The 270,557-nt window shown below is 55.8% G+C and overlaps 17 protein-coding genes and 1 long non-coding RNA gene across 29 annotated transcripts in view; 8 read left to right on the top strand and 10 right to left on the bottom strand.

The window, feature by feature from the left end:
• The window catches only part of LOC111162562 (retbindin), a 3,200-nt gene extending 1,374 nt beyond the window's left edge, over positions 1 to 1,826 (bottom strand). The window contains exons 1-3 of the mRNA XM_022527060.1: positions 1,624 to 1,826; positions 413 to 484; positions 188 to 298 (exon numbers count right to left, since the gene is read on the bottom strand). Of these exons, the coding sequence (XP_022382768.1) occupies positions 188 to 298; positions 413 to 484; positions 1,624 to 1,817 (377 nt within the window). The 5' untranslated portion in view covers positions 1,818 to 1,826. The remainder of the gene's footprint in view (positions 1 to 187; positions 299 to 412; positions 485 to 1,623) is intronic.
• A 9,092-nt stretch (positions 1,827 to 10,918) lies between these two features.
• Positions 10,919 to 37,981, top strand: LOC111162463 (microtubule associated serine/threonine kinase 1). The gene is made up of 26 exons (XM_022526901.1): positions 10,919 to 11,050; positions 12,656 to 12,744; positions 13,256 to 13,331; positions 15,131 to 15,209; positions 17,289 to 17,449; positions 17,620 to 17,695; positions 17,869 to 18,078; positions 23,688 to 23,789; positions 23,876 to 24,008; positions 24,088 to 24,155; positions 27,410 to 27,495; positions 27,585 to 27,793; positions 30,932 to 31,070; positions 31,193 to 31,325; positions 31,462 to 31,627; positions 31,729 to 31,830; positions 31,988 to 32,110; positions 32,492 to 32,601; positions 33,299 to 33,477; positions 33,555 to 33,802; positions 34,136 to 34,342; positions 34,555 to 34,784; positions 35,104 to 35,226; positions 35,345 to 35,481; positions 36,409 to 36,596; positions 36,700 to 37,981. Exons 1-26 carry the CDS (start codon positions 10,968 to 10,970, stop codon positions 37,956 to 37,958), a joined length of 4,716 nt encoding a protein of 1,571 aa, XP_022382609.1. The 5' UTR covers positions 10,919 to 10,967; the 3' UTR covers positions 37,959 to 37,981.
• Positions 37,982 to 38,280: 299 nt separating this feature from the next.
• LOC111162495 (deoxyribonuclease 2, lysosomal) lies at positions 38,281 to 40,690 on the bottom strand. The gene is made up of 6 exons (XM_022526948.1): positions 40,476 to 40,690; positions 40,179 to 40,356; positions 40,011 to 40,089; positions 39,538 to 39,702; positions 39,251 to 39,448; positions 38,281 to 38,838 (listed from the first exon to the last, which is right to left on the bottom strand). Exons 1-6 carry the CDS (start codon positions 40,568 to 40,570, stop codon positions 38,474 to 38,476), a joined length of 1,080 nt encoding a protein of 359 aa, XP_022382656.1. The 5' UTR covers positions 40,571 to 40,690; the 3' UTR covers positions 38,281 to 38,473.
• An 863-nt stretch (positions 40,691 to 41,553) lies between these two features.
• On the bottom strand, positions 41,554 to 45,300 carry LOC111162569 (Kruppel like factor 1). The gene is made up of 3 exons (XM_022527067.1): positions 45,214 to 45,300; positions 43,414 to 44,248; positions 41,554 to 42,193 (listed from the first exon to the last, which is right to left on the bottom strand). Exons 1-3 carry the CDS (start codon positions 45,298 to 45,300, stop codon positions 42,018 to 42,020), a joined length of 1,098 nt encoding a protein of 365 aa, XP_022382775.1. The 3' UTR covers positions 41,554 to 42,017.
• Positions 45,301 to 49,613: 4,313 nt separating this feature from the next.
• On the top strand, positions 49,614 to 56,376 carry LOC111162518 (glutaryl-CoA dehydrogenase). Of its 2 annotated transcripts, XM_022526986.1 has the most exons (12): positions 49,614 to 49,666; positions 49,761 to 49,890; positions 49,980 to 50,015; positions 50,329 to 50,472; positions 50,616 to 50,678; positions 50,969 to 51,139; positions 51,854 to 51,983; positions 52,065 to 52,281; positions 52,784 to 52,887; positions 53,153 to 53,278; positions 53,595 to 53,755; positions 55,174 to 56,376. In XM_022526986.1, the coding sequence occupies exons 2-12, from the start codon at positions 49,800 to 49,802 to the stop codon at positions 55,245 to 55,247; spliced, it is 1,317 nt and encodes a 438-aa protein (XP_022382694.1). In that variant the 5' UTR covers positions 49,614 to 49,666; positions 49,761 to 49,799; the 3' UTR covers positions 55,248 to 56,376. The 2 variants fall into 2 exon arrangements, with proteins under 2 accessions (XP_022382694.1, XP_022382695.1); XM_022526987.1 differs by lacking the exon at positions 49,614 to 49,666 and having other exon boundaries at positions 49,701 to 49,890.
• On the bottom strand, positions 54,927 to 71,241 carry LOC111162520 (synaptonemal complex central element protein 2). The gene is made up of 6 exons (XM_022526988.1): positions 71,179 to 71,241; positions 68,822 to 69,084; positions 68,061 to 68,203; positions 57,414 to 57,624; positions 56,151 to 56,339; positions 54,927 to 55,084 (listed from the first exon to the last, which is right to left on the bottom strand). The coding sequence occupies exons 2-6, from the start codon at positions 68,834 to 68,836 to the stop codon at positions 55,040 to 55,042; spliced, it is 603 nt and encodes a 200-aa protein (XP_022382696.1). The 5' UTR covers positions 68,837 to 69,084; positions 71,179 to 71,241; the 3' UTR covers positions 54,927 to 55,039.
• LOC111162517 (phenylalanyl-tRNA synthetase alpha subunit) lies at positions 70,137 to 79,436 on the bottom strand. The gene is made up of 13 exons (XM_022526985.1): positions 79,272 to 79,436; positions 76,927 to 77,064; positions 76,745 to 76,843; positions 76,546 to 76,664; positions 75,549 to 75,641; positions 75,336 to 75,464; positions 75,138 to 75,253; positions 73,689 to 73,773; positions 73,495 to 73,594; positions 73,235 to 73,403; positions 73,054 to 73,131; positions 72,788 to 72,902; positions 70,137 to 72,118 (listed from the first exon to the last, which is right to left on the bottom strand). Exons 1-13 carry the CDS (start codon positions 79,416 to 79,418, stop codon positions 71,980 to 71,982), a joined length of 1,527 nt encoding a protein of 508 aa, XP_022382693.1. The 5' UTR covers positions 79,419 to 79,436; the 3' UTR covers positions 70,137 to 71,979.
• Positions 79,437 to 82,707: 3,271 nt separating this feature from the next.
• LOC111162396 (calreticulin) lies at positions 82,708 to 86,618 on the top strand. Its single transcript, XM_022526789.1, has 9 exons — positions 82,708 to 82,869; positions 83,224 to 83,325; positions 83,514 to 83,717; positions 84,173 to 84,267; positions 84,354 to 84,563; positions 84,643 to 84,756; positions 84,847 to 84,990; positions 85,655 to 85,747; positions 85,836 to 86,618. The coding sequence occupies exons 1-9, from the start codon at positions 82,779 to 82,781 to the stop codon at positions 86,034 to 86,036; spliced, it is 1,254 nt and encodes a 417-aa protein (XP_022382497.1). The 5' UTR covers positions 82,708 to 82,778; the 3' UTR covers positions 86,037 to 86,618.
• A 1,615-nt stretch (positions 86,619 to 88,233) lies between these two features.
• On the top strand, positions 88,234 to 94,498 carry LOC111162397 (RAD23 homolog A, nucleotide excision repair protein). Of its 3 annotated transcripts, none has more exons than XM_022526791.1 (9): positions 88,234 to 88,401; positions 89,978 to 90,139; positions 90,307 to 90,488; positions 90,625 to 90,680; positions 90,814 to 90,941; positions 91,211 to 91,289; positions 91,422 to 91,552; positions 93,484 to 93,648; positions 93,730 to 94,498. In XM_022526791.1, exons 1-9 carry the CDS (start codon positions 88,330 to 88,332, stop codon positions 93,841 to 93,843), a joined length of 1,089 nt encoding a protein of 362 aa, XP_022382499.1. In that variant the 5' UTR covers positions 88,234 to 88,329; the 3' UTR covers positions 93,844 to 94,498. The 3 variants fall into 3 exon arrangements, with proteins under 3 accessions (XP_022382499.1, XP_022382498.1, XP_022382500.1); XM_022526790.1 differs by having other exon boundaries at positions 91,419 to 91,552; XM_022526792.1 differs by lacking the exon at positions 93,484 to 93,648 and having other exon boundaries at positions 91,419 to 91,552.
• Positions 94,499 to 94,996: 498 nt separating this feature from the next.
• LOC111162398 (GADD45G interacting protein 1) lies at positions 94,997 to 96,846 on the bottom strand. Its single transcript, XM_022526794.1, has 2 exons — positions 96,475 to 96,846; positions 94,997 to 95,363 (listed from the first exon to the last, which is right to left on the bottom strand). The coding sequence occupies exons 1-2, from the start codon at positions 96,822 to 96,824 to the stop codon at positions 95,045 to 95,047; spliced, it is 669 nt and encodes a 222-aa protein (XP_022382502.1). The 5' UTR covers positions 96,825 to 96,846; the 3' UTR covers positions 94,997 to 95,044.
• An 11,835-nt stretch (positions 96,847 to 108,681) lies between these two features.
• On the top strand, positions 108,682 to 111,647 carry LOC111162391 (DAN domain BMP antagonist family member 5). Its single transcript, XM_022526781.1, has 2 exons — positions 108,682 to 109,008; positions 111,402 to 111,647. Exons 1-2 carry the CDS (start codon positions 108,682 to 108,684, stop codon positions 111,645 to 111,647), a joined length of 573 nt encoding a protein of 190 aa, XP_022382489.1.
• Positions 111,648 to 123,480: 11,833 nt separating this feature from the next.
• On the top strand, positions 123,481 to 217,612 carry LOC111162388 (nuclear factor I X). Of its 4 annotated transcripts, none has more exons than XM_022526779.1 (10): positions 123,481 to 123,542; positions 151,632 to 152,163; positions 197,774 to 197,836; positions 198,202 to 198,276; positions 198,625 to 198,745; positions 199,855 to 199,991; positions 202,806 to 202,928; positions 205,105 to 205,280; positions 212,911 to 213,002; positions 217,489 to 217,612. In XM_022526779.1, the coding sequence occupies exons 1-9, from the start codon at positions 123,516 to 123,518 to the stop codon at positions 212,980 to 212,982; spliced, it is 1,326 nt and encodes a 441-aa protein (XP_022382487.1). In that variant the 5' UTR covers positions 123,481 to 123,515; the 3' UTR covers positions 212,983 to 213,002; positions 217,489 to 217,612. The 4 variants fall into 4 exon arrangements, with proteins under 4 accessions (XP_022382487.1, XP_022382485.1, XP_022382486.1 ...); XM_022526777.1 differs by lacking the exon at positions 217,489 to 217,612 and adding an exon at positions 210,681 to 210,828 and having other exon boundaries at positions 212,911 to 214,005; XM_022526776.1 differs by lacking the exons at positions 123,481 to 123,542; positions 217,489 to 217,612 and adding exons at positions 151,236 to 151,286; positions 210,681 to 210,828 and having other exon boundaries at positions 212,911 to 214,005.
• LOC111162390 lies at positions 211,785 to 217,671 on the bottom strand. The gene is made up of 3 exons (XR_002641575.1): positions 217,606 to 217,671; positions 217,341 to 217,499; positions 211,785 to 211,844 (listed from the first exon to the last, which is right to left on the bottom strand). It is a non-coding gene; the product is annotated as an uncharacterized LOC111162390 (long non-coding RNA).
• A 4,109-nt stretch (positions 217,672 to 221,780) lies between these two features.
• LOC111162405 (LYL1, basic helix-loop-helix family member) lies at positions 221,781 to 225,111 on the bottom strand. 2 transcript variants are annotated; one of them, XM_022526810.1, is made up of 4 exons: positions 225,050 to 225,111; positions 223,728 to 224,080; positions 223,553 to 223,644; positions 221,781 to 222,716 (listed from the first exon to the last, which is right to left on the bottom strand). In XM_022526810.1, the coding sequence occupies exons 2-4, from the start codon at positions 224,057 to 224,059 to the stop codon at positions 222,301 to 222,303; spliced, it is 840 nt and encodes a 279-aa protein (XP_022382518.1). In that variant the 5' UTR covers positions 224,060 to 224,080; positions 225,050 to 225,111; the 3' UTR covers positions 221,781 to 222,300. The 2 variants fall into 2 exon arrangements, with proteins under 2 accessions (XP_022382518.1, XP_022382519.1); XM_022526811.1 differs by having other exon boundaries at positions 223,728 to 224,098; positions 225,050 to 225,092.
• Positions 225,112 to 227,211: 2,100 nt separating this feature from the next.
• Positions 227,212 to 234,252, bottom strand: LOC111162404 (tRNA methyltransferase 1). Of its 3 annotated transcripts, none has more exons than XM_022526808.1 (17): positions 234,186 to 234,252; positions 233,681 to 233,965; positions 233,538 to 233,593; positions 233,148 to 233,290; positions 232,795 to 232,982; positions 231,548 to 231,663; positions 231,355 to 231,467; positions 230,425 to 230,573; positions 230,157 to 230,243; positions 230,006 to 230,075; positions 229,788 to 229,922; positions 229,606 to 229,691; positions 229,195 to 229,303; positions 229,033 to 229,109; positions 227,920 to 228,039; positions 227,699 to 227,828; positions 227,212 to 227,503 (listed from the first exon to the last, which is right to left on the bottom strand). In XM_022526808.1, exons 2-17 carry the CDS (start codon positions 233,863 to 233,865, stop codon positions 227,354 to 227,356), a joined length of 1,914 nt encoding a protein of 637 aa, XP_022382516.1. In that variant the 5' UTR covers positions 233,866 to 233,965; positions 234,186 to 234,252; the 3' UTR covers positions 227,212 to 227,353. The 3 variants fall into 3 exon arrangements, with proteins under 3 accessions (XP_022382516.1, XP_022382515.1, XP_022382517.1); XM_022526807.1 differs by having other exon boundaries at positions 227,304 to 227,503; positions 233,681 to 233,884; XM_022526809.1 differs by lacking the exon at positions 230,157 to 230,243 and having other exon boundaries at positions 227,304 to 227,503.
• Positions 234,253 to 235,661: 1,409 nt separating this feature from the next.
• Positions 235,662 to 254,420, top strand: LOC111162496 (nucleus accumbens associated 1). Of its 2 annotated transcripts, XM_022526949.1 has the most exons (7): positions 235,662 to 235,716; positions 248,749 to 249,717; positions 249,824 to 249,997; positions 250,591 to 250,696; positions 250,792 to 250,889; positions 251,480 to 251,735; positions 254,229 to 254,420. In XM_022526949.1, the coding sequence occupies exons 2-7, from the start codon at positions 248,757 to 248,759 to the stop codon at positions 254,323 to 254,325; spliced, it is 1,692 nt and encodes a 563-aa protein (XP_022382657.1). In that variant the 5' UTR covers positions 235,662 to 235,716; positions 248,749 to 248,756; the 3' UTR covers positions 254,326 to 254,420. The 2 variants fall into 2 exon arrangements, with proteins under 2 accessions (XP_022382657.1, XP_022382658.1); XM_022526950.1 differs by lacking the exon at positions 254,229 to 254,420 and having other exon boundaries at positions 251,480 to 252,603.
• Positions 254,421 to 256,224: 1,804 nt separating this feature from the next.
• Positions 256,225 to 258,988, bottom strand: LOC111162497 (syntaxin 10). 2 transcript variants are annotated; one of them, XM_022526951.1, is made up of 8 exons: positions 258,905 to 258,988; positions 258,485 to 258,654; positions 258,246 to 258,340; positions 258,109 to 258,171; positions 257,100 to 257,207; positions 256,897 to 257,003; positions 256,688 to 256,782; positions 256,225 to 256,601 (listed from the first exon to the last, which is right to left on the bottom strand). In XM_022526951.1, the coding sequence occupies exons 1-8, from the start codon at positions 258,937 to 258,939 to the stop codon at positions 256,525 to 256,527; spliced, it is 750 nt and encodes a 249-aa protein (XP_022382659.1). In that variant the 5' UTR covers positions 258,940 to 258,988; the 3' UTR covers positions 256,225 to 256,524. The 2 variants fall into 2 exon arrangements, with proteins under 2 accessions (XP_022382659.1, XP_022382660.1); XM_022526952.1 differs by lacking the exon at positions 258,109 to 258,171 and adding an exon at position 258,237 and having other exon boundaries at positions 256,226 to 256,601; positions 257,100 to 257,192; positions 258,316 to 258,340; positions 258,905 to 258,986.
• A 2,816-nt stretch (positions 258,989 to 261,804) lies between these two features.
• LOC111162461 (immediate early response 2) lies at positions 261,805 to 263,636 on the top strand. Its single transcript, XM_022526894.1, has one exon. The coding sequence runs from the start codon at positions 261,962 to 261,964 to the stop codon at positions 262,625 to 262,627; it is 666 nt and encodes a 221-aa protein (XP_022382602.1). The 5' UTR covers positions 261,805 to 261,961; the 3' UTR covers positions 262,628 to 263,636.
• The last annotated feature ends 6,921 nt before the right edge of the window (positions 263,637 to 270,557 follow it).

Here is a 270,557-nt window from a genome sequence, read left to right as displayed (position 1 = left end):
AAAAGCCAGGTCCTTTACGGCCCCGCCCCTTTCCACCTGGCCTCTAAACACTAGGCCTCCAGTTTAGACCATGGCCTTGTTGGAGGCAGGCCACACCCCTTCAAACACTAGGCGGAGGAAACTGCCCATCCGGCCTTTGGTCCCGCCCAAACCATAGGACACGCCCCTCGCGCCCCGCCTCCCATACCAGACATCGCAGAGCTCGGAACAGAGCGGCTGGGCCTGGCGTATCCCCAGTAACAGCAGGCGGAAGCGACTGTGGAGGGCAACTTGGAGGTGTCCCAGAAAGGATTCGCACCTGAACATCGGGAAAGATAGGATCATTTGGGTCAGGATGCGCAGGGGCGGTGGTCCCTGGCAGGGTTAACTGGAGCAACGAACACAAGGAAAGGCTGGCGAGTACCGTACTCACCCGGGGCTCGGGTCCCCACAGCGTTCTGGGGCCATCCCAGGGTCCAATGCCTCTGGTGTGTCCATCTCTGACAATAGGACAATAGGAGCATGGAGAAGGGGACTCCTGTGAGTTAGGGTCTTGTATCCTCAGGATTGGGGAAGCAAGGCATGGGGGTCCCCTGAACATAACCCCAGTTATGTCAGTGCCGCCCAAACATTAAACTTAAATAAAGACACTTCTCTTGGGACACAAATGCAATTTCGGATAGTAATAGTTTATCATAATCAGCTTAATTATGTCCCTGATAATGGTATGTTTTCACATACTTACATATACCGCTTTACAATACCCCTAATGAGGTAGGTCTATTATTTTTTTTCCCTTTTTAAGGGTCTACAAGAAGCCCAGAGAGGTAAGTGACTTGCTCAGAATCAACCAGTTATGAAGTGGCAGACCTGGGTTTGGGATTTGAATCCAGGAAGTCTGACTCCAGAATCTGTGCACTTTAACGAACATTCCCCCCACCTTTTTTTTTTTTTAAGATTTTATTTATTTATTTGACAGACAGAGATCACAAGTAGGCAGAGAGGCAGGCAGAAAGAGAGGGGGAAGCAGGCTCCCTGCTGAGCAGAGAGCCTGATATGGGGCTCGATCCCAGGATCCTGGGATCATGACCTGAGCTGAAGGCAGAGGCTTTAACCCACTGAGCCACCCAGGGGCCCCCCCCTCTTTTTTTTTTTTTTTTTTTAGATTTTTATTTATTTATGACAGAGGGAGGTAGCAAGAGCGGGAACACAAGCAGGAGGAAGCTGGAGAAGGAGAAACAGGCTCCCCGCTGAGCAGGGAGCCCGATGAGGGGCTAGATCCCAGGATGCTGGGATCATGACCTGAGCCGAAGGCAGACACTTAATGACTGAGCTACACAGGTGCCCCACTACCATTCTTTTTTTTTTTTTTTTTTAGATTTTGTTTATTTATTTGACACACACACACAGAGCACAAGCAGGGGGAATGGCAGGCAGAGGGAGAGGGAGAAGCAGGACCCTGGGATCATGACCTGAGCTGAAGGCAGAAGCTTAACCGACTGCGCCATCCAGGTGCCCCTTTAACTACCATTCTTTAGCACAAGCCCTGACTCCCCATCTTCCCCCACACGTGTCACCCCAAGCCCCTCTCATAAGGAGATTCTGGTATTGCTATGGTGAAATGGGATTTCTTAGGTGTTGGAGGTTAGGCAGGGTCTGGAGTGCTCACCTGCAAGGTGCAGCTGGCTTGTGCCAAGATCGGCTGCCAGCCTGTGGTGTCTCCGGGACATAGCTGGGAGTGGGCGGCTTCCTCCACAGGCTCCCAGCAGGATCCAAGCCAGGGTCAGTCCTAGGGCCCAGGTCAGGCCCTTGGGTCGAGTGTGGCCCCTGCAGGCCATGTCCACCTGAGACAAGAATCAGCTGGGGTATGGGGTAAGGTTTGGCTGACTCTATCTGGGAGCTCAGGGTTGTACCCTCCTGATGTGGACCCAGGAGACAGTGCCAGGGAGAGCAGAGAATGAGCAGTTGATGGGGAGGCAATGATCAAGAACCTTCAAATCCCAGGGGATCATCAAGTCCTGCCTCTGACCCAGGAGTCCCTTCTCACCCATCAGACTCATGTCCCTCCCTTTAGGCCCAAGGGCCCCCTCCTCTAGTTGGACCGTGGTGCCCCTCCCCGTCACACCCAGCAGGGTCTCCCACCCTGTTGGCCCTTAGGTGATCCCCTCTGTCTTCAGAACTAAAGGGACTCCCCAGCTCTTTCAGTCTCTCTCTTCTGTCCAGTAATTCCTCTCTCTCTTCTGCCCAGTCTCCTCCCTCCCTCTTGATCCGTGCTGGCCCCTCTCATGGTCACCTTCTCTCGGCCCACAATCGGCTTAGGGGCTGCCACCAGAGCTGGTCCTTCGGAGCCAAGCTTGGCTGTGGCAGGACTCTAGTTTTGCCGCTGGGGTTCTAAAGCTGTATGGTAGGGGAAGCTGAGGGTCTGTGGAGACAAGACAACTCCCTCCCCTCCCCTGTCCCCTCTGGCCACCCCTCACCTGTTAACTGGACGGGTGTCTAGGGTGCTGCTGAGACACGGCAGGGTCAAGTGCAGGAAAGAGTGGCGGCCAAAGGGGTGTGGTTTGATGCAGAGGAGGAGTTTCCCATTGCCCCACCCCCTGCTCCAACTGACCAAAGGCCAGGGGACCTGGGACTGCGTTGTATATATCTCTGCATTGACCTTTATGTTGAGATGATGGCTTAAACTCTATGTGTATGTGTGTTGGATGAAAGTGTGTTTGTGTGTCTGTGTGTGTGGAGAGAGTGTATGTTTGTTGTGTGAGGGTATAGTATGTGTGTCTCTTGGTTGACTGGTTGTATGTGTGTGTGTGTGTGTATTCAAAATCTGGGTGAGGAAGTCTTTATGTGTTCCAAGCCAAGTGTGTCCAATTGGGTAAGATATAATAAATGTGAGGGGGGGTATGTAGGGTCAGGATGGCCATCCTGTGAAAATATTGTGGATGAGTCAGTGGATAAATGCTGTTGACCATGAATGGTGACCATTAGTGAACAAGGGGGTGTTGACCTGTGTGGAGAGGGTGTGTCTGTATCTGAAACGTGTGTGTGTGTGTGTGTGTGTGTGTGTGTGTGTGTGTGTGTGTTCCTCTGCAGTTTCTGTGAATGTGAGTTTTTTGCAAACATTCTCTCAATTCATCCATTCATTCAACAAATGTTTATGGAGCACCTATTGTGTGTCAGGTTCAGGGGATGCAGTAGTGATCAAGAAATGAAAACCTCGGGGCACCTGGGTGGCTCAGTGGGTTAAACCTCTGCCTTCGGCTCAGGTCGTGATCTCAGGGTCCTAGGATCGAGCCCCGCATCGGGCTCTCTGCTCAGTAGGGAGCCTGCTTCCTCCTCTCTCTCTGCCTGCCTCTCTGCCTACTTGTGATCTCTCTCTCTCTCTGTGTCAAATAAATAAATAAAATCTTTAAAAAAAAAAAAGAAATGAAAACCTCAACCTTGGGATGCCTGGATGGTCCAGTCAGTTAAGCATCTGTTTTTGGCTCAGTTCATGATCCCAGGGTTCTGGGATCAAGTCCTTCCTGCATAAGGCTCCTTGCTCAGCAGGGAGCCTGCTTCTTCCTCTGCCTGCTACTCCCCACTTGTGTGCACTCACTCTCTCTCTGACAAATAAATAAATAAAAATTTTAAAATCTTTTAAAAAAAGATTTTATTTATTTGACAGACAGAGATCACAAGTAGGCAGAGAGGCAGGCAGAGAGAGGAAGGGAAGCAGGAGCCCTGCTGAGCAGAGAGCCCGATGCTAGGCTTGATCCCAGGACACTGGGATCATGACCTGAGCTGAAGGCAGAGGCTTTAACCCACTGAGCCACCCAGGTGCCCCTTAATTTTTTTAAAAAATATTTTATTTATTTATATGAGAGAGAGACAGTGAGAGAGAACATGAGAGGGGAGAAGATCAGAAGGAGAAGCAGACTCCCTGAGGAGCTGGGAGCCTGATGTGGGACTCAATCCCAAGACTTTGGGATTATGACCTGAGCCGAAGGCAGAGGCTTTAACCCACTGAGCCACCCAGGCACCCCTTAAAAATATTTTTTAAAAAAGATTTTATTTATTTATTTGAGAGAGAGAACATGAGAGGGGAGAAGATCAGAAGGAGGAGCAGACTCCCGGTGGAGCTGGGAGCCTGATGCAGGACTCAATCCCAATACTTTGGGATCATGACCTGAGCAGAAGGCAATTGTTTAACCAACGGAGCCACCCAGGTGCTCAAATAAAATCTTCTAAAAAATTCACCTTCCGAGAGCTTACATTCTAGTGGGAGACCCTGGCGAGATGAGCAGTCCTGTAGTGTGTATGTGAGTGTATATGTGTGTCCGTGTGTTGTGTGGGTAGGATACTGTGTCTGTGTGTTGGATGAGAGTTTGTGTGTAGCTGAGCTTCTCTTGGTTTTTGTATTATGTGTGTGTGCTTGTGTCTGTTGAGTGTACATGTTACTTGTGTGTGTCTGCATTTGCTGAGTGTGTGTATGTCTGTTTTCTCAGTAGGTGCTTGCATGTGTGTGTCTTTGCAGAGCATGAGTTTATGTGTATATGTGTTTGTGTGTGCCTGTGTTTGCTGATTATCTGTCTGTATTCTGTGTTTTTGTGTTTGCATATGATTCAGTGTGTCTGCGTTTGCTAAGTGCATATTTGGAAACGTGTATGTGTGTTTGTGTGTGAGTCTGTGTTTGCTGAGAATGTGTATGTGTGTGTATTTTTGAGGAGTACATATTTGCAGTGTGTGACTATGTGTATGTGAGTCTGTTTCCTGAGCATGTGTTGGTATGTTCGTGTTTGTGTGTATGTTTGCAGTGTGTGTGTGTGTGTGTGTACCTGTGCTTGTAGTGTGTGCATATGTGTTTTTGTGAGCAATGACTACTACCACAATTCTCTTTCCCTTCTCAGGCTAATGCAGAGTTTTTGTTTTGTCTCTTTCACTGAGGAACTCCCAGATCTCAAAACACTACTTTGTACACAGTAGGTGCTCAGTACTTGTTGAGTAAATTAATGAATCAGAAGGCCCTGTCTCCTGGCCCCTCCAGGGGTACCCACACAGTGATGTCCTATAGGCGTCAGCAACCAAGACCTAATGGATCTAGCCTTCCCCTAGTCCATTTTGGGTAGTCCAGGGTGCTCGTGTGTCATATCTGTCCAGTCTTTGGGCTGTGCCTCCTGCCAACCCTTCCCCTCCCCTGACCTCAGCCCCCAAACCCGCCCTCGGAATTCAGCACCGCGGACAGGAGCGTGTGAGATCAGCACCACGGAGAGCTCCCGAGACAGCTTGCTTTAGAAGGGGCGACAAGAGCGGAATCTGGGACTTTGACAGAGAAGTTCGAAGAATAGACTTAGCGGGATGGCAAACAAACATGCCGACAAACAGAGACAGAGAGAAACACTGAGATAACTCAGGCAAAGGCGCAGAGATGAGGAAACAAATGTCTGGGGAACACCTGGACCTAGACCTTGTCGTCGCACTCATTGGCCGGCAGGGGTCGCTCCCGCCCAGTGACCGCGCCCTCCAGGGCTTTCCGGTCGCCCCCTCCCCACCCTGGCCCCTAATGCCTAGAGTGGGGAGGTCACCGATGCTTTCCACACCAACTCTGAGAAGCATGGTCGGCTTGGTCTCAGCTATAGGAACACTGCGGGTGTGTGTGTGTGAAAATCGCGTCAGCTGCCCCCCCTCCCAAACTACCACTAATCGGTCCTATAAATACAGCCCAGCCTGACCTGGCTACTTAATCCTGACGGTGAGGGAGGGGGTCGTTAGAGGGGCTGCAGCGTTCCCCGAGGAGGCTCTGATTGGGAAGGGGGGCGGTATATGCAGGCAAAATGTTTGTCTGTGGGAACAACTCCCTTGAGGATGGGTGTCCTCAATGCAAATGTCACTCTGTAAGAATGTATCTCCGCAGGATGTGAGGGTCTCGTGGGTGGGAACAATTTCCCACAGAGAATATGGTTTTTAGGGGGTCTTTCTTTGGGGGTATCTTTACCAGGCTCTCCAAGGAAAATGTCACCCGTGGGGATTTTTCTCTGAGGAAGTGTCTCTTCTTGGGGGCGGCAGGGGGCTTTGAGAGGAAGCGCTACCTCTCAGAGACCATCTGCCTTAGGAATGATTTTCAGGGCGAGGGGGGAGTTTCTGATTGAAGAGGACCTCCGGTGGAGACTATCAACCCGTGGGAATGTGTCTCCCTGAGGGGGTCGCTGACGGGAGGGGTGGGTATCCGCATAAGGAATAATTTTAGTGAGAACGTCTCCCTTGGGTGTTTCTTGGGTTGGAGGTCTACCCATGGGCATGTCTCTCCCCTGGGGTGGCTCTACTTTTAGGGGTATCTCCGTAGCTTGACTCCCTTGGGGACATAGGGAAGCTCCTCCCTCGCTTGCCCCCTCCCACCCCGCCGCGCGGGCAGCCTTGGCCGAGGCCAGGCTCGGGCGCCCAGACGCAGTGACAGCGCCGGGTCCGCCCCACTTTGCTCCGCCCCCGCCACCCCCCAGGCCCCCCCCCTACTCGCCGCCGCCGCCGCCGCCGCCGCCGCGGTCCCCGCGGCTTCTCACTCCCTCCCTCTTCCCTCCTCCCGCCGCCGCCGCCGCAGCCGCCACCTCCCTCCTCCCTCCTCCCTCCCCGGGGCCGAAGCCGCCGCCGCCATGGACGATTCGGGCCTGATCCGCCGCCGGAGGTTGCAGGTACGCGGCGGCCCGGGTCCCGGGTGGTGGGGAAGGGGTCGGCGCCCTGAGGCGGGGCCCGGCAGGGGGCGGGAGAACTTGCGCTCGGGCCAGCCGGGGCGCCCCCTCCCACGGCTTCGGGATGCTACCAGAGGGGAACACCGTAGCCGCGCGTCCCGCCGCGCTGGCGACCCCGCCCCTCAGGCGCCGCCCGGGGATCCAGGGAGCTGACGGAGGGGTGCAGCCTAGCGCTCCCCCTCGAGGATAGCCCTGAGGGGCACCTGGTCCTCCGGAGGAGGAGGGGGCTGGGACCGAAGTCATCGCCCTGGCGCAACGCCAGGCTAGGGGTGAGGGGGCGCAGAGCAAAGTTATTGCCCCAGGGCTCGCGCCCCTCGGGGCCACCGGCGCTGCAGAGGCCGTAAACATGTTTATGCTGCAGCGTCTCCCCTTACTACCCTAGGAACCCCTTTCTGAGGCGTGGGGAACCCCTGCGACCTCCATGCATCTGCCCGGCCACCAGGATTCTTCCTACTGCCCTAATTGGACAGACACCCTAGACAGCCTCCCTCCTCACTCTTCATTCCCCCTCCTTTCACTACCCATCCGCCCCCCCCCCCCCCACCGCCTCGAGATCCTCAAGTCCAGCCCAGCTTGTGGGTGGGCGGGAGCGATTTTTAGCTCCTTGCAGCCTTAGAAGATACTGGTCTCTAGGCTGCGCAGGCGCGGGAGTGAGTCCACTGCACAGAGTGGGACACTGAGGATTGTGGAGTGTGGGGAAATCCAGGCCTCAGAAACTGCCACCTTCAAGATGGGTGGGGACTCAGGCTGAAAGGGGTCCTCCTCTACTATCTTCCTCGTGCGCTTCTAAGGGTTAATAGGAAGGTTCGATGTTGCTCTTAAACTGACCCCAGCAAGGAAACTGATCAAAGCTTCACCCCAAGGCCTGCCTGGGGTCTGGTCCTTGTGAGGCTTCTTGGAGCCCAGACCCACGCTAAATAATCTGGAAGAGTTTAGATAAAGCCTAGGTGGCCCCAGACTTTAAGCTACATACCTAGCCTGGCGCTTGAAAAAAGGGGAAGATTCAAACCCTCCCCCAGGGCCATGTCCATTTCAGGACTCCTCTAACCCACACTATCCCTGAGGCTGGAGACCAAGGTTAACTGACCGGTCATTGCAGCAGGAAAAATCTGAGTCAGATGATAGGAAGGACTTCCCAGGTAGTCTGGATGATGCGGGAGCCAGACCTGGGTTGGAAAACTAATTTGCTTTCAGACAGAACCCAGATGGCTCCATCTAAGAGCCTTGGGCTCTCGAAGTCTCCTCTGGATTCCCACCTCATCTTAGTGCTGGGGTGGGAGAAGAGGTTCGAGGTTCTGACAAAAGGGAGGGAGAAGCGGCAAAGCCAGAGCAGGTGCTGAAGCAGCCAGTCTGGGTTCGCGCGGTCGGGTCCCCTGGAAAAGGGCGGAAAGGGGCGGGGCCTGCAAGGGGGTGTGTTCCCGCCCTCCGGGCCGGCGCCGACTCCCATTGGCTCAGCGCCACGCGGGCCTTCCATCTCTTCCTCAAGGCTCCGCCCCCCGTCCGGGATCCGCCCACTCCCCCACCCTTCCTTTCTGAGGCATCCTCTGGGCCAGGCTACCCTCCGGAGTCCTGCCCCTACCTCTTCCCCTCTGGCAGGGTTAACCACTTCACTGCCTTGGATACATCCTCACACACTGATGCAACCCTTTAGGAGCTGTTCCACAACTGCGGAGCGCCCGAGGGCCCCCAACTGTGTGCAGGTGGGATCGTATATACTTACAGCATCCTGAGTTCGAAAGCCCTGTCCACAGCGCCGTCCATCAATCCCAGGGAGAAGCAGAATCCGCTTGGCTGAGCGGCTCTGCAGCTCGTGATGGAGGTGGCGTCTCTTTACTCTGACGCTGAGGATCCAAATCCTCTACAGCTCTAGTTTGCCCTTTTCTTAGACTCTAGGATGTTTAGGGGCGCTAGCAAATGGAGCTAGGTTCCAGGACTTCTCCGGGAGGTGTTTAAAGGAACCCCAGGGGCTCACCCTCGAAGGCTGAGTGTACCCGGATCTGGACTCCTGGGCTCCGTGGCCGGAAAATCCAGGTCTAGATTTCGCTTGGGCCATTGCAGTCGTCCCGCCCAGCCGGCCAGCCGAGGCTCATTCAAACTGATCCTGCAAAAACAGAGGGAAAACCTGGAATGGATTTCTGGTCATCAGTGGCTCAGGAAGGCAGGGCTGCCCAACTGGACAGCATTCTCTTTGACTCCAACCGTATGTGTATCCTCTGTACATGGGAGTGGGAGGTCCCTTTGGCCCATCCTCTTTCATGGAGCATGTCCATTCACAATAACTCCTGTTCCTATGACCTAATATTTATTGAGTGCTTACTGTGTACCAGGCATCATGCTAAGGTGCCAGGCACCTGAATCAGTTCACAGAATCCTCTAGGAGAAATGGACTGTTCGGAGGTCATTTGCCAAGGTTATAAGAGGCAAAGCAGGGATTTGAGCCCAGGGCTTTCTGCTGTCAGAGATCCTAGAAAGGATCTAGAATGTCCCTTATTTTCCCCATGTTGGAATGGGGACCACCAAAATGCTTTTGAAACCCTCACTAGAATCTTTCCCTCTGTGGCTCCACCCAACCTCCTTTATTCACTTTGGCCTGTGGACAGAAAACAGACTGGAAGGTAACACTCCCTTTTCCCACTGCTCTCCCGGGAAAGGGCACCGAATTCCATAACTTCTGATCCCTGTAGTGGCTTCCTGAGTGCTTGACAAACAGAACACAACCTTCCTCTGGTGTGGACACATACTGTTAATATTTAGCGGGGCACCTGGGTGGTTCAGTGGGTTGAGCCTCTGTCTTTGGTTCAGGTCATGATCCTGGGGTCCTGGGATTGAGCCCTGCATCAGGCTCTCTGCTCGGCAGGGAGCCTGCCCCCCCACCCCGCCTGCTTGTGATCTCTGTCAAATAAATGGGTAGAATCTTTTTTTTTAAAGATTTTATTTATTTATTTGACAGACAGAAATCACAAGTAGGCAGAGAGGCAGGCAGAGAGAGAGGAGGAAGCAGGCTCCCTGCTGAGCAGAGAGCCCGATGCGGGGCTCGATCCCAGGACCCTGGGATCATGACCTGAGCCGAAGGCAGAGGCTTTAACCCACTGAGCCACCCAGGCGCCCCCAAATGGGTAGAATCTTAAAAAAAAAATGTTAATATTTAGCAATTATCATCATCACACCAGATCAAAAAGACCTCTTAGCCATCATCTAATTCCCATTTCCAGTTTTAGTTTTGAGCCATCCTAACTACCTCACCTTCAACACTGAATCTGGCTGGGAGTGGGATACAACCCTTGGGGTGGGGTGTGGAGTCATTCATTCATTCAACCTTTCATGCTTGAGCATGCCAAGTTCATTCCTGTCTCCCTTGGGACCTTTGCAGTTCCCTTTATCTGGAATGCTCTTTCCACAAATCCTCCCACGGCTGGCTTTTATTTTTTCAACAACTGTCTTAAAGGTCATTTCCCTAGAGCAGCCCTCTGACCATCTTGTCCTTCTCCCTGCATTTTCCCCTCACATCATGTTAGTTTTATTCATGATACTTATGAATACTTAAACTTAGCTTGTTCACTTCTATATTAGTCTTGTGTATTGTACGCTTCCCTTCTCTAAATGCCAGTCCCGAAAAAGCAGGAATTTTTCTCTCATTCGCTGCTGTGTCCGCAGTGCCTAGGACAGGGCCTGGCATACAAGAGGCGTTCAAGAAATATTTTCAAATAGGCTCTTGTTTCCTTTGCACAAATGCACATTGAGATGTCAACTCAGGAGTCCTGTTTGGGGCTTTGTACAGGCTGGTCTCTGGGGTCGGGAGAGAAATCACTCTGGCACCTTCTCCTCCAAAGAACCCTGCTTTCCGGGGATAAGGAAGGGTGCAGGTGAGGCTGCTGATAAGGGGCTCGTCCCACCCAACATTTGCTCCTCCAGGGGGTGACAGGGCTTGCATACAGCAGCTGCTGGTCCTCGCTGACCTCATCCTTTTGCCCCTTTGCCTTCCAGAAGGATTTGCCTCTGCCCCGGAAAAGCAGCAGGTGAGCCTGGGGGAAAGATGCACAGGGCTGGCCGTCCCTTCGCGAGCCCGGGTGGGGGCGCCAGGGGCGCGCGCGGGCGGGGCCTGGCCCACTGGTGCACAGGAGCGCCCCCTTCCGGCGGGCGGCAGTGGCACGGCCCTCCCTTCCCCCGCCCTCCCCTACCCGCTGCGGCTCCAGCCTCCGCCCCGCGCGCTCGCTCCCCGCGCTGCCGCCGCCACTGCCGCACCTGCCACCATGTCGCCGCCGCCGGGTCATGTCTGCCTCTCTCTGGACCGCGCTTTCCAATTTCTCGATGCCCTCCTTCCCTGGCGGCAGTATGTTCCGCCGCACCAAGAGGTAGAACCCCCATCCCTCAGACCTTGACCCGGCCCTCCCCACCAAAGCCGTCCCTCTGGCCGCTGCCGCAGGGCGGGGCCCGGGATGCTGCACCCGGTCCAGCAGCGCCAGAGGTGCCCGTGCTGCCCCTTCCTACGGGGGAGGGGGCTGAATTGGGGACTGTGTGGGCCGAGACTGGGGGGACTGTATGCCGGAGAGGACGGCCGCGGGGTGGGGGGGGGGAGGAGGCTGCGCCGGGTGGGGGGTTGCGGCGCCTTTGTCTACTGGCGCTGCGGGCTCCGGCAACCCAGTGGGGGTAGGGGAAGAAGGGGAGGGTGGGGGACTTGGCACCCTCGGAACAATAGCCGCAGCCTGGCCTCCCCCCCGCCCCCCATGCCGCGTGTTCCTGGCTTCGCTAATATGCTCCGTCACTGTGGCGGGGGGTGAGGGAAATGGAGGGGCTGGGGGCTCTGTCTTCAGAAGCTGGGACCCTGAGGGGCAGAGGGGAAGGGGGGGCTTTATCAAAGCACAAACTACCCCCCACCAAGAATACAGCCTCATAAGGAAAATAGTGACACACAGCGTCACGTAGGACATGATGTCACACACATACACACACTACAGCCCCAGTGGCCCAGATACACCCTGGAGCCATCACGCATGCAGTGGCCATAGGTCTGAGTCATGCCCAGACACACAGGCGGACCACCAGTGTCACACACAGACGAATAAGCCCACAGCTACAGTGCTGTGTACACCCAGTAACATGTCACATGCGTGGTGATACATACACACACACACACACACACACACACACACGATTCGGGCATCCAAGATGCACACAGACATATGTATGGCAAAGACATCCATGCACCTAACGATGTCACAGCACATCATATCACCTAAGCATGTCACATGCAGTATTACACGGATGCAGAATACGTGACACAGGGAATCTTGCAGAGATAGAGAGACACAGTGTCGCACGTTATCACATGGGAGACTAATTTAGGGAACACCACACATGGTGGCAGGTTCAAACATGCCCAGTATCACAAGGTGTCAAACTCGGACACAATAGATACCACACGTGGTTACACGTGGTGAATGTCACATACACAAGGACAGGATATCACATAGACTTAGAATGCCGAACAAAGGCGTAGACACATGTAGCAGAAATCATGCACATATGGGGTACAGCCCACGATGGCACATCTAGCCACGGACAAGTGGCATTGCACACTGTGTCACACAGACGCACAAAGGTACAGGCTGTATCTTATGAGATAAATCCAACCCAGTGCTGAGCTCACACCCTGGGTACCACATATGGATACATACAGAGAATGTCATGTGCAGCCCCAAAGAGTCTTATACAGGCACTTGGTATCTCCAATGGTGTTGCATGGGCAACATGTCTATTATTCCATGACTGACACTGTGCCCACATGGTCATACATGCTGGGGCCTCCAGCATGTCCTCTGAGCCATCCTCTGGAGGCACCTCCAAGCACCCACAGATAGGACACAGGTGGGTATCTGAGATGGGAAGGTGGATGGTTGGGTTCACAAACTCACTGGGCTGTGCTCTGGCCCGGTCCCCTTGCCTCGCCTTCCCTGCAGCTGCCGCACCAGTAACCGGAAAAGCCTCATCCTGACCAGCACTTCGCCCACGCTGCCGCGACCCCACTCCCCACTGCCTGGACACCTGGGTGAGACAGGTGGTGGGTGTGGACCAGACCAGAGGGGGTGTGACCACCGGTTAGGGGCGTGGCCACAGGGGAGGGGAGGGGGCACAGGCAACCGGTGTGTCCATGCCGCAGGACTGGGCCGAGTCTGGACAGAGGAGGACCGGGATTGGGCAAAGGGCGGGACCATCCTTGTGTGGCCTCGGTCAGTCGGCTGAGGGACAGGCATTGGTGGGCAGAGGCCCAAACGGGACTAGATTTAAAAAGGGATGGGGCTGAAGGGAGGAACCATACCTGAGGACCGAGGCCATCTCAGATGAAGACGGAACCGGACTGGAGTGGGGCTGGGCTGACTTGGTAACCAAAACAGCTTAGAGAGGCGGGACCACAGCTAAGGGGGCGTGATCCACTCGTGTAAGGTGTGACTAGACTAAAGAGGGGAGGAGCTATTGTTTGCAACCCTCTTTGAGGATTGGAAGGCCTGGTGGGATTGTCTCCCACACCAAGCCTTAAGATCCCCCTCTTTCCGCCACAGGTAGCAGTCCCCTGGACAGCCCCCGCAACTTCTCCCCCAACACCCCCGCCCACTTCTCGTTTGCCTCCTCCCGAAGGTGAGTCCCTCTCCCCAGGGCCCTAGAACCCTGGCCGGACCCTCCCGACCCACCGTCTGGGCCACCATCTGTTCCCCGCCTAATTGCACCTGAGCCAGGGCCCGAGGGACCCGCAGAGTGCCCCCACGTCCCAGCGGGAATAAGCGCCTGGCCATTGGGGCGGGGCCTATGAGAAGGCGGGGCCAACCGCCCGTCCGGAATCAGAGGAGGAGTGGGACTTCCTTTGCAGTGGAGAGAAAGCGCCTGCGCTCTGAGCCCAGGGTCTCAGTCTCTCTAGCCTCTAGTTCCAGGCCGAGCGTTACCATAGCAACAGGACAGGGAGCGGAGATGAGGTGCGCAAGCGCAGCCTGCATGATGCCCACCGAGGGACTCTCGGTCTCCAACAAGAGGAAGGGCACCTGGGGCAATTTCTCGAGAGCCGAAGAGGAGGAATCTCGGGTTTTCCTAACTGGGGTCTTTGAGGGTTTCTGGAGTGTCGCTAATAAATTTCCTCGGGCTTTTGGCGAAATTGGGGGAAGCAGAAAGATTCATCCAATGTGTTTTAGAGAAACTTCTGGGAGTCACCAGGATGTTTGGGCGGCTGTCTTTTTCTTTGAACTTTATTCATTCTAAAAACGTTGTCTGAACACGTGCTGTGATCTGGGAATTGAGCATAAGAGGTGAATGACTCCCCGTCTCTATCTTCGGAGTTGAGTTGGGGTGGCACTCCAGAAAACCTGGGTCACCGCAAAGGCTGGTGAAGGCTGTGGTGTGGGACTCACACAGGACTGTGGGGGACAGAGGATAGCTCCCTGGGGTGGGTGGGGGAAGACCCACTTGGCTGTGGAATTCAGCTGAGGGCAATAGGGAGCCAGAAAATGGCTCTAAGACTGGGGCTGATGCAGTTGCCTGGGCTGGGTGGGAGGGCACTCCCTGGAGGGAGGAATAAGGGACGAGTCTCACGCTTGGGAGTGCATGTCCCCGTGATGTGCAACCCGTGTGCCGATGTGGATGTGTGAGTATGAATTTGTGAGACTGTGCAAATGTGAGGCAGCTTGTGCCTACACATGTGTCCATGGGGGTGTGCGTCAGTGAACATGGGTGTGGACATGGGTGTGAGGGTTTATCTGTACCTTGTTAAACGTGTGTGAATATGTGAGGGAGCGTGCCCTTCCATGAATGTCTCCCTGTGAGTGTGCAATCTGGTGGGCGTGTGAATGAATGTGTGGCTGTGTGGGAGTTTGAATGTGTGACTGAGTGCTTGAGGGTTCTTGAATGCGTCTGTGCGAACAAGGAAGTGTAGAATGGGCGTGAGGGAGTGCGTGTCTTTGTGTCAGAGTGTGAGTACTGAGTCTCTAAGTACATGTGTTTGTGTGTGAGTGTGTATCTGATTTTGCATGTATGGGACAGTGAGTGTGTGTGAGTGTTTGTGTTGAGGAGTCCTGTGTGAACGTGTGTGACTGTCAGTGTGTGAACTTGACCGCACTTGTCTCAATAACACTGGTACCTGTGGCCATGAGAGTGATGGTGTGTGTGTGTGTGTGTGTTTGAGGGAGGGGCATTTCTTCTCTGAGAAGACTCAAGTGGTCTCACGCTGAGTGCTTTCTCATGGGGGTAACTGTTGAGATTCCCCGGTACCTACATGGAAGACTTCCTTGTTACCCCCTTGGCTCTGAGGCCCTTTTGAAATCTCAGACAGAGCACAGATATATCCCCTCCCATTCCCTACCCCGGTGGTGGCCAGTGGCTTCTATCACATCCTGAGGAGTGGGGGGACCAGTGGGGCCTTGTAGCCTCTGAGCATCTCGGCTGGGTTCCAGGGCGGACGGACGCCGTTGGTCTCTGGCTTCGCTTCCTTCGTCTGGCTATGGCACCAACACACCCAGCTCCACCGTCTCGGTGAGTTGGCAGGTGGGCGAGTGGGTGGGAGCTGCCGGGGAGCCCTCCAGCCTGGAGGCCCACACCCAGGCCAGTAGTCGGGCTGGCCTTAAGGAGAGTTTGGGGCTTCTCTTGTTTTCCAAGGTGTCACCCGTCCATCTATTGGCAAGTTACAGGTCCCCTTGAAAGCCCTGCTCTCTACCCTCGACAAATCTTCTTGGGGGTCCTACTCATCACCAACTTATTTTACAGATAAAGATATTAAGGCTCATGTGTTGGGCTGCTTGCCCAAGGGGCTCAGCTGACCAAGGTTGGCACAGCCTTCACCCAGAACACATTTGCCCTGCACCGCGCTACCCTAAGTTTCTCTCTCTCCACCTGCCCCCTTTTCTACCTGTGTCTCTGGTTCACTCATCCATCTATTGGTATGATGTTCAGCAGACATTTATGTCACTGTCATATGGTGGGTGGGCTCTAGAAGCTGGGCCAGGATCCAAGGACTGTCGAGGCCCTCACGAGTGGAGACAGATCAGTAAGAAGTCATCAAAACACGGGGTGGTAGAGCTGTTTTGGGAGTAATACCAGGCAAGGTGATAGCAGTGTGCGGGGGCGGGGGGGACTTGATTTAGCTGGGGGGAGGGTCAAGGAAGACTTCCTGAAAGAGGTGGAATTGAAGCCAAGACAAAAGATCAGCAGGCGTTTGGCAGGTGGGAGAAGGAAAGGAAGTGTGTTTCAGGAAGGGGACTAGGGAACAGCATGTGCAAACTCCCAGAGGCAACAGACAACTTGTTGCCTTTGGAAAGCTGAAAATAGCTCTGAGTGGCTGGTGCTCTGGGTTGGAAGTGGAGGAACCAGGGTGAGGCAGGCAGCGAGAGCCCTTGGTCATCATACTGGGGCTTCTCAGCGAGGGCCAAGAAGTGGATCTTATTCTTAATGTGGTGGGAAGCCATACAAAGGCTTTTTTGCTGTATATTAAATTATACTAAAATTTCAGCCTGAGCTGTTTGAGATTGTGGTTCTGTAGATTATAGGTTATGTGCATTGAAGAAATTATTTTAGTAGATAACTGATGGGATGGGGAATGAGTAATGTAATATTTCTTTTTTTTTTAAGATTTTATTTATTTATTTGACAGACAGAAATCACAAGTAGGCAGAGAGGCAGGCAGAGAGAGAGGAGGAGGAAGCAGGCTTCCTGCTGAGCAGAGAGCCCGATGCGGGGCTCGATCCCAGGACCCTGAGACTATGACCTGACCTGAAGGCAGAGGCTTTAACCCACTGAGCCAGCCAGGTACCCCAGTAATGTAACATTTCAAAAGATCCTTCTGCCTGTAGAATTGAGTGGATATCCTTGTTTTCTCCACTGATATCTGTGGGTCTGTGTGTATGCCAGGCCCTGACTAGGGACCAAGCAGCATCAAGATCCTCGCCTCAAGGAGTAGATAGCAATAAAAATTAGTAATAAAGATATAGTAAGTCAGGAGATAAATGTAGCAAGAAGAAGATAGGGCAGGGATAGTGAGTGATGGATATGTGTTCAGAGGGATGAATGCTACCCAGAGGGGTGATATTTAAGCAAAGGTGTGAAGGAGAAGTGATCAGTAGTAGATATGCTCCAGGCAGAGGGAAGAGTTAGTGCAAAGGCCCTGAGGCAGGGGTGTTTGTGGCTTGTTCAAAGACCATCAAGGAGGACTGTGCAGCTGGAGCAGAGTAAATGATGGGGAGAGTGGAAGGAGGTGATGGCAGAGACACAGGACTGAATCTTGTAAGATGTTGTGAGTCCTGGGAAGGACTTCAGCGTCCACCTTGAGTAAGGTGGGAGCCAGGGTTCTGAGCAAAGGAGGGATGTGACTTGACTCAGGTTTTAACAGGCTCCTACTGGCCACATCTGTGTGAGTGTCACAGTTCTCATCTGTGTCTGTCCCTGTCCCCCTATCTGTCTCCAGGAGTCCCAACCTGGACCCTGGGATCCAAGGATCATAAAACAGGTCCTGATCCCGACCCTGCCCAGTGGCCCATCAGCCCCAGGAATCCCAGCCCAGGGTCGGGAGATGTGGGGGGACCGCGGTGGCTCTGACCTGGGCCCCGCTCCTCCCCCCAGTCTTCCTGCTCCTCCCAGGAGCGCCTGCACCAGCTGCCCTACCAGCCCACGGTGGATGAGCTCCACTTCCTCTCCAAACACTTTGGCAGCACCGAGAGCATCACTGACGAAGATGGTGGCCGCCGCTCTCCTGCCGTGCGGCCTCGCTCGCGGAGCCTCAGGTGGGCAAACACCGCCCCACCCCCACCCAAGTCGATGACCTCTGTCCGCATGATTAAATGGGTTGCAACACGATGGGTGAGGTTTTACCGGGGTTTGGGGTGGAGGGGATCTGATGCCTGGCTGTTTTCGGAGGCAGGGGGCTGGACAGGATGGGTTTCTCTCCCCGCAGCCCCGGGCGCTCCCCCTCTTCCTACGACAACGAGATCGTGATGATGAACCATGTCTACAAGGAGCGGTTCCCGAAGGTGAGACGGGGCGGGGGGCGCCCGCTGGGAGGCCGGGCGGCGGGAACCCTCGCTCGCCTTAGCTCCGCGCGCCCCCTGGTGGCAGGCGCGCGCAGCGCAGGCTCCTGGCGGCCACAGCCTCCAGGCGCACCCCCGGCGCCGGCACCCCCGCCCCGCCTCTGTCCCTCCCGCAGGCCACTGCGCAGATGGAGGAGAAGCTGCGCGACTTCGCCCGCGCCTACGAACCTGACAGCGTGCTGCCGCTGGCCGACGGCGTGCTCAGCTTCATCCACCACCAGATCATCGAGCTGGCCCGGGACTGCCTGACCAAGTCCCGCGACGGCCTCATCACCACCGTCTACTTCTACGAATTGCAGGAGAACCTGGAGAAGCTGCTGCAGGACGTGAGTGCACGGGGCCGCTGGCCTCATTCGTGCCTGACGCCTTCCTTCACCCCACTTCCGTTTGGAGGGCGCCTACCACGTACCAGGCGCCGGTGTGGAGCTGAGATTCCAGGGGTGGACAGGAAGGACGTGGTTCTCAAGAGAAGGCTGTGGTCCTCATCTAGGTCTGATGGGGGCGGCAAGAATTTAACCGCCCTCACCTTCTTCCCGTCTTTACTCAAATGTCACCTTTTCAGGTGGCCTCTAGACCCTCTTACTTAAAATGTCAACCTCTGCTCCAACTCACCACCTACTGTCTCTTTAGTTTTCTCCTTGGCACTTAGCACCATCTGGCATGATTATATATATATATATATATATATATATATATGATTTTATTTATTTATTTGACAGACAGAGATCACAAGTAGGCCAAGAGGCAGGCAGAGAGTGAGAGGGGAAAGCAGGCTCCCTGCTGAGCAGAGAGCCTGATGCGGGACTCGATCCCAGGACCCTGGGATCATGACCCGAGAGGAAGGCAGAGGCTTTAACCCACTGAGCCACCCAGGCGCCCCATGATCTATATTTTTATTTGTCTTATTTCTTGTCTCACTTACTCGATTTTTTAAAAAAGATTTTATTTATTTATTTGACAGAGAGACAGCGAGGGAGCGAGGGAGGGAACACAAGCGGAGGTAGTGGGAGAGGGAGAAGCAGGCTTTCCACTGAGCAGGGAGCCTGATGCAGGGCTCGATCCCAGGACCCCAGGATCATGACCTGAGCTGAAGGCAGACGCTTAACCAACTGAGCCAGCCAGGCGCCCCTCACTTACTCAAATTATTAAGTAACTACTGTGGCTGGGGCAGTGGGAGCCCAACAATGGACAAACCAGAGAAATATTCCTCCCCTCTTGGGGGCTGATATTCTTTTTCTTCCTTCCTTCCTTCCTTTTTTTTTTTTTTAAGATTTTATTTATTTATTTGACAGAGAGAGAGATCGGAAGTAGGCAGAGAGGCAGGCAGAGAGAGACAGGGATGCAGGCTCCCCGCTGAGCAGAGAGCCGGATGCGGGACTCGATCCCAGGACCCTGAGATCATGACCTGAGCCAAAGGCAGAGACTTTAACCCACTGAGCCACCCAGCCTCCCCTCTTTTTTTTTTTTAAGATTTTTTTTTTAAAGATTTTATTTATTTATTTCACAGAGAGAGATCACAAGTAGGCAGAGAGGCAGGCAGAGAGAGAGAGAGAGGAAGGGAAGCAGGCTCCCCGCTGAGCAGAGAGCCCGACGCGGGGCTCGATCCCAGGACCCTGAGACCATGACCTGAGCTGAAGGCAGAGGCTTAACCCACTGAGCCACCCAGGCGTCCCATTTTTTTTTTTTTTTTAAGATTTTATGTATTTATTTGAGAAGGAGAGACTGCAAGAGAGAGGGAGTGGGGGAGGGGCAGAGAGAGAGGGAGAGAGAGAACCTCAAGCAGACTCCCCGCTGAGCAGCGATCCTCATGTGGGGCTCGATCTCAGGACTCTGAGATCATGACCTGAGCCAAAATCAAGAGTCCGATGCTTTACCAAATTGAGTCACCCAGGTGCCTCTCTTTTTTTTTAACTTGTATTTATTTATCAGTTTTAGAGAGAGAGAGAGCAGGGGGAAGAATAGAGGGAAAGGAACAAGCAGACTCCCCACTGAGCAGGAAACTGGACTCAGGGTTTGATCTCATGATGCAGAGATCATGACCTGAACCAAAATGAAATCAAGAGTTCAACACTTAACTGACTAAGCCATTCGGGTGCCCCCTTGGGGCTGATATTCTAATGTGGGAGGAGGATAGGAAACATGGACACAGACAAATCAAGGAATTCCATGATTTCACCTGATGCTCAGGGCTATGAAGCGAATAGAACAGGGCACCCAGACAGAGTGTCAGGGGCTCCCTTGTAATGTCCAGGAGGCCTCCCTGGCGGAGGTGACATTGAAATTGGGGCAAGAATAATGAGGACGTGACAGTTATGAGAAATGCCCGGTGGGGGAGGGGGAATGTGTGCCGAGCAGGGGGAACAGCCCGAGGTGAGAAGGGAGTTTGGGATGTTTCAGGAGCACAGAACCCAAATGACCGTGCTGTCTCCTGAAATGAAGCTGGATAAGTGCACAAGGACCAGAATATGGAGCTTTGGGCTGCAGGCCCCCATTCAGACCTAAAGGGCAGAATTGGTGTCATTAAGGGTTTAATATTTTTATTTTTTTAATTATTATTATTATTCTTTTGATTTTATTTATTTATTTGACAGAAAGAGAGAGAGCACAATCAGGGGAAATGGCGGGGAGAGGGAGAAGGAGGCTCCCGGTGACATGGTGTGTGATGCAGGGCTCCATCCCAGGATCCTGAGATCATGACCTGAGCCAAAGGCAGACGCCTAACCGACTGAGCTACCCAAGTGACCCTATTCTTTTTTTTTTTTTTCTTTAGGATTTTATTTATTCATTTGAGAGACAGAAAGAGCACAGGCAAGGAGAGAGGCAGAGGGAGAGGGAGGAGGCAGACTCCCCACTGAGCTGGGAGCCCTGACTTCGGGCTCGATCTCAGGACCTAGAGATCATGACCTGAGCTGAAGGTAGACACTTAACCATCTGAGCCACCCAGGTGCCCCTATTTATAGGTTTTGAAGATTTTTTTTTTTTAATTTGACAGAGAGAGACACAGCGAGAGAGGGAACACGAGCAGGGGGAGTGGGAGAGGGAGAAGCAAGCTTCCTGCTGAGCAGGGAGCCCGATGTGGGGCTCGATCCCAGAACTCTGGGATCATGACCTGAGCCAAAGGCAGATGCTTAATGCCTGAGCCACCCAGGCGCCCCTCTTTAGGGGTTTTGGCATCAGAACTGGTCTGAGTCTAGATTCTGCCACTAGGCTCATAGGAGTTGAGGGCATAGATACCCAGTGGCCTGGATTCATATCTAGCTCATCACTTACTTACTGTGCAGCCTTTGCAAAGTTACTTAACCTCTCTGTGCCTCAGTCCTTCTGCGATAAAAAGGGAATTTGCTCATTCATTAATTCCTTGATAATTCCATTCATCAAGAACCTATTCTGGGCCTCCCACTGACCAAGAAGCTGGAAAATTATCTGGAAATAAAACAAACAAAAAGTCCCTGCCCTCAGGAAGCTGACCTTCTAGTTAAGAGGAGTCAGAAGCAGGGCACTTGGGTGGCTCAGTGGGTTAAAGGCTCTGCCTTCGGCTCCAGTCATGATCCCAGGGTCCTGGGATCGAGCCCCACATCGGGCTCTCTGCTCAACAGGGACCCTGCTTCCCCCTCTCTCTCTGCCTGCCTCTCTGCCTACTTGTGATCGCTCTCTGTCAAATAAATAAATAAAATCTCTTAAAAAAAAAAAAGAAGTGTCAGAAGATAATTAATAGGCATCAGGGCTGGGACTAGGATGAGGCAAGTGATTTCCGCCACCCCCCCCCGGTCTCAAAACATTAATTGTTGAAAAGTAGGTGTATTAATACTTAACATTATTTTAAATATCTTATTTATAACCAAACCAGAATTTGTTAGGATTTTACTTCCCTGGTTTTAATGAAAACAAACACATCAATAATATTTTCATTAAAACATTAAAACTTCATGATCACTGGGGCGCCTGGGTGGCTCAGTTGGTTGAGCGACTGCCTTCGGCTCAGGTCATGATCCCGGACTTCCAGGATTGAGTCCCGCATCGGGCTCCCAGCTCCTTGGGGAGTCTGCTTCTCCCTCTGACCTTCTCCTCTCTCATGCTCTCTCTCACTCATTCTCTCTCAAATAAATAAATAAAATCTTAAAAAAAAACAAAAAAAAAACCTGTTGATCACTGAGGGGTACCTGGGTGGCTCAGTGTTAAGCATTGGGCTCTTGGTTTCAGCTCAGGTCATGATCTCAGGGTTGTAAGATCAAGCCCCGTGTTGGGCTCTGTGCTCACTGGGGAGTGTGCTTGAGATTCTCTCTCTCCCTCTCCCACTAACCCTCCTCCAACACTCTCAAATAAATAAATCAATCTTAATAAAAAAAAACAAACCCGTTAATCATCGAAAAACCACGTATAGGTTGCCATACACTTTCCTTTTGCTTCAACCTCCAATATGGCTTGACACAGCCCTACTGGGTCCTATCTTTGTTTAAATTTTGTTATTTTGCTTGTCAGAGGTTTTTGCATTATTTTTTCAAATACTGCATTAAAATATCAGTTATCTCGAAGACTGAGATTTTTGGCGTCAAGGTGAGTGTCTCACTGCCTTACCCTGGTCTTGGCCCTGAGAGGCATGATAGAGAAATTCATATACTGCTTGTTAGAAGGGGCTTCATGGGGTAGGAAACCGGAGAAGTGTAGTAGGGTAATGGTGATTGAGGACCCAGTCAGGAGCTGGGGTGTGATTTTATTTTATTTTTTATTTTTTAAAAAATTTTAGTTATTTGTGAGAGAGAGAGAGCACAAACACGGGAAGCAGCAGTGAGAGGGAGAAGCGGGCTTCCCGCTGAGCGAAAGCCCAATGTGGGACTCGATCCCGGGACTCCAGGATCATGACCTGAAGGCAGATGCTTAACAGACTGAGCCACCCAGGCATCCCATGGGGTGTGACTTTAGAGTGGGGCAGTGGGGTCAAGGGAGGCCTCCATGGCAAGGTGACAATGGAGCAGAGACCCAATGGAGCAGAAGTAGGGAGCTGCCCAGGGACTGGAGAGGAGAGCGTGCCAGGCAGAGGGATTCGAACTTGGCCTGGAATATAGGGTTGTTTTGGAAGATGAATGGAATGAGTGAAAGTTTTAGGACAGTGCTGACTATAATCATCTTTTTAAAAAAGATTTTATTTATTTATTTATTTATCAAAGAGAGAAAGAGAGAGAATGCACACAGGCAGGGGGAGCAACAGGCAGAGGGAGAAGCAGGCTCCCCACCGAGGAAGGAGCCTGATGCAGGACTTGGTCCCAGGACCTTGGGGATCATGACCTGAGCTGAAGGCAGACAGTTAACTGCCTGAGCCACACAGATGTCCCTATCATTATTTTTTTTAACTTTCATTTTTATTTTTATTTTTTAAAAAGATTTTATTTATTTATTTGACAGAGAGATAGAGAGCACAAGTAAGCAGAGCAGCAGGGAGAGGGAGAGAGAGAAGCAGGCTCTCTGCTGAGCAGGGAGCCCCACGCGGGGCTCAATCCCAGGACCCTGGAATCATGACCTGAGCCCAAAGCAGACGCTTAACCAACTGAGCCACCCAGTCGCCCTCATTATTTTTTTTAAGGATTGATTTATATTTGAGAGAGGTAGAGAGAGAGTGTGTGAACGTGAGTGGGGGAGGGGCAGAGGGAGAGAATCAACCGTCAAGCCGACTCCATGCTGAGCATGGAGCCCATTGTGGGGCACGATCTCAAGACCCATCAGATCAGGCCGCTGAGCTCAAACCAAGAGTCTGAGGCTCAAGCAACTGGGCCACTCAGGCGCCCCCATCATCATAATTTTTACAGTGTGGCCTGGTCCTCAGTTTTCTCACCCGTAAAATGGGACAACAGCAGCATTGTGTACCCGGTGGGGTTGGGACAGGGGCCAGGCTGACGCAGGGCGCCTGTGACCCCCACCCCCACTGTGCCCGCCACCCCAGGCTTATGAACGCTCGGAGAGCATGGAGGTGGCCTTCGTCACTCAGCTGGTCAAGAAGCTGCTTATCATCATCTCGCGCCCGGCGAGGCTGCTGGAGTGCCTGGTGAGGGCCCTAGGGTACGGGTAGGGAGAGGGGTTGCGGGAGGCGGCCTTGGAGTGCCCTGCCAGCCGGTCCCTGCCCTGCCTCAGGAATTCAACCCGGAGGAGTTCTACCACCTGCTGGAGGCCGCGGAGGGCCACGCCAAGGAGGGCCACCTTGTCAAGACCGACATCCCGCGCTACATCATCCGCCAGCTGGGCCTGACCCGTGACCCCTTTCCAGGTGCCGGCTGGTGGGCGCAGCGGGCTGTGGGTGGACCCGCCCAGACTCCAGCCTCCACTCACTGTCGGTCTCTTCCCAGATGTGGTGCACCTGGAGGAACAGGACAGCGGCGGCTCCAACACCCCTGAGCAGGACGACCTGTCCGAGGTAAGGCCTGGCGGTCCAGCTTTTAGCGCTCTCGTTCTGCCTGGAGAGGCCCTTGCCGCCTGGCTCTCTGCCTTCAGCCCAAGTGGATCTCTTGGTCCCTGCTCCCAGCCTCAGTTTCCCCGTCCGAGAATTGGGTTAATAATAATAGCTTTCCCTCCATGGGCTTTTTTCTTTTCGTGGTAAAATACACATAATACACACCCGTGTACACATGGTACGTAAGATGTGCCATTTTGACCATTTTAAAACATTTTTAAAAGATTTTGTATTTATTTGAGGGGCGGCTGGGTGGCTCAGTCCTTAAGTGTCTGCTTTCTGCTTGGGTCATGATCCCAGAGTCCTGGGATGGAACCCTGCATTGGGCTCCCTGCTCAGCAGGAAGCCTGCTTCTCCCTCTCCCACTCCCCCTGCTTGTGTACCTTCTCTCACTCTCTCTCTCTGTTAAATAAATAAATAAATAAAAATCTTTTTAAAATAAATTTTTTTTAAAGATTCTATTTATTTATTTGTCAGAGAGAGAGAAAGCACAGGCAGACAGAGCAAGAATGGCAGGCAGAGGCAGAGGGAGAAGCAGGCTCCCCGCTGAGCAAGGAGCCCGATGTGGGACTCGATCCCAGGACACTGGGATCATGACCCGAGCCGAAGGCAGCTGCCCAACCAACTGAGCCACCCAGGCGTCCCTAAAATAAATTTTTTAAAAATTTATTCAAGAGAGTGAGAGAGACATGGGGGTAGAAGCAGAGGGAGAGGGACAAGCAGACTTGGCGCTTAGTGTGGAGCCCAATGCAGGGCTTGATCTCACCACCCTGAGATCATGACCCGAGCTGAAACCAAGAGTTGGATGCTTAACAGACTGAACCACCCAGGCACCCCCATTTTAACCATTTTAAAATGAACAATTCACTGGGTTTTAGTACAATCACAATGTTGTACGGCCATCACCTCTATCTAGTTCTGGAACATTTTCATTACCCCCAAAGAAAACTGTGTCCTCATTAAGCCATTAGTCCCCATTCACCCTCCCCCACCAGCTTCTGGCAACCACTGATCTGCATTCTGTCTATAGATTTGTCTATTCTGAATATTTCATATATTTTTAAATTTCACCTGATTGTATATTTCCTATACATTTCTAGGTATTTTATATAAATTCACTTTCACTCTGTGGCCTTTTGCATCTGGCATAACATTTTCAAGGTTCATCCATGTTGTAACGTGAATCAGTGCTTCATTCCTTTTCGTGGCTGAATAATATTCCATTATTGGGATCCGCCATATTTGTTTGTCCATCACCCATGGATGGACATTTGGAATGTTTCTATCTTTTGGCAATTGTATGAATAGTGCTGCTGTGAATATTTGTGTAGAAGTGTTTGGACAACTGTTTCAACTCTTTTGAGTATATAACCAAGAGCAGAATTGCTGGTCATACTGGTAATTGTGGGGGGCCTGCATGGGGTTTTGAGTAGGTTGGATTGTCTGTGTTAACAGCTCAGCATAGTAAAAATTGCCATAGTCCCACCTCTCTGTCAGCCAAACTCTGACAGATGTTCCCCATGTCAGGTATTGGCCACACATGTGTTTTCGCTGAACTGCGCAGTGTTTTTTAAAAATTTGAAGCAAAATATAGAAAAGAGAAGATTTTGACTCAAAATCTATGTTGGGGCCTTCTTTTGAAAAAATCAGAGGTTCTGATAACACCGTTGTGGACCCAGCTGGCACTAAGGCGGGGCTACCCTGTGATAAGGGGTACCTGCCTCCCAGCCACCCGGTGACTCCCACCTGGCCTTCCTGGCCCCTGAAGGCATTTGAACTTGGATCCTTTGTTTCAAACTCTATCTATGAATTCTCATATACACACACATCTTTCCTTTATATATATATATATATATTTAACAGAATCTCACTACCCATGCCATTTGTTTAATTTTTTGAATAGGTAATGGAATGACATCACTCAAAACTCTAAAACTCTAAAAAGGTATTTATCTTTAATTATTGTTTGTAGGATTCTACTCATTCCATTCAATCAAACTTGTTAATTGAGTGATTCAATTCTTCCATCTCCCTATTCTTTTTTCTTTTTTGCCTAGTTAATCTAAGTTTCTGAGAAATACTGTTAAATCCTGGTTTTGAGCAATTTCTTCCTGTAATTCTATCAATTTTTTGGTGTTGGATGTTTTTAGGCTACATTCTAAGGAGCAGAGACATTTAATATTTTTATATCAAACATTTTTGTGTAATGTTTATGGAATGAATCGCTTCATCCTGAAGAAAAATAAACATAATTTTCAAAAAAGGTATACAGTGATGTATCCTATACCCACCCTTGTCCCCCACTGACCTATATCCCCCCAAATATTATTAGTATATGTGCTACTGACCACCCCCAAATATTATTAGATAGCTCTGTTTTGCCATAAAAACAGACAGTACATATCGTTCCTTGCTTCCCCCTACCCAGCTTAATAAAATACTTTGGAGGGCCTTCTGAATCAAGGTACTGAGACATTCCTCATTTTTTTTTTTAACAGTGGCACAATATTCCTTTACACAGATGCCGCTCGTTTGTTTATTTAACCAATTTCCTATAGATGAACATATGGGTTGTTTCCAATCTTGCAATGGGCAAGGTAATACATATGTCATTTTTCACATGCAAATCTGTAGCATTAATTCAAAAATAAAATTACTGGATCAAAGGGAACATGCACTTGGAATTCTTTTGAATGCCAAATTACCTTCCAAGGGGGTTGTAGCAATTTATACTCCCAATAGCAAGGTATAGAAGTATCTGTTTCTCCACAGCTTTACTCAGAGTGTGTAAGCCCTTTGGATTTTTTTTGCCAATCTCCTAGGTGAAAAATTGTGTCTTGGGGTAGTTTAATTTGCTCTTCTGCCACTATATATGAGGTTCAGCACTTTTCCTATGGTTAAGAGCTCTAATTGTTCATGTATCTTACCTATATTTTCCCTTCAATTGTTAGGCTTTCTGTTATTGATTTCTGGAAGCTCTTTATATATTAAGGTGATTATTTTGTAGGCTTCTTTCCTAATGGAAGAAGTTAGGAATATGGCTTCAGAGTCAGGCAGTATGGGTTCAAGTCCTGACTTGGTTACTCCCTTACTGTGGCACTTGGGTGAAGGACCCATCTACCCCCTCCCTGTGCCTAAGATTCCTCACATGTAAATGGAATAATAAGAGTTCCAATCTTATGATGATGGTGGTGGTCGTCTCTACTTTTCCCCTGCAGGGCCGCAGCACCACCACCAAGGCTAAGAAACCACCTGGAGAGAATGACTTTGAGACCATCAAGCTCATAAGCAATGGTGCCTACGGGTGAGCCACCCGGGGCTCTGGCGGGGGGAGGGTGGCGGAGGCCGGGTGTCTCGGAGGTGATGGCCGGTCCTCGCTCTCTCCCCCTGCAGCGCTGTCTACCTCGTGCGGCACCGTGACACAAGACAGCGCTTTGCCATGAAGAAGATCAACAAACAGAACCTGATCTTGCGCAACCAGATCCAGCAGGCCTTCGTGGAGCGTGATATACTCACCTTTGCCGAGAACCCCTTTGTGGTCGGAATGTTCTGCTCCTTTGAGACCCGGCGCCACCTCTGCATGGTCATGGAATACGTGGAAGGTGTGGCTGCCTATAGGACCGCAGGGAAGATGGGGGGATGCATGCTGGTCATGCTGGCCTAGCAGACTGTCTGAGCCCTAGTCACCATATTGACTATCCCCCTCTATGTTTATCTACCTATTTAACTATTCAGTCATTGATTATCGTCTCATCTGTTTATAACCTAGCTGTCTATTGGTTTATCTATCTGTTTTCATTTCATTCAATATAGGACATCCATCCAAATACCCACCCATCCGTCCTCCACCCATTCATTTGCTAATCTATAAGTTTTTCCATCCATCCATCCATCCATCCATCCATCCATCCATCCATCCACTCATCCATCCATCTACTCATCCATCCTATCCATCCATCTACCCATCCATCCATCTATCCATCCTTCCATCCCTCCATCCACCCATCCATCCATCCTTTCCATCCCATTCATCCATCTGTCCAGCTATCCACCCCTTCCATCTATCCAATATCCCATCCATCCAATCATTTGATTATCCATCCCTTTGTCCATTCAGATGATCTGTTATCCATTATCCATTTATTTAAAAAAATTAATAGACTTTGTTTTTTAGAGTATTTTAGATTTACCAAAAAATTGACTGGAAAGTACATTGAGTTCCCACATACCCTCTTTCCTCACAGTTTCCTCTATTCTTGACATGTTGTGTTTGTTATAATCGAACATTTGTTATAATCGAACCAATATAGATACATGATTTTTTAAAAAATTTTATTTATTTATTTGACACACAGAGAGAGATCATAAGCAGGCAGAAAGGCAGGCAGAGAGAGAGGGGGAAGCAGGCTCCCCGCCGAGCAGAGAGCCCGATGCGGGGCTCGATCCCAGGACCCCGAGACCATGACCCGAGCCAAAGTGAGAGGCTCAACCCTCTGAGCCACCCAGGCGCCCCTAGATACATGATTATTAACTGAAGTCCCTACAGTAGGGTTCACTCTTTGCTTTGCACATCTATTTTTTTTAAAGATAATTTATTTATTTATTTGATATATAGAGAGAGAGATCACAAGTAGGCAGAGAGGCAGGCAGAGAGAGAGGGGGAAAATGAGAGCCCGATGCAGGACTCGATCCCAGGACCCTGGGATCATGACCGGAGCCAAAGGCGGAGGCTTTAACCCACTGAGCCACCCAGGCGCCCCCTCTCTACCCATCTTCTCATGTATCTAGCCATTTAGTCACCCATCCATGTGTTCACCCACCTACTCAGCACTCATCCATCCATCAACAACCATGTATCCATTTATCAGTCCATCACCCACCCTTCTATTTACTATCCATATTTTGATTCCTCCATCCACAACTCTGTTCTTGCAGCCTCTCATCCTACCTGGCCGTCTCCCTCCATTTGTCCCCAATTTATCCCTCAGCCTATCCATCCATCCATCTACTATCCAGCTAGCCAGCTGCCAATGTACATTTTTTTCATCTGTTTATCCGCCCATCCATGCTTATGTTCACCCAAATATTAATTCATCCATTGCCTCAAGCACCCATACTGTGGTTATTAAGACACACATGGTCTTATGGAGTCACACTATGCTGCCCCCAAGCCTTTAGTCAACCATCCATTCACTCAACAGATGTCCCCTCATGGTTTTCTTCATGCCACGTGCTGCGCTAGGCGCTGATGGCACAGTTGGGACCCAGACAGACACACCTCTCCCTCGTAGAGGTTACATTCTGGTCTGTGTAGTCAGACAATAAACAAGCCAAAGGAGACCAGGTGATGTCATATATGAGCATGGCATTGTCAGGGAGAGGAATCCCAGGCACAAAGTCTCTTAAGTGAGAAGGTGTCTGGATTTGGAGGAGCTGCGAGGAGGCCAATAAAGCCAGAGCCAAGTGAGCAAGCCAGAGGGAGAGTAGGGGGAGGTGAAGATGGAGAGATGATGGGGCCGAGCAGGCCGAGCCTTCTGGAGCCCTGAATGGCATTGGATTTTACTCCTGGTACAACAGACATCAGCTATGTTTTAAGCAGAGCTGATATGATCTGATTTATGTTTTGAGGATATCCATTCAGTTGCTGCAGTGAGGGCAGAAGCAAGGAGACAAGGAGACCCAGATGGAGGTGACAGCACACGTTTAAGGTCATGTGCCTCCTGAGTGTTGCCCAGCCTCAAAGTCTCATTTGGAAGTCAATCCAGCTTGGTTCTCATCATAAGTGTGTGTCAGGATTGCCTAGGATTGTGGCCAAATGCAGATTCCTGAGCCCCACCCTTAGAGAGTCCGTCTGATTTTGTCAGTTTCCGACACTGAGCTAAATCTGGCTGAAGCAGAAAGAAAGAAAGAGGGAAAGAAAGAGAGAGAGAGGGAAAGGAAGAAAGGAAGGAAGGAAGGACGAAAGGAAGGAAGGAAAAGAAATTGACATGATTAAAAAAAATCATGTCGCTTTCAGGAATGGTTGTATCTGGGTGCTCAAACCATGTCACCAGGAATCTCTTCATTTCTTGACTCTGCTTTTGCATGTGTGGACTTTCCTCTAGACGGGCCCTGACATAGCAGAGTTGCCATCCAGCAGATGGTAGTTTACATCCTATGAGTTCAGCCATCTTTGTGAAAATAGAAGGGAGAGTCTGAGGGCTGATTCACTGAAGCGACCTGGGTTACATGCTGACCCAGCCGCTGCACCTGGAAGAAAATCTAGCCCTTGTAAGAGAATTAGGAATGGGTGTTAGGAGACCAAAATACGAATGCTGTTTATAGTAAACCTGGTAGGGGCCAGGAACTTACATTTTAAGGCCCTCAAGATTCAGACTCCAGGAGATCAAGGGCCATGCTCCCGGACTCAGTCAGTAAGTAGGTAGGCTTTTATCCTGACCAGATCTCACCTCCACCATCGACTCCCCGCATGAGCCAACAACCTCTCTCTGGGTCTCAATCCCCTCCTGTGTGACATTGGCCAATTAGATTAACTTGGTGGGAATGGCTAAGAGGAAGAGAGAAGCCTGGTAGAGGGCACTCCCCATGGGGCCTGGGGAGAGGAGGCCCCTCTCCGAGCATCAGTTTTCCTTAGCTATAAAATGAGAGGCATGTGAGGCGAGGACATGGTGCATGGGGCGTGCCTAGCTCTGGGCAGAGGGTGCCTCCCTCTTCATGTGGGCCAACTCCTTCCCCCACAGGGGGGGACTGCGCCACCCTGCTGAAGAACATCGGGGCGCTGCCCGTGGAGATGGCCCGCATGTACTTTGCGGAGACGGTGCTGGCCCTGGAGTACTTGCACAACTATGGCATCGTGCACCGGGACCTCAAGCCTGACAAGTGAGCCCTTCCCATCACCTCCTTCCCACCCCTTGGGCAGCCCCGGCCTGAGAGGACCAGGAGGGAAGTGGATGTGGGCCTCACTTCTGAGACCCACCCCCCTCAACACACACTCATTGCAGCCTGCTCATCACCTCTATGGGCCACATTAAGCTCACGGATTTTGGCCTTTCCAAGATGGGACTTATGAGCCTCACCACCAACCTGTATGAAGGCCACATTGAGAAGGACGCCCGGGAGTTCCTGGACAAACAGGTGTGTGTGCGGGCATGGGGGTCACTGTAGGTGGAGTGACCTGACAGAATGGGGGGCCCCAGGGCCTGGTGGGGGGCTTGGCTCTCCCTCGAGGCCCCTCCTGCGGCCAGGGCGCAGGCTGACAGCCTGCCCCCAGGTGTGCGGGACCCCAGAGTACATCGCACCCGAGGTCATCTTGCGCCAGGGATACGGCAAGCCGGTGGACTGGTGGGCCATGGGCATCATTCTCTATGAGTTCCTGGTGGGCTGCGTGCCCTTCTTTGGCGACACACCTGAAGAACTCTTTGGACAGGTCATCAGTGGTGCGTGCCTCTATGGGGGGGCAGGCGGGGCCACGGGGACCTGGACCAGCCCAAAGTTTTGTAGACTCCAAGAGTGACCCCCAGCCCTGCCTTTTCTGCAGATGACATCCTGTGGCCAGAGGGGGACGAGGCCCTGCCCACCGATGCCCAGCTCCTGATATCCAGCCTCCTGCAGACCAACCCCCTGGTCCGGCTAGGGGCAGGTAAGGGGTCTGATTTTCAGAGAAACTAAGGACTGGGAGCTATTGCCAGAGAGAACTCCAAGTCCAAGTGGTCTGAGGCTATCTGCGGGGTTGGCCTTCAGCGGTCTCTGGAATCCCCTCCTCTCCTCCCCTCCTCCCTCCACCACTCCCTCCCCAGGAGGTGCCTTTGAGGTGAAGCAGCACAGTTTCTTTCGAGACCTGGACTGGACAGGACTGCTGAGGCAGAAGGCCGAGTTCATCCCCCACCTGGAGTCCGAGGACGACACGAGCTACTTCGACAGTGAGCAGGGACAGGGGCGGGATCCGGTGAGAGGGGCCCTCGGTTAGGCCTAGGATGGTACCCCAGCTGAATAGGGGACGTCCCAGCCCCAGCCGGAGGAGAGGGCTGAAGTTGTGGTCGGTGCGTGGATTGCTCAGAGGCCTGGCCTGGCATGGAGCGCCCTAGGTGGGATCTGGAGGTGTGGCTTTCCTGGAGCCTCCGAAAGTGGGGCGGGGACCCAGCTGGGGGCGGGGCCTGAATCTGACCCGAGATAGGGCCGGGGCCTGGCAGGGGCGTGGCGGGACCTGCGGGCCGGGCTGGAACGAGGATCCGGTTCCGGTGGGGGTGTGATCTGAGGCGTGGACCCGTGCCTGCGGTTATGGCCCAACCCCCAATCCTCAGCCCGCTCAGACAGGTATCACCACGTGAACTCCTATGATGAGGATGACACGACCGAAGAGGAGCCTGTGGAAATACGCCAGTTCTCCTCTTGCTCCCCGCGCTTCAGCAAGGTGGGCCAAGGCTGCGCTAGGGGTGGGGTGAGACCCAGGGAGGGCGGGGCCTGGGCGGAGGCGGGTCTTTGCTTCTCCCCAATAACCGCTTGAGGAGGCGAAGGGTGGTGGGTCCGCAGTGGGGCGGGGCTGAGGAGACAGGAGAGCAGGGTCCCAGGCGTGAGGTCTCACGCGCGGGAATTACTGAGGGGATAAGAGATCTGGGGTGATAAGGCCTGCGGGGGAGGCAGCCTGGGGGTCTTGGGACTGGCCCCCAGTGGCATTGAGTGGAATCTGCCCGGACCCTGGACAGATGTGGAAAGGAGGCCCACGGTGGGGCGGAGCTAGTTCTGGACGGGGCGGGGTCAGGGGGCCCGGGGCAAGGCTTGGCAAGGCTGGGCGAAGTCTAGCTTTGAGAAACAGCGCGCAAGGGGCTTCAGGGCCTAGCCGGAGCGAGAGTAGACATAACTGGGTGAAGCCTGGGGAGGTGGGGCACGAAGGAGGCCATATTCTTGAGGGCATGGGCGGTTGTGGAGAGCGGCCTGAGTTGAAGAATTGTAGGTGGTCGGGGTACTTCTCAGAATTGGGCGGGGCCCGGCCTTGGGGGTGGAGCGTAGTTTGGGCGGGTCCAGTAGTGGGGCGCGGATTGGTTCGCGAGCGAAGGCGGGAACTGGGGCCGAGCTTGCCTCCCACCACCACCACCTGCCGGCTGGTTCAGGTGTATAGCAGCATGGAGCAACTGTCGCAGCACGAGCCCAAGACCCCGGTGGCGGCAGCGGGGGCCAGCAAGCGGGAGCCGAGCGCCAAAGGCCCAGAGGAGAAGGCGGCCGGCAAGCGGGAGGGCCTGGGAGGCCTGACCCTGCGCGAGAAAACCTGGAGAGGGGGCTCCCCGGAGATGTGAGCGGGTTCAGGGCTGGGGGTGGGGGCGGGGCCCAAAGGGGCGTGTCTCTTCTGATCACTACCCCTTCTTGCAGCAAGCGTTTCTCGGCTTCCGAGGCCAGTTTCCTGGAGGGGGAGGCCAGCCCCCCGCTGGGCGCGCGCCGCCGTTTCTCCGCGCTGCTGGAGCCCAGCCGCTTCAGCGCCCCCCAAGAGGACGAGGATGAGGGCCGGTTGCGCAGGCCTCCCCGGCCCAGCTCTGACCCCCCGGGCTCGCTGGATGCGCGGGCCTCGAAAGAGGCAGCTCAAGGGGATGGCACCCCCAGCGCTGGGGACTCCGACGCCAGTGAGTGCCCCCTACTGCCGCCTTCCCCAATTCCTCAGTGGCCATGTAGTGAGCACTTCAGTGAGCGTGGTGCTGTTTATGCAAGAGCTCACCCACAATTCACACTCCAGCCTGGGGATTCTCATCAACATGGGGAACACCCCATATTCCCTGCTCAGTCAACAAATGTATTAGAGCACTCCTCTGTATCAGGAGGTGTGCTAGATGGATATGTTACCTGCTTTCGTGAAACTCACAAGTAAGAGAAGCGGGAAGAGCATTCCAGGCAGAGGGAACAGCATGCAGGAAGTCCGTGGCCTTGGACTGACCCCTAACCCACCTGCTCTGTTGCAGCTGACCGCCCACGCCCAGGTGACCTCTGTCCACCCTCGAAGGATGGGGACTCATCCAGTCCAAGGGCCACCAATGACCTGGTTCTGCGCCGGGCGCGGCACCAGCAGCTGTCAGGAGACCCCGCAGTAGAGAAGAGACCTTCTCGAACCGGGGGCAAAGTCATCAAGTCAGCTTCTGCCACTGCTTTGTCTGTCATGATTCCTGCAGGTGACGCCGGGCTCCACGTAGCAGGGGAGGGGCTGTCTCCATTTGCGCCAGGATAGGCCAATGAGAACACTGTATTTTCCCTGTTCACAATGATTGGCTCTGGGATGGACCAATGAGAACCCTGGGACTTTGACTCCGGAGGAATGAGGAGCAGCTATAGGGAGAGGTTTATCTTGTTGGCTCCATCTCTGACCATGATTCTGTGTCTGCAGTGGACCCCCATGGAAGCTCACCCCTGGCCAGTCCCATGTCCCCACGATCTCTTTCCTCTAACCCATCTTCACGGGACTCCTCACCCAGCCGGGACTACTCACCAGCTGTCAGTGGGCTCCGCTCCCCTATCACCATCCAACGCTCTGGCAAGAAGTACGGCTTCACACTGCGTGCCATTCGGGTCTACATGGGTGATTCGGATGTCTACAGTGTCCATCACATTGTCTGGGTGAGCACACATGCTTGGAGTCTATGTCCCGAGGTGAGGGGTGGGGGGGTGGGCAAGGGGGAAGAAGGTCCCCTAGGGATGAGGGACAGCTCAAACTGTAGAACCAGGACCTAGATAAGAGTCCTCTGTGAGCTGTGCTCTCACCTCCATTTCTGAGCCTCAGTTTCCTCATTTGTCAATTGGGGAGAATGATTACTGGTTCATAAGGTGTTAAGAGGGTTGCTGTGCATACAGAGCTCGGCGTCTGGCACAGAAGCGCGGGGAGCATTTTTCGTTACTATAACTCTGACCCTACCCCTGTGGGGTGTCTTGTCCCCAGCACGTGGAAGAGGGGGGCCCAGCCCAGGAGGCCGGGCTTTGTGCTGGTGACCTCATTACGCACGTGAACGGGGAGCCTGTGCATGGCATGGTGCATCCTGAAGTCGTCGAGCTGATCCTTAAGGTGCGTGCAGGGGAGGGAGCATCCTGCGGGGAGGGCCAGGGAGGGTTGGAGACATCCTGGGGAACTGGAGCTGCCTGAGCAGCCTCCAGCAGAGCATTTCTCTCCTTTCTTCCCCTAGAGTGGCAATAAGGTAGCAGTGACTACAACGCCCTTCGAAAATACCTCCATTCGCATTGGCCCTGCACGGCGCAGCAGCTACAAAGCCAAAATGGCTAGGAGGAACAAGCGGCCCTCTGCCAAGGAGGGTCAGGAGAGGTGAGTGGGGCAAAATGCAGTTGGCAGGCCTATAAGCAGGCTGAGGGAACGCTTGTGTTTTTGTGGTGGTGGTGTTGTATGAGCAGTGGGAGGGGCTAAGGTGGGAGGTGGTGAGAACCTGCGAAGGAAAGCGCCCAGGTTAAGTGGCCGGCTGGGCCATCAAGCAAAAATAAGAGGACAGAGAGAGAAGGGCTAGGAAAGTGGGAGAAGTCAGGAAAGGAAGCTGTGCCAGGTTTCTAGGCTGGGCGAAAAACCTTGTGGGAGGTGTCTTGGGAGATGGGCAGGGCCAGCACTTGTCAGTTAAAGAGGGTGCTGTTCGGGACCCGGTCCTGACCTGTCGGGAGCCGGTCCTGACCTGTCGGATAGATAAAGACGGCTGGGAGGACTGGGAGAAGGGATTTCCATGTGAAATGAGCACACTAGGCAAGACTGGGCCAACTGAAATCGTTTCTTCCCTTTGAGGCAGGAGAAGCGAAGAGAGGTGGGTGGGGCTAGGAGACTTGTGTTTTGATCAGAGGGTTTGGCGGTTTGGCCTGGAAAGTCGTTGAGTGGGGATTTGAGTGAGAGGAGCCAGACAAAACTTGAGTCAGGTGAATTTCTTCCAGCCCTCCTTAGGTAGGTGGCCGCTGGAGGGGGAGGGGCTAGAGAGGTGGGCGGGGTCAGAAAAGGATGGTCCTGCGTGGATGGGTGTTTTCCTGGTTTGGGCTAGGAGCCGCCTGAAAGGAATGGGGGCCTGAGCTGGGAGGAGCCAAATGGGACCAGCGTTAAGGGAAGTTCTTTCGGTTTTGATAGGTGGGTGGCAGCTGGAGAGGGAGGGGCTAGGAGGGGTGGGCGGTCCCCAGGGGCCGACGTGCGGCCCTAAAATGGAAGGAAGACAGGAGTTCTGGAACTTGGTGAAGGGTAGGTGGCCCCCTCTTTGTCCCCCAGCAAGAAGCGCAGCTCCCTCTTCCGCAAGATCACAAAGCAGTCAAACCTGCTGCACACTAGCCGCTCGCTGTCGTCGCTGAACCGGTCGCTGTCGTCCAGCGACAGCCTCCCGGGCTCGCCCACGCACGGGCTGCCTGCACGCTCGCCTACCCACAGCTACCGCTCCACGCCCGACTCCGCCTACCTAGGTACGCTCTGCGCCTGCGCGCGGCGGGCCGAGCGGCGCAGGGTGGCGGGGCTGTGCCCTGGCTGTGCCCGCAGCGCGCGACAGCCTCTCTCGCCCACCCGCAGGCGCCTCCTCCCAGAGCAGCTCGCCAGCCTCGAGCACGCCCAACTCGCCAGCGTCATCGGCGTCGCACCACATCCGGCCCAGCACGCTGCACGGCCTGTCGCCGAAATTGCACCGCCAGTACCGCTCTGCGCGCTGCAAGTCGGCTGGCAATATCCCGCTGTCGCCGCTGGCACACACGCCGTCCCCGACACAGGCATCGCCGCCGCCGCTGCCAGGCCACACGGTGGGCAGCTCGCACACGACGCAGAGCTTCCCTGCGAAGCTGCACTCGTCACCGCCGGTGGTGCGCCCGCGCCCCAAGAGTGCCGAGCCCCCGCGGTCGCCGCTCCTCAAACGCGTGCAGTCAGCAGAGAAGCTGGGAGCCTCGCTGGGCTCCGACAAGAAGGGTGCACTGCGCAAACACAGCCTCGAGGTGGGCCACCCGGATTTCCGCAAGGACTTCCACGGCGAGCTGGCACTGCATAGCCTCGCCGAGTCTGACGGCGAGACACCCCCCATCGAGGGCCCTGGCACACCTAGGCAGGTGGCTGTCCGTCGCCTGGGCCGCCAAGAGTCGCCCCTGAGCTTGGGCGCGGACCCACTGCTGCCTGAAGGCGCTCCCAGGCCGCCGGTGTCCAGTAAGGAGAAGGAGTCTCCAGGTGGTGCTGAGGCCTGCACCCCACCCCGTGCGACGACCCCCGGGGGCCGGACCCTGGAGCGGGACCCCAGCGGCACACGGCACCAAAGCGTGCAGACAGAGGATGGAGTGGGTGGGGTGGCTAGGGCTGTGGCAAAGGCCGCGCTGAGCCCAGTGCAGGAACACGAGACCGGCAGGCGCAGCAGTTCGGGTGAGGCAGGCACACCCCCGGTGCCAATTGTCGTAGAGCCTGTGCGTCTGGGGGCCAAGGCCATGGCACCCCAAACTCCTGGTGCAGACTCCAAAGGGTTGCAGGAATCCACATCCCTGGCGCCTCCTGCTCCTGAGGTTCCCCGGGGTCGGGAGTGCTGGGTGCTGGAGGTGGTGGAGGAGCGGACCACGCTGAGCGGGCCTCGCTCCAAGCCCACCTCCCCCAAACTCTCTCCAGAACCCCAAGCCCCCTCTCCAGCCCCCACAAAGAATGCGCCCAGCAGTGCAGGGCCCCCAGTCCCACCCACTTCCCTCTTGGTCCCAGCCACCAAGCCTGAGGTGGGGCTGACCTCCCGGTGCCCTGCTGAAACTATACCCCCAGCAGGCCTGACCAAAAAAGGTGCCCCCTGTCCCACGCCTCCAGGCCCGTAGCCCAGGGGGCCACTGGCCCTGCTCTGTACAGCCACCTGTATACATATGTACACATATAAATAAAGTGTGTCTGTGCTGTGTGAGCTTTCTGGGGCTCACCCCACCCCTAGCGGGGCAAGACATTGTGTTTCTGCCCCCTTGCCTGTGTGCGTCTCGAGGCCTGAATACCATTGAGAAGGGAGGTGAGTCTTGGGTATACTCTTCCTGTGGTCCTACTTTGGGTCTCACTTATGCACGAGCTGTCCCCAGACCTTCAGGGAGAGAAGAAGGGCTGTAATGTTGTCTGGAGTCCCAGTCCCCACTTGAAGAAAAAGGTTAATAGTCCCGTCCACCAATTTCCTTTTATTTCTCAACAGTCCTAACAGTCCTGAATCACGTATTGTGATTCATTTGGCAGATAAGTAAATGGAGTCACAAGTTAAGGCACATAATTAAGCTCACACAATTAGGCATTAAACTGGGGATCAAGCTGAAGTCCCAAGAGGTTTCTGAGCCTTAGCTCTTATGTGCTCTGCTCAGATTCCTGGAGAGAAGGTTCTCTTCTCCCCACAGGGCTTCCAGGCCTTCACCAGAGGCTGGAAGGCCTTCCACAGGGCTGGCAGCTGGGCACATAATGTGCCGCCGCCCCGCTGCTCCTCTCTGAGGTTACGATTCATGTCACCCACACAGGCCCAGGGTCTTTCTGGGGCTACACACCACTTGGAGTGGTCTTCTGTGGCATTGAAGGCTGGCCCAGCTGGTCCAGGGAAAGCTATCCGGGTCACGTCCAACACATGCTGGAGCCTGGAGCAGTTGGAGGGTAGGATGCCACGAGAGTTTTGCCAGAATTGGACCTGCAAGTTACTGCCAAGGGCTTCTGCCAACCAGCCAGAATACAGGTCTGTGGAGGATGGAAAAAGGGCATGGACAGGGTCAGGGTCATTTCTAGGACTACTTCCCCTTTCTGAGCTCAGTTTCTTCAGTTGTCAATTCCTGGAGACACAAGGAATGACAACATTAAAACTAATAGCCCTTACCAAATGCTTTATAGGCATCACTTCATAATAATCTGTTAAAGTAGTAGATACCAGTGTCCCCATTTCTCAGATGGGTTAAACTGGGGCTCTGGTTAAATCACACATCACATAGCCAGAAACCAATATGTGAACCCAGGTCTGTTAGTTGTCTACCTCTCATCGATTGTGGCTGTCAAAGAGTCCTAGTCCTTATTCCTGACCTGCCCTTAGCCATGGACACACCAGGCACCCCCTCTGCAGAAAAAGAGCTTTGCAACCCTCAACTTCAGGACTCACCATCTCCAAATTTTCCAAATTTGGCAAAGCTCTGGAACGTGTCCCCTGCCTTGGATGTGAGCGTTACACTGCTGTTCCAGGGGCCATGGAGAACATGGTGGCCCTCAACCACATCTTCCAGATGGGGGACTTTCTGAGCGAAGGTGGCATCTAGCTTGTGGTCATACACTAGGGGGTAGGTGTAGGTCAGCTGTCTGCCTGGAGGGCAAAGGTAGAGAAAATGAGGGACTGTTCCACATTCTGGCCTGGGAATCAGGGATTCACTTTGCCTCCCTGTCCACACTCACCAATCTTCCCAAACTGAGTGAGGGGAAAAGACACACAGAGCAGGGTCTGCCCGTAGGTTCGGGCACTAGAAGGCCAGCTGTATGCAGCAGAGCAGGCAGGTGGTGGGAAGTGCGGAACACTGTGGACCAGCCAGAAGCCCCCTTCTTGGTCCAGGAGCAGCACACCTGAACCAGAAGACAGGGGTCAGGAGGACTGCTTAAGGCATCCCAAAAAGCACATGTGCCACCAGGAACATCCTCCGTTTGCAGGGGACCTGGAGAAGGTGTGGGCAGTGTCAAAACCACCGCTGAGCTCAGTTTCTGCAGCTGTTAATTCTCGCAGTCAAGAAGAAAAACAATATAATAAGGAAGCAGATGTTCAGAGTCTGACAGAGCACCCCCTCCACCACCCCATCCCTGGGCAGGGCAGGGGTTAGCTGGGGAAAATGCATAAGAACACCAGAGCCCTTCTCCAGCCCCAACCCTGGGCTCACCCTTTGTGTGTCCCCGGCTAGACAAGTTCTGAGCCCTGCTGGAGTTAGGTGGCTGGTCATTGTATAGCAGGAAGGCGAGCTGAGGGGAGATGGATGGGGCAACTTGAAATTTCCCCCCAAGCTGGGTCTTAGAGTCTTATTCCAGGTTCAGCCCAGGCGCTCCTTCACCTGGCTGGCGTTCCGGTACAGCGGCAGCAAGCTGCGGCCCACGGCCCCCGCCGAGCTGTTGATGGGCCCCGCGCCGTCGCGCCAGCCCCCTGAGTCCTTATCCATGTACTTGTATCGCAGTCCGCTCTGCGCTGCATCCCCGGGCCCGCTCTGGGCTGGCAGCTTGTAGACAACGAACCTTAGAGTTGAGGAATGGGAGAAATGGAGGGAAGGGAAGACGGGGAACCCCAGGCTTCGCCCAACTGCGGAGCAGCCCCCAGGCCCACCCCGGGAGACGGTCGGCGCCTGCCCACTCACCAGTCCACAGGCTGCCCCGAGTCCCCATAGCAGGACAGGGTCCTTACAGGGACCCACAGCAGCGCGGCCAGGAGCAGCGGGCTCAGCATGGCCATGCCCTTGGGTAGAGGAATCTGTGTTGGGGCCCGGAACGCCAGGTCACAAGCTGGGCCGGGCCGGCCCCTAGACGACTTTCAGTTCCTCAGACAGGCGTGGGAACCCCAGCCGGAACCTCACGAGGATGGAGACTGCCCTCGAGACAGAGAAGCTGAGATTTGAGTCAGTTCTGCGCCTCCGGGGGCGGGGCTTCCTTTCCGACAGTCATTCCCCTCAGGCACCGCCTCCCGCTTCCGGCAGACTCAACTCTTGATATACTCCACCCACCCGTCCGGCTCAGGACACGCCTCCCACGGCCACATGGTTTCCCCCCCCTCCCGCCTCGACTCCTTTCCCGGCCAATCATAGCTCACATCCCTCTGCTAGGCCCCGCCTCCGTCTCTTTCTACTGTGGTTAGTCTCAAACCGCTCTTCGCCGCTAGTACCGCGCTGCTCCCGCTCCTGGGTCAAAAGCGGTCTTGGATTTTTTTTTTTTTTTTTTCCTTTTCTGTCTTACAACCTGAGGTCTACCTCTTGTGATCTTTGCTCTTTTAAGGGGCGCTTGTGCTCCTGGTCCTCCCCCTTTTCATTCCACATGTTTTCCTGGGGCCCGCCTGAGCTAGCTATTCGAGGGAATAGTTTGTGCTTGCTTCGGCAGCACCTGTATTCAAGGGAATATTTTGGATCGGGTCACGGTGGAGGGTGATGGGGCTCTGGGGCCGGGCTGAAGGCTGAATGAATGTACCTGGGGTTCAAGGCAGGAGACAAGGACTATTTAGGCTAAACTTGGGGTGTGGTGGGGAGGGGAGGCAAAGCTTCCAGTGCCAAGAGGGGTCTCTGAAGTTTACATGATGTTGTGAAGGTGTGTATGGCCCCCAATCTCACCCCTGAGAGTAAAGCTTCCTCCCATTTCCCAGCACCCAAAACCCACAAAGTCAGGCCAACGCTGAAAGCCTTTATCTGGAAGGGGCATTAGTACAGGACCCATAACCATTCACAGCAGATCCAGCCACTATCCAGGGCTTCATTAGCCACGGTGTGAAGCCCCCGCTTCTAGGCCCAGAGTCTCCGGGAACCTTCACCCCACAACCACTCCCACTGCCCAGGTCCTCTTGTAAGATGGTCTGAGGGTCCAGCTCTCTGAGGGTCTGTCTCTCTGTCCGAAATATCTGAGTGTCCAACTGAGTCCGTTTATTTGGAGGTCTGTCTCTGTCTCGCTGTATCTGTGGGACCATTGGATGTCTCCGTGTAGCTCCTGCGACTGAGGACGTGTGGGACCTTTGGTTGGAGGCTCCCCCAGGTCTGTCTATGGGCCAGTCCTTGATCTTTGGGTGGATCTGTGGGGCCGCGCGAATCCAAGAGAGGTTGGATTCAAGAAAGGGTCCATCTGAGGGAAAACCACCCTGTGTGGATCTGCTCTTGTTCCATCCCCAACCCCCAGGAAGGGTCCAAATGTTGGGGCGGGTCTCAAAGATGACGCTTCATGTGCAGGGCCAGGTGATCCGAGCGTGAAAAAGCGCGCGGGCAGAGCTGGCAGCGGAAGGGGCGCTGTCCAGTGTGCTTCCGGTAGTGGCGGGTCAGTTCGTCTGAGCGCGCGAACCTCCAGCCACAGCCGTCCCACGTGCAGGCGTAGGGCTTCTCCCCTGGGGGGGGGTGGATGGGGGATGCGGAAGCCTTGAGCACCCCTGTCTGCCCCACCCCTCCCCCGGCTGCCTCTGCGTCTGGTCGCACTTCTTTGCTCAGCCTTGGTCGGTTCTAGGATGAGGCAAGGGAGGCGCCCACCGCGCAAAACGTAGGGAGGCGCTCACTCTCAGGGCAAGGCCCGGATTCTGCACCCACGTCCGGCCTCTGCGATCTCGACCCTTCTTCTGTACCTGCACTTGGCGCCAAACCCATTCTCATTTCCTGGACCCAAGTCGTGTTCGCTACTCCATCGGCTTCATTTCCTGTTCCCTATTATCCTGCCTCTGAGTCCTAAAGCCATCCTCACCTTCGTCCTTTGGTTTGGCTCCCTGTGTTCCAGCCCCTCCCTTGTAGGACCCTCCAGCTGCTGCCCAGTTCTGCCCTCCGCCCCTCAACCTGCCCCGGCCTTGGCCCTAGAGCCTCGAAATCCAAGCCATGTCCCAGGTGATTGTTCTCTCCCTATGCTACTCCTGGCCTCTCCACCTGCGTCTCTGCACAGCACTGCACACAAGGCCCTACCCTCTCTGGGCACTCCTAAATTTAGGACTCACCCTTCCTCCTCCCCGCAACCTCTATTCCACAGCCCCGCCCCCGTCTTAGGATCCCTGGGACCCGGCTTCTCCTCCCATGCCCACCCTCCTTTCCCAGCTATTCCCTCTATCCTTCTGGACCTGCCTCCGCATCTGGGCTCCGGAAACTGACTCTGGCCCTGTCTCCCCTCCTGCGTGCCGCCACGCCCCCTACAGTCTGGCTCCGCCTCCCTGGCAAGCAACCCTTGGCCCCTAATTCGGCTATCCGCTTGCCCCGCACCTGAACCCTCTGTCTTTGACTCGGCGCTTAGCATTCTAAGCTTGTTCCCTCTCCGCAGTCCCTCCTCTAGCCCGCCCCCTCTGTCACCGGTCAGGCTTTCTGCTCTTTAGCCCTTCGGCTGCCCAGGTCTTAGCCCGTCTGTTCCCTGAAACGCTCCTCAGGTTCCCCAGGCTGTTTCTTTACCCCCACCCTCCTCCCGCAATGCTGCCTCTCAGGCTCCCGAGGTCCTAGACTGGCTCCCAGCTCCCTCTGCCTTGCCGGTAGCTCCGAAATTTTACTCTACTTCCTCCACCTGCTCGGGTTTTCCAGCTCCCCAGCCACTCGCGGCTCCTGAGACCCATCCTCCAGCCCCCGTGCCCCGCTCCCTCACCTGTGTGCGTACGCAGATGAGCCTTTAGGTGTGAGCTCTTGGTGTAGCTCTTCCCACAGCCCGGGTGCGTGCACGTGTGCGCCGCCTGCCTCTTGCGCGCCCACGATCGCCGGCTGCGTTTGGATGGCGCGGCGTCCGCGATCCCTCCGGGGTCTCCTGCTGTTCCCCGGAGTCCCGCACCCGCCGTCCCGGGTCCCAGACAACTCAAGAAAGAAGGGGGTGATGTGGGGCCGGGCGCGGGCGCCGGGAGCCCGCGGAAGAGCTGGAAGTGACCTTGGTACTGCGGCACCGGGTACAGCGCTGGGTACCCGGACAGCAGCCCGTAGGGGGCGCCTGGCGCCGCGGGCATTGAAAGCCCGGTCCGCGAGAAGTAGCTGCCGGCGGAGCCCGCACCTGGCCCGGGGTACACCGGCTGCAGCGGGAGTGCCTTGGGCTCGGGGGCTGGGCCCAGGGCTGAGCCCACGAAGGCATCCGGGGCCGGGGCTCTTGGGGCCGGGCGTGCCCAGCCCGGGTGCTCCTCGGGACCCAAGAGCCCAGCCACAAGCCCTGGGCCGCCCACATACGGGCTGGGAGTCTCGGGTGGCAGCGGCGGCGGCGGGAATTGCACCCCGGAGCACTCGCCTGGCGCCAAAGCGCAGGTTTGGGGCGCGCCGCCGAGCTCTGGGCACGAGAAATTGGTGAGAAGGAGATCCAGATCCCAGGCGGTGGCCGAGTCCCTCTCGTCGTCTTCGTCCTCCCTGGGTGCGTCCTGCGACTCTGGCCTCACGTGGAGGGGCAGCCCGGTGGGATCAGGGGGTCCCGGACCCAAGTCCTGCACCTCCTCAGAGCGCCACCACTGGGGAGGGAGCCGGTAGCGTGAGGCTTCGGTGGATACCAGGGTACCCTGCCCAGAGATGGAGAGGGCTGGATGCCCTGATGGGGGCAGGCTGGCCAGAGGCTCTGGGAAGGAGTCTTGTTTGCTTGTCTGTCATGTCAGTCTGTCCCCCTCCCTTACACTGCACACTCCCTCCAGGCCCCCTCCAAGTCCAGGGACAGAGGTCTATGGGTCTGGCTGGAGACCCAAGATAAGACTGACATTATCTGGAGCCACACTCAGGCACGGGGGAAGGGTGGCAGAGTTAGGCATGGAAGGCTGGGTGGGGGGGGCAGCCTTGCCTCAGTTTCCCCCAGACCCTCCCTCTCCTTCCCTGACCCCCCCCAAATTAATTCCCAAGATTAAATTCCTGCAATGCTGTTTCCCCCTGGTATCTGGCGTTGTCTTACTGTGGACTGCTGCACTGTTCAGCTTCAAACCTCAGGGTTCTTTCTTTCTTTCTTTCTTTCTTTCTTTCTTTCTTTCTTTCTTTCTTTCCTTCTAAGTAAGCTCTATGCCCAACATGGGGCTTGAACTCACGACCCTGAGATCAAGAGTTGCACGTTCTACCTACTCAGCCAGTCAGGTGCCCCTCCAAGCCTCAGTTTTATATGACAAGAATAGGTCCTTAGACCAAGTTCAGAGCCCTGGCCTGGACTGAGGACCCCCAGTCTTAGCTAAGATTCAGAGCAACATGGAGACTAGACCCTGCAAGCTCTAACCACAGCCCAGGACCCAGCCCACCCACCTACACCCCACCTGGCCCCTCCCAAGCTCTAACCACAGCCCAGGACCCAGCCCACCCACCTACACCCCACCTGGCCCCTCCCAAGCTCTAACCACAGCCCAGGACCCAGCCCACCCACCTACACCCCACCTGGCCCCTCCCAAGCTCCAACCACAGCCCAGGACCCCAGCCCGCCCACCTACACCCGACCTGGCCCCACCTTGAGAAAGTCCTCCTGTGTGTCCGGGAAGGGGCCCAGGGTGGTCAGCGTGCTGATGGAGGGCAAGGCGGTCTCAGCTGCGGCCATGGCTGGCTGGTGCCCACCCTGGGCCTCAGGCCTCCTCTCCCTCCGTGGCCTCGTGGGCTCTGAGACACCAATGGCCCCTTGGAGGGCTCCTCTCTGCCCTCAGCTGATTGGCTGCAGCCCCTGATAAGAGGCAGGCAAGGCGGGGGTCACTGTTTCTGGGGAAGAGACCTCATTTCAGCCTGTTTAGGGGCTGGGCCTTAAGGACTGACCCTGGATCTAAAGCCAAGTCAAGTTCAGGGGCTGGGGGCTCAGAAGTTGAGGGTTCAGGTGTTGGGTAAAGCGAGGCACTAAGTCTCCACAAAAGGAGAGACTAAGGGGGGGCCTCTTAGTTACCTTCCTACAGAAGGGGTGATAGGCAGAATGGGGATCCTGGGAAGGGACTTCGAGACCCCATTTGCTGTGACTGGGGCCCTGTAGCTCTCCCCCTCCCCAATAAACAGCAGCGACCATGTGGATGGCGGGACTTGGCATGAAGTCCCTGCCAAGCCAAGCATTATCAGAGGCCCCAGATGTTGGAGGCTGCTATCGGGTGGGGGCCCAGAACAGCCGAAGCTCTGTTCCCGATGAGTGGGAGGGTTGGGGCTGGGGCTTCACATTGGGTTGGTTTGAAATTGCCTGGATTGTGAGTTCCCAGGGTCTGAGTCCAGCGCTGGGAGGAGCCCCTCCCAATCCGCTGCTGCTGTTGACCATGAACCCTCTGGGTGGTGCTGGGAGGGGTCAGGCCCTGTGGAGGGGGAGGCTGCCATGACCACAGTTGCTCCAGTGTGATGGGGCTGGGGCAGGGGAAGTGACCCCCTCTGTTGGGTGAAATAAGATGGTGGGATCAGGCCACAGGAAGTACCTGATGATAAGCAGGAGACCCTTAGCAACCCCTGCTCTGGATCTGGCTGCTGTTTGATTGCTGCCCCACACGGGGGTGGAATCCAAGCTTCTACATAGGGACCTCCACTGTTGTGCCCTGGGAGTCCAGGTGGATGCTGTGGACACATCATAGACACCTAGTTCACGGTCACATCCACACACAACTGGTGGTTACATAGTGACCCAGATTCCTGGTCCCCCAGTCACACAGACCATATAGTCCCTGTACATGGAATTGCGTGTCTGCATATCATGTAGACCAGGCACAGATACCCAATTTCCAGACACAAAAACACAGCTATACAACACATTGGTTACACAGTGATATAGTCACACAGTCTCTCAGACATAAAATTCACAATCACACAGATGGATACTGACACAATCACACGCTGCTCCAGAAACACACAGCAGCACACAACCACTCACACACACATACACACACACACACACACACACACACACACAGAGCTACACATCAGACAACCATTCACGGAACCATATGAAACCTACAACCTGACATATTCACGCCCCCTGTCACTGTCACCGTTTGTCATTGGTCACACGATTGCATAGTTACCAATGCCCAACCGTAGGGGGCAGAGCCAGTCAAAGACAGACAACCCTGCCAACACGGAATCAAACACTCCAATAGTGAAAAACACACAACCCTGCCCAGGCACATGTCACCACAGACGCACAATCAGAGTTGGTGCATCGCAAAAGTTGCACATTGCACAAAAAGGCAAAATATTATCATGGGCCACAAGGGGAGGGGGAAGCCAGTAATACAGAAGCCAGCTCACGCACCAACTATGAGGGCCACAGAGAGAGAAAGTGGAACCCCGTAAACTGCTGGGGGGAATGGAAAATGTAGCTACTGCAGGAAAGTCGGATGATTCTTCCAAAAGTTAAATAACCAAAAAGTTGGACAAGAGTTACCATATGACCCAGCAATTGCACTCTTAGGTATATACATCAAAGAATTGAAAATGGTATTCAGGGGACGCCTGGGGGGCTCAGTCAGTTAAGCGTCTACTTTTGGCTCAGGTCCTGGGATCGAGTCCCACATTGGGCTCCCTGCTCAGCGGGGATCCTGCTTCTCCCTCTCTCTCTGCCTGCTGCTCTCCTGATTGTGTGCTCTCTCTCTGATCAATAAATAGATAAAATTTTTAAAAAAACAGGCATTCAAATGAATACTTGTACACTATGTTCATGGCAGCATTAGTTACAATAGTTAAGACGTAGAAACACCCCAGATGTCCACAAACAGATAAATGGATAAACAAAATGTGGTCTGTCCATACAGTGAAATATCTTTCAGCCATAAAAAGGAATGACATTCAATATATAATCATGTGGGTGAACCTCAAAAACATGCTAAGTGGAAGAAGTCCGTCACAAACAATCACACATATGAGTCCATTTAATATCTGGGCAAATCCATGCAGACCAAAAGATTAGTGGTTGCCAGAAGCAGGGGGAGGAGGAATGGGGAGTGACCGCTAATGGGTACAGGGTCTCCTTTTGGGGTGAGGGAAATGTTCTGGAACTAGATAGAGGTGGTGGTTGCCCAGCATCGTGAATGCTAAATGCCTGTGAATTGTTCACTTTAAAATGGTTCATTTATGTTTTGTGAATTTTGCCCCAGTAAAATAAAATGACTGGAATTAGTGGGTTGCTAGAGAAGAAAGCAGAGTCTCTCTTGGGGAGAGATCTCCTTGGTTTGGGATGAGGCACTAAACAGGCCTGTGTGGCTCTAAAATGGGAGGCAAGAAGATAAGGGTCCAGAGAGAGGGAGGCATTTGGCTGGAAGCATTTGTCCCCTAGGAGCCTGTGGCCTGGAGGCATGGCAGACATCCCGGGGTGTCAAGGCCTGAACCCCAATTTGGGTTTCCTGGTACAGATACCGACATCACCCTCTGACACCTACACCAGCTTCAGGGTAGGGACATTTGGGGAAAGGAAGGGGGTGGGGGAGAGAGGCCACTGGTTACGGGAGAAGAGAGGTGACCAGAAGAATGAGAGCCATGCAGAATCAGGGGCATTTCAGGGTGTTGATGGACTCCCTATGGGATGAGGAGGAGGGCTCAAACGGGCTTTTATGGAGGTTAAGGGCAAGAAGGGCCCAGAAAGTGGAAGGGTCTAGGGATACCCAGGCCCCAGGCACTTGGGGACAGGCAGGCCAGTGACCACATTCAGAACACAATCCCACCGTTACTCCCATCACACCCATTCAGAGATGGTATGTGAGGTAGAACATGATATACACACAGTTAGTCAGAATGTTGATATGGGGAGACAAGTTCCTGGAGGGCAGGGAGTGGCTCGGCCTGGAAACCAGGCTAGATCCCAATACTCATCCCTGCTCTGCACTTGGCCTACTGGAACCTTGAGCAAGATCATTCTGCTTTCTGGGCCTTACTGTCCCCACCTGGGAAAAGGCCATGTCGTGCTAGATATGTGCCTTTTAGATATAGAAATGGTCAAGCACAGTGCACCCAGATTCAAATGCACATCACACAAATGCTCGTCAAAGTGACCTAGGTGAGCCTAGCCACTCACTCAGGCATATACTCATATCACACTCACAGTCCAGTCCAAATGCACATAGACCAAATCACACTGACACATGGAGGCCCACAACCACACAGGCATACACACAAATATCCAGTCATGTTGTCACAAATAGCCACATCTAGAGAGAAAACCATCACAGCACAGAGTCATACATATAGACGATCACACGGAATACCCATACACAAGCTTACAACTACACACAACTACAAGAAACCACAAAGACATTCAGGCACACAGCCACAGCCAGTTACAGTGGCATACAACCGGCCACAGTCAACCGCCCCACAACGTCGTAGGTACACCCGCATACAGATACATAGCCAGTCCGGCACCATCACACACGGAGATACAAGAAGCAACAGCGCACGGAAATCACCCCAAGTCACACACACGGTCGCTCATGGCTACACGTGCTTCCTAGGACGGACTGTCAGGTAGGTTGGGCTGCGATCGCCCACAGGAGCCCGCCTCTCCACCTGCTCCCCACAGCAGCCATTAGAGGAGAGACATCAAGGTCTGCCCTCCTGGCTCCCAGGACTCGTTTTTCTGGTGCCTAGGTTTCCTCGTTTAACTCCAGAATCCTTCGGGCACACGGCCCCTGCAACTGACCAATCAAGAGTGGGCCGAGCCCCCTCCTAGGGCCAATCAGAACAGGAACACAGCTGGCCAATTGGCTTGGCGCATTCACGTTCCGCCCCTTCCCTGTTCTGCTTCTTAAAGTCGCTAACGCATCTCGGCCCGGACGTTCACGATTCCACTGCAAGACTGCCGTGGCCCTTTTAAAAGGCAGAGCCGCGGAGGAGAGGGGTCCTAGCACAGACCAATGAGAAGCCCCATTCGGCATCCGCCCCTCCCACCCCCTCCAGAGGTCGGGTGATTTTTGCCTGTCGTACTGTGGACCGTAGGGTGAGGCGAGAGGGGCCAGGTAAGCATTGGTCAGGGGGGCGAGAGGGGCCAGTGGCGCCAGGGTCGCGCCTGCCTGTGGAAGCCACTCCGCCCTGACGCCCCTGCTCCTCCAGGTTGGCCGTGGTTGCTCTGCTTGCCCGCCCGCTGCCCAAATGGCTCTGAGAAGGTTCTCCGAGCGGCTGCTGAGCCGGGGACCAGGCCTGAGCTTCCTGCGCGGGTGGGGGTCAGCGGCGGCGCAGACTGGTCAGTGCCCGTCGGGGGCAGGGTGGAGAGGGTGGAACTGGAGGCTCGGGGGACTTTTCCGCAGTGACTTTTTCGTCCTGTGTTTGCAGAAAAGGGCGGGAAGACACAGAACCGAGCGACTAAGTGTAAGGACCCCTCCTTGCGCCGGGCGTCTGTGGCTCCTGTCCAACTATCTGCCCAGGGTGGGCTCTGTCCCAGAATCCGAGGGCTGCCCCAGAGGGGAGGCAGGGCGTGGCCGGGGCCAGAGACAGTGAGTTTCCCGGAGAAATGCCGTCTTGCAAGTGGTCTTTACTGCCCACATCACCAGGAGCCAGTTGGGAGCGTTGGAATGGGGCTGAGCCTTCCCGGAGAGGAGGGTGCGGTGGTCGGGTGGGCTGGGCCGAGTCAAGCCCTCTCCCACTCTCTGCTCCCTCTCCCACTCTCTGCTCCCTCTCCCAGCCTCGCGTCCTTTATTTGACTGGAGGGACCCGCTGGTGCTGGAGGAGCAGCTGACAGCGGATGAGATCCTCATCAGGGACACCTTCCGCACCTATTGCCAGGAGCGCCTCATGCCCCGAATCCTGCTGGCCAATCGCAACGAAGGTGCTGAGGTGTGCGGGTGGGCACCCTCCCCTGTGCACACCAGCTCTGCCTGCTTTAGCAGGGCCCCGGGCCCCCTCTGTCCCTGGGATGGGAGCTCCAGTGGGCTAGGGTTGGGCCTGAGTTTGAGCATCTGTGTTTTGCAGTTTTTCATCGAGAGATCATCTCAGAAATGGGGGAGCTTGGTGTGCTGGGGCCCACCATCAAAGGTAGGGACAGATTTATTTCCACACTCTGCAGCCCCCTCTGTGCCCTGGAAAGCCCCTTCTTATTCCTGAGCCTGAGTTTCCTAGTCTGCAAATCGAGGCTGTTATTCCTCCATCTGAAAGTGGCTGTGAGGAAAAATGAATAAACCTTCAAACTAGGACCAGCTTGGTGCCCCCTCCTGGGGCGCCTCTATATAGTTCTGTCTCTTGGGCCCCAGGAATCACACTGGTCCCAGCTGGGCGGGACTTTTGTCTCCCATTGCCCTGTCTTCCTTCCCCCTCCCCTCCACCAGGGTATGGCTGTGCCGGAGTGTCATCTGTGGCCTATGGGCTCCTGGCCCGAGAGCTGGAGCGGGTGGATAGTGGCTACAGGTCAGCAATGAGTGTCCAGTCTTCCCTTGTCATGCACCCCATCTACGCCTACGGCAGCAAGGAGCAGCAGGAGAAGTACCTGCCCCGGCTGGGTGAGCAGTTGCCTGTAGAGCCTGGTGGAAGGAAGACCATCTCAGTGGTCTGGAACTTAGGAGTGGGACTGTCCCCAGAGCCTGCCTTCTATCCCTACCTCAAGGATAGCTCCAATGGCTACCCAGATCCCCTGCCAGACTGTGGGCCTCACCCCTACATTTAATCCTGAATATTTCCTCCTGGGTCTCTATTCACTCTGCCCACTTACCACCATCATCTCCCTCCTGATTCGCTGTGTGTCCCCATCCCAGCCCAAAGTTTAAAGTCTTAATTTCCTGGCTGGGTCCACCAGGCCCCTCATGAATAGGCAGGCCTCTGCTGACCATGCCGCCTCATCTCTGGCCGTTCGACTGCTTCTCCTCAGCCAGACTCAGCTGGCATTCTCCACGTGTACCACTGGGCCTTTGCATATCTGTACCCTCAGTGGAACCGCTCCTCTCCACCCTTCCTCCTCCTGCTTAACTCCTTTTCACTGCCTTCAAGACAGGTTCGTTCTTTCCTGGCTCCTGTGGGGCCCCTCCCTCCTGATCATGGCGTTGTTACTGTGGCCTGGGGGGATGGGAGGCTATCCCCACACACTGACACCACTTGAGAGTGCCATGGGGGCAGAGTTGGGTCTCCCTTTGGCCTGGCTTGATGGGGAGGCTGACAATTTTCATTAGAGGAGTTGAGTGGGGGACAGGCAGACTTGTGACCCTATCTTGTCCCTGCAGCCAAGGGGGAGCTCCTGGGCTGCTTTGGACTCACAGAGCCCAACCATGGGAGTGACCCTGGCAGCATGGAGACCAGAGCCCGCCACAACCCATCCAACAGGAGCTACACCCTCAGTGGGACCAAGACCTGGTGAGGGGCCTGGGTGTCTCAGGCAGGTGGGCAGGGGCAGGAAGGAGGTGGCCAGACCCTCACTGCCTATCCCTCCCCCAGGATCACCAATTCACCTGTGGCCGACCTGTTTGTAGTATGGGCTCGGTGTGAAGACAGCTGCATTCGGGGCTTCCTCCTGGAGAAGGGGATGCGGGGCCTCTCAGCCCCCAAGATTGAGGGCAAGTTCTCCCTGCGGGCCTCGTCCACGGGCATGATCGTCATGGACAGTGTGGAGGTGCCAGAGGAGAATGTGCTGCCTGATGTATCTGGTCTGGCGGTGAGCAGCGGCCACCTTGGGAACTGGTATTAGGTCACCTGCTGGTGCAGCTTCCTTGGGCAGGACCCATGCTGGGGACCCAGCTGGGGACCAGACACAGTCCCTGTGCTTGAGGAGCCCACACACGAGTGATTCTGAGAGCTTCTGCCTGGCTCACTGATGTTTGGAAATTGCCCTTTTGGGGTGACCATTTCGCTTATACTGGCTCTGCCAAGGACACGTACGGGCCTGAACCAGTTTAATCCTTTGATACGTGTGCTTTTTCTGTCTCCTTCCATCATCCCCTAGATCTGAGCATCTGAGACGCAGGTCCTGGGCTGGGTAGAACTGTGTGTGTGTGACCTTTGGTGCTGGGACTGTGTGTGATTGAAATGGCCGCCCTGAATGCCTCTGTTTACCGTGACTGCACATCTGGGGAGGGGGCTTCGCCCTACGTAAGTTAGTTCTGCCTGGGGCCTCGGAGCTCCTGGGTGGGGCTGAGGCCTCTCTCTCAACCCCACAGGGGCCCTTCGGCTGCCTGAACAATGCCCGGTTTGGCATCGCCTGGGGCGTGCTCGGAGCCGCCGAATTCTGTTTGCACACAGCCCGGCAGTACAGCCTGGACAGGTGTGTGGGGCTGCCATGGGATCTCCTGGGGGGCTTGACGGGGGGCACGGGCTCCATCCCTTACCCTACCAGTGACTCCTCATCTCCTGCCTATCAGACTTAAGTTCCCCACTGGGTGAAATGGTCTGGGAAGTCCTTCTGAGCAGTGAGGGGCCGACTGCTCAGTGACAGGGCCAAGGTGAACTCAGGGCCGAGGCAGCCTGGGAAGGCTTCCTGGACTGGGGAGTGAGCATACCCACACTTAACCCTGAACTTCCCCGCTTAGGATCCAGTTTGGCGTCCCCCTGGCCAGGAACCAGCTGATTCAGAAGAAGCTGGCAGACATGCTTACTGAGATCGCGCTGGGCCTTCACGCCGGCCTGCAGCTTGGCCGCTTGAAGGATCAAGACAAGTAGGGGCTTTGTGTTGGGGGAGCAGGGGGTAGGCAGGAAGGAGAGGACCCTGTGCCCCTGCTGGACGTGGTGGTGGCTGGAACTGGGGAGAAAGGTCTTTCCTCCCTCGTGGCCCCTGGGGACCTGTCCCTTCTCTCCCTCTTGGCCTTAATAGGACAGGACTGCCTGCCTGTCCCTTACTGCAAGCTCAGTGTCTGCTGCTGTGACTAGAACTTGGGGAATCTTCTCCCCTGGCTGGGTTGGCCCAGGGCTTAGGGACTTCTGGGATCAGTTCTTTGTGATCCCAGACTTGTGACATGTCTGGACCATTCCCAGGGCCACTCCGGAAATGGTCTCCCTGCTGAAGAGGAATAACTGTGGGAAGGCTCTGGATATCGCCCGCCAGGCCCGAGACATACTAGGGGGGAATGGGATTTCTGATGAGTATCACGTCATCCGCCATGCCATGAACCTGGAGGCCGTGAACACCTATGAAGGTAGGTGCTGGGTCTCGGGGTGGGGTGGTGAGTGTCCCAGGGGCCTCACTGTCTAGAGGAGAAGGGTGGGGACAGCAGGCCTGAGTCCTCCTCCCAGCTGTCATCACTAGCAGTGTGACCTGGGGCAAGTTCCATTGTGTTCTTCATCTGGAGCGGCTCACACAGGGACTGTGGCAGTGACCTGCTCTCGGCCCTTTCTCCCATGGTGCTGCCCAGGACTTTGCAACCTCCTCGGGCACCCCCAGCACAGGGCACGGTGCCTGGTGAGCTGGTGGGTGCCCGGGAGCAAACGTGCAGCTACACACAGGAATCACCACCCCACTTTACGTTAAGAGAAAAAAGACAAATCACAGGCTGGGGTGTCTGCACTTGGTGACTGGTTGTTAACGTGCATGGGGCCCAAAATCCCTTTCCTCATGGGAAAACTGACATGGAAAAAGATAATTTAAAACTTAAAAAAAAAGGAAAAAATAGTACCATCTCGTATGAGCCAGGCAGAAATAGGGAAATGTAAAGGGGCACAAGTGCTCATCTGGGGGAGAAAGTGGGACCACGTTAGGCCTGAAAGGAAGCGTAGCTCCTTGGGACAGCAAAACAGCTTCCAGGTGCTATTCTGGATGGGACATTCCATAAACAGCAAGACGGAGGGTTGGGGGGATACTACCGGTGTGGGGATGACCCTGAGGACAAGCAGAGGGGGGCCTTCAGGGAGTTTTACGCAGGGGAAGGATGGGGTCAGATTGGCACTTGGGAAGGAAACATAATTATTTTGCTCCATGAAAGGGAGGCGGTATCTCTTCACCCATTCAAACTGAGAAAGAGCAAAGGAGAGCACTGAGGGCTCTGACATGTTACCCAGCCCGGAGAGAGGGGAATATGGGATACGGCACGGTGGCTTTAGGATGGCGGAGATCAGCTGGGACAAGCAGTTTATCTGATTTTTGCTTTCCCATCTCTTCTGTGGATAAGAAAGGGCCTGACCTATCCCACAGGGAAAGAAGCATGAATGGGTTGAAAATCAAACATTTAACCAACTGTGCAGGGTTGGGTGGGATGAATCTGCCAAGTGTGGGGAGTCCCAAAGCTGGGCCCACGGCCAGGGCTGGACTTGAAGTTCTGGGTCTAGCACAAGGACCCTTGTTGGGTTGTTTGTTTAAATTTTTTTTTTTATTTTTGCCAAGATGCATTACAGAACTGTGAAAAAAATTTTTTCAGCATGGCGCCAGTGGTGGCCTCAGCCTTCTCTTGGTGGCTGTCACTAAGAGGGGACGCTCCCAGTAGCTCTCAGAATTCGCCATCTTTGTGGGCCTGTTCTTCCGAAGTAGTAGCCTAGGGGGAGAGGGGACATGAAGACTGACGTTAAAGCGAGGTTGTGAGCTGTTCGGACTCCACACCGACTCTGTATTTATCTTGTCCAGGCACTCACGACATTCACGCTCTGATCCTTGGAAGGGCGATCACAGGGATCCAGGCGTTCACGGCCAGCAAGTGAACATACTTCACCCGGGAGCCCAGATGGTCTCAAGCTCCTTCCCAGGGAAGTGCTGTGCTCTGAGCTTGCTCAGGGAGGTGGCAGATGGAGCCAATTTTTATAGTGGGAAGTGAGAGACACTGATTCTTAATTATCAAAATTTTCCCTTTGAAGTCATTCAAATGTGTTCCTTAAAAAGAAGATGGGACTCTCTGTACCAAGTTTCTCAACCCACTTTTAACCATGGACAGGAATGGATTCCACTTATCTTGGAACAGAAGCTTCTCTTGACGGGAGCCGGAAGAGGGAAGAAGAGTGGCATGGAGGCAGCCTCTGGTGTCTGACTGAGCAAATGCCCCACACACCGGGAGTTCACTGTGTGCCCTCCAACCCTCCCATCTTGTGGGTGAATGCCTAATGCTGGATGTTGGAGCAGAAAGAGTAAAAGACTAATAAAGTCGGCATGTGTGACCCCAAGGTGTTGGGCCATATTTAACTGTAACCACCCAAGAAGTCATTTCAGTCATGGGAAAAGTGTGGGGACTGTGAGGTGTTTGACATGCAGGGATTTCCCCCTCAAGTGGTGTGGCCCGTGTCCGAGTTTTGGGCTTTGCTGTAATAACCCTGGTTAGGCACTGACCCGGGCTCAGGACTGTAGACAGAGGGGCTGCTGTCCTTTCTGTCACCACAGAGCTGACCATACAGTGGTGGCAAGTAACAACCGTCTAGCTTCTCAGCTCAGACATACCACCTCAGGGAGCCTGGGGCCATGGGGGAGGGGGCCAGAACATCAGGGGTTTTGCTGGGATAGTGGTCCCTGTGTGGTTTGGGGCTGGGCTTGGTGCTAACGTCCTTGGTTTGTGTTGACATTTACTTCATCTTAGCCTTCCTCGGCGGCGCCCACAGACATGCCATTAGTCATACCTCAGGCTGGACGCACAGGTCTTTGTACACTGTCTCCACGGTGTGGCACACTTGTTTGAGCTCTGTTTCCAAATGGCTGATCTTTGCCATTTTCTGGGTGAACTCTTGGAGCTTGTCCTGAATGATCTTGTTGTGGTGATTATAAATCTGATACATCCTCTCCTCGAGCTTCTCTGTCAGGTCTGAAACCTTTTTAAAAAATAAAGCATGTTTTTAGAAAATCAAACAAGAGGCATCACAAGATGTTTGTTTTTAAGCGTCTCGCTAAGATTTCTGCAATTTATCTTATAAAAATGGTAACAACAATTCTAGTGACTGGAAGTGAAATTGCCTGTATATTTAAATTTTTTTAAAGGAAGATGCAAAATTATGTATATAGTACAGGCTCAGACAGGTTAGGAAGAAAATATGCAGTGGAAACTGGAAGAAAACATGCGACAAAGTAGTGTCTGCTTAGTGAGATCATAGGAATGTTTTCTATTTTTTCTGTTATGTTATACTCTTCTCTACCTTCTAAGTTTTCTCTGATGTATCAGGGCGTGTACTGGTAGGGATGGGAGGAGGGAGAAGGGAAAAAGTCAGCCTATCTTTGAGAGATGCATGACATGTGTCCCCTATGTGACCCACAAGCTGTCCCATTCAACAGAACTCATGATGCATTCTGAAGAAGCTTCTGGGACAATCATGAATGTTGGACCTGAACATAACATCAGGCTTTGTTAGACACTTTAAGGCCCAGCCATGTCAAGGGAACCCTACCCTCCCATCACAAACCATTCCATTCTTTTTTTGTGGGGGGAAGATTTGTAAGTAATTACTACACCCCATGTGAGGCTCAAACTCACAACCCTGAGATCAAGAGTTGCATGCCAGCCAGGCACCCCACAAACCATTCAACTTCTGGAGGACAAATGTGTGTGACAAAGAAGGCTATGCCTCAGCCCCTACTCCCATGGCCATCAGCCCTGGCATGAAATAAGAGGGGTGGACTGTGGGGGCAGATGGGCCTTTGTTCCTCATCCTGGCTCTTTCATTTGGGCAAAGTATGTCCAAACCTTACTTTACCATCTATAAAACAGGTCTGAGCTCTTGGCAGGACTGTTGTAGGAGGAAGTGAGGTACTATCTGCAGCTTGCTTAGCATCAGGCCTAGAACCTCAAAGACACTCCGTGGCAGCTGCTCATCCCCTCCCCTTTCACCCTTTACAGAGGACGCCTTCCCCCTGCCCACCGGGGCTTTGCGGTGTGTGGGAGAATCTCTCACCTTGATCTTGAGGCTGTCCCTGAAGTTGGTCATGAGTGCGTGGTCCTTCTGTCTGCTCTCGTTGATGTTTTCAATCAGCTCCTGGGCCCTCTTCTTCAGGATGTCGATGCTTGAGTCCAGAGAAGAAAAGTAGGATCCTGACTTCCCTTCTAGCATCATCAGCTGGCGGTTGGCACTGGAGGTGGCGATAGAGGGGCTAGAAACCTGACTTCTGTAAGTACAGGAAACGGAGGTCAACACTAAATTCTCTCCAGAGCGCTGATGTCAACTGGCTCTGTGCTGGGGGGGGAACCAGGGTCTGTGTCTCCTGTGGGTGACGCTCGCTTATTCACCCACACACCGCCCTGTGAGGCAGGGACAGCATCTCCATTTTAGAACTAAGGAAATAGATCCAGAGGGGCAAACAAAACCCACCGAAAGTTCCAGAATGGGGATCTCCTGGGCTTCAGAGCCCACTGTCATGTTATTACACCAACTTGTTGCTTTGAAATGAGTGTCATTTCTACGATAGTATATCAACAACTGTAGATTGGGGCAAAGCTTGTAAACATTTAGAAGGATTCTGCATATAGATTGCTTTGTCAAGACCTACGGCTTTGCACTCTGGTTTAAAAACAAAGAACTGGAGGAGTGCTTGGTTGGCTCAGTCAGTGGAACATGCAACTCTTGATCTTGGGGTCCTGAGTTCAAGCCCCACGTTAGGTGTAGAACCTACTTTAAATAAATATTTAAAAATGAAGTGGAAATTGTGGGTAATGCATTAAGAATGAAGTTTATGCAAAAAAAAAAGTTGCCATCTGATTAGCAGACCCCTTGGTGTTCTAAATTAAGATTAAAATGTTTACCGTGGGGCTCCTTCCTTCTCTCCCTCCCTCCCTTCCTTCCTCTTTTTTTTTTTGTTTTTGTTTTTTTTTTGTTCTGTATCTCTGCTTTATCTGATCTGTAAGCACTTTCCGTCAGGCGCCCTCCTAACTGCACACCTTGTCTTGCTCCATCCTCTTGACCATGCTTTGGGGTTGGCCCACCTATGGTCTTTACCTGCCTCCTAACTGAGGACGCAGAGTCAATGTGTCACTTGCCCAGGGTCACCGGCCAATGTGTGGTAGAGATGGGTGTGGCACCCAGCTGGCCTGACTCCCCAGCCCATGTCCTGCTGCCCCAGCGTCCTCTGTTTCTTTGCCATCTGAGGTCCTTCCAGCTCTTAATGGCTGACTCAGAGGTGCCAACAGAGCAGTTCCTGAATACACCAGTTCACAAGCAGCCATAGAGTTGGCCAAGACCACAAGCCAGGCACTGATTACTTAGAAAATTACATCTTGATTTTTGGATGCTTTCTCCATAAAACTCTTTTTCTTGGTGGTTTTCTGATTGCCTAAGCTCTTCCTTTTGGCACAGGACAGAAACGCAGTGAAACCCCTGAGCACAAGAGCCTGGGTGGCCGGAGTTCTTGCCTGCATGAAAGCTCTCAGGCCCTAGACCTCAGCTGTGTCCTGGTCCTCAAGTACTCCTTGCCAGATGGCTTCTTACCTCTGTGGCTTTACCTCTGTGGCTTTCTTGCTCTCTGACTTGACCTGTGAGACCTAGCCCACACCAATGCCTCCTTTGATAAACTGTCTATGACCCTGTGCCTGTCTCTATCACTGCATGTGCTTGTCACAGCTTCCATTCCTGTCTCCCCAGAAGGCTGTGTCCTATTTATCTCTGAATTCCCAGGACTCACCACTTAGTAAATCTTCATTGTTTGTTGAATGAATGAAGGATGCCTTCCGTCTGTCTGATATATTCTGCCCTCCTCTGGCCTCATATAAAGCATGCAAGTTCATCAGCCTCCAAGGCGAGACGTGTGTGTGGTCAGTGCATTTATCAAAATGGGAAAGTGTGTCTCTGAGGCAGATAAACTATAGCAGAGACTTATGTCAGCTAGAAAATAAACGAACTAAAGCATTCCTGAGCATTCTTGTAAAAAGACATTGTACTGCAGGAAAAAGGTTCACTAAGGAGTTTATGGCCTCCTAGCTTGCGATTACTGCTTTCCTGCGGGGAAGTGAGCCAGAAGGAGATTAATTCAGACCTGGGACACACATTTTATTTTTTTCCTTTTTTTATGATTTTATTTTTAAGTAATCTCTACACCTGAAGTGGGGCTCAAACTCACAACCCCAAGACCAAGAGTCCCATGCTCTTCTGACTGAGCCAGCCAGACCCCCCAACTCCAGACACCGACAGTTCAACATTCAGACTTTTATAACATTTGGATGCTTGTGAAAAAAAAAAGTGGACGGCTCTTAAAAAGACAGCCATGTTTTGCATGATGATGACGGAATGAATTGTGAATATGGGTTCCAGAAAGCCTGGTGTTTGACTTCTTTGAGACCTCAAGCACTGACTGCCCTCCTGTTCAGCCTAAACCAGGGGCTCTATCACTACAGTCTTCATCTGGGGTTCTCAGACCCTCTTCCCTTCACCCCTGTGTCACACCCACACCAAAACCCCACCCTGGCTGTCCATAACCAAGCGGTTGTATCTTTTTTTAGACTTAGGAACTTGAATGACACTGGAGGAAATAAGGATCCTGTGAACAAGGTCACTGCAGAGTCTAGCTCTCTAGTTTCTGGGGGGTCCTCAAGGTCACTGGGCACCCTGTCTGTGCTCTTGTCACCTCCCTCTCTCATTCTTACCAGCCATTCCAAACCTTCATAACTCTCCTGTCCCTGGCCGAATACTTGCTTCCCCTCACCCTGAGCAAATACACACACAGTGTATTCACAAACAGGCCAGTAACTTCCTCCACTGCCCACCCCCCTCCATAAATGGATCCACAGCCACCATTCCTCTTTCCAGATTCCCCACATGGCAGGCAGGAGAAGAGTTCCATGCCTCTTCGGGCCTCCCAATCCCCCTCCCCTCTGTACCTCACCCTCTTCTTGTACCTTTGACCTCTCCCTTGGGCTGACCTATTCCGGGACATGTCATCCCCAGTTTCACATCTTAAAACAGCACACATATACGCACCCCTCCCCTCCAACACCAGGTAGCCCTCAGCCAGCCACCTCCTCCTCCTTCCCTTCACAGCCATGTAGCTCATCTAGAAAGAGCTGCTGACACTTTCTGAGTGCGTTTTCTCACCTCTCTCTTCTCGGCCCACTGGTTCCCGCCCCAGTTCTCAAATGAAGCGTTTCCTGCCAAGGTCCCCTGTCGCACCTGGCAGATACCTCAGGCCATAATTCCCTTGACCTACTGGCTGCAGCTGGTGCTACTGACCACCCTTCCCTGCCATTCCCGACACATCACGTCCCCAGACTCTGTTGCTGGCCTCACTCTCTTCACACCATTGTTCTCACCATTGTTCACACACTTGCTCTGAAGCCAGGACCCCCAACCTTCCTCCCTGCTGGTCTTTCCTGCTAATCCCCACCCACCACCTCACAATGTACAACCTGTCATTCCCCAAAGGCACCCTTGTAGCCAGTCCTTTTCCCTGCCTATATCCTGCCTCTTCTAGAAAGTCTTCCCTGGCTGAGTTACATGCACACAGCACCCACAGCGTCAGGGCCTGCCCCTGAGCTTCCCCTGTCGTCTCTGGGAGGACTGAGCCATGTGTCACTCATCTTCATGTCCATAATACCTACGTCTCATGATAGGAGTAATAAAGAGGCATGGAATAAATGAATGAAATGACTAGAGAGGGCTTTCATTACCATCCACCTTCTACAACCCCCAAGTTCATCCTCTGCTCACACCTGTCTCCTGAGCTCCCAACAGTGTATTGGACTACCTCCAGACCCTCTCCACTCGGCTGTCCCGGAGGCATCTCAGACTCCCAAATTTGCACACCAACATCACCATTCTCCTTCCCCTTATGACCCTCTCCACTCGGCTGTCCCGGAGGCATCTCAGACTCCCAAATTTGCACACCAACATCACCATTCTCCTTCCCCTTATGAATGACACCAAAAGTCACCTGGTTCCCATGCCAGAAACGTGAAAGTCAGCCTAGAGTCCAGCTTCTCTCTGTCCTCCACATCCTGTCAGAAAATCCTCCCTTCCACCCCCTTAATCTCTCCCAAACCTATCATCTCCCCTCTACCTAATCATTTGGAACTCCACACCTATCATTTCTCACCTGGTCTTTAGGGACTTTCGAAACTGCAATCTGATGGCTTACTCCTGCTTGACGGTCGGAGAGCCCCCACGTGCTACAGGATCAAGTAAATTCCCTCGCACAGCACACAAGGCCTTCCAGGGCCCAGGCTGCCACCTTCCCTCGCCACCCTCCACTCCGAGCAATTTGGAACATTCCACAACTTCACCAAACCCACCGGCCTTTGCCTGAAATGACTTTTCCTTCCTACAATTTCACCATTCAGAGTTTCTGCTAGTGCACCCCCTCAGCACCTCCGCTTACTAATCGCAGCACTGCCACGGTTTACACACATTGGTTCCTTCCAGGACACCGCGCACACTGAGGGAGGGGACAGCATTCTATAGAACCCAAAGGCGGCACAAATAGTTACTGAATACGTAAAGGAATGAACTTCTTCCAGAGCCCTATGTAACATTCCCGCTCACAAACCTCCTTGCCCACGGTCACCGTGTCCCGACAGTGCAAGGTTCTGAAATTAAAATTGTAAGGGCCTGCCCCTCCCATAGGAACCAAAAATAAATTATAAAAACAGGTGCTTCTTTTTTACACAATTGCTCACAACTGGCTTGCGCTGCTAGCAGTTCAAAGTCACTCCTTTATCAGGCTCCAGGGATGAGGATGGAATGGTTTCCGTGGCAGCTATGCAAATGGTGAAAAATCACTTGAATTCGTCTCATTCAAATTTTGTTGTGGGACAAAGGCCTGCATCGCATGTCTGCAGAGAGCTTCTTGATTTTTTCCAACCTCTCCTTTGGGGATTTATTTCTTTCCATTTCATTTTTCTTAATACTCAGCAGCTGCATATTCATCAGGATGCTAATGAATCATAGGCTTCCCTGGGCCTGCATTCACCAATTAACTTTAATAAACAAAATGCACGATGTCCTCTTCACTGGTTTCCCCCATTCCCAGGCCTGCTTCTGTTGCCCAACCCTGGATGGAGGCCAGCGAATGGAAGTAGGCCCAACAAAGCAGGTTGGGTGTGCATGGCCCCACGGAGGGGTCAGGTAAGGGGGACTTGGGGTGGGGGCTGTGAACACTTCACCACGCTCATCTATTATGGTCTGTCCTTCTAAGGAGTCTTTAATTCAGCTGCAAGGATTAGGACATAGTTTCCGAGCAGGGCCCACGCTGGCAGGGGGCCCGGGAACGGTGAGGAAATGGGTCTAAGTGAAGAGACCATCTGTTCGCTCCAGGTAAAGCTCTGATTGGCAGGCGTATGAGCCAGAGCAGCCCGCTGGTGGGGCCCTCCCTCCGTGGCCTCTAACAGATAATACAAGTAAACAATCCGCCAGCCACTTATGACCACCGCAGGTGGCAGTCCCAGGAGGGGAGACAAGCTAATCAAACATTCAAGGAGGAACACAACAGAATCTCTGGTGCTTGGGCGAAATGAGGTTTTGCTGAAGTGCAGCCAGGAAGGGGGAAGGTTTGAATCAAAGCTACTGAGTCCATTCCTTACCCTCTGCTTTTCTTTCCCGAAATGTGTTCACATTTTAATCATGTCGCTGAGTGTCTGCTGCTGGATCTAATAATTGGCCCTTGCACTGGTTCTAGTCCATCTGTTTTTTCAGCCCAAAGCTCTAGTGGAACTCCCTGAAGTCTCTGATAATGCAGTTGTCTGTGTCTCTTTGCCACTTCGATCCAGGTCGAAACACCCTATTTGCAGGAAGATGTTATCAAACAAATGACTGCAGTCATTTCCTTCTTTTTTCTGGTCTCCAGTTGATAATACACACCTAGAAACCACTCCCCGTTGCAGTCTGCTTTACAACTGAGCAATCTGGAGGTAAGGGGAACCTGGCTTTATACCTAGAGTCCTCAGGGCCCTGTCCTGAGCCTGGCCTTGTCGCACTCCTTCCCCAGGTGAGCTCATTCACCCCACAGCTGCCACTGAAACAGTGGCTCCCACAGCGCCATCTCCAGCCCCTTGTCAACCCTGAGTTCCAGGTCAGCAAATCCGACTGTATGCTGGACGTGTTCATGTGCATGTCCCAAGTCACCTCAAGCTCAATAAGGGCAAAATGGAACTCATGTTCCTGCCTCTGCCACGGAAACCATTACCAGCTGGAAACCAGTCCAAAGTGGGGAGAAAGCGGTGTGCTAGTAAACATTTAGCAATTGGCTCTTGGTGGGGGAGAAAAAAGGCCTGATTTGTACTGTTTGCCAATTTCCATGGTGCGGACTCCCACTATAGCCAATTTCAAGCTACCAACATAAAAGGGCTAAATGCTATATTGGGAAGAGATGTGTAGAACTGGCTCTTGTGGACTGGGAGGAGCCTGCTCCAGCACAACCCAGCAGGGCTATCCCCACTGCCAATCACAATGCCTGACACACCGGCCTTTTCACCGTTTGGTAACACACCAGCTGGGAGAGATCCTCGGCTCATCCCTTCCTCATGCCTCACTAAATGCTCCTTCCACCCCCATAAGAGTTTCTCTCCATCTGTCCTGCTAGATGCTACCCCCACAGGAACCTCCCACCTGATCTCACCACGTCCATTCCTGCCCGCTCCCACCCATTCTCCACAAAGCAGCCAGTGTCTTTTAAGAACAGGAACCAGAACATGGCACTTCTCTGACGCAGTGATTGCCCTCCTAGGTATCTACCCAAGAGAAATGGAAATGGACGCCCACACCAAAATTTGTGCCTGGATATTCATAGCAGCATTACTCACAAGAACCAAAAACCAGAAACAACTCAAACATCCATCAACCCATCAACCAATGAATGGATAAGTAAAACACGGTGAGTCTGTAATGTAGAATACTATTCAGCCATCTGGACAAATGGCGTTCTGATACGTGCTACAACATGGATAAACCCTGAAGACATTATGCTCAGTGAAAGAAGCCAGTCACAAAGGACCGCATGAGTGTATGAGTCTGCTTATATGAAACGTCCAGCAGAAGCAAATCCATTTCCAGAGTGGCAGAAAGTAGTGGTTACCACGGGGCTGGGGGAGATCCAGAAACCAGGGAATGATGGTTAGGGGTGCAAAGTTTCTTCTTCGGGCGATGAAAATGTTATAAAGTTGACTGTAGTGACTCACAGCTCTGTGAATGTATTAAAAACAGTTGAGTTGTACATTTTAGGTTGGGGAATTGTACAGTATGTGAATTATATCTCAAGCTCTTACCAAAAAAGTCCTCTGAATAAAGTCCGTAGCCAACAAAACGCATTACCTGGCCTCTGCCAAGCCAGCCAGTGCTCCTCTCGCACTCACAACCATACCCGGCCACACTGGTCTGCCCTCGCTTCCCTGAACACCACAGGGCCCTTGCACAAACTCTTCTCTGCCCCTCCTCCCACCCCATGGCCACTCAACATTCATTCTTCCTTACCTTTAGATTCAGCATTGCTTCTTCAAGGGTGTAGTCTCTGGTCCCCATTCGGGGCTGGCTGCCCCACGAGAAACATTTTCCCAGCACCCCACTCTCTCCCGTGTCGGTGCTTGTTCAGTATCTGTCTCTCGGTCAGATGGAAGCACCGGGAGGGTATGGAAGCACCGGGAGGGTAGGAGTGCCTCTGTCCGGTGGACTCAGGGTATCCCCCTGCTGCCAATCACAATGCTGATATGCTGACCTTGAGACTGCTTTGTGAGCACACCAAGCTTATTAATACCTCAGAGACTTCTACTCTGCCCGGCACGTCTGGCCCCCCTGAAGCCCCTTGGCAGCTCCTTGTCATGTAACCTCCTTAGAGCTCTTCTGTAACTACTCTAAACTCCCTATCACTCTAGTTGCTCCTTACTCTTGTTTTGTTTCTTCACAGCACATGCCGCCAGTTGAAATCACATTATTTTATTGTTATTATTATCCCTCCTCTCTCTCTCTTTTTCAGAAAATCAGCTTGGTGGGGCGCCTGGGTGGCTCAGTGGGTTAAAGCCTCTGCCTTCGGCTCAGGTCATGGTCCCAGGGTTCTGAGATGGAGCCCCGCATCGGGCTCTCTGCTCAGCGGGGAGCCTGCTTCCTCCTCTCTCTCTGCCTGCCTCTCTGCCTACTTGTGATCTCTGTCTGTCAAATAAATAAAATCTTAAAAAAAAAAAAAAAAAAGAAAATCAGCTTGGCAATAGACCCAGAATAGCCAACCTAATATTGAAGTAGAAGAACAAAGTTGGAGGACTGATGCTCCTTGACCTCAAGACTTACTATAAACCTAGGGTGATCCAAATAGTGTGGTACTGGTATAGGAATAGATAATAAATCAATGGAACAGAATAGAGAGCCTAGAAATAGACCTGCACATATATAGTTAACTAATCTTTGACAAAAGAGCAAAGAAAATTCAATGGAGAAAGGAGACTTTTCAACAAACAGTGCTGGAATAACTGGACAGCCATGGGCAAAAAAATGAGACACGGACTTCATATTTTCACACAAACTAACTCAAAATGCAGCACAGACCTAAATGTCAAACACTGTCAAACTCCCGGAAGATATCATAAGAAAAATCTAGAAAACCATCTTAAGATATACTATCAAGAGAAAAAAAATTGGTAAGTTGGACTTCATTAAAATTAAAAAACTTCTGCTCTGGAAAAGACGCTGTTAACAGAATGAAAAGATAAGCCACAAACTGGGAGGAAATCTTTGTGAGACACATGCATGATAAAGGACAAGTATATAATATATATATAAATGTATATAATATATATATATATAATATATAAAGAACTCTTAAAAGGGGCACCTGGGTGGTTCAGTGGGTTAAAGCCTCTGCCTTCAGCTCAGGTCATGATCCCAGGGTCCTGGGATCGAGCCCCGCATTGGGCTCCCTGCTCAGTGGGAAGCCTGCTTCTTCCTCTCTCTCTCTGCCTGCCTCTCTGCCTACTTGTGATCTCTGTCTGTCAAATAAATAAACAAAATCTTTTTTCAAAAAAAGCACAACAAAAAACCATAAGGAAACAACCTGATTAAAGAAAGGGCAAAAAATCTGGACACCTCCCCCAAGAAGACATATGGATGATAAATAAGCATATGAAAAGGTGTGTAACTTCATCTCTTCAGGAAACTGCAAATTAACACAACAATGAGATACTACTAGACTTATCAAAATGGTGAAAATCCAGAACAGTGACAACATCAAGTGCTGAAGAGGATGTGGAGCAAGAGGAACTCTCTTTCATTGATGACAGGAATGGAAAATGGCACAGCCACTTTTGAAGCCAGTTTGGCAGTTTCTTACAAAACTAAATATATTCTTATCATATGATCAAGCCATGGTGCCCCTTGGTATTTACCCAAAGGAATTGAAAAATTTAAATCCACATGAAGACCTGCACATGAATATTTATAGAAGCTCTATTCAGAACTGCCCAAACTTGGAAGCAACCAAGATGTTCCTCAGTAGGTGAATGGATAAACAAAGTGTGGGACATCCAGACAATGGAATATTATTCGGCACTAAAAAGAAATGAGCTTTCAAGCCATGAAAAGATATAGAGAAAACTTAAGTGAAGGTGAAAGAAAGGTGCTAAGTGAAAGAAAGCTCCAAGAGAGCAGAAATTGTTATTTGTTCACTGCTGCATACTCTGCATCAGTGTCTGGCCAAAACAGACCCTCAAGAAATATTTGGTGAATAGATAAATGTACAAGACAAAAACTTTTTTTGGTCATCCTTGATGCTGCTCTTTCAGCTCCAACAACTAATCCATTAGCAATTTCTGTCAATTCTACCTTCTTAAATATATCCAGAATCTGACTTCTCATCACCACAATAGACCCACTATGGGCCAAATTGGAGTCACATTGCCCCTAGATGTTTCCAATCGCCTCCTCACTGGTCTCCCAGCTTCTACTCCTGCCCTCAACAATCTATTCTCTACGTGGATGCCAGAGAGAGGCTTTTAATACCTTAGTCCAGAGGACTTCAAACTTCTAGAAAGGGCCAGATAGTAAATCTTTTCAGCTTCGTGGGTTCTGTAGCCTCAGTTGCAAAAATCTGTCTCTGCAGAAGCAGCCATGACAAGTGTGGCTACATTCCAATAAAACTCTATTAACAACAGCTCTTGCCATGTCACTCTATTCCAGACCTTTTCATGGGTTATTAAGACCCAAAGTCCCATTACCTGCCTGACTCTATCTCTTACTTTCACCCCCTTTGGCTCCTCCAGCACAGTCCTCCTCCCAGACATTGCAGGTGCTGTTCCTCTGTCTAGAGCATAGTTCTGCCTATCCTCCTGGTTCATTTGTCACCTCCTCCAGGAAGTCTTCCCTAACCTTCTGATCTAAACTGGCACTCTCTCCTATTCTGCGCCCCCCCCAGCATTAGCGTCTCCTGACTATATATTCCTGAGTTTAGTTTGTCTCCTCCTCCAGAGTGTCAGCTCACTGCTGTGTCCTGGCACTTGGAACCATGCCACGCACATGGCAGATGTCTGACCAGTACACAGAGCAAATGCACCCACAGCAGACACTAGCAGGGTCTCGTGGAAGAACTGGGTGAATGAGAAGGACGCAAGGGTCTATGTGGACCCGTCGGGCAGGGTGCTTCCTCACCTAGCTGACCCCCGACCAGCTTCGTCTTCGCGGCTCTCCTCGCCCTGCTGCCGCTCCTTGCTCTCCCCCAGCGCGGGGAGATCCTGTGGATCCTGGTCCTTGCATTCTACGTGGGGCATGTCCACCTGTGAGCACAGCCAGCGCTTGAGAGGCCAGAGGGGGAAGGGCGAGAAGGGGTCAGGTCTCCTCCTACCGCCCTTTCGACCCCGGGCACCTCCGTGTGCCGCTGCGAAAGGCCGGGGACCCCCAGGAGGGGCGCGCGGGGCGGGGACGGGCACCACGAGGTCGGGGACGTGTGGTGGGAGGGCCCTGCGCTTGGAGCGCCGGAGGACAGTGGCGGGGAGACCTGGAGGGGTTGGGGTGAGGTCAGGGGCGCCGGGAGGGGCGCTGGGCTCCTAACTGGTGTGTGCGTCGGCTCGAGTCCTCCGAGGAAGGAGAAGAGGTAGGAGAAAAAGAAGACAAGAAAGGGGTGCAGCGCGTGGATATCTGAGCCTTTCTCTACCCTGCTCCTGCCACTCGCCATGCGTGGGAGTCTGTCCTTCTGGCCCGGGCTGTCAGCGTGTCGGTCACACAGTCCCGTCTGTCAGTCAGGGCCTGGTCAGTCAGTCAGGAAATCAGACCCGGCCAGGAGAGGCGTGGCCCCGATGCCAGGAGACAAGCGGCCAGATTCGGGTCCGCCAGGGAAGCCCGAGATCGCCGCCGTTCCCGCCCGTCCGCCCGCTCGCCCACCCTCCGCGCGAAGGAAAACAAGCGTCGCTTACTCCCTGTCGCTCCATCCTGTCTTTTCCCGCCTTCTCCTTCGTACCCTCTGCGCACGCGCTAGCTCCGCCCCCGTCTTGCCAGGCCGCCGCGCACGTGCTGCATCACGTGCTCCTGGTTCCGCCTCTTTTTGAGAACTTGCCAGGCGCAGCGGGGCGGAGTCGGCCGTTAACCGGCGGTTGGGCTGTGCCAGAGGCTTCGCGCGCAGCAGGGGCCGCCCGGAGGAGGAGGTGGTCTGTGTGCCCACGTGGGAGGATGCCGGGCCCTGCATGGGTTGAGGGAATCGAGCAGTCTCAGATTTCAGTTCATCTGCGCTGACCCCCAAGAAGTCTTTGCAATAAAAAATCCTGACCGTGGCTGTTCTTATGACCTGTTGTCTTCAGTGAAGTATTTATGCAGTATCCCCTTGAATCAGTTACCTGTGCGCTCTAAAACTGTAAACTCCTTAAAAGCATGGCAGGTCTGGCCTTTAGAGTTGGGCCCATATCCCTTACTAATAATAGTAATAGCAACAATGCCTTAATAGTAACAATAATGATGGGCACCTGAGGAGCCACAGACTGGGAGAGAATATTGCTAAACATGGATCTGAGAACTTACAGCCAGCATTTACAAAGAACTCTTACAACTCAATAGTAAGACAACTTAAAAATGGGCAAAAGATTTGAATAGGCGTGTGCGAAAGTCCTGAAGTCCTGAAATGGGAGCAGACTCAGTGTGCTTGAGAAGCTAGGCCTGGCAGGGAGGGAGAAGAGGGAATAGGGGAGGCTGTGAGTGGGGGATCAAAGTTGGGCAGGGGCTGGGCTCGGGGCCAAAGCAAGGGGTTGGGGTTTGCTCCAGCTCACTGGTAAAGTGGAGCTGCGCTCTAGGACACCTGTCACTGTCCATGTGTGAGAGGCAGCAGGAATCCTGTGCAGGGCTCTGTCCCCGGTCACGCAATGACTAGGGCACCCATGTTGACACCTACATTATGGAGAATGTGGTTTGAATCTGGTCTCTTACCAGTGAGAGGGGCTGGGGGGCAGGGCATACAACTGCCACCCATTCTCAAAATCCATTTTTGCCTGTAACTGAGGCAATAAAATCTAAAACGGACTATTCTAAGGGTTGCAGACATAAACTTCTGGAACACAAGAGTTTAATAAACAGCAGCTAACATTAGTATCTTGTGGCAAAGCCACAACGTAAACAAAATGTACATTCCTGCAGCATCAGATTTGAAGATTTGCAGATTATCTAGGAGAAAAATCTCAAAAGATTCACTGGTAAACACGCGCATGTGCACACACTCATTGAAAAGAAAAGCAACACACAATATGCAGGACGATTTTTTTATGGTGCAGGGTCTGTTTAACTTCTGAAAATAAAATCAAACCTGTCTTGTTTAAGTAACATATATAGTAGCAAAAGTTTTAAAAACACATGAGAAGGAGAAACGCCAAATTCAGGAGGGAGCAATCTCAGTGAGGTGCTGGCAAAAGGAACTAGGACAAGCCCACAGGGTCTTCGAACCATTAGTCACAGATCTAAAATGCAGAAGACCCAAAACAAATGTAGTCCATGCTCAGATTTGACCCAACTGGGGGGCGGACTCCTAAGTGCTTGCTGCATTAGGCTTTATGGTTTATGCTCAGTACACTTCACCTTGCCCACCCACCCTCACTTTTCTGTGGTTTTACCCCTCTCTCCATTTCCGTATTTATCTGTTTACATCTCCAGTGTACCCTTTCCCCCAGGTCAGCTCCCCAGGGCAGGGACCTGAGTCCGCTCTCCCCTTTGCTGAGTCTTCAGCTCAAAACACGGCTGGCAGTCAGAAGGTGCACATTTGTTGCATGAATATTTTTCTGTATGACTGAATTATTTAATTTGAAATAAAGAAAAAAAAAATCGACCAAGTAGCCCCTGTGAGATTGGTATGTACACACACCCAGGAACCAGAGAAACCCACAGCCTCAACTGCCAACTGTGCTGGCTGTAATGGCGGCCCCAAGGTTCCAGAAGTACCGTTCCCATTTCCAAAAGTGCACCGACCCTGAAGACGTGGGGGTGAGGAACCTGGAGACTTTGAGATTTGCTTTAAAATATTTCTACAGAAACAGAGAACGCACTCACGGCTCAGTGTGGATTCAGGAAGCTCTATCCTACTCATCTTCCTCCTAGGCGCTCCTATGAAATTCTTAGGAGACTGTGTTTTTAAAAAAGAGTACCTTTTTAGGGGGAGGACAGAGGGATGAATGGGTGGAACACAAAGGACTTTCAGGGCACTGAAAATACTCTGTGTTACCCTAACAACGGACACGCAGCATCACATCTGTCCAAACCCAGAGAATGTACAACACAGAGCGTGAAGTGCACGAACCATGAAGTGGCGGCAGTCAGCAAGTCTCTGGAGTTCATTCGTCCTTATGAAAGGCACAGCTTTGGTGGGGATGTTGATGGTGGGGAGGCTGTGCATGTATGGGGGAAGCGTAGATGAGAAATCTCTATACTTTCCACGTAATTTTGCTGTGAACCAGAAACTGCTCTTTTTTTAAAAAGAGGGGGAGGAAGCAAACTTAAAGAAATGCTTTCGGGGGGAAAAAAAAAAAAGAACACTTTTTTTTTTTTTAAAGCTGCCCCCACCCCGTCACCTCACCATGCCTGGCTGCCAGGGGGAATTGTGGCACCTGCCTTGGCCTTCCCCTCTCATATGCCCCTTCCCCAGGGGTGGAAGGACTTCTGTTCATCTAGGGTAGAGCCTGGCACCACCAGGTGATCGGTAAATGCTTGACGGAGCTAGTCTTCCCCAAGGGGATCTAGCCCAGGCAAGCCAGGAGCTCCTGAGGATCCAGGGCCCCCAACCCACCGCTCCTCACACCCAGGCGTCTAGCACTCCTCCATCCCTAAGGAAAGGCATCATTATGAAGACAACTGCCCACTTTATTAGCCAGTGGCTGGCCTGCAGGGCTCCCTAGGGCCCACCTTCATAGGTCAAACCTGCTACTTGCTCCCTTGCCCCTGGGACCTTGGGGCAGGTGCGGAAGAGGAGATACCAGGGGTGGGAATGGGGGGTGGATGGCCTCACAGAGGCCTTATAAATACAAGGAGGTCTCTGGCAGGGATGCTAGGGAGCTGGACAGCTGGGGTTCAGGGAAAGGCAGGCTATCCAGGGTGGCCCATGTCACACGGCGCCCTGTGTCCGTGGGGGCCCCGGTTCAGCATCCAGGCGGCACAGGGGACTGTCATACACCATCTGCAGGTTCACCTTGTGGCCCACCAGCTCCCGGATATTGTTGATGCCATATTTGATCATTGTTGGGCTTGGGGTGGGGAGGAAAGTAAGAAAACAGTTTTAACGCTGTATCAGGCCATGATCTCCTCTGATCAGGCTCTCTCTGATGGTTCCCACCTCCTTAAATGCCCATGTTGTTCCCAAGGTTCTCAAGGCCCTGAGTCATCCGTCCTGTCTCTTCCCCACCCTCCTCTACCCCCTTCCTCCCTCCAGCTACACTGTCCTCCTCAATGTTCTCCAAATATAACACATACATTCCTGCCTCTGGGTCTTTGCACTGGTTGTTCCCACTGCCTGGAACACCCTTCCCCAGATGTGCCCCCAGCTTACCCTTTCACCCGCCTCTGGTCTTTGCTCGGATACTACCTCCTCTTTGGAGCCTTCTGACAATCCTGTCTGCTTAGCCTTCCCTGTGTTCTCTGGACAGCACTTGCTGGCTTCAGACACACTCTGAGCTTTATTTGTTCAATTTACTTATCTTGCTGACTGCCACCTTTCTCACTGCACTACGAGCCCAGCTTTGCAGAGGCAGGGATGTGTGCTGTCCTACTCCTAGTACAGGACCAAGCATACAGCAGACACTCACTAAAGGCTTGTCGAATGAATAACAAATGGATGGGGCTGAAGTCTGCAGGCCCCCAGGCCCCGCAAGGCACCTGTGTGGCAGCCAGACACCCTGAGTGGTTTAGGCACTCACCGCTCCAGGGAGAGGCCCCAAGCAATGACTGACACGTTTTCGGGGAGCCCCATGGGCAGCAGCATCTCAGGGCGGAAGAGCCCAGAATTCCCGACTTCCACCCACTTCTTCAGGCCTACAGGGGTGGGAGGACAGGGAAAGTTGTGTGGATGATGCTGGCTCTGGCAGTGATCTTGGCAGTGGGCCTGGCAGTGACAGGGACCCAGGCTGAGCTGTGGGCAGCCTGAGAAATCCCTCCCCACCCCAGTACCAGGCTCCCCCCTGACCTTGATGGTAGCTGAACACCTCCATGCTGGGCTCCGTGTACGGGTTGTAGGCTGGCTTGAAGCGCAGCTGGGTGATACCTGGGCGGGGGAGACAGGGGAGCAGAGGGCTGGGGGTAAGCCTGGCAGCATGGGATCCTCCCATGGCTCCACTGCCACCGCCCACCACAGCCTGCCTGCCTACCCAGCTTGGTGAAGAACTCCCGCAGGACGCCCATGAGGTGGCCTAGGGTGAGGCCATGGTCAGCCACCACACCCTCGATCTGGTGGAACTCGGCTAGGTGTGTGGCGTCTAGGGTCTCATTTCGGAATACACGATCGATGGAGAAGTACTTGGCCGGCGCAAAGGGCTTCTAGGGGTGATAGGCAGGCCAGGCCCGGGAGGAGGTCAGAAGGTTGACAGGACAGCCCCCTGCCTCCCCCACTGCCCAGGCTGAGCTGCACCTTCTGGGCCAAGCGGTAGAGGGCACGGGCGCTGGCCGACGTGGTGTGTGTGCGCAGCAGGTTTTTCCGGGCCTCCTCCAGTTTCCACGTGTATTTGTACCTTCAGGAGGACAAATGGGAAGTCTGCATGTGGCACTCAGACCCCCCAAACCTTCTTCCCCCACCGACACCCTGAAGTCTTGGTCCTGTCTCACCCCTGTGAGCCGTAGCCACCCTGAGAGTGGGTCCGCTTGACCCGATGGACGTAGTCCATTGGGAGCTGCAGGGCCTCAGCTGGATCTGGGCAGGACAGAGCATCATCTGGTCAGTCAAGCAGCATTTCTCAAACAGCCACTGCACAGAGGACAGACAGCAACATGTGCAGCTCCCATCCTTGCCATTCACAGCAGCCAGAGGGTGCCAGGAACACCCAAGTCAGTCCCATCCCCACCTCTGCCCAGAATCCTCCCATCTCCTGGGGTGTGGGGGTGGGAGGTGGGACAAAGCTCTCTCTTTGGCTACCCTGTCCTGTCACTGCCACTTTCTAGTTGTTCACTCCCTCCAGTCACAGGGCCTCCCAGATGATCTGTGAGTGTACCAGGCACATTCCAGCCTCAGGACCTTTGCATAGGCCTTTCCCTCCTGAACTTTCCTTCCCATATATGGTTCTCTCCCTTATCTCCTTTGGCCTTTACTTAAACAAAGACTTAATTTTAAGCTGACAGCCCCAACCCCTTCACGCCAGTTTCCACTGTGTTTACTACCATCTTGTATTACTGCACTTGCGTACAACTCAGGATTTAATAAGTATCTATCCCACCAGGACCACCAGGACACAGGTCTCACCAGGGCAAGAACTTCATGTTTCATTCATAGCTATAACCCAGATGTTTAACAGAGACCTTGGCACACAGGAGGGGCTTAGCAAATGTTTGTTGCGTGAATGTGTGAATTCTTTTTTTTTTTTTTTTAAGATTTTATTTATTTATTTGAGGGAGAATGAGAGTGAGAGAGAGCATGAGAGAGGAGAAGGTCAGAGGGAGAAGCAGACTCCCCAAGGAGCTGGGAGCCTGATGCGGGACTCAATCCTGGAAGTCCGGGATCATGACCTGAGCCGAAGGCAGTTGCTCAACCAACTGAGCCACCCAGGCGCCCGAATGTGTGAATTCTTAAGATCCCTTTCCAGAAACATCGATTTTGGTGCACCCGAAAAGCTTGAGATCAAATCCCAGCTCCACCACGTTTGACCTGTATGACTGTGGGCAAGTGATGTTCCTTCCCTAAGCCCCAGGTTCCTCCTTTGTAAAAGAGAGCGAACACTGCTACCTCCTACAGTTGGCAGGAGAATCAGAACAGAGACTGGTATATGGTGAGAACTTAGTAGACTAGAAATGAGGGACTTTTAGAATTCAGGGGGACAGTGCATGTCAAGGTGGCACCTCTATGATGTGACCTGTCAGCAGAGAACTGCCTGGCAGAGCAGGCAGGAGCCATGAACTGGGCAGGAGGGGACGTGGGAGAAAGCCACAGAGGTCACTGGGACCAGCTCACACCGCCCCAGCTGGCCACGCCGAGGATGGAGTTTATTCTGTAAAATGAGTACGCCACTCCGGAAAGTTCTGCCCGGGCCTGGCGCCTCTGATGGCCTGGCCAGTTCCACCCACCTCGGAGGAAAAAGGTGTCATGTTGGTCACGTGCCGGGTGCTGCTGGGGCTGGAAAAGTGCATCAAAGTTCCAGAAAGAGCTCTCAATGAAGTTGTCAGTCGGCATCTCTGTGAACCTGGAGGGAGATGCGGCCTGACTGCCCTGCCTGTGCCCAGTGGCCGGGCCACCCCCGGCCCCACCACTGACCCCGTGCTCACCCCATCTCCAGGAAGATCTGCCGGAACTGCGTGCGGACCTTGAGCAGAGGATGCAAGTGGCCGCTGTCTGGGAGGACGCCATGGGCCAAGAAGTTGTATGGCTTGAAGGGCCGGTCCCGCCAGGAGCCACTGTTGAGGCATGCAAGGTACGTGGGCCTGGTGAGGGCTGTCCTCCCTCTCCGACCTTCCTCAGTTGCTGGGGTCACCCCCTACCTGGAGATCATCTCTGGGCTCAGCTCTGTCTCCTGCTTGGAGATGCTGGTGCTGAAGGCACTGCCTTTGTTCACCCAGTAGGTCTTCAGGGTCCTGTGGCCAGAGAGGAGGAGGGGACGCCACGGTCACCTCCTTCAGGAGGCTTCCTTAGATCTCCCAGCTGACGCTGACCCCAACACCAACCACCAAGTCACTCTGCCTTATTTTTCTCTTGACATTCATCATCACCCGAGATCCTCTTACTCAGCCCACACCTACATCTGTCTGTCGCTCACTTACTTACTCAACAAATACTTAATGAGAATCTACTATGTGCCAGGGTCTACTCAAAGTACTGAGCATACAGCTGAGCAAGAGTAACAGGTAAACTCCTGAGCGTTTATTCTGTGCTGGCAGGCTCGACTCCACTGAAATCATCCCACTACCTTGTGAAAAAGAGGCCATTTTACAGAAGAGGAAACTGAGGGCCAGAAATATCAGGTGACTTGGCCAAGGTCACACAACTAGTAAGTGCCAGAGCCAGGACCTGGATCGGGCAGCTCTCCCCCGGCCTATGTCCCCATAACTGCTATGCCACTTGATATCTCACAGGGTACATCAGCCCTGGGAGAGCAGTGCCCTAGGCCTGTCTAGGATCGGCAGTCAATAAATTCCGGACACTGGAATCAGAGCTGTAAAGGAAGGAAACATGGCACTGGTATGGAAAGTAGAAGTGAGGAGCTTTTATGGAACTCAAAGGGAGACAGGGTGTCAGGATGGCAGAGGTTTGATGCCCAACCTGGCTTAAGGGAAGACCATTCTCGGCAGAAGTCATGGCATAAGCAAAGGCCCTGAGGTGGCATGAGCCTGGCACAAATTCTTGACAATCACGTGGTAAAGCAGAGCTGGGAGGACACTGACAGCACTGTGGCCCAGTCTGGGCATGATGACTCCATCCCCCACAATTCCCAGGACCAAGTAGGTGACACGGGATGGAAGGGAGGGGGCACCCACTCACACTTCAGTCAGCAGCTTCCTCTTCTTGAGCTCACTCCTCTCCTTCTCACCCAGCTTCTCAGCCTGCCCGCCCTGGACCAGCTGGAGCCGCCGCTGCACCTCATCGTCCACATTGTCCACCTGCCGTGATGATGGGTGTGAGAGACTGAGAGGGTCAGGGGCCCACTTGCCCATCTGCCCCCCTGCACGCAGGGACTCACCACTCGGAACACCCGGGGCCCGTCGGCTGCACTCTTGTCCACGCGGATCCACTTGTTGGACATGGCCTTGCTGAAGCCCACCTTGCCGCTGGACAGCCGCTGGGGGAGCGAGGCCGCAGTGAGTGGGGCACGAGGGCCACCTCATCCCATCACTTCCCTAGGCCTCACTCTTAGGACCTTACCATGAGCTCACTCTGGGCCAGGCCCTCCTGGGGGATGCTGTGAAACACCCGGGCCTCATGGCTGCCCTCCCGGGCGATCTCCTCGCCCTCGGCAGTAAGCTCCCAGCGCTTGGTGGAGCGCAGCTCGGCCTCAATGACCTGCAGGGGAATGGCAAAGGGAAGACCCACAGAGACAGGGTTCAGATCCAGGCACGCCCTCACCACAGCACCCGGGTTGCACAGTGCCTGAAGACAGTTTCACATCTGAGAGGCACATCCCAGCAGAGTGAGCACCCCTTGCCAAACCTCCGTTTTCCTTCTCTGACACCAGGATAATGACAGAGACAGCTCACACCTCTCAGGGTAAAGTAAAATATTAAGAATGGTATCGACCAGAAAATCAGTTCTATTACTTTTGAATCTCAGAAAGATTTTTAAGGCCCCAGTTCACCCCCAAGTGAACTGATTCATCTCCACATTTAACATGTTGGCCATCTCAGTGCCCAGAGTGTCAGAAAAAGGCCCCCAGGTCCATATTACACACAGGAATGCAAGGCTCCGTGATGAGGATGGGTTCAGATCCAGCTCAGAGGAGCAAGGCTGGGTGGAACCCACAGGACCCAACTCCCTCTCCACTCTAATTCCCAGCGCTGCTCCTCACTCCCTGTGTGACCTTGGGAAAGTTGCTTAACTTCCCTGAACTAGTTTTCTTAGCAGCAAGAGAAAGGTGTGATGGGCTCTACACCATCTACTGAATTAACCTATGGAAAGGACCTAGAATGTTTTGTTACCATCACTGTGTTAGACTGAGACATGATAAACAGCCACTATTTAACCTTCTGGAACCAACACAAGTCAATTTCACATCAATCAAGGTACTGAGGCTCCACACACCTGCCCTCTCTGCACTGATGAACTCAGGCTCTAGAGCCTGAACGCTTAATTTTTTCTTCTTTTTAAAAAAGATTTTATTTATTTGTTTGACAGAGAGAGACACAGCAAGAGAGGGAACACAAGCAGAGGGAATGGGAGAGAAAGAAGCAGACCTCCAGCACAGCAGGGAACCCGATTTGGGACTCAATCTCAGGACCCTGGGATCATGATCCGAGGCGAAGGCAGACGCTTAACGACTGAACCGTTCAGGCGCCCCTGAATGGTTAATTTCAAATCCAGGTTTGCCTGTTCCTTCCAGTGACACTGATCAAGTTACTGACCAGTGCTCACGTGTCCAGTCTGCAAAATGGAGAGATCAGTACTACTATCCTTGGGTAGTGACAAGAACTAGATGATAAATAAAGCCAAGGCCAAAGTGGGGCACAGAACATGAGCTTGATGAATATGCAGCCCAGTTATATTTTCTGATTTGTAGCCCCAAGGATCCAGCCTCCTGGGTGGCCCACAGGCCTCTCCGAATCTTCCTCCTATGACTTTATCACTTTTTTTCACTTGTCCAAGTCAGAAAGGCAGGGCTTCATCCATGCTCTCCCTGCCTTGCCATGGATCTCCTTTCGCTCCCTCTCCTGAATCCTCTCTCCATTCCACCTGCCTCCCTAAAACCAGACACCATGCCCTCTAGCTTGGGGGATGTGCCAGCCTCTGCCTTCCTCCCCTTACCACCAGTCCTGCCCCTGCCAATCCTTCCTCAAAGAGATGCAGATAGGACACACATCTGACTGGCTCCAGCTCCTGCCATGGTTCTCCAGTATCCCCAAGAGATAAAGACCTACGAGGCCTTGCAAATCTTGGCTCTACTAAGGCCTTTTTTTTTTTTTTTTTTTGACAGACAGAGACCACAAGTAGGCAAAGAGGCAGGCAGAGAGAGAGGAGGAAGCAGGCTCCCCGCTGAGCAGAGAGCCCTATGTGGGGCTCGATCCCAGGACCCTTGGATCATGACCTGAGGCGAAGGCAGAGGCTTTAACCCACTGAGCCACCCAGGCGCCCCTACTAAGACCTTTCTACATCTATTTCCCATTTCCTGCCATTGATCCCTGGAGCTTTCCTCCTCAGTGCAGAGGCCTGACTCAGCCGTCACCTCCACGGGGACATTCTCCTTGACTCCCAAGCCAGGGCCAGTTGTCACCTCTGGGTTCCCTGTACTTCCTCCATCGGTCTGAGAGTCATCTGAGCGTCTCCCTCATTAGACGGCAACCTCCGTGAGGGGCAGCGACAGCGCCTCCTTTTCCACCATCGTGCCCTCCCTAACGCCTACCATGTCTCAATGGGCATTTACTGAGTGCACAACGTCAGTGCTTCTGGGCTCTCACTTGTTGCCTGCGGCGCGCAGGCAGGACTCCCGAAGGATTCTTCCGCAGACAGGGCCTTGAGGCGCAAAAGCGAGGAGGCCCGGCATCACCGGCACAACTCACCTCGCCCAGCGCTTGCAAGCTCTTCACGGCGCCCACCACGGCCTGGTGGTCCACGCCCAGCTTAGCTGCCAGCTCCGCGCTGTCCAGGCCGCCATCGGCCGCCTCTAGCTGCCGGAGCAGCACCTCAGCCACTGGGCCATCCGCCATGGCTGCTGCCAGCGTGCTCGGCGTGTCCCGGAGTGGGGCCCTGAACAACCGGAACCGGAACCGGCGCCGGGAGTGAATCGCCATCTTGAATGTGGCAGACCTGTGGCCAGGCTCAGGACGCCGCCATCTTCAGTGCGGCAACTGAACCCTAGAGGGTGGGAGAGACTTAGGGCCCGCCTCCGCCCTAGCTAGACTGGTAGTGTCTGGTTGATCAGGGAGGCCAAATTGAAGACCTCAAGGACAGAATCGCAGCGCTGTTTTAAGTTTCATTCAGCCACACTTCCAGCGCGCTGCGTGACCTTGGACTTCCCTCTCTCTGACTTTAGGAGCCCTCTGTCCTTGTAGGATTCTCTCTTGGTCTGCAGGAAGATTGTAGGTGGTGGGCTCCAGAGACAGTCATTCCGCTGATATCACTGACTTTTAAGTTTTTAAAAGGAGGGTAGGTAGACAGAGACCATCCCTATTTCTAAAGGAGAGACTATACTATATATATACTAACTATAACTAATAATAGTTATTAGTTACTATATATATATATATTAGTTACTATATATATACAGGTTAGCTGTATATAGGCTATAATAGTTATAGTCAAGATAGCAGCTAACCTGTATAGACATCTCATGTCCTCTGTGCAGTACTAAGTGCTTTTTTTTTTTTAAGATTTTATTTATTTATCTGACAGAGATCACAAGTAGGCAGAGAGGCAGACAGAGAGATAAAGGGGGGAAGCAGGCTCCCCGATGAGCAGAGAGCCCGATGAGGGGCTCGATCCCAGGACCCTGGGACCATGACCTGAGCCGAAGGCAGAGGCTTTAACCCACTGAGCCACCCAGGTGTTATTTCATTTTCCCCAAAACTTTTACATAGATATTAATATAATCCCCCTTTCACAGTTGTGAAAATGGTGGCTCAGAGGGTGATACGACTTCCCCACGATTCTACAAGCAGTTGGTAGAGATGGTGTCAGAAACTATAAACACTTCAGATCCCACTCCAATCACTGTATGCTCTGAGAAGATCAATGTCAGGGCAATAATGGATACCCTAATCAGTACTGGCCTCTAGAAATATAATGCAAGACACAAATCTAATTTTAAATTTTCTAGTGGCAGTGTTAAAAACAAAATGGATGAAATTAATCTGAAAAATCTACCAAACCTAATATGTCCAAATTATCATTTCAATACCATAAAATTACTAATGGAATATTTTACGTTCTTTTTTCATAGTAAGTCTCCAAAATCTGATGTGTGTTTTATACCTAAGGCACATCTCAGTTGGGAACCACCTACATTTCAAATGGTTGATAGTTACAGGTGGCCAGTGGAGATTAGTGCGAGTAGATTCTAATTCCATTTATACCACTCAGCCAAGTTGCTTAGTCTTTCTGTGCCCATTTCCTTTCCTGGATAGAGATGAGGTTATGGGCTTATATCACAGATTTAAGTGAAATAGTGCTCACACATGTACTCTTACTGCTGAAACTAAATTGAGTGTGGACCATGTGACAAGCACTATCATAAGAAGAACACCTTTACTTTACTCTAATGGTTTTACCATCACAATTACTATGTCAGCCTGATCACCCAATCCTGACCCCACAGTGAGGTCCTGATAAAAATTCAGTATGTGGATCTCCAAGTCCCTCCTTAGCTTCAAAGCACTTCCCTTGTTTTTGTATATTTAATTCTTCCAAGAGTCTTTCCTTCTTTCTGTCACACAGCAAGTAGGTTTTAAGTCTCTTTTGTGCCAGGTGTTGCAAGAGACACTGAGGGATGGTGAAGTGAATAAGACAGTCACAGGGTCTACCCTCAAGCAGGAAGCACCAAACTCATGTGTGCATGACATATGGTGGAAGGGAGGGAAGGTGAGAGGGTCACTGGCAGGCCAGGAGCGATCACCCCAAATTGGGGCTCCTCATGAGGGGGTGCAGGTTGGGTGATACTGGACATGCCTGCAGAAACCCAACTTCTCCAAGACTCCCAATTCCTCCTCTTTCTGAGTCCCCACCACTATCAGGGAAGGACCCTTTCCCCAGTGTTTTATTAGAATTACCCCCCTTCCGCAGTCCACTTCTACATTCCAAGGTCCAGGGCTGTTGCTCAGAATTTGGGAAACCCCCAGTCCTCCTTCCTGCTTCCTGCAGCTTGGGGGCAGGGAGGCAGTGTCAGTCACTGTCAGTCACATGCCTCTGGCTTCAGAACACTCTAGACTCAGGGGTCCTGCCCATCTCCTTTGAACTTTATCTTCCCCACCATCTGTCTCTCTCTCTCTCTTTTTTTTTTCTTCTCCAACGGAACCCCCCCTCCTCTCCTCTTTAGCCGTTTAGTTGCAAAAGCCAGGCCGTTTGTGGGAGACCACAGGCAGCGACCCCTTTACCGGCTGAGGGAGGGTTTAAAGGAGAGGCTGCGATTAGAGGAACAACCCTATCAAACTCTAGGAGCCACAGCCAATAGTTACATCTTCTAACCTTCCTTCTCTGTCCCAAGACAACCCTAACAGCTTTGAAAGCGATTCTGTAGGGCGGCACCTAGCCGAGGTTGCTCCTCCTATCCTCTCAGGGGCTCCTGTGACTTCAGAGGCTAAGTGACTCGTCCCAGTCACAGAGCAGCAGTCTGACAGACAGGCTGTCAGGGCACTAGGGACGACTAGGGACCAGAGAGGAGAGAGCTGGCACTTTACTTGCTAGCCTGCAGACTGTGGCACTGGCGTGAAGTTAGGACCCAGGTCCCCAGCCCCTAAGCTCTCGTGCCCTTTGCCCCATCTTAGCCTGGGGCAGGGGAGAGCTAGAGCGAGCGCGTCGGAGTGGGGGCTCCCCAGCTGCAGAGTAGAAAGTGGTTAGGAAAACCGTGCCCACACCTCCCCGCAGAGAGATGCAAGAGCGAGCTCGGGCAAGACCCAGGTCCCGCGCGGTGACACGGGCACTCGCGCGCGTTCTTTAAACGCCCAGACCCGGAGCTAAGCGCGCGGGCTAGGGCGGGGTTGGGTTTAGGTCTGGTCACATGACCTGGGCAGAAGGGGCTCGAGGCCCCCACCACACCGGTGGGCGGCCCCCACAACGCGTGGTCGACCTTCATTGGCCAGTTGTGTGGCCAATAGAAATCGGCCATCTGGGAACCCTGCGTTCCGAGGCACAGCCTAACATGCTCAGACGACAAGAGTCCAATGGAAAGTCAGGGCCGTAGCAGCAGACCAATGATAAGGCGCGGAGGGAGGGACAAGAGGCCAGGCCAGGTTGGTTTGAGGGGCGGTAGGGTATAAAAGCTCGCGGCCGGCGGCAGCGTCTGTCCCTACTGCAGAGCCGCCGCCGGAGGAGAGATTTAAAGGGCCCGCGCGCCGCCGCCCCCTCGGCCCGCCATGCTGCTACCCGTACCGCTGCTGCTCGGCCTTCTCGGCCTGGCCGCTGCCGAGCCCGCCATCTACTTTAAGGAGCAGTTTCTGGACGGAGGTAAGGCCTGGTACCGTCTCCAGGCCGTCCCGACGACGAGGGCGGCCCGTCAGCCTAGATTTGCGTTGTTCCCGTGTAATTACTGCTTAGAGGATCAATACGGTGGGCTCCGGGGACGAGAACCGCCGGCGAGCCTCCCTTCCATGTCCCTGGGGAGCGTCGAGGGTGCAGCAGACTCCCGCGGCGGGAGTTAGGATTTGCTGGAGAGGCCTTTAAGCCATTGAAGGTGTCAAACTAGAGGTTGGGGTGGGGTCAGTCAAGGGGTGTCTGTTTCCCAGTCTTTGGGGCCACTGGGAGATACTCAGTGGGAAGAGATCAGTAGGGCCGCACTGACCTGCCCCTTTGATCCCCTAGACGGGTGGACCGACCGCTGGATCGAATCCAAACACAAGTCAGATTTTGGCAAATTTGTCCTCAGTTCCGGCAAGTTCTACGGTGACCAGGAGAAGGATAAAGGTAAGATCCTGGGGCTGGTGGGGGTTCGGATTCAGGAGGACTTCCTGGAGGAAGCCTTGCACTTACACAGCCTGGTTATCCCCCATGAGCAGGGCAGGGGGAGGAAGGGGCAACCCTCATGTGTCTCCAATGCTTAGGGTCCTGGAAGGTTGGGGCTGAGCCATGACCTCACTATGGTCTCCTGCTAGGGCTGCAGACGAGCCAGGATGCCCGCTTTTACGCTTTGTCGGCCAGATTTGAGCCCTTCAGCAACAAGGGCCAGACACTGGTGGTGCAGTTCACCGTGAAACACGAGCAGAACATCGACTGTGGGGGCGGTTACGTGAAGCTTTTTCCAGATGGTCTGGACCAGACCGACATGCACGGAGACTCTGAATACAACATCATGTTCGGTGAGGGGCCCCACCCTGGTCCTGACCTTTGATTCGTTAGAGGGAGACTAAAATCTCAGGGGTTCTTTAAAGCCCCTGACAGGTAGTTTTGAGAACACGAGAAGTACTTACGTAGTTAAGGCTTGTTTTTGGAAGGGAGGCTGAGAATGTTGCATTGTTGTTGTTGGTCTGAAACTGGTAGTTTATGGGATTTTCTGTAGCGCTTTCCTGATGTTACAAGTAAGGGCGTTAAATTCTTGAGCCGGTTTTTGATTTTTTTGTTGGTTTGTTTTGTTTTTTTCTTTTCCTTTCTTTTTTAAAAGGCTACACCTTTACTCCTTAGTACCAATCAGGGTCTGATTCCTGTCCTGTGACCCTTCACAGACCTGAACTTAAGAAGCAAGTCTTCCTTTGTAAAGGGGAGCTTTGCAATGGCAGGTAGCTTCTTGCTCTGACTGCACTCGCTTTTCACCTAGGCCCCGATATCTGTGGCCCCGGCACCAAGAAAGTTCACGTCATCTTCAACTACAAGGGCAAGAACGTCCTGATCAACAAGGACATCCGTTGCAAGGTGTGACTGGGGGTGGTGACAAATGGCGATAGGGGAGTCTCAGGCCAGCATGGTGGGCGGGGCCACTCATCTCCCACCCTCTTCAGGATGATGAATTCACACACCTGTATACCCTGATTGTGCGGCCGGATAATACCTATGAGGTGAAGATTGACAACAGCCAGGTAGAATCAGGCTCTTTGGAGGATGATTGGGACTTCCTCCCTCCCAAGAAGATAAAGGATCCCGATGCTTCAAAGCCTGAAGACTGGGATGAACGGGCCAAGATTGATGATCCCACAGACTCCAAGCCTGAGGTTGGTGCTTGGGCAGAGGCTCCCCATGTGGAGGGTGCAGAGGACAGCTGGGTTGACTGACTTTTTTATGTAACTTCAGGACTGGGACAAGCCCGAGCACATCCCTGACCCTGATGCTAAAAAGCCAGAGGACTGGGATGAAGAAATGGATGGAGAGTGGGAACCACCTGTGATTCAGAACCCTGAGTACAAGGTGACCTGGGGCTCTGAGCAGGGTAGGGGTGCCCAGTGGGTAGCACACCGACCACCACTCAACCACTGGTTCCCTTTTCCCCTTCCGCAGGGCGAGTGGAAGCCCCGGCAGATTGACAACCCAGATTACAAGGGCACTTGGATCCACCCAGAGATTGACAACCCTGAGTACTCCCCTGATAGCAACATCTATGCCTATGAAAACTTTGCTGTTCTGGGCTTAGATCTCTGGCAGGTGAGACATATAGGGGATTCCTAGAGTACTTAAATGTTCAGGGTCATGCAGGAGGAAAGGGATGGTAGCATTCAACCTCGGGCAGATCTGAGCCCAAAGTGGGGCTTTTCCTGAAGAATTTCCTGGTCTGTTGTTCCAGAGTTCTCACAGCAGCCACTTTGAGGCTCTGCTTATTATGTGCCAGATACCTTTCTAAGTTCCTTTATGCAAACAAATTTAACTGCTCTTAACAACCAGAAGTTGGTTAGATAACCTTGTTAGGAAATTAGTTTTCAGGGGTATTTGTCTGACTTGGTAGAGCGTGCAATTTTTGATCTCAGGCATGAGTTCAAGCCCAGCATCGGGAATAGAGCCTACTGGGAGAAAAAAAGAACGTGACTACAAGAAAAAATTTTTCGAAAAATTCCATTTTGGAGGGACCAAATTTTTGTCAGTTTTCTTAAGTAATAAACATTTTATGCCTAGAATGGTGCCTGGCATGTAGTAGGTACTAGAAAAATATTTGAAGAGACTGAGAGATGCCATTTTATGGATGAAAAAAATCAAAGGGCATTGTGTAGTTGTCATGGGAATATGGCAGGGGGGCTGGGGGGGGACTTGTCCAAGGCCAGGGACATCCGATGTCCCCTCTGACCACCTCTCCATCCATCTTCCTGTCCCCCAGGTCAAGTCTGGCACCATCTTTGACAATTTTCTCATCACCAACGATGAAGCATATGCAGAGGAGTTTGGAAACGAGACCTGGGGTGTCACGAAGGTGGGCCCAGGGTCTGGTCCTGGACTTGGGGGGGTTGGCAGGCCTGGTGGGTGAGGGCAAGGGCCTGAGGTATGTGGTCTGTGTACAGGCGGCAGAAAAGCAGATGAAGGACAAGCAGGACGAGGAGCAGAGGCTAAAGGAGGAGGAGGAGGACAAGAAACGCAAGGAAGAGGAGGAGGCAGACAAGGAAGATGAGGAAGACAAGGATGAGGATGAGGAGGATGAAGATGACAAGGAGGAAGAGGAAGAGGAAGATGCTGCCGCTGGCCAGGCCAAGGATGAGCTGTAGGGGCCATGCCACTGCCTCTAGGGCTGGACTGAGGCCTGAGCGCTCCCGCCGCAGAGCCGGCTGCGCCAAATAATGTCTCTATGAGACTGGAGAACTTTCATTTTTTTTCCAGGCGGGTTCTGATTTGGGGTGGATTTTGGTTTTGTTTCCTCCCCTTTTTTTTTTTTTTTTTTTTTTAAAAACTGGTGTTTTGTCTTTGATTCTCCTTTAGTCCTTATTCCTGATCCCCCTCTTGACATCTTTGCCTTCCTCTGTCCCCTTCTCTCCCCAGTTCCCTTAGTTCCCCTCCAACCTGAAAGGGGCAGGGGAGTGTGGAAGAGAAGCCCCAGGCCCAAGATGCCATCTGCTTTCCTTCCTGATCCCAGAGGGGGGCAGGAGAAGAGGGTGGCATCCCCAGCCCCCAGCACTGAGGAAGAACAGGGCTCCTAGGGCCTGAGCTCTGACCCCCACCCACCACCTCCCTTTTTCCCCTGCTCCCGGGACTGGGCCACTTCTGGGTGGGGCAGTGGGTTCCAGCTTGGCTCACACTGAGAATGTAAGAACTACAAACAAAATTTCTATTAAATTAAGTTTTGTGTCTTCCTCCTGTGTCTCCTTCTGGGGGAGGTGACTCTTGAGTAAGGCTCATTTTCCAGCAGCGCAAGTGTTGGTTGAATGTCCCCATAAGGTTCAAGGGGCTGTTTCCCCTCACAACCTCAAAACAGTGAGAAAATAGTGATAGAAGTGCCATTACAAATATTCTACATACTAACTCATTGAGTCTTTGCACCAGACTGGTGGTTTTTGTTTCTAGTACCAATTCAGTTGGATGAGGTTGAGCTCCAGAATTTGAGTAGGGGAGGGCTATGAACCCACACTGTGGCACCATTTCATGCCATCCATTTCCCAGTGAACCATGTATACCTCTTAACAAGCAAGACTACATAGAACGATTGGACCATTTTAAACATTTTAATACTACTCAGTAGCTATAATACAGGTACAGAGATGGTAAATAATAGCACCATCAGTGGTCTTTGAATTCTCAGAGGAAAAGAGATGGCCCCAAGGAGGGTGCGGAGATGACAGACCAAGGTCTAGGACCCCTGGGGCTTAGCCCATCACTTTGGGAGGCTGCCTGTGAAGTTCAGTAGGTGGTCTGGGGCTTAGGTCCCTTGTTGCAGGAGAGAGGCAAGAAGCCCTCAACAGCCTGGCCCACTGTGGTGGAAATGTCTAGGCTCTCTACACCATGAAGGGAAAAAGCAACAGGACCTGGTTACAGTTCGGCCATGGGTGAGGTGTCCGGTAACTGCTTTGTTCTGGACTTGAGTGCTTGAATGGAAACTAAAAAGCAGGTTTGGAGGCAGGTAATGGTCAGTTTAGGGTGGGAGCACCTCCACGCAGTAACTGGGAGACGATCTCAGCCTTTGGCCAATTAATCCTTCAATTCCTTGTTCATGGATGGACCTCCATGCTTCGCACCTGGGTCCAATGGCCTAGCTCCACCCCTCTGGGTATCCTCCAGAATTGGTGCAACCAGGGAAAGTCTCCGGAGAGAATTCTGTCTTCAGAGTAAGGAATCCTGGAAAGGTGACAGTTTCCTTAAATACTTGCGGGGTCAGACTGGGGATAATGGGGTGAACAAAGTGGTTGGGGGAGGAGCAGCAGAGAGGTGGGACACCCAGGAGCTAGTACTACAGGTTCATTCCAAAAATCCAGTTCTCCCTCAGGAATGAATGAGACCCCAAATTGGCCCCCCTGTCCCTGCTTCCACGGACAAATGTTTTTAGAATTTTCATTTTTTTAGTTGTTGGTGATCTTTTGAGTATCTTTCCAGTCCTGAGTGAGGGTTCCTGTGAGGGCGGCCAAACCAGAATAAAACTCATTTGGGAAACAAAAAAATGAAGAAATAAAAATATTTACAAGTACACGAAAAATTTTGTCCAATGTAATCAACAAACAAGGGCACGAAAAGGGAGCTTGTCGGAGCCATTTTGTGGCCGTATGACGTCACCGCTAACGGGCATGGCGTCACTCAGGACGCCACATGATGCGTATGCATACTGAATGAGAAGCTACCTCCGGGAGCCGAGTTTAGTCTGCGCATGCCTGGCCAAAGGCCTCTTTTTTGCGCATGCCCACCAAGGCTGGGGGGGGGGGGCGCGCGCGCAGGTCACGTGTTCTGGTGGTCGGCGCGCGCACCGCCTGCCCCGGAAGCGGTCGGCTCGCGGTGTGGCTGGGCGCTAAGATGGCGGCGGCGTGAGTTGCATGTTGTGTGAGGATCCCGGGGCCGCCGCGTCGCTCCGGCCCCGCCATGGCCGTCACCATTACGCTCAAAACGCTGCAGCAGCAGACCTTCAAAATCCGCATGGAGCCTGACGAGACGGTGGGAGCTGGACCGGAGCCCGGGAGTGGGAACGACGGGTGCCGGGGGTGGGGGTGGGGGGGGGGGGGCGGGGAGGAAGGGATCCCGACAGGAGGGGCGGGGAGGACGGCGCGGGCGGGGTTCTGCCCTCCTCTCCCAGCCTGCCTGACTTTCCCGAACCTCCGTTTGGTTCTCCGCCCAGCCCCCGGCCACTCGTGCTGATGGCACTTATGGGCCGGTCTCCGGACGAGGCCCCACCTCCGGGGCACCCATCAGGCCCCAGCTTCAATGTCAGCGCCCTCGCGGGTCGCGGGAGCCACAGGCTCAGATTCCCGGCCGGGCCACGCTTTCTGGGACGGGGGCTCCGAGTTCCCAGCTTTGCAGCATCTCCTCGGGACGTTGGTGGCTGAATTTGGGAGTAGTGATCAGGAGATCCCGAGTGGTGACGGCAGTGACGATAATAATGATAATAAACGGCCTGAGTGTCAGTGGTCTGTGTTTGTTGACGATTTGTTCTTTACCACCTGCTGAGCGATTTAGTGTTATTTTACTAAACATGCAAAACAAACTTATTTGAGCCATTTTGACAATTTCACTCCATTTTATAGATGTGGGAATTTAAGAATTAGAGAACTTTGCTACAGTCACATAAAGCAAGTGATGGCAGAACGGGGATTCATATTTGGTTTTGGTTCATGTGAGAGCCCATAGTGTAAACATTGCGTTGCATTTTTAGCTGAAAAGAGACTTAGGAGCTAACAGACGTACTGAACGTCTAACTATGTGTTTGGCACTTTTGGAACAAATACCTCATGAAGGAGACCCTGAACTCTACGTGTTGTAGAAAAGCACTCCTGTTTTCCAATTAGTCCAACTATTTGACTTTGGGCAAGGTACTTAATCTTTCTGTACCTCTGTTTCTCAAACATAAAATGGGATTAATAGCTACTTCATGCAGTGGTGAGGCTTTAAAAGTGATACTATACACTTAGTATTGTCCCCATAAGATGCTTTTGGCACTGAGCACTGTCAGCAGTGTGGAATGAAGAATCTTACCTCTCTTTTATTCTCTTTTCTTTTTTTTAAAAAGATTTTATTTATTTGACAGATCACAAGTGGGCAGAGAGTCGGGGGAGGGGGGGATAGCTAGCTCCCCACTAAGCAGAGAGCCCTGGATGCAGGGCTCCATCCCAGGACCCTGAGACCATGACCCGAGCCGAAGGCAGAGGCTTAACCCACTGAGCCACTCAGGCGCCCCTCTCTTTTTTTTTTTATTTTTCATCATACTTTACGTTATGTGAAGTCATACTTGTTTTCTCTTTTCCTCGCATTAGTGTTACTTTTGGGGAAGTGGGGACTTGTGCTGAGTTTTGTTCCATGTTATATTATGTACTCAATACTTAGAGTAGCACCTGGTGTGTAGCGTTTGGTGAACACTCCGTCGAATGGTGGGATAGGCAAACAAATTGGAATCTGGCATGGTTGACTACGGAGCTTAGTTTCTCTGCCATTGAGGTTTGTGGTCTCTTCCCCTCCTTCCCCTACCCCACTCAAGAAAGAATCTTTAGGTTTGCAATGAGTGTTCCTCTCCTTCCAGGTGAAGGTGCTAAAGGAAAAGATAGAAGCTGAGAAGGGTCGTGATGCCTTCCCTGTGGCTGGACAGAAACTCATTTATGCTGGCAAGATCCTGAGTGATGATGTTCCCATCAGGGACTATCGCATTGATGAGAAGAACTTTGTGGTTGTTATGGTGACCAAGGTAGGTGAAGTGTGCTGGTTGGGAGGGTGGGTGAATTAGCTGGGGAGTTGACAAAGAGCCAGTGTGCCCGGGAGAGATTAGCTATGAATAGGGTGGGGCTGAGACGGGATGGGGTGTTGGGGCTAGATAGGGAAATTGATGCCTGCTCCTTTTTCTGGGTGTCACAGGCCAAAACTAGCCCAGGCACCTCAGTACCCCCAGAGGCCTCACCCACTGCTGCCCCGGAGTCCTCCACATCCTTCCCTCCGGCCCCTGCCTCAGGCATGTCCCATCCCCCACCTACTGCCAGAGAGGACAAGAGCCCATCGGAGGAATCAGTCCCCACGACATCCCCGGAGTCCGTGTCAGGGTAAGGCCGGGGAGCAGAAGCCCCACCTTGGGCCCTGTCCTCCCGGCACATTCCAGTACATACATGTTCCTACTTAACCTGGGGGAGGGCAAGCCGCCAGAAGCCAGGGTCCGATTTCTCTCTCTTGAATTTGCAGCTCTGTTCCCTCTTCAGGTAGCAGCGGGCGAGAGGAAGACGCGGCATCCACGCTAGGTGGGTGGGTGGTCCCCAGGGCAGAAGCAGTTGGGTGCCCCAGCCAGCAGCTGGGCCTTGTGTGGGTGTGGGAGGGTCTGGGAGCTACCCTTCTCCCTCTTTGGTGACCCAGGCCTTGCTGCTCCTTCCACAGTGACTGGTTCTGAGTATGAGACGATGCTGACAGAGATCATGTCCATGGGCTATGAGCGGGAGCGGGTCGTGGCCGCCCTGAGAGCCAGCTACAACAACCCCCACCGAGCCGTGGAGTATCTACTCACGGTGAGGTGGGGCTGCTCCCTCCTGGGGAGGCCTGAAGGGAGTACATGGGCTTACGTGCCCTGACGGGTGGTCAGAGAGGCAAAACCTGCCCTCTGAAGGCTTTGGGTTGTGGTTCAGCCAGGAAAGGCTTCCTGCAGGAGCCTGGACATGAGTGATGGGGTGGGTCTATGGAGGGCAGGGCCGAGGCCTCACCTGTCTTCTGCCAGGGCTGAGTATGCAGAGGGGAGGCAATTCTGATGTGCATTAGAACTAAATAGGACCCCTGACAGGGAATTCCTGGGAGCCCCGAGCCAGAACATGGTTCTGTCCAGGAGAGCCAGGTGTCGGAGCAGCCAGCCACAGAAGGAGGTAAGCGAACTGGGAGATGTGTATGTTGGGTGTCTGCTGTCAAGGTGTCAGACTCCGCCTTCCCTACACTGGCTCCCAAGCTTCTGGGCGTCCAGCATGCTGTCTGACTATACATCTTTCTTCTGCTAGCAGGAGAGAACCCCCTGGAGTTCCTGCGGGACCAGCCCCAGTTCCAGAACATGCGGCAGGTGATTCAGCAGAACCCAGCTCTGCTGCCTGCCCTGCTCCAGCAGCTGGGCCAAGAGAATCCTCAGCTTTTGCAGGTGCGGCCCTGGGGGTGGAGAGAGCCAGGGTAGGCACCACCTCCACTCCCCTGTGGGTACCATGGCCCCAGAAAGCTAGCCTTGCCTAGTGTGGTATATAGGACCCCCCTCTGTGTTTGGAAAGCAGGACTAGCGACAGCCCCCTGCTGCTCTTGATCTAATGATCTTCCTGGTTTCATGTAATTTTCTTTTTTTTTTTTTAATTAAAATATTTTATTTGACAAGAGAGAGATCACAGGCAGAGGGACAGGTTTTTTTGTTTTGTTTTGTTTTTTTAAAGATTTTATTTATTCATTTGACAGAGAGAGAGAGATCACAAGTAGGCAGAGAGGCAGGCAGAGAGAGGGGGAAGCAGACTCCCCGCTGAGGAGAGAGCCCGATGTGGGGCTCGATCCCAGGACCCTGGGATCATGACCCAAGCCGAAGGCAGAGGCTTTAACGCACTGAGCTACCCAGGCGCCCCTCATGTAATTTTTTCAAATACCTTAACGAGGTGTGGGTGCCGCTGTTATCATCTCACAGAGGAAGATTCCAGAGGTCTGGAGCAGTGTGGCAGCTAGTGTGGTGTGTGTCTGCCTCTGGGTCCTTTGCTCTACCTTCTGGGTCTTTCAGCTCTAGCTTGGCCTCACGTACAGTTAGTGCATCCTAAGTGCATACAAGGTTGTATGGCACCATCGAGGACTGGTGTGTCCCAGTTAGCTCTGGGACCACGGTGCTCAGCAAGGTTCCATCCTGCCCTTGAAGGTTCCTAAGCAGAGGGGCAGTGGACCCTGGATGTGACAGGGTTTTCTGGATCGTCTGTAAAGGCCTGGTTTAGGGCCTGTCATCTGCTGCTGCTCCTTCACTCAGTCCCTTTTGCTGGTTCCTCCTGCTTACCTTCTCCAGGTGTTACAGGGCACGGGCCGCACGCCTTTATTCCTCATTTCTGTTTAGTGTTCCCTATATTATCATCTTGAGCAATGATGTGCCCCCCCCAGATCAATGTAACCAACCGGGACCTCCAAATGCCACGCTTAACCCATGGCTGACTTGACACAAACATGAAAGGGCCTTGTAGACATTTAAGACTTCAGAGCAGATCCTCCTCCCAGCCCTCCCCATCCCCACAAGGCTTGAGCCTCAGCCCTGTGCCTGCTGGGGTCGGCCATCACCTGTCTTCTCAGAACATCTTACTCTGTCCGGCCCTGCACTCAGCCCCTGCAGCAGCCATCTCACCTCCCCACCCAGTTCTCCGGCTGCCCCCCCAGGGGCACCGCCTGCACAGTGCATTCTCCAACCAGGAGCCAGACTCCTGAAAAAACTTCTTGAGGTGAAGTTAAAGTCAGACATACATCAAAACAGAACTGTAGAGAGTTGTAGAATCTGCAGGTATGCAACACCCAGGTGAGTTAGGTCTTTTTGACATGTACACAGATCACGTCTTTCTCTCTTCACTGGGGTGTCCTTTCATACTAGAAGACACTAGAAGAAAGCAGGTCGGGTCTTTGCCTTCATGTCTTTGTTTTGTCCCCTTTCTGCTGTTTGTTTCCTTTGTTCCTGCCACATAATCTTGTTTCTGGGATTTCTTAAGTGCATTTCTATTTCCAGGCCTTTGCTCTTACTGTTCTATCTCCCATCTTGCAGATCACGGGCCTTTCTTCCCTGGCCTGCAGGACTTTTTCTGTAGAGTCCAGTGTTGGCACTACTGTATGCCAGGTCCCCTATTTCCATTGTAAATAATGACCCGTTTATTTGCTTACAGCCTCTCTCCCTCCCCCGGAGCATCGGCTCCACCAGGACAGGCCTGTATCCACTATCGCGTTGCTCTTTGGCCAGCATAGGCCGCCTCTGAACGTGTGCTGAGGGAATGAAAAAGCAGGGCGGTGATCGGGACCTGGTGGGTGGGCATCAGGTGCTGGGGCTCACAGTCCCGTCCCCTCTGTCTCCCACAGCAAATTAGCCGGCACCAGGAGCAGTTCATCCAGATGCTGAATGAGCCCCCCGGGGAGCTGGCAGACATCTCTGATGTGGAGGGTGAGGGGGGCGCTATAGGTGAGGAGGCCCCGCAGATGAACTACATCCAGGTGACACCACAGGAGAAAGAAGCTATAGAGAGGGTAAGAGGCCTGGCTTGGGGGGTGACCTCCCTGGTGGGCAGGGCCCCCAGCCCCTGCTCATACCCACCCGTCTTCCTGCAGTTGAAAGCCCTGGGCTTCCCGGAGAGCCTGGTGATCCAGGCCTACTTCGCTTGCGAAAAAAACGAGAACCTGGCTGCCAACTTCCTCCTGAGTCAGAACTTTGATGACGAGTGATGCAGGGAGGCCAGGCCGCCCCCCCAACCTCCCCATCCCCCAACTCCACAAAAGTTTTATAAAAGAAAAAAATATATATATATTCATGTTTATTTAAGAAGTGGAAAAAAATCAAAAACTTAAAAAAAAAAAAAAAAACCCTATTTCCCATCCTCCTCAAGTGGCCCCCGTTCCCATCTTGGCCTGAGAAGACCCAGGCCAGACAGCTGTCTCCCATCCCCCGCCCCAGCCCTGCCTGCTCTAAGAAACTGGCAGGACTGGAGGCGACAGATGGGCCCCTCTTGGCCTCTGTCCCAGCTCCCTGCAGCCAGATGGAGAGGCGGCTGCTTGCTTCCCCCTCCCCTGAAGAGCCCCTGAGACCTCCCCCCACTTCTTCCAGGGTGAGGGGAAGCTGGAGCCCCAAACTTTGATCCTCCATTGGAGTGCCCCAACCTTTCCATCTGGGGTAAACTCAAGAGGCCCAAGGACCCCCTCCCCAGTCTGGCCTTGGTCTCTGGCCTGTATCCCTTTGCCGGAGAGGTTGAGGCCTGGTTTGTCCTACCTGGGGAGGCAGTAACATCAGAGCTGTTCTGGAGGCTAAGGCCACGCCCTTGACCCCAGGACAGAACCGTGTCTCTGATAAAGGTTTTGAAGTGAATAAAGTTTTAAAAGCCAGTCCTGTGGTGTGTGCCTACTGGAGCTTCCTACTCCAGCTTGTCTGGGTCTGGGGGCTAGTTGGGCACAGGTGATAATGGCTATGCTGTGAAGGGGCAGAGTGGTCTGTCAGCCTCTGCAGATTGGGGCTCCCAGTGTCTCCCACCCCCCTTGAGACTATCTTATTCCCAGGCAGTGGCCCCCAGCCCCAACTTAGCCTTGGAAGGGCTGTTTCTCCCTACCCCCCACCATCACCACCACAGTCTGTTTTGGCTACACTTCCCCCCCTAGTAATTGGCTAATTACTGGAGATTAATGTTGGTAAACAGAAGCCTCCTTCTTCTCTGCCATCTGCTCCTCCATTATTTCCCCATTGCATCCCCCTTTCTACTCCTGAAGCCCCAGTTAGTCGGCATGGCCTAGAGTCCCTGAGTGAGCAGAGCCAGGAAGGGTGGGGGAGTCTCTGGCCCCAGGTGTTTGGGGGGGCCAGGAAGGGGCATGATGAGAGAAGACACAGCTCTCCAGGGCTGGGGCTGTTGGGCAGCAGATTTTATTGGGAGAGGCTAGCTCAGGAACTGGGTGCCACCGAGGCTTCGGAGTCTTGGGCCGCAGCAGCAGCCAGTGCAGCAGCTCGTGCCTCCTTCTTCTGTCTTTGTTTCTCCTCCTTGAGGCGTTTGCGCTGCTGCTTCTCCAGGTCCTGCAGCAGCTCCTGGAAGCGGGCACTCCTCGGGTCCACATGGTAGCCCAGGCGTTCCTGGGCCTCAGCCTGCAGTCGGGCCCGCCGCTCCTTGTCGGCCTGCTCCTTTTCCCTGCGCTCCTGCTGCTGCCGCCGCCAGTTCTCAATCATCTGTGGCATCTTGGCCATTCTCTCTGCAATGAGCTGCTCCCTGCAGGGGAGGGTAGAGTGATGAAGACATCAAGCTAGAAAAGGAGCATCCATCCACCCATAGTGCCCCCCCCCCCATGAAAAACTGGGAAGACTTGTGGTCATTAAAACAGGAAAAGTCCCAGACAAGTGAAGTAACAGGCAGGAGGGATGAATTAACTTGTGTGTGACCCTGAGCACGGGAGAGCCAACCACCCCCACCCCCCGAGGAGACCCCAAGTCAACTTGACATTTTACTGAGCTGCCTGAGCCAGAGAGCTGAACACCATATCGCCATTCCCACAGCACACTCTCTGATCCTGCAGACATCACTGAGCGCCTACTGTATGCCAGGCCCCATTGTAAAGGCAAGAAATGGATTGGACCTTTCTCTCCAATCCTACGACTTTGTAGGTCCCAGTCACAGTCCCATTTTTAAGGATTAGAAAGGTGAAGCTGAAAGATCTAAAGCCCCCATGGCAGAGTCATCTAGCTGCGATGGGGTGGAGACTGGGGTTCACATTCTAGCTTCACCTTTTACTGCCTGGGTGACTGGACAGGTGACTCCACAAACTCCCAGGCTTTGGTTTTTCATCTCTACAATGAGGGTGATCCCCTCTTCCTCTTAGAGTTATTGTGAGGACAAGAACAATAAAAAGCGGGAACAGGCTTGGCCTTCTCCACCAATTTGCCTGCCCTCTAAGAAGCGACGCCATCCTGATGTTCCTGGTCTTGCATTCTTCAAGTCTAATCCTTCAGACCTGTCTCCAAGTCTGACCTCTGCCCTTGACTCCAGGCCCCATCACCCTTCCCCAGCCACAATGACCTCCTGGCAGCTCCTTAAAGCATATTCCTACCTCCGGGTCTTCGCACCTTTTACCAGGAACACTCCCTAGGATCTCCCCATTGCTATGTCTGGTCATTCAGGTCTCTAAGGATCAACTCCTTGGAGAGGTTCAAGGTCTCAAACCAAAGCCGTTCTCTGGCACACACATTTTTCAGTTTTATCTTCCTAATGGTTCCTGTCGCCATTTAAATTATCTTGTTCTCTGCTCTGTGCTCAGCACCTGGGACAAGGCCTTGCACACAGGAGGTCCTCAGCCCACAACCCCCGCCTGCCCGACCGCACACACCTGGCCTGGCGCTTCTGCTCCTCCGCCAGCTGCTGCACGCGCAGCGACTCCTGCATGGCCGCCAGGCTCGGGAACCATTCGCGCTCCTCAGCCTCCAGTTCGCGCAGCTGCTCCCGCGACGGCCACAGCGAACCGGCGGCCACCCCGGAGGCGGCGCCGTGCCGCGCAAACTGCTTGGCCGCGTAGCGCGGCCCCAGCTGCCAGCGCGGGGTCAGCGGGTCGTCAGGGTCCGGCCACCAGGGCCCTGGCGAGCGGCGCGGGGGCGGCGGCGCCCGGTAGTTACGGGAGCCCCGGCCCAGAATCGCCGGCAGCTCTAGCAAGCTCCGCGTCCGCCACACGGGCGCCGCCATCTTGGCTGTGCGGGGTCCTCGCGGGCCGGCCGGGGTGGCCACAGCACTGCCTGCGCGCGAGGTCCGAAGGCAGCCTGGGCGGGGCGAGGGGCGTCCCTGCGGCCTAAGTTCCGGGCAGGGGAGAGGAGGGAGTAACAAATGTCCTATACATCTTTAAGTATAATTTAAATTTTTATTTTAGCAGTTATTTATTAAAATCTCACTAAGTTTTAATTTTATACATTTAAGGTAGCATTTGATTTTTTATTTCAAAATTTAAGTGTCTGAATTTTAACTATTTAAAAATTTAAATATTACTTCAGTTTGAAGTTTAATCTACGTATTACTTTATATTAAATTTTATTTTTAAGTTACTTTATATTTTAAATATTTAGAATCTTTTTAAGATGTTCGTTTAAATATTTAAATTTCATTTTAAATACTTGAATATTTTTATAACATTAAGTATTCATTTTTTATGCTTTATTTTATGCTTTTAAATTTGATTTTTAATATCTCAAGATTTTTATTTTAAAGAATTGTTTAAAACCGTACCTAGACAATTTTAAATTTTTAAATTTCTACTTAAAATATAAAAGTATGATTAAGATATATATGTAGAAATTTTATTTTAAAATTTTATTGTAAACATGTTATTACTTTTTGCCTTTTAATTTAATTTTTTATATTTAACAATATTTAAGATGTTTTATCAAAATGCAGCAATTAAACAGTATTTTTTAAGAACAGGATTTTAGCCTTAAAAAGGAAGGAAATTCTGTCTCGTGCTGCAACATGGATGAACCTGGAAGACATTATGCTGAGTGAAATAAGCCAGTCATAAAAGAACATACATCATGTGATTCCACTTATATGAGGACTTTGGAGTAGCCAAATTCATAGACACAGAAAGTAGAATGAATGGTGGTTGGCAGGGACAGAGAAGACAAAGAATGGGAGTTAGCGTTTAATGGAGACAGAGTTCCTGTTTGAGAAGATGAAAAGGTTCTGGAAATACATGATGTGCTTAATAGCACTGAACAGTACATTGAAAATGATGAAAATGGTATGTTTTATGTTATGTATATTTTATCTCTCTTTCACACACACACACACACACACACACACACACACACACACACACACACACACACACGAATTGCGGTTCCCCGGGTGAACTAGCAAGCCTGGAGAAGAATGTCCAGAATTTATAACCTCAGCATATATATCATTTACGTCAATCCCAAGCTGGAAACAGCGGGCACCTGAGTCTGTTCACAGCAGAATGGAGACCTAAATTTTGATGTTTCAACCAGCAGAATACTACGCAGGAATGCAAGAGTAGAAATTACAGCTGGGTGTAATCTCAGCGTGGGTAATACTCAGGGACAGCATTTGCAACAAAGGAGACAGGGCCCAAGGGATTCCTTTTCATAAGGGAATGTTTTTCACTGTGTAAAGTTTACACAAATTGTCCTTTTTATGTAAAGTGGAAAAATCCTGGTGTAGTTATGGATGCAAACCCTTAGGGGTAAAGGCAAGGCAGCAATCACTCTGGAAGTCAAAATGGGGGTGAGGGGCTGTCGGGGTAGTGGTCATTCCGGGGGGGCGGGGGGAGAGGGTCACTTGGTAACTGGTCCTTGAGCTGGACATTCCTGTTCTGTTTGCTTTTGGACTGTACTTAATGTTTGTTTGTTTGGTTTTTAAGATTTTATCAGAGAGGGCAAGCGAGCACCAGCAGGGGGAGGGGCAGGGGGAGAAGCAGGCTCTGCCCTGAGCAAATAGCCCAATGTGGGGCTTGATTTCAGGACCCTGGGATCATGACCTGAGCCGTAGGCCGATGCTTAACCGACTGAGCCACCCAGGTGTCCCTAATGTTATTTCTTGATCTGGGCTATAGGAGCTCCTGAGTTATAATTATTCTGTAAGCTGTGTATGTGTGGGCTGCATACTTTCCTGTAGATTTATTATACTTTGTAAGTGAAAAAAATAAAATACAACCAACAAAAAGGATTACAGTGAGAAATCATACTCCCACCTGTCTCCTATACCCCCCCCGCCCCCTGCCTGAGCTCCTCCCCTGACTTGTGTTAGTTTCTTGTGTACCCTAGAGCATTGCTTTAGACATTGTCATTTATACTGTTAACTAATTATTTCGCAAGGACAGATGAATACAGTCACATATGTCATCACCCAGAGCTAGCAGATATTAACACTTTGATAAGATCGCTTCAGATCTTTTTTTAAATGGAAGTGTAGTTGACATACAATATTATGTTAGTTTCAGGTGTTCAATGTAGTGCTTTGACAATTGCACACATTACAAAATGCTCACCACGGTAAGTGTAGTCACCATCTGTCACCATACAATGTTACTACAATATTATTGACTATGTTCCCTATGCTGTACTTGTCATGCCTGTGACTTTATTTTATAACTGGAAATTTGTACCTCTTAACCCCCTTCACTTATTTTGCCCATCCCTCTACCCCTTCACCTCCCTTCACCGCGCTCTACCCCCATCTACCCCCATCCCCTCAGGTACCCACCTTCAGATCCTTTCTTAAAAAACTCGTTTTAATAAAACCTGCCCCCTACTGTGGAAGTCTCCAATGACAGATAGTAAGGCCTCCACCGACAAATACCACCCCTTTCCTTCCCCACCCTTCTCAGGAGTAACAATTTTGAAATTAGCTTATTCTTCCAGGACCAGACCAAACTTTATGCATTTGCTACTTATCTAGAGTCTTGAAAACAATATGCAATATATATTTTTATTTTTTTACAAGATTTTATTTATTTATTTGAGAGCAAGAGAGCAAGAGAGAGGGAGAGAGAGTGCACGCACGCAAGCGGGTGGGGGGGTAGAGGGAAAGGGAGAAGCAGACTCCCTGCTGAGCAGGGAGCCTGATTCGGGGCTCAATCCCAAGACCCTGGGATCATAACCTGAGCCAAAGGCAGATGCGTAATGACTGATTCACCCAGGCATGACTCCCTGGAGATTTCTTGTACATGCTGTGTAGCTGTTTTTCACACTGTGGGTCAGGGGCCCATTATTGACTCAGGAAATCAATGAGCTGGGTTACAACTTAGCATTTATTTATTTACTTCCAGGTTTACAATTAAGGGGAGAATGGTTCATAGAAAACTCTTTTTTTTTTTCCTTCCATAGAAAACTCTTTATTTTATGATTTATTTAGGGACGCCTGGGTGGCTCAGTGGGTTAAAGCCTCTGCCTTCAGCTCCGGTCATGATCCCAGGGTCCTAGGATCGAGCCCCGCATCGGGCTCTCTGCTCAGCAGGGAGCCTGCTTCTCCCTCTCTCTCCTCCTGGCTCTCTGCCTACTTGTGATCTCTGTCTGTCGAATAAGTAAATAAAATCTTTTTAAAAAGTGATTTAAAAGTTGTGACAAAACACTCCTAAAATTTACCCCCGTCGTCATTTTAAAGTGTTCTAGTCAGTGGCGGTCAGCACACCCACACTGTTGTGCAATCATTACCACCATCCAGCTCGAAAACTTTGTCGTCTTGCAAAACAGAAACTGTGCCTGTTAAACACTAAGTCCACATTCCTTCCTCCCCCAGTGCCTGGCACCCACCATTCTATTTCTGTTCCTATGAATCTGACGACTCTAGGGACTTCCTGTAAGGAGAAGCGTACTGTATTTCCCTAATTGTGACTGGCTTATTTCCCTTAGCATAACGTCCTCAATAATGTCCCCATTGCAGCCTGTGTTAGAATTTCCTTCCTTTCGGGGCACCTGGGTGGCACCTGGGTTGAGCTTCTGCCTTCAGCTCAGGTCATTGTCTCAGGGTCCTGGGATCGAGCCCTGTGTCAAGCCCTGCATCGGGCTCTCTGCTTGGCGGGGAGCCTGCTCCCCCTCACCCCGCCTGCTTCTCTGCCTACTTGTGATCTCTGTGTCAAATAAATAAATAAAAATCTTTAAAAAAAATAATTTCCTTCCTTTCTAAGATTGAATGACATTCCATCATATGTGTTTACCACATTTTGTTAATTCATTCATCCGCTGATGGATACGTGAGCTGTTTGCGCCGTTTAACTGTTGTGAATAATGCTCCCATGAACTTGGGTGTACAATGGTTATTTATATAGAAAAAATAGAATAAAATAAAAATATCAGATTGTATCACATGTAGTAAGGGTAAGTATCCTTTGGTAAAACTTGTATTCTATCACATATACTGTATATATATATATATATATATATATATATGTATATATATACTGGTGTTCCAGTTGCAAATGGTGCTAACAAACCTTGCCCCAAACAACCATTTTGATTTTGCTCATAGAGCATGTAGGTCAAGAATTTGGATATCAACAAAAGCCAAACTATGGAAAGAGCCCAAACGCGGCGCCCATCTGATGATGGCTGGATAAAGAAGATGTGTGTGTCTCCACGATGGAATATGACTCAGCCATCAAAAAGAACGAAATCTCGCCTTTTGCAGTGAGGTGGATGGAGCTAGATAGAGGGCCTTAAGCTAAGCAAAATAAGTCCGTCAGAGAAGGACAAATACCGTATGATTTCACTCCTATGTGGAATTGGAGAAACAAAACAGATGAACACATGGGAGGGGAGGAAAAGAGAGAGAAGGAAACAAACCATAAGAAACTCATAACTAGGGGCACCTTGGTGGCTCAGTGGGTTAAAACCTCTGCCTTTGGCTCAGGTCATGATCCTCAGGTTCTGGGATCGAGCCTGCATCGGGCCGTCTGCTCGGCAGGGAGCCTGCTTCCTCCTGTCTCCCTGCCTGCCTCTCTGCCTACTTGTGATCTCTGCCTGTCAAATAAATAAATAAAATCTTTTAAAAAAAAATTGAACCTCATAACTATAGAGAACGAATTGTGGTTGGATGGCGAGAGGTGGGTGGGGGGATGGGCTAGATGGGTGATGGGAATTAAGGATGATTGTTGTGATGAGCGCTAGGTGTTGTATGTAAGCGATGAACCACTGAATTCTACTCCTGAAATCAATATTGTACTGTATGTTAACTAACAAGGATTTAAATACAATTTTGAAAAAAAAAAGGGGGGGGCGGAATTTGGGCAGTGTGCAGTGGGGATGGACGGCTCGTCTCTATGCTTTCTGCAGCTTCAGCTGGGAAGAATTTGAAGTTGAGGAATTGATGCCTGGCTACCAGAATCATCAGAAGGCATCTCCCTTCATTCCTGTCTCGTCGTTGATGCTGGCTGAAGTCTCAGATAGGCTATTGGCTGAATATCCTTGAGAAAGTGAGCCAATTTGAGCTTCCTTACAACATGGCAGCTAGGTCCCAAGGGCTCTAGGCTGAAGGGCATGGCATTTTGATGACTGAATCGCAGGAGTCACATGACATCATTTCTGCTCTATGCTGTTGGTGGAGTCAGTCATCAGGGTTGTCTAGGTTCAGGAGGAGGGGTCAAATTGTCATGCAATCAAAGGGTTTTCTCCTTTTTTTTAAGTTTTTTTTTATTTAGATTTTATTTATTTATTTGACAGAGAGAGTGAGAGACCACAAGCAGAGGGAACAGCAGAAGGAGAGGGAGGGGCAGGCTCCCTGCTGAGCAGGGAGCCCTGATGAGGGACTCCATCCCAGGACCTGAGATCGTGACCCGAGTTGAAGGCAGACGCTTAACCAACTGAGGAACCCAGGTGCCCCCAGTCAGAGGATTTTCAAAGTCACATACAAAGAATTGTGTGTGGGGTGGGGCATACTGTTGAGGTCTCTTTGGAAAGTACATTCTGCCACCTCTGGTTCATAGCATAAAGTGTATTTCTCACTGCAGTTAGTTGTAAAAAATCATAGTTAAAAAAAAGTTTCAGGGGCACCTGGGTGGCTCAGTGGGTTAAAGCCTCTGCCTTCGGATCAGGTCATGATCTCAGGGTCCTGAGATCAAGCCCCTCATCGGGCTCTCTGCTTAGCAGGGGGCCTGCTTCCCTTAAATTGAAATTTTACTTAAATTAAAATTAAAATTAGAATTTACGTAGCATAAAATTAATTGTTTCAAAGATTTGTTTTTATTTATTTATTTGAGAGAGAGAGAGACAGAGCACAGGGAGGGGCAGGAGGAGAGGGAGAGAGAAAGTTGAACAGATTTCTTACTGAGCTCTGGGCTGACACAGGGCTCTATCCCACAACCCCTAAAGTTAATCATTTTAAAGTGAACAACCCAGGGGGGCCTGGGTGGCTCAATCGGTTTAGCATGGGACTCTGGGTGTTGGCTGAGGTCCTAATCTCATGAGATCGAGCCCCATGTTGGCTCCTTGCTCAGGGTGGAGTCTGCTTCAAAATCTCTCTCCCTCATAAATATATATATATATATATATATATATTTATAGTATGTAAATATATAAATAACGTTAACAGTCCGGGGTGCCTGGGTGGCACAGTCAGTTAAGCGTCTGATTCTTGGTTTCATGATGTTGGTGTCATGAGATCAGGCCCCGCCCTGGGCTCTACGTTCAGTAGGAAGTTTGCTTGGGATTCTCGATCCCTCTCCCTCCCCCTCCCACATGTGCTCTTTCTCTCTCAAATAAATAAATAAATAAATAAATAAATAAATAAATACTATTAAAAAATAAAATGGGGGCGTCTGGGTGGCTCAGTTGTTAAGCCTCTGCCTTCGGCTCAGTTCATGATCCTGGGGTCCTGGGATCGAGACCCACGTGGGGCTCCCTGCTCAGTGGGAAGTCTGTTTCTCCCTCTCTCACTTTCCCTGCTTGTTTTCCCTCTCTCACTGTGTTTTTCTCTGTCAAATAAATAAATAAAATCTTTAAAACAATAAATAAAATAAAATGAACTATGCAGTGGCTTCAGCACATCCATAGTGTTGTGAAACTACCGCCTCTGTCTACTTCTGGAGCATTTCCATCGCCCCAGAAGGAAATTCCATCCCTGTTAACAGTCACTCCCGCTTACCCCCTCCCCTTAGATCCTGGTAACCAGTAGTCTACTTTGTCTCTACCAATTTGCCTAATTCTGCATATTTCCTATAAACGGAGTCATTTGTGACCATTTGTATCTGGATTCTTTTACTTACCACGTTTTCGAGGTTCATCCGTACTGTAACACATATCAGTCCTTGTCGGACTGAGTTACGTCCCCCCTCAACAATTCATATGTTAAAGTGCTGGTTCCCAGTACCTCAGAATGTGACCACATGTAGAAATAAGATCCCTGGGGCACCTGGGTGGCTCAGTGGGTTAAAGCCTCTGCCTTCAGCTCAGGACATGATCCCAGGACCTGGGATTGAGCCCCGCATCGGGCTCTCTGCTTGGCGGGGAGCCTGCTTCCTCCTCTTTCTGCCTGCCTCTCTGCCTACTTGTGATCTTTGTCAAATAAATAAATAAAATCTTTTAAAAAAAAAAAAAGGAAAGGAAAGGAAATCCTGGGGCGCCTGGGTGGCTCAGTGGTGAAGCCTCTGCCTTCGGCTCAGGTCATGATCTCAGAGTCCTTGGATCGATCCCCGCATCGGGCTCTCTGCTCGGCAGGGAGCCTGCTTCTCCCCCTTCTCTGCCTGTCTCTCTGCCTCCTTGTGATCTCTGTCAAATAAATAAATAAAATCTTTAAAAAAAAAAAAGAAAAGGAAATCTGGACACAGACTCACACGGAAGGAGAACCACATGAAGACACAGGGAGATGATGGTCATCCACAAGCTAAGGAGAGAGGCTTTATATGTTCAGAATAAAAACGAGCTAGGATGACCCCTCGATCTCAGATTCCTAGGATCCAGAACCTGCGAGAAAATAAATTTCTGTTGAGGAAGATCCCTAGTCTGTGGTCCTCTGGGATGGCAGCCTGAGCAAATTAATATGTACTTCATTCCTTTTTACGGCTGAATGATATTCCATAGTAGGGATCTTTTCTTTTGGGAATAACAAGATGAAAAAGAACATAAATGTCCAAGACTAGAGAGCTGGTTAATGAAACTACTAAATATCCAAAGGATGGAATACTATGCAGATGTTAAAAAAGAATAAAGGTCCTTTTGGGGCGCCTGGGTGGTTCAGTTGGTTAAGCGTCTGCCTTTGGCTCAGGTTGTGATCTCAGGGTCCTGGGATCAACCCCGCATTGGGCTCCTTGTTCAGCGGGGACTCTGCTTCTCCCTCTGCTTCTGCTCCTTCCCCCTCTGCTTGTGCTCTCTCTCTAAAAGAAGGAAAGGAAGGAAGGAAGGAAAGAGAAAGAATAAAGGTGCTCTATAGATCATAGTTCTCAGAGTTTGGTCCCCAGGCCAGCAGCAACCCCCCCCCACACCCACCTGGAAACCTGTTAGAAATGCAGGTTCTTAACCTCCATCCCAGAATCAGATACTCTCCCATGAGCCTTCCAGGAGACACGGAAGCATTGCTGAGGTACCAGACTCCCTCCTGTATATGACCATACACACTAGGAGTTCACAGCAGCCCCAACGTAGTTTTTAAAAACACCAGTGCCTGGATCCCATCCCCAGAGATTCCACTGTAATTGATCTGGAGCAGGGTCTGGGAAGGAATCACCCAATTAGAACTGACTTTAATGGGCAGAGTCATGTTCCAGATTGTTCCTTGCAGGATTCATTGTGATGGGCAATGGAGAAATAAATTTGGGAGACACGTGTGCAGCAGAATACTCTTCAGAGTAGAAATGAAGCAATATGAAGTGGATAGATGAAAGTTAAAAGGATGTGTGTGTGTGTGTGTGTGTGTGTGTGTGTGTGTATAATACCATGTATATTAAATTTAAAACAACAAAACAATTTTACGTATCCGAATGGATACATATGTAGTAGAACTATGAATACAGGCATGGGAATTAAAACTGATCAATTCAGGAATTAGGAACAAGTATAGCGCCAGTTTCTCTCATATCTGTAATTTTTAATTTTTTAATTGGGCTAATGAGTACAGGGGTGTTTGTTTTATATGTGTGTGTGTGTGTGTGTGTGTGTATTTTTAAAAATATTATTTATTTATTTATTTGGCACAGAGAGAGAGATCACAAGTGGGCAGAGAGGCAGGCAGAGAGAGAGGGAGAAGCAGGCTCCCTGCTGAGCAAAGAGCCAGATGCGGGGCTTGATCCCAGGACCCTGAGATCATGACCTGAGCTGAAGGCAGAGGCTTAACCCACTGAGCCACTCAGGAGCCCTATATTTTTATCTATACTTATTTGAATGCCTGAAATAGTTCACTTATAAAGCAAGGGGGCAGACCAATTGTATAGATTGCTTTCATTTGTACTTTTTTTCTTATGTTTCCTTTTGTATACTTAAAAATTTTTTTTAAAGATTTTATTTATTCATTTGAGACAGATACAGAGAGAGAGAGAGAGCGAGCATGAGCAGGGGTGGGGAGATGAGGCAGAGGGAGAGGGAGAAGCAGGCTCCCCGCTGAGCCAGGAGCCAGATGTGGGGCTCGATCCCAGGACCCTGGGGAGATCATGATCTGAGCCAAAGGCAGAAGTTTAACCGACTGAGCCATCCAGGGGTCCCAAAACAATTTTTTTTTTAAAGTAGTCTCCACACCCAGTGTGTAGCCAGCCCATGGTGGACTGGAACTCAAGACCCTGAGATCAAGACCTGAGCTGAGATCAAGAGTGGGAAGCCTAACCAACTGAGCCACACAGACACCCCAAAGCAATGTTTAAACTCTAAAGTGAAGCCCTTCCCCAAAACAAAAACTTGCTGCTCTTTTCAACATGGAAATTCAAATGCAAATACAAGTAACACATAGCTGTAAATTCTTGTCCTCCTCCCTCAAAAGGTCAGCACACAATAAATATCCAGTTTTTTGTTGTTGTTGTTGTTGTTTTGTTTTTTAAGATTTGTTCATTTGACAGAGAGATAGAGAGCACAAGCAGGCAGAGCACCACGGAGAGGCAGAAGCAGGCTCTCCGCTGAGCAGGGATCCCCCACTTGGGGCTCAATCCCAGGATCCTAGGATCATGACCTGAGCAGAAGGCAGACACTTAAGGACTGAGCCACCCAGGCACAACTAGACATCCAGTTCTGATTTTTTTTTTAAACTTAATTTTTCTTGGTTATATTTCCAGGTAAAAAGGAGTTTCCTTAGCCCTGTACCACTGGGTAGCATTATAGGATTATGCCTGGTGAGTCTGGGGAACAGCGAGGAGGCCCCGTGTGGCTGGAGGGAGTGAGAAAGGGGGAGAGGATAGGAAAGCTGAGGTTGAGATAGTGGTGATAGGAACGGACAGAAAGACATCGGTGGACTGCCGTGAGGACTTGGGCTGTTACCCTGGGTGAAGTGGGAGCCCTGGAAGGTTCTGAGCAGAGGAGAGAAATGCCTGGACACAAGTATTCACCGGCGCCTTCTGGCTGCTGTGGAGGCAACAGACTGGGGAGAGGCGTGGGGGCGGGTGTAGCTGGAGCACCACGGTAGAGGGACAGTATTGGTTCAAGTGGAACATAATGGCTGTGTCCGGGTGGGGGAACGAGAGAGGAGTGAGAAGTAGATGTATTCTAGGTAGACTCTGAAGCGGACGGGACTTGCCGTCATATCAGATGGAGGGGAGGGGGGTGTCAGAGAAAGAGGGGTCAGCAGGGCTCCAAAGTTTGGGTCCTTAGCACCTGGCAGGAGCTGCCATCAGCTGGGTCTGGAGAACAGCGAGAGGGCAGGTTGGGGGACGCCCAAGAGCTCGCATGTAGCGGGGTGAGTGGGAAGCCCCCTTGCACCTCTGGCCAGGTGGGGGCATCCAGAAGGTAGACATCCTGGGCGCGGCCGCCGCGCAGTCCCGAGAGCTGCCGCCAGAGGGCGAACGCGCCCCATCGCCCTCCGCAGCTCCGCGGGGCGCGGGAAGGACCGGCTCTGCCGCTTCTCACGGCCCTGCCGCGGGCAGCTCCTCGCCTGGGTGCGAAATGCGGGCCACGGAGATGCCAGGGCCTGTCTCGGAGTCCCCGACCCCACCCCCAGGCATCCCCGGGCCTCCAAAGCCTGGGACGCGGCTCCCAGCCTCTTTCTGTGTTTCCATCCCTCCAGCCTCCACCCCCCACCAGGCTGTTCCCACCACTTCCAACAGCAGCTCAAGGCTCTGCAAAAATGTCACCTCCTCGGGGAGGCCTTCTCTGACCACCCTGGGGGCAGAAGGCCCCGCCCTAACACCTGTAAGGCACATCCTATTTAAATAACTTCTTTACACTGAAGCCTCTGGAATCTTGTCTGTTTTCTGCGTTGAAATGTCAAATGCACAGTGAGGATCCATTTCTGTCTGGCCCCCCACCCCCCCCACCCCCGGATCTCCAGGGCTCAGAATTATGCCTGGCCTCTAATAGGTGCTAAAGGAAAAGCAGCTCTAGAGATGTTCATCATAGTTTACTCGTAGTGCTACAGTGTATCAGCCTCTGCTCTAAGCTGTTTACCTGAAGGATCCCACCTGCCCAGGTAGGAAGTGTTAATAACACAAGGGTCTCTGTAACAGTAGAGGAAGCTGGGGCCCAGCATGGCTGAGGGGGTCGCACAGCCAGAAAGTTGCAATGCTGAGGCTGCCACCGGGAGGCCTGGCTGCGATGGCTGGTTTTGCCCACTGGAGGGAAGGTGCCCTGGACCGGAGAAGAAGCTCCCTTCCCCCCCAGCCTCCAGGCATTGTGCCCCAGAGCCCCTCTGTTTTGAGTGGTGCCTTTCCCTGTTCCCACAGCCCACCCACCCACAGACCCAGCCCCCACCCAGAACCCTGGCAGGCTGAGGGGGAGGGGTGGGAAACCAGCAGGCCTTGGTTTATTTTCCTCCCCACTGTGGTGTCTCCTGCCAGAGCTGCGAGCTGCCCAGTTTGGGGGCAGGCCATTAAAAGCGGGTCCGAAAGGCCAAGACTCCACTCACCAGACAGCAGGGTTGACTGCCCAGGACCCTGAGCCCAGTCCCAGACTGACTGACAGACGGACGGATGTTCCTCGGCCAGCTGACCACTCTCCTGAGCCTGCTCAGTGGGGCCCGGTTGCACACAGGCTCCAGGAGGCCTGGACTCCTGGGGCCCCCACCTCAGCTCTGGGATGCTACCAATCAGACCCGGGCCCTGGGCCGAGGGACCCTAGGTTCCCAGGGACAGTCCTCTGCCCTCAGCAGCTGGAAGGCCTTCTTGGGCCTGCAGAAAACTGGGCCGCTGGGGAGAGGTGGCCAGCACCATGGGCAGGAGGTGGCCCCAACCGTGTCTCTGCCACTGGACCCGCAGGAAGTGGCCCAGGAGATGTGCAAGGCTGTGCCCTACACTCAGGTGAGGGTGGGTGGGGGGAGGGGAGGGTGGAGTTTCAGCATGGGCAGAGGGCACAGACTGGGGTCCTGCACAGATCTGGGGTCAAGCCTGGCATCCATCTGCATGTCTCCTATCCTCAGTTTCTTCCTACCGAACCATGAGGTTTACCTCCATCCTGGTCTCCCACCCAAGTCTATTTTCCCACTTAACAGCCAGAGGGCACCTGCGAATACCTGAGTCACATTCCCTTCTTCCTCCACTCAGAACCCTCCATGGCTCCCACTTCATCCAGAGCAAAAGCCATGTCCTTCCCAAGGTCCAAAGGGCCCTGCACTCTCTGCCTGTCACTTCCTCGCCCTTGCCTCCTCTCTCTCCCCCTCACCCACTTCACTCCTGCCATACCAGCCACCTGGTTTTTTATCTGGACACACCCAATGTCACATCTACGTCAGGGCCTTTGCACCGGCTGTTCCCTTTTGCCTCTATCATTCCCTCCCAACTCCCCGAGCATTCTGTGGCTCCTTCTCTCACCTCCTTCAGGTTTTTACTCAGACATCATTTAAAAATGCAGCACCTGCCACCCTGTTGCCCGTTTCCTGCTTTATTTCTCTCTGTGGAACACATCACCTAACATATAAAACTGATTTTGAAATTGCATCTATCGTGTCTCCCTCACTAGGATGTCTGCTCCAATAGGGCAGGGATTATATTATGCCTTATTTGCTTCTGTAGCCCCATCTCCAGGCCTGGGAGCAAAGCCAGGCACACGATAAGCCCTCAGTGTTTTTTGAATGAATAAATGAATGAATGAATGATAGTATCTGCCCCCTAAGGGCTACAGGGCAGTTGAACGAGACAGGTATGGGTATAGGCACCCAGTTACTGCTCCGTAAGTGTTGTGAGAACTCAGACCATGTGTTTAGAACACCAGCTCTGGTGCCCGGTGTACCTGGCTTCAAGTTATGCCTTAACTAATGATTTCTGTGTGACCCGGGAGAAGTGGCTTCCCTTCTCTGAGCCTCATTTCCTATCTTTGCAACAACAGACTTAACAATAGACATGAATTTCTATGACATGGCAAGGTGTTTGGAGCCATGCCCTGCGAGGCATCCGTTCCCAGCACCCCCTGGCTTGTTATTCATTCAGCAAATTTTCGCTGAATCCAGGTGACATGAGGGTGACTGCGTGGCCTTGGACCAGCTACCTTGCCCTGAATCCTGCCCCAGTTGCCCCAGACAGCCAGGCACACTGCACCCAGCGGAGGGAACCCCTGGCTTGGGATCCAGCTGTGTACCCTCTCCCAGAGCTGTAACTGCCCTATGATGACGCAAAGAATTTCTAAGGGTTCGCAGTCCCTTCATTAAGGGGAGGGACTGCTCGGAGCCTCTGGTCTCCTCATATGTAAATGAGGATCCTAAGGTTCTGGCCTGGAGCATTGTGGGAGGAGTGAGTTCACCGAAGGTGAGCAGTGTGGGCCCTGGCCGGCCGTTAGGGCTCAGCAATGTCAGCTTTCCGCACGATGGGCCAGCTGAGCCGCCCGCCATAAACAAAGCAGAGAAGGTCCCTGTCTCCAGGTTTCTTATGTTCTAGGAGAGGAACATCCAAAGAGACAGAACTATAAATTACTAGCAGCCCGTGAAGAAAGAGACTGGCCGCAGGGATAGAGACCATCAGGGGGAGACACTTCCTGTGGGGGTGCTTCTGAGGAAGGAGCAGACGGGATGATCTCAGGGGAGGACGGAGGGAGGAGCTCAGGTGCAGGACTCGGCAGGGGCAGGCAGGGGCAACGGGCCAGCGGTGGGCTTGTGTTTGGGGTACCAGAGGAGCAGTGAGGAGGCTGGGGCGGCTAGGGCAGAGTGAGGGGAGGGGGGTTGAGGAGGGTGGGGGTCGCAGGGCGGCAGGAATGCAGGGTTTAAACAGAGAAGGGCCATGATCTGGGGACGAGTTGATAAAGCCACGAAGTTGGAGGGGACCCCAGGAGGAACTTTTATTGAAGGCCAACTGTGTGCCCAGCAAGGGGCTAAAGGCTTCCTGTTTAATCCCCCTAGGCTCCTATAACACCACCCCTTCCTGCCATCCCTCCTTCCCGGAGGCGCAGCAGACTCCTCCCGATGCCAATCCCCAAGTGACCTCCTCATCGTCCCCTTCTCGGAAGAATCAGCCCTTCCCTCTAGTGCTCCTCTCTGTTGAAAGGGCTAGACTGATTTCTTTCTTGCCTGGCTGAACTTCCACCATTTCACAGGTGAGGAAACAGGACCAGAGAGGTTAAGGAGCTTGCTCCGAGTCACACAGCCAGGAGGTAGCATTCAGGACCAGAACCCAGGCCTCTAGAGGTGGGGTGGAAATGGATGGGAGATGATTCTCCCCATTCGGGCCCCAGACTCTACTGCCCTTGACCCATTTCCCGGCCCCAGGTGCTCTCCCAGCCCGGCTGCTCGTCAGTTCACCTCCGCAATCACCTCTGCTTTGGCCGCTGCTCCTCCCTCTACATCCCCAGCTCGCAGCCCACCCCGCTCATCCTCTGCAACAGCTGTGTGCCCGCTCGCAAGCGCCGGACCCCTGTCCTCCTGTGGTGTCGGGCGAGTCGCCCAGACTCCCGTCGACGGATGAAGACATCTACTGTGCTGGTTGAAGGCTGTCAGTGCAGCCCGAAGGCGTGATCTGCGCTTGATGGACAGACACACAGACGCAAACTCCTTGGAGAGATGGGGGAGGGAGGGATGTGCCCAGAAGACGCTGACCTGGATCATGAGCACTGGGTCAAGAGACTGGGGACACAGGGACAGCCAGACAGGGCTCCAGGGACACCAGGTGTATCCCCACTGGGGAGGTGGGGGTGTGGACCACTCACAGTCATAGCACACACTTTTGGAGCACTCCGTTTGCCCTGTCCCGCACTAAGTGTTTGACACCCACTACCTCATGTCATCCTCGGAGCAGCCCAATGAGATGCGGGTTGGTGTCATCCCATTTCACAGAGAAGGAAACTGAGGCTCTAGGAGGCAAAGTCACTTGCTCAGCTCACACAGCAATAAGTGACAGATCCGGCATTCGAATCCTAGGCCATGTGGCAACGAATTTTAACCACCAGGCTAGACCCCATCTCATAGAATGGAAGACACACTCCCAGCTACAGGGAGGACGGATGGTCCTGCACAGAGCAAGTGACACAGGGATGTCCCATTCTTGGGACCTCAAGAAACCAAGGCAGGGAGGCCCACGGAGCTGTGGGGAGAAATGTGGGCTCCCCAAGTCAGGGGCAGGACCATGTGATCCCAGCTGCCCCTCTAGCCCCAGCCCCTTAAGTCTCCATACAGCCCCATGCATAGTGTGGAATTAAACAGGAACCGCAATGGTTGGCCAAGCCCAGTTGTGCGTGTGCGTGTCTGTGTCCGTGCATGTGTGTGTGTTCCTCCAACCAGGGTTCCCTGGGACCAGTGGCCCTTTGCTGGGGTGTGGGCTTCAGGGGTGCTCCCTCCATAGCCTGGTACAGGGTCTGCGGCACAGGAGGGCAGCCTGGCTCTGGGCGGCTGGAACCAGGGCCCTAGCAGATGGGCCCGTCTGGCACAGACGCAGGGACATGTGGCGCTGTCAAGGTTGCCTCCAAATGCCCCCCGGAGTGTGGGGTGGGTTGGGGGGGTGGCCAGGCCCCTCTCAGCCCTCTTCCTGCCTCAGGAAGGAAGGCCCCAGGTGAGGGGAGCAGAAGGAGGGGACCCGAGGAAACAGATGGGCCAGCAGGGCGTGGGAGCCTGTGACCTCTGACCCTACAGGCCTGCACAGCGGGGTGGGAACAGGCCAGGCCGCCAGCTCCCAAGGCAGGGCTCCAAGGGCCCTGGGTGGGGGAGGGTCGCACGGGCCCACAGGGGGCGCACTATCCCTCCTCCCTCCAGGGTTCTGGGCCAAAGCCCGGGCAGGGTCCGAGTGGGCAGCTCAGCCCTGGCACCGTGGGTACCCCTCTCTCTGGCAGGCACGAGGCGCCTGCTATCCCCCCCTTCAGCTGTGCCCACCTCCTGCCAGCCGGGGAGCCAGCTGGGAACCTTAGTGCCAGGGGGCCCCCGGAGTCCCTGCCCCCTCCTGGGCAGTGCCAGCCGGCCCCCACCCCCGCCCCCCAGGCCCAGTAATGGGTGGGTAATGAGTGCTGGGGGAGCGGGGGAGGGGCAAGGGATGCAGGTGCCACAGGCGCTGGCACGGGGGCCGCTAATCAGGTTTGCCAACGCCATCTGTCACCGCGCGAGCATCTGGGGCTCAAGGTGACCCTGTCACCCTCAGTTACAATTATGAGTTTGGCATCTGTATTAAAGCCCGCCAGCCGGCCAGGCAGGGGAGGGCTGGGGTGGGCACGGGGGTGCACGGCAAGCCCTCCCAGGGGTCCTGTTCCCAGGGGCTGCATAGTTGCCAAGGCGCGGGGCTTCTCCATGCTTGGGGGAGTTCATGTGTGTGTGTGTGTGTGTGTGTGTGCGTATGTGTGTATGCCTGTGCCAGCCTTCACAATCCTGTGAGTGTGTTTGGATGCAGGGCACAGAACCTGGGGCGTCCTGGGTTTTTCTGTCTCTGGGTATGGTGGCTGTGTGCCTGAGCTTGGTGGGATGGGTTGGGGTGCTGTGGGGAGCTCTGAGACTGCATGGGTGCACAGAAGAACATGGGTCCATGTGCTGGGAGAGGAGCATATGGCAGTTCTGGGTTTCTTTAGGTGATGCTGTGTTGCTAGGCTGTAAGTGTGTGTGTGTGATTGTCCATGTGTATCTGTAGTGTGTGACGTTGTACGTGTGATGGTCACAAGCTGTAGGTTTTGGGGTGTGGGTCTGTAAGATCCTGTCGAAGTGTGTGTGTGTAAATACACAGGGACAGCAGCAGGGACCAAACCCTGATGCCTAGGGTCTAACGTGGGAGGCTTGGGGAATATTGGGACCTGGCTCCGAGGAGGGTTTTGGGCTCTGGGTCCTTGGTTTTAGATTCTGGGAGATAGGATGTAAATGTCTGGATTCTAGATCCTGAGCATTTGGATCTGGATTTTAAATTCTGGGACCTGAGTTCTGGGATCTAGATTCTAGATCTTGGCATCTGGGCATCTAGATTCAGATTCTGGATTCTGAACTCTGATTCTGAATTCTGGGATCTGGATTTCAAGCTCTGAATTCTGGGTCTGGGTTCTCGCTTCTGGACCCAGGCTTTCAGTCTCTCCAGGTCTCTGTACTAAGCCTGGGCCGGTCCTCTCTGCCCTTCTATTCAGGCTGGGCCACTGGGCCGCCACTATCTCCCCACGTGATGGGTGCAGGGACCATACATGGCCACCAGGGGACACCCTTGGTCCAGGTTTGGGCCAAGTTGACCCAGACAGCCAGAAGTTAGGGGAACACCCTGGCCTGGCTTGACCCAGCTCTTTGAAGCAGAGTGAGGTGGGGTTTCACTTCCTTCCCTTCCCTTCCCAATCTCCACCAACGACAGTGTCTGTATGTGAAACATGGAGAACTGGACTGACCCTGCAGCCCCACAGACCCCCAATCTGGACTAGGGGACAGGAAGCCAGTCAGTGGGTCAGACCAGGGGGACAGCACATGTGTGTCGTAGAAGGTATCACTGAATGTAGGGAGAGGTGTGCAGATGAGAGCATTCTGTGTCTGGGTGGGGGAAGTATGACAGTGTTCCCTAGAGGGTGAGCCTATGTGGTGATGTGCGACCGTGTGTGACCAGGACCACATGTCTGGCAGGGTCCTCATGTGATGGCGCATCTGTGGGGCTCTGGTGTGGGGTAGGAGTCCCTGTCGTGGGTGTGCCTGACTGTAGCCATGACTGTAAGTGTCTCTGGTTGTCTGTGGATGGATCAGTAGGTGTCACTGTGTCCGTGTCATGTCCCCAAGGACCGGATTTCTGTGTCGATGATCTCTTATAGGGGGTGTGTGGAGATGTGTAGGACAGAGGTTTGTCTTCTGAGAGTGTCAACCAGGGGAAGGCGAGTCATGGGAAGGGGAGTGGACAGAAAAATAAGGGGAGTGGAGAAGGGACTGAGGTGGGTGGGAACAGAGACCCACGGAGCTTTCCCTCCATTTCCTTCCTGGGTCTCCCTGACCCTCCATCTGGCTGGGCTCCTCCCACCTCCTAGCATCTCCGACTTTGTCTCCGGGTCCAGGTCTTCTGCCTCCTCCCGTTGCCAGGCTCAGCGCCGGGCACAGTGGGCCTCTGTTTCCCCTCAGCCCTCATCTTCCGTCTTGCTCCCCTGCTCTGCCTCTCCTTGGCCCTCCTCCTCTGTCAGGCTTTTCCTCGTTTGGGCATTTTTCCCCATCTCACAGGCCTCTCCCATCTCTCTGTCTTTCCCCAGCTCGCTCTTCCCCTTGTCTTCTAAGTGTCTTTCTTTGCGCATCTACGGCTCTTTCTGTCTCTCCCTACCTCCTGTCTCTCCCTGTCTTCCCATCTCTCCCCATCTCTGTCTTTCTCCGCCCCGTCTCCCGGTCTCTGCTGGCCCGGGTGGGTCCGGGTGGGTCCTGGACAGCCTGGCCCGGGCGCCGCGACGAACAATGCCCCATTCACGCGGCCCGTCGGCGCCATGGCAACGCGCCCGCCCCGCCCTCCCCGCGCGGGCCGCGCGTGCCAAGAGGATGCCATGGTTACGTCAGGCGCGTGCCCGCCCCGCGCGCCGCCGCCCCGCGCGTTCTTGAAGGGGCCGGGCCAGCAGGGGGCGCCCGGCCGCAGCCTCTGCCTGGAGTCGGGAGGGACCGTCCCTTCACCCGGCCTTCAGGGACTCCGTGCCTCAGTTTCCCGTCATGTAAAACATCAGGGGTGGGCCGAGTGAGATTGTGGTGGGTGGGTGCGTGCGTGTGTGTGAGAGAGAGAGCAAGAGAAAGTGAGAGAGACACAGAGATGGTCCATGAGGTCACTTTTTGGGGATTGTTGTGTGTCTGTGAGTTTGAGAGTCAGTGGAACTGTATGTATGAACATGTGGGTCCATGTTTGCACACTTATGTGGGTGTTTCATGAGAAGTAGCTTGTAGTTTAGAGGTGATCGTATGCCTGTGTGTGTGTGTGTGTGTGTGTGTGTTTTCATGCCTGTGTGTGATACTGTCTATGTAGTTTGGGTGCAATGGTGTATCTGCGTTTTTGTGGTCGTGTGACTGAGTGTTTGTGTACCTCTGCTTTTGCATGTCGTGTGTGTGTGTGTGTGTGTGTGTGCGCACGTGTGTTTTGTGTCTGTGGTTTTGGTGTGATTATGTGTGGTTGTGAGTTCATGGGATTGTGTGTGCGCCTTTATTTGCATGTCTGAGGTGTGTGTGTGTGCATGGGTGGATGGCTGTGTTGTTGGGTGTGGTTTTGACTTTGTAGGACTGTTGTTTGTGTGTCTGGAGGTCCGTGTTCACAGATTGGTGTGTATTTATGTGTGGAACTGGGGGTGGGCTCTGAGGACTGCTCGGGCTTGGCTGAGCTCCCCCCTCACCTGAGGGCCTCCTGGCACAGAAGGGGGTGCCCAGCTGCCTGGGACCTCCGACTCCCCACAGGTTCAAGAGCGCCCCAGCTGATGAATATTCATGAGTTGGGGGGGCTGGCACCCACTGCCTACAGCTGCGAGTCCATTAGCCCCCTGGCTCTCCGTACATTGACTGCAGCGGGCGGGCCGCGGGGCGGGGGGGTGTCAGAGCGGGTCTGTCCCTGTCTCCATGACTTGGGAGGCTGGGGGGTATCCTAGTGACTATTGTGGGGGCCATGTCAGAATGCTTGGCTGCTTATGGGGACAGCTAAGGGGCTGTCTCAATGTTGTGACAGGCGCTGGGGAGAGCGACTGTTGTGTGACAGGATGTTCTTGTAACAGCGGTGGTGGCTGTCATCCACTGTTTCTTTGTAGCTCTGTCCAGGGACTCTGGGTGTTGTGTGGCAGTGTGAGATGTGTGCCTGTCACCTGCAATAGCGTGTATGTCCATAAGTGTATGTCTTCAGAGTGTCTTTGAGCACTTCTGCAGTGGCCTGTGCCTTCTGGCTGCCTGCTCTGTGACACCGTAACAGGGAGGGTATGTCGTTGTGTTGCTGGAGTGACTGGTCTGGTTCAAATGTTGACTGAGGGACAGCTGTGTGCCACAGCCTGGGGATGAAGTGATCAGATCTGATTCCCCTCCTTGTGACCGGGGGTGGGTGGGTGAGCAGTGACTCTGTGTGGCCATGTGGCAACCACAGCTGCAAGGGCACCCGGACCGGGCGTGTCAGTGTGCCTCTACTGGTCAGTGTGACGCTGAGGCAGTGCGAGGGTCAGCGTGTCAGGCTAGCTGTGAGGACACAGGAGACCATGTGGCCGAAGGCGTGTGTGACCAGAATTGTTGAGGGTGTGATGGTATTTCTGTGTGTAACAGCGTGGCTGAGGGTGTGACAGACAGTGTCGCTGGTTGAAGGTGTGACAGTGTGGCTCCGTGTGTGGTTGAAGGTGTGACAGCGTAACTATGTGTGACAGCATGTGTGACAGTGTGGTTGTGTGTGATAGCGTGACTGAGGAGGAGACAGTGTGGCTATGCGCGTGGCTGTGTGATAGAAGGTGTGACAGTGACACTATGTGTGTGACAGTGTGTGTGATGACATGAGCCAAGGGGCTATGCCTGCCCCACCCCCATCCCCAGGCTGCACAGGGAGCCCAGCTACACTGTCACACACAACTACACTGTCACCTCCTCAGCCGTGCTGTCACATACAGCCTTGCTGTCATACCTTCATGCTGGAGCAAGGGCCCTCACGGCACGAGACTGCCAGCTGCCCAGCCTGGGGACACACGTGGGCCTGAGGCAGGGACACCTAGAGAGCCAACCCCTAGTTGATCTGTCTTCTGCCAGTGGGCTGGGTTTGGGGAGTGGCCTCCAGATGCAGCAGGGATGGGTGTGGGGAGGGCTCCCGTGGTCTGGGGGACTCTGGCCTGGGCCCTGGTGTGTGGCTGGGTGGCCCCTGAGGCTTGGCTGGGGACATGGCACAGCCAGCCTCACCCCCCTGATACCTACTCCCTGGGTCAGCTGGGTGGTGGCAGCATACAGAGGCCCCATTCAGGAGCTCGGGCTAGGTTTCTAGGGCGGGGGGGGGGGGGGGCGGGTCTCCTGCCGCCTGCAAATGAAACATTTCCCCAATTCCTTCCCTTTGCCTCCAGATGAGTGCTGGCTGCGGGAGGCCTTGCTGCTTGCCTACCCTCTGCCCCAGCCAGGCTGTGCCACACACAGCACGTGGGAATGTGTGCCTGTGGGCCTTGTCTGCAGCTGGGGGCTGGCCTGCATAGTCCCCTTTGTGATTTGGGGATGTTTATGTGTGTCTTTGGGTGTTGGTGTGACCAACTCTTTCTGTGTATGAACATTTATGATCGTAGGTGACCTTGTGTGTGTGTGTGTGTGATCTGTATATCTTCGTGCGACTTTGTGTGTGCCACATGTCTAGATGATTTGGGAAGCATCTGTGTGTGGGACCACACGGACTTGTCCCATATGAGATTTTGTGTGTGTACCTGTGTGACTTTGGGTGGCCTTGTGTGTATCTGTATAACTAGGCTCAGGGTGATTCCAGGAACCCGTGTAACTATGTTTCGGAATGTCTGAGTGTGTCTTTGTCTGTCAGTGTATATTTGAGTCTCTTTGGGGGGTCTATGTGTCGGTGAGGGTCTTTGTATGTCCCAGGGGTATTATTGGTGTTACTCTGTGGATGGATCTGGGAAGATCTGTGTGGGATTGTGTGTGTGTGTGTGTGTGTGTGTGTGTGTGTGTGTGTTTGCTATTCTGGAAGAGTGTGTGCCCGTGACGGGATGTGGTGATGGCTCTTCATATGACGACCCCCAGAGGAGGTCGTGTGTCCAAGTGTGCCTGTGTGTCCTCGGGATTCTCTTGTGTGTGAAACATGGTTCCAGGTGCCTGACCAGGTGTGCCCCGAGAGCAGGGCCCGTAATACCTCAGGCTCAGACCCCCTTAGGGACTCCCAGCTTGGGGTGAGGGCAGCAAGCACCAAGCTAGGACCCCAAGTTTGGGGCACAGACCATGCCTGCCAGGCGGGGCAGGGGAGACATTAGGCCCTCATGGAGAGTGAGGACTCCCAGACTTGTCAGGAGGGCCTAGAGTACCCCCTCCCTGACCCTGCCATGATCCACAGGCTGGCTCTTGGCCTACCCTGCCAGATGTTTACCCACAGCCCCAAGAGGCCTGGCTGGCTGCCCCAGAACCCAGTGATGCCTGGCCCCATCCTCAGTAGCCCAGGACCTGGCCGCCAGAGCCCAGATGTTTCAGTGCCCTCTCCTCTACCAACCCCCAGCATTCTGGCCAGGTAATGCCATGGGCCTGGTTCCCAATCCTCCCTCCCCCTCCCTCCCCCACACACCTGCATGGTAAGAACACACCTGCTACCAGCTGCAGCCGGGTGGGCAGTTCCGGCAGGGAGGAATGTGGGGGATTCCAGCTGTGGCATCCCAGCTGTGCCCAGCCTCCTGGCAGCGCCCTCCTCCCCCTCAGTTTCTCGAAGGCCAGGTGTGCCCTAAGACCTGAGTTCTGTGTGGGGAGGGGTGGAGGCACGGGTGTCCTCTAGGACAGCCCCCCTTTTTTTAGAGCGCCCCTTTGCCTCATAAAAATCCTCCCAGCTGGCAGCGGTAGTGAGGGGAGCAGAGTGGATGCATGTGTGTGTGTGTGTGTGTGTGTGTGTGCGTGCGCACGCACATGCATATGTGCACACAGGGTGGGGGTGTTGTGGGTAGGGGGAGGTAGTGTCAGCATCAGAGAATTCTGAGTGCAGATATGTGCATGAACATGGGGTCAAGTGTTTTGTTTGTGTGAACATGAATGGATGTAGTTTGCGACTATATAAGGAAGTGAGTGTGTATATGCACACAGTGGTGTGAGAGTGTGTGTAAATGGAAGAATGGGTATTGTGTGTTTATGAATGGAAGGAGGGGTGTTGTGTGTGTATCTGGATGTTGTGTGACTATGTGTGTGTGTGTAAATGGAAGGATGGATGTCCTGTGGGTGTGTGTATGGATGTTGTGTCATGTGTCTGTGTAAATGGAAGGATGCATGTCCTTTTTTGTGTGAATGTGTCTGAACGGACGGATGGGTATCCTGTTTCTGTGTGTGTGTCTGAATGGGCGTTGCCTGTGTGTGTTGTCAATGGAAGCATGTTCTGTGTGTGTATATAGATGTTGTATGTGTGTGTGTCTGTCTGAATGGAAGGATAGGTGTTGCCTGTGTGTGTTTGCGTGCACATGTGTGTGTGAGTATGAGCAGAGGGAGGAATGTTGTGGTGTGAGTGTGTATGTGAACAAAGGATGGATGGTGTGCGTGCATGTGCAAACGGAATGGTGATGTGAGTGTGGGTGTGAGTGGGTACGGGAAGCTGGTTCCAGCAGAGCCTAGGTTTGGGACAGATGCAGGACCAGGAGGGAGATCAGTGAGTGGGGACACCCCAGCCCCAGGGTCTGGCATGACTGGCTGACGGGGCTGGGAGCGCAGGCCGTCTGGTGGGGGGAGGACCGGACCCAAGTTGGTGGGGGTGCTTCCGAGGGGCGCCGCCCTTCATGCCCATTTGCAGAGGAGGTCGGGCGGCGGAGGGTCTGCCTAGCTCTGGAGATCTCTCCCAATCCTCCCAGCTGTACTAAAGGTGCCAGATACCCAGCCCTCTCCATTTCTTTCTTGAGCTATCCAGGCCCCAGTCGTCCTTGATCTCTAAATCCCTTTCCTGTTCCTTCTTTCAGCCCCTCATGGTGCCCCCCCCTCCCTGGTCCCCCATGCAGCATGCAGCCTGGCCCCTTCTCTCCAAACCATTGCTCACAATCGCCCCCCCCCACCTTCCTCCTGCAGCGGTGCTGGGGAGGAGCAGCAGCAAAGGCCCTGAAACTTTAAACGGTGTTAAAAGTTTCTGTTTACGAGAAGCCCTTGAATTTTTAAGGACGTATCGATTCCCTCTGCCACGGCCTTGGATCGGGAGCGGCTGTGGCATAGTGCGGGAGGCCATGTGGGACCCGCAACATTCTAGGGACAGAGCCTATGAAGCGCTGAATGACAACACAGGGACCCAGACACACCCTCAGGCACACAGAGACCCCCTCCCTGGCACACGCACACACACACAGATCCTCATCACTGCTCCCGCCCCACAAAGACCACCCCACAGGAGCACACTCCTAGTAACACCCATGGACACTTTCTGCCACCCAGACCCCTATCACAGACAGACTCGCCGGGACTCTTGCCCACTTGCCCCCTTGGTCACTCACCCTCTGGGACACACAGACTCATATCCCTGCCACACATACACAAGGTCGTCACACGCCCATGACACTTTCGGACAGAAAGACCCTCGGAGCCGTCGTGCACGCTGTGGTCAGCTTGAAGCACACATGTTCACTCCCCCATGCACCCACGTCTCCAGGACTTCCTGCCAAGCCCAGGCCCCATCCACACGTGACTCCCACTAGAATGTCAGCCCTTGGAGGGCAGAACCTTTTGTCTTGTTTCTTCCTGTGAGCCCAGCGCTCGACATGGGGCCTGGCAGGTGCTTACCCTCTCTGATTTACAGACGCGCCCAAGCCCACAGAGAGACCCACCATGACACAATGCTGGTCCCCACAGAGAGACTCCTGTGTGTACACTGACCTGTGTTTCTGTGTACACCCAGACCCACACAGACACCCGAGGACACAACTCTAGTCATTCTGCCTCAGTGATGTAATATGACCACACACACACACACACACACACACCCCTGTGTCTGCTTGCAGGGACCCAAGGAGTATAGCCTTGGCAGCCCTGCACAGCCAGCCCAGCACGAGCGTGCGTGCACACGCACACACCTGGGCACCCGCACCCCTCCCACAGACAATGCAGGGCTGAGCATTGCCACAGCTTCTTGGCCCCGGGAGGGTGAGAAGGTGTTGGCTGTACCTGGCAGCAGGAGAGAGCTTTGTCTCAGCAGGAGCTGCCCAGGGGCTGCAGGCAACGCCTCCCCGCCCACCTCAGGGGTCACCTAAGGGCTTCCCTTGCCCCACACCAGGGTTCTCAGTACCCACTTCTGCCCCCGTTCCTTTCTGAGGGCTCAGGGGCTTGCATGAGAGACTGGAGTCTCACAGGGGTGGAGGTGGGGCAAGAGTGTACGTGAACCTGAGGCCTCCATGCCCATTCTGTCCCCGCAGGTTGGGCTCTGTGGTGCCTGCTAGATCTGTGTATGTCCACGATCGGCGCCAAGTACAAGTGCGTATGTGTGTTTTGTGTATTTGCATGAGGGCGATAAGGCTGGGGTGTGGGAGGGGCCTGGGTGTGTGTGTGTCATACCTGTGTGCATGGCTGGGTGATCCCCTGGACTACTGGTCAGTGTACCCAAGGCCCAGGGGTCCATCTGAGCACCAGGTGTGTCCTGTATATGTCCTTGTGTTGTTGTGACTGCCAATGTCAGTTTGTATCAGTGATACTTTGTATCTCTTTGTATCAGGGTCAGTGTGCTCCTTCCCTGTGTCATTGGGCATGTACATGCCATGCCTGTATCTGATGGCTTATGTTTGTTTGACAGTGTGTTAGCACATCTTCATTTTATTAGTGTCATTCTGTGTGCCCGGCTGGCTACTGCCAGGATGTTTCGGTGTGGCTTTGTGTGTGCCTGTGGGTGTCTATATATAGGAGTTGTATGTCTGGAGTGCGTCACAGTGTGGTTGTGTGATCATGACTGTTAGTGTGTCAGCGTGAACCGTACGTGTCAGCACGCAAGGGTGTATGTGTCTCTTGGTGTGTATCAGTGTGTGTCCGTGGAAGGCCCGTCTTGGCCTGTCTAAGCATGGTTCATTGCTGGAATGCGTGTGTATAGGTTATCATTGTGTGATGGTGGGCCTGTGTGCCTGTCAGCGTGTGGGTCGCGGACTGGTGCACCAGGGTGTGTGTCTATGCTGTGTGTGTGTAGGTGTCTGTGTGTGCTTCGTTGTTGGAACGTGGAACGTGTGGCAATGCGTTCTGTACGTGATATGTGTGGCGGGGTCCGAACCCTGCTGTGTGTCAGCGTGTGTCTGCGATGGAACGCGGGCCAGCACGTGTTGGGGTGGCTGTGTCGGTGTGCGCCCCCGCGCGCGTGTGTGCATGTGTGTGTGCATGTGTGTGTGTGTGCGCGCCGGCCGCCGCTCCCCCGCCCTGCCCGCCCCTCCCCGCGCCCCTCCTCCCGCCCGCGCCGCCCGCCCGCTCCCTCTCCCCGGAGTGCGCCGCTTCCAAACTTTGTCTAAACTTTCACTTTCACAGCGCGGCGGCGGCGGCGGCGTTGGCGGCGGCGGCGGGCGAGGGTGACCGGCCGAGCGGCGGCGGCATGGAGTAGACGCGCAGCGGCGGCGGCAGCAGCGGACGCGAGAGGCAGCGGCGAGCGCGGCGGCGGCGGCGGCGGCGGCGGCGGCGGCCCCGGAGCCGGCGGGGCCGAGCCTGCGAGCGGCGGCGCGGGGCCGCGGGCCGGGCGGGCGCAGCGCGGCGGAGGCCGGAGGAGCCGAGCCGGAGCCGGAGCCCGAGCGCGGCCGCCGCCTGCCGGGCCTCCCCTCGCCGCGGCCGGCCGCCGCGCTCCCGCCTGGGCGCCCAGCTATGTACTCCCCGTACTGCCTCACCCAGGTACCGGCCGCCGCCCCTGGGCGACCGGGGAGGGGAGCGGGCGCAGGAGGCCGGCGGGCGGGCGGGAGGACGGACGGAGGGGGCGAGCGGCGGCCGGGGGGGGGGGAGGGAGACTGCGGGCGGCCGAGGGGTGCAAGCCGTGCTGTGGGCAGTCCCTGCACGCAGGCGGGCGTCAGGGTGCGCGTGCGACCCTGGCCACCCGGAGGACTCCTGGTGGGGGCCCTGGGGGTGGCCAGCTGCGTGCGTGGCGCTGCCCCCGGAACGAGGAGCGGGAGTGCGTGTGTGTGTGTGTGTGTGTGTGTGTGGTGCATGCGTGTGCGCGCGCGCTCGACTGGGGTGCGGTGGACTCCCGCCGACCGGTGGGCGACTGTGGCGTGCACCCGGGCAGCGTGGCCACTGGCAGTGGTTGCAGGGGTGACAGAGTGGCAGGGGGTGGTCCCGAGGGCTCGGAGCTGGGACTGGGTCCCGCGGCGCTCTGTGGGGCGGGCGCAGCTTTTCCCGAGGGTGGCAGCGGCCGGTATGCGTGGTGGCGGCCCCAGCGTGCAGCCGGGGTGCCCGGGGCCGGCCGAGCGGCCCGGGCGTCGCCCCAAAGTCTTTGTTCAGGCCTCACATGGGAGCGGGGCTAAGAAAATGGCGGGGCTCCCAAATTTCGGAGGGTTAGGGGAGGGGAGGGAGGGACGGGCGCGCTGCCAGCCGGGGCCGCGCCTCTCGGCCGACCCTGGACGTCGCAGCCGCGGCCCCCCCACCGCCCCAAACTTTCCTCGGCGCAAACTTTCCGGCCCTGGCTACCCTGGCTGCGGCGCGGTGGACCAGGCGGGCCGGGGGAATCCCGTCCCGCTGCCCGGAGGCGGGAGGGGCGGGAGACAGCCGTGGATGCCGCCGACCGTGCTGCGGCCACGCCGTCGGGTCAGCCACGGGCACAACAGAGCCGACCTTGGCGCGCTGCGCGAGCAGAGCGCGTCCCGCCTCCAGCGAACTTCCCTGAGCGGCGCTCGGCGACGGCAAAAGCGCGGGGGATGCCTGCCCTGCCACTCCACCTTCCCTGGGCCATGATACCCAGGCTCTGAGAGGGCACAAGAACTGTCCAGAGCCCCACAGTGGCCTTGGCAGTGCTGCCTGCGGGGGGCCAGGCTACTGCGGGCATTGCGGACTCAGAAGAGGGGACACCTGGGGACTGCCTAGCCCTGCCTGCCAGTAGGGCCTGCGTGTGTAAGGAGAATCTTTAGGCCAGGCCTGGGGTCCTAATTGTCTCCTCTGCCCAGCCTGAGCCCTGCCAGCCTTCTGCCAATTGTGCCCACAGATGGGAGTGGGAGTCCAAGTGAAAACGGCTGCTACCAGGTGGCAGAGGGTGGCGAGGGGCGAGAGAGTTTGTCGGGGTTGTGTGTCAGCCGTGGCCGCACCACACTCCTAGATCCACAGATGCAAGTGCGTATGTGTGTGTCAATCTTGGGGTCTGCATGTGGCTTCCATGAGTTGGCGGGGGGGGGGGCAGGCCTGCATGGTACCGGCGTGTGTGTGGCCCAGGGAGCAGGTTTTCCTGTGCAAAACTGGGTGTGAGTGTCGGTGAGGGTACAAAGGTACGTGTATGTATCACAGTATGCATGTAGGTGTAAGCAGGCACTCTGGCCACTGTGGCAGCCTGGGGGACCCCCTCCAGATCTGTGCCTCTGATGGACCAATCACTCTATCTTGGGTCCCATGACAACCCTGCTCACCCAGCAGGGTCTGAGCTGTGGCTGCCTTTGGGGATATGCTTGGCTGGACTACGTGCTGGTGTTTCGGGGGCCTAGTGGGGTTAAGACCCCATGCTTGAGTCACCCCTTACCCACCAACTACCCGCCCAGCAGCCTGGCCTGCCCCCTGAGACCTGGGTAAGACTTGGTACCCTGGGAAAGAAAATACCAGCCAGTCCACTGGTGATAAGACCAGGAAGGGTCTGGGGTAGCAACCAGACTCAGGGGCATGACCAAGGCTTGAGTCTGACACCCCAGATGGGAGCAAGGGCTCAGCTCTGTGTCACAGGCCTGAGTGTGTCAGGGTGGATGGGGAGGAGGGGGCGCATGGTCTCTCTGGGTCGCACCCTTCAGCTCCGCCGCTCAGGCGGCTGCTGTCAGCTGGTCAGCAGGGTCTGTCTGCCCCTCCCGACAGTCACATCTCTTGGATCCAGAGTCTCTGTTTTTACAAATCTTTCTGCTTCCGTAATTTGCCCTGCCAGTCTCTGTCTTTTTCTCTGTCTCTGTCTCTATATCTGGTTGCAATGCCCCTTTTCTGTCTCTCTCTCTTTCTCTGTCTCTTTCTTAGCCTCTGTCCTTCCATATCTTTGACTGTCCCTGTCTCTCCCTGTCTCTGTCTCTGACTTTGGTTCTGGCCGCGTCTCTGCTTCCCCCCACCCCCCGCCATGAGTCTCGGACTCTCTCTGTCTCTCTGGCCTCTCTCTCTCTCTCTCTCTCGCTCTCTCGCTCTCTCTCCCCCTTTTCTTTTTTTCAAACCAGAATTGGCTTCGATTTTAAAGTCAATAAATGATTGAGCAGGAACGAGCTTGGAGCAGCGGGGCCCTGGCGGGGAAAGGCACTGTGGGCGAGGGGGAAGGGCGGGGGGTGGTGGGGGGGGGAATCTCCTTCTGGAAAAAGCATCGAAATCCAGGGCGGCTGGGCGGGGCGCTTGCTGGCGCTGCTTGAGCCCACTGCGGCCCTAGGCCTGAGTCCTCGGCAGACAGGAGGGGGTGGATGGATAGGACCCCTTCCCCAGCAAACAGACGCACACCAGAATGAGGACATACATTACATCACTGCCACCCCCAAAATGGGGACATGAATGACCCGCTCAGGCTGATCATCCGGACACACGGCCATGGAGGAGCCTGCAGACACAGGAAACGGTGGACCTGTGTTCACTCCCACCCCCAACACACACATAAACACACACGCGCACCCCCCTTGAGATGGGACATGTGTATCGGCATAGGCTTACGAAGACACAGCCATATCTCCCGGATACACTCGGATACACGCTGACTCAAGTGTGTGTTCACCCCTGCGCTTGCTCATACAGACTCAAGGACAGATAGATGGACAGACACATGCTTTTATGTAAGACGTAACCCTCTTGGCTCACCTGGGTGTGCACGCAGCCGTGCACACGGGCCGACATTTCCTGCCACACAGCCACTCGAGCAGCGGAATGTTCACACACCCCTGTTTTTGTGAAGCCGCACACACAATCCTTTCAGGGCAGGGGCTGTGGGCTGGGGCCTCCCCGATGCCCCCACCTCAGCTCTCTCCTTGGGGCACTGTGGCCACCTTTCTGTTCCCACAATGCTATTGCTCCCTGTCCTGGCACAGTGTAGCGCCCCCTTTTAATGGTGCCTTTCCCCCCCTGGCTCTGGCCCTACCTGCTTCATGCCCGCTTCTGGGATAGGAGGTGTGTGTAGGCATGAGTGGGGATGGGGCAGGCCATGCTCGGGGCTAGCTTGGACTCAGATGTTTTGAGGCTGGACCAGGCAGGCCATGCTTGGGGCCAAGGGCTCTGCTGGGTTAACTGGGGGGGTGGGCAGGATGCTCTCTTCTTGCTGGGTGCTGGAGTCAAAGTTCTTTTTTTTTTTTTTTTTTTAAAGATTTTATTTATTTATTTGACAGAGAGATCACAAGTAGATGGAGAGGCAGGCAGAGAGAGAGAGAGGGAAGCAGGATCTCTGCCGCAGAGAACCCGATGCGGGACTCGATCCCAGGACCCTGAGATCATGACCTGAGCCGAAGGCAGCGGCTTAACCCACTGAGCCACCCAGGCATCCCTGGAGTCAAAGTTCTTGCTGAGCCAGGAATGTCTTGTGAGGCCTCAAGGGTCCCCGATGGAGGCTGTGGGCACAGAAGTCAAGAATTGGGCTTTGTCATTAGATGGCACAGGTTTTGAACTCTGGGTCTGCATCTTCTAATCCTGTGACTTGAACTGCAGATTTTCCTGGTCCGTAAAATGGGTAATAAGAGCCCCTAACTCTTGGACTGTGATTAGGCTTTAGCACAGAGCCTAGCCTGTAGCACACGTTCAGGAAATGGAATGACTTGTCATCTTGGTTATCATCATTAGGTCTCCCCTAGGCCTTCCCAACTGAGGGAAGAGTACTTCTAGGCAGGTGGAAGGCAGGGAGGAGCACCTCCCCACCATAGAAGTCCTAGAAGACTGCCTGGAGGAGGAAGCCAGAAACGAGTTTGGGAGGAGGGAAGCCCGCTCATGGCCCAGGCTTGGGTGGAGTCCTATCAGCCAGGTAGAGGGCAGCAGGGGTTCAAGCAGGGAGAGGGGATGTTGGGGGTGGGTAGGGGGCAGGAAGGGAGGGACAAGCCCTGTAATGCCCTGTGGGGACCAGATACCTTTTTGGGGGCCACTGGTTACCCTGACCCTTTCCCTAGTCTCGACCCTAGCCTCAACCAGGCCCACTTTGGGGCTGGGCTCTGAGGCCTTGTTCTGGAGCATTCAGGAGCATCCAAACGTGAGAGGGGCGAAGAGCCTGGAGTTGGGGGTGGGTCTTGATGACTTCAGGGACATCCGCATGGCTCCAGAGCTGCTTCTGCATTTGGACACGAGTGGTATCACCTGGGTCCACCATAGGGCTAGGACGCCTATGGGGGATCCTATGTGGGCACCTGGCCGGGTTAGGCAGCCACTGGGGGTGTGCATAGGGGATGGGCACACAGCTGTGGCCGCCAGTGTAACTCCCCTGGTAGTGAGTGTCCGATCGCTGGCTTCCATCTGCAACCTGCTGGGAGCCTGGCCTTTTTTTTCGTCTTGGTCCTTGTTCTATCTGCCCTTGAAGCACAAATTTGGGGTCTCTCGCTTCCCTCCAGCTGGACCAAAAGAGGCAGAGGATGCACAGACACCTGTGTTTTCCTCCAACAAAGTGCAGAGGATGGGCTTCTGCGCCCCCCGCCACTGAGCTGGGGTAGGGGAAAGAAGGGTGTGTATTCATTTTCCCATCCCCAAAGCCCCAGATGTGGAGGCAAAGGAGCCAGGAGGAGGGCTGTGAATGGCTAACTGGCTTCTTCTGGATCTGCATGTGTTCACTGGTGTGTCGGGCTTTAGAGCCACCATTTTGCTGTAGATGGCCATGTGGCGCAAGCGTCCCCATGGGTCTGTCTGCCAGTTTCCCCAGGTCTCCAAGTGTCCGTAATTGGGTGCTGCCTGCCTTTGTCTCCAGGGGTCATTCCAAGCTCCATCTCTCGGTATCTGGGAACCATAGAGTTGCGGGCGTGTGTCCCTGTGTTTATCGGGTGCCTGGTGTCGTCTTTGTGTCATGGTGCCCCTGTGGCATGTCAGCGTGCCACTAAATGTATTCTCTGGCTGTCTGACGGTCACGGCCAAGGTTGTATCAGTGTGGCTTCCCATGCACGTCGACCTATGTTGGTGAACGTGTCAATGCCTGGGTCTCCGGGTGTCACCTGCCCTGTGGCATTTTGCATGCTGGGCTTGTCCCTGTGGCCACCAAAGCATATCTCACCACGAGGGCCGCCTCTCCTTGGCCCCCTTTGGCTTCCTGGCAGCATGTGAAATGCCTGCTATGGTGGCCAGGCTAGCGGCTGGGAGCAGGCCGGCCTCTCCATGGCTTCCCATGAGGTCGGGCAGCCGCGGTGGCCCCACTGTGGGCCCCGCCCGTGCCCCTGGCCCGGCATGGACAGAAGCCCGTTGTGTGGCGAGGTGCGGGTGTGTGTTTGGGCCGCCCACAGGCCTCCCTCTGTCTGCCGGGTGCGCATTGATCTTGGCTTCTGCCTATGTCCGTCCTGGCCTGGCCAGCTGGGGTGTCCGGCTGTCTCTGTGGGCCTGAGCCCTCCGCCCCCGCTGCCCCCACCATCAAGCCTGCCCTGGGTCCCACACCTCCCATGCCACCCGCTGTCCCTCCGAGGCTCTGAGAGCTCAGATTTGGAAACCGAGCCCCCCCCCTTCTTTCTCTCTCTTTCTCTCCTCTCTCTCTCTCTTTCCTCCCTCTCTCCTCCCCTCCTCCCGCTCCCTCTCTCCCTCTCTCTCTCCTCCTGCCAAACGCGTCTTGGCTCCGTCTGAATATCTCTCCTCCTCGATTTTTGGCTCCAGCTCTGGGCGCGTTCACTAAAAGAAGGGCTAGCTCCCCCCTTCCCTGCCCCCCCTCCCTGCCGCCTCCCCCCTCCTGAGGAGCCCCTCCGAGAGCGGGAGTGGCCGTGTGTAGGGGCCTGGGCCCCCCAAGTGGGCTTGGCCAAGGGGGCACAGGCCTGATGGGTGAGGGGGCTGGGTGGATGGGGCCTGGCAGCCTGAGGGGGGCCAGCAGCCAGGGTGACCGTGCTGCCTGGCTGGCCGGGCGGGCAGGTGGGGAGGGGTCGGGGGCATGGAGCTGGGGTGTCTGGCTTCTGGTGGGGCTGGCAGGCCTCTGTGAGGCGCAGCTGTGCCCAGAACTCGGAGCTGTGTTTGCCACCACTACCGATGTGGCTGCGCCAGCCGGGGAGGGGGGAGGCGGGTGGCGGGCACTGCGGCGATCCGTAGCCAATCGGAAGCCAGGGTTGCACTGGGGAGCTTTCCCCCTACTGGGGCCCCACCCTGAGGGGAGCTGGGGGTGGTAGCCAGCAGTGGGCAGGGGGCAGTGCCACCACCACTGCCGAGGACCCTGCCCCCCTTGGCTGAAAGCTCCGTGCCAGCCTCCCTGGCACAGATCGGGCATGGGCAGGGGTCCGTCCCCACCTGAATCTGTGGGAGCCAAGCCGGAGAAAGGGGCAACTCAGAGGTGCACCCTACCCCCTTGGCCTGGGGAAGCAGCTCTCAGTCCCGGGACAGTCGGGACCAGCGGGTGGGGGTCAAAGCATCCGGGAGATTTCACCCGCATACTGGCTTCCGCAGAATCATCTTAGGGGTTTATTCTGGGTCCGTCTCACACAAAGTCGTACACTGTCACCGACACGCGCGGGCATAGCACACCTTCCTAAATCAGGAGCGCACAGACACGGGCGGCCCCACACAAAGGGACTCACCTTTGCACACAAACACCTAGAGATGCCCGCCCCACCCGAACACGTCAGCGTGGGCTACCCTTGCGGGGACGTGCACATGGGTACACGGGGTCCTTCAATCACAGGCCACAAGCCACACAGCACAGACACATGCCTCGCTGTGGCCAAACACACAGGACCACGGAGTGTCGCACGGACCCACAGACACTCGGCGAGAAGCACATGGCACGTGCACGAATTAACACTGTCAGACTCCCAGAAACATACACACGAGCACGGATGCACTCCCGCCCACCATCAGACACAGAGGAGCACATGCACACAGCCACACACTCACAGACACACAGCGATACACACACGCTTGGCAATGTCTGGGAACATATTTGGTCATCACACTTGGAGGGGAGCTGGCTACCGGCACCTTCCAAGGGGAAGCCAGGGATGCCACCCAGCCCCCTCCAGCGCACGAGACGCCCCCACCACCAACGGTGATCCAGTCCCCTGATGTCAACAGTGCCAAAGCGGCGACATTCAGCCCGAATCCTCTCAGACACACACAGTCACACACACATGGGCACAATGGATACTCATCACACACACGCAGGTGCTCGTGTGTGCACACACACACAGACAAGATGCTGTCAGTGCCGCACACACAGTCTTGCTCGTCAGGACCCAGGTGTTGTCACAAATGTGACCTCATCCCCATACATAAGCCCAGGCACAGATGGTGTGGAGTTACAGTCCCGAGTTGCCCCAGTGCGTGTGCATGAGCGTCACAGCCACACAGGCATTCACACCTGGGTCACACCTGGCCCTGTTTGGAAATGGCGGCTGAGCGTTGGAACCTGCCCTCCTCAGGCCTCCCCTTTGCCTGCCTGCCCTCTGGCTGTCTTTGAGCCTCTAATTCCACTACCTTGACCTCTCCAGATAGAATTTGGGACTCTGAATCCCTGTGCTGGTTTGTCACACCTGAGGGGGAGAAGCCTGCGAACCCACATGCCTGTGCTGGCCCAAGACACCCCAGGCCTCTGGCCCAGCGGCCCCACTCTAACTGTCCTGCTTCTAGAAGCCATCAAGACAGTCCGGGAGGGAGGCGAGGCTAATTTCTGAAACTCTTGTCCTCCATGAGGCTGTCTCCTTAATCCTCTGACCATGGACTCTTCATTTCTGACTCTGGAGAAAGAAAAGCGAGGGCTGGCAGATTTGCACAGGGAGAAGGCATTTTATGGGATTATAATGAGATGTCCTAAAAACTGTAGTGATAGCTAAAGCGTGCTGTATGCTTGCTGTGTTGTACCCTGTGCTAAGTGCCTTCCCAGCTTGTCCCCAGAATCCTTCCATGTGAGGCAGGTGTGGCAGGGGTTAGCTGTGGCTGTGTGTGTGCCACTCTGTGTGTGGATGACAGTATAATAAGGCAGGGTTTCTTCAGTTTGGTACTGTTGGCATTTGGGACACTTGGACGTTATTAGGAGAGCAGGGGCTCTGAGCCAACTTCCTGGGTTTGAATCCTGGCTCGTTCATTAGCTGTGTGACCTTGGGCAAGTCACTCAACCTCTCTGTGCCTCTAGTTTCCTCTCACAGGGTTATGGTAAGGACAAAAGGAGTTGGCTTATAGGAAGCGCTTTAAAGTAGTGCTTAATGCGAAGTAAGTGCTTGGTTTTATAGATGAGAAGCTAAGAGAAGAGATATCTAGCGCCAGGGTCAAGGGCTAGGAGGTCATGAGCCTGAGCCTCTTCTCTGATTGCCACCACTCCAAATCCTCCTGATGGGACAGAATCACAGCTTCTTTTCTGGCCTTTACCAAATTTCAGAGTGAGCCTGTACATTCCCGACCCCCACCCCCACCATGTGAAGCTTGCCCCAGCTGTCAGCACTGGAGCCCTCCTTACCACCCTGACCTTCACATCTTCTTCCATCCAGGACTCAGAGTGAGAGTGGGTGGTCGGCTCACCCACTCTGCACCACCACTGGCCCGGCTTGCCTTCACTCCCCCGACAGGGCGTGATGTCTTCTCCCACACCTTGCTGGGCACCCAGCTGGAGCCCGAGTGCTGGGGATGCTGCCGGGGGCCTGTGCGTTCCTTCAACAAATATCTACTCAGCACCTCGCCGGTGCCAGGCCCTGTTCTAGGCCCTGGGGGCTCAGCAGAGAGCAAAATCAGCAGAGGTGCCAGCCCTGGTGGGAGGGCAGACCGTGAACCTGAAAAACAAGGGAGTGTCCAGTACTTGAGACAGTGATAGGTGCGAGGAGGAGAAGGACAGGTAGGGCCCACGGAAGAGCTGGGCAGCTGCTGTTTTGGCAGAGGCGGTCCGAGAGGCCTCGTGGCCCGTCGCTGACCTGCCACTCAGCGTAGCTCTGCCACAGCTCAAGCATGGCCTCACAGGCCCTTTTCCCTCTCAGGAGGGGGCAGTCCGGAGGTCAAGGGTATGAGGCTTAGCCTGGTTGCCCCCACCGTCTGCCTCCATGCGTGGCCTGTTGTTGGTGCAGCCTGAGATCATCCATTATCCGTGTTTGTGGATATACCGTATGCTGCCCGCCCAAGACAGGGAGACAAGATGGCTGGGGTTTCTCCTGTACAGAAATTGGGCCTCGATGGGCACCCGGTGTTCTCAGCCCTGCTGCTCTGAGCTGGGGGTGGGGCAGGGGCAGCTGGTGGCCCGGAGTGGCACTTCCACCTGGGCCCCTCGATTTAGCTCCCCCGGGGCGGGCCCAGGTTATTTTTACCCCAGCCCGTCACTTTGGCAGTGCCAGGCCGCGCCATCTTTGTAGGGGCTTGGGGACCTGCCCATGGGCTCGAGGGGACCTGGCTTTGTCCGTTGGACCTCTGATTCCTGTGGGGCTCCCATATTCCTCCACCCCCAAAGTTCTAGATGTGAGGGCTCTGGGCTGGGGCTGGTGGGGTCAGCGCTGCCGGCTGGCAACCACCGTGCCCAGCCTGGTGGCATTTGGCTTGGCGCCCTGCCTGCCCGCCACCCCCACCCCATGCCCGGGCAGAGCCCAGCGGCTGCTGCTGCCAGTCTCCATTTCAAAGCTTGGGGTGGGGGTGGGGGAGCGTTGGGCGCCTCCCGGCCCCCTGCCTGTCCCGTGCCACCTGGGGCTTGTCCCCCATGCCGGCTCCCTGGAAGGCCCAAGACTGCTTTTCTCGCTGCCCCTTTTGCAGCCCAGAGCTCCGCAAGGATGCCCGCCTGGCTTCCATCTTCCCTGCTCGTTTCCTCCCTTGCTTGCCTGCTTGCCTGTAATGGCTCACCATTTTTGGCATCTCCTCCTCCTCCCCCTCCCATAGGCACCAACCTCACTTCCAAACCCGCCATTGCTGGCTCTCAGGCCTTCTCTGCTGCCTGGGGCCGGGACCTTGGAAATGAGGGTTTGGGAAGGCTGGCTCTGTGGGCACCAGGGGCTTTCTGGGTGCGTGCATGTGTGTGTGTGTATGCATGTCTGGAGGGGGACACAGGCTCTGAGCCAGCTTGTACAACCTGCCTCAAGGCTGGCAGAGCTGGGCTCTGGAAAGGGGGCAGTACAGAAGAGTGTAGACCTTTCCATTTCTAACCAGACCCAGGGACAATCAGCCTCTGGGCCACCCGGAGACCAGGGTGGGCATTCTTGCCAAAGTCCAGGGCCCGGACTGGCAAAAGCAAGGCTTTTCTCTGTGGGGTGCCCAGATCTTTCCTCCCCCCCAGGTCACCCGGGGCCTTCAGGATTCCTGCTCCTCCTCTCAGGAGCTTTGGGGAGGGGAACTAAGCCCCATGTTGGGCACTTGTGCCCTAAGAGGGGCAAGGGACTTCGGAGGAACCGGTTTACTCCCCCCACCCCACCCCAAGCCCGCTGCCCGGGCCTCTCTGCCTCTCTCGGCACTAAACAAAGTTTGCTAAGTAACTTCAAATGTTATTTGAGGACGGCCTGGCCTCAGCCCAAGGCGGCCCTGTGGAAACTTGTTTTTCGCTGCCGAGGCTGCAAGTATCAAAGACACACTTTCGGGGGGGGGGGTGCTTCGATGCCTCTCCCCACTCTGTGGCAGGGGCTGGCCCTGAATGGACACACAGACGCACAGAGGCCCGTACCGACAGAGGGACACATACATCATTCTGTGGCTTGCACACCAGACACACGACAGCCGTGGACCACAGCCCATGCCATCACGCACAAAACCTACACATCCTGACACACCAAGAGGGGGGCGGGGTTCAAAGGGGGCTGCCCCCAGCCTATAGGGCCTGGGATTTTTCCAGCTGTGAGGTTTCTCCAAATCCGAAGTCCTCTATCCTCAGGTCTCCTGGGTGCCAGCTGGTGCTCCGGCAAGTCCCTTCCCCTCTCTCAGCCTCAGTTTCCCCAGCTGTAAAGGGAAGAGGTGGGCTGGGGTGGTAAAAGAAGTAGAATCCCACACAAATTAGGAGAGTCCCTGGCTTTTCTCTCCCTCTGGCTGGGTTGATATGCAGCGTCCCTAAGATCAGGGGTCTGAGCGCGGAACCTGGAACACAGTGCCCTTCCGCGTCAGCGTGTGTTTCTGCCAGTCCTGACCTCCCACCCACACAACCTGATGTGTGTCCAGCCCGACTGGAGGCCCCATCCTCAAGCAGCTCCAGGTTCTCCAGGTCCCAGGCAAGTCTCCGGTCTTCTCACCTTCTCCCTCCATTTTTTCCCCCGGCTTTTCTGGAGCTTTCCCCATATCCCTCCCTTCTCTTGGTCTCCACCATCCCTGTCCAGGCCTGGAGCTCAGGGAAAGTGTGGGAAATAGGCTTGGGGTGTATGCCTCCCACTGAAGCCAGCCAGACCTGGGGTCCTTCACACCCTGAGATCCCTGATGACCATCCCGGGGTCTTCCGAACTCAAGCAAGAAGCAGGGGGCCAGGGGACCTGAGTTGACAATAGCGGGTGCAGGGGCGCCTTTATAATAGGGCCCCTCTGACCGGTCACCTACTAAGGTTTGCAAGCAAGTGGAGTCCCACTGGACACGACAGAAAGGTCAAGGCCTGAGGGGCCACTGGACCCTGAGAGCCTCCCCCTTTCACTGTCAGCCAGAGCCTCACTGAGAGGTTTTCGGGAGTCCCCCAGCCCCAGCCCCACACACCGCCTCATCTCCACTCACAGTCGGTACCCGCAACACCCCGCCACCCGCAGTCTGTCGCGCAGTGACAGCCTGTCACAGGCAGTGCGCACACCGGCACAATCTGTCGTCCACGCACAGTCTCACACACAACCTGTCACACACACGCACACACACACAGCGGCACAGTCGCACGCACAGCCAGCCTCACGCGATCACACCAAGCGTCACAGCTTGTCACAGCCATAGACTCCTCACAATAAAAATAACAGCTACCAGCTCCACAGCAGTTATGCCTGGGCAGCAGGCGGAGTGTGTGTGTGTGTGCGCGCGCGCGCGTGTGCGTGTGTGTGTGTGTGTGTGCACGCGCACGCGCGCGCACATGACCTCTTGTAACCCTCCCAACGTGAGGCAGGTATGAGTAACCTGTTTTACAGATGAGGCAACAGAGGCCACAAGGTCAAGTGCCAAGGTCATGGGGCTGGAAGTGGGGGAGGGAGAAATTACTCAGGCCCCCCGGGGCAAGCGAGGCTTAAACAGGTCACCCTACTTTTCAACTCATTCCTATTCAGCGGAGACTCCCCCTCTTGGCCCTCCCCGTGGGAATTCCCTTCCCATTCCCCCGATGGGCAGAACTGAGGTTCTAAGCAGTCCAGCCAAGAAACAGGGAAGGGGCCTCAAACTGTCTGCCCTCTCTGCGGAAATTTGAGCCCTGCTCTCCACCCCAAATGCTATTTGGCTCCTCACCCGTGCATACGGGGTTGCAGGATTCCTGGTGCGGGAACATTTGACTGGGGCCAGGGTCTCAGTCCATGGGGTGGGGGAGGGGGAGAATGAGTGGAGGAGTGGGAAATTAGCAGCTGTGGGCACCAGCGAGGTCCCTCACCCCAAGCCAGGGCCCAGAGTCTAGGGCTGCCCAGCACCCCTGCTCCCCAAGGCTCTCCGCATTCCAGGACGAATCCTCCTCCTCCCCTGCTGCCCGCCTTCCCTCACTTTCCCCTTCTTTGTTCCACCCCTGCTGCTCCCCGGGGCTTCCCCCGTTTGAGCTGCGTTGGCCAAAACCAACACGCCTCCAGTGACTTCCCGCTGCTGAGGCTGGCTGGGCAGCTGGCCCTGCCCCCTGGCCTGCTCAGGGGTTACATCCAGGCTCTGCTGGCCTTAACGGTGGCCCCAGCACACATGGCTGCTCCTAGGGGGCTTGAAAACCCACGCGGGCGGCCCCCGGGCAGCATCCCAGTGCCCTGTGGCACTTGAATGCCCGTGTCTGACAACCCAGCAGGCCATGCAGGCGGGCTCTCAAGGGCACACATAAGCACGCTCCCTCACAGAGGCTTAGACGCGGGTCCCAAGCACACCGTTGCCTGGCACCCCCAGGGGGATCCCAGGCACCACCAGTTTATATGCACGCATAGGCCTGACCCCCTAGTGAGACTGCGAGGAGCACACGAGCCCATAAACTCGCCCTTGCCTGACATCAGATGGGGTCCCACACACACACACACACATACCACATGCTCTCCCCTGCCTTTTGCCCAGACCTGGCTCTGAGCACTGGTACTGCCCTGTACCCCCATGGGTGTGCTGGGCTCTGGTGAGTCGGCAAGCCTACAGGACTGCTGATGCCCGCACACGTGGCTCCAGGCCCATGCAGGTACACACCTCCCCAGCCTGCACACGCGTGTGTTTCACGTGAGCTGCACACCTGCCAGGCCGCCCAGGGCACCTGGCTCCAAAGCGGCATTCAGGTTGTTGGGGGAGGAGACCAGGAAGCCGGGAAGCAGAGGCCTAATTCCCACCCCACCGCCCTGCCGGATTTCTCTTAGAACACCCGCCTTCCCAAATGTCCCTGGGGTGAAGGCGAGAGCCCCAGAGCTGCTACTCAGTGGCACCCCTGCATGTGACATATTTATATTGGAAATTTGTACCTTTATATATAGTTTATATAGAACCTCCCCCCATTCCTGCTGCGCGTTTGCACTTGGATTTTACCATCCCCCCACTCGGCTTGGTCCCAAACCTGCAAACCCTTTTTCGCCAAGCAGGGACATGGGGCCAGGCGGCAGCAGCCTTCCCCCTTCCCTCTGTGGACGCCCCACGTTTTTTAAAGGCCGGGCCACACCAACAAATCCTGCAGCACTCCCCGAAACACAATCGCGGGGGTGGGTGCTGGCGGCCAGACGTTGCTTTTTGGTGTGTGTTTGCTGTTGCTGCTTAAATTAATCCTGAGTGACGGCCCACAATTCCTCTCCACAAAGAGGCCATTTAATGCCCCCTCCTTTGGCGAAACTTCCATTTGCCCCCCTGAGTCCAGTTTGGTAGCTCAGACCCTGTGCTGGCCTCCTGGCCTTCCCCTCAGGTGTGCCTGGGGCAGAGGCAGATTCCCCTTGGACACCCCACCAGGGACCTCAGGAGCCAGTGGGTGGATTTTGGAGGGGTGGGAGGTATCTTAAAAGAGAAGTGCATTGCTGAGCAGAGGTGGGGCAGGGGTTGTCTCAGGACTCCCTAGATGGTCCCACTGCCCAACGGTAGCGCTTTGATGCCCCAACCAGGCCACCTCCAACATCACCCAGAAGATATCCTGCACCCCCCACCTTAAGTGGGTGCATCCCATCATGTGCCTTTGCAAACCCCTGCAGAAAGGTGCCTCCAGGGCCATGCACTAGCCCCAGCACATGCATATGCCCCTTGCCAGGTGCCCACTGCCTACGAACTCCTTTCATTGTCACCTCCAAGGTGTTCTTTTCCTGTGTGGCATTCCCGGACCTGCTACAAGTAGCTCACGCTGGGAATGGGGGTGGGGGCTCAGGTGGGTGGAGGTCGTGGGGAGGCCTTCTCCTGGCCTCAGGCAGAGGGAGGGCTGTGTTCTTTCCACGCGGCAGGCAGGACATGGGTGCTGACAGTCACGGTCACCTGCACTGCACACCACGGGGTGGAAACGACAGCGACAACATACCCCTCGATGGTGCGGATGACCCTGGCCCTGGGGCACCAGAGGACCGTTGGCCGGGAGCGGGCCGGGCGCAAAGTCGGGTGTGCGCGTGCGCGGAGGCAAAAAGGCGGGAAACCGTCCTCGTCGTCCTGCTACCAGACGAGAGTCTGTGCGCCTGTGCGCACGACGGCTGGGTCACTTGGGCGGAACCGCGCCGGGTGCTGAGCGAGGACTGAGGACCACTGCCCCTGCGGGCAGGTGAGGGGAGACCGGGAACAGGTGTGAAGGAGTAGAGCCGAGAATGACTGAGAATGACGCCTCTGCGGGGCCTCAGGCCGGGTCCCTGCGGGGGTCCTCGCCTCCCCTGCCCCGCGCCCAGCTGACAGGGCTCCCTTCCACCCGCGCGCGGCCTAACCCCTCGCGGCGACCACCCCAAAGTGACCCCGCGTGGCGTCGAGGGCCTGCCGGCTTCGCGTTCCGGGGCCCTCGCCATTTGCAGCAGCAGAGGCCGCCGCCAGAAGGGGCTCAAATGGCGGCGTTTTGACCCGTCGGCCGGTTGGGTCCCCGGGCGCTCCGGGTGGGGCCGTGGGCCGCCTTTGCCTAAGTTCCCTCTTCCGTGCCCATCCAGATCCCCGACAGGGGCTAACGCGCGCGAGGGCTTTGGAATGAGTGCGATGCTGATAATTCCTGTAATTCTTTAGTCGCGCGGAGGACTTTTGGGGTGAAATGCCCCCAGAATCTGCAGGCAACCTTAGGGCGCCAATCTGGAGAGGGTCCCTTCTCTGCCCCTCGTCGTGCGCGCGTCGCTGCCTCCAGACCCCAGGCCTCCCTCCGAAGAGCCTCCCCATTTCTCTCCCAGCCGCTGCTCCTTTGGGGCGGGGGGGGGGGGGGGGGCGGAGTAAGGGAGGGGAAATTTAGCAGGGGAGATTTTTGTTTGTTTCGAGGGTTGGCTGGGTTTGGGGGCGTTTGGCCTCCAGCAGGCACCGGGAAGAAATGTGACTAAGTGGCAGAAAATGTGCTTTCCCTTCCCCTCTCCCCTGCCTTCAGGCCGCGGGAGTTGCGCAGTCTCCAACAACGTTCAAAAAAAAAAAAAAAAAAAAAATCCCCTCAGATCCCCTCCGGTCAACACTGCCTTTCCTCTCACGGATGACTTCTTGAATTTGGGGTGCTAAGTCCCCCCTGTCCCATTTCTCCCAGCCATTCTGCAGCACAACGTGGGCTGGCTTGTGGGGGGAAAGGATGGAAAAGCGGGAAAGGATCGTGAACGCAGAGTGGGCCTGACTTAACCCGTTGGAGGAGGCTGGTGTCCCGATGAAGCCACCCAGCGGCCCCTCTGGAGCTCAAGCAGCACCCCAGCCTTCAGTGAAAGTGCCCCAGGGGGCCTCCCCCCCACCCTCCATCGGAAACCGGTCATTAACGCGACTTCTCATTGTCCAAATTACTTAAATGTGCTTTGGTGGTGTTAGGTCCTTTTCCTTTTCCATGTGCAGATGACTCAGCCTACTCCAGCTGCGCCTGGGGAGGTGACCTGGGCAGCGGCTGACCCTGCACCCTGAACCCAGAGGCGGCCCATCCCAGCAGCACCTCCCCGGCCCCAGGCTCCCAGACCACACTTGGCTCCCTCCTCCCCTTATATTACAGGTCATCTTTTCCCTCCTTTTTTTAAAAAAATATTTTTAAGATTTTAAAGGAGTTTTATTACTTTTTTTTTTTTTTTTTTAAGCGTGAGACAGAGGCTGATGGAAACGGGCTGTTAAAAAAAGAAAGAAATACATGCCGGTGGCACTCTGTGGAGCTGGCGAGCCTCGCCTGCCTCACGACTGAGTTTTTGGTCGCCAGTTCCCTCGTAGAACCGGGCATGGGCACCTGGGGTATCCACTGCTGAAAAGGCACTATAGAAATGCAAGGAATTATTATGATTTTAATAAAATTGTGTCTCATTTAGGAGCGCGCTTCTGCGCTGCCTCTGTCGTCGGAGCCCGGGTTTGCCGCGGCAAAGTCTGTAATCAGAGAAAAATACCAGCTTTGTTGAGGGTTAGAATGTATCATTGGCTAATGTGTGTGGTTTTTTTTTTTTTTTTAAATAATGCTAAGCATTGGAATAATTAAAGAGTGAGAAATAACTCGTCTCTTCTCTCCCCTCGTCATTGTCTTATTTAAGGGTGAAAAGCGTGCTTTTAGGCAGAGCTGGTTAGTTTTAATGCGGGCTTTTTTTCTCGCCCGCCTTTCCCTCCGCTCCGGTCTGATTCGCAAATCCCCAAACTGGCACAAGCCGGGAAACTTGCGGCAGCCGTTCTTCTCCCGGAGTTGGAGCCTCGCTTTCCTTTTTTCCCCTCTTTCAGAGACAACCCTCTCCTCTTCCCTCCCCCGCCTCTGGGCCCTGACCCACTGCCTGGTTTGCGCTAGAGCGATTTAAAAAAGAAAGAAAGGAAGAAAGGAGCCGGGCTCTGGTACCCCTGTGCCAGCCGAGGGCGCGTTTCCCAGGCGGCCGGCTGGTGGGAAAGTCAAACCGGGTAGGGGGTGTGGGGTCTCAGAGGCAGTCTTGATGCCTACTCTGCACTACCCCCCCAAAAAAAGAATCAAGTATTTCTAAAGATCGAAGGATTAGAGGGCTCAGATCCCTTGTCATATTTTAAAATCAAGCTGAACAGTTCTTTCTTCTCGGCCCCATACGCAATAGGAAGTGAAAATTCGGTCCTTGAGCCCGACTTGGCAGCCCGCAGCCTGTGGTAGGGGAGAGAGCTGTCCACTTGGGCTGGGCCTGGCGTCCAGCCCCAGGACAGTGCTACCACCACCTACCGGGCCTAGATTTGAGGCAGGAGAGCGGAGTACAGGGCCAGTGGTGGGCATCGCTTGGAAAGATGTGGGAATTGAGGAAAGGGCGCTTCATCAGGGCTTTGGAGGTTTGCTTCGGGCTGGTGGGATGCTAAGTGACTGCCCTGGCCCTTCCCCCAGTTGTAGGGTGGATGGGCTCAGAAAAGGGGGTTTCTGTAGTGCTTGGGGAAATCGCAGCTCCCTGTGAAAAAGGAAAGGGAAAAGTGGGCAAGAAATGGGGGTAGGGACTTGTGCCCATAGGCACCGCTTCGAGTTGCAAAGGAGTTATTTATTTGCTTCAGGTGTTTTTAATTAAATGTGTTTCTCTTTTATTTTCCTTGTTATTTGGTGCTTAGACTTTTCCGCGATCCCTTGCATTTTGTCTTTTTACATAAGCAGAACCCCCCCCCCTTGGAGAGATATTGTGGGAGGTACTTTGCCTTCAGTGCTTTCTCTTTCCTGCTTTTTTTAAAATTTAATTTTAAAATTATAAAGTAAATTTAGTGCGAGTGAAAGTGAGGGGGGAGCCAGCTGGGGCTGGAGCCAGGGAAGGGGGAGGCAGATGCAGCAGTGTTGGGCCTCCCTTCCCGGGCAGCTCTGCTCCAGGACCCCCTCACTCCTCTCCCTGATAGACTTTTGGGGACTGGAATGAGGGCAGCCTGCCTGGATGGGTGCTCATTTACCCTCCAGGAATCCCTGGCTCTGCAGAGCCACTTTTTCCCCCCATTATGCTCCACACCCCTGAGGCCCCCGGTCTCTGCCTATGGGCAGGGTGCACCGGGAGTCTCTTACTCCCCCTTGGTCACTATGACTGTTGGCTTTCAGCTCGGTGGGCCCTGTTTGTCCACCACACACACGCCCGGCTGGTCTGTTACCCCGCTGCACAGTTGGTTGCCCTGTTGATGGGATCAGAGCTGGGCAGGCACAGAGAGAGACAGAGACAGAGACAGAGAGGCGCGAAACCCCTCTGCAGCAGTGAGAATCTGAGGGGCCTCTCTTCGCCTCACTTTTTTTTTTTTTTTTTTTTTTTGGTGGTCACATGAGTAGCGTATGCTGCTCTGTTAACACACGTGTATACATAGGTGCTCGAACTTGACATTACTGGTGGGGGCAGGAGCTGTTTCTAAGGCCTAGAAGCTCCGAGAACTCTATAGTTAAAAACTAAAGTCCTGTTCAGCGGTGCTGAAAATGTTCTATTTCTTAATCTGGGTGGGGTCACACAGGTGTGTTCACTTTGTGAAAATGTATCGAACGCCAGGCTTAGAAGTGTGCGATCTTCTTTACTTTTTAGGCATTTCAGTTAAGACGTTTATTTAAAAAGAAAAAAAAAAAAGGAAGACACAGCTTCAAAAGAAAAGGCCATCCCTAACAAAATAATAATGATAATAAATGATGATTTAAATAAGAATGTCCTCCAGCCGGCTTTGCTTAGGTCTCCCGCTAAAGAATGGTGGGAGGGCTTGTAAAAATTAGTGGGCTGATAAAAAAGCTCGCAGGCGTGTGGCCCACAAGGCTTCCAGACCCATCCGTGTGTGTACCCAGTGCCAGGAAACTGCCGGCAGACTCAGGTCTAGCTGTAGGATTTTGAACATCTCAGGACCAAAGGATGAAAAGTGGTAAGGAAGAAGTTACTTGCCAATTACATTTTGCTGTCAACATCTGGAAAGCAAAATTGCAGCTGTGCTCCTTGCCCCCCCATTACCACCTCTTCTTTTTTTCTGCACACTTAAATTTTTGTATGCATGCCATCCATATTTCGGTTTTCTGCTCTGTTAAAACATCTTCACGGATCTGTTCAAGTCGAGTTGTTGGGTTTGGGCTTTTAAAAAAAATATCTATATGTCTCTCCTAGTCTGACAGTATAATTTTTTGAGCAATCTATTTGAATAGGCTGGCCATTAGTTGATAATCCCTTCCCTTTTCTTTCTCCTTCTCGGCCTTCCCAGGACTGTTTAGGCCAGAAGCTTTTGGGGAGGACTCTCTCGGCCGCCCTCGCTTCTGCTCCTCTGGGCAGGTACTATGGTTTCACCCTCCATGGCCCTTCTGCGGTGTTTTTGTTTTCCCTTCGCCCCCCAAAAATATTTGAACCAAAAAGCCTCTTTTTTTTTTCCTCCACCCACAGCAAACTGAAAGGGCTAGTGAACCGTGATTCAACAGAGCGAGGGCGCCTCTTTTCTTCCTTAGCATTAATTAACTCAAGTTCGTTAGGACGTTGGGTCTGTCGCCCACAGTTTTCTCTTGTGTGTGCTGAATCGGGTCATAGAGGGAGACTTCCCGTGCAAACAGTTTGTGTTGGAGCTGGAGGACACAGAGGGGGAGAGAGGGTGAGAAAGGAAGGGAGCTGGAGAGGGACGGATTGTGGCCGAGGGGTGGTCAGGTCCCGAGCTCCCGGCACCCTGGTGCCAGCCTCCACAGGGGCTAGCCACCAGGGGAATGAGGATTCTCGAGTTTTCTTGGCCATGATCCTGATAATAAATTAGTTGGGGGGAGCAACACATTTTGAGGGATTGAAAAATGTCTTCCAACTCCTCAAATGGTACATTTTGGGGAAGCCGCTTGCCCAGACAGGGCCGGCCCAGCCCAGCTCCCCTGAGCCCTCAGGCAGTGAAAATCCCAGGTTGTTTCTATCCTAGCCACCCTGCTCTCTGCCCCCGGCTCTGGGCACTGCCTGTTGCCGCAGCAACTGCAAGAAATAGGCTTTCTGTGGGCCAAGGGTGCGAGCAGTGCAGCCCCGTGGAGGAGACGGGGATCGGAGAAACTCTCCTCTTAGCGCGGCCCTTCTGCCTTCTGTCCTGTGGCAGGGAGTTGGGGAGGAGGAGTGGACCAGGTAGAGCAGGGGGGTGGCACTTCGGATCCTGACGGAGCTCCTGAAGAGGGCCTGGGAAGACCACCAGAGGGGTCTCAGAGGGGCAGGGGGGGGAGAGGAACACCTTCCCTGGAGGATCCCCAAGCCTTTTGTGGGGTCCGGGGTTACAGCTGGCCTCGGGCAAATAGTCAACATTTTGCCATTCACTCTAGCCTTCTCTCTGCCCCTCTGGATATTTTTACTGGGAATGGTGGATCCCGCACCGACCTCATCTTCACGGGCTGGTTTCCCCTTGCCGTGCTTTTGTCAGTATTTTCAGTTCTCCCCGAAAGTTGTGAAGCTGGCTTGTGGGGTTCTTCCTTCTTCCCGGGGGCCTTGGCCATCATGGAGTGACACTTCCATTCGCACCAGGTGGGTGAGACTCAGGCTCTGCCCTGCTCTTGCCCCTCAAAGCCCGTGATAGTCCTCTGCCTTGCGCGCCCCGCGGAGGAGGATCCCCACGTAGCCCTCCAGCTGGAGGACAGGGCTCTGGCCTTCCCGGTTTTATTTCTCTTTGGTGACACAAGAAGTTTCAAGCTAAATAGTGAATTAAAGGACTTGGGTTTTTGTTTTCTAGTATCTGTAGAGGATGAAAGTACATTTCCAGATGCACTAAAGAGAATAGATGGTCCTCCCCATACCTGTATTCCTACCCTATTTTATTTGGAGCCAGGAGGGTGAGGGGAGATGTGCCTGGAGCAGGGTGGTGTTTGGAGCCAGAATGAGGCTGCCTGTTGGCCCGATCCCAGGCCACCGCTCCCAGTTTGTAGACGGGAGGAGAAAAAGAAGGGAAAGGGAGGCGGTTTTATAGGAGAGGAATGTGCGGCCTGGTTCTGATGCAGCCCGTGTCCTAGACCCAGCACGGGGGTGTGGGGCAATTCCATTCAGCAAGCCGGAGGACGCTAGAAAAATCGTGTGGGGCTGCCTTTCCTGAGCAGAGGAAAACAGGCCCAAGTCAGCCAAAAACCCGCTTTGTCCAAATTCTGTGAGCCTCCTCGCAATGTGCATTTTCTGGTTTCCATGCCTGGCATTTCCAGATTCTTGGATGGTTTTACTCTGGCTGCAGAGCCCCATCCCTCCTCCCCCCACCCCTGCCCAGAGAGGGGAGGCCCCACCTACCTCTAGAATAAGCAGCCTGGCCCCTTCCTTTTGCTTCCTACAGTTCTCTTTCCAAACCTCTGCCCCAGAGTCCGGACACTGCCTTCTTCTCTGCCTTCTTGTGACCCTTCTTCTGTGGGACAAGAGGGGAGATGTTGGGGTTACAAAGTTGACCTCTTTCTGTTCGGGCCAAGGATGAATTATAAAATCCCAAGAATTGGGCAGAGTAATCAGGGCTCTATTTGTGGCTTTTTAAAATTTCCTGCTTCCTTTTACTGAAATATCTGGTTGGTCCTAGGAAGGTTTTATTAGTTATTTGCACTCACTGTGTATAGTTATCCAAATTAGCATGGCCATACATACGTAAATATATATATATTTATATGTATAGCATGTGTCCAGGGTCGTCTGAGAGAATAAATTTGGGTCTCAAAGCAAGTAGTTTGTGGACAAATAGGATTTTTGTAAACATAAGGAACAGTGGCCCTGTCTTTAAAGATATAACTTAACGCTTCTGGACATTTCACTGTTGGTAGGTATGGGTCGCTTTCAAAAACCTGTCTCAAGCTGAGAAAATTATTTTGTTTCCTTGAAGACTTCTGAATACTGAGTGCGGTTCTGTATGAATTTTCCTATTTTCCCTTAAATAATCCACAAGACTTCATTTCTTTGGTGGAGTTTTGGAAAACCACACATTTTACTTTCTTGTGATAGAAGCAGTCATTTTCCTTAGCTAGTTTTTCTTTTTTGCCCCTGACCCAGAGCCCTTGTCTTTTGTCCTTGTTCCTTGTTTTCTTTCTTTTTTTTTTTTTCCTCTTCTTTCTTTTCTTTTCTCTTTCCTTTCCTTAATTTTCTTTTCTTTTTCCTTTTCGGTCCTGTCTTCTCTCCCTCCATCTTTGCCTTTCTTTCTTTGCAGTTTTGGGCCCAACTTGGCTTTTTCTCTCCAGGTTTGGCTTTCTTCTCTTTCTCTTCCTCCCTCTCTCTCTCTCTCTCTCTCTCACTCGCTCTTTTCCTCTTTTTCTGTGGTCTGATCAGTTTTTTTTCTTTTGGAGGCACATTATTCCTAGTGATGGCTGAAACTGCCATGAGTATTTCTGAAATGTTTCAGTGAAAACTGTTGCTTTAAAAAAAATCATATTCTATATACTTGACAGTAAGAGAGGCCTTTCTCTCCCAAAGGCAGAAAAACTCCTTTCCACAAACCCCATGTTCCAGAAACCCCATGTTAATTTTAAAAGTCTTATATCTGGCTTCTTGATTTTTCTTTTAAGTGAAGAAAATACCTTTCCCCTCAAATTGTCTGCTTTTACTTTATTTTCCCCCCATGTATTTAGTTTTCTTTTTTGCTCCCTGCTCTCACCAGTATCACTGGCTCCCTCTCCCCTCTCCCTGGTTTTTTTCTCGCATTCTCTTCCCTCCTCCCCTCTCCTTCTCAGAGGCCTGCCTGTCCCCTTGCTTCCTCCATCCCCTGAACCCTTGCACTTGTGGGTGACTCAGCCCTTGGAGAAGCCTTGAATTGTCTGAAGGTTTTTTGTCTTGGCTCTTGTCCGTGTGCAGGGTGCAGAGCCTCTGAGCCCTCAACCCAGGCGGGAGGGGAGAAGGGAAGGAGGCTGGGTCTGGGACAGGTAATCTTCCAACAGAGCCTCCACTCTCTTAACAAAAGGGGGACAGTCCCCTTTTGTCTGGGGCTCCTGAGGGGCGTGTCCAGGGCCTAGAGCCACCACCAGTGGCATGGAGGAGGAGGCTGCAGCGGTAGGGGCACACCAAGTGTTTCTAATGGAACCTGAGTGAGTCCTCTCTGTGTGTGCCCACAGAAGAGAGAGAGAGACCTTCTCCCCTCCCTCCCAAGCCTTAGGAATACCCTGGCCTCAGGCCGCTCTTCCAGAAAACTCCCCCACACACCCCAGACAGTAGCCCCTGTGGGAACAGGGTGAGCGGAGAGTGCTCCCTGGGAATCCACTCTGCCCACCTTCAAGGTTACGACAACTGGCAGGAGAAGGACAATTGACGATTGTTCTCCTTCCGTGTTACTCTCCTGGGAAGGGCCTGTTGCTCCTCCTGTTCAGGGAGCATTTGAGGGGGCGCACTGTGCTCTGTGTAGATCCCTGAGGCTCTATTGAGAAACTCCACTGGCCCTCCTGGGTCGCTTCTCTGTCCAACCTCTCTGCCACTCCCCCGACCTTTGACCCTTCCCTCCATCCCAGAGCGAATCCCGGATCTTGTCCCGTTTCCTTAACTTCCGCATGGATCCTCCCATCCGCCATCTCCCCACCACTCACCCAGTTGTACCAGTTGTACCACGGGTCTCGGAATCAACCCATGCTGAGCGCATCTCTTCCAGCCGGCACCGTGGTCTGTGAGACGGAATATGCCAGAATCCTCCAGGAGGCCCATGTTGGCCATTTTCTGTTTGGTGTCTAATATTTAGTATAAATCAAAATGCCAGAAAAACACCCATGTGCTGAATATAAACTCACTTCTGGTTTTTACCATCTCATCTCCACTCTAGAAAGTAAGAGTGCTTCTCTCAAGGTGGAGAGGCCAGGTTTGGTATCTTATGTCACTCAGTTAACATCTTTGGCTAATTGGACTGAAGCTGGTTATTAACATGATGTTAATTATTGAACGCTACTCTAAGAGGCCTGTCCGCAATGACACCTGCCTTCTGCTGGCTCACCTCTGTTTCTCTTGGTGTCAGCTGTGAGCTCACTTCAGACCACTCAACTCAGGACCTGGAGCCCAGACCGGGGTCCCAGGTGCTGGCGGGCATCTCTCCCATTGTCAGGGCTGAGCACCAGCCCGGGGCTGCTTCACACTCCAGGTGTTCTTCCGGGAACCTTTCTGCCAGCATAAAGGCCACAGAGCACAGGGTTTCAGATGGGGAAGATAGGGGCAGGAGTGAGCAGTGACCTTTCTTGCCCTTCCCCATGCCAGCTGAGGGCTGAGCCTCGCCTGGGGAGAGGGCAGCTGTAGAGGCAGCGCTGAGCGTGGGACCAGCCTCTCCCGGTCTGTCCGAGGTCTCTGCCCTTCTTTTAATAACTGTCTCCTCCTTACAGCTTCTGCAAGGCCCGAAGCAGGCTGCTCAGTAGCCCCTGGCAGAGAGAACCCCATGGAGATGGCACTCACCCCAGGCCTCCCTCTCCCGGGCTCACCCTTCCACCTGGCTGGGAGGGAGGCCCCTTCCCCATGACTCGGTTTCCCCAAAGTTGTCCCGCTTTTCCTGCTAGAGCCCTTTCCTTTCCATTTTGCTGTTTCCTGCCTTCGCTCTCTCCCTTTCGTCTGGGTTTCTTTGCACGCTGGTGCACCCTGCTCCTCCGTAGGGATTTGGGCCCTTTCTTCGGAATTGAATTGGGGGGGTGGGTAGGTGAGTGTTGCTTCTCCTCCAACCAAGAAACACTAAACACGGATCGAGTGGAGAGGGTGAAGCTGGAGAAAGCCAAGAATGGAGTGTCTGGGGCTTGGGGGGAGGCCTCGCGCAAGACTCAGTCACTGTTCGGAAGTAGTGTCCGTCTTCCTGCCTTTGTCACTTCTCCCTGGGATTGGCTGTTGTGTTTGTGGCTGCATGTAGTGCTTGTCAGCGGAGTGCTGTGACAGGAGGCTATTTTAATAAACTGTTGCAGTTTCTCGAGCCGAGCTGCATTGCGTTGGCATCCCTCGTCACCGCTAATGGAGCGTGCGTGGCTGGGTGTGGGCTGAGGGAGGCGGTCGAGCTCGCTGGGGGCCTGGGGGTGGGTGGGTGGGGGCGTCTGGTCTGGGAGTGCCCCTGCCAGCGGCAGCCAGGCCCGGGGAGGAAGGGGTGGCCGCACCCTGGGCGCCAGGTCCCTGCCCTGGAAGTGCTGCTGGCATGGACACTTTCCGAGCTCTTTTTCTTCTCTTTCTATTCATAGCACCGCAGGCTCGCGTGTATGGCCAGGGAGGAAAACTTCCACTCGCCCCTGTGCGCTCCATAAATAAAAAAAGAAATAGAACCAGAAAGAGAGTGTGAGGGCCTGAGAGAAAGAGACTGAAACCAAAACACAGAGAAGGCGCAGCTGCTCTCCCCAAGGCCTTCTGGGGCGCCCGCCCGAGCCAGGCCTTTATTTATTTCTTTTTCTTGCTTAAAAAAAAAAAAAAAAAAAGAGGAAAAAAATCCGTGTCTTCCTCAATCCTAGTCTCCCCAGCCCTACACCCCCTCCCCAGATTTGCTGGCTGGCTGCTGCCAATGGACCCGAGTGGGAGCCTGGAATGAAAAATTCATAACTGCTGGACTTTGCTTGTTCATTAGACGTGAACTTGTCGATTGGGCAAATTGTTTTTGGTCTCCAACTGCCGGGGGCTCTCCCCACCCTCCCGGCTCGCCCGGTTCCCTCCTCCCCTTGGACACAGCCATTGGCTGCTCGAGGATGTCTCACTGCCAAATAGGTGGATCCTTCTCTCTCTCTCTCTCTCTCTCTCTTCCTCCCCCCCCCCTTTTTACTGGCTTTGGCACCGGCAAATGGATGGGGATTGAGCATGAAAGGGGAGAGAGAGGGAGTTTGAGAGAGAAAAGCCACACACACACACACTCTCTCTCTCTCTCTCTCTCTCACTCACACACTCACACTCACACACACACACACACCACCATCCCATCCACGTCCACCCTCGATCTCTCCCTCTCTCTCTTCTTTCCTCCCTCCCTCCCTTACTCCCTCTCTCTCTTTTGCACGCGTCTGCCAGCGACGGTCTGCAGCCGGTCCGAACTCGTCCTCTTCCCCGGGAATCTGCGAGCTCCCCCTTTGCCTGCGATCAGGCTCAGAGGCGGAGGGAGGCAGCGCGAAGTTTACACCCCTGTGCCGCTGCCAAAGCCGAAAGCCTTTTTCTTCAGCTGCTGCTTTCCCCCTCCTGGTTTTTGTTTTTGTTTTGTTTTGCACGGGGGTGGGGGGTGGGGTGGGGGGTGGGGTGGGGTGTGCTGTGTGTTGGGGTTGGTGATTGGGAGGTAGGTTTTGATTTTTAAATTTTGCATATTTTCCTTCTCTCTCTCTCTCTCTCTCTCTCCCTTTTTTAAACTGAAAGAGGATGCACAGGAGGCGAAATTGAACATTTTTTTGTTGGCTTTTGTTTACCTGGCGTGTGTGGCAACCGGCTCGCTCCCTCTCTCTGCTTGCTATCCCTGACCTTTCTTTCTTTTTGCTCCTTTTCAAAAAAATATTAATTTCCCCCTTCTGTGCAATGGAGCGTGGAGGGGGGAGGAGGGGGAAGGGTTTGAGAATCCACCCAAGCCCGGCCCCTATTCCCCAGAACACCAATAATAACCCCCTTTAAAACATTTACCTTCCTCCCCTGCTCCTCCCCCCCCCCCCCCCCCCCACCCGCCCCCAACTCACAACTCTGTTGAGTCCAGAAGCTCAGAATCGGGCGTTGGGCTTTGCCGGGTGCTTCAGATCAATGGTAATTATTTAATTTTTTCCAGTTTTATTTTTGTAAACAGAAATCAATTATTATTTAAACTTCAAACAAGCAAACAAGCAAAAAGAAAAAAAACAAAAACAAAAACAAAAAGCGGGAGCCCAGCCCTCTGTCACCTGACTGAGTGGGAAAGAGGGTGAAGGGGTCAGTGGGGAAGGGGCTGCAGGACGCCCCACGTAGCTTTTAACCCTAATGTGGCCGAGGCAACCACCTTATTTGTGCTAACAAGAAGTGTTTTGTTCCTTATTACTGTGATTAACATTAGTATCGGTGTCGGTAACAAAGCTGAAATCACATATTTAGGATTTAGATCTGATTAAAAAAAAATGCTGGGGTGGATGTTCCAATTGGAGCAGGAGAAAAGAGAATGCAAACAGCGCGGGGAGGGGAAAGCCAAATCCGGTTCCTCGCCCGGCTCCTGGATGTCATGTTTTCTCTTTTTGGGGGTGGCCAAAAGCCGACCGGTGTCGGGACACGAGGCGGCCCCCGCACGCCTCGCCTGCGCGTCCGCGGGAGTCGGGGCAGCCGGGATCCGGCGTCGGGGCGAGCTGACAGGAGTTTGCGGCAGCGACAAAACATGGAGATGTCATGGGCGCGACAGAGCCTGGCGGGGATACCAGCAGCGTGTGTGTGTGGACGGCAACGTTGTCTGTGCGCGCGTGTGTGTGAGTGAGTGAGGGGGAGAGAGAGAGAATAGGTGTGTGCTCAGGCGCGGGGTGCCTCTGTCTGGCTGCCGAGGCTGAGATGGGAGCGAGCGGCTGGCCAGGCTGGTGGTGGCTCCAGACCACACTTTTGTAGAACAATCACGACAGAAAATTGTCGTGGGAGGGGGGGGGCGGCGGAGGAGGAGGCGGCGATTTTTCTTGTGCCCCCCTTCTAACGCTTCTTCTCTCCTTTTCTCTTTCCCCCTCACCCCGTCTTCCCCTCCTCCCGTCCTCCCTCGCCCCGCATGCTCCCGGCTTGCCGCCTGCAGGATGAGTTCCACCCGTTCATCGAGGCGCTGCTGCCTCACGTCCGCGCCTTCTCCTACACCTGGTTCAACCTGCAGGCGCGGAAGCGCAAGTACTTCAAGAAGCACGAGAAGCGGATGTCGAAGGACGAGGAGCGGGCGGTGAAGGACGAGCTGCTGGGCGAGAAGCCCGAGATCAAGCAGAAGTGGGCATCCCGGCTGCTGGCCAAGCTGCGCAAAGACATCCGGCCCGAGTTCCGAGAGGACTTTGTGCTGACCATCACCGGCAAGAAGCCCCCCTGCTGCGTGCTCTCCAACCCCGACCAGAAGGGCAAGATCCGGCGGATTGACTGCCTGCGCCAGGCCGACAAGGTGTGGCGGCTGGACCTGGTCATGGTGATTTTGTTTAAGGGGATCCCCCTGGAAAGTACTGATGGGGAGCGGCTCTACAAGTCGCCCCAGTGCTCGAACCCCGGCCTCTGCGTCCAGCCACATCACATTGGAGTCACAATCAAAGAACTGGATCTTTATCTGGCTTACTTTGTCCACACTCCAGGTAGGTCACTCTCAACCCCACTCCCCGTTTTAGTGTACTTGCCGGCATTCGTTTTGTGTATGGTGCCTCTTCTTTCCAAAGGACCCATGCCCTGGGCCTAACTAGCGCGCCTGTCCTGCCTGGGGCTGAAGCCCGTGCGGCGGCCCCCTTTTCCTTCTTCTGTTTCCCTCCACCCTCCCCGTTCTTCCTCCTTCACTCCCTCGCCACCCTACCTACCGGATTGTCGTGCGTTTCCCGCTTTGGAGGATTCATCTTACCCAAAAGACGCTGCAGGTCTTAGGACCGGGGCCAGGCTGCCCCAGAATTATCCACGATGGTGGATAAAAAAAATCACTCGTTGCAGAGATTTAAAATGAGTCAGAAGAAGTATCGGGAGCCAGGTGCTGGCTTTCCTGCGGCTTCTTCCTAAGTCCTGGGGAAAAGCGGGATTTGGCACAAGCGGGGTGGGCAGCAGTTCGGTGGAGAGAGGGGCGTGTAAAACCCCCGGTTAGGAGCCAGAATGAATAGAAAAGAGGAGAGAAGGCAGAGGCGGGCAGATTCTGGGGCTCAGATGCCTAGGCGGGAGCTGGTATGGCTGGGATTTGGCTGCCGAAGAGTAGGAAAGTCCTTGGACTTCACAGAAAGTGAAAAGGAGGAGATTCCTTGCGCTCTCCCTTCCGCCGTCTGGCTCCAGTGGGGAGACCCCCAGGCCCCCACCCCTCTGCTGGGAAGCACAGAGGCTCTCCCGGGCACAGGCAGGGCAGGGAGGGGCGGCGTTGCAGCAGTGGTCTTGGAGAAACAAACAGTCCAAAAACTCTGCAAATTTTCCTTTTCCTTTTGTGTCCCGAGTAGTTCCAGTTCTCCTCTTTGCTTTTCCAGTTTTACCCAGCATTTTGGGTCGGGATGGTGCCGTTCTCTTCCTCTGTTCCTTTCACCGCCCCCCCCACCCTTTCCCTTTTTATAATTTCTTTCCGCTTTTGTTTTCTTACAAATTGAAACAGAGATGGCTGGTTAATTTTTAGCCTCCACTCAGCTACGCCCAATTTACTGCCGCCTTTGAAACCTAAACGGGCGGCACTCTGTGATTAAGCAAGGCAGAAGTGTGTTTACATTATGCCCAACCAACTTGTAATGAGAGGGCTACCAAACCTTTTTCTGTGTGTGTGTGTGTGTGTGTGTGTGTGTGTGTTTCCTTTCCACCATTCCGGTATTTTTTCCCCCTTGTTTCCCTTCTTTCTCTCTTTATGCAAATGTAACAGAATGTGGCTTAACTTCAACTCTGGTGAATGTTCTTTCCCCGCAAGTGTGTGAGTGTGTGTGTGTGTGTGTGTGTGTGTGTGTGTGTGTGTGTGTCTTCCTTCCTGTTCATTCATAAAAAAGAAAAGCAACTCACTTTTTGCTGTGGTCACTCACTTGCCGGTTTGGGAAGTTGGGAGGAGTGGCATGACTTAATCCAGACATGAAATTTTGGGGAGCTTTTAGCACTGAGTCAGGAAGGTAACCTGGACTAGAATGAGCGCTGAGGGTTTATATGCTGGACAACTCTGGGGAAGAAGAAGCGGTGCTGGAGGCCTCTGTCCCTGCTCGTTCACATTCTCTCTCATGAGAGGTGGCTTTGGTGGTTGTTTGGAAGCAGCGAACAAACCCCCTCACCTTTGACCTGGCCGGAAGCCATTGCCCCCTCCATGGATCTTTCTAGGCCTGCACCTGGCCCTGTGTGACTCTCATGATCCCTCATGAAGAACGAGCAACCGCCAGTCCTCTCCTCTCTTCACTCTTGAAACTAAAGAAAAATTTGAAAAGTTATCCTCTCATTCTCTGTCTACACAGCAAGTCAGAGTGGGGAGGGTGTTTGCCTGTTGGTGCTGTAGCTTCGGGAGAGCCTGCAGCCTTGAGTTTGTGTCTGCCAGGCAGCCCTTCTAGAGGGGATTCGGTACCTTCTGACTTCAGCACTGGGGCCTCTAAGATGGAAATCAGGATTCATCTTTCTCCGGCTTCCCCCTGCCCTGCTCTCTAGCTAGATCGCTGTAGCCGAGCTGTTTCCCTTTCCTCTTTTATTTTAGGCCAGATTCTTGACTGCTGCCAGCATGGGGCTGAGTTAGGATGAAGTGTGTGTGATGAAGGAGACGGTTTGTGGCCAGCCTGCTGGCTCCTGGACTAACCAGGCAGGTGTCGGGAGAAGGGAGGCATCCCCGCCCGCCCCCCAGCCATAATGAGATCATTTGCCCAGGAATATGAGAGAATTCATGCCCCATCGAATGCGGCCGAAGCCATTTCTGTCCCAGCTGAGGTCCAGTTCCTTGACAAAAGCTGAGTGGAGAACTGAGGACATTTTTAAATAATTCATCCCTACTCCGGCTCTCTGGACTCCAGATAATTTCAACGAAGGTAGGATTTCTTGCTGGAATTGCTTTAATTCAAACGTGCCTCACTGCAGGACCAGGGGTGAGTCATTGGAGCACGGGCCACACTGGGCCCGGGGTAGATAGTCTCGAGGATGTCTCGAGGATGTGAGGAGCAGGCACGGCTTTCCTCCCAGGCCACCCCAGTTTGCTAGAAGATGTCTTCTTCTGGCTAAATCCCCACACAGCATCGATGGGACAGCATAGCCCTCTCTATGCCCATGTACTCCGACGCCCTCAGCAGCCTGCCACTTGTTCCTCCCACTGGAACCTGGGAAGGCGGTCTGGGGTGGCAAGGGCTCACAGTTGCTGTGGATTCTAAAGGAAGTACCTTTCTTTCCTTAAAACTGGGCCCAAGGACCCGGTCTGGCCGTGGTGCCGGGTTTGATGGCAAGAGAGTATGACATGGTACTAAGCTAGGGAGCGCCGCTTCACCTGCAAGTGCCGTCGTCATCCATGGCCCTTGGTGCTCTTGTTTTGCCCACATGAAGCTTTAAGAGGAGCTGTGGTTGGAAAAGGAATCAAGGACATGGCTGTGTGATGTTGGGAGCTCCACTCCCAGTGTGCGGTGTCCCAAAGACCACCCAGAGTCTGTTCTGGCCTCCAGAGGGCTAGCCTTCCTGCTAGGAAGGAATCTCGTCATGTGTCTGTCCCATTTAGGAGGGGATGCTGAGGAAGAGCAGGGTCAGAGAGCACTGTCATGGGGAAGAGAGGTGTATCCCTGGTGATGTCCTGCCATCCAAAGAGGTGGCCCTAAGGTGGGCGGTCGCAGATAGGCCAGAAGTGTGGGTCCTGGAGGCCCCTGCTTGTGTGGGGAAGGATGGCTGGGCTGGTCTGGTAGTGGGCACAATTCTTTACAAATCCTCCACAGGGCCCTGAGGGTGGACCGGTATCTTCAGACCTGCCCTGATCTAGGCTTCCGCCTTAGGAAATAGAAAAATCTGGGGCACCTGGCTGGCTCTGTCGGTAGAGCATGTGCCTTTTGATCTCGGGTTGTGAGTTCGAGCCCCACGTTGGATGGAGAGATTGCTTAAAAATTAAAAAAAAAAAAAATCTGAAAGTGATAAAATGCTTTACTGAATGGAAATGGCAGCTTCTCGCTGTCAGATTCCTCCGACAGGCTGGTAGTGCAGGCCGGTGAAGTCCAGATATTCGGGTGGTGGCCCTTTCCTTTATCTCTGCCTTTTCACTGTGGAGAATTTCACATGTAGAAGGAACCCCCTTCACCAGGGCCAGTAGTTTGCCAACTTACGGCCAGTCTCGACTCATCCATACCCCCACTGCCCACCCACGCTGTGTTGTTTAGAAGAAAATCCAAGCATTGTAGCTTTTCTTTCTTTCCTTTTTTTTTTTTTAAGATTTTATTTATTTATTTGGCAGAGGGAGAGAAAGTGAGAGTGGGAATACAGGCAGGGGAAGCAGGAGAGAGAGAAGTGGGCTTCCCTCAGAGTGGGGAGCCTGATGTGGGGGTCGATCCCAGGATGCTGGGATCGTGACCTGAGCTGAAGCTTAACGACTGAGCCACCCAGGCGCCCCACATTGTAGCTTTTCAGCTGTAAATATATCTGGGCACATCTCTAAAGATGAGGAATTGTGAAGAGCATAATTGCGATTTCACTGTCACACCTAAAAAGAATCAACAGTTTCTTTAGTATGGTCAGGCTAGTCAGTGTTCATATTTCCCTAATCATCTCCTAATTCTGTTTGTTTGTCCGGGTCAGGATCGGGATCGGGATCCAGGGGCACGCAGGGGCGCCTGGCAGGCTCTGTCGACAGAGCACGCGACTCTTGATCTCGGGGTCGTGAGTCCAAGCCCCATGTTAGGCCTAGAGCTCTAAAAACAAACCAAAAATCAGGTGCAGACAGTGCAATGGGTCGATAGGTCTTTCAAGACTCCTAACCTCTAGGTGGTCCTCCTCTTCCATCTTGGTTTCTTTTCTGGTAGTTTTTGGGTCGTTGCTATTGAAGGGCTTGGGTCATTTGTCCTGCAGAGTTTCTCTGTCTGGACTCTGCAGCGGGTGCTCCCTTGGGCTCTTGGTGCAGTGCTCTGAAAGGAGTTTCTGCTTCCTTCCTCACCTCCGGGTCCTGGGACGGCTGGAGCGAACCTGTCACGGAAAGTGGATTAGCACCTAACGAATTGTCGAAGTGAACCTTTCTGAGTGCGTTGTCGCCCTTCTCAGGTGTAGGAGTCCCCTGGTTTTTGCTCTCTGCGTCAGAGCTCAGGGCTTTGCTGCGAGCACTGGTTTCCTGGGCCGAGGGAGGACTGCTCATGTGGGTCCTTCCCTGGTGGGAGAGGGCATCATTTGGCCGTGTTAGCCCTGCCAAGATGCAGCCGATGTCAGCAATGCCCCTAAGTCTTTGCTGGACGTTCGGCCCATCTGGAGGCCCTGGGGTCCATGCGTGGGAGGGGCCAGAGGAGCACCCGCCGCGCTCCCCGGGGGACTGACCCCTAGCGTGGCCCCTGTGCCACCTCACCCACGGCCTCCTTTTTCAAGGCCCAGAAATGCCACTGGTCTGCGTCGTTGAGGCAGCACCATCTGGTGCCAGGGCTAGCGGAGACTGCAGGGCCCAGGGAACCGGATTCCTAAGATTAGCAAAATTTGCGGATCATCTTTTAACCCAACGTAAGGTCCCCTTTAGAACACCCTGGAGGAGACGTTGGTGTCGTGCAAAGGTCAAGTTCGGTTGTAAAATTCTTCTGTTCGTCCAACCCAGAGGCTGGTGAAAGGGATGAAAGCAGCTAACACGTGCAGAGACGGGCACAGGGCACAGAGCAGGCCGTGGCTCACGGCGGCCGCTGTCACTGCTGTTAGGACTTCGTGAGCCCAAGGCTGCCTCCCTGTCACCTTCACCTGCCAGTCTTATTCCTGGTAAGGGACGATGCAAGGTGAGAGCCAAGTTTTCCGTAACATGGCAGGCTCTTAGATGCCGAAGCCCGCTCTCAGGGTTCCTTTCCACCCTTCTCCCCAGGAAGCTGTCCTTTCTCCAGGCCAAACGTTGCCAGTCCCTCCCACCGCCCGCACTGGACGCAGCTCCTCGAGCCCTTGTCATTTTGGTTACCACTTCCTGGAGGCCCTCTTAAACTGGAGCATTTGGTACAGAACACACAAACTCTGGGCACGATCAGATCCCATGGTAGCCACAGGATTTGCCCAGCCTTCCAGCTCGGTGACCTGTGGGGCCCAGTGCAAAATGAAAGTGTGGGGCTCCTAGTTCAAAACGCTTAGGGACTGCAGTGTGACAACAGTGATAGCATTAAAACCAAGCATGGGGCATGTGTGACTGTCCAGGTTGCACACCTTTGAAGCTGACCCAAGCCCCCTGTGCTCTGTTAATGTGACTGGGAACGATGATGCCTTGCTCGGTGGGGTGAAAGAGTGATAGGGGGCCAGACTAGCCTCAAGAGGGGATGTGACCCCAAAGAGGAGACCAGAAATAACCAGACCCAGTCCTTTGGCTTGGTCTCATTCTAGGACTCCCTTGACTATCTGCTCCTGTCCCCTTTGTCCACAGCCCGTCTGCCCCACTGGTCAGGGGTCCGCACTGGCCATGATGCACAGAGCTCTTGGTGGAGTGCTCACTCTGCTGGCTCAGTTGGAAGCTGTAGCTCAAGGGAAAAGAAAGACTCACCCTTATCTGAGCTTGAACCGGCAGAGCTTGGGCTGTGAATAAGCCAGAGGGGACCCGGATGCCTGAGCATGGTGACCAAATGTACTCTACCACCCAGAGGAAACGGGGCCGCACTGCAGCAGGAGGGCTGGGCTTCAGATGCCCAGAAGGACTTACTTCCTGAGGATTCAGTTTACTTTTTGGCACTGCCACAGGGTGGTCGAATTTCCTTTATCCATGAAATCCGCACTTGGTGAACCTACTGTGAGCGAGGCCCTTCTAAGAACCAGAGTCTCCTGCTTACCGCCGGCGGGTTTTGCGTGAGGGCCTCAGGATGACTTCTAGAAGGCGCTGTCCCGGAGGCGTGAATGTGCAGTGATCCATGCTGGAGGGGAGGGAAGACCCGCTAAGGCTTCACCAGGGGCCGTGAAGAGGGAGGCAGGGCTCATCTCTGCCACTTTCTAGTGTTGCAGAGACCTGGGGCGCCGGGGAAGGGTGGGCCAGAGGGGCAGAGGGCAGTGCCAAGGTCCCCCTCTGTTCTAGTGTCCTGCAGAGCATCCCCTTTTCTGCCCAAGGAAGAGAGTGTGGCTCCCTCCCCACCCCTTTCTCTCTTTGCCCCATCGGTCCCACCCCCCACCCCTGTCTCAGGAGCTGCCACGCTTCAGTTATTTTATCCTTCAGTGTCCGATTCAGAAGTCCTTTCAAAGGCCCCAGCCGTGTCAGCGCGGTGCTCGCACAAAAGGCCTCTTTGATTTCTTGTTTGTTTTCATTTGCCAGTGGAGGGGGAGGGGGCTGGAGAGAAAGAGCTTCTGGGTTTTAAAATTTTTATTTGGGTTGCTTCATTCTCAGAGGGGTCCGTTCCCTGGAACTCCTTCCTGAGTTGGGGGCTTGGAGGCGATGGGCAGTCTCCTGGGGAGAGGGCTGACGAGGGAAGTGGGGGCTGCCCCCACGAAGCGAGAGGGGGAGGTGTGGGGGTTTAGGATATGGTCACTGATTCACCTTCAGACATTCAGTGCTGGGCCCCAGGGTGGGAAGGGTCAGGTTAGAGCCCGCTGCTTGGGTAGGGAAAGGTCTGACAGTCCTGTATTGGCCCCGTACGTCCCGTATGTCCCTAGCAGAGGCCTTGGCACAGCTGTAGGATTTGGGTAGTCCTGAACCTTGACTTTGCCGTTTTCCCTTTAGGGTCCCAGATTATGCCGTTTCTCCCTCGGATGGGAAGGGAATGGGGATCCTTCTAGCATGCACATTCCTTGGAGATTCTAAGTGTCTTCAAATACGGGCTGGGTCTCCCTGCTCTCCGTCAGGGACTGAAATGGAGGGGTGACAGGTCTACCCAGCAGCCTGGCGTCCTGTAGCCTACTGGCCTGAGACCAGCCCCAGTCCTCCCAGGCTGGCTCTCTCATTCGCCCCCCCACCCCGCTCCAGACCCCACCCCATACCTCTTGTCTCTCCACGATGGCTGGTTTGTGAGACGCTGCAGCCATGGTGCCCCTCCCAGAGGACACGGCCCCTGGCTCCTGGAGGACTTTGAGGACAGGGAGCTGAGGCTGAAAGGAGACAGAGGGCTGCCCTCGCCAGTGGTTTGGGACTAGAGACACCAGGACCGGTGCCTGTCGGGGTGCCTCCTTGCAGCTCATGTGGGTGCGTCGCAGCGTGCGGTAAGGAGAGGGGCAGCCCGTCGGTTGCTGTGTCTGTGTGGAGGCCTCAGTGCCACGGCTCGGGAAGGGAACGCTGGAGCGTGAGGCTTGGGCAGGTGGTCACGGGCGTCAGCAACGGGGAAGCGTGCCCACTGGGTGAGGGGGCTCCGCGGGGCCTGGTTGGCAGACGGGAGGAGGAGGCTGGGGGGCTGAGAGATAGATAAATATAGCTGACGGCATTTCTGATGATAGGTTTTTCTTGGCACCAAGGGCACCGTGGAAAACAGCACGACACACGCCGGCCCCACAGGCCGCTGTCGCCATTTTAAGCATGTTTGAGCCGAGGGGTTGCTGGCATTAGAAGAGGGTCCCAGCAGGCGGAGGGGCTGCTCTGCGCTATGGCAGGGAGGTTTGGCTGGACGGGCCTCACCTCCTGGGTGCCTGTGTTTTTTACGCTGTCAGATGGATATCTACTAACTGATTTTCTGGCCCTTTGGGGATTAAAAAAATATTCTGGGGTTGCTCTTTGTGGGCTTGTCTCCCAAGTGACTTGTCCCCCCCACCAGCCACTGTGGCCTGTCTGTTGGTGTGTGTGTGTGTATGTGTGTGTGTGTAGGGGGGTGTTCTGGCTCTTGTCTTCACTTTTGATGTCTTAATGTTGGCCTGGCGTGCTGCTGCCCCAGGTCAGGACCATTGTTTGCTGTTATCTGGGGGACATCCAGTAACTTAAGGGGCAAACATTCGTTCAGGCTCCCAACAACTTCTTGTTCCCTGTCCAGTGGAGGAAGGGGCACACCCCTGCTCTCCCTTCCCTGCTTTCATTCCGTTTTTCCCCTCAAAGGCCCAGTTGTGACTGCGGCACCATGCTGAGTCCTGTGTTAACTGCCCAGGTTCTCACACCGACTCTAGTTTTACATCTGTGCCGTGGCTGAATGTGTTTGTGCTCAGGTGACACACAGCAGTCCCCGTGTGCAGGGGGGATCGGTGAATCAGATCCGGGGGACCTGGGAGTCTTCCTGGAAGATGACCTGTCTGAACCACACCTTGAAAGACAGTGAGGAATTAGCTCATTTTTGTCAGCTGGCTGAGCCTTTTCAGCCGCCAGAAGCTGAGTCCCTTCTCACAATGGTTGAGTGATATAGGCAGGGCAGGAATTATTATCCCTGGGCCCGCACGGAGACGGGAACCCAAGTACAGAAGTGTCACGGCACTCAGATCACACGAGGAGTTGCCGGCAGAAGGACCCCAGGATCCAGGTCACTGAGCACTTCCACCTGTGGACCTTACTGCTCCTTGAACTTCATGGGGATTGCTGGCCTTGGCGGAGTCTCACAGGAGAAAGCTGTGTGGGTCCCCATGGTCTCCCTTGCTCTCTAGGAGCTGAGACCGTGGGGCTGGAGTCTAGCCTGTGGCTCGGCTCAAGGGCTCCCCCAGCTGCTGAGCACGTGGGGTGGAGACAGTGATCGGGCACCTGGCCTGTCCTTGACACTGGCCTCCCCACCAGCTGGCCCCCTGCCTCCGACCTGGGAGGCAGCATGATATGGGTCGGGTTGGGTCCACTGGATGTCTTCACCCTGCAGTGGCCAGCTCTCTTCTTGGCACCCCTCCCTGGAGTGCGGGGCAGGGGAGGGAGTGGGCGGAAAGTCCAGGCCTAGGGCCAGGCAGCTCGGCTGGATCTTGGGATCCCTGATCCTTGCTCTGTCACGCCCTTTTCCTGGGAGTCTGCTTGGAATCAATGTTTGAAATAAAAATGAATGTAATTATCCTAATTAACCAGATGATTGCTGGACGTTTGCAGTAATCTTCTCTACATTGTCTTTGATGCTCCCTCACGTAAACTCTCCCCTTACCTCTTCCTTAAAGTTTGAAAACTTTAGGTCTGTGTACATAAACAGTCTCCCAGCATGTGGAGGGGTGGGGTTGTAGGGAGAGGCTAGCGCACGCTAGAGATGTTCCTGTTTCTGTGGCTAGTGAGACGGGGACATACCCTCTCAGCCACCGACAACAGCTCCCGTAGAGCCGAGTCTCCCAACCACGGCATTGCTGGCTTTCCGGCCAGACCATTCTGTCGTGGAGACGGTCCTGTGCCCTGTGGGGCGGTTAACAACATCTCTGGCCTCCACCTGCTGGATGTCAGTTTCAGCACCCCACCCCAGGTGTGACAACCAAAATAGCTCCAGACATTTCCATGGGGAGAGAATTGCCCCAGCAGAGAGCCTCTGGCATGGAAGAAATAGAGGGATTCAGAACTTTGCCCGCATTTACTTCTTGCCTCTCCTCTCAGTCTCGTGACAACAGAACCTCTGAGCCCCCTCTGTTCTGCATGTGGTGTGCCATTTTCCCTTCCTGGGCAGCAGAAGCCTGGGCTCAAGCAGCCTGGGGGCTCCTCTCGCTTGTAAGAATCAGGAGCCCATCTAGGAGTGTCCTACGGAATGTTCCTCCTAGTATCTTGCGTCGTGATCTGTGTCCTGGGGGTGCTGATCTGGGGACTAGAGCAGGGGGTCTGCTATCCGGAAGACCCAGGCCTTTATGACAAGCTGGTGACCCTGTCAGGGCCATCCCAGACCCCGAGGAGCAGCAGTCATTCGTTTCTGCAACGTGGGACGCAGAGACCAGAAGTGTCACCTGAGCCTCCGCGCTACTCTTTTTAAATGATGTGTTCAATTTTTTTTTTTATTGCGGTAGTAAAACACACTCTTTCTAAAAAAAAATTCAAACAATAGAGAAATGAAAGAGACAGACAAGCTCCCCAAACAACCCTCCTGCGCCAGAGGGAAACTCACTTCCCTGATCTGTGTAGGCTCTTCTAATTTTTTTTTTTATCAATTCGTAGATCAAATAACTTAAATATGGAGATAACTATTTTAAGAGCCAGTGGTATGTTTGGGCTAATTGAATCGGGTCCACGGAGTGCCACTGCGGTCTTGACTTTTCCTACTCTGCCCATTCCACCCGTGTCTCCCGTCACCCTAGGTGTGGAGCCAACGTCCCTGACCTCTTTTCCCCCTGAGGTGACAGTTTCTGCTTGTCCTTTCTGGGAGCTGGGTGACCAGCAGAATGTGTGTTAGTGTCTGAGCAGCCAAGATCCTGTTGGGGAGGGGGGTGCATTTCTATCAGCTGTGTAACCCGGATGGTGGAAGTCAGGGCCTGAGCCCCAGCCCGTGCTGAGACCCCCGCCAAAGGCTCAGCCACCATGGGAGTGGAGGTGTGGCAGGGGCACTGACGGCACGAGGGTCTGTTGAGAAGTGGCCTGCTTGGCTGTGCCCTGCTTGGCCCCAGCCTCTCCTCTCTGGAGCCAGCTTCCCAGCCCTTTCCTGGAGGGCCAGAGTGAACCTCTGCGTGGGGTAGACGCTTCGTCAACTAGCCTGGCATCCCAGAGGCTTTTCTAGACCCTACAGGCTCCTTCCAGGGTTGCAGGTGGCTACTGCTTTTTTCCTTTCTTAAAATGGGGGTGGGGGCGCCTGGGTGACTCAGTCAGTTAAGCATCTGCCTTCCACTCTGGTCATGATCCTGGAGTCCAGGGACTGAGTCCTGGGTTAGGCTCCCTGCTCGGAGGGGAGTCTGCTTCTCCCTCTGCTCTCCCCACCCCTGCCGGCTTGTGCTCTCTCTTTCTCTCTCTCACTCTTTCGCTCTCTCACGCTCCCTCTCAAATAAATAAATAAATAAATAAATAAATAAATAAAATCTTTTTTAAAAAACGGGGGGGTGAAGTGTGCCTCAGCCTTCCAGGATTTATCACATCATGATTCTTTGTGTCGGGCTTAAAACTGTGGCAGCGAGAAGAGTGTTCCCTCCAGGCCAGGGGCACGGATAAGACTGGGAGAAGGAAATCTGGAGAGAGCTTTGCGGCTGGGTCAGCTGGTCTAGGGGAAGCTGCAGATGACAGCCGGGAGTAGGGTGACACCTGGTGACTCTTCTGGAGTGGGCGGAGTAAATGCAAGAGATCAGGAGATCCCTGGAGGCGGCCTGCAGGAGGCTGACTGAGTGCAGCCTTTGAGGAGTGTGTCCTTATTACGCCTGCAGATTATATCCCCATTAGCGCATAATTATTATATAATGGGTGTTATTGCATAATGGCAGTTATATAACACGTGGCCCAGAATACGGGGTGTGTGCGTGTGTGTGTGTGTGTAATAAGTGTATATTCTCTGACTATAAATAGCTACCAGCCCTGCACTGAATCTGTGGTCACACCAGAGCCACCTTATAAATACCCGGCGCTGGGCTATAAATTTCTGAGTGGTGACGTAGGCAGGCAGGGTACCTACTTAGGAGGTGGTGGGAGGGACCTGCAGCCCCACCCGGCCACATGACATCACTGTTTCCATAGTAATAAGAACGCTCCCTGGGGGACCAAGCAAAGAGAGGCCTTTAAAGGGAGGAGGCAAATGGTTAGAAAGCTGTGGGGGGGGTGGTTACTGTGCCTGGGGCTGAGCAGGGTGGGGTCCATGGGGTGAGGACAGGCCATCTACCCTTAGGTGTTCAACCAGTGCCGGGGCAAGAAACTCCATTTTCTTTCATCTCTTCTTTAGAGGGTCTCAGGGTCCCTCCTCGTGTGTAGCAGGTTGTGAGAGACTCAGCTGCCTGTTAGGGAGAACGGGGGAGCCCATGGTCTCTCTCCATTCTTCCCTGTCCCAGGTGACCTCTTCATGGCTCTGGGGCCACCAGCTTAAGGGGAGCTGAACATGGGCAAACCAGAACCCTGCTCCCCAGTCATGTCCTCCCCAGGGCGGGACAGCTTCCCCTACTAGAGGGTTTAGGCCAATTCTGGCCTTAGTAATATAAGAAATATGTGAGCAATTTGGAGCACGTCTCAGAGAGACTTTTGGAAGTCATGGCACTGGGAGTTGGCGCCTGGGAAGACACAGGAGACGAGGATAATATTTTGGCCCCAGAAGAAGCTATGGGGTGGGATGTCCTCTATTTTGGTGTATGAGACGTAGTTTCCTGTTGGGTGGTGAAGAGGTGTTCTTCACATTCCTGAGGATGAAATCCGTTTGTTGGCAGGTGGCAGGATGGAGGTTAGTTGGGAGGAAGGAAGGGTGGGTGACCAAGTTGTCACAATACGACCAGTAGTTTTCTGGTTTCAGCTCTAAAAGTCCACTGTCTCAGGAAATCCCTCTGTCCTTTGCATTCCAGGATGGTTGGTCACCCTAGAACTAAGTGGTTTTCAACCAGGGGTGACTTTGACCTCCGGGGAACATTTGGCAATGTCTATAGACACTTGGTTCGCATACCCGGGAGAGGATGCTGTTGGCATCTAGTGAGTGGAGGCCCATGCCCAGGATAGTCCCTCAACAAGGAATCGTCTGGCTCAAACATCACTAGGTGGTGAGGCCAAGAAGCCCTGCCTGGGGGCATGGGGGGTGAGGGAGAGGGTAAGCAGAGCTTCTGTGCCTCTCCTCAAGAGAGCCCTTGCCTCTGGCATCGGAGAGGGCACCCCCCCACCCCCGGCCTCCGCTCTGCATTTCTTGCAGCTCTATTTCCTGTGCTTTGCTTGGTTATGTGTAGGGCTCTAGGGCCGGGAGACTTTTTCTAGGGAATCATGAGGCTTCTGAGAGGGTCTTTCCCCCTCAAAGCTCAGAGGCTTGTGCGGCCGAGGCAGTGTCGAGTGTAAGGCCTTGCTAGGCAGCCTGGTGCTGGTGCGGATCTTTTGCCTGTTATTACAAAATAATAATAATGGAGAAATCATTAAACAGCAATTCCTTATTGCCTATCAAGGAGTTTCCAAGAGGCAAAGCTTGCCCCTTCCCTCACCTTCCAGGCAAGCACTTCCTGTGCAGACCTGAGCAGGCGGCTGTGGCTGCCGGCCCGACGGGTCCCCCAAGTGTACCGGGTCCAGAGCCAGGACTTGTTTCCTCAGAAGCAGGAACACTCCCAGGCCCAGCAACTAGGGCAGGACTCTGCCACTCAGAAGAGACTTTACCGGTGGAACAGGATGAGGGAGCTGCAGCCTCTGCCGACACACGGAGGTCACAGAAATTGGGTTTCCCCGATGTCACTTGTAGCAGATTACATTTTGCATGCGCGCGGGAAAGTAATCCGCGGAGCACAGCACCTTCTTCTCACCTGTGTTTAGTGCCTGTTGAGTCGACCACGTGGCTGTAGTCTACTCGGTGCCCTCTGGCCTGACCCCACGCATAGTGTGGCCACTCGGGTCATTGTTTCTGCTGGGGGGGGGGGGGGTGCCCACAGACGACGGCCAGTATGGTGGCTTGTTGGTCTGCTCTGCACCGGGTAGTTGGCCAGAACCGGAGGATCAGCTGGGTGCAGCCTGCCCCTTGTAGGGTGTGGAGCTCAACTTTTGAGTTGGACTCGGGATGGAGAGAGCTAGCGAGTGTGGACTGGGGAGGCAGGGCCCAGAAGTCTGCAAGGAAGGCCCTGCCTGCAGTGCCAAGGGGAACTCTGTGGGGAGCAGCGCTGGCTCCGAACACAAAGGCCGCTGCTCTGCGGACTAGGAACCCTCAGGGTACTGCCAGCCCGAGAGTATGGCCAAATGAGAGGCCCCTGCCCTGAGGATGGGCCAGATTTCTCTCACTTATTTATGGTATTGTGGTTTATAAAGTGGGCCCGGCACACAGATCTCTGGGCACCGTTTCAAATACAAGCATTTCTTTTAAATTAAACAACACACACACACACACACACGCGCGCGCGCGCGCACGCGCACACCCACACATGCACACGCACGATCTGTTTAAGCCATGCTGCTGCCCAGCACTGTTCGGCCACGTGGGTCGGTAACTGAGGAAGATGGTCCCGAAGCCACCATTTAATATTAGATTTTTTAACTCAGAGATTCATTAATATAATTACTCAGATGCCAGCCTGGCTTGGCAAGGTCTCTTGAATTGTGTTCCTTTCCAACAAAGAGCTCTGGCTGCAGGGATGCCCCTGGTGTGCCAGAGCCCCACTCGCTGGTTTGTGGACTGTGGGCAGAGGCATGTGTTGGCCTCCTTGGCACACCCTCTCTGGGAGAGGCTGCATGATCCCAAGGTGGCGAGTCCTGCCTTTCTGTGTCTCATTAGGAGACAGGCTCCTCTGGAGAGTCTGCGGCAGAAGTGAACAGTCAGCCGGGCGAGGCCCCGTTTGAACCCAAGTTCGACCCTGGGGCTCGGCTGGTGGCTAGGTAGTTTCGTTTCCCTGTGACACTTGCACTTAATTGTATAGGTTTTTCTGCTTCTGGAATCTTGGAACTAGGACTGTGTTTTATCTGCCCTCACATCTGTCTCTTGCCCAGCGTATAGTCTTGTACAACCCCAAAACCCATTTTGAATATCGAATTACCTTCAGCTGGGAAGCATCCTGCGCCCATCCCTGAAATGACACAAAGGCGCGGAATGGCGTAAAAGTCAGAAAAAGGGCTGATGAAGGAAGGGAGTGAAGGCAGGGGAGAGCGGCCCTTGTGCCGAGTAGGCATCAGGAGGGGAGAATTCTGACAGATGAGGAGTGGCAGAAGCTTCTGGTGGGCTGGAAGGAATGTGGCAGGCAAGTGAGAAGCTGTGGGTTAATGGGGTGAAAGAGACTTCGTTTCTCAAAAAGAAAATGTGTTTTTCTGCTTTATGGCTGTTGAGGTGTCAGGAACATAGGGAAAGAGCTGCCCTCCTCCTGACCCCCTCCTTCTGCTGGCCCTTTGTTACAGGGGCCACCACCGGGTGGGCCACTGGCCCTGGTTCACCCTGCCCCCACTCCCAGGCCTTTGCTCTTGTCTCTCTGGCCAGCCCTGCGAGACGGAAGGGGTGCGCGGTCCCCGGAGCCCACGTCCTCTCCAGATTCAGCCAGCGGGGCTGCCGAGCTCACCCGTGACGGGACCTCCTCCCCCGTGGGGATCCTCCCCACCTACTAACCTAGTAGGTGCCCCGCAGCACCCTCGGGCCAGCTGCAGCCCTGAGCCTTTTGCAGGAGCATCAGACAGCGGGACGGTTTGCCTCTGGCTCCGAGGCACCCCCCCCCACCCTGCGCCCTCTTCTTTCCTCCGAAGCCCCCACCTCCAGTCCTCTTGTGTGGGTGCGGACCCATGGCTGGCTGTCCAGACCTCTCTTTCCTGGAGACCCTTCAGGCCCTGGCCTCCCCCGTCCAAGATGGCTGCTGTCCCCCAGCTGGTACATGTGCACCCAGCTCTGGTGGCTGCGTGTGGTTCTTAGTAAATTATTAAAGGAATGTGAACAGTGTGTTTCTCACACACTGGCACACACACAGTCACTTTTCTGAGCCAATCCCGAAGTCTGTTCTGGCCGCTGCTGCCCCCTTTGCTTATCTCAGACCTCAGAGTCGGTCTCATTAGTTTTTGAGGTGACTCCCAGCTCTCCCTTTCCACCTTAAGCTCCTCTAGCCAGCCTCCTCCTCCCTGGCCATGAACCTGCTTTCTCCTGCCCCATGTGCCCGCCTGTTACTTTCTTGGAGGCCAGTTTCCTTTCCAAAGTCCCGCGTCCAGTAGGAGAGCGGCCCCAGTGCCCAGTCGCAGGAACGTGGCCTGCTGCAGTATGACCATGCTTTGGGGCTGTCACCCTCCTGCTTACTCTGTGTCATTTGGCGTAGAGTCCACTTGAGCGGGAAAGTTCCACGTGAATCCCGATGGACCCACGGGGCAGTGGTTTCCCGCGGCCTCATGTTGTTCTTCCACAATGAGGCGATAGTTGCAGGTGTGCCATTGCTCATCTGTCCTCTGTTTTAAAAACAGGTATTTTTCTGATTATAAGACTAGTGCACATTCATCATAAAAACACCAGATAAGCATGAAGTCGGGGGGAGGTCAGCAAAAAGTCAACATTCTGCGACATTAAATAACCACCTTTTGTTGCATTTTTTGCACCTATTCATGCACATATTTAGTTCTTTAAAATTTGGAGTTTACGATACAAACACTTCCGGGTGCTGCTTTTAAAATTTAACACCACCGTGTGTCCTACCCCATCACAATTTTTCGAAAACTAAATTTTGGTGGTTTAGCATCTTTTCTTAGCTGCATTTCCCCTAATTTTCAACATTTCTAATGACTTCTATTCCCTTTTCATTTTGGAAATGAGAAACTACCTTCTATGGGGCACCTGGGAGGCTTATTTGGTTAAGTGACTCTCGATTTTGGTTCAGGTCATGATCTCAAGGTCATGAGACTGAGCTCTACGTCAGGCTTTGCACTGGGCATGGAGCCTGCTTGGGATTCTCTCTCTCCCTCTGCCCCCACCCCCACTCACTCTCTAAATAAATAAACAAGTAAATGAAATTACCTTTTGTTATTAATGAAATAGATGCTTATTTTAAAAAAAAAAATACAGAGGTGCCTGGCTGGCTTAGTCGGAAGAGCCTGACTCTTGATCTTGGGGGAGTGAGTTCAAGCCCCACGTGGGATATAGAAATTATTTAAATAAATAGAACTTAAAAAAAAAAATAGAAACATGCCTTTTAAATGGCTGTCTGAGACTTCAGCATGCCAGAATTGATGCCCTGCCTTCTCCGGGAAGAAGCCCGTATGTCGTGCATTCTGCTGGGATGGACATCCTGATGCACCGAGCTCGGTAGCTCTGTGTCTGACCTTCAGACAAGACTTGGTGGCAGCTGAGTCACCAGGCAAAGGGTGCACACTCTTCTGAAGATGCTTCATATGGATTGTTAAATTGCCACCTGGAAATCTGGCTCCTGCAGACGACGCGGGACGGTTTTTCGGTCCACATCCTCAGCTGTACCCTGTTCACGCTACCCAGAGCCCCAGAAAGACACTCCCGTCATTTGCACACATCACACACACACTTCACGTACACATTACTTCAGGCTGCCCCTTAAAAACAAAGCGAAACAAAACAAACTGAAGTACAATTTACCCTGCAGCGTGAGGCTTCAACTCACAGCCCCAAGATCAAGACTTGCATGCTCTCCCGACCAATGGATGTGTGTTGCTTCAGCTCCCGTATCCCCAAAGGACACATGCTGTTGTCCACTGTAAGAGCTAATCTTGGACGTCACTCTAGGCTTCTCTCTGTTAGCACGGCTGGCGGGGAGGGTTCCTCAGAGCTCTGGCATGGCGGTGTCCGTTCCCTTGGGAGCCCCGGGGCTGCCTGACAGTGAGCAGGTGTGGGACACAGCATCTGCATGGCAGCCGCCTCCCTGCGCCACTGCCGAGGTGCAAGCCCTGAGAGCTTGCGAGGACGCAGCTGCCGCTGACCGCTGAGGCCGGCCCCGCCGTTGGCTGCCAGGAGCCGGGCCTGCCTGGGGAGACGCGTTCCTCCTGTGACTGAAGGGGAGGCTGAGGGAGGGCGAGTCCCTCACTCTGGGCTAGGGACACACACAAACACATCCATCCTGTGCCCCAGAGGTGGCATTCCCCAGGGCCACGCAGGCTGGGACACACACCCCCTGTGCCCTACCCCGGAGCCAGGATGGTCTCCTCCTGCAAGTCTCCAGGGGCTTGTGCGTGTGAGCGTGCTCCTCTCGGGCTCCGTCCCCCTTGCGTCTGCCGGTGCACGCTCGCATGTTCACTCACCTTGAACGCAGGCCTCGTGTCACTGTCTACATCTCTTTGGTCCATTGAGGCTACAGCATCTCAGACCTCTTGTACCCCAGCCCTTCTGCTTGGTGCTCCATCTTGCCCAGAGCCTGACTGTCCGCCGGCACCGCGAGGTGGGGGCCGCCCCGTGACCCCTGAGGCCCAGCAGGAGGCCTGTGAGGTGCAGTGGTGGAGAGAGCTGTGGACAGAGCCGTGGACGGGGAGAGGCCTGTCCCCTGAAGCCTTTCTTCCCTCCTCCTCTGCGAGTGGCAGTGCCAGGCATCCTTTGCCTCCAGGGCCCTTGGCCGTGCCATCGTGGGTGGGATGCGTGTTTATGAAACTTCGTCCGTTCTTTTCCGCTGCGAGTGTGCAGCATGTGTTACCCTGTGAGTGTCTGTGCGTGTGTGTCTGAGCGTCAGGAGGTGGGTGTCTGTGTATGAGCGTGGGTTGGAGTGTGTGTGTGTAAAAGTCAGTGCGAATCACACCCTTGGGACAGAAGGGGAAACTTGGAGGGTCACTGGATTCCAACTGTTGGTGCTCCCATGAGGCCACAGAAACCCAAGGAGAGCGCAGTTCCCTGGGCTCCCCCCCCCTTGCCGCTGTCACCCAGTGAGTACCCGGGTCGCCCAGGGGCACAGCCAACAGACACTAGGCCCAGAGCCGCTTCAGATGGAGCAAGCGGGGCTGTGAAGTGCACTTGCCACAAAGCGTCAGGCCCTTCCCTGCCCGCTCCGCAGTGAGCAGCTCCTTTCTAGGACTCTTTGTGAACCTGCCTTGCTATTAATCTACCTGTTAGTAAAAGAGATTACAATTGCCCTAATTACAGGGCGCTGTGGCTGCACCGTCAGGAGCAGGGCTGAGTGAGAGGCGAGGGGTGGGGGGAGTCCAGCCCCACAGGAAGCTGCTATTAAAAGCCCCATGTTTTGATATGGCACAGGGACAACAGCCCTTCCCAGGAGCTGGGCAGGTTCGGGGGGCGGGGGCTGAGTTCCCACTGTGGGTGCTGGCATGACAGGGGAGGTCAGCAGAGCTGAGGACGGGGAGGGCCCCCAGGCACCCTGACCTCCGCGGCCCTATGCCCAAAGGTACAGGCCTTTGTGGGTATAGACATGGTGGCACTTGTCTGGATGGGGGCGGTGGCTCTCTTCTGAAGCGACTCTGCAGCCACCCGCCCCCCCCCCCATTGATTTGTGTGGACACACAGAAGCACCTGGTCTGTGCCAGCCCAGAGCCGTGTGTGACCTGCTCCTGGGAGAGGACGCAGGTGATCGTAGAGCACAGAGGCTCTCAGCGGTGTGTGTGTGTGTGTGTGTGTGTGTGTGTGTGTGTGTGTGTGTAAAAGATTCTGTCCCCAGGGGACTTCTGGCAATGTCTGGAGACATTTTTGGTCATCACTACTAGGGGGAGTGTCACTGCTGGCGTCTAGTGGGCTGAGGCCAGAGACGCTGCTAACTGTTCTATAATGAACAGTACGGCCCCCCACAGCAGAGAACGATCCTGTCCCGATGTCAGAGGTGTCAGGGTGGGGAACCCTGGACAGAGCAAAGGAAAGGGATGGCAGTGGGCAAGTCAGACCAGAGGAAGGCCCCGAGGACTCCCTGGTGCTAGGATTGGAGACTTTAGCAAGTCTGTCCCTGGGCGGGAGTGGGAGAGAACAGGCATCCCACCCCAGCAACCCCGGTGTGTTGACCCCTGGTGGGTGTCAGGGACCACAGGCTGTGGACATTTCTGTCCACTCCCCTCCCTCCCTTTTCTGGCAGCAAGAGCTGGACATGGATTGGGACACTTGTCCTTTCTCACTGCCCCCCTGCCCTTGTCCTCATTGCCCACCGAGGCGCCTGGGCATGAGGGACTCAGACCTTTTCCTGCCATTGGAGCATGACGGCCCCTCTGGGTGGGGGAAGTCGGGAGGAGGGCATGCAGGGGTGGGAAGGGCTTTGTGCCCTCCTGCTCCCCTGCAGGGACACCAGGCACACCCTGGCTTCTCCAGAATGCACATCTGGTCCTCTGAGGCACAGAGCAGAGCAGGCAGAGGCATGACCAGTAAACCCAAGTTCGTTCCTTTCTGGATGGGCCCAGAAAGCCTGCCTCCACCATTCATTCCTGTCCACGATGGGGACACTGCTGCCCCCTTTCCACTTCAGTTTCCACTTTTCCTTTCCAACTTTGGTGTCCTCCAAGGTGCTCCTTGGGAGAGAGGACAGGATGGTCGAAAACAGGTACAGTAGGAAGTGGCCTGCGGGGGTGGCCCCCGGGGTGTGGTCGCTACTCAGTCCTATGTGTCTTAGGGGATGGATGTGCGCTGCTTGTGAGCAGACCGGGCTGTGTGTGGGGCGGATTCTGACGCCTCTCAGCCCTCAGGCCACCGAGTCTCTGTTATTCCGCAGACAAAGCGCCAAGATTTTTGGCTGTTGTGAATTCTGTGTTTCACACCGAGTCTCTAATAGTGGAGTCACTTTGCCTACCCCCCCCCCTCCTTCTTTTGCCTTGACAGCTCCAACCTTATAATTTTACCTTCTCCCGTCTTGTAATCACTCCTTTTCTTCCCTCTCCCCTTCCTGGGGTTTTTGCTGCTCATCTCTGGGAACCCCCTTTAGGAGGGATCGCTCCTGACAAGAGGGGAGGGGCTTCCTGTCAAACATTGGGAGTTGATGTTTTGTTTGGTAAAATGTCTGTAAATAGGCTGTGAGGCATTAATTCTACACGGATCCCTGTGCACTAGAGCGTCTTTTTGTGTCTGTGCACGTCTCCGTGCGTGTGAATGTCAAGAGCAGAGAGAAAGGGAAGGGAAGGGAAAGGAAGGAAGGAGGAGAGGGATGGCCTCTGGGGGTCTTGGTTCTCTTCCTTCTAGGACATTGCCTTGGCCTACATCATGAGCCCTCATCAGGAGAGGGCCCGAGGCCCAAGCCCTTTAAAGGCCAAGGAGAACGTCTGAAAAGAAGCCGCTGTACCCCCATGGTTCTGGGCTGGCTGTTCAGAGAGTTGGGATGGGACAGTGGGCCTGTAAATCCAGGGAGCCGGCACTCTGAGGCCCTGAGAGATGGGCCATGAAGGGAGCTATCCCTCCTGCCCAGGCTTAGCCGGTCATTTTAGATTCTCCAGAACAATGGCGGTCTTCCAGCCATAAATGGGAGCCTGTTTTTCCCTGGACATGAGGCTCTCTCTTAGGTAATTTTCTGCAGAGCCACTCCCTGGGCTCTTTTTGTTTGTTTGTTTTTTAAAGTTAATTAATTGATTGATTGATTTAAAAAATTTTTTTTCAAGTAGCCTCCACCCCTAGCTCAAGGCTCAAACTCATGACCCTGAGACTGAGAGTCCCATGCTTTCCCGACTGGGGTAGCCAGCCCCCCTGGTCTGCTTTTTTTTTTTTTTTTTTTAAACTAAGACTTCTTGTCGCTGTAGATTGGCCCCTTTTAAGCTTCGGGTGGCTTGCGTATCCCAGGATTTGACTTAGAGCAAACTCACTAAAAGCCCTGGTGTACTTGACATTACAGACTCAGCCCCCTCCGTTTTCCCGCCATCAGCCTTCCAGACCACGGAAAACTCTCCCTCTTTCAGCTGCTCCTCAGCTGACGCCCTCCCTGAATCCATTTTGAGTTGCTCTTCCCCGGCCCCGTTAGAAAATGTCGGCTCCGACTGTACCATGCTCGCCAACAAAGGTGCAGAACGATTTTGGCTGCTTCGTCCAGGAAATAAATTCCTCTTCGGTGCCAGAAACCATAGAGTGGTGCCATGTGTTGAGCTCCGGGGCCCAGCACCATGGGCAAGGCTGTTGCTCCAGGCAGGGAGGGTGGAAGCATGGGATCAGGAGGCTCTGGGGGCGAGAGCCTTGCTGCCCACACATCCCATGTGCCTTGGTCAAGGACCCAAGAACTTGCCACTTGGCCTGTTCTCCCAGGCCTGGCTTTCCATCTGCGGTTGCCTGTGGTCTGCTTGGTCCCCGGACCCATAGTGAGACCAGCCCCCTCTCTGCCCTGCGGCATGCAGCCTCCTTTCTTTCCAGCTACCTTGCCCAGGTTCTCCAGCTCCATCTGCCTTGTAAAGGTTGGTTTCCCCAGAGTCTGCCCACTCTCCTCTCCTCTCCTCATAATTGGTGATGCTGTCATTGTCACTGAGCCCCAGCTCACTGAAGCTCACGACAGTCCCATGAACTACACGCTGTTCTAAGCCCCGAGTTATGCCTGGGAGCCCCGTGGACAGAAGAACCTTGCTGGAGGCCATGCAGTAGGGAGCAGCAGCCCGGGGCCGGACCCTCCGAGCACATTGCACATCCGCCCCCCACCCCCCACCGCTGATCCCCGGGCTCATCTCAGGACTGATTTCTCCAAACTCTTCTTTTCCAGCTCTTGGGCCAACAGCCAGTTGATACAGTATCCATAGTGACCTCACGACACTCCCTGCTCCTCCCTTTTCTGTCCATCCCAGCCACCCGAGCTTGGGAGCCCGTGGAAGCGAGTCACTGCGGCTCTGGTGGCTCTAATCCCTGCCTCTTCACCACCGTTGTTGTTTTCCTAATTCAGCTTCTTCCCCTCTCTTCCAGATTTGGGGTTTTTTTTTGAGGGGGATATAAGTCACATAATAAAAGTCATTATTTTGAAGTGTCCGTTTCAGGGGCGCCTGGCTGGCTCAGTCAGAAGAGCGTACGGCTCTTGATCTCAGGGCTTGTGAGTTCCAGCCCTGCGTGGGGTGTAGAGGTTATGTAAAAATAAAATCTTAAAAACAAACAAAGTATATGATTCAGTGGCAGTTAGTGCATTCAGTGTTGTGCAGCTTCCACCTCTGTCTAGTTCCAGAACATTCTCACCACTCCCGCCCAGACCCCATGTCCGTGAGCACTTTGTCCCCACTCCTGCCTCCCAGCCCCTGGCAACCGCCAGTTGGCCTACCGTCCCTATGGTTTGCCTGTTCTGGACATTTCCTATCAGGGGATCAGACATGGTGTGGCCTTTTGTCCCTAGCTTCTTTCCCTGAAGGTCCTGTCGTAGGAGCTCAGGACTTCATTCCTTTTTCTGGCTGAATAATATCCCACCGTGGATCTACCCCGTCTTTAATCCATTCTTCTGTTGATGGACATCTGGGTTGTTTCCACTGTGGGGCGACTGTGGACAGTGCCGCCGTGAACATGGGGGTACAAGGAGTTTACGTGGACGTATGTTTTTGATGCTCTTGAGTGTATACCGGGGAGGGGAAATACTCTCTCCTGTAGAGTTCTGTGGCCACCCTCGAACGGGCAGCTGGTCCTACCATCTTCCAGAGGCGCCTCCTTCTTAGCTGGGTTCCCGGAGTCGCTCACATTTTGGCCTCTGCTGACCGTTCCACCATCATCTCCCCTCACACCCCCACCCCCGTGCTGTGTTCCAGCAGACAGACCCCTCTGTGGGCCCTGAGTGTGCTGGATTGGTCCAAGCCTCTGGGCTTCAGTTCCTGTTTCTCTCCAGCATCCTATCTCTTTCTCCCTTTGTCCAAACACGACTGTCTTTCACACCCAGCTCAGCTCTCACCACACCCCCTCCCCTTGGTGCAGCCTTCTCCTCCCTCACCTCTCACCCCCAAAGCCTGGCCCTCCTTCTTGGGGAGGCTCTGCATTTCATTCATTAGGCACCTCCTTCCAACTGCAGGGGATGTTGCCCAGGGCAGCTTCTCTGGTTCTGTACTCGTGGGCATTTGACAGGTCATAGGTGCTTAACAAACATAGCAAACAGATTAGAGTCACATTAAGGCATGGTGTGCACATTCCCAGCCTGTTGCAGACCTGCAGGTGAGCTACCTGCGTGACCCCGCAGACACACGAATGAATGTCCTTCTGTGCTGTGCCTCCCACCCCCCTCTGAGGCCCAGTGTGTTAGTGTCCTCGAATTTGCTTCTCCTCGGCCTCCTGGGACCAATTAGAGGAAGCGTGGAGGCCAGGAGGCCAGGAGCTTCAGAGGGAACCCAGCCCCCTTTTGCCCAAATGGGTGAACAGCAAGTCACATGTGAGCCGGTCTCTCCGTTTCTTGCTGTTCCTCCGTTTCTTGCTGTTCCCCCCTCTTCCTCTAAGCACAGAAGGGTTGTTCTCTCCTTCTGGTCTGAACCAGCCTCTCTGGAGGTGATCCCAGAGTGGCCTTTGTTGGCTCAGTGTAGTGGACTGGTCTCCTGTGCCCCAGGGCCTTCTCTAGGCCAGGGAAGGGGTGGAGCCAAGGAGCCAGGAGGCAGCTGCCCCAGGCGTGGCTGGATCCCAGATCCTAGCTCCGAAGGTGGGAATGAGGCGGTCCCAGCAGGTGTAAAGGACACTGCATGGCCCCTGCACCCAGGGTCTGCCAGGTAGCCCAGATGGGTGGGCGGCTCAGGGGACACAGCACCACCGCAGCCACCCCCCTGCAGGCCCAGGGAGGAGCAGGGGTGCAGTCCCTCAGGGTCAGAGCAGGGTTGGTGCTGTCTGCACAAGAAGGGGTCTGCATCAGTCAGTCAGGTAAGGCCACCCTTCACCTCTTGTCTCCCCCGGGGCTGGATCCTACCCGGTCCTTTCCTAGCTGGGCGTCTAGCTCTAGTCAGCCAGCCACACACAGGCAGGTTCCCCAGGCCGGCTGGACGCCTAGTGGCCCAGCTCCTGGCAACTCGCCGCCTTCTTAGACGAAGCCTGGCCCTCCTCCTCCTCCGCCTCCCTCCTCAGCCCTCTCCTCTCCCTGGGCCTCTTCCCCACGTGGCTCATTACAACTCCAGTTGTTCAGGTCTTGACCTCAAGAGCCTTCCCTATTGACCCCTGACCAGCGATACTAATCTGTGTCAACAGGCCCCAGGGGTTAAAGAAACACAACCGGCGCGAGCTGCCTCCTTAGCAGGTGCCTGGAGGGGGCAGGGTGGCTCCTGGAAGTGCGGCTGGCGGAAAGGAGCGTCCCCAGCCCCGCCTCCTCCCCACTTCACCCCGCCCTCCTGCTCCCCCTTTCCTGCTCTCTGGGATTCTCTTCTTCCGCTACAGACCCCCTCCAGCCCACGGTCCCCTCCTCCCTGCCACCACTTTGCTTCTGCCTTTTCTTTGCTCTCTACTCTGCTTTTTAGGATTCGGGACCAGATGCCCCCTTCCGTCTGGGCAGTGCTGCCCTTGTGCCGCCGCCCCCCACTCCCATTTTCCATCCCAGTCAGGATCCTCCCACTTAGCTAGCCGGTCTCACACCAGAGCCACCATCAGAATCCCCGGAGGGCTTGATGCGACACGGATCCCTGGGCCCGCCCCAGGGCATCTGCATTTTCCGCTGGTTCCCGTGTGCTCCGGGCTCCCCCGCCCCCAGCCTCTGCCGGCTGCCCACTCCCCGCCAGGCTCGCCTGCACCTTTGTCTCCAGGGATGGAGCCATCCTTGGGACACTGAGGAGGCGAACTTCTGGCCCCCTCAGTGGCATGCTCAGTGGGGAGTCCTCCCGATGGGGCACGAACCCTCACTGAGCCATTGCTGTATTCCGGAGCAGCTGGGGTGGGTTACCTGGTGACAGTGCAGGAGCTGGGGTGCTAAGCTGGCTCAGTCAGTAGAGCATGCGACTCTGGATCTTGGGGTCATGAGTTTGAACCCCATGTTGGGTAAAGATTACTTAAAAAAAAAAAAAAAGGAAAGGAAAGGAAAAGATACTGCAGGGACTGCCAGGTGGGACCCACTATGTGTTCTTGGGAGTCACGCAAAGGAAACTGCCCTGGCGCTGACTGGGGGGGGGGCACATCAGGGTGAGGGGCCACCCTCCTGACTTAGACAAGACAATCTGGGTCCTCTTGGAGAAACAGCCGTCTGTCACATGGGTCCCTTTTCTTGGAATGAGCCTAGAGTTCTGCTTATAATGAGCCTAGAGTTCTGCGCCCTTACCCCTACCTCTTGATGGAACCGTGGGCCACCTCAGCCCAGCCTCCACTGCTCTGTGCTGCAGGGGGGACCCCCCCCCAATTCACACACACACACACACACACACACACACAAACTGGCGGAGGGAGAATGCTGGGCTCAGGGACGTTGACCTCTGTCATTGTCCAGTATGGCCCTGGCACCTGGAAGTCAGTATTCCCATGTTGCCCTCATCCTGCTCATAGCAAGATGGAAACCCAGAAAGAAGAAATCCCACAGGCCTAGAGTTCTCTTGCCTTCCCCTTTTATCCCTGTTTTGAGCTGCTGTTATGGCCCCTGGTCACCCATCTTTTTTGTTTGTTTTTTTTAGATTTTATTTATTTATTTGACACACAGAGATCACAAGTAGGCAGGGAGGCAGGCAGAGAGAGAGGGAAGCAGGCTCCCTGCTGAGCAGAGAGCCCGATGCCAGGCTCAATGGCTCTATAAGGGCTTCATCCCAGGACCCTCGGATTATGACCTGAGCCAAAGGCAGAGGCTTTAACCCACTGAGCCACCCAAGCGCCCCCTGGTCGCCCATCTTAATGCGACCTCTCCTTCCATGGGGGCCACAGTCACAGGCTGCCCCTCCCACTGGGTGTCCATGCATATGACAGGGATGGCCCCAGGATGTGCTGAGTAGGGTGCTGGAGGGACCCCAGCAGAGGGAGAGACCACCAAAGGCCTTGTGTGCATGGGTGGGCTTGACAACATTTTGTGGAGGTCTTTCTTGTTGGCTGAGATACTGGTAGGTCCAAGAAATCCAGCCAGGGGTCACCCACGGGATGCCCCACTTTCCCTAGTGCTCTTATTCTCTTGTGACTTTCTACTCTGTGCCCCACTCCCCCAGACTCCTCCTTCCCTTCTTCCTCTTGGCTGTGGCTCCCTGGCAAGGCTGGGGAGAAATAGACAAACTCTTCAAAAAAAAATTTTTTTTAAGTTTCCCAAACTTTTCCAGATGCCAAGAAGAGGCCAGAGAAACCCTACAACTGCAGGGCTGGGGTGAGGGGTGTGCTATGTTTCAAGGCCTCCCCACCCCACCGCCCTGCTGTGGAAAGGAGGGAAACTAGGGGAGTGGGGTGACTTTGGTGCCTCAGACAATCCACCTGAAGGTCAGGGACTGCTTTGCCATCCCCAGCAGCTCCCCCATCCTCACTGAAAGCCCCCAGCCATTGTGGGGAGGCAGAAGCAGAGGGTCATGTCCGCAGAGCTCCTAGGAAGTGCAGCATCACATTGCAAAGGAAGTGACTTCTGGGGTTCAGGATTGGATTTGGGACAGAGCACCCCCCAAACTCAGTGAGGTCAGGAGCTGAGAAAAGGGGTAACCTGGCCCCAGGGGCTCCCTCCCCTGTAGTCTGGTGCCGGATATGAGAACCCAGCACTGCTGGAGCCAGGGTCAGGGTACAGGCAGGAGGGGTGGTGTGTGGGGACAGTGCAGACACCACTGTCCTCCCCCAGTCTCACCCATAAGGGGTGTTGCACCCCACCTCTGCCGTTCTGTCCATCCACTCCCTGGACACCTCCTAAAACAAAGGCCTCTTTGTGGTCCTGGCCCACTGGCCCGCTGCCAGCCACATTCTTTGCGTGTTTCCTGAGCACGGATCCCAGCTCAGTGGTCAGCTCCTCCCCCATTGGCCCAACTCCTCGGGGCTCAGAGCAGTCCCCTCTCTGCTGTCCTGCCCAGGGTTCTCCCACAGCTCCGATCCCTCCTGTCAACAGATCTGGGCTGAGAAGGGAGAGCCTGAGCCTGAGGAGCTCAGCCTTCTGGGCCTGCGGAGCAATCAGAAGCAAGTGGACATTCCATCCCTCCCGGCTCTGACGGATCCCAGTCAGTTCCACTGAGCCTTGATGTTCTCATCCGTGAAAATGGGGAAAATAACTACCCCATGGGACTATGGGGCAGATTAACTGTCTCCCAAACACCCAGCTCCTGCCTGCCACACAGTGGCTGCACCAAGGAACTGGAGCTCCCCACTTGGGCAATGCACCCTGGGGTGGGGGTGGGGGGGAGCTGGTGGGGACTTTGGTGGATGGCTAAGGAGCTCAGAGGGTCTCCACAGCCTTGAGCAAGACACTTCCTGCAGTCCTTTGGGAGACCCAGAACCTAAGGCCCACTCCTAGGGGAGTCCTTCCCCTCCCCCAGGACAGAGCTAGATCCTTAGCAAGTGGCCCACCAGTTCCAGGCACTCCTGCTCTCTGTGCCCGTGCCCCTCCTGGCACCTACCTCAAGCTGGAACAGCACTGGGGGGCACCGTCTGGGCGAAACATGGGACAGGGCAGGGGCCAGGTCTCTGAGTAAGAGGACCTGAAGAAGGTGAAGGCAGGGAGCCGGGAGGAGGGACAGCTGGGATTTTAGGCATAGCCCGCTTTGAAAAGTCGGCAGATACATCCCGTCACCTCCAGTCACCAGTTACTCATGGTCACACACGGTCCTAATGAAGTCCTAGATTGCTGCTCTGGGGTCCCCCCCCCTTGTTAAAAAAAATGTTCATAATTTGGAAAGAAAAGAAGCTTTTTACAAGCTGGCGGCTCTAGGGAACTTTCCGTCGGGTTCTTTCTGGCCTCGTGATGGGTGGGGCCCACTTTTCCCTTCCCCTCTCCTGCTCTCCTAATAATCCCCCCTCCCCAGCCCCATCAAACACACACACTATTTAGGCGACCTACAGCCAACTGTCACCCCAAGAAAGCTGAAGGGAGGCTGAGGACCTGTCTGTGCCCTCCTGGGCCCCAGCCAAGGCCCCGCACCACCTCCCCTGCCTGCGGAGGTCTCCGACACGGGCCTACAGTCTCCGATAGCAGCTCTTCCCAGAATCTGCCCCAGGACCCAGCCCTGCCTGCCCTCCCCCAGGGCTTGCCCCACTCTCCTGCTGAGTGAGGGTCCCCCGAGTCCTCCTGGAGTCCTGGGGCCCCTCCGGGGAGGAGGCAAGAGGTGCTGAGCTCACCGCCTCGGCATCTGCCCTCCCCCTCCCTGGTGCGAGGGCCGGCCGCACTCCCGCCAGCGCCTCGCTCCCTAATAGCTTTTTAAGTCCAACCACATGTGTCTGCAGAGCAAGGAGCCGCCCCTCGCAGGGCCTCGGCTCCCCTCCCTCAACCGAGACCACCCTCCAGTCGGAGCAGCCCTGGGGCTGGGGGAGGGGGTCCGCCTCCCGAGAGCCCATCTGCTCGCTGCTGCTGGCCCAGCTGAACAAGAAGGGCCTTGGAGCCGTCTGAGTGCTCAGGTCTCTCTCGGGAGTGTTATGCGAGGAGACCAACCCAGAGGCTCCACTGAGCTCAGGGTCTCCCAGCCTCCCTTCCCGGTCCGGGGTCTGGTATCCTCTCTCCCTGTGGCAGCAAGGAGGGGCCAGCTGTCTGGGTTTGGGGGCCTGAAGTAGAAGGCTAGGAGGTGGGTGAGGCGCTCTGACCACCCCGTGGGGCCTCCCCGGCCATGGCTTTGGGCCAGCACCTCTCTCCTGCACGCGGCCCCACTGTGGTGACCCCATGATCGCCCCTCTGACTTGTACACGTGTGGCTCCCTGTGCGTGTGAGTGGTCTGTGGGGAGGCCTGTGGGGTGCGGTTTCGCAGAAGGGGAGTGAGGGCTGAGAACCAACGGGCAGGCAGGCCTGGGGTCCTAATGAGAAAATTGCTTCCAGCCAGGGAGCCGGGCTCTGCGGCTGAAATTGCATCCAGGCCGAGCCAACTCTGCGGCCGCGGCCCCGCCCTTCGGAAGGAGGCGGGGGAGCCGCCCGGGGCAGGGGGAGGAGCGGGGCTTGCACACGACTCACCCACCCCCGCTCTCCAACACCTTGGAGAGAGTCTTCTGCCTTTGTGTGGCGGCGGGGGCGGGGGGGGGGGTGGACTCCAGTGAGCTCCAGGGCCAGGATTGGCTCCGGACCCTGCTGCCTGATCCTTGGGAGGCAGAGGTGGGAGAGGGGACTGGGAGATTCTCCTCTCCCTTCTGCTCAGTTCCGCTGAATCTGTGGGGCCCCCACCGCCTGCAGGGGTTCTCAGAGAGGTGGACCCATTTACAGGCTTACTGAGCAAGGGTGTGAGGGGCGCTGTGTTTCCACAGAGGTCCTGTGTGCAAGTTTGCCCACCTGGAGTAATTTGAAATCCAGCCTCTCCTGAAGACTTAGGGTCCGGCCCCTCTTGCCTGCTTCTCCGCTCAGGAGGAGCCCAGTGCCTGCACCCCAGGCTAGGGAACCCGGTCGGTGAAAGGCCAGCTTAGCTTGCTTCTGTTACTCACTCTGGCCTTTCAGGAGAACCACCTACAGGAATAGCAGAAACCAAGGCCACGAAGCCAGCCGCGCTTCTGAGGAAAGCTGGGACCTACTGTTCTGCTGCCAGTTGGCTCAGTGAGTTCCAGCCCCACGGATTAACCAGCCTCGGGCGTGCCCTTGCCCTGCCCCACCTTCTGGTTACCTATGGGAAAGACACATCCCGCTCCTGGGAAAATACTTTCTCACCTGGGGCTGTGGTCTCTGCTGCCACTTTGCTTGGAGGCTCTGGATCCCCTGTTTCCTAGATTCTGGTGGTTAGGGAGGAAGATTGTGGCGGAGGGAGGGAGCAGAGAGAGAATGGGCCACATCCAGGTGCTTAGCTGCCCTTGCCACCTGAGGTGAACCTGACGGTGGGATTGCTCCCCAGAGAGGCCACCAGTCATCCTGGACCTTCCTGTCCCCCCAACCCCTTGGGTGGGGCCTCACCCGGCTCTGGCAAGTTGTAAAGACTGTGCAGAGCAGGGAGTGAGCAGGAGTGCTTGGAGGGAGGGAAGAAAGCAGGAGGAAGGAAACAACCCCATTGTCATCCCCCAAATTACTGGCTGGGATGGCAGGGGAGGAGGCGGAAAGCCGACATTGTTTACTTAATTAAAAGTAAACAACAATTTGCCGCTGCCAGCCTCCCATTAGCTGTGTGCCGAGCCCTACGAGCTGGGGACTCGGCTTTAGCTCCCGCCAAGCCTGGCTCCTTTCACCACACCCCCAGCCTGGGCTCCCCCAGGGCCCTGCGCCCTTCCCTGGTTCTGCCTTTCTCAGGCTGAGCAGAGGAAGCGAGCTAAAACCAGTAGTGTCTCAGCATCCTTGGGGTGGGATAAGAGTGTCAGGAAACTGTCATTCGGCAGGTGAGAGGCCCCTGCGAGCTAAGGCTGTGATGCTGGGTTGTGGTCCCGCAGGACAGTGCAGGGAGCACCACCTGGCCGGGTTAGCTAGGTGTCTGGCTCACTGGGGGAGGCGTTCTCCCCCTTCCCTCCCCACCTGGGTCCCCAGTCTATACTACCTGGAGGCCTGGGCCTCTCTGCCCCACCTCCCCTTTTTCCCTTTTTCCCTTTTAGCAGCTTATAAACATCCTTCTCCCATCTTTTTGGCTCTGCTCCCAGAAGGGGGCTGTTCAAGGCTCCAGGAGGGCTTAGGGAGAGAGGCAAGCACCCTGGGCCTGTGGGGAGAAGGGCTGCTAGAACTGAGTCCCCCCACTCCTGCCAGGACAGCCACAGGTGACCCCAGGAACAGGGGAGGGGAGTTGGTCTGGGTTAGGCCTGACCTAGGGCTCAGCTAGGGTAGGGTGGTGATTTGATTTCTGTTGGCCTCCAGGGGCTAAGCAAGGTACCTTGCCTGCGGCCTTCCTCCCCACCCCACCCTCACCCCGCCTTGTAGAGCTCAGGCTGCAGATCTGGCCCAGGGCATGACTTTGGCTCATGACTTTAGCCGTGACAGCTTTCCCTTTCCCTGTTGGAGGCGGGGGCTAAGTCATTTTCCAGCACCTTGCTGCTGATAAAAAACCCTTGCTGAGCCTGAGTCGCTCTGGCCAGATGTGTAAGTGGGGGAGAATATCTCAGAAAAAAAGAGCCAAACCTGAGACACTTGGGAAGCCAAGCGACTGGGATTTAAGCCTAAAGGGGGAGAGGTGAGGCAAGGCACCGGTAGTAAATACACAGTCAGTCTCGAGTCTCGGTTTGTATCTTGTGCCCCAGAGTGGTGGGTCCCACCAGGCTGATTCTTCCCCCAGGGGACATTTGGCAATGGTGGAGACATTTTTAGTTCTCACAACTGAGGGGGCGTGATGCTACTGGCATCTAGTGGGTGGAGGCCAGAGATGCTTAGTGCTGCAGTGCAGTGCACACAGGCCGGCCCCATCACAGAGCGGTCCATGGGGCAGGGGCTGAGAACCCCAGTCTGGAGTTCGGCCCTCCAAGAAGATTTAGACACATACCCACTCTCTCCAGGAGCCATCCTGGCCCACCTCTATCCTCCCCCCAACATTTGCATCCTTTCATCTTCCTCTTCTCCCATCAGGATTCACACATCCACATGCGTGCACACATGCTCGCGGCTCCCGGGATTCACACGCATCAGGGTTTTCACATGCACTCGCACACACAGAAAAATCTGGGAAGTCTGTCCCGCGCTTAATTGAATTAAAGGACTGGGGTTTGGCAGGACATTGTGTATCTGAGCTGCAGTTTCTTGCCGCCGTTTCAGCCCTGGACAGGATGGTTCAGGCTCCCTGCGAGTCCAGCTGCTGCTGCTCCTCTCCCCTCCCTCCTTCCCCCACTTTCCAAGCCAGAGGCCTGGGAAGGGCCAGGCCAGCGACACACTGCTCCTCCTCCTTGCTCTCACGGCTTTGCTTTGTGGTACTGCGGGTAGGAGGCTGGGGCCTCCTGAAAGATAGGTATCCCCCACATTGGAGGCCAGAGGACTGTCTGGAGCAGACTGGGCCAGGCCAGTCCCTTATTCCGTTTTCTGCTGCCCATGCATGGATTGGGAGGTCGAGGGTGCTGCTGATTGGAAAAGGGTTGCACTTCTTGGCTGAGTGTAAAGCCCTCCAGCTCTGCCTGAGAGGCTGGAGGGCTCCGGGGAGCCTGCACCCCTGTCCTAATGGGCAGATGACACACAGTGCTTGGGGGCCTGCCATCCCTCAGGTCCCTTCCCCAACCTGAGCCAGGAATGGGGTGTGCTGCGGGGCAAAGGGGACGCTTTTCAGCATCTCTTCCCTCCCACTGCTGCCAGGCTCCCTCTGCAGCCTCTGCTTCGGCAGGCTCTGGAGGTGGGCCTCCTCTCAGTCCCCCTTTACAACCTCATTCTAGCCCCTGCTTGGGGAACAGAAGGAGCTCAGGCCCTGCTTCTCATCTGAGGGTGATCCCAGTGCCAGAGCCCAGCCCTCACTTTGAGGAAGCTCCACAAGAGCCACCTCTAGCCCAGAGACCGGGGCTGTTAGAAAGGTCCTGTGTCTAGAATGGGTACAGGAGATGCCCAGGGCCTCACTGTGGGCGGGAGGGGCGTGGTCAGCCAGCTTGTGCCTCCAGGGGTGCCATCTTCTAGCATGTGCCACCCTCTCTGGCCATGACTTTGTGGGGGACTGCTGCATGCAGAGTCTGCCCCCCTACAACCCTGCAGCTTAAGAGCCGCCTGGGCAGATCGCTGGTGGCTGGGAGTGGCCGCGTCCAGAAGGCCCATCGGAGGACCCAGCCCAATGGCGTCCCACATGTGTGACCCCTGGTGTTTGGACAAGGCCCGGGGTAGGGAGCAGTGCTTCCTCCCCCTGCCACCCCCCCCCCCATTGCTGGGCTACTCCGCTGGCTGCAGGAGGAGTGGGAGAAGGATTGGGGGGCCAGAGAAGCCGCCAGACCCAGTCCGGAGCCCTGAGAAGCGATCTGCACGGCCCAGGGTCAGGGGGGGTGGGGGGAGCAGGCCTCACCTCGGCTAACCTCCCTGCCGAACAAAAGGGCCTTTCTCCACACCCGCCTGGGAGGGTGTGCCTGCCCGACTGCTGCCGCCACTGCAGAGAGCGCTGTTGTTTTCTTCTTCTTCTTGACTTCTCTCCATTTCTCTCCCTCTCCTTGGTTCCTGATCTCTGACTTTAGTCTCCATTTTTAACTTTTTGAGAGGGGCGGCGGAAGGAAATCTTTCTCTTCAAGCGTTTATCAAGTGCAGGGGCAGGTCTGTGCTGCCAAAAGGTGGGGGCGTCGTGGGAGTGTTGGGAACAGCCCTAGGGTCACGCGGCAGCAGACTCACCCACACCCAGGGCAGCCCCGCTGCCTGGGGGAGGCAGGTAGGGACCGAGAGCCGTGGTGGCGTCGCGCAGGGTGGGACCGAGCTCACTGGTTTACCCCCACAGCCATGCACCTGGCAGCTCCCCCCCGCCCCGCCCTCCCCGCTCCTCGCTCGCCCATTCCCCGGCCCCCTTCCATCCGGCCCCCGCACCGCAAGCTGTTCCTAATCAATGAGAACGGGAAGCTCGGCCCTCACATCACATCACGGGATGTGCTTGGCAGCGGTAACGGCAGCAACGGGAGTCGCCGCCTCGGGCAGCACAGCCCGGGGTTCGAGCGCCTGGGTCTGGCCGGGGCCTCCTCCTTCCTACTTAGGCCCCGTGCGCGAGCCGAGGGAACCCCGGCCCCTGGAGCCCCCGGCGGGCCCGCGCAGGTTGGCCGCCCCCGCTCCGGGCCCGGCGGCTGCCGGCGGAGGGCAGCTAGTGTTAACTAGCTGCGCCACCTAGCTACGGCGTCCGGGAGTGCAGCGCGCCGGTCCGTGCGGGCGCGGCCCCTGAGCCCAGCTGCCCCCGCGGCTCGGCTTGGGGGAAAGCCCCTTTTGGCCCTTCAGGGCATTGTCACTGGGGTATTTGGCACCTACCAACCTGGAGGGTCGGTATCGTTTGGTCTCTTCAGCAGCTTAGACGGTCCTAGCCCCGAGTCTGGGTAGCTGCCTCCTACCAGGTGGCCCACCATGGTACTGTGTGCTGGTCCAAGCTTCTGGAAGACGACCCTCAGCTGCTATTCAGGATCCCAGCAAAGCTGAAATATAGGGTCCCGGAAGCCAGCCTCCTTGCCCCATCTATGCCTTCCTTATGTGTGCTTGGCGCTTTAGAGCGTGTAAAACTACGCTCTGCTCTTCTCTAGAAATTCCTGCCCACAGCTCACTTGCGCTGTCTGAGTGAGGCTCAGGGAGGGAGAGGAGGCCTGGGAGACACACTGGGTGCCTGAAAACAGCAGTTCTAGGATTGGGATCCCAGGCTCCTTCTGACACCCAGAGCCATCTCATGCCCTCAGGAGGCCACCTGCCTACCCGGTTACTCAACCCAGCCTGGGCTTTCCATGCTGTAAGTTGGAGATTTGATGTCAGAGGCCCAAATTCTTCAGGTCTTGTCTGGGTAGCTCTGGACAGTGGCTGCCATAAGGTCTTTGTGGGTAGTGGAGGGCAGGGAGCAGAGCAAGCTTGCAAGAGTGCTCCCCTTCCCTGCCCTGCACACGGAGACTCTGCGTCCTTTCCCTGGTCAGTCCAGCCGTTCGGTGTGGGGCTCCATGTGACCAGTCCTGCAGCGCGGGCCCAGCTGGGCTTTGCAGAATTAGTGGTACTGAGGTTTCCACATCAATTCCTTGGGTGTTGAGTGTTGAGGATGGACCTGCAGGAAAAATATTCTCTTCTTTAGAAGGGAAGGTGCTAGCCATGTGGTGCTTCTGTCCCCTGGGTGGTCAGAAGTTGGAAGAAGGATCTAGAAGGATCTATTTAGAGTTTCGTTATTCTTACCAATTTTACTTCCAAGTGTAGTGGATACACACGTGTGGTGGATACACTAGTGAACAAAATGCTGGCAGGCCTTGACCCCAGGGGACTGATGCTTTGGTGGGGTGCTCCCAGCTGGGAACCCCTGGTCTGGGAGGCCTGGTGGCCAAGTCCTTGGAGCTCTTTTTTTTTTTTTTTTAAGATTTTTATTGGGGCACCTGGGTGGCTCAGTGGTTAAGCCTCTGCCTTCAGCTCAGGTCATGATCTCAGGGTCCTGGGATCGAGTCCCACATCGGGCTCTCTGCTCTGCAGGGAGCCTGCTTCCCTCTCTCTCTCTCTCTCTCTCTGCTTGCCTCTCTGCCCACTTGTGATCTCTCTCTGTCAAATAAATAAAATCTTTAAAAAAAAAAAGATTTTTATTTATTTATTTGACAGAGAGAGACACAGCAAGAGAGGGAACACAAGCAGGGGGAGTGGGAGAGAAGTCGGCTTCCCGCCAAGGAGGGAGCCCGATGCGGGGCTCGATCCCAGGATCCCGAGATCATGACCTGAGCCCACGGCAGACGCTTAATGACTGAGCCACTCAGGCGCCCCCCTTGGGGCTCTTGGGCCTTCCAGAACCAGTCTCCCCGTCCCCCAGCCCTGGTCCAGCCAGAGGCTCCCAGTGTAGATGGGATTTAAAGGAAAGGCTGCTTGGCTTCCAACCTCCAGGCAGAAGTTTTCCACTTAGACCTTTGATTATGGCTTGTGTTTGTGTTTGCTGCTCTTCCATGAGCCGAAGTATGTGTCTCCCCCGAAGGCCTCCCTGGTAGAGGAGGCTCCTTTAGAGGGACCAGCCTGGGTGTCAGGTGCTGCCCCTTAGGGAGCTGAGGAAACCAGAGCACCTGAGGATGGGAGCCAGGTGGCCTTGGCCTGCTCTGGCCTAGGTGGGTTCTCTTTCCCCAGACCCTTTGGGTTCTCCTAAGGAAAGGGTCAGTGGGAGGCAGGACGGGGGTAGGACTCTGCTCATGGCCAGAAAGAGAGAGGTAACCTGGAACTCAAGGAGCCCAGGGAGCCGTGATGTTCTCCCATCCCCACCATCTTCTGGCCAGCCTGACCCTCTCCCTGTTAGCAAGGAGGCTCCGTGTGTAGGAGCCTTCCCCCGCCCAGGGCTGGGAGTGACTCTACTCTCTGAGGGGACTCACCTCTCCCACCTTCTTAAAATTAAAAGGCTTTTTTTTTTTTTAAAGATTTTATTTATTTATTTGACAGAGATCACAAGTAGCAGAGAGCCAGGCAGAGAGAGAGAGGGGAAGCAGGCTCCCCGCTGAGCAGAGAGCCCAATGTGGGGCTTGATCCCAGGACCCTGAGATCATGACCTGAGCCGAAGGCAGAGGCTTAACCCACTGAGCCACCCAGGCGCCCCATCCTCTCCCACCTTCTTTTCCTGGTCAGTTGTTCCTTTTCTGCCTCCTCTTCTCATCCTTTGACCCCCACCTCCCTTCCCTGAAACATTGCAAAGGTGTGTGGGCAGAGGCTCCTTGGCTTGGGGCCACTGCAGTCCCTCACCCCGCTGAGTCCCCCATCAGGTGCTGGCAGCCGGCTGAGTGTTCTTAGGAATGTTTTCTCCCCTTGTGTTCCTTTTGTTTGTTAAGCAGTCACTTTCTCCTTTGTCTTCCTTTCTTTCTCCACTTTCTTCCCTTTCTTCCTCCCTCTTGGAACCTTCTACTTCTCTTCTTCTCTCTTTTGCGGCCCTCTTGCTTTGAACCACTTTACTCTGCTTCTGATGTTCTGTCTTGGTCCCTCCCTCTCTCTTAGTTTTAATTTTGTCTTTTTGTCATTCTCTTGCTCTGGGGTTCACAGATTCCTTCCCTCCTTTTCCCAAACTTCCACTTGTTCCAGGCATGTCCCTCAGGTGGCCTCCAGAACTTCTGCACCAACCCCCCGCCTTTTCATCCGGGGTTGGCGTTAGTGCCTGGAGGACTCTGTACCTTTTACAAGTAATTAGACCAAGGGCAAGTGTATTTAGGGGATGGGGGGAGGGTGAGGCCTGACCCTGGGAGGTGGGGACACTATTAATAGTCCTCAGAGCAGCTGGAGGTGGGGGTAGTTGTCTGGCCAGACCTGGCTTGGGCAGCTCAAAGGGTCAGAAAGGGCAGTGCTGGAAACAGAAAGTGGGTAGGGGTTGCGGAGCAGCTCTGCGTGCCCCTAGCCTGGATGGAGGTGCCCCCTCCCCAGGGCCCAGTCTTTTCTTGGTACGGAGGGCATTCTCCACTGTCAGCTTCTATCAGGTGCAGGAGGGGAGAGAAGCTTTAGGGGTGCGGACACTTTTATGGACCCAACTATTACATGACTCCCGGCCCCAGGCGCTCTTGGAAACGGTGGCTGCAGCTGCTGGCTAGCTGTGGTACCAGCTGGCACTCCCAGGAGAGGCGGCTGGCCACTCCATGGGGCAGCACCCACGCTTCTGGTGTCCTCGGCTCTCTGTATCCTTAGCGCTGGACTAGGAGAGGCAGGGCCCAGCGCCATCAGAGTCCAGGGGCAAAGGCTTTTCTCCCCCTTCCCTGTTGGCCTACCCATCCCCTGGCCTTCCCTTTCACTGCCTCTCCCCCACCATTTCCAGTGTGGTGACCATCCTGAGACCACTGACTGACTTCGGAGAGGGACACACCTGTAGAAGGCATCCTGCTCTTTTATGTCCAGAGAAACCTGTCTGCCCCTCTTTGGAGATGGTTATGGGCCAGGCCAGGCCCTGAGGGAGCTCATCAGCTTCCTGGCTGCGTTCTCTGGGGCGAGACACCAAAAACCAGTAATCTAAGGCATTCTTAATGTGTCATAATGCGCCCCTGTGGTGGGGGAGCTGAAGGTTAGCCGTATTCCTTCCCTGAGGCAGCCTTTCAGCTGAGTGAGAGAAGGAGGAGTTTCAGCTAATGCTGGTGCACGTGGAAGGACGAAGGACGGGTCACACTGACAAGTCGGCCCCCGGCTAAGCACCTTACACCTGTTTTTCCATTTAGTCCTCGCCTAAGAGCCCTAGATGGCAGGTGGCACCTGCATTTTACAGAGGAGGAAACAGCTCAGAACTTGACCAAGGCCACTGGGCTGGTAGGTTCTGGAGTCTGGATGTGAACCAAGGGAAGCCTCTTTCCGCCGCTGCTGGCTGTCCACCTCCATCCCCCACTGCCCTTGGTGTGCCCCCTTCACCCTCTCTGTGCTGGGGTGAGGCCCACCCTTGGAGTGGACGTGGGGTCTAGACCAAGGACATCTCCCTGGGTAGGCCAAGGGTAGGCCTGGGGTGGGGAGCTCCTGCCTCCCTCCAGCTCTCCGCAGGTCCCTCCTTTTGCTTCCTTCAGTAGCAGCCACTTCACTTCCACTCTCTGTCTGCTGGGAGTTCTGCTCTGACAGGGCTTCCTCTCCCTGGACACCTCTGGAACCCCCCAGATGTAAGGTGTCCCGGGTCTGCTTGTTCACAGAGAGCCTGTGGATCACTGACAGAGGTGCTGGGGGTCAGTGCTGGGTCTTCTGCAAAGGGGCAGACCCAGGAGGAGCCTGAATGTCAATTCACATCTCCCAGGGCTTCACTGCCGGGAATTAACTGCTTAACTGCTGGCCCGGGCTTGGAGAGGCCCCTAACAGGCTGACTGGGCTTTTTTCCCTCCATCCACTGGTTGGAGGTTGGGTGTTGGGCTCCACACCATGATGCAACCATCATTCTCTCCGCCATTTTGGCCACTGTCTGTCGTATCATGGGGATGAACAACTGGGCCCCTGGTTCCCCCGGGGTTCAGTGACCAGACCCCATCTCTCGTTCTTCCTGGGCTGGAGGTAGTGCCGAGGAAGGTTCTCCCGTCAGGTGCAGGGTAGAGAACGCTGAGCAGCTCACACCGCGGGAGCACCCTGGAGGCACCAGGGTTATGTGCCTGGGTCTGGCCTTTGGGGCCCATTCTGCTGGTCTCCTGGGCGCCAGAGGAGCCCACTGACTTGCCTTCTCCCTTTCTGTGGTCGCACTGCTGGGCAGGGAGCCCTGTGGCAGACAGATCTGGCCCTGGCTCCCAGAGGACCACAGGCGGTGCTGGTGGAGGCAGTGTGGGTTGAGGTGGGAGAGGTAGTGCCGCCAGGGCCAGGGACTGAGAGTGGAAGGTCCCACCCACATGTTCCCTGTGACCTGTGCTGTTGGCCTTGCCTTACCCTCCTTCCATGGCCTTCTTGAGCGCCGGCACCACAGACAGCCAGAGCAGGTCTAGATCGTGCAGGGGTGACTGAGTCTCTTCCCTGGCCCTCAGCCTTCCTCCCCTGCACAGGTGACTCAAGGCACAGGCTCAAGCCCCTTCAGATCTGTGGGTGGAAGGGAAACGAGGAAAGGGGAGATGGAAGGTAATGGGGGAGTGACACGTGTGCCCATCTTGTCCCTGGCCGCACCCTTGCCCATATGTTCAGGGCTGTGCTTCCTGGTCATGCTCCTGTGTCCTACCCTGTGGGGTTCTAGGTAACCTCGGGATGGCTCCAGGGTCTGTGTGTACACACACAAGCTGGTTGGCTCATGGGGGTGGTCTGCAGAGCGGAAAAAGGGAAGGAAAGATCCTAGAGGCTCCTTATGCCTGGCCTGGCGGAGGCCGAGCCCCTCCTCTCTTCGCCCTCTGGCTGCCCTGCACTCTCTAGGACTTCCTCAGTCCCTGAGTCGCCTGTTTGCAGAGATGGGGAGAACCCCTCTGTGACCCGTCTCCCTAGCCCCCCATCCGTCCACCGCTCCCCTCCTCAGGGTGTCTCAGATGCTCAGACTTAGGTTTCAAGAGGCACAATAGTTACATTCTCCAGCTCTGATTGCTGTGGGCCAGGCCTCTGGCTCCCCTTGAGATTGGGTTTCCAGTGCCCTGGATGCTCCGGAATCACAGAAGGGGGGGGACAGGTGGGGGAGGGGAGTGCCACCCTGGGGAGGGCCAGGATCGGCTCCTGAATTGCATCTGTCCTTCAGAGGACAGCATCCCTGGAGCGGAGCACACGGCTGCCTTACTTCTCGAATCTCAGGCCCTGGGAGAGCCTGGGGAAGGGCAAGCAAACTGCGAACTCTGGGGGCTGCCCGCTCCAGCCCAGAGGTCAGTGGAGCGGCAGAGCTAGAGGCGGGCTCCTCTGCGGCCCGGTGCTAAGCACCCAGCATGCTGTGCACAGTGGGCCCGCAGCTCCCAGTGCCTCCTCTCATCCTACCCCGGTGGGACGGCAGGAAATTGCTGGTGGCATGTGCACGTGTGTGAGTGTTTGTGCTTGCCTGCGTGTGTGCACGTGTGGGTGGGGTTGAGCTGGGCCTTTCCCTCCTCTTGGCCACCTGAGCGCTCACTCTGTCAGTGATGTGCGTGGAGGCAGCCGGCCAGCAAGTTCCATGTGGCCCCTTTCACAGAGGGAGCTCGTTTCGGGTGGGAGCCGAGGCAGAGCGTTCCTGGCGTCAAGCAGGAATTCCTCCTTTACCTAACGGGAGCCGTAAATATCTGCCCGTCTGCCTGTGACTGGGAACACACGTACACACAGATAACATGCTGTCAGTCGGGGCTCCTGCGCAACACTGGGCCCCTGCTGGCGGCTGCAGCTTCCCCTCCAGGGCTCCCACGAAGAGGCAGAGCCCTTCTGGGGACACGCGCGCGCACGCGCACACACACACACACACACACACACATAGAAACAGGCAAGGTTGGGAGAGGAAAGAAAGTTGGAGAAAGGGAACGTGAAGGAGAAGGAAGGACAGAGAGAGGAGTGTGGAGCCGAGAGAAAAATGAGACCAGAAGTGGGATTCCAGAGGAAAAGGTGAAGAGCTCCGAAAAGCAAGGAGGGGGCCTTCAAGAGCAGAGAAGGCAGAGCTGGTGCTCAGAGAAAGGCAGTCCGGGGGGGGGGGGGGGGCTTGTGGCTGTTCCAGGGCTGTGGAGGGACCTAAGGAAGGGGGGCCCACATGCCAGCTGTTGGCTGAGCTTGGCCTGGGTCTGGGTACCGCAGAAGGCCACAGGCCATCGATGCAAGGGGGCTGCCTAATGACACGTGTGCAGATGAACAGGGAGTAGCCCCAGACCCAGGAGCCATGCTGAGACAGAGTCCAGATCCATTACCTGCCCCCTGCGTAGTCCCCGCTTCCGGAAGCCTCCACAGTGGCCAGGGCCCTCAGGCACTATGGGCAGGTGGCCTCTGCCTTTGAGGTGTGGATCCCATGAGTAGCGCAGGTCCCACGCAGAGGGCAGTCAGCTGAGCATGCTTCCGTGGGTGGAGAATAAGCTGTAGGCTCTGAGATTCTCTCCAACCCCAAACCTGACCTGGGCTCAGGGACCCTGATGCCGGTCTGCACAGGGCATCAAGCCCAGGCATAGGACACAGGCCTGGACTGTTTTCAGGAGGCTATATTCGATGGGCCTCATGCGAGGAAGCTTAAAACCAGAGATGATGCCCTCTGGTCCTCCGGGCCAGGATAGAGGGAAAGGTTGAGTTGTGTCCGGGCCAAAGCGGTGCCCCTGGCGGCTGCTTCCCATCTCCAGTTGCTAGGGCGTGAAGGCACCAGGGGTCTCTGATGAGAGGTGCAGGCAGGGGGCTTAGGGCTGCTTTGCTGACCTTAGGGTGGCCCCAAACCGGGGATGTGTACTTAGGGGCCCCACCGCTCTGGCAGCCAGGCAGAGGAGAGCCGAGGCCAGAGAGGCTCCTAGAGGATGTGGCCCTGGAAGGCTGGGGAATCAGAGTGACAGCCTCGGGGGCGTGGGCCGGGGGAGGGTTTGGGGGGAGGATAAAAGATGGAGCTGGGCACCTGTCTGCCTTGTGCTAGCCAACACTGTCCCTGCCCCTCCACTGGCCCACAGGCCACCAGCTGGCCCATTATCCCTGGCGAGAAAGCAGACACTGGAGGGGGGCTCCCACGTGGCAGCAGCTCACTCATGCAAACCCGCCCGGCTGGGACTGCCAGGGTAGAGCCTCTCTGCTCTGGGTCCGAGGCAAGGGGAGAAGGGGGGCAGCGCAGAGAGGAGCCCCCGCTGTGCGGCAGTCAGGTCTCCTCCTGTGCTGTTGGCAGGGGGCAGTGCGTGGGGCCTGTGAACAGGAGATAAAGAGTTCAGGCAGAGGGTTTTTTTCTCACTAACCGTGGATTTGTATGTTTGTTCAGCTGGTGGCTCTGATAAGCCCCATTCTGCCAGATAAAAGCTGAGCAGCCATGAGGCGGGGCGTGGGGAGGGGTGTCATAAAGAGACCTTCCTCCTGTCTGTCCTGAGGCCTGGGGTTATCCCCTCCCCCGGGGAGCCCAACAGGGAAAGGAGTCAGGATGCTGGGGTGTCAGGCTCCCTGGTGTGCTGGCCTGTGGTGCAGCTTCTGATCCCAGAGGGCTGTCCAGAGTAGGCCTGGAGCTGAGGCACCGCTCCTGGAAAAGCCCAAGAAAGCTAGCCTGCTGGCTCCCTGCTCTGGGGGGGGGGGGGGTGTCTCCTCACCCTCCCTAGGGGCCTGTCCACCAGGGCCCGCGGCTCTTTGGCCCTGCTGCTGCTCTATGGGCTCCTGTCAGCACCCCCCCCACCCCCGCCCCGTCTGTCCACAGGGTGGACAAGGGTCTGCCCCATCACGTCCCTTACTGTCCTGTCTGGGCAGGGTTCGTAGTTGAGCCCCTGGGCCTGGGGCTGGCCAGCAGGGGTTTCAGCTGCCTTTGAGCAGACCATAGTGTCCCCAGGGCTCCTGCTTTAACCCTCCCTTCCCCTCCTGCTGCACGCGGGCCGCGAGGGTGCAGGGGGTGCTGCTAGAGCGGGCCGATGGGGCCCTGGCCGGAGCTGCCCCTGCTGCAGGGCTGGCTGGGTCCAGATTTCCAGCGTTTCTGCCTTTTGTCCTGGAGCTGAGCTGAGCACGCCGGGGGCCGGCGGGGGTGGCATTGTGGGGACGCTGGCTGGGCCGCCAGCCGTAAGATGGCTGCCAAGGGCTAAGATGGCTGCCAGCAGCGCCTGGAGGCGCGTGGCAGCGGGCCTCGCCCGCGCTGGATCCTCGCTCCCACTTGCTCCTTTACATCTAGCTAATAGTAATAACAGCAATAACGTTTCGGGACAGTGTCCTGGTTTAGAAGGATTTCCTGTCTATCGCGCTCTCCTGGAGCCCCATTTGTCTCTGCCGTAGTCGCTGGCCCACCTCCATCTCTTTGTCGGGTTCTCTCTCGCCTTGCTGTCCTTGGGCTGGATGTGCGCATGCGCGCAGCTTTCTGTCTCCACCTGGCCGCGTTCAGGGGGGCCCGGGACCACACCCTTGGGTGGACGCCTCTGGCACCCCCAACTCCACGGACCCGGACCTGGAAGGCTAGTGGGGACTGAGTCGGTCCCAGGATGGGTGGGGTCAGTAGCAGGCGCCCCCCCCCCGGGCCACAGGGGAGCGTGTGCCCCTCAGGGGGCTGCAGGCGCTGGGCTGGTGGGTCTGCCCTTCGGAAGCTTTGAGTGGCACACTCAGAGTGGCTCCTGGGAGATGAAGCAGGCTCGCGGCACCCCCAGTCTAGGGATGTCCTGGAATGGACTGCGCACACCCTCAGAAAGACCTGAGTCTTTCTGGACTGGCAGGGGGGTTGAATCAGACCTAGAGAGCCAGAAAGAGGCCAGGAGGAGAGAAAGACAAAATTGATACCCACAAGACACTGTGGCACAGAGAGGGTGCCCTCCTGGGAGCCTGGGAGGAGGTCCTGTAGATTCTCTCCAGAGCGGAGAGTGCCACGAGCAAAGATGCGGCCTGGGGTAGGATTCCCCATCCCTAAACACACCACAGGCGTGAGCACAAAGGGCGGTGTGGCAGGATGTGCCCCAAATTGGAGGGGGTGAGGGGCCCTCATTAACATTTTCCTTATAGACTTCTGTTTTCTCGATTTATGATGAGATTTTTTTTGGATTTAAAAAAACCGAACAAGGTAAAGAATGGGGCAAGTGGGGACTGAAACTGTCCTGTTGTAGGCAACCTGTCCTTTCCCACTGGTCACATTGAGGCAGGCGGACAAGAACTTGGCCTGAGCCAAGCCTGGGCCTTTGCTCCCAGGGGGACACTGTTCTTCTTACCAACCCCCCTCAGCCATCACTCTTCCCTTCCTCCTGAGTGGCCGAGCGGCCACAGGCCACCTTACTGCAGTCTCTTGGGCCTAGGCCTTGTTCTTCAGGAACTTCCTCGTTGGTCACCCCCCAAGTGTGAGCAGCTTGGCTGTGAGGCCACTGAGGTGGGGGCGCTCTCAGGCCGGCAGGCTGACCGTGGGGTGGTGGGTGAGGCCCAGGAGGCCGGGTCAGAGAGCTGGGCAGAGCCTTGGGCCGATACCAGGGTGCGGTGTTCTGATGGCACCCCCATGTTTTCCCCTTGAGCGGCCGATTCTTTACCAAATGCCTCGCCTTCCTCCTGCCCCCCAACCTGCCCTGGCCCCCCTCTGCCACCCTCTCGCCAGCTGTCGTGCCTGGGCAGGCATTCTGGAGGTCCCCATTGTGCCCCTGGCACACAAAGCTTTGAGGACCTGGGGGGCGGGGGTGGGGGGCTTTCCCAAGCTCCACAAAATATTCACACACACACTCCACCCTGCCCCAGCCCTCTGTGAGCTCCCGCCACACAATGGGCCCTTGTCTCGGGGCTCCCTCTGAGCAGCTGTGGCACTGGGGCATGAGACAGCCCAGACAGGCTGGCACAGAGTGGGCGACAGCGTCAGGGCAGACCTCCCCCCTCGGGGTTGCCAGGCACTGCCTGTGCGCATAAAGGTGAGATGTAGGAATGGCTGTAATTAATGAAGTGAGAGAAGGAAGGGGCTGCTCCCCTGGGAGCTGGAGCCGAGTGGAGGATGGGGGACCCTTGGGTTCATCCCAGCTGTGCAAAGAGGTGATCGCTGGCTTCTCTCATGGGTATCGTCCTCGCCCTGGTCCTCAGCCGCTGCTACTCTCCCGGGGCCGACTCTGCCGCCAGGCACATGGGGCAGTGTCCGCAGCCCGTGCTGGGTGTCACACTGGGGCGCTACTGGGATCCGGTGTGTGGAGGCCCGGGCTGCGGCCAACCTCCCCACAGTGCCCAGGACACCCCGCCACCGAGAAGGAGCTGGCTCCGGTGTCCATAGGACTTCCTTCTTTCTCTCTTCAGGTGTCCCTAGGCTGCTTCCCTCCGAGGAGAGGGTGCTGTGAAGGTGTTTACAGGGCTGGAGGGGCAGCTGCTTGGATGGTGTGGGGGGGGCACTTTGATCTTGACCCCTTCTCCGCTTTGTGTCTCCTGCAGAATCCGGACAATCAGATAGTTCAAACCAGCAAGGAGATGCGGACATCAAACCACTGCCCAACGGTCAGTGCCCCCCCCCCCCCCGACCCTGCTCCTGTGGGCCCATGTCTAGCCTCTGTGGCTTGCCCTGCCCCTACCTGCCCTCCCTCCCCCTGGCCAAACAGGCATCCCCTCTCCTCCATTTCTTCCCCTTTACTCAGCCAATCCTTAGCTGAACTTCAGCTGATGCCCCAAGGGCGGGAGCTCACCTGAAGCCTACTCACCCTTCTGTGTAGACATGAGGGCCCCTGAGGGCCAGCCTGGGTCTGGAATGCAAGGCTTGGAGGGGAGGGAGTCAAAGCACGAGTGTGGAGAGCTTCAGGGAAACGGGCAGGCAGCCCCCCACCCAGCCTTGCCTGACTCACTCACTTGTCCTTTCCCCTCTTCAGGGCACTTAAGTTTCCAGGACTGTTTTGTGACTTCCGGGGTCTGGAATGTGACAGAGCTGGTGAGAGTATCACAGAGTAAGTGAGTTCTTTCTTCTAGCCAGGGCCGAGCTCAGCAGACTGGGGGTGTAAGGAGGTGGGACGCGGACCCCGTGTGGCCCCCCGCTGGAGGGGTCTTGGCCGAGGGGCAGACAGGGTTTCCTGGGATGCTCTGCCCGTTGGTACTGGGCCGGGTGGAGCGGAGGCACCTGGGGAGCCCAGTCTGTAGTCCCCACTGCTTCGGAGGAGAAAAATCACCACTGAGGGCTCTTGCCCAAAGACGCCCCAGCCAGGAGGAGGCTTCTGGGGAGTTGCTTAGGACGATAAAACAAGGGTCCATTGGGCCTTCCGCACCTCAAACCTTATCACTTTCTTGCCTTTTCCCAGCTCCTGTTGCGACAGCATCAGGGCCCAACTTCTCACTGGCAGACCTGGAGAGTCCCAGCTACTACAACATAAACCAGGTGACCCTGGGGCGGCGGTCCATCACCTCCCCTCCTTCCACCAGGTGAGCCCAGCACCCTGCCCCTCCCGCCTCAGCCCCAGGCCATCTCAGGTGCTGCAGCCAGCTACACCTCCAAGGCCTGGGAGCCTTAGAAGGCCACCCCTTGTTGAGGGCGTGGGCTCCAGAGCTCCAGGGCCCGCCAAGCTACCAACCTCCTGAGCTTCCTGCTTCGTGCGTGCTGTCGCTGGCCACTTGGTGCCTAAACAAGGCACGGGTCTGCCTGGAGGGCACTCCCAGTGGGGATCTGAGAAGGCCTCTCTCTTGCGGAAGTGACATTTGAGCCCAGACAGGCCTGGGATGGAGGCTCCAAGTAGAGCAGCCCCCATCCCAGCCAAGGGTGGACAGCCAGGTGGGACCCCCACCCCCCAAAGAGGGCTCTAGAAAATGTTTAGACTTAAAACCCACTGAAGGGTTTGAAGCAGGAGATGCGGGGGATATGGGTTCCAGAAAGTGCCCCTTGCAACAGCATGTGTGGGCAGGAATGACGGCCAGTTAGAGGTTGGAGTGGAGGGGCGCCTCAGCTGGGTGGGGGAGAGGCGTGAGAGGGAGGGATGGAGCTGAGAGGTGTTGGGGGGTGGACACAGTCACCCTTTGTCAGGGCCAGTTGTTCAGGGCAGGAAGGGATCCTGTGCTTTAAAAAAAAAAAAAAAAAAACTTGGACTTCTGGTTCATTGTGAGGTTTTTGGCATTCACTTTAATTTGTTAGAATATTATGCTGTAATACTATAGTAGCTTCGTAGTAGTACTGTCTTCATATAAAATAACCTAGTATCTTGATGTCTGAGTTTTGTAGCACCCCTTTGGGATTTTTGTGCCTGGCAAGTGCCTCTCAACTCGCCCTGGCCCTGGGGGTTGATGGGAAATAGAAGGCGGGGCCAGGGAAGCAAGGGAGGAGGCTTTTGCCCCCTCTTTGACCTGAGCAGCTCAGTGGATGAGGGTGTCATGGACTGAGAAGGGGCTTAAGGAGGAGGAGCAGGTGGGCTGGGTCCCGAGGGACTCCCAGGGCCGGTCTGGTCTCGGGGTGGGCACGTAGTGAGTGCCAGGCAACCTCGGCTCGAGTAGCTGTAGCTCAGTCTTCCCTTGGCCTACCTGATCCCTCTCCTCTTCCCCAGCACCACCAAGCGCCCCAAGTCCATCGATGACAGTGAGATGGAGAGCCCTGTCGATGATGTCTTCTATCCTGGTACAGGCCGCTCCCCAGCAGCTGGCAGCAGCCAGTCCAGTGGCTGGCCCAACGATGTGGACGCAGGTATGGGCGTTGTAGGGCCGGCGCAGCGCAGGGCAGCCGGAGCCTCTTCTTCCTGCTCAGCTTACCGGGCGAGCCTCCCTCCGGTTCCCCTGCTGTGGTGGCGCTACCTGTCTTCTTGCCTCCTGACCTTCCAGAGGAGGGCAGACCAGGCCGAAGGAGGGGTGGAGGCGAGGAGCTGGGCTGTCCCTATATGGGCAGCAGGGCCACGGGTGTGATGGAAGGAGAGCAGAGGCCCCAGGCCCCGAGCTCTCGTTGTTTCCTTCTCTTGCTATTTCTCTAGAGAGGTCACCCCAGCTCTGTGGTCCCCTGGTGTGAAGCGGTTTCTCAGTCTGGGCACCATGGACATGTGGGGCCACATCATTTTCTGAGGTGGGGCCGTCCTGTGCACTGGAGGGCACTGAGCACCAGCCCTGGCCTCCGGCCACCTGCCAGCAGCAAGTCCCCACCCCTCCCCAAAGTATAATGATCAAAAACGTCCCCGGATGTCGCTGAATATCCTCTGGCGTGGGGGAGAGGTGAATAGAACTACTCGTTTGAAGGCCCTGGAATCACAGAGAGGAGCAGAGTCTAGGAAAGGATGACCAAATCATTGTCCAATCAAGCGGGAAAGCTAGGGAAGGGCAAAAGGTCTAAGGGAAGCCAGGTCAGTCCTCCCAGTACCCTCCAGCTGCCCCTTTCTCCGTGAACCCACCCACCTTCACTTCCAGTCTTGACCGGAGGCCTGAGCAGACCCAGAGAACCCGGATGGGAAGGAGGGAGAGTGCGCATGTGTGCTCCCGCTTGTGTGTGTGCATGCCCGATGCACGCATGAAGAGGCTGGCTGTGGGCTACTCCGGCCGGGCACACGGCTGGTACAACCTGCGTGTGTCCCTGAGGTGCGAGTCGCAGCGCTGGGGGGTGCAGCCCTGTGTGCAGGGCTTGTACACAGGGCTTGTATGCTCTGGTTGGGCGTGGGGACGGGAGCTCTGCTCTGGAAGCAGGAAGAGGAAGGCCTGACTTGCTGTCGCTTTGCCTGGTGTTTTCCAGATGTGCATCTACAGAGATGGGCCAAGCAAATGGGCCAGGCAGGGGCTCAGGAAAAGCAAGGCGGCGGGGGCGGGGGGGTGGGGAGGGGCTTCTGCTTTGCTGTGGTCCAAGGGACCCACTCTCAACTCCCTGGGACGAGCGGAGGAGAGCTCATCTCCAGACTTTGGGCCGGGGGAGTGGACCAAGAGCAAAGCTCACCTTTGTGCAACAGCTCTCCAGGCAGTCTCTGGGTGCCTCTCACAGGGCTTTGTGTGGCAAGCAGGGAGCTGGGTCGACACAGCCCAGATACTTCTCTGGGAGAGAGAGAAGGGGTTGAAAAGGCCTTGAAGACTCTGCAGCCAGGGCCTCAGTTAAGTGACTGTCTCTGGAGGACTCAAGTGCCTTGAGAGCTGCATCTGTAGCTGCCTCCTGGGGCTCAGCTTCCCGGTCCCTCTGCCCTGACCTGGTGCCCAAGGAGCTGTCCCCCTCTGGCTCCCACTCTTTTTTCTCAGCCGTCTGCTCTGGTGCCTGCCATTTATGCTCCTTCCAGCAGTCCTGCCACGCACGGCCCCCCGACATCCTCCTGCAGCACCCCAGCTCCCTTGCTTTCCCCTCTTTTCCTCCGCCCCCCACCCCCGCGGTGTTGTTTCCCCGCGCTGCGACAAATCGCCAATTAAGCAGCCCAGCTGCAGGACAGGGAACAGCTGGGGAGGCGCTGTGCGGCCACGGGGACAGCTGTGCACAGCTGGTGGGGGTGCTCCCCACCCCCCCACCGTGCCAGCTATCAGGTGGCACACAGCTGCCGCCAGATAACACCTCTGCTGGCGGCTGGGAGTTCGCCCTTCCCCCACCTCTTCCCTCCACGGTTAAGACTGCAGCCCCCCCACTCCCACTCAGACAGAGTCTGTGCCTGAAAGACGGCAGCAGCTTGGCACATCCGCTCCACTCCATCTGAGCCTTCCAGCCTCAGCCTAGGACAGGGGACAAGCTCCCCTGGAGGACCTGGCCCAGGGCCCCTGCTGTGTCAGAGCCTCCATGGGACATCATGCTCTTGGGGTGCAGAGATGACTCGGTTGGCAGCATCAGGATCCTTCAGACAGAGCTGCAAGGCAGGGGGGACTCTGTGCCCCTGTCCCAGTGAATGCCACCCCATCTCTGGCACCAGGAGGAGAGCAAAGCCCCGAAATGACCCATCCTGCAGCCGCCCAACCTCTGGATCCCCTGGCAGGGGGTTCCTTTCCTGTCCCGCTCTGCCCTCAGTGCCCAGCCAGGTCTTCCGGTCCCTCCAGGTCCTCCTGCTCTCTCGTCAGGGCTATATCACCCCTGCAGTCCCTCCCAAGGGCTGTGGCTTCTTCCTACCAGAGCCTCCCCCAGTCCAGGGCCCCACAGAGCAGACCCCAGCCCATTGCTCTTCTGGGTCGCCCCTCACTCTGAAGCTGGCTCCCCGGGGCTCCTCCTGCACACCTTCCCCGCTCCCTGCCCCCGCATCCCACCTTTTCATCCTGTGCTCTAGGAGCTCATTATCTGCTCATCAGGGAGCAAGACGGGCCCTCTTGCTCGTCTCCTACCCTGCGCACCCAAGGGTCTCGTTTTGCTCTCCAGTCAGAGCACCTGTAGCTGGCCAGGCGGCACACCGGGCCTAAGAACCAGAGCCAGAATGGGGCAAAGGAGGCAGGAAGGGGGTGTGTGGGGGAAGGGATAGCCGGGAGGGGGCAGAGGAGAGAGGAGCTGGCTGCTGGCTTCCCACCTTCCCTTGCTCTCACCCTGGCCCAGCTAAACCTGCCCTGTGTTGCTGATTCCTCCCCCCAGGCCCGGCTTCTCTAAAGAAGTCAGGAAAGCTGGACTTCTGCAGTGCCCTCTCCTCTCAGGGCAGCTCCCCGCGCATGGCTTTCACTCACCACCCGCTGCCTGTGCTTGCTGGAGTCAGACCAGGTGAGAAATGGGGGGCCTGGCGGGGGGCAGTGGGGGAGGTGGTGGAGCGCTTAGGGGCAGCTGGCCAGGTTAAGGAGCTGGGGTGTCAGCCCGAGTGACAGCCCCAAGCTCTCTGAGTAGGCGGCGGTCCAGCGGAGGGTGGGCACGGGAGTGGGCCCTTCCTCTCCGGCAGCCCCTCCTCACCTTGTTCCCAAGCAGCCTCCCACTTGCTTCTCACTCCCCATGTGCACATCTGTGCATGGGTGCATGTGTGTGTGCTTGCGCGCACGCCTGTGTGTGCTATGCAGCATGGGCCTGTCTCAAGGCCCTCCCCGACCTGCCTTCAGTGACAGAGGCCTCAGATCCGCTCCTGCCCCCTCTCCTTGCCTCCTGCCTGTGGTGGGCGGGAAAGCATAAGGCTTCTCCTTCTGTCCTCCTTTCACCTCTTCCCTCCTAGCTCCTGGCTGAGCCTGGGGTCTGATTTCCCAGCACCGGGGTTGGTCCCTGTGGGGCACAGACTGACAAGAGCACTCAGGGGAGCCCAGGCTCCCTTCTCAGGCCCTCCCTGCCCTTTGCCAAAAGTGAAGGGCTAGGCCCAGGGGCTGGTAGCACCTGGGTTCTTCTCCAGGGAGAGGAGCAAGCCCACTGCCTTGGTGGGCTCTCTTGCTTTGGTCTCGGGAGCGGGTGCTTGGTGGGGGCAGGGTGGGGGGGGACATCTCAGCGTTCCTGAGGGGACAGCATCCGGCAGGAAGTGGTAGGAGCTGAGTCCTCAGCCTCCCCATTCCCTCATTTGCTTTTTCCCTCCCCTGGTACCCTTCTGGCAGAAAGAGGCCTGGACTTTTTCTCTGCCTGCCTGCCGTCTTGTGGGCTTGTCTGTAGGACACAGAGAAGAGTGAGGTTTACCCTCCCGGCTTCCTCCTCGGGGCCTCCTGGCTGAGAGCCCAGAGGCAGCCTGCGCTGGGGCAGGGTGTGGTGGCCACAAGGTGGGGGCGGGGACCCCAGGCCCTCTCTGCACAGGCAGCAGGAGGGCAGCAGGCCCAGCTCCGCTCAGCTTTTATGAACTCCAGAGAGAAGCCAAGTTTCCTCAGCCCCCTAATGAAACTGAGAGCAAGAGCGAGCTGATTGGAAACAGACTGGAGGGGGAGGACTCGGCCCAGGGAAGAGCTGGGGCCGGCGCCGGGGTGCGAGCTGTGTGTGGGGAGGATGCGTGTGCAAGGACCGCGGGGCTGAGCGCACGGGAACGCGGCCTGGGCGGCAGCGGCCAGAGCCACAGTCCTGTGCGTGCAGGAGCGGGTGTATGTGTTTCAAGGGCTCATCCTGCACAGGAAAGGGGCCGGGGCCCTGTCTCCAGCCAGAGCCTGGGACCCCTTGGTCCCTTCTGTCCCTCCCCCAGACTCACCCCTAGGCCCTGGACCAGGGTGAAGCCGGTGAGGCCCTCCCCACGACAGACTCCCAGGAGGCCCCAAAACCCTAGTCATCAAGATAAATAATATTTAATGTAATAATTGAAACGGTTGCAAACAACATGCGAGGAATAGCTATCAGCATTTTAAACAAAAGATGGGGCTGGCCTTGCACTTGCCCAGCCTTGCCGTGTTCATGTCACCCAAGCTCCAGCCCTGGTTCTAATCAGACTTGATTACAAAGATCAGCAGCTGGCTGACCAGCCCTGGTTTGCTAATTTGACTTTTTATTTTAAAAAAGTAGTAAAAAAAAAAAAAAAAGATTTATTTACTTAGTTTGGTGGGAAGGGGCCAAGGGAGAGAGACAATCTCCAGCTGACTCCCCGCTGAGTGCATCGCCAGGTGTGGGGCTCAGGGTCACAACCCTGAGATCACGACCCTGAGGTCATGACCTGAGCCGAAATCAAGAGTCTGGTGCTTCACCGACTGAGCCATCCGGGTGCTCCCCAGGTCTGGCTTGTGAAAGTATTGTGTTAAGACATTGCTTACCTCGATTGTCGATTGTCGATTGTCGAATTATCTGGTGCTGCCTTAACTTTCTCACCAGAGGCCGGTGCCTCATTCTCCTCACCCTGGTCCTGGCCTTGATCTTAACCCCATTCTCCCTTTTCCTCTGGCTCCTCAGGGCTGTGTCTGACCAGCATCCCCCCCACCCAACCAACCCCATCTTCCATTGCGCCCCCCTCTGCCTCCTAAGCCCTGACACCCTCTTTTTCCTGCCCACATGCGCGCAGGGAGCCCCCGGGCCACGGCGTCGGCGCTGCACTTCCCCTCCACGTCCATCATCCAGCAGTCGAGCCCGTACTTCACGCACCCGACCATCCGCTACCACCACCACCACGGGCAGGACTCGCTGAAGGAGTTTGTGCAGTTCGTGTGCTCGGACGGCTCGGGCCAGGCCACCGGACAGGTGAGTCCACAGGCCCCCGGAGCCCTGCCACAGCTCATCTCTGCATCTGTCCGTCTGTCTCGGGGCTCACAGGGAGAGGGTCCAAAAGCCAAGAGCCCTCCTAGGGCTGGGGCAGCAGAGGGCCGGTAGTGCCAAACACCTCCATCTTTTGGATCTGGGGGTAGGGGTCCACGTGTAATGTCAGGGCCTGTCTGTCACCGTCCAGAGTTGGGGACGAGGGCAGTGGCCGGGCCCGCCTTGCTCTTGCTCGGGCTCCTTGCCCTCCCCTCAGTCTCTGTTCCCCCGTAAGAGTGTGTCCGTGATCTATCCAACCCAGCCTGGGCTCCTGACCTCGTAGCACCCCTCTTAAAACCTCAGGGCTACAAGGAGTGTGTAGGTGCTAGACCGAGAGTTACTCGCCTTGGCACTATTGACATCTGGGCTGTCCATTCTCTGTTCTGCGGGGCCGTCCCCGGCACTGTGGGGTAGTAGGCAGCATCCGCGGTCCCCACCCACTCAATGGCAGCTGCACCATCACTCCCAGTCCTGATGACCAAGGATATTTCCAGAGTTCAGCGTGCCCTGGGGGCATCACCATTCCCTGAGAAGCCCTGGGTGGAGCAAAGGCCCTCCCTCCTTCCCCTCGAGCTGTCATGGAGTCTCCTGTTGGCAGAACTCTTAGCAAGAGGTTCCCAGGTCTGTTTTTATTCTGGAGGGAAGCCCTTCTGCTCCTCAGCCTAGGAGAGATGCTGGTTGCCCATGGAGTTCTGCTGCCCCACTGCCCTTCTCTGTCAGCAAGCTCTAGGGCCCAGGCCCTGATGAGCAGAAACATAGGCCACTCAGCAAAGGGCTTATCCCAGACAGTGGTGGGCCAGAGGTGACCCTTCAGTGGGACAGTGGTCCTCTCTTAGTCCCTGGGAGAGCACTCGGGTTGGGACAGGGCGGTCTCTAGGCCTCTGGGAAGGTTCTAAAGTCCCAGCAGCACACGGCGCTGTGAGAAGGTCCAGTCCCTCTTTCCGCAGCTGGTCCAGCCTGGAAACCCGTTGTGAGAAGTCGGGGGCAGGTCGCTCAAAGGGCCGTGGTGGGGAGAGGCGTTCGGAACCCCATGCCAGAGGTGACCCAGGGAGAGCGGTGGGCGGCCCTTGGCCACACAGCCCAGTGCTGCCTCAGGGCGGCCTGTACAGAATGGGCATTTGCTAAGTGCTGGTGCATTGATTTGGGGCAGGGTTATGGCTCAGCCTCCTCGCTCTTGCTGTCCAGAATGGAAGCCGGTCCTCTTCCCTCTCTCCTGTTCTCCCTCCTTCTACTTTCCTCGTCTCCTTTTCCCTATGAGGTTCTCTCTCGCTGGCTCTGCAGCCCCTTAGCTCACTCAGAGCCTTGCCCACCTCTCTGGACAAGCTCTGTCCACTTTTAGGGGCATGGAGTGGGAAGTGGCCATGACCCTCGATAGCTACTACGGTTCCTTCAGAGATGACAGCAGAGTCTACGGGAGCTACAAGCCCATGTCCCAGCGCCCAAGGGCCCTGGGGTCTGGAATATGGATCAGAGAGTCCGGGAGCCCCACCTTGCCTGCCTTCTCACCCACAGAGGCAGCTGGGGTTTGGAACCAAAATGAGACTGACCTGAGGGGCCAGTTTAGCCCAAAGAACCAAAGCGAATGCACAGGATCCTCGGGAGTATGGGTCAGTCTGTCCTTAAGCCTCCTGATGATGCCTGGGTCCTGAACCTCTCCCTTGACTTGAGCGTTCAAGATTAAGGGCTCGTCTGGTCCAGAAGGCAGATGCTTGCTCCGAGTAGACCGTGGATAAAACACTGCAGGCAGGAGGGCGAGCAGGCAGTCTGGTTAAACAGAAGAGCCTAGCCCAGCTGGGGAGCAGTCTCTGGGTTTCCTCTCCTGGCCTGTTGTGCCCAGAGAGAAGGGCGTGTCTTCAGTGAGCCTGCTCTCTGGGGCTTGGCTGCCGGCTCTGGAGGAGTGAGCCAGAGGCCCCAGGCTCTGCAGCTGACCTGGTGACCGGCAATGGCAGTACCAGGCTGCTCTGGGTCCGTGGCTGCCTCCAGAGCAGAGGTTCTCAGCCTTAGCATGCACGAATCACCTGGAAGGCTCGCTAACACACAGGTGCCTGGGCCTCACCTGATTCTGATTCCCCAGACCTGGGTGGGGCCGAGAATCTGCATTTCCCCCCAAGTTCCCAGCCGATGCTGTTTCTGGTCGGGTGACCCACTTTGAGAACCATTGATCTAAAGCCTGAAGGAGTAAATTCCTAACCTCTTTGAGAATGTGAAGTTACAGAGCATCTTCGCAGAAAGAAAAAAGTACACATACAAAATTTTTACGATTTGCAAAAGGGTTTCCAGGCACCAGCCCCGTGCTCATCCTCGGACTACAGCAAGAGGCCCTACTTGAGAGGAGCCAGATCGGTAAAGGCCAAGGCCAAGTGGACATGCCACTCAGAGGAGGCGCAAAGGGCAGGAGGATGCCTGGTTAGCTGTGTTTCTGGCAGAGAGAAGAGGCCACCAAGTGAACCGATGGAGAAGTCACAGGGCCCGATGGGATAGCGTGACCCCGGGAGGCAGAAAGACCGGTTGTAGGTCAGCCTCAGGCATCAGCGCTGGAGCCGCCAGGCCTCGTCTTCATCTGTCTGTTGAAAGTGAAGAGCTATCCCATCTCCAGGTTCCTTCTAGCTTTTAACTCGTGAGGTTTCATGGCACCGCAAAATCACAAGACCTCGAGATTTTTAAAACCTCAACTTGAACTCCAATCAGAGCTGAGATACCGTAGCCTGGTTGGAATTAGCTTCCAGAAACTAAATGTTGTACATCAGCGGTGTTCGATGTCTGGCCGTGTCGGGCTGGGATTGGCTTCATCAAGAGCGATGAGTGATTTAGGTCCTCCTGAGGGGAGACAGGGTCTTGAGGACTAGAAGGAGGCGCAGGGCACCCTGTAGGAGCAAGGGCTACCCGGAGGGCCATGGGTCCCAGCCCCTGGAGAGAGGGGCGGCAAGCACAGGATGGCGCAGAATAAAGGAGTGAGGCTGTGATCTCTCGAGGCTTGCGTTCCCTGCCCTGCTGGAGGAAGGCAGTTGCCTATTTCTGAAAGGGCACCTGGCACAAAGGGCGCAGGACGCAGAGATCAGCAGCCCCTGCCTGCTTTTGCCAGAGAACCTCTGAGTGGGCAGGAAAGAGCAAGTCAAGGGAACCATTTGGAGAGACAATGTCAGACCTAGGTGCTGGTCTTTAGCGGTGATGGGAGTTGGTGGCCAGAACTCAGAAGGGTGTGGCCGGCACAGGTCAGACATGGGGCTCGATGTTTTGAAAGTGCAGCATGTCTGGGCCACACAGAGGTGGCTGTCCCCGGGCTTGCTGGGGAGCTTGGGAGGCAGCCTGCTTCAAAGGCTACGGTGGAGGTCACGACCATCCTAGGAAAAAAAGGCAGAGAGAGAGATGGATGGTGATTTAGGGTATCTGGCTGGTCCCAGGTTGGGGATGGTGTTTTCTGAGCCGGACTTAAGGGGTGTGGGAAGGGGTGTTGTAGACAGAGGGTTCTGCAGTGAGCACGGGTACAGCCCCCAACTGCTTAGGCTATGTTCTGGAAACTCCAGTTTGTTTGCAGTGGGAAGTACTTGGGAGGAGGTGAACGTAGAGGCATGAATGGTGGAAGACCCCATCTGGGTTCCACCACAGGGGCCTTGAATGCCCAACCAGGGGCTCGTATTTGATGTTACACGCAGTCACATCTGTGGGAGGGGAGGGCAGTAGCCTGAGTGCTTTTGGATTTTGGGATGAGAGGTGGGATGAGCCCACTGGAAAAAATCCCCAGGATCCTGGAGTGAGAGAGACATGGTTGTGAATTTCCGGCCTTACCAGTCACAGCTGGGTGACTTTGTATAAACCACTCAGCTGCAGAGCCTCAGTTTCCCCAGTTGTGCAAGGGGGGAGAATCAAGTTTCCCTTGAATCAGGGTTTCCCAGCCACGGCACTAGTAACGTTTGGATTGTTGGGCCTTTATCCTGGGGGCCATCTCGTGCCTTGTGGGGTGTCTAGCAGCATCCCTGGACTCCGCCCCACCCCAGATGCCAGCAGCACCCCCAGAAGTGGTGCTACCCAACATGTCTTCAGACGTTGTTAATGCCCCCTGCCGGGGCAGAATCCACCATGTCACCCCCAGCCCAGGCGAAAACTGCTGCCTCACGGTGGGTGGGGTTGGGGGAGCATCGTCACCACCTGGGTAAAGTACGTGGTACGGAGCCGGGCGCCGAGACGCTGAGTGTCCTTAGAGGACACTGTTAGCACAGGGGAGACCCCTTGGGAGTCTCGTGGTCCTAGTCCAGTGGAACCAGTGAGGATAGAGGTTGGGTCGGCTGGAGACATCAAGGGGGTGGACTCCGGGGGGTTTGCCCACCAACAGAAGGGGCAGCACGGGAGCCTCCTTGAGCCTTGCACCTGGGTGGCTGGGGGGGCAGAGCTCTGCCCCTTGGGAGAGGGGACCGTTTAGGACGCAGAGCTCTAGCCCCCCACCCTGAGCCCAGGCTGCAGGTGGTCATCGAGAGCGCTGCCCAGAGCTCCAGGAAGCTGTGCCTGCAAGAGGCCAGGGACCTCTGCCCCTCCCTGTGGGGCCTCCGTCCCCGAATCCCAAAGGCTGATGTGCACAAGGCGTACACGGGCCTTAGGGAGGAGATTCAAGTTTGAGGCAGAAGAGGGAATAGAGCCAAGCAATGGAGCTGGCGGCCAGGTTCCCAGGCTTCGGAGGGCCCCGTACAGGGAAGTCCTCTCCAAGAGCCTCGGGACTGCGGCTGGCAGCGATGGATTTTCCTCTTGGGCCGTTCTGTAGAAAATGGGCCGGCAACCCACGATCCTCAGGCTGCCGGAGTTCAGGACAAGACCCCCAGCACGCGGCGTCTCCCTGGGCTGTGATGCGGGGTAGACGCCCGAGGGCCTGTGGTCCTTGGCTGGGTCGGCCAGCCCCACCCCAGGGGCCCGCAGAGGGGAGGCCTGCGTGTGTTTTCGGGGACGGTGGGGGGTGAGCTGGCGCATCTTACCTGCTGAGGCAGGTCTTCCAAGAGCACGAGCATGCTAGGGGCAGCTGCTTAGGTGGCGAGATGGCATGTTTTGGTACCTAAAACATGTTCCCTAAGAAATAACAAACCACTCATCGGACACCCCCTTTCGTCCCTCCCACAACTTCAAAAGAGGACCACAAAAAAAAAAAAAAAAAAAAAAAAAAAAAAGAGAGAGAGAAACACCTGAGAGACCAAATAGAAGCCTCACACCCTCACCCACCCCGTGCCCCGGAGGAGACGACCCCGTCCTGCATCTTCCACCGGGAGCGCCCGCTCTCAGGAGCGAGCTGGCGTGGCCGCGCAGGGGAGCGTGTGTCTGTGTGGGATGTGCCTTCATGCGTCACTCTATTTATGTTGTTCGCAGCCCAACGGTAGCGGCCAGGGCAAAGTCCCGGGGTCATTTTTGCTACCGCCGCCGCCTCCAGTGGCCAGACCTGTGCCCCTTCCTATGCCTGATTCCAAATCCACCAGCACTGCCCCAGACGGCGCCGCCTTGACTCCTCCATCACCTTGTAAGTGGACGATGAAACCGAAACCACAACGCCCAGCATCCCTGGCCCATCCAAACAGTCTCCACGGCAAAAAGAAAAACCCCTGCCCCGCCCACCGCCAGAGCCCCCCAACCCAGAGCGCCATGGAGCCTCCCACCCGGACAAGAGCAGAGCTGAGCCCCCAGTCACGGCCTCCGGGGCCTCAGTTGCACCAGCCAGCACCCCACGAGCCCCCCTGCCCACCCGCGGCTCCTAGCCGGGGGGCCCCTGGCCCAGGCCCCTCCCCGGGGCGGGAGGGGGAGCACAGTGGGGCACGCAGGCCAGGGGTGCTGGCCAGGGTGGGAGGGGGGCGGGGAGGCGCAGCCATGCCATCTTCATGCCTGATTGCTGTTTTTTTTCATTTTTCGTTTTTTTGTTTTTTGATTTTTGTTGTTTCGTTGTGCCCCGCTACACCAAAAAAAATTAAATGTGACCACAAGGTGACGCCACCACCATCCCCTTTTGGCCTTGCCCCCTCACCTCCATTCTGGGGCCCTTGGGCCTCTAACTGTACAGCAGGCCGGCCCCTGACCTTCTCCCCTTCAATCTCACATTTGGTTTCTCGTTGTTCCTCTTTTTTTTTTTTTCTTTTTTCTTTTTTTTTTCCTCCTCCCATCCCTCTCCCTTTCCCAGGTTGACTGTTCCAAGGACAAGGGAGGGCTCTGGGCCTCGGCTTACTTCATCTCTTTCTCTTCCTCTCTCTCTCTCTTTTAACCAATGACAAATTTTGTTAAAGGGAAAAGAAAAATCTGAGTTGAGAGGCCCAAGGTAGACCCGACGTGTGAAGGACAGGAGAGGTGGAGGGTGGGCGGTGTGCCGTCTGCGGGCAGAGGGTGGGCGCTGTGGGGGCCGGCAGACCCCAGGCCAGGACTGCCTGGTCCGCAGTGGGAGGGGCGGCCCATCTCACTTTCTTCCGTCTCGCGCTCTTTGTTGCCTTCTTTCTCATGGTTTGAGTTCTTTTCCCCTCTCCATCCTCTTCATGCCATCTTCCTTCCCATCTGCATCCGCCATAAGACACGAAGTCATGGTCATGGTCATTGGAGGTGGGCAGGGTGGGGGAGGAGGCGCCAGGCGGCAGAGTGGCTTGGGTGGGGGGGCCCTGGACAGTATCTGGTGAGCATGCAGTCCCTGGGGTGTATCTGGTAGAGGGTGTGTGTGGGGGGAATCCCTGGCAGCCTGTGACACTCTTGTTCCTTCTGGGGACATCCACCCTGCTGGGGGTGCACAACCCATTCCCTCCCATAGGGTTCCAGCCAGAAAACCTGAGAAGAGCTCAGGGGTGTTGGGCTGCCTGTTTGTCCCTCAGGCTCCAGAACTGCTCATGGGCCCCCAAGCCCTGGGGCTCTGCCACCTCCTCCTGTGCTTTGGCCTGTGTCAGGCCCTGGCGACCGCGGTACCATAGGCTCTGGCTCATGCATCAGAGGAGGAGGACGCCTGCTGGGTCCAAGCTGGCAGCCAGCTCCTCTCTCTGCCCCTGTCCCATCCAACTCAGCCCTCCACTGGACCCCTGCAAGTTCCCTGAGCCATCAGCCCCATCCTTGGGACTACCCAGCGTGGTTCTGTGATGCAGCACCAGCCTAGCTGCCCTGGTTGGAGAGGAGGCCTGGCTGAGCCGGCCTTCCCTGAGCAGGGTGGGGCCGGTCCAGCTGAGCCCCCAGCATCCCGCCCTCCCAGGCTCCCTCTTCCCAAGACCCAAGAGAGTCCGTGGGAAAGCAAGGGTGCCTTGCTTCAATGGGGGCTAGCCTCAGACCTACTCGGTGCCTGCTTTGGGGACACAACAGGGTCTATGGGACCTCAGCTAAAGCCTCCAGGGCCCCTCCCACACTCTGGGCCAGGAGAGAGGACATCTGGCTGAGGTGGAATGCTAGGGGTGGGGGACAGTGTGTGCTCCTGGTCAGTGAGCAGGTGATGGGACCCCTCTGGCCTGTCCTTCCCACTGCCAGCCTAAGCCCTGGCAGCATGGTCTAATCCAGTCTCTCCCTCTCTCAGCAGCCCCGAAGGGCAGTGCCCAGGCAGGCCCCAAGGCCTCACGGGGTCTCTCCCTCTCTTCCCTGCTCCCCACAGCATTCGCAACGACAGGCGCCTCCTCTGCCAACCGGTTTGTCAGCATCGGACCCCGGGACGGCAACTTTCTGAACATCCCACAGCAGTCTCAGGTAGGAGGCTCCACCCGCGATGTGGATGTGGGCGCAGGGGGAAGAGGCAGGGGCGGGGGCATCATGGGCGTGAGGGAAGACGCTGGCTCCTTGAGGCCAATCCGGGAGAAGGGGCTACGGCAGGGCTGGAGGGCCCAGGCTTTTGCAAGCCCAGCTGAGCCTGCCTCCCCAGGCAGCCCCCAGGTCCCCTAGCTAATCAGCTAATTGGATAATTAGCTCTGACAGCCCCGGCCCTGGGGAAGGCGGCCAAAGACCTGAGGCTAGAGGCGCTCTGGGCCAGGCCTGGTGGTAGCCCGAGGCCCCGTCAGGAAGAGGACAGCGTCTGCCTGTTGCTCTCCTCCCTCTCCAGCTGGAAGCCCTGGCCCCCAGCCCTCCCCTTCTTCCTTGGCTTTGGGTGGGCTGGGCAAGGGGTGGAGGAGGGACAGAGCCGTCCTGGTGGGCTAATTGCCCAGAGACTCTGGCACCCAGGGTAGGGCAGGGCCTGTTGCCACCCTGGAGGCCCCTCCCTCAGGTCCCCATGAATCCCGTTAGAGGGGAGGCCGGGCTGTTGGAACCTCCAGTCCAGCTCCCGCCCGTCCCCAGTTCTCACAAGGAAAACTCCAGCCCTCCTGCTGGAATGCCCTGGATCTGGTTTTGTACAGGCATCTGTGCTCTCGCACGCACGTGGGCCCCCTCCTCCCTGTGCCTGTCCCCCAGAGGCTGCGACTAGCTCACAAAGCCCCGGGGCCTTGGGGTTTGGGGAAGACCCACCTCAGGAGCAGGGTGGAGGCCGGTTTTACAAAGCCCCAGGCTTCTCGGAAAGGAACATGCAAATAATCTTTCTCTTTTGCACATTTTACCAAAACACCACCCTGTGAGCCCAAGGCCTGGAGGCTTTTTCTCCGCCCCAGGAAATCCACCCCAGCCCAGAGCCCCAGGGCCACCTCTTGCTGCTCCTGCTCCTTTACTGCTCTGAGGCCTGAGTCCAGAGAAAGTCGGTGGATGGAAGTTTTGTGTGTGTGGTTTGAGGTTTTGTTTTTTTTTTTCCCTTTTCCTTTCCCTCCCTCAAAAAAAAAAAAAAAAAAAAAAGCCAAAAAACTTTGTCAAACTTCAAACTTCAGAGCTCCCTAGTGGCAAGGAGGGGAGGGGAGGGGAACTTCAACCCCCTCCAGCTTCCCACCCCCTTTCCCCAGAGTCACGTCTGACCCGTCTGGTTTCCAGGAGCAACCAGACATGATGTAACACCCAGATGAACTTGAACTTGGGGGTGTTGAGAAGAAAAACAATGGCTCTGAGCAGGGGCTGGAGCCAGCCCCCTCCGCTGCTCTGTGCCAGGGAGGCCGAGAGAGCCCTGCTGGCAGAGGGCGGGAGGGGGTGCCAGAGGAAGGGACAGCAGGCGGGCCTCCCCTCCTGGCTCTGGGCTGGCACCAGGCGGCAGGGCTCCATCGCTCCTGCCCGCCCGCCCTCTCTCCCTCCCTCCCTCCCTCTGCCCCAGCGCCTGTAGCTCTGAGCTGCCCGTTGCTGGCTTGCTCTTGGGGACCACTGCCGGGAGTCCTACCTGCTCACCCTGTTTCCGCCTGCCTCCGTGTGCTTTCCCTTCTTCACTTTCTCTGCTCACTTTGCTTGGACTTTGGGGCCAAGGCAGACTTTGAGGCAAGTTTGGGAAACAGTTTTTCTCCCCCTTGTTTTGCAAAGCAGCCTGAGCCCCGGGCCCCAGCAGGCAGGTGTGTCTGGGGGTGATGGTGGGGGAGACTAGAGCCGGACAAGGCCCACACAGCCGAGAGCCCTTGGGCCTGGGGGCAGGCAGGCGGCTGCAGCGGGCGCAGGGGGTACAGTGGGGGGCGGTTTCCACAGTAACCAGTGACTTTAGCTGATCTCGGGAGCACCAGATGGAGAGAGAACAATAGAATGAGGGAAGAAAAGAGAATTTTAGCAATTTTGTCATTCCCTGGACAGCGCTTTTTACTTAGTTTTAATCAGTTTTGGACCTGGCTCAGGAAGCAGAAAGGGTGAGCAGAAAAAGCCCCCCCCCCCCCCGACCTGTGGGGAGGCGCTAGGGAGCTATCCTGGAACCACCTTTGTCTGAAACTCCAGGCCTTGAACTGAGGTCTTCCTGGTCTGTGGGGCGGGGTGGGGGGGCGCGGAAGGGGCTTCCCAATCTGAGCACTGGTGGTTTTCCCCCTCCCGTGCAGCTCCAAGGGAACCAGCCTGGCGCCTTGGCTTGGTCCGACAAAGAGGGGCCAAGCGGGCTCTCCATGTCCCCGTTGTCACCTGCCTCCTTTCCCTTACAGGGAGGGGGCGGGCCAGGCTTCCACAGCGGTGCTCTAAGGGTTCCTGTGTTGTCTCCCCTTGGGAAGGGGGTCCCAGAGAACACGGAGGCCTTAGACCCCAGGGATAGGGGCTCTCCCAGGCGGCTCCCTTCTCAGGCCAGGACTGGAAGCCTAGCGGCTGGCCGCTGACTCCGCTCCTGCTGAACTCGGGGTGCCTTCGGCCTGGGTTTCCCCCGTGCAGTGCCAGGTATCCCGCGAGCCTCCCTTTAAAGACCTGTAGTTAGTTGATGGGGTTGGACCTTGGGCAGTTCCTCCAGGAGCTCCGCCACAGGAGGGCAGGTCTCTGGGTGTGGGCCGGCACGTGGCAGGAAGTTGGGCATCTCTGCCCACCCAGTAAATGCCAGCAGCACCCAGTCATTGTGACAACCCCAAGCCCCCATTCTTCCAAATGCCCTCCATCTGCACCATCCAGTGGGGCAGGTGCTGGCCATGTGTGGCTGTTGAAGTTCAAATTAAATAACAAACTAGAGGGGCACCTGGGTGGCTCAGCCATTTAGCGTCTGCCTTCGGCTCAGGTCGTGATCCCAGGTTCCTAGGATCAAGTCTCACATCAGGCTCCCTGCTCAGCGGGGGTGTGGGGGGGTCTGCTTCTCCCTCTCCCTCTCCCTCTGCCTGTGCGCATGCTCTATCTCGAATTAAAAAAAAAAATGTAAATAACCTACTAGAGAAAACTAGTCCTCAGTAACGGCAGCCACATTTCACTTGCTGAGATGCCACATGTGGCTCGTGGCTACCACACTGGATAGGGCAAACAGGGAACGTTTCCATTGTTGAAGAAGGTTCTAGGTAATCTTCCAGGCCCTTTTAAACACTACAACATCCCTCAGTAGAAGACTGCCCGTGGTCCCAGACCAGAGCCTGAGGGGCGGGTCCAGCCAGCGGGCATAATCTGTGCAGCTTAAACAAGTGGTTTTAAACACTGACAGCTTTCACATGCGATGCCGTCAGGACTTCTGGCTTCTTTTGAAAAGCTGGTTGATCTTGCTGCCCCGGGGGCCTCACTCTGGTGTGGCAGCCTTGGCCCTGGGCTCCCTGAGAGCATGCCACATGTGGCGGGTAGGAACATCGACTTGGAACCTTCCCCCGTGTCCGAGTCCTGGCTGGGCTATGAGGGCAGACCATGTAGCCTCGGTCAGGCCAGCCCCACTCTCCCCACCCGGCTCTGTGTGGGCTTGGAGCACGGGTAGGATGGGTTACTACCCAGTGCCAGCTCTGTGGTTAGCCCTGCTGGGCATTTCAGATCTGTGACCCAGAGCCTGGGAGATGTCCCGAAATACGTTTTCAGGGACCCTTTTCTGGCCCCAAGGGTACTAGTAGGTCTGCACAGGTCCTGTAGACTGGAGAGGAGAACAGCTCCCTTCTCTCCCCTCCCCCGCCACCCCTTGGCCACAAGGTGGGGCCGGAGCCTTTGATGGAGGGCATTGCCAGGCCGCCCAGCCTCCGGGTCAGGTGTATTTTGTGATGAGGAGCCACCGAGACTGGTTTGTGGGAAGGCGGCTCCCCCTGCTGGCACCCTGAGGGAAGCGCCTCACGCCCCAGGGAGACTCGGGTCCTTCCCCCTGCGCCAGGTGCCCCAGGGTAGAGGATCAAGCACAGTGGGCTATGGGGCCCCTCCCCCAGGCCATGGACTGCTAGGGACTGAAGCCATGTGCTGGTCCCCCCCCCCCAGCCTTTCAGCCTGTGGGACCTTGGCTGGGGAGTACAGACGGGAATTTCTGCTTTTAATCTAAAGAGACAGAAAGAAAACTCAGCAAGAAGCTGAGCCTCCCCCACCCCACTCCCAAAACCCCTCTGGGGACAAAAGCTCCAGCCTGGCATCCTCCCCACCCTGCAGGACCCATACAAAAACCTAAACAATTGGAAACATGGCCAGATCCCAGGTCTGTGCCTGTGCCAGCTCCAGCCATGGGGGTCCCACCCGCTGGGCACAGTGCCCACGGGAAGGCCAGCTGGACCCTAGCACTGGGGGGCAGGGTCTCTTGGGGGCGACAGGATTCCCATAGGAGTTACCGACAGAAGGGGGATGTACCTCTTCGTGGGGTGTTGGTGTCCTTGGCTCTGCTGGAGGTGGTCCCTCCAGGGGCCTTGGGCTCCAGCCTACGGTCTGCGGACCAGGTGGGTGCAGAAGAGACTCGCCCCTGCTATTCTCAATACGGCCTCTTTTTGTCCCATTTCAGTCCTGGTTCCTCTGATAAGATCGACAAAAAGAAATGACAAAATGTTAAGAAGAGGTTCCTCAAACGGGGGGAGAAGAAATTTTGAGACGTGGAAAAAATCCCCCAGCCCAGCCCCACCGAAAAGCAAAAATTAGACGTCGTCAGCCACTCAGCCCTTCTCTCCTCCAGCCCGGGGAGCCCTGCAGGCCCCCAGAAGCAGCCCAGTTCTCGGAGAGCCCTCGGAAGAGGTCTTGGGGGAGCTGTGCACCAGCAGCCAAGCAGAAAGAAACATGCAAACGGACTCTGTTAAGTAGAGGACAGAAAGAAAGAAAGGATGCAGCAGAACTGCCTTTCTCCCCTCCCTACCCCGCCCCGACCTTCCGGGGAAGGAACAAAATCAACCCAACAAAGAAACCAGCACAGTTCTAAAGGGGCCTGTCCTCCACCCTCACCCTTCTTAGGGGAACCCCACCCCCAACTCGGGCCGGAGCTTCACTAGGGAGCCTGGAGGACAAGCTTGTACAAATGATGGGGGGCAGATCCAGAGGGTTTCTCCCTCCGGACTCCGCCCCCTCCCTGCCTGTCTACCCCCCCCCCCCCCCCCCCCCCCGCCTTGGCCTCTGGCTTCTTCCCCAAGCTGCTCTGGACTAGGTGAGGCCGGTGCCTTCCTGGTTTCCCTGCCCTACCTTCGGGCTACAAGCCCCTGGGGCGGGGGCAGGGAGAGGCCCCTGGAGCTAGTTTCTTGCTCCTGCAATGGAGGGTGTCCTGTCACCCCACCCTGAGCTTCGGGGTTAGTTTCAGGGCCCCAGACCCCTCTGTACAGTCCATAGGAAAAAGTCGGAATGCTACGACAGCCCGTCCCAGCCTGGGACAGGCCCCCTCTTCCTGCCCTCTGCAGGCCGGGAAAATCACTCTCTCGCCGCGCCACGAGTGAGGGGAGGTGGGCCCCAGGGTCGCCCCCTCACCCCAGCCCCGCATGCAGGTGCCCTCGCTCCGCCCCACCGGTCCCTGCCCCTGCCCCTCACACAGACAGCCCTGCTGTGGCCGGGCCGGAGAGTGGAGCAGAAAGGGGACCCCGGAGCCGAGCGAGGAGGACGAGGCAGCCGCCGCTGCCACTGGCTAAGCCGCCCACCTGCGCTAGGTAGGCGTCCTGCTCGCCGACTTTCAGTTCCTTTGGAGGGTGTTGGGTGTTGTCCTTTTTCACAAGTTTTTTTGGAGCTTTCTCTGTCCCCCCAACCCCATTTTCTCCACCATATGGGCCTCTTGGCCACTTCTCTCTGGATTTCAGCTGTAATGTCTTTACTCTTTCTTTAGGGGTGGGGCATTCATTGTTTGGGTCTTTTGCCGTCGCAACTGGGAACTCCTCCATTTGAGCAACTTGGGGACAATTTGGTAACACACCACAGGAAGTAGCTCTTCCCCCTCCCCCTGCAGCCCCTTCCTCCCCCACCAAGGGATGGTTGGGGACCTGTCCAGAGGGTCTTCCGAAGCCCCCTGGGAGGGAGGGAAGCAAGAGCATGCCCAGCCCCCCTCCAGGGTGTGACTTGGCCCCTCTGGCTTGTCTTTCTGTGCCTTACTCCCTCCTCCCTGCATCTCCCTTCCTCGGCCCCCCTCTGGAGTCCTTGTGCCTCTCTCTCTCTTTCTTAACTGTATGAAAACACAAAGCACAGGTCAGGATCCTCTGAAAGTCAGTCAACCCAACATTGCACCGTAGGGGTGGGTTGTGGGCTTTATTTATTGTGAATCTAGTTTGTGAGGCTGTGGCCCCAGCAGGGAGGGAGGGAAGGAAGGAGGGGAGGCAGCTGGCTGGGGAGGCGAAGAGGGCCCTGACCTGGGCCTGAAGGGGCCGGCGAGTGGTGCCTCCTCACCCGGAAGCCGCCAGGTGGCTGGCCCCAGCAGTGGCTTTTGTTGGAAGTTGAGCGAAGGCCCTCCCCTGTCTGCGTGCAGCCCCTGGGGAAGACCGGGACTGAGAAGCAGGGGATAGGGGATCCCGCGGGAGCCTGGGGGGGTGGGGCGTGGGGAGTAGGGCGGGGGGGTGGGGGGCCGGGGGGGCCGGGCGTGACGCGCGGTCAAAGTGCAATGATTTTTCAGTTTGGTTGGCTAAACAGGGTCAGAGCTGAGAGGGGAGCGGAAGGGACCCCCTGCCCGGCCGCACGCGCCCCTTCCCTCGAAGACAATCGGGGCCGCGGGCGCGCTGGGCCCGCGGGAGCCCGGGTCTGCGGGGCGCCCGCCCGGGCGAGGTCGGAAGCTGCAGGCCAGCTGGGCCGGGGCGGGAGCGCGCCCGGCGGGGCTGCCGGGGCGGGCAGGGGGGTGGGGGCCGCTCCTTTCCCAAGTGTCGTTGTGAGGGGGCAGGCGAGGGGCGACGAGGGCGACAGGAGATGTGGGGACGTGTTAGAAGAGAAAAAAAAAAAAACCCACAAAAAATATATATGGGGGAAATGAACTTTTTTTCATTGAACCAAGTGCAATGCATCAGAGAGTTTTCCTATCTTTGTATGTTAAGAGATTGTTAAGAAAAATTCTATTTTTGTTGTAATGTCCTCGCGGCTCTGGGGACGCTAAAAGAACTGGGCCTGCCCCGCCCTGCGCGGGGATAACGAAAGCTGAGTGTTTTTTCCTTTTTTTTTTTTTTTTCCCTTTTTTTTTTTTTTTTTTTTTTTTTTGTTTTTTTTTTTTTGTTTTTTTAAGTCGTTTTCCTGCGTTGACGAGGATGATCTGGGGTTTTTATTTGTTTCGTCGTTCGTTCTCGGTTTCGGTGGGAGGGCTGAAGGAAACGTTCACATTTTAGAGTTAAAAAAAAAAAAACACCTGGACATTAAAAAAAAAACAAAAAACCACAAGATCAAAAAGGAAAAGGACGAGAGAAAATTATTTTTAAGATAATTCAACATAAAAACCCTGGTGCTTCTTACATTATAAAGTACGTTTTAAAAAAAACCCACAAACTATTATACATAAGTTTATGAATCAATTAAATATCCTGCACTTGTTAGGAACACGCATATCCCTTCTTTGTTGAGTTTAACGGAACGGGACAGCGGCATACGCCCGGCGGCTGGGCTGCTCTGGCCGCGGGTCTCCCCGGGCGCCCCCTCCCCAGGGCCCAGCGCCCCCTCCTCGCCTCATCCCCGTCCGGGCACGGGGGCGCGGCGGGGGGGTCCCCAGCCCCTCCCCCGCAGAGGTCAATGCCAACGAACAAACGTCCCCTCCCTCCCTCCCTCTCCGCCCCGAGCGCCCTTCTTTGAGCCAGACGCCAACTTGACCCTCACCAGCATTATCAGGAGCGCGCTCAGCAAGTTGGTAGTTACCCCCCCTTTTCCCCCGGCGCCCCCGACTCAACATCACTCCTTCCACCCCTACCCCTACCCCCGTCACCCACCGGGGAGCACGAGGAAGGCTCGAAGCTCCAGGACAGGACCAGCCAAGCTGACAGGTCGATTCGCCCAGGCCCGCGCCCGCACGCACGCACGCACACGGCCCCGCACACAGCCCCACCCCACCCTGCAACCAGCCCCGTCGACTGCCTTACACACCCGCCCCCGCGCTGGCCGGCCGACCTAGTGCCTTGTTCTCACCCCCGTGCTGGCGGAGCGGACGCCGCGCTCTGGGTCCCAGAGGGGCCGGGTGGCTCAGACGACCCACCATTTCCTCACCCCGACCGTGCTGAACGGACCCCCCACACGAGAGAAAATAAAGGAGCAATAAAGTCACGAGAAATTTCGTCCCCCAATCGAGAGCCCGAGGGGTACCCCAGCCCCGCCTCTGCTCCCCCCACCCACCCACCCTCGGGGCGCCCCCCTCCCTCCCCCAAGCCAGCCTGGGCCAGCCCCGCTTCGGCCCCTCCCGGGAGATCCGTGCGCCCGACCAGCACCAGCATCGCGGACCGCAAAGGCCGCCCGTCCCGTCAAACAAGTTTCTTCTTAGGCTAAGAAACGCAGTATATACGAGTATCTCTATATATAGTACTAATGGATTTGGTGTGCTTCCCCCTTAGCGTCCCCTGTCCCTCCGCTCCTCCTCCTTCAGCCTGGTCTCCCCCTCTCTCTGCCCTCCACCCCCGTCTCTGCACTGAGATACATAAGAAACAAGGGTAGTTTACTGTCTGTTTTGTTTTCTGGGTTTTCAGTGTCCTAGCGGAATGCAAGTAGGCAGCCAGCCCGTATGTTCCCTCTCCGCCCCGCCCCCCCCCGCCCCGCCCCCGTCACTGCGCTTCTGTTATACCATCTTTGCCTGACTCTCTCCGGCTTCTCCATTGAATGGCTAATGTGTATGTGAAATAAAGAAATAAAGAAAAACAAAAGTAAGAGCGCCCGAGCCTTCGATAACGCCTTCATCCGGGGACTGGTTCGGGATCGGTGGGTGGGTCGCCGCGTCGGTTCTGCGCCTCAGCGGACGCGGTCATGGAGCGTGTATCCATGAGTCTCCAGAAGGGGGTGCCAGTGAGAAGGGCAAAGACTCCCCGGTCCCTCCCCACCTCTCTCGGTGACCCCAGCCCGGAAAAAAGAGGCACCACTTTAGTCCGATGAGCTGTCTGCCATATTGGTTCCCGCACCTCGTCCCTAGGAGGGAGACGCGGGAAAGGCTATTTCCAGCGGTTGGGGGGTGATTTAAAAAAAAAATTAGAAGAAGAAGGTGGTCTGCTGGGGGGCCCCCTGGGGGCGACAGTCGCCCTTAGACCCCTGGGACCCTTTTCCCCGTTGGGGACGTCCTCACTGTTCCCTCTTCGGGGGAGTTCGCCCCAGAGCAGGCGCAAGGCATCATCCGCCCTTTCCTCCTCGACAGCCCTGGGCTGAGTTCCCGGTGACCCTCGGCTCAGAAGCAACGCTGCAGAGGTCACCGCACCTCAGGGCTCACGGCCGCTCGTTCCGTCTTGATGGGCCGGGCCGCCCCGTCGGTACTGCCGTCGGGGCCCACCGGGGGCGCGGGCTGCGAGGGCACCGCGGCCTCGGCCCTGCGACAAGGCCCGCGGCGGGCGCCATCGTTGGGGCCCCGATGCGCGGGTCTTTTGCGGGACCCGGACGGGGCGGGGCCTGCGGCCAGAGCAGCCGCCTGGTCGCGCAGCAGCCGCACCAGGAAGCCGATGTATTTCATGGCCAGGCGGAGCACCTCGTTCTTGCTCAGCTTCCGGTCGGGCGGGTGCGTTGGCAGCAGCTTCCTGAGCTCTGCGAAGGCGCCATTCACGTTCTGCTGCCGCCAGCGCTCCCGGCTGTTGGTGAACACGCGCCTGGCCACCTTCTGGGGCTGGTGCCCTGCGAACAGGAGGGGTTGGGTTGGCGCCGTGGCCCAGGAGGCGCCCCCTCCTGCCCTCGCTTCAGGCACCCAGAGCCCTCGAGAGGGGACTTCCACATAGGCGGTGGCTGAGGCTCCCTCCATCCAAGGGATCCACAAGCAGGACCCGGGCATATCTCCCCTGCTAGTGAGCAACACGGCTCCCCCCGCCAGCCTCACCCCCGCAGCCTAGACGAGGACATCACAGGTCCCCGCTGCAGACAACTGAGGCCTTCTGTATCTCTGTCCACACCTTCCTGTCAACAGCTGAGATTCCGAGAGACATGTGTCCTGTGGCTGTCAGTCTGGGGAGCTGTCCCTGTGGTCTTCATTCTGGAGCATGCCCCTGTATGTGGCTGGAGGTGCACGTGGGTCTGAGAGGTCCCCTAGGGGCCAGCGTGGTCCTGTCCTGGGAGAACTGGTATACCTAAAGGGCTGTGGTCATGTCTGATCGTTGCTGGGTGGTTGTGGTCGTGTGGCTGTGGTTCTGTGGCTGACTCTTGTGGGGCCACGGTCCTAAGTGATTGTGGTTGTGTGGCTGTTCCTTGTGTGGTTCTTGTCCTGTGGCTGTTTCCTGCGTGGCTGTGCCTTCTAGTGGGGCTGTCATCTTGTGGCCCCCATGCCATGGTGCATTATGCCACGACTCTTGGTGGCTTGTTGGGTGGCTGTGGTTGTGTGGGGCTGGCCGCGGGTCTGCGGTTTTGCACGTGGGTGTAACCTGAGTACTGGAGGCCTCGTGTGGGCTGTCCTGCATGTGTCCCTGCGGCAGACAGGAGTCCCGGCAGGTGGCTGTCTGTGCACACAAAGTCATACTCACCCTCAGCCAGCTCCAGCTCACAGTGGCTCGGTCTCCGCTTCAGCCGGCTGCTGGGGAAGATGCCGAAAGCTCCTGCCGGCCCAATGTAGAGGCTGTAAGGGGTCGTGGGTCACTAATGCCTTGTGGGCAAGGACCCTGGCCCTGGATTCCCCCCAGGTCCCAGCCCTTCACTGACCTGTTAAGGAAGGGGTCAGGGTGATAATGCAGGGCCAAGGGGGGTGGGACAGTTCCCAGGGCAGAGAGCTGCAGCAGCGGGGGTCTCAGGGCGCTCAGCTCCGTGGTGGCCATGGTTACCCCTGGGGGCCTGGTGTGGCCCAGGCTGATCACCGGCACGCCAGGGGGCAGCCTTGGGGGTGAGGAGCCTTGGTGGCCCATCTCTTTCACCTTCGGCGGCCCAGGAGAGGCAGGCTTGGGGGGCGGAGCGGGTGCTGGGCTGGGGGCACACACCATTTCGGCCTTCTCAGTCATGGTGGGGCCCACCTCTGCCTGGGCCTGGGGCGGGCACATGGACCCCGAGGGGGTGCTCACCTGTGGGAGGGAAGGAAGCTAGTGGGGAGGGAGGAATCAGATGCCAGCACATCCCTTAACCCAACAGAGCCCTCAAAGGAGAGCGAAAGGGTGGTGGTGGGGGGGTTCCGTGCGTGAAGGCAGGTGGGCTCAGAAACCACCAGGACATGCGAGGGGGATGTGACACAAGGGCCGGAGGTAACTAGCGGGTCTCTGGGTGGCCCTGAGCTCAGCAGGGCCATCTCTGAGCTGTTTGTGACCCACAAGGACCTCAGTTGCCCAGCTTCTGAACAAATTTCCCTTATTCCAGAAACCCTTCTCGGCTGGAGTCTGGAGAGAGGGGTGAGGAAGGAAGCTGGGATGGAGCCTGTGTCCCCAGAATGACCCTGTAACCCTCAGATCTGATCTCGAGACCCTCATTGATACCACGTGACCTTAGAATCCCTCTATAATGGACTCTAACCCTTCACCGATTCCCTGCCTCAGCTGACCATGTGGCACTCAGCTATGACCCTGGGGGCTCTTCTCATTGCCTCCATGTCACACCCTGAAAGTCCCCCATAATTGCTCCATTGACTCCCACCCCCACTGAAAACGTCCCCCTTACTAGACCTGTAACCCTACTGCTGACGCTGTGATCAAAAATGCTGACCCAGGATCCCCACTGCCCAGTACCTACAGTCATGTCCCAATCCTTCTCTGGCCCTCCCTGATGTCCCCCACGCCCCATTTCCTATCCCCATCCCCACCCACGCCTTTGCACCCTGGCTTAAACGTTTTGGCCCCATGGCTTGGAGTGTCCAGCAACTTCTGGGACTCCTGGCTCCCCTGCCCCCTCTTCCTAGGTAGATAGGCCCTGGGGAAGCTGACCTGGACTTCCACTAAGGAGGTGCCCCCATGAATGAATGAATGAATGAATGAATGAACCAATGATCAAATGAATACAGGCACTCCCAGGATCCCCCACCTTCAGGCGGACTCCCCTCTTACCCCCGCACTGGTCCTGCTGTTTGGTGAGTGCCCTGGCTCTGTCCTTCAGGGTCGGGATGCGGTTGGGTTTCAGGCCAGGCTCCGTGGCCCCGATCCGATCCCGCCTCTGCGTTCACGGCCGCTGGGAGCTTGCCGCCCCCTCCCGGCAGCGGCGTGGGGGCCGCGCCTCTTCCCGGGCTCCCGAAGGCCGCGGCAAAGGCGGCGTGGATCCCTCGAGGGAAAGTGAGCAGCTCCCGGCCGGCCCGCCCTCTCCCCGCCCCCGGCGGCCCAGTTTCCTCCCTCTCACCCCCGGCCGCGCCGGAGGATGCTGGACCGGCACAGATAAGAGCCTGGCCGACTGGCCGCGCCTGATAAGGAGCCGGGCTGACCCCGGAGGAAACCGGCGGGCGGGGATCTCCGAGCGCGGGCCTCACAGCCCCGCCCCCGGCCGGCAAGGGACCGAGCGGTCCCCCGGGACCTCTGAGGACCCCGACCCACTACACAGCTGGGAGTGAGGTACACGGCTGCACGCAGAGGGGAAACCGAGGCAGGTTAGATGCGGCATCCAGTATCGCTCGGGTTTTGCCTCTGGCTTTGAACAGCCCTGGCCCAAGTGTCCGTGCTGATGGGGGTGGAGGAGAGCCCCTTCCGGCTGAGCGGGGGACTCGTGACCCGGGGCCCCCTCCCGCTCCTCCTCACCCTGCTTGGTTCCTCTTTTTACGCCACCCCTCCGGGGCTATGCACCACCCCCACCCCGGTTGGGGGCACTGGCAGGAAGGCAGTTCCTACAGCCTGCCTTTGGGCGTCCAGCAGCAGCCAGTGTCCTGGGCCCCCAGGCCTGCTGTCCACACCAGCTTTCCAGGCCCAGGAGGATGAGAGGAAGTACCACCGCTGGGAGAGACTTCCTAGGGTGCCAGGGCTGGCCAAGTTCACAATAGGTGTCCCTGACGTGTCCCCACAGGATGCAGATCTTCTAGGCCACAGGAGCACAGAGCCCCAACCTGGTGGCCTCTGGCCCTCCTCCCCCATCATAGGCCATTTTGGGGGTGCAGAGGAGGATAGTGATAAAGAGGCGTTGGGCAAGTATCTGGGAGTGGGGGTGGAGCTCCTCACCGGCCTGGCCTCACCGAAGGGGGGGGTCCCGGAATAGCTTCGTAGCAGGGACGAGACTGTCCCTTCCTCCAGGGATTTCCCACTGGGGCCAGTCAGGCTTTTGCCTCAGATGTATCCGGGTGACAGCAGAAGCTGCCCCGATGACGCCACCGCCCTCCCAGGAATCTGGTGGGGCCAGGGAACCAGGCCACCACCAACGGTCCAGCAGCCCCACCAAGGGCTCCTCTGAGCCTGTGCGTTCGCTGATGATCCCCTACAAGCAAGGTTCTAGAATTAGGGTCATTTTACAGATGGGGTTGAAGCAAAGAGAAAGGTGTCTGGGAAGGCCCCACAGCTGCCATTTGGGGGTGGGGGCTGTGCCCTAAGACTCTCCGTTAACGTTGCTAACCCTCCTAACCCTCCGAACTGCAGGCGAGGGGAAGCAGCAGGCGGTCTCAGTGCGCTCGCCCAAGGGGCCGCAGAGCAGGAAGCACCTGGCCTGGAGCGGATGCACAAGGCGCCTGGTTCCGGTCCGGCTTCCGCCCCCGCGGCCCCGTGGGGAGCTCCGCCAGAGAAACCAGGCGGCGACGCGGGTCAGGGTAGGGGTTGGGTGACTGGAGAGCCCGTCTGCATCCGCAGGACCGGCAGTGTGCGTACGTGGGGCGGGGGGCGGGAGTGGAGGGGGCGGGGTAAAGGCTCCAAGGGCACGAGCACACGGCTGCCGCCCCGTGGCCGCCTTGGGAACTGCAGGGATCAGCAATGGGGTGGCCCAGGGCTTCCCGCTGCAGAGAGTCCGCTCCAGGCGTGCCCCCGAGACAGAACACCCCAGAGAGAAACACGGACACTTGGGTCAGGCAAGGATAAACCCCCAGAATCCCAGGGCTCCCCAAGCAGTTAAAAAAGACGGACAGAGGGGCACCTGGGTGGCTCAGTGGGTTAAAGCCTCTGCTTTCCGCTCAAGTCCTGATCCTGGGGTCCTGGGATTAAGCCCCATATTGGGCTCTCTGCTCAGCGGGGATCCTCTCTCTCTCTCTGCCTGCCCCTCTGCCTACTTGTGACCTCCGTCTGTCAAACAAATAAATAAAATCTTAAAAAAAAAAAAAAGATGGAGAGAGGAAGAGACTCCAGACGTGTCACTTGGAGGGACGGGCAGGGCCCCCAAGATGGACAGACCCCAGGCGGCCTTCTCATTCACACAAATGACAGTCGAAGGGATGACGTCTCTTTATTGGCTCAGTCTACTCCTGGACCATTGGCCATGCCAGGCCCAGGTGGGTTCTGGTAAGGAGTCTCTGGACGGTCACCGGGGGCCACGTCAGCAGTGTCCTCGGGTGCTGGGGAGCTGTGGGAGTAGCAGCACTGGTCCCCGTGTTGACAGGTGCCCTGGTGGGAGGATGGGGTATGTGAAGCCTGGCCCATTGCTCAGCAGCCTCTGCAGGGTCCTTTTCCTGGATGGGGAACTCACTTCCACATCTCGCCTGTCCCAGGTCTCCCAGACCCACCTGCCCCTTGGCCTTGAGCTATTGCTGGGAGGGGGGGAATCCCTGGGTGCTGCAGGGGGAGGTAGGGGTGCCTCACCTCCTTGAATCTTTTACAGGGAAATGTCTTGAGCCGGGCAGCCCGCTGGACTGGGTCCTCTGCTGGCTCCTTTCTCTTATTCTGGTGCAGCCTGCGTCTCTCCTCCATAGCTCCGCCAGCTACCTTGCCCCTGTGCAGGGAGAGGAGGAGCTGGGACCCCATCTGGCCTTTGCGTTGCCCCTGCCCTGGACAAGCCCCACCATCACAACGCTCTCACTCACCCCGGCCGGGCGCGGGGCCGGGGGCCCCAGTTGGCCTCAGGATTAGCCTGAAAGCGCTTGAGTCCTCGCTGGCGGGAGCTGGGGTTGGCATCCTCCCGGATGGTGAAGTTGGCCTGCAGCCTGGGAAGGCAGGAGTCAGGGCTGAGGGGCAGGTGCCCGCGGGTGAGCACAGACTGCCTGCCAACCTGTGTGGTGCCACGTTGCTTTGGGAAGACTCAGGTCCCCCAGCCATTTAATAAATGGTTATCAAGGGGTGCCTGGGTGGCTCAATGGGTTAAAGTATCTGCCTTCAGCTCAGGTGGTGATCTCAGGGTCCTGGGATCAAGCCCCACATCGGGCTCTCTGCTCAGCGGGGAGCCTGCTTCCTCCTCTCTTCCTGCCTGCCTCTCTGACTACTTGTAATCTCTGTCTTTCAAATAAATAAAATCTTTAAAAAATAAATAAATAAACGGTTATCAAGGGCCTACTGTGTGCCTAAAATCTGCCATTGGTGAAGCCAGTGTTCCAGTGCATGAGACAACGGGACGAACCGGAAACAAGCAAATCCCGTTGTGTTTGGGTACAAGTAAGAGTTCTGAGACAAGCGGAACAGGGGACCCAGGGGTAGGGGCGGGGAAAGGCATGCAGGGCAGGGCAGAGTGAAGGGGGTGAGGGAAGCGCCATCAGGGGACCCGGGGACAGGCAGTGCAGGCAGAGAGAACAGCTCTCATAAAGGCTGTGCCTGGCGAGTCTGAGCGAGGAGGCCCGGAGGGAGGGAGGTGGGGAGAAGGGGACAAAGGGGGCCTAGGAGATCGCAGCCGGATGGTGCCAAGCCTGCACTAGTGAGTGAGGTGGGAGTCACAGGGGGAGCGGACTCAGGGGCTCACAGGTGTTACCCTGGCTGCTGGGCATGGGGCAGGGGCAAGCGGGGCGGCCAGGGGACGGGGACAGAGACGACAGCTCTGGGGTAGGTGGGCAGTGATGCGGCCAGACCAGGGTGGGGGCAGAAGGGGAGGGCAAGTGGGAAGATTCTGGATCCTACTTGAATGAGCACGGGGCTGTGGGGGGGCATCCGTGTTGTCCGCGCACACGGGAGCTTCCCCTGCCTACGGGCAGCCCTGGCAGAGCCCATACCTGGGCTCCACACTGAGAATGCGGAATGCCGGGCTGGTCTCGGACAGGCGCTCCCGTTTCACCGGACACTCCTTTTCCTGAGAGGAAAAGCTCAGAGATCAGGGGACGCTGGGCCTGACTGTCTGGCGCTCCCATCCCTACTCTGGCCAGGCCAGCACTCACCCAGCAGCGCATGATGTCCCAGAGGGCTGAAGAGGGGGCATCTGTCTTCACGGCGTTCTTACAGGCGTGGGAGAGTGAGACCCGGAAGCCAGCGTGGAGAAGGGCCGACCTGTGGACCAAGAGGGGCCACGGTTGGCCGGGGGGGTAGGTTCGGGTGGGAAGCTGGGCCCCCTCGATGGGACTGGTGCAGCTAAATGGTTCGCGGTGTCTACGTGGCTTGTGTGATGCCGGTTATTGAACCGTAAGCCCATCCCCCTTGCCAAGGCTGGTGGCCTCCATGCCCTGTTCTCAGCACCTGCACACGGGCATGCTGAGTCTCCGTTTCTCAGGAGACCCTGGTCTGAGAGGGGCTGCACCTGCCCAGTGGCCCCCCGAGGTCAGGCTCAGGCCCCATGCCCGGGGGGTGCTCACCGCAGCTGCAGGAGGCTGGGCGTGCTACAGCGGATGGTACTGCTCAGCTGGTCCAGCGTGTAGTAGAGAGGCACATCCGGGAGCTCCTGCGAGTGCAGACAGGGTGGATGTGGGGCGGACGGAGGAAGGATGGCCAGGTATAGGTGGGGAACCCCCATCCGCACCCCGGCCTGGCCCCCCACCTCAGTGATGACGCTCAGGACCCCTCGGATCCGCTCTGCGGTATGGAAGCGGCCAGGGTTGGTGCTCACAGCCTCTAGGACACGCCCCACGAAGTCCAGGTCATGGATGGGCTCTGCCCACAGGGGACCGCCAAGCTATAGACACACAGCGGCCAGAGGGGAGGGGGCAAGACAGCCGCGACCCCAGTGCCCCCCTCGTTTCCCCCACCCTGCCTCACCTGGTGTCGCTGCCCACAGTGCTCACACTCGGGGGCGACAGGGGGACCGCAGGCTGCAGAGAACTTGACCCTGCAGAGAGCGGAGTGGTTGGCAGGCAGTGACCCTGGGAGGCCCCATCTTCACCTTCCTGCCCGGCTCCCCCTTGCTCACCGGCCCCCAGAGGCTCCTGACGCTTTGCCAAGGCGCTGAAGGTGGAAGGTCCCACAGCCCACGCACTGGAATACGAGCGCCTGCTTGCTGTTGGGGAGCAGGGGCACCCCTAAGTTCCCAGCATGATCACCACACTCCGACGCCTCCCTCAGGCTAACTTCATCCCCATCAGAACCCCATTTCCTTGGGGCGGGAGCATGACCCCCCCAAACCCCAAAATGTCCTGTTGCTTCCTTCCATCCATCACTCTTCCTTGCCCCAGACTAACCTGGCTGAGGCTTTGACCTTGGCCTGGCCGGTGAAGACACGGACAAAAACGCGCACATAGAAGTCAGCGCTGACACTGAGCAGCGGCACCACAAAGCGTTGGTAGCAGTTGGCTCGGAGGTCCAAGCTGTGCAGGACGATCCTCAGGGCCTGGGGGGTGGGAAATGGGCTTCGGCCATCAGCCTCACCCAGACCACAGCCTCCCCGCTACCCTGGAGGCTTACAGCCCCCTCAGGCCCAAGCCCAGTCCCACATGTCCTAGCGGCATGACCCTTGCCAAGGGAATGCCTCTGTTCCCTCATCTACGAAATTGGGACAGTCTGTGTCTCTTTAGGGCCCTGCTAGGGGTAGCACAAAATCAAGGGGTGCACGGGCCCCTGAGCCCAGTGTATTCTGATTATCATTGACCGCAGGCCCTGAGCTGTACGATGTGCTCCAAACACCAGGGTTCCAGCTTCCCAGACTGACCTGATGACAGAACCCTTAAGGAACAAAGACGAGACATCCTCCTTTCCAGCCCATGGCCGCCCGCAGGCAGCCCCTGCCTTCTCGAATCCCCGTGCCAACCCATCACCCACCATCATGCTCATTGCACAGATGCAAAAACTGAGGCCCGGAAAGAGGGGATTAGTTGTCCAAAGACACCAGCAAAGTTAGGATGTGAGTCCAAAGCCAGACCCAGACCTGAAAACTGACTTAAAAAGCAATTTTGGAAAATTGTTAAAAACAGACGATACTGGGGGGAAAAATGACCGAAGCACCGGTTCCTACCCTGGGCAACACCCCAGCACCCCTAGATGACCGGAACTGGCAGCCCTGGCTCTTAGGGCTGCGCTGGTTGTAGACATGTGTGTCATCCACGTCTTGGGACCAACCGGGAGGAAGCTAAGCGGCTGCGGGGCGGGTGGCAGAGGCTGGGGAGCGCCCTCACCATCTCGTGGCAGGCGCGACTCTTGAGGGCCATGGCCCCGTACTTGCTGTAGCACGTCTCCCCGCTGTTGCCCGCCAGCACTGCCATGTCCGTGCACGTCACGCACAGCAGCCCTGTGAGGGGGGCCCGAGCTGTGAGGACCCTCGCAGCACCGCGAGGCAGGCTCTCCACCCCTGCAGCAGCGTGGCCTCACCTCCTTCACTCACGGCCTGCACGGCAGCGTCCAAGAAGGGGGCAGGGCTGCCGTAGGGGTCCAGGTCGATGACGTCAAACCGCTCTGACAACTTCTGGTGCTGGTACATCAGCATCCTGGGGGCGAGAAGGCCAGGTCCTCAGCGCCCTGCCCCAGGGACCCGCTCCGTCCCCTATGAGTGTTCTCTCACTCGGTGCAACCGTTCTGGCCCGCACTGAGGGGCCAGCTGCCTCTGTTCAGATCCTGGCTGGCCCATTTGCTAACTGCATCACTCTTCCTCCCTGGGCCTTGGTGGACTCCTGTGTAGCAATCACAGTAAGGATAGCCAGCCGCGTTTCAAGCAGCTTATAGCTCTATTAACTCATGTAATCAAATATGGATTTGGAAGGATAGCTAGCTCCCTTTGTAAGTGACCAAAGGCAAACTCTCCCATCTTGTGTAGCCTGAAACTGCAGCCCATCCACCACCTTCCTCCAGCCCTCTCTGCCCCACCCCAGCTGGAGCATCTGGCAGAGGGAAGAGAAAAGCAGACTCCCCGCTGAGCAGGGAGCCTGAGGCAAGGCTCTTTCCCCAAACCCTGGGATCCAGAGGCCCCGCACTTAACACTTAACTGCTTAACTGACCTAGCCACCCAGGCGCCCCTCCTATCAGCCTTCAATACAACCAGGAAAGCAAATGCTTTTCATAGCAAAGACCTCTTTGTTTTCTGTAAAGGATCAGATAGTAAACATTTGAGGCTTTGTGGGCTGCAAGTGGTACCCTTTTTAACCCTTTAAAAATGCAAAATCATTCTTAGCTGGTGGGCTCTACAAAAACCTGGCCCCACAGGTGGTTGTTTGTAGGACCCCAGAATTAGAATATGAATGCCCCAAGGTCAGGGATTTTGTCCGTTTTGTTTACTGCTGCCTGGCACATGGTGGACCAGAGATCTGCGCCTGTGCTGGTGCCCGTGGTGCGTCTGAATAAGTACAAATACCAGAGGTTGGGAAGTCGAGTCTAAATCGGCAACCATGATGCCACACTTCTGGCTACACAAGCATCATCTCATTTAATCAACACAGCATTAGTATTGCAACTCCTGTAATACTAACATCCTCATTTTATAGACAGGGAACCCGGGTTCAGAGAGACTAAGGCACCCTCCCGAGGTCACAGAGGAAGAATATGACAGACTTAGGATTTGAGACCAGGCAGCCTTCTTCTAGCACGAGCTTGCCAGCCATCAGGCTCAGCTGCCCCAAACCTACCGGGCGTCTGCCTGCCTGGGATGCACCAGGTGGGCCACACCGTTGAGCTGCACGTTGCGGCATATGAGATCCACGGCTCGGGCAGAGGCATCGTTGGCAACCACAGACTGGAGTCCAGGCACCTCTCGTGCAAAGCGAATGGAACGGAGGCCAGAGGCTGCCAGACCCTCCAGCACTCGAAGGCCTTCCTGTTGGAGTAACCAGGGAGCCCCGCTCACATGGATCCCTCCTTCCTCTGCTGGGCCCCAAGGAGCCCCCACCACCCACTTCCTACAGCTCTCCCGCCACAGGAGCCTTCCTCACTCCATTACTGGAGGACTCTGGGGGTGCCACCTCCTGTGCTCAGGCCCCACCTCGCAGATCTCCCCCACGGCAGCTGTTCGAGGTTGGTCTTCCGGGGCCAGGTTTGCACCCTCTTTCAGTTCAGCGTTTTTCTCCTCTTGCTCTGACAAGTCCACGACCACCTTTTGCACGTCCTTCTCACCTGGCACCTTGACTGCAGCCACCCAGAAGCACAAGTCAGGGGACAGTGAAGCTCCCCCTGAGAAAGCTCCCCCTATTTCTCAGGAAACAGAAATTCAGGGAAGAAAATCTTTCTCAAAGCCCCTGGGGAAAGCCTGAAGGAAACGAGGCCAGGGCCTGCTGTGTGGCTGGAGCCTTTCAGGACTTTAAGCGAAAGGCGCCGGGGCAGGGAGAAAGCTCGGCGTGACCCCCGCCCACCAGGAGACTGGACCTCGACTCACTCTGGATTCCTTTGGCCGCAAGATGAACGCGAGCGAACTCGGTGATCACAGCACATCTGCAGAAGACGGACGGTTAGCTCACAACCCCCTCATCCTTGCAGTTCCACTGCCCTCTGCCAAGCTGACCCCAGGCCCTTGCTCACGTCAGGTCCCGGTTAAACTCCTGCACTGGGTTGTAGAAGACTTCGTTGGCGCTGGGGAAGGCTATCTTGGCGGCCCCCTCGGTGACCGTGGTCTCCTGAGCCTCGGATGCGCACTCTTCTCCGCAGGGCTCGGTCCCGTTCTCCATTTCGCCCGGATTCCGTAGCCCTTGCGTCTGTTCCTCCATAAACCGGGCTCTATAGAGACTGCAGGCGGGGCGGAGAGTCAATCTTAGCCACAGAACGATTCTCGCACGGGACAGCCGCGGAAGCCTCTCCCCGCCAAGCCTGTTTCGAGGGGGTGGGGGAGGGCACAGGAAGAGCATCAGAGAGCCGTGTCCTCGAGCCAGGTGGCCTATACCTCGATAAAGTTTAAGAAGACCCTGCGGCCTCGGTAAGGTGACACCACACCCCATTTTCGGGAGACCGGCCTCTGAGAAGCCAGAAGCCTTCGAGCTGGCCCAACCCCGACCTGTATCCTTCCCCGCGTCGCCCACGCCTTTCTCACCCTCTCTCGAGGTGTAGAGGACCGAATTAGTCTGGGTGCACGTTTCCCGGATTAGGACCTGGGCGTCGCCATGTTGGCACAGTGGGAGGGCAGGTCATATGATAGATGTTAGCCAATCAGTGATGCTACCTACAGTGGGTGGCCGGGATCAAAATGCACAGCGGAAAGCTCGGAAAGTAGTGTGGATAACCTCAATCACTTCGGCTCCCCCGGGAGGGGACGCATCACTCGCCCCATTTCACGGATGAGGAAGGTGAGGCTCAGAAAGTGGGCGGTAAGCGGAGAAATTCACCTACTGATCGGCTTCTGTGTATTGAGTGCTGTGAGCACATTATTTCAGGGCACTCTGCGGGAACAATTAAGGCTCTGAAGTTAGATTTATTGAGTTTGAATCCCAGTCCTACCACATGGTCTTGGGAAGTTACTTAAACTCTCTGGGCCTCACTTTCCTTACCTGCTAAATAAGAATGCTAGCTTCCAATATAGAGCAAAGATCAAACTACAGAATGCCTGGAAACTGTGCAAAGCAGCCCCTCTTACGTAGTAACCCCTGGGTAGGTTCTAACTGATGTAGGCGGAGAGCGTAGTGGTCTGCACTGCCTGGGTCTCAGTCCCAGCTCGCCTCACAACTTGTTATTATTCCTCTCTATGCTTAAGTTTGCCGATTTGCAAAATGGACAGAAGTTTTTAACGTTCGCTACTGGGTGGTTGTGAGTTTTAAACGAGTTAGTGCAGGTTAAATGCCTAGAACGGAATCTGGCTTGGCATATACATAAAATCGTTAACTTTTATTGTCGATTCTTGAGCCGGGGTTTGATTCCTGACACATGCCACCACGTACCTACTGGTGATCTTGAGCAGGTCTTTTTCATCTCTGTGTGCCTCCCTTTCTATAAAGTGTGTGTGTGTAATGATTTCGACTTAAAAATGTTAGTGTTAAGTTTAAACGAGATAATTCCCATAAAGAGTCTAAAACGGTGCCTGGCACAGTAAGTAGAATTCATTGTTGTTTTCGTTTTACAGGAAATGAATGTTCCGAAAAGCAGAGAGACTTGTCCAGGGTCGCGGAAGTAGAAAGTGGCAGGGTCGGGAGTCAAACTCTCCTATAGAGCCAAGGTACTCGCGGAGACCGTGAAGGGCGAAGGGGAAAAAACGGGAGATGGAGGGAGAAAACGGAGATGGGAGGAGGGGAGCCTCTCGGCGCTCAGCTGGCCTCGCCTCGGGGGCGGGGCCTGGGGCGGTGCGGGGGCGGGGCCGCGGCCGCTCCTCCCCGGCCGGGTTGCGGCGGCGGCGGCGCGGCTTGCGCTCGCTCGGCGCTCGGCTGGGGCGGCCTGGCCCACAATGAATGGCCGCCGCGGCTGCCGCTGCTGCTGAGGCGGAGGCCGCGGAGGCCGCGGAGGCGGAGGCCGCGGAGGCCGCGGAGGCGGAGGCCGAGGCCCCGGCGCAGGGGGGGCGCGCCCCGGGCCCAGGCCCGGCCCCAGCCGCCGCTGCGGAGCCCGCCGGGAGCCCCCGGAGCGCGGCCACGGCGCAGGTGAGGCGGCTCGCCCCAGGCCCGGTTCCGGCCTCGTCTCGCCGGGGCGGCCCGAGGGCATCCGAGGGCTGGCTGAGGGCTGAGCGGGGAGGGCTGGGGGGGCTCTCCTCTGACAGAAAAGGAGCCGGGTCCGCAACCTGCACTGTGCCCGGACCGGCGAGTGCGGAGAGGCCCGGCCCTCACTAGCGGCCTTGAGCGTCCAGTCCCGGGCCGGGCCGTGGGGTTTGGGGGTGGTGGTGGGATCGGGCCCAGACCTCCCCCCACCTCGCTTTCGGCGTTGGGGAGGCGCAAGGTTGGGCCGGGGCAGGTGCCGGAGGCCTGGGAAGTTGGAGGGCCGGAGGAGGAAAAGTGAGGAGGCGCCCGGGGAGGCCGGGGGTGGGGGGGAGGGGAAGGAGGAGTCGGGCTTTGGGTCGGCGGAGTGGGGGAGGAGGGGAGAGTGGCGCGGCCGGAGGGAAACGGCCCGGAGGGGGGGCGGGGAGGGGCCGACTCGCAGGTAGTGTCCGGGCGCCGTAGGAGGTGGGTGGGTCAGGTTACAAGCCTGGGGGCGGCTGAGGAGAAGCCCAGGAAGTGGGGCAGGGTGGGTGTGGGCGGAGTTAGTTCGGGTGGGGGCTGATAGGAGATCCCAGAGATGTTTGCAAGGGTCGTATGAGGTTAGGGCTTGGAGAGGTGTTGGGCGGGGGGAGGCCAGATACGGGGGCCATCAGGTAGGTTGAGGAACTGCTGTAGGAGCTTTGAGAGAGGGGGAAAGCAGCGCCTTTGCGCTGGGCTGGTGGCCGCGAAACGCGAATGGGGCGTCCCGAGAAACTAGTGTGATCAAAAGGCACATGCCACCTCTTCCCCCACCAGGTGTTACCTCTGGACCAGGTCTGGGGTCTTTTTTCTTCATCCCACTCAGGCTCTGGCTCTCTGACCTACCCTTTGGGCAAGCCTCTGCTGGCTTTTCCGAGGTGCTGGCCCAACCGGTGGGTGTTTGTGTGGGCAGCTTGAGAAATTCTAGAACACCTATCTCGGGCATATGTATTTGCAGAGGGCAACCCAACGGCCCTTACCTGAGTATCTTGATACTTCACTTTTTGTGAGCAGAGCCTTGGGGCTCAAGTCTAAGGGATGGGACCTCACAGGCACCATCTTATACCATGGCCTCCCAGTCCGGGAGGTGAGCCTATAAAGCTCTGTTCATTGTGTTTGGATGCTCCTGATGGGGTGAAGGCAGGCCACTGAGGAGATCAAAACCAGTATTTACACCCTGGCCCAGGCCTTTGGGGCTACTGGCCCCAGGGCTCTGCCTGTGGGGTGCTCTTCCTGGGTCAGGCCCCAGGATGAGCTCACTGATTGCTCACCACCACTGGGTCAGCTTAGGTCCTCTCCCTGGTAGGAGGAAGGTGAGGGCTCCGGGTGGCTTGTCCCAGGTCACCCAACTAGACATTGGCAGACCAGGATTGACTGGCACTCAGCTCAAACCCACAGTCTCCTGGGCTGGCCTCTGAGGAGCATGACCGGAGGAACTCCTACTGTTCTGGATTGCCTGGTGGGAATTCTGTGCCCAAGGCCTTTTCTCTTGCCCATCCCAAGGGATAGGGTTGTACCTTTGTGGACAAAGGGGTGTCCCACACACTCTGGTGTGTCCGCGAGGGCTGGGATAGCAGAAGCTTCTGTCTCAGAGGCTTGGTCACATCTCATTTTACGCCCCCCACCCCACCCGGTCTTCTGGGAGCCAGGAGGTCAGAGGTCACTGTAGGCCCGCAAGGGGAGGCAGTTAGGAGGATGGGCCGGGCTCCAGAGCTGCACCTTGCTTTGGTTTTGTGGTTGTCTTTTCCCCTCTTTGGTCCCGGGTCAGACCACCACAGTTTTCCTTCTCCCTGGGCTAATTGTTACCATCGTGTCCTGGGTACAGATTTCGGATCTTGAGCCCCTGAGACAAGAGCCACAGACTGCTGGGTGAAGTGGTATCACCCAGGCCTGGTTTGTAACCCTCATTCCTTGCCCCCGCCCCCTGCCCCCCCCACCCGCCGTCTCCCTGTAGTTCCTAGAACTGACCCCACCTGGGCCCTGCTCTCCTCCTCTCCCTGGCTGGCCTCCTGGCTCTGAGAGGGGGAGGAACTGGGCTGCAGCCCCACTTAAAGATGCTTTTTCCCTGTTTGGTTGGGCCTAGGTTGGCTTCTGGGGCTCAGGAGTGGGTCCTGAGGCGGGGCGTGGCTATCTCTGGTCACAGAGGCTGGGGGGGTGGTGGGTTCCTGACCGGGGTGTGTGGATGGCAGAGGAGGGCAGTGGCTCCTAGCTGCACCTAGAGTTAGAGAAGGCACTCAAAAACTACTTTTCTGTGAGGATGTAGGGCCACACAGACCTGGGGCACCAGAGAAGGCCAGAATAGCAAGCACTACAAGTAAAAGGACCTGTGGGACAGTTTTATTTCCCTAGGGTGTCGGCTACCTGCTGGGGCCAAGGGAGCAGTCCTGAATAATATCCTGGTGGGGGGGAGTGGAGAATTTCAAATTGGGTGGTCAGGGAAGGCTTGTGGGAGAACTGAGCCCTGAATAAGAAGGAGTCAGCCTGGTGGGGGGAAGCTGGGGCAGGGAGGAGCGAACGTTCTGGGCAGAGGGGACAGCACATTGAAAGCCTTTATTGAGCCTGTGCCAGCTTTCTGCTAAGTTCTCTAAATATCTTGTGTGAGGGGTGACCCTGGTGTGGAGATGAAGACCCTTAGTGCCATTTTCAGGAAAGCGCCCAGTCTCAGGGTTTCCTGGATCTCCCCACTGCCCCTAGATGCAAGTCCATACCCCTTGGCCTGCATCCAGGCTTTTTAAAGTCTGGGGCCTGAGCCAGGCTGTGAGGACGGCTGAGTTTCTGTCGGTCTTGGAGAACCTGGGGGGGGGGGGGGTTTGCTCCAGCCAGGTCTGACTCGGAGTTCATCAGGTTCGGTGCCAGAGCGAGTGATGGAGAAGGGAGCCTGTGTCTGAGGCAACGATGAACCTCCTTCCCAGGCTTGAAGACAGGTCGGCAGTGCTTGAACAGCTTTTGTTCTCTGTCTCGGGTCCTTCCTGCTCCTCATCACCCTGATCCCTTCCCCCCTGCCCCAGGCCTTTGGTGTCTGTTGTGCCCAGCAGGAGCGAGCAGGCCCATCTCCTGCCTCTGCTTCTGGGTCTCCTGGCTGAGAATGCCATCCCTCCATCTTCCCCCGGAGAGACTTCCGAGCTGCAGAGGCTGTGAAGTGGGACCTGTCTGGTGGTGGTTGCAGACTGGGTCCAGTGTTTGGCTGTGGTCGTCGTCCCATCTCTGCTGTGCTGCCTCCTTTGGTGAAGGCCTCAGCATCCTTGAGAGATCCGAGAGAGCCCTCTGTGAGGACAGCAACTCTGTTTTCTGAACTAAGCAGGGGTTGGGTAAAGGTGAGCAAACATGGTATTAATGGACAGTCTGCTCCCACCATTCGCACCACTTGCTCGGCCCTGACACCCTGGGCCTAGGTTGTAACCTTGGCATCTCCCATTTCCTCCTCTGATAGTGGGGACCGGCAGGCATATGTCTGCAGAAGTAGTTCTCAATCAGGGATGATTCTACCTCCTCTTAAGGGATGCTTGGGGAATGTCTGGAAACATTTTTATTTGTCACAGCTGGGGCTGGTCTTGGCCTCTGGTGGGTGTAGAGCCCAGGGATGCCATTCAGCAACATAAAAAATGTACAGGGCGGTTCCCCTCCCCAAAGAATGCTCAGTCCCAGTGGCTGCAGGGCCAAGGTCAGGGGATCCTTGTTACATTGTTACCAGGAAGAACGCCGAGTTTGGTGTCCGGGGTGTTTGATGATACTGGGAAGTCACTGGGTGGGGAGCCCCCAGGAAGTACTGCTCGATTTATCACGAAATGGCATGAGGTTCCGGGAGCTGGCAAGTGCTGTAGGATGTCTCCGCTGCTGTCTGAGACTGCAAGGGGCTTCGGGGGCAAACAGAAGGGGACATAACTAATAATCACAGCTGGTGTTACTGGGCACCCGTCCCAGGGTAAGCATCAGTCCACCCGTGTTACTTGCTGGTTTAATCCTTGAAACAGCCTTATGTGGCAGGTGCCGCCGTTCAGTCCATTTTATAGTAGGGAACACTGATGTCGGGGGTACATACTGCTGTGGGTGAATGTTTTCTGGCAGTGTAGAGGAAGGGGAGCCGAATTCTAAGCAGGAAGCTTTGAGCTTCAGGTAAGATAAAAGGATTCGGATTCTCAAGCCCTGCTGAGAGCGCCACCCCCCCCCCATGGTCTCCCAGCACATGTCAACAAGCCCCATCCCAGCAGCCACGTGCCCAGCAGCCCTGCCAGCCTCCTTCCTGGGCTGCGCAGGTGTCCCCTCAGGGCCTTCACGCTTGATGCTCCCTTCACCACCCTTGGTGTGGCTGCTGCCACGGGGTCCTTCAAGTCTGAAGGCTCACGCGTGGATTAGGGTGTTAACTCAGGAAGGTGGGCCAGTGGGGAGGGGGAGGGCTGCTGCCCATCTCCTTCTCTGAGGAGCTGCTGCAGACAGGCCAGATTCCCCAGGGCTGCAAGAGAGTGGGCGGGGAGAGGGAGAAGCACTGGGCTAGACTGCTGGTTCCATGGAGGTGGCAGGGAGGGGAGGAAGGGTGGAGAGTGGCTGCGGGAGGCTGGGCAGAGGAGAAGGCCACTCCCAGAGCAGCAGAAGGACCAGCACCCTGTCTGGCCCTCAGAGGGCACCCAACACCCCATTTCTGGGGAGGACACATCCAGTGAGGACAAAGAGCCCCATCTCTGGCCTTGGCCTGTCTTGGCTTCCCTTCTTGACTCTGGCCTCTTTGAGCCCCAGTTTTCCCATCCACAAAATGGGTCTGGTCGCAGTGGCTGCATGCCTTGGGGAGTGATGGGACCATGTAGAGTGTGAGCTTGGTATGGGCCAGCCGTGGTCAGGAAGCCTCAGCTGCTGTTACCACTGGACTCTGGGAGAAGAGCCAGACACTACCTCAGTGCCATCCTGGGCCTTGCTCTCCTCACCCAGAAAATGGCGGGAAGAGTCATTTCTACCTCAGAAACTAGCGAGAAGTATCATGGAGCCCTTGCCAGGTGCCACGCACTGAAGGGGCGATGCTAATTGCCGGCTATCACCCTGTCACAGTCCTGTCACCTGCTGTGGGTTTAATGGCAGCTTTTTGGAGAAAAAGAAAATGAATTAAATGTGCACATACTTTTAAAATGTCAACTGTAAGGCGGGGGGTCCCTGGCTGGCTCAGTTGGAAGAGCATGCGACTCTGAGTCTCAGGACTCTTAACCTTGCGGTCGTGAGTTCGGGCTCCACGTTGGGTGTAGATACTACCCCCCAAAAAATAAATAAAAAGTTTTTAAAAAGATGCTGACATAGGATCTGTACAGTCAGATAATGCTTTGTTCTTCGCTAGCAAATGTTTACTTAAGCTGCCTCCCCGTTCAGCTCCTAGAGAGGGTCCAAATGGCTCTGGGCCAGGAAGGCTCCTTGAACAGCCTAGGGAGGTGTGTCCCCCACCGCCCTTTACTCTGACCTCATGCTGAGCTGCATGAAGGAGTGGGGGGCTTCCCAAGGGCTTTTGGTCCTTCTGCTGGAGTTGGTGGTTTCCCTTAATTGGCTTGCATGTCCCCGGGCAGCTCACTGGTTCCCTGGAAGGTCAGTGGGAAGGGTGGTCTGTGGTGGTGGCAGACACCTGTACCCCTAGCTTCTGTTCCCCGGGGAATGTGGGGCTCCCTTTCCAAACCACTGGCAGTTTCCACCCCCACTCCCAGGAATCACCCAGCCACACAAGCACTTCCGGTTCAAGCCTGCCATACCCCAGCGTGATCCCGCAGTGGTGTGAGCAGTTGGTGGGAATCCATGCTGAGCCCAGAGCAGGACCCTGACTGCAGGCCACCCAGCTGGTGCGGCCGCCAGAGGAGGGCACCCATCTGCACAGCCCCCTCCACACTGGCCCTGAGGATGCCCCCCGAGGTGTGGATGGCACTCCAGGCCGACCTCTTCTGAGGCCCACTGTTGGAGTCATGTTAAAGTGGAACCAAACAGGGAGTGAGGTTGGTAGTAACAATAATTCTTCATTCCACAAACAACTATTAAGCACCCGTTGTGTGCTGATCTGGTCTAGGGGTAGCAGACACCGCAGTGTGAACCAGAGAGGCAGGCACCGCACACAGGTGGAGGTGACACAAAGCTGAAGACACCTGGGTAGCTGGATGGTGGGAAGTGCCAGCGAGGAAAGGTCAAGCCAGAGAAGCGCAGGGTCGGGGTTGGGAGAGGTTGTCTTGGGAAGCTCGAGCCAGGTTATGACTGGGAGGACATGAAGAGCTGCGGCTATCTCGGGGACAGTGTGTTGGGAAGTCCAAGAGCTGGCGGTGAAAACTGGTTTTGAAAGAGTTTGGGGTCGAGTCTGAGGGTCTTGCCCCGAGCGAGGAGGGCTGGAGCTGCTGTAAGTGACGGCTGGCGGACCGGGGCAGAGTTGGTATCTAGGACATCCACAGGCAGTCCAGGCCCAGGGCTCTGTGGGGGAGTTGGACGTGAGTGGATGGAACTTCCAGCCTTTCTCAAGTCAGCCTGCCATGACAGAAACACCACAGACGGGATGGCTCAGGCAACAGACACTGTTCAAGGTTGTCGGGGCTGGAGGCCCGAGATCAGGTCCAGAGGGCCTTGGTGTGCATGCTCACAGAGAGAGAAACGTCTCTCTCTTCTCTATGGACACCAGTCCCAGCAGACGAGGGCCCCACTTTCATGTCCTTGTTTAATCTTAATTACCCCCTAAAGACTGTATTTCCAAATACAGACACATTGGGGGTTAGCATTTCAACATATGCATCAGGGTGAAGGGCACAGTTTGGTCCAGAGCAGGGCCCTGAGTCTGGGTTTGATCCCTGGGAGGAGAGAGGTTGACCAAGGATAGAGCTCAGTGTCGGCTTTTACTTAGCTTCAGTTTCTGGAAGGACCATGGCTGCTTCTCCCTCAGGGCTCTGCACAACTTCCCAGTACACTGAAGGCTGTGCTCCCATTCCACCACTTCTCGTTAGATCTGCGCCCTCGCCCCCCCCCCCCCCCCCCGCCGCCAGATACCAGCTCTAATGTCACCTCTTCTGGGCACAGTCCGAGGCCCAGGTATGCAGCACGTTGATCTGTGTGACTCTGAATGTATGGCCATGTTCCCCATGGGACCATGAGCCCTGGGAGGCTGGCCTTGTCTCAGGCCTGGCCTGCCCCCAGGCTCCCAGGCTCTTCATGCCCCAGGCAGGCACTTGGCAAATATTTGTTGAGTGACTTGGGAGGTCATGGAAACCGTGCGCTGGGCCCTTGCATCGCACTGGGAGACCTTCTCATATTTGTGACCAGGACACTAACGATGCTAGGAGGGCCCACTCGGCCCTGTTTAGGGCTGGCTGCTGCTGCTTCCCTGGGGGGGGTCTGAGGACCCCAGAAGATGGGCAGGCTAATATGCCAGCTTCTGAGGAGAGAGGATTTGAATGGTTTTGTGCTTAAGGGAGTCTGTAATCAAGTGGGTTTCAGTGTTCTCAGAGGTAAGCATAAGGGCTCTGGGGAGAGCGTGCAGAGGGGGGGTGTCTCTAGTCTTGAGAATTCTCAGAGCCGGGGGTGACGGAGGGTGGAAGAGGAGGATGTGGGCAATGAGAGGAAAGGGGGACTCCGGGCAGCGTGCACAGCTTGGCCAAAGGCCTGGCTGGGGTGGGAGAGCCGTGCAGTTGCTTGCCGGGGATGGAATTGTAGGATGCTTTAGAGACCCCCAACTCTTGGCTCCATCACATCTCTCCCTAGGTAGCAGGTGACCCTGACCCAGGCCAGGTACCTAGTACTTTAGACCTGCTTTTTCTGGGAGCCCATGAGGGCTCCGCGGTCGTCATCTCCCTGCCCCCCATCCCCCCGGCCCGGGCTGGTGTGGGATGGGGCTTCACGTAGAGTCAGGGCAGCTGTTCCTTCGGAGTCCAGAGGACCGGATTGGGGGAGTTGCCCAGGGATGAGCAGAAGGAGGGGAACCTGGGGGTAGCCTGTCACTGTGCTTCTGAAACCAGCCAAGGCCTTGCTTTCCCCTGTCCTTGCAGGGGTAGGAGGGCCGTAGAGGGTTTCTGCAACTCAAGACCTGCCACCCCCCTCCCCTGCACTGTTGTGGGGGCGGGGGGGTGGTTCCTGGGCACTGACTGGTTGAGTTCTTGTACCAGTTGTCTCCCTCCCTCTCCCAAAGGCTTCAAAGCCCTGGGTGCTGGGCTCTGAGACTGGGGTTCACAAGGCTTGGGGGATCCCAGCCTGAATGTGGAGTGGCTGTCGCCCTCGGGAGCCCCTTCCTGTGCGTGTTCCCTCTTGTTAACACAGGGACATCAGCGTTCCTGCGGCTGAGCTTGCCCTGAGTGGCCAGCCTGTGCCAGTTTCCCAGTGAGGGGCCAGGCCCTGCAGGCTGGCTGTCGGGGAAAGAGGAGGACTGTCTCTCGGCCCCCACCTATCCAGTGGGGCAGTACTAGCGCCCCCCCCCCGAGGGAACCCCAAGGATAGCTCCTGCAGCAGCACCTGGCATGAGGACCACAGCTGGGAGCACTCCTCAGAGTGCCCCCTGCAGCCCCCACCAGCTGCCGCATCCCAAATTGGAGTTGTTTTATTTCCACTGCGCTCTCCCCGCCCGAAGAGTTTTTATTTATTTGTTTTTCTGACGGCGCACAAGCACGGGGAGCAGAGGGAGAGGGAGAAACAGACTCACTAAGCAGGGAGTCCGTCCTAGGACCCCGGGATCATAACCCGAGCCAAAGGCAGACGCCTAATGACTGAGCCACCCAGGCGCCCCTGGAGTCATTTATTCTTATCGTGGTGCCCCCTCTTCATAGCCACGCACTCACAGATCTGACTGTCCTCTCTGTTCCCATCCCTGCCACTGCCGCCTGCCCCCACCACTAGCCCAGCCCTCAGCTTCTCACCTGTTTCCGTTCTCCACACTGCTCCTGCCAGTTTTCCCCAGGATGGTCTGGGCCTGCACCTCTCTTGCTTCAGGCTCCCCCCTGCTCCCTCAGAAACATTTGTCCTCACCAGGGCAGGCACCCCCTGTCCACACCCTTCCCAGCAGCCCCGTTGCCCCTGTACTCCCAGCCTCAAGCCAACACCGGCCTCCTGGGAGTCTCCAGGCTGCGCCTCACTCCTTCGTGCCCCAGACTGTTGGTTGCTCTGTCCCTCACTCCCAGTCCGCCCCTCAGGGACACACTCTTCCTGGCTGTATCACTCCCTTTGTCTCTCCCCCCACCAGACCTCAGCATGTGGGGATAGCCAGTCTTCTTTAGAGCTTGTCCCCCGTGCCTTGCGTTTTATCGGGGTGGATTGGGTAAATTAGTCCCCATTTTATAGATGAACAAACCACGGCACAGAGGGGATGAATTGGCGTCTGAAACGAGGTGTGGTGTTGGGCTTTGCTCTGACTCCACTGCCGGCCTCTCCTGCCTTGGTCCTCCCCCTTCCGGTATGAGCTTTCCAAACTGGGGGTCTAGAGGTCTCTTTCAGGGATGGGAGCTAACCTTTCCCTTGACTTCCTTGACTCTGTCACTTGGGCCCCAGTACCTGCCGCAGCTTCATTTTGGCAGCCTTGGGAGTTGGGTTGGGGCTGTGAGTCCCCTAGAGCGGGCTCTCTGGATTCTGTCCTTTGCCTGCTCTGAGTGCCTCAGTTTCTCCTGTCTCCACACAGAGGGTCAGCTCGTAGCCCACCTGGCACTGAGTTTGAGCCCTTGAAAGAAGTGGGCTGTCTTCTGATGGGAAAGTCCCTGTCTCCGCCTAGCCCCTAAATTGTTTTTTCTGGCAGTGACCGTGATTTTGATGATGACAAGGAGGCAGAGGGCATACCCAAGGGAAATCACAAGTTTCAGTGCCCACACAGAATCTTGTCCCTATTACTTACCCACCAGTGACCTTGGAACAGTTCTTGGCTTCCCCGTGGCCTCAGTTTTCCCATCTGAGAACTGGGAGTATGAAATTGGCCCCCTAGGTTTGTTAAGAGGGTTCAGAGAACTTCCTGCAGGGCACCGGTCAGCTCTTTGGAAGCATGGGTGCTGGGAGGGGTGGGGCCTGCTGGTGTCTCAGGGTTCCACTACATGCAGCAAGTTCAAGAGGACAGACTGAATTTGTGTGATAGGGTTGGCCTTAGCAACATTTGTTTCCAAATGGACAAGTAGAGATTTGGAGTTCATGCTCCCAGGAGGGAGTTGATTCTGGAGCTGGCACTTGCCCATGAGTCTGTGCAGCATAATTTGAGTCTGGTAGGGCCCCTGTGTCCCAGTGTTCAGCCTGTGGAGGCGGCTCAGGAGGGACTCACTAGTGAGTGGAAAATGTGAAAGACGCATGAAAGCTAATCTGGGAATGAGGGGAAACAGCTGGGGTCTCTCGTTGGTACCTGCCCCAGGGCCTTTGCACACATGCTTTCCTCCTTTCTCCTCACCAGCCCAACTCTTCTCATACCCATCCTGCCCATTCAGGACCACTGCCTCCTGTATTTTATAGAACTGCAGGGGACTCACTTTTACCATGGGTACAGTCGTAAAGCCACATTGTCCTTCAGAGCCCTTTTACGAGGGCACTCAGACTATTGGACATGCCCAGTTCTGGATTGGAATGTGCTGGAATGTGCAGTGATGGAATAGGCTGTGAAGCAGAAGTTCACATTTGACAGGTGCCTCCGCTCACTGCGCAGGGTCACGGACAGTTCCTTTTTATTTTTTTAGTTTATTTTTATTTTTTAAAATTACTATTATTTTATTTTTTTATTTATTTGACAGCACAAGCAGGGGGAGTGGCTTGCAGAGGGAGAGGGAGAAGCAGGCTCTCCCCACTGAGCAGAGAGCCTGACATGGGGTCCATCCCAGGACCCTGAGATTGTGACCTGAGCCAAAGGCAGATGCTAACTGACTGAGCTACTCAGACATCCCTCCTTTTTTTTTTTTCTTTAAAGATTAATTTTATTCTTGTGTATTTTAGAGAAAGGGAGAGTGGGGGAGGGGGAAAAGGAGAGAGAATCCCAAGCAGACTCTGTTCTGAGATAGAGATATTATCTTTTTTTTTTAAAGATTTTATTTATTTTGACAGAGATCACAAGTAGGCAGAGAGGCAGGCAGAGAGAGAAGGGGAAGCAGACTCCTCACAGAGCAGAGACCCCGATGTGGGGCTCAATCCCAGGACCCTGGGATCATGACCTGAGCCAAAGGCAGAGGCTTTAACCCACTGAGCCACCCAGGCACCCCAATATTATCTATTTTTGTAAATAAGCAGTAGGATCACTAGGTTCAAAATTCAAAGGAACCACAGTATTCATGACAAGTATGAATTTTTTCTTATCTCCTTCCTTGGCTTTATTGAGTTGCACGTAGCATGGACTCCATTGAAAGCATATAGTTGAATGGTTTTCAGTACAGTTGACCCTTGAATGACGAGTGGGTTAGGGGCACTAACGCCCCCCACCAATGCGCACGCAAGGTCAAAAGTGCACATACAACTTTCAAGTCCCCCCACCCTGAACTTAACAGCCTACTTATGATCAGAAGCCTTACTGATAACCGTTAACACATATTTTGTATCTTGTATGTCTTCTGTGTGATTAGGTAAGCTAGAGAAAAAAATGTTACTAAGAAAATAATAAGATTCCTGGCGGGTTCAGTCAGTAGAGCAGGCGACTCTAGATCCTGGGGTTGTGAGTCTGAGCCCTGCCTTGGGTGTAGAAATTACTTTAAAGAAAAGGGGAGGGGGGAGAAAAAAATCATAATGAAGAGAAAATACATTTGCAGTCCTGAACTATTGAAAAAAATTCTGTGTATAAGTGGACCCACACAGTTCCAGCCCGTGGTGTTCGAAGATCGATTATCTATTCAGAGTTGTGTGCACATGACCACAATTTTAGACCATTTTAAGTTACGGCAAGAAGAAACGCCCGCATCCTTCTGCTCGCTACCCCACACCCCACCTAGCCCCTGGCAATCACTAGTCTGCTTTTTTTGGCTCTGGATTTGCCTGTTTTGGACATCTTACATAAACGGGATCATATAATACACAGTTCTTATGTCCATCTTCTTGCATTAGCATGTTTTCAAGGTTTGCCCTTAGAATGGTGTGTATCACTGCTTCGTTCCTTTATATGGGTGAATAATATTCCATCATATGACTGGACCTGGGGTTTTTTTTTTTTTAAGCCATTCATCAGTTGACGGACGTTTGGGTTGTTCCCGTCTTTCTGGCGCTTGCGAGTGGCGCCCTAGACACTCACGTACAGGTGTTTCTGTGGGTACAGGTGTTGGTTTCTCCTGGGTATAATTCTGAGGATTGGAATTGCTGGGTCATATGATAATTTCGTGTTTAATCACTTGAGGACCTGCCAGACTGTTTTCCATAGCAACTGCACCATTTTACATTCCCAGCCACAGTGTAGGAGGCTTCCGATCTCCTCCTTGCCAACACTTGTTGTCTGTCTTTTTGATTCTCTCCAGCCTAGCTGGTACGAAATGGTGTTTCGTTGTGGTTTGCATTTGCATTTCCCTGCCGACTGGTGCTGTCCTCGTGCAGCCTCAGAGTTCCCTGAGTGCTCCCTTAGTCATTCAGCCAACGTGATCGGGGGGTCATGTCCTCAGCACTGCGGCCACGGTGCGAAGACCCCGATGCCCCTGACCCTTTGGTATTTCGATGCCAGTCCTCTTCAGAGTTCCCCCGTGTGTGCTGTGTTAGCGATGGCTAACACTCACAGAGTTTTCACTGTGTTGACTCATTTAGTATTCAAACACACATGTGTACGTACACTTTTGCCCCCACACCCCCACCGGAAGGGGCCGCCGTGGCCACCCGGCCCTGGAGCTGCCATGCCTGATTGGACAGTCTGTCATAGAGGCAAGTCTGTGCTGGGACCAAAGGCGTGGGTGGCTGCCGGCAATTCTCACCGCCACGGCAAATCCCACCATGTGGACGTCTGCTCCCACGTGTCTCCCTGCCGCACGTGAGCTTCGTGAGTGGCGGGGGGGCACCGAGTGTGCTGCCTGACCCCGTCCCTCTGTCTCTCTGTCCCTGTCCCCTGTGCAGCTGCCGCCATGGCCCAGACCCTGCAGATGGAGATCCCGAACTTTGGTAACAGCATTCTGGAATGTCTGAATGAGCAGCGGCTACAGGGCCTATACTGTGACGTGTCTGTGGTGGTCAAGGGCCATGCCTTTAAAGCCCACCGGGCGGTGCTGGCCGCCAGTAGCTCCTACTTTCGGGACCTGTTCAACAGCAGCAGAAGCGCGGTGGTGGAGCTGCCGGCCGCCGTGCAGCCCCAGTCCTTCCAGCGGATCCTCAGCTTCTGCTACACGGGCCGGTTGAGCATGAATGTGGGCGACCAGTTCCTGCTCATGTACACGGCCGGCTTCCTGCAGATCCAGGAGATCATGGAGAAGGGCACTGAATTCTTCCTCAAGGTGAGCTCCCCCAGCTGCGACTCGCAGGGCCTGCACGCCGAGGAGGCCCCGTCATCCGAGCCCCAGAGCCCCGTGGCCCAGACATCCAGCTGGCCGGCCTGTGGCACCCCGCTGCCCCTTGTGTCCCGCGTCAAGACGGAGCAGCAGGAGTCGGACTCCGTGCAGTGCACGCCGGTGGCCAAGCGGCTGTGGGACAGCGGCAGCAGTGGCGGTGGCAATGGCAGCCGCAAGATGGCCAAGTTCTCCACGCCGGACCTGGCTGCCAACCGGCCACCCCAGCAGGCCCCAGTGGTGGCAGCGGCGCAGCCAGCCGGGGTGGCGGTGGCAGCGGCTGCAGGGGCTGGCACTGGGCAGCCGGCGGGGGGAGCGGCGGCCACAGCGGCAGCAGCGGCAGCAGGGGGCGTGGTGAGTGGGCCCAGCACGTCAGAGCGGACCAGCCCGGGCACCTCAAGCGCCTACACCAGCGACAGCCCTGGCTCCTACCACAACGAGGAGGACGAGGAGGAGGATGCTGGCGAGGAGGGCACAGACGAGCAGTACCGGCAGATCTGTAACATGTACACCATGTACAGCATGATGAATGTCGGCCAGACAGGTGAGGCGCCTGCCCTGCCCGCCCCACCCCTTCCCTGCCCCTACACCCCCCCCCCCCCCCGCAGCCAGCCCCCTTCCGCAACACATGCTGCTCTCTGCCCCCAAAGCCGAGAAGGTGGAGGCCCTCCCTGAGCAGGTGGCCCCTGAGTCCCGGAATCGCATCCGGGTGCGGCAGGACCTGGCGTCTCTCCCGGCTGAGCTCATCAACCAGATTGGCAACCGCTGTCACCCCAAGCTCTACGATGAGGGTGACCCCTCCGAGAAGCTGGAGCTGGTGACAGGTGGGCCGGCATCACTTCCTCCCCAGATTCCCTGCTTCGCCCCAGGGTCGGGCTTCTGTGTCCTCTGAGCTAGTGGCTTGTGGGATGGTGGTTAGGAGCTGGACTTGGGGTCTAACCCCACCCCTGCTACCACCTGCTGGCTCTGCCCTAGGGCAGCTGACCCCCCTTGGCATTATACGTGCCCGAGACTGGCCTCCAGGTTTCCACACCAGAGGCTGGTATGAGCATTGACGGGCACCGTTGGCCACACGGGCTGATGAGCGGCTTCGTGGGGTGTTCGGAGGGTTGACTAACATGGTGGTTAAGAATCTTGGCTCTCGGTGTCAGGTTGCCTTGGTGTGAGCTTCCACTGCCTGTTCTTTCTGGTGCCCAGGTGGTTGTGTGGGCAGAAGCCACACGAGCGCAAGCGGGCTCGTCACGCTCTAGGTGCCCCGTGGACAGTGGCACCACCAGCTGGCCTTTCCTGATCGCTGACCAGGCCATGCCGGGGCGAGTTGTCAGGGGTTGTCTTGGCCGGGCCCAGGCCAGGGCTTGGCCAAGTGGGGAACGGGGCAGTCTGGGGCCCCCGGCCACCCTCCTGCTCCCCACTCCAGGCACCAATGTGTACATCACGAGGGCGCAGCTCATGAACTGCCACGTCAGCGCGGGCACGCGGCACAAGGTCCTGCTGCGGCGCCTCCTGGCTTCCTTCTTTGACCGGTGAGGCCCTCACAGAGCCCAGATGGAGGGGAGGACGGCTGCCCCCCCCCCCCAGAGGGCCTGACTCCACCCCACACCCATGCTCCCCACCTCAGGAACACGCTGGCTAACAGCTGTGGCACCGGCATCCGCTCTTCCTCCAACAACCCCAGCCGCAAACCGCTGGACAGTCGCGTCCTTCACGCTGTCAAATGTGAGTATCTGGCCGTCTGGAGTCAGGCTGGGGTGGGGTCTGGGGCAGGCAGATGGTCCTCTTCGCTGTTGACCCTGATAGGTGGGTGGGGATTAATGTTAAGAAGGATTCTGAGGCTGAGTCTGAACTTGTTAGGAAGAGGACTGGGATGGGTTACAGATTTCTTCACAGTTGCAGGGGTGGGGGGGGGTGGACACTGAAGGTAAGCCTGTGTCAGATGGTGGGGGGCAGGGGAAGGGTCCTTGGGTAGTCATGGGAGCAATGAAGCAGCCAGTCCCCAGCCATCTTCAGGAGGGAAGTCTAGGTTTTCACCTGGAATCTCACCATTCCTAAATTCTGGCAAATGACCCAGGTTTTTCAAGAGCACTGGGGCACCCTCTCTGATCCCACACCTGGCCGATCTCAGGCATGGAGCCGACTGGTGCGGTTTAGCTTCCTGGCTTGTGAGGCCTCCATTCTCTCACCTCAGAAGGGGGGTTCAGGGGTGCCACATGCACGTGGGGGGGGGTTAAGGTGCAATGCGGGTGAGTGTTGCCGGTGTCAGAGGCCGGTGCTGCGCTCTGCCTGAGCCGTGTGCTCCGCCCTCGCAGACTACTGCCAGAACTTTGCTCCCAACTTCAAGGAGAGCGAGATGAACGCCATCGCAGCTGACATGTGCACCAATGCCCGCCGTGTCGTGCGGAAGAGCTGGATCCCCAAGCTCAAGGTGCTCATGGCCGAGGGCGACGCCTACACCACCTTCATCAGCGACACGGGCAAGATAGAGCCGGACATGATGGGCGTGGAGCACAGCTTTGAGACGGCCAGCCACGACGGCGAGGCCGGCCCCTCGGCCGAGGCCCTCCAGTAACTACCACCGGACCCTCCCCGCGGGGCCGTCACACTCCCCCCACCCGACCCCATCACACCCACCCACCATCTTGGTCACGAGCTACTGTCTGTCCCTCCCCAGGACCCGCGGGGGGCGCTGCATGCTCCCAGCCCCTCTGCCTCCTCATCCCACCCTCCGACCACCATCCGAGTGGGCTAGGAGAGGGCAGCAGCCGGTGCGAGCTCTGCGCTGCCTCTCTAGCATGCTCGGGCACCGCTGGGGAGCCTGCGCTCCCCCTCCCCTAACCTCCAGCAGTGGTCTCCCCACTCACCAGGCCAGGTATGGGGAGGGGCCGGCCTGGGGGGCTCAGGAAGGCCCCTTCCCCAGGCCCGGGGCCCCAGGGTTCTCAGGACCCCTCCTGCCACCACCTCCCAGTGCTTCCATGTTTCCAAAAGCGCCTTCCTGACTCCCTCGTCTGTCCCTGCACCTGGGGGCTGGGGTAGGCGAGGCCGAGGGGACTACCCATTTCACAGCTGAGGGAACCCAGGCTCAGAGGAACTCCACCATTGACCTAAGGTGGTGGGCGGTGGCGGGCCCGGCGCCCTTCTCTCCCCTACCCCCCACCCTGCGTCCACCTCTGTTGCCCCCATCTGTCCCCTGGGGCCTGAGAGGGGCAGGTCCCAAGTGGGGGGGCTCTTGGAGGCAGGCCACAGGTCTCTGCGAATAGAATGAGAGGTTTCCTGGGCTCGCGGAAGTTGTGCGTATGTGTGCGCGTGCGTGCGTGTGTGTGTGTGTGTGTAGACGTTTTTGCTTTTAAACAAATGAAGATATGAGAGGCAGTAGGGCCAGGGCTAGAAGTCAGGGGAGCAGGCTGGGGGGCTACTGCCCTTGCCCCCCTCCCCCACCCCTACCCCCTGGCCCCAGCCTCTGTACATACTTTTTAAAGCATTTTTTTAGCTAATGAAATATTGAAGTATAAGATTCCTTTTATTTTTCAAACCAACGGGACTGTGTCTGATGTCCCCTTCAGTCCTGGGGGACGTGACAGGCAGGACGTGGTGGGGGCTGGGGGCAGGGTGAATGCGTGCATGTGTGTGGAGTGTGGGTGCGCATTTCTGAGGCTGGGACTCGGCCAGGCCTCTGCTTGGGCTCTGTGGGTCTGACCAGGACCCCCTTGCTCCGCTGCTCCCCAGCGGGGTTCCATTTGAGGGGTGGCCCTGGCCTTAGCCCGTTGGCTGAGCCCAGCTTCTGGGGACAAGGCAGGGCCCGCTTCCATTGTTAGCAGTTTGCAGAATTTTCTCTAACCATTCCTCTTCCTTTCCTCGCCCAGTACGAGGAATTTTTTTTTTTTTTTTTGAATTTTACATGTGAACTTTGGAGGGTTCCTTTTTTTTTTTTACTCCCTGTTCCCCCACACTGGGTGTCCTTTTCTTCACAATTTTCACCTTTTCCTCTCTAGTCCTGTCCCCACTGCCTCTCGTCTCTTCCCCAATCTGACCGGCCCATTGCTCCCATTGCTCCCAGCGGCCTTTCTAGAGGCAGGGGGATTGCAGGAGGTGGGGAGAGGGGGGTGGCGGCCAGCCCTGACTGGACCCTTGGTATCTGACTTGGAGGCCTCCCCCACCACCCAGGAGCCCCCACCGGTCTGCAAGGGGGTCGCTCCTGACAGCTTGTTGTGGGGATGGGGGGTGTCTGGTCCGGCCAGTGTCCTGGCACCCTGCTTTCCTGGCCTGGCCTCCGCACCTTAGCCCTCAGCCGGCCCAGTGTATGGGGGGGAGTCGACGCCCCAGCTAAAGCACAAGCACCTTAGTCGCACCTCCCCCACGCCCTTGTCCTGGCCTTGACATCCTACCCCAGCATCGATCCCAAAGCACAATATCCTGGTCACTTGGCAAGCTGCCGGGCCGGCCAAGGCCGAGGGGCCGGCTGGGGCTCCAGCCAGACCCCACAAGGAAGGAGTCCTAGGCGCTGCCCTCCTTCCAGGCCTTAGCAGGGGCCAGCTCTCTGGGACTGGGGTCTTCTCCCTCCGCAGCCCTTTGTCCTGGATAGGCCCCTGCCCAGCCCCTCCCTGCCTTGTCCCCGGGTGGGGCTTGCCCGTGTCCCTCCTCCAAGCCCCTGCAGCACTGGTTTGGGTGGCAGAGCCCCCTCATTTCAGGGATCCCAGGAGGTGCCCCTGGCCCCGGGGACTGTGTTGGAGGGGAAGGGAGGGGAGGGGGGTGGGCAGGGGTGCAGGGGAGGAAACTCCTCACCAGGAGAGCCAAAGACAGGGTTGTGCCTTACCCCAGGAGCCACCCCTGCGTCCCTCCCGCCCTGCCCTCCCCACCTCCTGGGCGGCCTGCTGCTTTTCCTTCTCTCCCTACCCCTGCCCTGCCCTGCCCTGCCCTGAGCTGCATGGTTCCCCCAACCCCGGGCAGCCCAGGGAGGAGCACGAATGGAGAATCACCAACCAACGCAAAAAAAAAAAAAGACTGTGGGGGGCCCCCCCTCCGCCTCCCCTGGCCGCCCACTCACCCGCCTCTTTCACGCAGGACAGACCGCCCGCCCTGTCCGTGTGAAGTGCCAACGGCCTCCCCGCCCTGGGCCGACCCCCCACTCCCCGGGCCCGTAAGTGAGATTGCACATTAACTACTGTAAGGAGAGGAGCCGCACTGGGAAATGTGAACCATGAGAATATCAGTGACACTGATGAGGAGAATAAACTAAACGCCTTTGTAACAGCCCTGCCGCATGCTGCTCTCTGGGGGCGGGGCCCAGGGAGGGACAGATGCTACACACGGTGGGGGGGGGGGTGGACAGACAGGGCCCTCGCTGCAGGCTCAGTGGGGGCTGGGGAACTGCCGTTGCAGGCATCACATCTCAGAACCTCAGTGTGAGGGGTGGGGGCGGTTTCCCCCATTCAGATGGGGAACCCCCAGTTCAGAGGCTCAAACCCAAGCTGCCAGTAGCTGCCCCTTGGAACGGGGCGCCTGGCTGGCTTGCTCGCAAGAGTGTGGACTTTTGATTGCGGGATTGTGAGTTTAAGCCCCACATTGGGGCTTGTTAAGTAGCTTCCACTTAATAGCACCCTTCTGGCTACCCTAGTGTATACAGACACGATGCCCTGGAGCTCTTCTGCACATGCATGGGCCCGAGGTCCCGTGTCCCATGGATCACCCCCCAAGAAGGGCCTCTGTTGAATTGGCTGCAGGACAGACAGACTGGCTCGTTCCCCTTCTGTGGCCGTTTGACACCCCTAGTCTCAGATCTGCATCCTGAACACACCCACACCCTTCACCGCGGCTGAGCTGGGGCGCCCATGCGCTCCTGCATTGGAAGGAACAGGAGTGGGGATGGCGAGTCACATTTGGCCAGTGTCCCTTTAAAGTACCGTGGACGGCTGTGGGTCCTGAGGATAGGGAAGGACAAAATGTCCTCTCAGGTCTGATGGAAAAGACACAGATGGGCTGTAAGGTACCCCGATTCAGAAATATTTCTAGTAGCGTGGGAAGGTTATTCATCAATGTTAGGGGTCCTGTCAAGTCAGAAAATAATCTGGGAAGGGAGGCTTCATCCCCTGCCCAGGCCAGGCCTGCCCACTCCCCAATTAGGGGAGCATCCAGACATCATGGGGAGATGATCAAAGGGGATTTCAGTTCCTAGGGAGGCCTGGATGTGTCAAGAAAACCAGCCCTCCGCCCCAACCAGCTGCCAGAAAGTAGGGTTTTGAGAGCCAGTGGCATCAACAGAAAAACCAGTCACTTCAGGTAACGGGAAGTCTCTGAACAGGAAGGCTGCCCCAGGTAAGTGGAAACACCATCTGATTCCAGAAGTCCTGTCTTTGAACCCCAGGAAGACTTGGAACTAACTATACAAAGATCAAGCAAACCCAAGCCATAGCATCAGTGGGTTTGCATCAGAAAGGGAATCTGTACCTATTTGGTTCTTTTTAAGATCGGACAGATGAGCCTGATGTAAGGACATTCTTGTAACAGGCAGTACTTCCCAGTGCGTAAATGAGCGACCGAGAGGCATGGTTCTGATGTCTGACCGCATACTGCACGGGATTTGAACCTCCTGAGACGCTGGCTAAGGTTCATGGCACTTAAAAGTTTTCCCAGCTCACAGGAATCCTTTTACACCCAGACAAGCTCGGAAACCCCAGAGCTGACAAACGCTGCCTCGGTGACCAGGTGAGCCACGGAATCCGGCGCTACTGGGACCCCTCAGAACCAACAGCTCAGCTCTGTGTGGAAGGGCCTGGCCTGCGGTAGGCCCAGAACAAGCAGAAGATTCGCTGAGTCAAGGAAGAATCAGGGTTGGCATTACTCAACGTTATCAGTGGTGAAACCCAGAAATAAACTGGAATGGTCTTTTCCACACAAATCCTGACCACTGAAATCCCTCACAGGCATGTGTGCGCGTATGCACGTGCACACACGCATACACACATGCACACGCCTGGGCCCCACAGTGTGTGCAAGCGGGGCGCGTAAAACAGGAGTCCCACTTCGTGAGCCACAAATCAACACACCGTAGGATACAAACGTATAAAAAAGGCTGAGCTTTTATTTCCAAATTGGCACATGCAGAAGGCACAGGAGCAAATGGCTTTGGGGCACCAGAGTAGAAAGGGGGAGGGGTGTATCGGAGGTTCCCCTACCTGTACCACCTCCTAAGCGCACTTAAGACAGGACCAGTGGAGGGGCTGTGGCCCTGAGGGTCCCACTGGCTCTGGATGAGAACCCTGGGACAGCTTCCCAGGAAGGAATCCCTTCTCCCAGGGTGGGGGCAGGACCTTGCCAGCTCTCCCACCTAGAGGGACCAGCGCCCTCAGGAGGGCCAGGGTCAGAGAGAGAAGAGCAGGATAAGAACCAGAAGAAGCACCCCCAGCAGCACCACAATGGCACACCACTGTCGGCGGTCTGGGGGCAAAAGGGTCAGAGGTTACAGGGGGACGGGGTACCACCCCTGCCACCCCCCACCCAGCTGCCTCCCCAAGGGGTCTTACCACTCGTCATGTGGGATACTTTGGCCATCTTCCTGAGGACCCCATCCATCCGGGACTGGGTGTGGTCCATCTCATGAGCGAAGGCATCCAGCATGCTGTCGAGACCAAGATGGTGTAAACCCCCAGAAGTGCTGGGCGCACTGGTGCAGCCAACTGAGGCTTCCCAGCCCCGCCTCCCCCTCCCACCCCCAGCAGGATCCTGGCCTCACATGCCCTGCTCGTCCAGCTCCTCCCCAACACGGCCGGACATGTGTTTCAGAACCCGGATGCTCCCAGACACCATTTCTAGCTGTTGATCCTGTTGGTCTAAGATCAGCTGCAGATTGAAGGAGTGGGAACTGCTATCAGCAAGGGGTCCTGAGCCGTGTCCAGGCTCCTCCCACCCCGGGGCTCCCCAACCACCCACACAAACCTGCTGTGTGGCCTGCTGCTCCTCAATGTAACGGGAGGCGGCTGAGGCCATGCTGGCGTCCAGCAGATCGCTGGATGGCTTCTGGGCGGCTGGCTTGCCTGCCAGCATCTATGGAGGCACAGGGCACAGATTCAGGGAGAGGCGGCCACTCAGAACAGAGCCAGACACAGGTCTGTGGCAAATCTAGATGGTTGTTGGGAAGGTAGTCTTGGGAATGGGATAGCCTGGATTCCCCTGACCCACCACTTACTAGCAAGGTGACCCCAAGGCCATATCACTTGACCTCCCTGTGCCTCAGTTTCCTCATCTGTAAAATGGGGGAAATTCCTGGGGCTGGAATGAGGATTGACCAAATTAATCCATGGAGAACATTTATCATATAAACAGATATATTTAAGAATTTGGACCTTAATCCTCCAGGCAGCACACCTGGAAAGCATGTGGGCTCTGATACGGGGCTCCAAACTCAGCCCCCCACCCTCCCAGATCCCACAGTGGGATGGAGACAGGTGGGTTTCATAACATGCAAAGAATGGACGCATGACACAGAAGGAAAAAGTGTGCCAACAGAGGCAGCTGGGAGAGTGCCCACAAAAGGCATGAGCAGGCACACTCATGGGGGAAATGGTACGCAAGCCAACCACAGGGGGCAATTCAGAGGCCAAGTTCTCCTGCTCAGATGCCTGGGTACAGACACAGAAAAGTAGGCATACATCTTGGAAACAGTAACACACCAAGCAAAAAAAGAGAAAGGAAACAGACATCCAGACCCACACCAGGAGGCAGGAAGGACTATATGCACAGAGAGGGCTCACTTGTACACAACCAGAAAGAGCAAGCAGGTGGACAGCCAGGAGACAAGTGCATGCAGAGAGAACAGACACGCACACAGAAGGGACAGACAACGCAAGGGGGACAGGTGAACTAACACAGAAGGGTCAGGATCATGCGCAAAGGGGAGGGTCTCTCTGAGAGGCTCTGGTGAGGATATTGGGTCTGGATGGCTTACCTCTCTATTATTCCTCTCCATGAAGGCTATGGCTGCAGGGCTGACCATATGGTCCTTCATATCCTGCGGGAGAGGACGCCATAGTGAGTAAAGACACCCCAACCTCCCCGCACTCAGGCCACTGAAACTCTCCTCACCTGGACTGCCTCCCGCATCCGCTCCACGAACACCTTTCTCTCCTGCAGGTCTCCGGCTGGGAGCTTGAACTTTCCTGGGTTGGCTTCAACTATGCGTAAACCCCGAGTCAGGAGTCAAGGCCAAAGCCAGACACAACCCTGTCCTCTGCCTCAAGCCCTTAACTCCTCCCAGGAGTCCAGCCGCCCCCTGCCACAGCAATGGGTTCTCCCAGCACGCCTTGCAACGCCCCCCAGGATATCGATGGTCTCCTCCAGGTCCTCGAGGTCCCACTCGATGCTGCGAAGGCCATTCCGCAGCTCATTGGTCGTCCAGTCCAGCTCTTCGCGGCCCACGGCCGCGTCCTCTTGCAGGAGCTCGCACCAGCGCTGGTACAGCCCGCGGGCCGTGTTCACCGCCTTCTGCACCTCACTGCGGGCCGGGGCACACACAGCGGTCATGGCTGGGGGCCGGCGATCCTCCCGCCCGCCACTGCGCCCCCAAATGAGTGGGGCGTCTCAGGATACCCTGATACCCCCCTGCATATCCCTCCCACTAGACCCTCTGGCTGGCGCACCCCGACGGCCGTGCCCAGACCGCCTAGCACGCTCTGGCGGGCACGCGGGCACTAGCTGGCACGGGGCCCGAGCACCCTCCTCCCTCCTTCATTGCTGTCACTCACCCTCGGACAACAAAAAATGGGTCTTCGAGAGACATGTCACACCCCCTCCCCCCGCCCGAGGCCGAGCCCCCCCCCCCCTCTCGGCTTTGGTAGCGGGTTCCCTCCCAGTAGTGGGGAACGTGCCACCACCCCCGCCCCCGTCACGTGATTCGTACCACCATCGAGAGCGGGTACGCCAGAGTAGAAAGAGAGGCTTCGGAGGCCCGACGTGCGGAAACTTCCGCCCTTCTCTCGGCCATCTTTATTGTGGGCACAGAAGGCTTCGCGTTCGCGTACCCCGCCGCCACCGGCAATGTTCCAGTTATGTTTGGCTGGGTTGGGGGATCGGAGCCCTGATCACTCAGTTCGAGACCAAGCCCTTTGGATTGTTGCTGGGCAACTTGTTTCCCTTTGGGGCAATGTGAATAATAATAACCTCCTTCAAATCAGAGATTATGGCCGGGGAAAGGGATCATTCGATTCAGAGATCCTCTTCAGAGATTTGCTGAGCCTGCACCTTGATTCTGACCTGGGAGATCTCCCCAGCCTAGGATTGGGAAGGGAAATGATGGTCCTCCCCACTCTCCCGCGGGAATGGAGGTGCGAAGTCTTTTTGGACTCCTCTACTGGGCTCTTCCCTCTTTTTTTTTTTTTCCTACGGAGGAAGGGCGCCTCGAGATCGACCTGGGGCGGGGTGGCTGAGTGGGGGCCCCAGAGATGCTCCTGGGGTGTGTAGTCTTTCTGGGTGCGAAGATGGCAGTCGCGGGAGGGGGTGTGGTGGTGGCTCTGAGGGTTGTTGTAGGTACAAGGAAGTCCTCTGCGTGTGGGTTCTCCATCTGGGGAGGGGCCAGGAATGCCTGGAGACAGACTCAGAGTAGACCCCTGTGTGACAAAGGCGCTCTGTGTGGGGTCTCCGGAAATGGATTTTTTCAGAGGTGAGCTATCACCTGAGTGGGGTCGTGGTCTGTTTCTGGAGAGATCGGGGCGGGATGTCTTAAGTTCTTGGAGAGTCTGTGTGCCCCTGTGCTTCAGAGTCGCTGCACAGAGTCTGAGATAGCGCCTGGGCTGGGGATGTCCTTGTGGATTCGCCGAGGTGGTGCAGGGGGAGATGGGGGCGTCCTCAGCAGGTCGCCCTAGTGTAGCAGGATCGTTGAATAGGCACAGTTTTAAGAGCAAATAATTGCTGAGTCCCCATGTGCGGGGGTGGGGGGGACGAGGAGGAAGGCGGTGCGTGAGGGTTCTCCAAGGTTGCGTGGTTTGCCCGGGGTGGGGGGGGGGGGGGGCAGGAATACCTGGGAGAGAACCTTGTAGGGAGAAATTTTTGTGGGGTCTTTATGGCGGAACAAGGATGAAGGGATCCTCAGCGAATCGCCCGTTGTGTTGGCAAGGTCTTTGTGGAGGGTCTCAGGGAGTTGGTGTGAGTGGAAGCCCTGAGGTTGCCCCAGGTGCCGGCGGAGGTTTTCCCGGAGGCAACCACGCCTTCTGGGCCTCAGGAGCCCGCCAGGCTGGACTCTGGTCCGGAAGCCGGAGACTACAGCCAATCCTAGCTGCCGGGAGAGGGGGAGGAGGAGGGAAGGGGCGTGTCCGGAGGCCAAGGCACCGCCCCCACCCGCCCGGAAGGAGGCCGCCACAGCTCAGAGTGGAGATCCCGGCCCCTGTCCTTATATGGGCAGCCGGAAGCGGCTCGCGCGCCTGCCCTACGTCATTATATCCAAATTTAGTCGTGGAAGTCTGGCGCTTCCAGTGGCCGGAAGATTCTGCCCGCCCGTCGGCGGCTGGGGGAGGCGGGGGGAGAGAGGAGCCTTTCCTTAAAGGGCCCTTGCCACGAATGAATGGAGCTGTAGGAACAGTTTTGCATCTTATTTTGGAGAAACTGGAAATAGGTTTTCTTGGAGCGATAGGGCGTAGCGGAGGGTGGGGCCGATGTTTTCCATCTGTCTGCTCTCTGCGTTGCTCAGTTTACAGCTCCTACCCCAACCTCGCGTCCCGGGAGGCAAAGGCGGAGCAGGGCCGTATAGTCAAGGGGCGCTGCCACGTGTTCTCCCGGCCCGTCCTGTTGCCGGGTCCTCCGTCTTGCGAGTACCCAGCCCAGCCGTGGACCTTTTGTAGAGGGAAACTGGGGGGTGTTCGGTGTGGAGCGCGGGAATGGCAGCGCGGGCTGCGCTGGTGTCTGCAGACATCCGCTGCCCGTGGAATGGGCAGCTATGCCCTGGGGCCAGCAGCGCTGCCCGCCGCCTCACTGCCTACAAGGGGAGTGAGGAGGGCTGGCTTACGCTAGAGATACGCAGGAGCTGGAGGCCCCAGTGGCCTGTTTGTTCGTTTAGCAAATACTGAACGAGTCACTATGTCTCGATTGCCCCGCCTGAAGAAATCAGGTATAACAGTACCCTTTGCGGAGTGGAGGTAAGGCATCAGTGAGGTATTTTGTAAAGGAAACCCTTAACAGCGCCTGGCGGGTAGGACTTACTAGTGTTAGCACGGTTATTTATTAAAAAAACATTAATCGGTTACTGATTCAAAAAAACATTAGACACCTGGTAGATGCTAGGAACTGTGCCCACGGGGGATGTACCGGTTCGAACCCCGGTCTTCCCCGGCGCGAAGGGAAACTTGCCGCCTACAACCAGCTGGGGTTTCAGACGCAAGCACGTGGGTGGATTCTGCCCGGCATCTGCGGCCCGCGTCTTCGGGGCCTGCGCGCTAGCTCATTGAGGGCCCTGAGAAAGGAGACCACCCCGAGAGCTCCGCCTGGACTGGGGGACGCTCCTCCTCGCCCCGACTCACGTCCCTTTCCCCCCGTTCGGTAAATCCCACCCTGTCGCTTTAAGGAGCCTCTCGCAGCGGTGCGTTGGGAAGCCCGGATGCGGCTCTCCGATTGGGCGGGGCGTCTCGGTGACTTCACTCCGGGTACAAAAGGGCCCGGGTGGCGGGCGCCGGGGCAGAGCGTCCTAGCAGTGTCACAGCGTGGGTTGGCCTGAGCGGAGAAGCGTGAGCGAGCGCGTTGCCCGGAGTGCACCTGCTACCAGCCCTGCCCAGCCAGGGAGTCCCTGCAGCCGTCGCCCCCGCCGTCGAGCCGCCATGGAAGTGCAGAAGGAGGCGCAGCGCATCATGACTCTGTCGGTGTGGAAGATGTACCATTCCCGCATGCAACGCGGTGGCCTGCGGCTGCACCGGAGTCTGCAGTTATCGCTGGTCATGCGCAGCGCCCGAGAGCTCTACCTCTCAGCCAAGGTGGAAGCCCACGAGCCCGAGGTGCCCTTGCCGCCTGTTCGCTCCCCTGATCCTCGCCTGCACCAGTCGCGGGAAGCGGAAGCTGTAGTCGAGGCAGCGCCCCCCGACGGTGAGCAGCCCTCCCCGGAGCCCATGGACACGCGGGAGGCGCCGCCAGCCGAGGAGACCCCAGCCCGCTGTGCCCCACGCCCCGCCAAAGTCAGCCGAAAGCGGCGAAACAGCAGTCTGAGTGACGGCGGGGACGTCGGACTGGTCCCAAGCAAGAAAGCCCGTCTAGAAGAAGAGGGGGAAGGAGCCTCTGCGGAGGTCCCTGATCGCCTGCAGCCACCTCCCGCGCAAGCCGAGGGCGCCTTCCCGAACCTGGCGCGCGTCCTCCAGAGGCGCTTCTCCGGCCTCCTGAACTGCAGCCCCGCCGCCCCCCCGACGGCGCCGCCGGCGTGCGAGGCGAAGCCGGCCTGCCGCCCCGCGGACAGCATGCTGAACGTGCTCGTGCGGGCCGTGGTGGCCTTCTGAGGGTCCCTGAGCGGCGCCACCGGAGCCCAGAGCGCGGGCCGAACCGTCGGCCGCAGAGCGCAGACCCGAGGCGAGGTCCATCCCCGGGGGAGTGCCCGCCGAAACCGTGGAGAGGAGCTGCTCCCCCAGGCTGCGGAGAGGCCTGAAGAGGGACTCTGCCCCCGGGGAGCCGTCGCCGCCTGTGTGCAGCGGCGGCGCCGAGGAGCCCGAGCCGGGAGCGCGAGCGCCTTCCGCCGAGACCTGCTGCGCCCACAGGTGCTGTCTTAACGGACTGGGACGTGGACCTTTCCCTCTCTCCTTCTGGGACTGGGAGCAGGGAGGCTTGGTTCTTTAAACTCCTCAGGGTCGGACTTTATTTTTCAGTGGGAGCTGTGCTGCCCTTTCAAGGTTTTTCAGTAGTTGGTGTTTGCATTTCCAACCTCAGAAAATAATTCCAGGCAGGCGCTCCCCTTCCCCCACCGAGTGACATACTTGTGCAGGCGGTCATCGTTGCGTCATGGGGCAGACGTGGGGAGCTTCCTGTTGCCTTGCGTGGGTGTGGGGCCTGGGAGGAGGGTCTGGGGTGTGAACCGCCCTGGGGAATGGGAGGAGGGCCTCCTGAGTCACCTCGCCCCGCTTGCTGCGGGCTTGTGCCCCGCGCCCCTGAGCCTTCGGGTGAAAAGCGGCGGGGGGCGGGGGTGCTGCTCTAATTTCAGGTTACAGTTTTCTCATCTGGTGCGTTAGAGGTGGGAATATGTTCACTGTCTCAAGCGTGACCATTTCTCAGACACACAGACACAACCCAGACAGTCCTGGTCTGAATCACAAAAATTGGTGCGGGTGTTCAGAGGGCTGTAACGCTGAGCTGGGACCAGTTGCTGGTAGGACTGGGCCAGTTTGGGGAGGGGAAGATTCTTGCCAGGGCGTCCTGAGGCCTGTTTACCTTTACTGTGGTGGTTTCTGTTTAATTTCATCTATCTGGCCTTCTGCTAGAAACGCCAGATAAAATAAAGACCATTTGAATAAAGTCTGCCCGGCCTGTCTGGTTTTCTTCCCTGGTGGGGGAGGGGCAGGGTTAAGGGGTCAGGAGCTGGCTGCGGCTTGTTGGGGCCCCAGAAACCGGTCTGACCGGCTATCACGTGGGTTGAGTGGGCGGGATGGGGCTGGGCCCCCTTTTCTTTGCCAGAGCGTTTCCGTGCCGGGTGCCCTGGTGTTCCGACTGCCTAAGCTCCCCCATATTTGGGAGTTTCTTCGACATTCTACAACTCCGGGGCGGGGGGGTTGCCGAGTTTGAGACGGTGGGGGGGATATTGCTGGGTTCAGTGCCCCAGGCGAATTGGGAGGGCCACGCCTCCTTCGGAGACTTTGGAAGGAAGGCAAATCTCACCCCACCCCCCGCCCCGCTTGATCAACTGAACCCGCTTTGGCCGGGGCCCCACGGGTTGCGGGGTTGTGAGCTTTGGAGCGCTCTTTACACCCCTATTGTGATCTCGGTCGGTATAACTGTGTGACTCAGGCTGAAAGGTGAGTTCCCAGCCTCAGTTTTCCTCATCTGTGAAGTGGGCCTCTAAACAGCTTTCCCTCGAGGCGGCTGTAGAGTTAGAAATGCCCGTGAGAACCCTAGTTATTTGGTTTGGGTCCAACCCAGCTCCGTTTCAGTCACCCGAGAGCCGAAAACGCTCATAATTCACCCACCGCTGATCTAAGAGAGGGCCTGTAAGGCGTTGCCCCAGGGCGGGTGGCGGGGTGGCTGTTGGGAGGACAAAGGAGCCGCAGGTGCGGACAGTGAGGACGGCGGGAGCCTCCGGGAAAGCGGCCGCCCCGCCTCCAGACGGCTGGCTTCGGCGCCGCGAGCCTTCTGCGACCCCGGGGGACCTGACCCCGAGGCCCTAGGGTGGAAGGAGGAGGGTGCGGTGGAGGGCGGACCCGTCCCGGAACGCCCGCCTCCGGCTCTCCTCCTGCCTCCTCCACCCACCCCGCCCCCCACTCCCCGCCTCCGGCAGTGTGCTCCCTGGGGAATCTAGCCTCGCTCGCCTCCACGGCCACCTGATTCTTTCCTGGGAAACATGGGAGACTTTAGCGCCACCCACTTGGAGTCCTGACCCATAACACCCTAGTGGGACGTCGGTGGGAGGACGGGAGCCCCACCCCCCCCTGCGGCAGTTCAGTGCGTTCGCGTGGGAGCAGATCCCCCGAGAACCTAGCCCGCCCCGGGAAGTCCCTGGCGGCTGGGGAGGGGGCCCTCACAGCGCATCCTGTCTCAGAAACGTCCTGGCCCTTCCTTCCTCCCGGGAAGCGGCCTGGCTGGTCCCCGCCCCTGCCTCCTGGGCGTAGGGGGGTGGGGGGCGGTTTCCGGTCTGGGGGCTGGAGGTGATGCGGTGGGAGACAGGAGATCCCCGCTCGCGCCTCTCTAAGATACGCTCCTTCCCGAGACCCCCATTTCACCCTTCAGAATAGGCAACATTTGTCACAATAACCAACTCTGATGAGGTTTGCAGTTTTCACACCTTTACGTGGCATTGGATTATTGGGATAGGCCCTGGGGTGGGGGTGGGGGGCAGTCATTGATGGGACAGTAGCTGTGAAAACAAAAAATATCACCTATCCCTTGACCAGTGGATCCTCCAGGGAGCCTCAGGCCGGCAGCAGGAGGCTCCAGGACAGCATTCACTACAGCACTGTCCAAACAGGCCCAAACTGGAAAAAACCTACATGCTCATCATCCAACCGAACTGGTCCCTCCCCAGTGAAGAAACGGTGGGAGGGGGACAGGACGGAGTTGTGGGGTCAGAACACAGATCCTGGAGCCAGTCTACCAGCTCTGCTTGCTGGCTGTGCAGCGTTGGGCAAGTCACCTTGTCTCTCTGGGCCTCAGTTTCCTTAGCTGTAAATTGTGGAGACTAGCAGTCCCTATCGCTCAGGTTCATCACGAAGAGGAAGTGACAGACTAGGTATAAAGTGGTTGGGGAACACCTGGCACACCGGAAGTGTTGTTATTTTATTAACGTGGGAACCCAGGGGGAGAACAGTGCCGCCATTTAGAAGCACATACAGCCCTACGGACATACATGTCACGTGTGCACAGACGCCGGGCTCATCCATCCCAGAGAGCTGGGACAAATAGTTCCTCCCTCCAGTGGCTCGGTGTGAGCGAGGGTCAGCCTCCCCTCCTCAGCTCTGGAGTTTGGTCTCATCCTAGTGACTTGACAGGGCTGACTCTTCCCTTCTGGGGGGGGGGGGAAACACTTCTCAAGCCGAGGGCCTCTGTCTACACTCAGCCCTTGGTAGTAGTCTCATTCAGTCTTAGGGCTCTAAATGCCGCTCTGCGCTGACGCCTGACGCCCATATTTCCCTCTCCATCCTGGACCTACCCCCTGCCCCCAGACTTTCTGTTCAAGCCCCCTCCCTATGTCTCCTTGTGGGGCACTAAGGTATCCTGAACCTGACGGGACCCAAAGAGAATTCTTGCTGTTTCCTGCCAGCCCCCTGATTGAGGGAGCCTCCTTGAATCCCTTTTTCTCCTTTCCTCGCACGGCACCCAGTCCCAGGTGCTGTCCACTTGACTTCCCATCCCATTCCACTTTCCCCACCTTCAGGACTCCCATCTTAATGTGAGTGGCGGCCATCACCTCTCCTCTAGGTCAGGGCAGTGGCTTCCTCCCTGCCTTTGCCTCCTCAGTCCATTCTACACAGCAGCTACACAGATCTTACAAAATGCAGATTGGATCATTTCACTCTCTGGCTCCCCTCTGTTTCATCCACAGTGGCCTCCTTCCTGTTTGGAGAACAGGCCAAGCATGTTCTAGCCCAGGGCCTTTGCACTTGCTGTTCTTCTGCCTACGATGCTCTTCTCCCAGACGCCCAACCTTTCTTTCTTCAGATTTTTGCTGAAATGTCACTTCCTTGGAGTGGTCTTTGGCCACCTGATCTAAAACACCTCCCCATTCTGCCACTCAGCTCCGTTACCCATCTTCTTGAACTTCCTTAGGTCACTGCTTACCGTCCGAAAGGGTACATTTATGTTCTAATTAGCATCTGTGCCCTCATTAGAATATCACTTCCAGGAATGCCCAACACAGGCCTGAAAGAGTGAATGGGGCTGTCTGGGGTAAGCAAGTGCTAAGTGCTAAATATTTATTGTCTCATTTAATCAGTGGCTTCTCATGACTCTTAGAATTTTCCAAATTTCAGACAGCTGACAGGCAGGATTTTTGTCATATCTGCATACCGACTGTACTATTATTTATCTAAAATTTTTTCTTATTGTAACTCACTTGTTAATCACTAACCATACTTAGAAGGTAACAGTTAATAAAAGTTACAGTGAAAACAAAACGTCATAAGATCCTGCTGAAACAGACAGCTTTCTTAGTTAGAAAGCGAGATTAGCAAGTTACACGTTACTAGGATAGGAAGAGGCCTATCTTTAGTCAGAAGACTAGGGGAAGACCGAAAGCTGAAAAGAGAGCAACTAAGGGATTCATTCTCTTCTTTAAATATTAGCATTACATCACTTTGCCCACTATTCCGGAGTTAGGAAAATTCTGCTTCTGGAAGAGAGACAAAGCTACAAATGCCCCCCCCCCCCCCGCCATTTTAGTCCAAGACTCCTGTTTATGGACATCCAGATCAAGAGCTACTTCCCCCCCCACCCCGGTAGTATCATAGTTGCAATTTTACATTCGTTTCTGGATTTGTCTCTCCTAGCCTCTAGCCTCCATGCAAGCGCAGAAACAAGTCTAGCAGGTGCGTACTAAGTGGTTTTTTGTGAATGAATGATCACTTGGAACTCTCCTAGGAGATTGGTCCTTTGAACTCCACTTTTTACGGATCGGGAAGCGGAGACCAGAGAGGATCGCCTTGCCCTGCAGGAGAGCAACTAGGGAACAGCTCTAGTCGTGTCTGCCATCCCCAAATCCCCTCCCCTCTCCGCTGTGCAGGACAGGCGCCCCGCTGAAGCCTCCGCAGAGCTGGGAAGGGGCTGGGCCACAGAAGCAGCACCCAGACCGGTTTACCCGCTTTCAGGAACCTGGGCGAGGTCCGCGCGTCAGAGAGGAGGAAACGCAGGCCCTGGCCAAGCCGGGCGAGTACCGCACTCGCGCGGCGAGGAAACCTGACTTCCGGGCGGGGCTGCCGGGTCCGTAACTAGACAACGCGGGGCGGAGCGATCTGGGTGTCAATCACAGGCGGGGGCGGGATTTACGAGTTTACCCGGTCTCGTGCTTTGCTCCGGAGCTGCCCCTGCGCGCGGCCCCGAGTGACTTCCAAGAACTCCCCGGGTAGTGCGCCGCCGGGTCCACGCCCCTCGCCCCCAAACCGGCCCCTTCCGGAGCCCGCCCAGGCCCTCCGCGCGTGGTCCCCTACTCCCAAGCACGCCCTGCGGATGGAAGGCGGAGGCCGAGCCAGGGGCGTCTGGGGCTGGGGGCCCAGCTTGGAATCAGGTAAATGGCGGAAAAAGCGGAATGGAAATGGGGATTGCCAGCGTTTGAGGCTTACGCCCCCCACCGTCGTCGTGGTGGCTGCTGAAACCCCCATGTGTCCACAGGAGCTCAGAACCCCACACCAGCGTTCAGGGGGACCAGAACCCCCGCAGCAGTATCTGGTGGAGCTCAGATCCACATACCTATGTTCAGGGGAGCCCGCACCTTGCCCATCCCTGTCCAGAGTTGCTCTCGCTAGGGTACTTCTCTGTTTCCTGAGGCTCAGCCTAGGGCTTGTATTCCCCCAGGCTCTGTGTTAAGGGGAGTTTAGGTCTCCCGAGATTTGTGTCCAGGAGAGCTGAGGCCAAGGCCGAAGGCCTTCTACCTACTGGTTCAGGCTTGAGACCTCCCCCACAGCCACCTCCCAGCCTGATCCTTTTTAACGCAGCCCCTCTCAGCAGAAATCTCCCTGGGTTCCCTGCCCCCGCCCAGCTCTTTTTATTTCTCTTGGCCTTCCAACCTCCCGGCTTCATCGGTCCCGACTCCCCCCACCCCCCGCGCCTCCCCCAGCACATTGTTGACTCTCAGCTAAGAAATAATCTCAATGTTCTCTGACCCCCCACCGTTTCAGCTCCTTCCCGCACCCTGGCTGCTCCCCTGGCCCCCTTGGGGACCTGCCTTTCCCCGCCTGCCACCGACTGGCACCAATTAATTTCCTCCTCAGCCTGTCCACCCACATCTGGTGGCCAGCTGCTCGCCCTCGCCCTGCCCGCCCCCAGGGTCTCCCAGGGAATTGCTAACAGCTCTCCTCCTCCCTGCACCCCTCAAATCCGGGAAGCCCCACCAAAAGCACAGGCTTCCTCCCCTCCCCCACCGGAGTCTGCTAATCGGAAAAAGCTGACAGTTAGGACCTGGAGAAGAGATCTGAAATCAGATGGAGGAGGGGTGGGGTGTGAAACTTTCTGAACCAGAGATGGGGGTGGTTTGTGGCGTGGAGGGGGGAAAGTGGTGGAGGGAGGGAGGCAGGAGTTTAAGTTTTACCTAAAAAGCTCAGATCAAAGCTTTCTGGTTTCCAGATGGGGACTGCAGGGAGGGCCGCCCCCACCCAGGGGCAGGCAAAGCTGAGCACCCCCCTTCTCGGAAACCCCCTGAGATGTGGCGGTGACAGCTGTGCCCCAGCCCGTGCCCGGCGGGCTTCCTTTTCCTGTGCTCACTCTCCCGACAGCCTGGCCAGCAGCCTGGAGACACCGGTCAGGCCCTTTTGAAGGGGCTCCCCAGAGGGTCTTCCTGGCCGACAACAATGGGCTTCTGTAGCTGCCCGACGCCAGGGGCTTCCTGTTAACCCTTCTCTCCGATTGTAGCCTGGGGAGCATCTCAGAGCCCTGGACTGCGGAGGGGGACAGGGAGGGAGGGCGTTGACCAAGGAAGCAAGCAAACACACAGCTCTTTTTCTCCTGTTGTGGGTCTTGTTTTCAAAAGTGATCAGAAACGGTGAGCTGAATGCAGACCTTGCCTTCCCCATGGAATCATAGAGCCTGGTTCTTGGCTTTCTGTTGAGCTGAGGGCTGGACAGCCAGCGCACAGGGCATAGCTAGTCTGGGAGAATCCTCCACCCGGAGCACCCAGCCATCCCAGGATCTCTGGTGGCGGGCATGGCTGGGTCGAGGGACCCAGGTGAATCCAAGATACACCCGCTTTTGCTGCCCTGTCAGATGAGCTGGCGGTCACGCCCCCCTGAGCCAGTTCCCTGGGTGGTCTGGGCCTCAGTTTCCCTGTCTGGGAAGTTCTCCCAGGCGCCTGAGAAGAGCACAGGGTGGTCCTCACGGGCCAGAGTGACCTGAGCCGGGGCTCCTGGAGATCTTTTGCTGTTCCTTGGAGCCCTGGGAAGCCATGTTGGGGAATTAGCTGCTGTGTTAATCTGAGGATGCACGCGAAGTCCCTTCTGTTTACAGAGCTAGCCTAAGAAGTTCACCCTTGAGAGATTCTGTGAGCCTCCGTGAGCCTCTAAGGGCCTCCCCACCAGCCCTGAGACAGCATCCGGCCCTGGAGGCTTTCCAGTTGTTACAGACCAGATAACAAGCCCTGTTTTAAGAAGAGGCTACATTCAGGGGCCTCCCACCAGCCGGGTACCGTTTGGTGCTTGGCTCCTCCCCTGTGTTCGCTGATCCGTCCCTGCAAGCCCAGGTCAGAATTAAAGTAGGCACTTTCACTGGTCCCATTCTACAGATAAAGTAATTGAGGCACAGAGCAGGTGTGTGTCTAGTAAAACAGAGTCCACTGTTTTTCTCTCTTCTGGATTGGGGGGCCGGAGGCAGGCATTAGGTAGGGGCCTTTGTCCACACCAGCGCCCCACGTCTCCCTGCCATCACTAGGTGGCCTTTTCTCTCTCTCCCTCCATTCTCAGCAAACTGCCCCCAGGTTTGCCCACCAAATGCCCTCTTTAGCTTTTTCAGACCCACTTGCTGGGTGACTTGGTACCATCTTTTCTCCCCCTTCCAATGGCGAAAAGCCCCCCAAGGGCCAATATGTGC

Source organism: Enhydra lutris, unplaced genomic scaffold (genome assembly GCF_002288905.1).
Source record: "Enhydra lutris kenyoni isolate GAN:26980312 unplaced genomic scaffold, ASM228890v2 scaffoldscaffold92, whole genome shotgun sequence".
Taxonomy (NCBI): Eukaryota; Metazoa; Chordata; class Mammalia; order Carnivora; family Mustelidae; genus Enhydra; species Enhydra lutris.
The sequence above is the reverse complement of the archived record's forward strand: the minus strand, read 5'-3'. Positions and strand labels throughout refer to the sequence as shown.

What these genes read in the sequence shown, in the direction of transcription:
- LOC111162396 (XM_022526789.1), top strand. Translation starts at nt 82,779, where the DNA reads ATGCTGCTACCCGTACCGCTGCTGCTCGGCCTTCTCGGCCTGGCCGCT. An exon ending in GGAGCAGTTTCTGGACGGAG is followed by an intron (nt 82,870 to 83,223) that starts GTAAGGCCTGGT and finishes TTGATCCCCTAG; the next exon opens with ACGGGTGGACCGACCGCTGG. An exon ending in AGACCTGGGGTGTCACGAAG is followed by an intron (nt 85,748 to 85,835) that starts GTGGGCCCAGGG and finishes GTCTGTGTACAG; the next exon opens with GCGGCAGAAAAGCAGATGAA.
- LOC111162398 (XM_022526794.1), bottom strand. Translation starts at nt 96,824, where the DNA reads ATGGCGGCGCCCGTGTGGCGGACGCGGAGCTTGCTAGAGCTGCCGGCG. An exon ending in GAGCAGAAGCGCCAGGCCAG is followed by an intron (nt 95,364 to 96,474) that starts GTGTGTGCGGTC and finishes CCTCCCCTGCAG; the next exon opens with GGAGCAGCTCATTGCAGAGA.
- LOC111162391 (XM_022526781.1), top strand. Translation starts at nt 108,682, where the DNA reads ATGTTCCTCGGCCAGCTGACCACTCTCCTGAGCCTGCTCAGTGGGGCC. An exon ending in AGGCTGTGCCCTACACTCAG is followed by an intron (nt 109,009 to 111,401) that starts GTGAGGGTGGGT and finishes TCCCGGCCCCAG; the next exon opens with GTGCTCTCCCAGCCCGGCTG.
- LOC111162495 (XM_022526948.1), bottom strand. Translation starts at nt 40,570, where the DNA reads ATGGCCATGCTGAGCCCGCTGCTCCTGGCCGCGCTGCTGTGGGTCCCT. An exon ending in TGTACCGGAACGCCAGCCAG is followed by an intron (nt 40,090 to 40,178) that starts GTGAAGGAGCGC and finishes ATCTCCCCTCAG; the next exon opens with CTCGCCTTCCTGCTATACAA. An exon ending in CACTCAGTTTGGGAAGATTG is followed by an intron (nt 39,449 to 39,537) that starts GTGAGTGTGGAC and finishes TTTGCCCTCCAG; the next exon opens with GCAGACAGCTGACCTACACC.
- LOC111162461 (XM_022526894.1), top strand. Translation starts at nt 261,962, where the DNA reads ATGGAAGTGCAGAAGGAGGCGCAGCGCATCATGACTCTGTCGGTGTGG.
- LOC111162405 (XM_022526810.1), bottom strand. Translation starts at nt 224,059, where the DNA reads ATGTGCCCGCCCCAGGCCCAGGCAGAGGTGGGCCCCACCATGACTGAG. An exon ending in CCTGACCCCTTCCTTAACAG is followed by an intron (nt 223,645 to 223,727) that starts GTCAGTGAAGGG and finishes GACCCCTTACAG; the next exon opens with CCTCTACATTGGGCCGGCAG. An exon ending in TGAGCTGGAGCTGGCTGAGG is followed by an intron (nt 222,717 to 223,552) that starts GTGAGTATGACT and finishes TCCTGTTCGCAG; the next exon opens with GGCACCAGCCCCAGAAGGTG.
- LOC111162517 (XM_022526985.1), bottom strand. Translation starts at nt 79,418, where the DNA reads ATGGCGGATGGCCCAGTGGCTGAGGTGCTGCTCCGGCAGCTAGAGGCG. An exon ending in CAGATCTTCCTGGAGATGGG is followed by an intron (nt 75,254 to 75,335) that starts GTGAGCACGGGG and finishes ATCTCCCTCCAG; the next exon opens with GTTCACAGAGATGCCGACTG. An exon ending in GGTGGCTACGGCTCACAGGG is followed by an intron (nt 73,595 to 73,688) that starts GTGAGACAGGAC and finishes GTCCTCCTGAAG; the next exon opens with GTACAAATACACGTGGAAAC.
- LOC111162497 (XM_022526951.1), bottom strand. Translation starts at nt 258,939, where the DNA reads ATGTCTCTCGAAGACCCATTTTTTGTTGTCCGAGG. An exon ending in TGGAGAGGAATAATAGAGAG is followed by an intron (nt 257,208 to 258,108) that starts GTAAGCCATCCA and finishes GTGCCTCCATAG; the next exon opens with ATGCTGGCAGGCAAGCCAGC. An exon ending in GAGCTGGACGAGCAGGGCAT is followed by an intron (nt 256,783 to 256,896) that starts GTGAGGCCAGGA and finishes TGGTCTCGACAG; the next exon opens with CATGCTGGATGCCTTCGCTC.
- LOC111162496 (XM_022526949.1), top strand. Translation starts at nt 248,757, where the DNA reads ATGGCCCAGACCCTGCAGATGGAGATCCCGAACTTTGGTAACAGCATT. An exon ending in GAAGCTGGAGCTGGTGACAG is followed by an intron (nt 249,998 to 250,590) that starts GTGGGCCGGCAT and finishes TCCCCACTCCAG; the next exon opens with GCACCAATGTGTACATCACG. An exon ending in CTGGCTTCCTTCTTTGACCG is followed by an intron (nt 250,697 to 250,791) that starts GTGAGGCCCTCA and finishes TCCCCACCTCAG; the next exon opens with GAACACGCTGGCTAACAGCT.
- LOC111162463 (XM_022526901.1), top strand. Translation starts at nt 10,968, where the DNA reads ATGTCTGCCTCTCTCTGGACCGCGCTTTCCAATTTCTCGATGCCCTCC. An exon ending in GCTCCCCGCGCTTCAGCAAG is followed by an intron (nt 32,602 to 33,298) that starts GTGGGCCAAGGC and finishes CGGCTGGTTCAG; the next exon opens with GTGTATAGCAGCATGGAGCA. An exon ending in GTGTCCATCACATTGTCTGG is followed by an intron (nt 34,785 to 35,103) that starts GTGAGCACACAT and finishes TCTTGTCCCCAG; the next exon opens with CACGTGGAAGAGGGGGGCCC.
- LOC111162404 (XM_022526808.1), bottom strand. Translation starts at nt 233,865, where the DNA reads ATGGAGGAACAGACGCAAGGGCTACGGAATCCGGGCGAAATGGAGAAC. An exon ending in TCAGGAGCCTCTGGGGGCCG is followed by an intron (nt 230,076 to 230,156) that starts GTGAGCAAGGGG and finishes CGCTCTCTGCAG; the next exon opens with GGTCAAGTTCTCTGCAGCCT. An exon ending in CCTGTAAAAGATTCAAGGAG is followed by an intron (nt 227,504 to 227,698) that starts GTGAGGCACCCC and finishes TCCTCCCACCAG; the next exon opens with GGCACCTGTCAACACGGGGA.
- LOC111162388 (XM_022526776.1), top strand. Translation starts at nt 151,236, where the DNA reads ATGGAGATGTCATGGGCGCGACAGAGCCTGGCGGGGATACCAGCAGCG. An exon ending in CGGGGATACCAGCAGCGTGT is followed by an intron (nt 151,287 to 151,631) that starts GTGTGTGGACGG and finishes TGCCGCCTGCAG; the next exon opens with GATGAGTTCCACCCGTTCAT. An exon ending in GCTGGTGAGAGTATCACAGA is followed by an intron (nt 198,277 to 198,624) that starts GTAAGTGAGTTC and finishes GCCTTTTCCCAG; the next exon opens with CTCCTGTTGCGACAGCATCA.
- LOC111162569 (XM_022527067.1), bottom strand. Translation starts at nt 45,300, where the DNA reads ATGGCCGCAGCTGAGACCGCCTTGCCCTCCATCAGCACGCTGACCACC. An exon ending in CACAGGAGGACTTTCTCAAG is followed by an intron (nt 44,249 to 45,213) that starts GTGGGGCCAGGT and finishes CTCCCTCCCCAG; the next exon opens with TGGTGGCGCTCTGAGGAGGT. An exon ending in TCATCTGCGTACGCACACAG is followed by an intron (nt 42,194 to 43,413) that starts GTGAGGGAGCGG and finishes ACCCCCCCCCAG; the next exon opens with GGGAGAAGCCCTACGCCTGC.
- LOC111162520 (XM_022526988.1), bottom strand. An exon ending in GGGACAGCCTCAAGATCAAG is followed by an intron (nt 56,340 to 57,413) that starts GTGAGAGATTCT and finishes TTTTTTAAAAAG; the next exon opens with GTTTCAGACCTGACAGAGAA. An exon ending in ACCTGTGCGTCCAGCCTGAG is followed by an intron (nt 55,085 to 56,150) that starts GTATGACTAATG and finishes CTCTCCCCCTAG; the next exon opens with GCTACTACTTCGGAAGAACA.
- LOC111162397 (XM_022526790.1), top strand. Translation starts at nt 88,330, where the DNA reads ATGGCCGTCACCATTACGCTCAAAACGCTGCAGCAGCAGACCTTCAAA. An exon ending in GCATGGAGCCTGACGAGACG is followed by an intron (nt 88,402 to 89,977) that starts GTGGGAGCTGGA and finishes CTCTCCTTCCAG; the next exon opens with GTGAAGGTGCTAAAGGAAAA. An exon ending in TCCCCGGAGTCCGTGTCAGG is followed by an intron (nt 90,489 to 90,624) that starts GTAAGGCCGGGG and finishes TTGAATTTGCAG; the next exon opens with CTCTGTTCCCTCTTCAGGTA.
- LOC111162518 (XM_022526986.1), top strand. Translation starts at nt 49,800, where the DNA reads ATGGCTCTGAGAAGGTTCTCCGAGCGGCTGCTGAGCCGGGGACCAGGC. An exon ending in ACAGAACCGAGCGACTAAGT is followed by an intron (nt 50,016 to 50,328) that starts GTAAGGACCCCT and finishes TCCCTCTCCCAG; the next exon opens with CCTCGCGTCCTTTATTTGAC. An exon ending in CTGATGTATCTGGTCTGGCG is followed by an intron (nt 52,282 to 52,783) that starts GTGAGCAGCGGC and finishes TCAACCCCACAG; the next exon opens with GGGCCCTTCGGCTGCCTGAA.